Source organism: Balaenoptera ricei, chromosome 19 (assembly GCF_028023285.1).
Source record: "Balaenoptera ricei isolate mBalRic1 chromosome 19, mBalRic1.hap2, whole genome shotgun sequence".
NCBI classification, from domain to species: Eukaryota; Metazoa; Chordata; class Mammalia; order Artiodactyla; family Balaenopteridae; genus Balaenoptera; species Balaenoptera ricei.
The window spans coordinates 16606469-16887329 of NC_082657.1; the positions used below are offsets into that span (position 1 = coordinate 16606469).

A 280861-nucleotide genomic window follows, 5' to 3' on the forward strand; every position below is an offset into this window, starting at 1 on the left:
AGCAGGGGAGAGGGAGACCTGGTGTAGTTGGCAAGGCCTGGCCTTGCCAGGAGTGCTGGCATTCTCCTAAGAACCATGCAGAATCACAGAAGGAAGTGTCTATTTTTTTTTTTTTAACAGAGACTGGTTTGATGAACCTCTATGTACAATACTTATCACCCAGATGCAAGAGCTATCAACATTCTGCCTTTCTTATTTCATCAGTACTCCCTCAGTCGTTTTCTTTTAAATATTTTTCTCCTTGAACACATTCTACTTGACAATGAAAGCAATTGGGACAAAAATCTCTTGAGAAGGGGAAATATACAAACACACTTTATTAGGGAGAAAAGGTACACACATAGTTGGTTTTATCTAGTGATAATGCATGCTTTTTAAATGACACATTTTGTGAAATGCTTTGAAAATGCCTTAAAATTTTTTTAGCACCAATCAGTAGCATTAACAGTACAGGAATACCTCGTTTTATTGTGGTTTGCTTTATTGTGCTTCGCAGATACTGCATGTTTTACAAATCAAAGGTTATGGCAACCCTACGTTGAGCAAGTCTATCAGTGCCATTTTTCCAACAGCATTTGTTCACTTCATATTTCTGTGGCATATTTTGGTAATTCTTGCAATATTTCAAACTTTTTCATTGTTATATTTTATGGTGATTTGTGATCAGTGATATTTGATGTTACTGTTGTAATTGTTTTGGGGCGCCAAAAACTGCGCCCGTATAAGACAGCAAACTTAATCAATAAATGTTGTGGGATTACTGGTGTAATTTCTCCACTAATCAGCCATTCCCCCTTCTCTCTCCCTTTCCTAGGGCCTCCCTATTTCTTGAAACACAACAATATTGAAAGTAGGCCAGTTAATAACCCTACAATGGCCTCTACATGTTCAAGTGAAAAAAATCACATGGGAATTCCCTGGTGGTCCAGTGGTTAGGATTCTGCACTCTCACTGCCGAGGGCCTGGGTTCAATCCCTGATGGGGGAACTAAGATCCCACAGGCCATGCTGCGTGGCCAAAAAAAGAAAGAATTACATGTCTGTCATTTTAAATCAAAAGCTGGAAATCATTAAGCTTAATGAGAAAGGCTAGGCCTCTTGTGCCAAATAGCCATGTTGTCACAGCAAAGGAAAGGTTCTTGAAGGAAATTAAAAAGGCTACTCCAGTGAAAACATGAATGATGAGAAAGTGAAACAGCCTTATTGTTGATATGGAGAAAGTTTTAGTGGTCTGGACAGATCAAACCAGCCACAGCATTCCCTTCAGCCAAAGCCTAATCCAGAGCAAATCCCTAACTCTCTTCAATTCTGTGAAGGCTGAGAGAGGTGAGGAAGCTGCAGCAAAAAAGTTTAAAGCTAGCAGAGATTGGTTTGTGAAGTTTAAGGAAAGAAGCCATCTCCATAATATAAAAGTGCAAGGTGAAGCGGCAAGTGCTGATGTAGAAGCTGCAGCAAGTTATCCAGAAGATCTAGCTAAGATAATTAATGAAGGTGGCTACACTAAACAACAGATTTTCAATGCAGATGAAACAGCCTTCTATTAGAAGAAGATGCCACATAGACTTTCATAGCTAGAGAGAAGAAGTCAATGTCCGGCTTCAAAGCTTCAGAGGACAGGCTGACTCTCTTATTAGGGGCAAATGCAGCTGGTGACTTTAAGTTGAAGTCAGTGCTCATTCACCATTCTGGTCCCTTAACAATTTTGTCAAATCTACTCAGCCTGTGCTCTATAAATGGATGCTGTAAACAGATGTGCTGGATGACAGCACATCTGTTTACATGGTTTACTGAGTATTTTAAGCCCACTGTTGAGACCTACTCTTTCAGAAAAAAACATTCTTTTCAAAATATTACTGCTCATTGATAATGCGCCTGGTCATCCAAGAGCTCTGATGGAGATGTACAGTGAGATTAATGTGGTTTTTATGCCTGTTAACACAACATCCATTCTGCAGCCCATGGACCAAGTAGCATTTCGATTTTCAAGTCTTATTATTTAAGAAATACATTTTGTAAGGCTATGCTTCCATAGATAGTGATTCTTCTGATAGATCCGGGCAAAGTAAATTGAAAACCTTCTGGAAAGGATTTGCTGTTCTAGATGCCATTAAGAACATTGTGATTCATGGGACGAGGTCAAAATATCAACATTAACAGGAGTTTGGAAGAAGTTGATTCCAACCCTCATGGATGACTGTGAGGGTTTCAAGACTTCAGTGGAGGAAGTAACTGCAGATGTGGTGGAAATAGCAAGAGATCTAGAATTAGAAGTGCAGCCTGAAGATGTGACTGAACTGCAGCAACCTCATGATAACCTTTTCACGGTTGAGGAGTTGCTTCTTATGGACGAGCAAATAAAGTGTTTGTTGAGATGGAATCTGCTCCTGGTGAAGATGCTCTGAAGCTTGTTGAAATGACAAAGATTTAGAATATTACCTAAACTTAGTTGATAAAGCAGCAGCAAGGTTTGAGAGGATTGACTCCAATTTTGAAAGAAGTTTTACTGTAGGTAAAATGCTATTAAACAGCATTGCCTGCTACAGAGAAATTCTTCATGAAAGGAAGAGTCAACTGATGCAGCAAATTTCATTGTCTTATTTTAATAAACTGCCACAGTCACTCCAACCTTCAGCAACTACCACTCTGATCAGTCAGCAGCCATCAACATCAAGGCAACACCCTCCCATCAGCAAAAAGATTGCAACTCGCGGGAGGCTCAAGTGATGGTTAGCGTTTTTTAGCAATAATGTATTTTTAAATTAAGGTATATATATTGTATTTTTATACATAATGCTATTGTACGCTTAATAGAGGACAGTATAGTGTAAATATAACTTTTATATATACTGGGAAACCAAAAAATTCTGGTGACATGCTTTATTGCAATATTCACTTTATTGTGGTGGTCTGGAACTGAACCTGCAGTATCTCTGAGACATGCCTGCATTTTAAGAGAATGTTTTTAGAAGATTAAAATTGACTGGGGTTTTATCATATACTCGGCTTGAGGATTAGTATGGTAAACATTCTGAATACAAGTATCTACGATCAAAATAGGGCTTTTACCCATAAAATATCTTGATCGTTAAGTAGAAAGCATATGATGTGGCTCACGGTGTCTGTTAACCTCATTCCTTCCTGATCAGAAAATTTGCCTTTGCTGAATAAAAGGTTTGGCACTTTGGCATGGAAATGTACAATAAACTCATCTATTTTGATTTGATTGATAATCTCTTTCTTGAGAAAGGTCAGGAAAGTCTAATAAGGAACAGCTCTTGTGCTCATGGTTGCAAATCTCCAAAAAATGTCAGTGACTGCACCTGTTATTTCTAGACCAATCCTCTGTAAGTCCTGGGGGTATCTCAGTTGCCATCAGGCAGGGATGTGATCAATAGATGTAATGCTTGCACTAGCAAGTTGATATTTTGTATATTAACTTTGTATCCTGCAACTTTGCTATAATTGCTTATTAGTTCCAGGAGGTTTTTTGGTCAGTTCTTTTAGATTTCTTACATAGACAATTATGTCATCTGCAAACAAAGACGGTTTTATTTCTTCCTTCTCAATCTGTGTACATTTTATTTCCTTTTCTTGTCTTATTACATTAGCTAGGACTTCCAGTATGATGTTGAAAAGGAGTGGTGAGATGAGACATCCTTGGCAATTTGATCTTAGGTACAGCAAGAGGAACTTGACTACTAGGGACCTTCTTCTTTTTTAAAAAAAAAAATATTTATTTATTTGTTTGTTTGTTTATGGCTACGTTGGGTCTTCATTGCTGCGTGTGGGCTTCTCTCTAGTTGCGGCGAGCGGGGGCTACTCTTCATTGCAGTGTGCCAGCTTCTCATTGCGGTGGCTTCTCTTGTTGCTGAGTGCAGGCTCTAGATGTGCAGGCTTCAGTAGTGGTGGCATGTGGGCTCTGTAATTGTGGCTCATGGGCTCTAGAGCACAGGCTCAGTAGTTGTGGCGCACTGGCTTAGTTGTTCCACGGCATGTGGGATCTTCCTGGACCAGGGATCGAACCCGTGTCCCCTCATTGGCAGGTGGATTCTCAACCACTGTGCCACTGGGAAGTCCCTAGGGACCTTCTTTTAATTATGTGTCCAACAGTACCTAAGTGGAACTCCAGAAAGACCACTTTCTTAGCTTTTTACTTTTTTTTGGCCACACTGCATGGCTTGTGGGATCTTAGTCCCCCAACCAGGGGTTGAACCCAGGCCCTTGGCAGTGAGAGTGCGGAGTCCTAACCACTGGACCACCAGGGAATTCACAGATTTTTACCTTTTATATTTTATTTATTTCCATTCCAGTGCCCATGGCATCTGAGGGGGCCATCTGAGAGATATCTAAGGGAAACTTAATGTCTTTAATAGATCTCTTGCTTGGGTTTTGAAACATGAATTAAGTCAAAACATTGTCTCAAACTTCTGTGATATCTGAAATTTGGGAAAAGGCACTTATTCACAGGACAACTCTTTGATTACTGGAGGAACGGCTCAAGGTCCAGGCTACTGTTGGCATTAACTATTTCCTATCTAGCTTCCTTCTGGGAACTCTAAGCTGTTTGAGGAGATCACAACTGTGGAATACTCTCAGATAAAGGCATTTGATACTTCTGCTGGGGACTGCTGGCACCTTTTTATCATCCTGGTTAGATTGTTAAAATAGCCTCCATAATTCTCCTCCCTTCTGCACACCTCCCATACTCAGTCTGGCCTTAACCATTGACTTGCTTCACCCAATGGGACAATAGCACATGTGGCAAAAGCAGAACATTGAAAATTGCTTACGCACCTTGGGACTTGTCTTTTCTTGCTGCTCTTGGGAACCCTGCAAGCACCACCATGTGAATATGCTTGGGCTGGCCTTCTTTAGACACATGGCCCAGTCAGAGCCCTCACTCCAGCTACCTACACCAACTTCCAGCCAGCCACACATGTGAGGGAGGCCACCCTAGACCAACAAGCCCCCAGCCACCCCATAGCTGACTGCAGCTGCATGGGTACGCCCAGGTGAGAAAAACCGAAGAGCTGCCTGGCTGACTGAGCTCAGCCCAAATGGTCCCACAGGATCAGGAGCTAAAAAATAATCATTATTTTAAGTAGCTGTGTTTTGGTGTGTTAACAAAATTAACCAGTATACCCTGGGCTAGAGTGGTTTCTAGGCAACAAATATACTTGCTTTGGCCCTGGGTATACATCTTGAAAGCTGAAAAATCCCTTCAGTTTCTAGACCTGTTCCCTCAATTTTCTGCATACATTTTTATGAGATGAATTTTAATGCCAGGGATCAAATGCCAGGATCTTTTGATCACTTTTTCCAGCAGCACTAGAAGTGGTTCTTCAAAAAGACCATTTTCTCTGTTTTTCATCTTTCTATTTCCATTTTGAAGACCATCTGAAAAGACAGTGAGAAATCATGATTCTATTTCCTGTTTTCGATAGGCTTCTTACTTGGGTTAAGCGGTGCGTCCCTAGCTGGGTTAGTGAAGGTGGCTTAGGAAAGTGTGGAGAAGAACCCCAGCCACCTGCTGGTCACAGCTCCGTTGGAACAACAAGGAAGAACCGGAATCTGGAGAGAACCCCTAACTTCTGCCGTGTCCCTCCAGCGCCCTCTACTCACAAGGCCTAACCTTGTGCTAAATGATACATGGAATTTAGAGGCATAGCCATGATATGTTTTTCAAAACCAAGAAATTCACACTACTACAGGACTATTAACTAAACTCCAGATTTTATTTGGATTGCACTAGTTTTTCCACTAATGTCTTGTCTTTTCAGGATCCAATATAGGATATCACATTGCATTTAGCATACATTCAGTTTTTTCTTTTTTAAATTTTTAAATTTTATTTATTTTTTATACAGCAGGTTCTTATTAGTTATCTATTTTATACATATCAGTGTATATATGTCAATCCCAATCTCCCAATTCATCCCACCATACCCCCCGCCACTTTCCCCCCTTGGTGTCCATACGTTTGTTCTCTACATCTGTGTCTCTATTTCTGCCCTGCAAACCGGTTCAGCTGTACCGTTTTTCTAGGTTCCACGTATATGCGTTAATATATGATATTTGTTTTCCTCTTTCTGACTTACTTCACTCTAGCATACATTCAGTTTTGCACGTTGCATTTTTCTCAGTGAACAATCTATCTTGGAGATGATTTCATATCAGAAAATATAAGTGTAGCTCCTTTGAAACTTAGCTGCAGAGTATTCTATGGTGTGAAAAAATGAATCGGATAACTAGTTCTCTTCTGATGTGATTCAGGCTGTTTCTCAGTGATTGCTTTTCTGTTACCCTTGTACATGGGTCTTATCACACTCTCGGGAGTATATATGCAGGATAGATTCCCAGAGGTGGCATCGGGTGGGTCAAAGGGGTGTGGATTTTACATTTCAGTGAAAAAGTCAACTTGCTCTCATGGAAGGAGTGTAAGCAACAGTGTATGTAGTCTGTGTATGTATGTGTGTGCCTGCTTGATTGCTATAATATACATTAGTTTACTCTTTCCATTCTATGATCTCCAGTGGTGAAAGAGAGGTTGGTTCAATAGGACAGGAGGGGGGAATTCCCTGGTGGTCCAGCAGTTAAGACTACGAACTTCCACTGCAGGGGGCACAGGTTTGATCCCTGGTTGGGGAACTAAGATCCCGCAGGCTGTGCGGCACGGCCAAAATTTTTAAAAATGGAAGGGGGGACAGGAGGGAGAGATAGGCTTGGGGAAGTAGCAAGGAGACAAGCCACGGGGCCCCTCAGTGCCAGGCCGAGCAGCTGGACTTTGTGCTGAGGGCCCTGGGGAGCCACGGAGGGTTAGAGGCCGGATCCAGCTCTGGACAGACATGGTCCTGTAGAGGCGCAGTAGGAACAGCCATCGAATGGCTGCCTCTCTCTTGGGTGGTCCTGGGAACCTCACTCACCTGGCCCTCATCTCTTTGCTCCTCTCTCACCCACAGGAGTGGGCCTCTGAGTGAAAAGGCCAGGGCAGACAAACCCGTCCTGCCAGCTGAGGCCTGCCTTGGCCAGGCCACACTGCTGCCATTCCAGCTGAGCAAATATGTGGCCAGATGAAGCCAGAGAAGGGAGTGGCAGATGTGGGACAGAGGTGGAGGCCCCCTACCTGCTGCCCAGAGGCCAGCTTGACTCCAAGACCCCAGCATCTGACGAGGCCTGACCTGTTTTAACGGCTCAGGTAAAGTCTGAAAATATTTAGCAAGGTAATTCTTTTCTCAGTACACATCTCATGTCCTACAGTGAAGTTTTTATTAATATTTATTTATTTTTCTTCTTTAAAAAGATTATCAGTCATTACCCGTTCATCCATCCATCTATCTATCCTTCATCTATTTTATTTATACAGTTACTACCAGAAGTGAAAAAACAAGAGCAGCTTGTTTGTAGTTGTCTGCAGTGGGCGCTGGAGATGGGGTGGGGCTGGTGTCAGGTTTTCCCAGCTCTGGTCTCTCTGAAATTGCTCAGTGGTGAGCTGCCTTTAAGTTTCCTTTGCCAGTCACTTATTTGGATCTTACTTGAAACAGAAAGGCCTACAGAGGGACACCCACTTCTTCTGCTTCAGGAACTGTCTATTGGAAATTGGATCACATCCCATTCAACCAGGCAAATTTGAGCTCCACTGTTAAATTGCAATAGCCAATGTGAGATTGATGACTAGAGAGGAGTATCTGTCTTCAGGAGGCTGTGGTTGTATGATCAGAACTAGCTCTGAGTAGGAGTGTTAAGAAAAATCAACCGAGTAAATCTGAAGATCTAATTGGTTTTATTCAACACGTCATGAATTAGGCAGCATCCCATCTAGTAAGTAGAAAGGAGCTCTCTTAATATTTATTTTTGTTGGAGGACAAAAGCAAGAGTCATCATAGAATATTTGGAAAATACCAAAATGCCCAAGGAATGAAATAAAAATCCCCCTCAAGTGTCTCCTCTTCCTTGATAACCAAGGTTAACCTTTGGGAGACTGTGTTTTACAACTTTAACACAAACACACACATACTTGAATTTTTATCAGAAAAGCAATCATACTTGGCATGCCTTTTTGTAATCTTCTTTTCTCACTTAACAACTTTTCAGGTATTCTCCCACGACATTAAATATTCTTTCGCAGTGTGACGTTTAAGGAAAAATTTGATTTTAGGCATATCAATCTCCACTAACTCCACAAACGTTCTTGAAGGACCCTCAGGCAAAAAGCGTTATATTAACGCTAACATATGCTGAGCCCATGGGTTGAACATCTCTCAGCGAAAGCACCAAGCATTTTCAAGTATGATTTGACTTTTTAAAGCACAGATATGTGAGTCACTTCGATGAATTAATTGGCTACTGTACATCGAGGGTGGTGGAGCCCCCAAACCTTTGAAACTGGGGCTCACCAGACACAGTAGCAGCCTTACCCGGCAGTTTATTTCTGCATTTGGTTCTCATTGCACAGAATTTAGAAAATTCCTGATTCATAGTAAAGAGGTCTATGGGTTCCGGAGCTCTTAGAATGTATCGGACCCTAAGCTATGCGGTAGGGACTGCTAGAACCCCATTTTACAGAGGGGCACATAGAGGCTCAGAGTGTGGTGGAGGCGTGGTGAGAACCCAGTACTGCCTCTCTGCCTTTCTCAGAGAATCGAAGTCACGGGCCAGGTCACTGTGAACTTGCTCCTGAGGACACACCTAAATTTAAAAGTAGATTGGGACGAAATCCCCCCTTCCCTTGACATGTTTACAACGTGGTCAAATATGTGCTCAGGGATGGGGGAGAAGTTTCATTCCAGGGCCTGCAGAAAAGCCTGTTAGGCCAGTTAACCTGGAGGGACTCTTGTGTGTTAAAATATGGTACGTGTAACAACTACACGGCATTTAAAAAAATTCTGGCTTGAAAAGCAAAGCTGTACATTGTTTAGTATCTTAGAAACCCCTTTACTAGTTTTTGTTTTTGAAAAGTAATAGATTATCTTTACGAACATCTTTTTCAAACGTTATAAAGATATATATGGTGTGAAAATTCCTCCTCCTCTGGGCCCTCCATCCCATACCCCTTCTCAACGGAATCCTTCATGAGAAATATGTATATAGAATTTTTATAAAAATGAAATCACTTATGCTTATCCTGCTCCTTGCCTTATTTACTTACAACAGAGCATGATGATCGATGACACAGCTATACCCTGGAATACACTGCAACAGTCAAAAAAAAAAAAAAAAAAGAGGTGAATTCATATATACTGACATGGAAAGATGACCAAAATGTACAGTTAAGTGAAGGAAACAAGTTGCAAAGCAATATTTAAAGCATTATTCTATTAAATGTGTGTGTATGTGTGTGCTCATACAAGTATATATAGATATGTCGATATAAACTTTTGAAAAGCCAAAAAGGACGTTTATCATGTATTAATAGCAGTTATCTACAGATTTGGGGGGGGAGTTTACTGGGGAGCGGAACATGGGACACTTCCATTTGTAAATTTTTATAATCTTTTAAGTGGAAGAGTTATAAATGATTTTTGATTTTAAAAAGTATTTTCCCTAATTCTTCTAAAAATTATTTTAAAAACCTTGACCCATTTATTTTAAAAGACAAAACCTACCCTACATATGTATCTACAGGGATAAAAGTACTGTATGTGGTTTGCCAAGTGTTTCTACTTGCATTTCTTGGAGATTTTTTTCATGTTAAAACATTATTTTTTACTACTGTGTGTGGTATTCTAGAGAATAGACATAGCATAGCTAATTTAACCAGTCCCCTACTGATGTTCATTTAGGTTACTGTAATGAACATCCTTATACCTGCTTTCTAATTATTTATACCATTATGACATCTTTTTATATCAGTTCACATAGATCTATCTTCTTTTTAACAGCCACAGAGAATTCCAGTCCAAGGATATAACACGAGTTGTACATCCCACCCCCTGCTGAAGGAGGTTAGGTTGTTTCCAATTTTCACCCTAATAGATTTGACCAATACAGATTTTTTTTTAAAGTATATTTTCAAAAGCTGACATCTGAATTCAGCATTTGCAGACCATCTGCAGACCAGTAGAGTAAATGAGGACCCTGAGAAACCTCATTTGATGGGGAAGGAAGACAAACTCTCCTCGCAGGGCCTAATTGCTGTAAAATGGCCAGAGCATGAGCCTGCTTCAGAGAGGACAAAAGAGCAGTGATGAGATTCTTAAACTGTTTGCTCTCATGCACCCCTTAGAGAACCTGCTGGAAGCTTTAGTCCCTAGTAGGAGGATGTCTGTCACCTGTACTGGCCCAGCATCCCTGCACTCTGATTTTCCTTTGGTAAACAACCCCCTTTCCTAACACCACCCCTGGATGCATCCTTAGCAGGAATGTTAATCCATAGTGCCTGCCCTTCCCCAACCAAAGAGTGGGTCTAGAACCTAAACCAAGTCAGTGAGATTTAATCCCTGACCTTGGCAAAAGTTATTGGGAAAGAGGCCCTTTCTCGCTGCTCTGTTGCTTAGCTATGAAGATGTAAGTCTCGTGTCGCCAGAGAAATCCTGCCTGAGAATGAAGCAGGTTTCCTGGAAATCTAGACTGAACCCCTGGATCCAGACATGCCTGAAGCCAGCCTTACTGACTCAGTTACACGAGCCAATACTTTCTATTTTGTGTTTCAGTCAGTGCCAGCTGGGTTTCTGCCACTTCCATTGGAAGAGTTCTGGTTATTCACCTCGGCCTCCGAAGAAAACAAATTAACTCATTCAAGCAGTATTTATTGAATATCCATGCTCAGCCCTGTGCTGGGCAATACTGGGGATATTAAAGTACCCATAACAGAACTTGTCCCTCCCCTCATGGCAGTCCCAGTCTACCAGAGCTTAAATAGACAATCACAAACTATTCAGTGATGATGACGACATCCAGCATGAAGGAGGAACTCAGGGAGCTACAAGAGAGGCATCCGCGAATGGGGTGGTAAGATCAGGGAAGGGCCCACCCCCCCTCCCAGGACAGGACTTTAAGTTGACACTGAAAGATGGGCCAGGAATCAGCCAAGTGAGATGGGGTTAAGGTCTAAGGGTCCGTGCACACATGTCCAGGGGTTTCAGGGCACCCCGACTCCCAGCAGGGCTCAGAAACCTGGTAAGACATCTTTGGAGTGGAGAGAGGGAAGGGTGGAGGAGGTGGGAAAGGGAGAGGTGAGGCGGGCATCTCAGCGGGAGGGAGCAGGAGGAGGAGCCGGGTGTGCACGAGGACTTCCCTTCTTGTTCCTCACAACGTGGTGTAGAAATACATGGCCATCAGCATCACAGGAAGCTGGAGAGCAGGAGTCAGGTGAGGGGCGCCCCAGCCTCACAGCCGCATCCCACCCAGCCCATAGACTCCCGCCTCTCACCGTCCACATCAGGATGGCAAACCCAAACCATGAGATGCCCCACGTGTAGCTGTCGATGGCGTGGCCAATGTGTTCGAAGCAGCCCTGGGCAGAGGGAACACGGGGGTCTGAGAAAATGCCTGGGGAGGCTGGCTGCTGAAAGCAAGAGTCACTGGGCGCCCTTGGGAAAGTCACTTCCTGCCTCGAGCCTTGGTTTTCTTACCTGTGGGACCACGAGGAAGTGGGTGTCTCACCCTGGGGATCCCAGCAGTGTCTCCCTCCCAGGGTGGTTTCAGGGAGCCAGGGAGGTGATGTTAACCCAGGCCCTGCACGAGCAGGTGCTGCCCCGATGGTGCCTATGACAGTCTGAGGGTGATTTTGTTTTGGGCTGGCTTCCCATGCTGCCCCCAAGTTCCAAGGGTTTGAAATACGCCTTTAGGATCAGTCCAGTTCTGACACCTCCTCATTTGGAGGTAAGGCTGAGTGGGCCCAGAGCCCCACACCTGTCGCCTTCATGTAGACCCCTGCTTGGCGCAACTTGGAAGCAGCCAAGAGCAAAGATTCAGGGTGTGTGCCCTGGACTCAGGCAGGACGGAGCTGGGGGCCAGCTCTGCCGCTTGCTGGCTATGGGGCCTAGCTATGATTCTGAGCCTCTGAGCCTCAGTTTTGCTATCTGTGAAATGGCGATCTTTGACAGCACTGCCCTCCGAAAGCAGTCGTGGTGATCCTGTGAGATGACGCATGGAAGCACTCTGCAGAGAGCCAGGGCTCAAGGAAGGGCTGTCCGACTCTGGTGGCCGTGATGGTTTGCATGCAGGCTCCCCTCTGTGTGACACCTGATCTAAGGCATGACGGTGAAGGGCCCCCAGGCAGCCAAGGGGACCCGGTTCTCCTCCTCTGGTTTCTCTCTCTGCCTCTGCACTCCCTTTGCAGGAATTAAAGCACCTGGTTGGGGCCTGACTGCCTGAAATCACATCCCAACTCCATCCGTCACTAGTGAGGTTCATCATCTGTAAAATGAGATAATTATAACCTTTACCTCATAAGGCTGTGGTGAGAATTAAATAAGGCAAAAACTTAAAGCACCTACAAGGAGGCCTGGTACAAAGTAAAAGCTCAATAAATGTTGGTTGTTATTGGTGTTGTGCTGCTGGTACTATTACTGTTGCTCTTATCCCCAGACAAGCTGAGAAGTTTCAGGCGCTGCCAGGTCTGGATCAGATCAAACCGGAACCGGGGTTCATCCCGCTGACTTGCAGAGGGAGGGAGGGACAGATGGAGAGTTGAGAGAGTCAGAGGGAGGGGAGAGAAGGAGAAAGCCAGATGGGAGGGAGGAGCAGACAGACAGACAGTGGGAGGGAGAAAAAGATAGAAGAACCAGAGAGGGCCAGATAGACCAACAGACGCAGCAGCGGGGAGGAGACACACCTTGGTGAACAGGTAGTCCAAGTGGCCCAGGCGGCAGCCTTCTTCACTGAGGGGGATGAAGTTGCCAGTCCGTCGACAGCACAGCGGGGGCCAGGGGAACACCACCTCTGGGGTGGTGGCCCGGAAGGCTGATGTGAAGTTCACCCAGTCCGTGGGACCTGACGTGCCACAGCACTCTTGCTGGAGAGAGAGGCAGGGGTCAGGAGGACTCTGGCTCAGAGAGGACAGCCGCTCCCCTGAGGTCACACAGCGAGGAAGGATAAGGTTGGCCTGCACTTCCCACATCCTGGGCCTCCTCGAAGAGGGGCAGCAGTGTCTGTGCGTGAGCAAAGGAGCAGAAGATACTTGTCCCAGCACCCCGAGGCTGATGGGGGATTTGGCTCAAACCCACACTCATGATTTATTTTAAAATTGTTTTGAAAAACAAATTCATTGGAAAAAAAAATTTTGTTTTAATTAGCTGTCAACAAAACCTGAGGTAAGTGACACCAAAAGGCAGATTTCTGGCTTCACCTGACCCCCGTGGGTGTTTAATTTGTGACTCTCAAATGATGAAAACATAGGCTCCTTCAAACCTGGGTCCCAGTCCTGGCTAGCTGCATGACGAACCGAATGGGGACCTCAATTTCCCTTGGGTCCTCAATATTCTCCTCTTGTGCTGCCGTATCATGTTGAGTTTAATTAAGAATGTGGCTTCTGGAACCTAACAGCCTGGGTTTGAGTCCTTTTGGTTCTGTGACCTACCAGCTGTGTGACCTCGTGCAAACCCTCAGCTTCCTGCCTTGGTTTCCTCACCGCTAAAGAGCTGATCTTCTTTATGGACTGGTTGTGAGGATTAAATAAGCTTGAAAGTGCTTTGAACGGGGCTAAACAAAACATAGTGCTCTTAAGTGTTTGTTGTTGTTATTTTTTTAATTGAACAATTCTTTTTTTTTTTTGGCCTCTGCCTCGCCGCTATGCAGATCTTAGTTTCCCAGCTAGGGATCAAACCCGAGTCCCCTGTGGTGGAAGCACGGAGTCCTAACCACTGGACCACCATCTGTTATTATTATTACTATTGTTACTATTAAGACAGCAGGTGTGGACTTCCCTGGTGGCGCAGTGGTTAAGAATCCGCCTGCCAGTGCAGGGGACACGGGTTTGAGCCCTGGTCCGGGAAGATCCCACATGCCGCGGAGCAACTAAGCCCGTGCGCCACAACTACTGAGCCTGCGCTCTAGAGCCCGTGAGCCACAACTACTGAGCCTGCGTGCCATAACTACTGAAGTCCGTGTGCCTAGAGCCCATGCTCCTCAACAAGAGAAGCCATGGCAATGAGATGGCTGCACACCGCAACGAAGAGTAGCCCCTGCTCGCTGCAACTAGAGAAAGCCTGAGTGCAGCAGCGAAGACCCAATGCTGCCAAAAAAAAAAAAAAAAAAAAAGACAGCATGTGCAATGGTTAAGAGCAGGGGCTCTGGATCTAGGTTTGGATCCCAGCTCTGCCCCTTACCAAGCATATGACCCTGGGCAAGTGACTTTCCCTCTTTTGGGCCTGTTTTCATCCCGAAAATCGCAAGGACCAGAGCCCCTCCCTCATAAGAACCACATGAGTGGATATCATCTACCAATGGGCATAATGGGAGCCCTAATGGGGGCCATAATGGGAGACCTGGTCAGAGCCTCAGCTCTTCCAGCCCTCCCCACCCATCCTGCCTACCCTCGCCCACCTCAATCATGATGCGATCCCAGAGGCGGGTGAGTTCCCGGCCCTGGTCCGAGTCTGCACTGTAGAAGGTCAGCATCTGCTTGGTGATCAGGGATGGGTTGGACACCATCTGCAGTGGGCCGGGAAGAACAGGGTCCAGCGGGGCTGGGTGGGGAGAGAGATCGACCTCCACTGCCGGCCCAAGACCCTCACCAAACTGTCCCTGGAAGTCATGCCCCTCCCCTGTCCTCCCCCCGACTCACGTAGTCTCGGTGGGTGTAGGACGTGATGCAGGAGGCGCACTCAAAGATGTAGACGGTGAGCATGAGCGCCAGGTACTGAGGAGAGACGGAGGGAGGGTCGCAGGGACAGCCCTGTCAGGGCCAAGCCTGTGAAGTCTCACCCCTCAAGGGATGGATCCATGAGAGAAATGCAATTTTTTTTTTTTTTTTGGCCGTGCCCCGACCAGGGATGGAACCCAGTTCTGGTGGCGAAAGCACTGAGTCCTAACCACTGGACCGCCAGGGAATTCCCAGAAACACAATCTTTTAAAAAGTATAGGACATGGATAAAGAAGATGTGGCACATATATACAATGGAATATTACTCAGCCATAAAAAGGAACGAAATTGAGTTATTTGGAGTGAGGTAGATGGACCTAGAGACTGTCATACAGAGTGAAGTAAGTCAGAAAGAGAAAAACAAATACCATATGCTAACACATATATATGGAATCTAAAAAAAAAAAAAAGGTCATGAAGAACCTAGGGGCAAGATGGGAATAAAGATGCAGACCTACTAGAGAATGGACTTGAGGATACGGGAAGGGGGAAGGGTAAGCTGGGACAAAGTGAGAGAGTGGCATGGACATATACACACTACCAAACGTAAAATAGCTAGCTAGTGGGAAGCAGCCGCATAGCACAGGGAGACCAGCTCAGTGCTTTGTGACCACCTAGAGGGGTGGGATAGGGAGGGTGGGAGGGAGACGAAAGAGGGAGGGGATATGGGGATATATGTATATGTATAGCTGATTCACTTTGTTATAAAGCAGAAACTAACACACCATTGTAAAGCAATTATACGCCAATAAAGATGTTAAAAAAAAAAAAGTATAGGACAATGTGGATGGAAACATCTACGTGGGGGATATACAGGTGTTCACCTTGCAAGTCTTTACCTTTTCTGTATGTTTGAAATTTTTTAAAATAAAACGTTACAGGACAATGCAATCAACAAAAATATGTAAGGTATTCCCTTAACTGTTAACTGTTGGCTTGGATGCAGTAAAATGAATGCCTACTGTAGAAAAGAAAAAAATAAAGACATTCCCGAGACAACCAAGGACATCTGAACACAGATTGGGTATTGGAAGACAGATAGGAAGGGACTGGGGTGAATTTTGCACGATGTGCCCGCGGTATGGTGATTGGGGAAAACAAAAAAAACCAAAAAAACCCAAACCTGAAAAACCTCTTTAATTGGTGTTTGATGAAAATTATTTTTCTGATCCTCAGCTGTCCCCTCCCCTCACCCTTAAAGCAACAGGGCGTGGGGTGTGGATGTGCCAGCTCCACTGCCCAGACGAGATGATGTGGCCACACACGCCTGGCTGCTTTAAAACCACATCCTTATCACTCAGAGAATTGTGCACGCAAGTATTTACAGGGAAGTGACTTGGTGTCTGGAATGTGCTTCAAAATACCCCAGGAAAGAAAAATGTGGGCAGGCAGAGGGTAGGGGTAGAGGGGACGATGTGTGGGTGATATTGTGGAAACCAGGCGATAGGTACACAGGGTGCATCGTGCCGTTCACTCTAGTCTGTTTGAGATTTCCCATAATAATTTAAAAAAAAAAATCCGTGTCTTAGTTAATGACAAACTAATAGGAGAGACAGACACAGACCTTTTTTCTTTTACTAGTTGGGTGAACTTTTAGGACTTTGGTTAAATTGTTCTGCCAGAGAACTAAATGCAGGAAAGAAAGAAAAAAAAAAGAAGAAAAGGAAAGGAAAAGAGCCTTTGCATGGCTCCACGTTACTCATAGAGAAGCCAAAGTCTTTACCAAGGCCTGCAGGTCCACCTGATAGGCCCACCTCCGCTCTCGCCCCTCTTTCCCCTCAAGGCCAGCAAACCTCCCCCCGCTGCTGTTCTCCTCCCCTGTCCGCCCTCAGTTCCTCTCACTCACTCACTCACCCCCACTTGGCTCCAGCCACACTGGACTCCTGTCCCCTCTGGCTTCAGAGCCTTTGCTCTTGCTGTTCCCTCCACCTGGAATGCTCTTTCTGCAGATACTCAAGCGGCTCACTCCCTTACCAACCCCCAGGCCCCCCCGCCCCAGCCTCCGCCCCGGGGCTTCACTTTCGCTGCCTGCAAGATCTTCCCTTTCCCATCCCCAGCTCCAGCTCTCCCTTGCCTGGTCCCTGTCTCCCCCATGAGAGTATCCTCCCCCACGGCAAGGGCTTTTATGGTTTGCTCACAAAATAGCCTAGTGCCTAGCGCAGGGTTTGGCACATGGTTCTTGCTGTATAAACATTTGTGGATTGGATAAGTAGCTGCTCCTGGGAATCCAAAAAGCCCTCAGCTGGGGAAAACCCAGTGTTGGCTCTGTGTCAGTGGGGCCAGGATTGGAATCCCTGGCCTCCCTATCATCTGGGCTGTGGGCCTCTTTGAATCTCAGTTTCCTCATCTGGTAAATGGGTAGAGAAGCACTAACTTCAGACGGATTCTGGGAGGATTGAAGGAGCTCATTTTCTAAACTGCTTAGCCTAGTGTCAGAACATGAGAGGTACTTGGGGAGTGTGGGTTATTGCTGTGGGCAGAGATTAGGAGCCTAGGCTCAAGCACTGAAGTGCTCAGGTTTAAATCCTGGCTCTGTCACTCACTTGCTGTGCCACCCTGGTTAAGTGGATTCACTTCTCTGAGCCTCAGTTTCAACTCTGTCAAATGGGCCATGAAGATGATGATGATGATGAAGATGATGATGGTACCTCACGGTGGGTTGTGAGGAACAAATGAACTAATCTATGTAAAGCATGTAGAATGTAGTGAGCGCTCATTAAATGGTTGCTGTGCTATTATTATTGTCATTGTTATCAACAGAGCTCCCGAGCACAGACCCTGGAGACCAACCAGCTGAGGTTCAAATGCCAGTCCTGCTACTTAAGAGCCATCCTCCCACGTGGAGCTTTCTTCCCTGCCTCCCCTGTGCCCCAGTTTTCTTTGCAAAATGGGAGTAACAGGTGAGCCTAGGTTATTAGGTTATGGGCAGATTAAATGACCTGATTGCCACGAGGCCCAAGTGTGGTGCCACGCGGAACACACACTAGTGGCTGCGGTGTGGTTGTTATTACGACTCTGTGAGGGTGACCTTTGTGCCCAGCCGTCCCCATCCCTTCCTCCTGGGGCCTCACCGTGAGCATCATGGACCGGCGGCGGCAGAGCGCTGCGCCCACACCAAAGCTGGCCACCACGAAGAAGGAGAAGCCGCAGAAGATGGCGATCCAGGCACCGGCGAAGACGTCATCCTTGCCCGAGACGCCCATCAGTGGGTACACGCGGTACTGGTCGGCGGTCACCCACACCGTTTCAGCAAACAGGGCCAGGCCTGACAGCTGGACAGGGCAGCCGGTTAGCAAGGCCTGCACAGGGGCAGCAGTCCCGGCTGCATGAGTCTCCATGAGAAGGGCCTTCCCCATTCTGAGCCTCTACTGCCCTCTTGGTGAAGTGGGCACGTAGTAAGAGTGGCAAAGATGTCACCTTCCATGAGCAGGGATGAAGGTGGGCAGGAGGCCATGAGGGAAGGGAGGACCCAGCCAGATCCCTGCCCCCACCCACACCCCAGCTGCCAGTGGCTTCAAGGATACAAAGAGATGCTACATGCAAAGCCTGGAGCTCATGACTGGCACTGAGGAGATGCTGGGTTAGCCCGCCGCCCCTGAAGAGTGTTGCTATTCCCTGAGGAGGGGAGTCTGGCCGTGGCCAGAACTATTACAAAAGCATCAAGCCTTTGATCCAGCAATTCCACTTGCAGGAATCAATACTCCAGATACACCTGCCCAGGCAGGAAAATCACACACCCACAAGGTTATTCCCCACAGCACCGTGGGTAAAGGAGCCAGGATGCCACACAACGGAGGGCTGGGCAGTTGTGGAAAAGGGCAGGGAGGCTGTCTGAGGACTCATGTGCACGGAGAATGTGCGCAGGAGGAAATGGGAGGCACGGAGCAGGGTGTGGAATGAGCTACGTTTGGGGCAAGAAAGGGGAGAAAATAGATATATAGGTTCCTATTTGCTTAAAGAAATATTGGAGAAAATAAAAATCTGGTTATCTGTTGGGATGGGGAACAAGGAGAGAGGAAGACTGTTCAGTGGATACCTTTGCCAACAATCAAACTAACTCTCATAGAGTATTTACTGTGTGCGTTGGTCCTTGAAACTGCTTTCTGGGTGATAATCATCGTTGTTACCAGCTCTCCTGCACTACTGCTGTTATGGCCAACACAGATAGCAACCACGTGTGCCAAATTCTGGCCTAAGCACAAATCCAATAATTCATTTTATCCTCTCAGCATTCCTATTTTATCTCCATCTTACAGATGAGAACACTGAGGCCCAGAGAGGTTACATCACTGGCCCCAAGTCCCACAGTAGAAAGTGACAGAGCTGGGATTTGAACCCAGGCTGTCTGGCTCCAGAGCCATGTACAGGTATCACGTAATTAAAAGACATTGTTATTATACATTACTATTGGTCTCCTGTGCACCAATCATGCACCTTATGTCCATAATCATGTTAATGATGATAGCTGGCACTGGTCAAGCACTTTTTTTGAGCTGAGGGCCATACATGGATTAATCCACACAACAATGCCCACGGTGAGGACGTAATTTATAGATGGGGAAACAGGCACAGGGAAGTAAAGTCACTTACTCACGGTCACACAGCTGGGGAGAGGCAGAGCTGGGATTCGAATCGGGGCTGTTCTGACTTGAGAGCCAGGCGACACTGGCCATTAGGTGAGTCCTGGGTCCTCAGCTGTCCCACTCCCAGGCTCAGGACCGCCCCCCTCCTCTTCACCCGCCCACTGGGCTCCCAGCACCAGGGAATGTCTCACCAGAATGATGATGTTTCCCACGACCAGCAGACCCACCACAACTGGAGACCCCTTCTCTGTTGTTGCTGCTGCCGCAGAAGCCATAGTCTTGCCTGGGACACACGAGCCGGGATGAGGCCAGGCAGGGGCCGGGAGAGGACCCACTGCCCCCATTCCACACCCCAGCTGCCAGGGGCTGCTGCCAGCTCTCTGATGGGCCCAAGCCAGTACCAAGTGTGCCCAGCCTCCCACAACCCCGGCAGTGGGCCATTTTACAGAGGAGGAGGGAGTTCCCTGGTGGTCCAGTGGTTAGGACTCCGTGCTCCCACTGCAGGGGACATGCGTTCAATCCCTGGTTGGGGAACCAAGATCCCGCAAGCTGAGTGGCTTGGCCAAATAAAAAAGAGGAAACGTAGCCTTGGGTGGGGCAGTCACTGGCCAGAGCTCAGGGCTGCCCCCCACCCCTAGCCTCAGACCTCCCCAGCTCCCCCGGCCCATCCAGACCCCCAGAGCCCCGTCCTTACCTTCTCTGCCTGAAGCCTCTCTGGCCAGGCCCTCCCACAGTGGCTCCCTATATATGCCCAGGCCCCTCCTTGGGCCAGTTTCCTGGAAGGGGGGAGGGTGTCTGGAGGAGGGGACAAGAGGTCAAGCCAGCAGATCAGAATGGGAGAACAGTTTTATGAGCCCCCTCCCCCAAGTGATTTACAGACCTGAAATTCCAGATTGTGCTAATATCTGGCCACATGAGCAGGGTGACCTGCAGTGGCCTCTGGTTCCCCATCTGTCATGGTGGTGGAAGTGGGCGGGGTGGAGAGGGCGAGTGCACAACCTGATGTCTCTCCTCAGGACTAGGGCCTTCCTGGGAGGAGGGAGAGATCCAGGTCAAACCCACAAGTAAGGGGACTTCCCTGGTGGCGCAGTGGTTAAGAATCCACCTGCCAAGGCAGGGGACACGGGTTCGAGTCCTGGTCCGGGAAGATCCCACATGCCGCGGAGCAACTAAGCCCGTAAGCCACAACTACTGAGCCTGTGCTGTAGAGCCCGCAGCCACAACTACTGAGCCCACATGCTGCAACTACTGAAGCCCACACACCTAGAGCTGTGCTCTGCAACAAGAGAAACCACTGCAATGAGAAGCCCGTGCACCGCAAGGAAGAGTAGCCCCCCCGCCCCCGCCGCCCCGCTCGCCAGAACTAGAAGAAAGCCCGGGAGCAGGAACGAAGACCCAAAGCAGCCAAAAATAAATAAATAAATGAATGAACAATTAAAAAAAAACACACCATACAAAAAACCCACACGTGTGTCCGCAAGCCCAGAACTGCATCCTCTACTGGTGGCTCCACCTCTCCAAGGCTGGGAGCCCAAGGGGAGGTCTAGGCAGGGACCCCAGCAGGCAAGGGCGGCTGGATGAGGCAGGGAGGTGGGAGGAGATGAGGCAAGGGGGAGGGATGCTCGGGATGCTGGTGCTTGGTTTCTGCGCTGAGGGGGAGGATGGAAGGAGATGGGTGTGTGACGGGATTTTGAGATGAGTGTTCAGCGAGCAAGCAGGGAGAGGAGTGTGCAAGCAAAAGGGAGGGGCACCCTGAATGGGCTTGGTGGGAGGCCCCCCCCATCACCACAAACGCGCGGACAAAGCAGGGTCACAGCGAGGTGGAGCCGTGGGTGGAAATGTCTTCAGTTTGCAGAATCGGAGAGACCTCGGTTCAAATCCCCGTTCCGCCTACTCCGTGCCACGCGACCTGGCGTGTGCATCTGCCCATCTGCAGAATGGGTACCATCAGACCACTTTCCTGGGCGGCGATGGGAACTGAGGCCGGGGATATCTGCAAAGGGTGTCTTCGGGCCTGGTGTGCAGTGGGCTGCCGCGCCTCACCAGCAGCGCTCCGGAGCGGCCCACGGTCTCTCCGGTGGCGCCCCCTAGTGGCAAAAGGCTGATTCTGCAGGCGAAAAGGGTGACTTGGGCCCGTCCTTCCCCAGAACTTTTCAACCCGGAGAGCTAGGGCATTTGCTTGGTTTTCTCTCTGTGCTTTGGCTTTCCCCAGTGAGAAATGGGCAAACAAATGGAACTTAAAATTCAGTCGTCAAGATACTGGCTTGGTAATAAGACTCATGAAACGTCTTCCGATTAAAATGGATAATTTGATTTTTAGTCAATCCACTATACATTTAAAATAGTTTTTCTCTGTTGATTTACATATATTAAGGACTAATGAGAACATTGAAATAATAATTTATATAACCTGTCAAATACACTTTATAAGTTTTAGCTAAAGTAACTTGCAAAATAATAGGACCATGCTAATAAATGAAATATTTTTATTTTCAAATAGTTGATAACTATAAGCAATTGAAAGTTATATAAAATGTCTAGTAAAAGCAAAAAGTTTTCATCAATGGAGGCATATGTCACCTGTCATAAAAGGGATTCATTTTGTTCTGAAACAAGAACCCAGTGTGTTTTGATGTCAAACTTGAATTTTCACTATTCTTTCTTACTGTTATATAAGCTAGTCTTCAAAACAATAAAATTTGAAGTGCTAATTACTCAGATGCTCAGAAGGCTGATGATAAAAATCACAACGCCGAGATCTCCTAAAGATAACATACGCCTATGCTGTGATCCGGCCATTTGTCCCTGGAAATTCCCCCACTTCCGTCTACCAAAGGCTGTGAGTGTATTCATAGCAGCCCCACATTGGAAACCACCCAAGTGTCCCTTAACAGGAGGATGGATAAGTCCATGATGGTACATGCATATAATGGATACTATTCAGCAACAAAAGGGAACGAACTATGGATACACGCAACCACAGGGATGAATCTCAAAAGCATTACGCTAAATGAAAAAAGCCACTCAAAAGACTACCACTGTATGATGCTAGATAGGAAGTTCTAGAACAGGCAATACCAATCTAGAATGATAAAAGTCAGGGAGTGGTTACCCTTGGGAGCATGTGACTGGGAGGGGGGACAGCAAGGGGGCTTCTCTTTCTTGATTTGGACGCTAGTTACACAGGGGTATTCAGATTGTGAAAATTCATCAAGCGGTACCCTCACGATAAGTGCACTTTTCTGTATTTTTTTTTATTCCAATGCCTTATTCTAAAGAGGGTAGATCCTTTCAAAAGAAACATATTCGATGTGTTAAAAGTGGTGTTTTCGAAAGAGGGCACATGAGGTAATTTTAGGCATTCCATGGACATGAAATGAAATGGCATGAAATGATACAAAATTCGTATGATGAGAAGGTGAGCCATTTCTAACCAGTCCTTCAGACGGTGCCATGGAGAGAGGCTCAGTAATTTGATGCTACTGTGTCCTAAATACCTCTCCTTTCTTGCTTAGAGCAGGTTTCAACAGGCCTCAGTGTCTCACTAGAATTTAATAGTAACATATTTTCATTGTATTTATTTTTAAGATGTTTTGTTTTCCATGGGCAGTGGTGAAAGGAAAGTTTTCTCAAACTTTTTTATTATAAAATATTTCAACTATACAAGAAAACGTAGGGATAATGTAACCTACACCTACATCCTTACATCCCAGCTTTGTCAAATCTAAGTATTTTCTGTATTCACTGCAGATTGTTTTTTTCAGGTGCATACATTGCAGATGGCATATGAAGCCACGTGATCCCGCCCCAGAGACAACTTCACTACTAAATTTGGGACTCAGACTTCCCTGGCGGTGCAGTGGTTAAGAATCCTCCTGCCAATGCAGGGGACATGGGTTTGATCCCTGGTCTGGGAAGATCCCACATGCCACGGAGCAACTAAGCCCGTGCACCACAACTACTGAGCCTGCGCTCTAGAGCCCGTGAGCCACAACTACTGAAGCCCGCGCGCCCTAGAGCCTGTGCTCTGCAACAAGAGAAGCCACCACAACGAGAAGGCCGTGCATCGCAACAAAGAGTAGCCCCTGCTCGCTGCAACTAGAGAAAGCACGCGCACAGCAACGAAGACCCAACGCAGACAAAAATAAATAAATAAATAATAAATAAATAAATAAATAAATAAATAAATCTGGGACTCCTCCTCCTCCACACCCTTCCCTTGTCTTCCTTTTCAGATCACAGGTGTCCTGGATTGCGTTAATCCCACACCCTCAGTTTATAGTTCATTATCCCCCACAAGATACTTCTTGATTTAAAAAATTTTTTTAAGTGAATGGTGTTTTTTTAAAAAATTAATTTATTTTATTTTTGGCTGCATTGGGTGTTTGTTGCTGTGCGTGGGCTTTTCTCTAGTTGCGGCGAGGGGGGCTACTCTTCATTGCGGTGCGCGGGCTTCTCATTGCAGCAGCTTCTCTTGCTGCGGAGCACGGGCTCTAGGCGCGCGGGCTTCAGTAGTTGTGGCGCGCGGGATTAGTTGCTCCGCGGCACGTGGAGTCTACCCGGAGCAGGTCTCGAACCCGTGTCCCCTGCATTGGCAGGCGGATTCTTAACCACTGCGCCACCAGGGAAGCCCTCTTGATTTAAATTTAATGTATTTCCTCATATCTCCATATCCTAGTCTCTTTCGGTGCCCCCTCCCCCCACTGGCAAACATTCTAATATTCTCATATATATCTTTTTTTGTTGAGTGGGTTCTTGTAAAATGGATACCAGTGTTTCCTGCTCATGTCTTTTCTAATTGACATACCCGTGATTGTGTTAAATAGCTCATCCTATTCTTACTTTTCTTGCTGAGCACTACACGTTTATTAAGGTCCATCCATGTGACTCCGGGCACATTGAGCCCATGGCTTCTGACAGTTGCTTGGGGCCCCTCTGGTGTGCATCCTCCAGTTTACTGTCTCCTCCCCAGAGAGGGCAGTCAGGCTACTTCCAACTCCCTCACCACACCACTCCCACTGGTAATAATGCTGCAATGAACCCCCTCATGCTTGGCCCGGTAGAGACTTGTGTCTCTTTCTTAGGGAGCAGAATTGCTGGGTCCTGGGTATGTATGTGGCAGTTTGCTTTCCACAAAGGCCGTCCCCTTCCACACTCCAACCAACAGTTCATGAGGGTTCTTGTATCATTTCCTCAGCACCCACCCTTGATATTACTCAGCTTTCTAGTTTTTGACAAAGAGTAATTCAGTGTAAAGTGGTACCTGCCATTATTTCAATTCTCGCTTGTTTTATTACTGATGATTTTGAGCATCTTTTCATATGTTTGTTAGCATTTTGGGTTTCTACTCCTATGCACGCTTTCATATTTTTAATATATATGCATATATTCATTGACAATGTATAGAATAGTTTTAGATTTTTTGGTAAACTTTACATAAATTGTATCTTATGGTACATGCAGTTGAGTTTTTCCACCTCAACATTATGCTTTTGAGATTTATCCATCACATATGTGGCTCTACTTCATCCAGTTTTTTGCAGGAATACGTCATAGGTTGTTTCCTTTCCAAATGAATTCATTTGATCAAAGAGATATAGAAAAATGCCATCAATGGCAGCTCAGAGGTATGCAGACTTAGCAACGCTCTGAAACCTGAAGTTTGGGTGCCAAGGTAATAAAGAAAGGCTGAAATCTCAGGTGCTCCTTTGGGTCAGCTGAGCAAGGGAGGGCCTGAAATTCATGGGTAGGGGTGTGAGAGGTGGACATCACGCCCAAGAAAGGGAAGCCTCAGAGCTGGGTGGGGCCGGTGTGAAGTGTGGCTGGAGGAGAAGAGAGGAAGGGAGGGAGAGGGAGAGAGAGAAGTCAGGGGAGACTAGGACGTGGTGTGAGGTGGTGAAGCAAGGAGGAAAGCACTAGGGTGGGACAGTCAAAAAGCCTTCTTATTTCTGTCTCAGATTTATTGAGCACCAAGTATGTGATCAGGCCTGAACTAAGCATTAAGGGTCTGATGCACATACTGAATTTTTCTCATGCCCAGCCCTGTGGGGCACGATGCTGGGAACACAGTGGCGATCAGGCTGGCTCTGTCCCTGTCCTCACAAGCTCACGGAAGAATGGGGGGGACAGACACTCACCAGAGAGTGACAGCTCAGCATGGTCAGGGGGATGCTGAAGTGACCAAGGCATTGAGGGAGGAAGCGCAGGCCGAAGGGTCAGGGCCACCATGGGGAAAACAAAGGGGAATGTGCGAGCCCAGAGGAAGTGCCTGAGCCAGCCCAGGGCGTAGAGGAAGGCTTCCTGGAGGAAGGGACGTTGGAGGAGGAGACTGAGGCTGGCAGGTAAATAAAAGGCAGGAAAGAACGTTCCTGACAGAGGGAGCATGACATATACATACAAGGGAATATTGTTCACCCTTAGAGAAGTAGACGACAACATGGATGAACCTGGAGGACATGGTGCTACGTGAAATAAGCCAGCCACAGAAGAACAAACAGTGCATAATTCCACTTATAAGAGGTAACAAAAATAGTCAAACTCATTAAAGCAGAGAGTAGAATGGTGGTTGCCAGGGGCTGGGAGGGGAGGAAAATGGGGGAATTACTAATCAATGGGTATAAAGTTTCACTTATGTAAGATCAATAAATTCTAAAGGTCTGCTGTACAACATTGTGCTTACAGTTAACCATACTATACTGTACACTTAAAAATCTGTTAAGGGGGGGCTTCCCTGGTGGTGCAGTAGTTAAGAATCTGCCTGCCAATGCAGGGGACACGGGTTCAAGTCCTGGTCCAGGAAGATCCCACATGCTGCAGAGCAACTAAGCCCGTGAGCCACAATGACTGAGCCTGCGCTCTAGAGCCTGCGAGCCACAACTACTGAGCCCGCGTGCCACAACTACTGAAGCTCGTGTGCCTAGAGCCCATGCTCCACAACAAGAGAAGCCACCGCAATGAGAAGCCCGCACACTGCAACGAAGAGTAGCCCCCTCTCGCCGCAACTAGAGAAAGCCCGTGCGCAGCAACAAAGACCTAATGCAGCCTAAATAAATAAATAAATAAATAAAATTTATTTAAAAAATAAATAAATAAAAAATCTGTTAAGGGAATTCTCTGGTGGTCCAGTGGTTAGGACTCTGCGCTTTCACTGCGGAGGGCCTGGGTTCAATCCCTGGTTGGGTCACTAAGATTCCGTAAGCCGTGTGGCGCAGCTAAAAAAAAAAAAAACTGTTAAGAGAGTAGATCTCATGTTAAGTGTCCTTAACACACACACACACACACACACACACACCACACACACACACACACACAAAGACAATGAGAAGGAAAAGTTCCTTGATGTGTCCACAGCCCAGAAAGGAGACCAATGTACCAGGAGCAAATCATATCTAGAGAGCATTTTCAACACACAGGGCACTGTTCTAAACACTTCACATGTAGTATCAGGCACTGTTCTAGGCACTTTACACGTAGCATCCCATTTAATCTGCACAACAGCCCAATGAGGAAAGTGTCATTAACTTCATTTTACAGATGGGGGAACCGTGACACAGAGGTCAAGTAATTTGCCCAAGGCCTCAGACCTAGTAAGTGGTAGAGCCTGAATTTGAACTGAGACAGTCTGGCTCTAGTGCCTACCCCCTTAACCACTACACTACACCATAAGGCCTCTCTGGGTGACATTGACTCTGCTGGAGTATTTTCCTTTTTTTTAAGCCAAGAAAACATATTCAGGGAATACCCCGGCAGTCCAGTGGTTAGGACTCCTTGCTTTCACTGCCAAAGGCCTGGGTTCGATCCCTGGTCGGGAAACTAAGATCCCACAAGCCACATGGTGTGGTCAAAAAAAAAAAAAAAAAAAAAAAAGAAAAGAAAAGAAAAAGAAAAAAGAAGAAAACATATTCATGCATTACTTGTACAATTTGAAAAAGTTCAAGAATATCAGATTGAGGGCTTCCCTGGTGGCGCAGTGGTTGAGAATCTGCCTGCCAATGCAGGGGACACGGGTTCGAGCCCTGGTCTGGGAAGATCCCACATGCCGCGGAGCAACTAGGCCTGTGAGCCACAATTACTGAGCCTGCACGTCTGGAGCCTGGGCCCCGCAACAAGAGAGGCTGCGACAGTGAAAGGCCCGCGCACCGCGATGAAGAGTGGCCCCCGCTTGCCGCAACTAGAGAAAGCCCTCACACAGAAACGAAGACCCAACACAGCCAAAGATAAATAAATAAATTAAAAAAAAGAATATCAGATTGACAAGGAATGATTTCCAAATACTATTATTAATGGAGAAAAGCAAGGTTCAGAACAACAGGAACAGCAGGCTACTATGGTGGGTAGGCAGATAGGAGGGAGGATCTGCTTGCAAATGTATAAACTATCTTTGGAAGGACACATAAGAAACCAGTGATGGCAGTCACCTCGTTGTGGCTAGAGAAGGTGGGGAAATGACTGATTTTTCCTGGATATTTTTGTACCTTTGTAAAAGTTGAGAGAGTGATGTTATCAGAATGGTGAAATAGGAGTTTTTCTACCATCGTCCCCCAAAAGTGATTTTGAAAATCACTCACAGATGAGAAGTCTGGGTATCCAGCAGAGAAGTTCCAGCACACTGCTGGGGGGAAAAAAAAATCCAAGATTCGATGCACTGAAGAGGAATACTGAGTTTTGCATAACTGGGGGGGGTGGGGGTGGAGCAGGGAGTGGCAGGGAGAATAGCATCCAGGGCTCTCAGAAATCATCAAAGGGACTCGGATCCTAGTAACCACATCACAGACAGTAGGAAGACTGCACATGAGCCACTGGGGATGCCTCGCCTGTGGTTCCCCCACAGCTGGCCCACAGCGCCTCCAGTGCTCTGCGTGCCTCATCCACACACATTCCCACCTCATGACCAGCTCCCTGTGCACACCCTTGAGGGCTGTGAGAGTGAGCCTCTGCAGATGGCTACTGAGCGCATGCAGAAAGTCAGCCAACTCTGGGGGATTAGGAGAAAGCACATAAACTTGGGCATTCAGCACAGCCCTAGGGAAAGCAAACAGGAGGTTGTCAGCATTCAGTCTGGCTTTGCAGGATTGATAGAAGGCATACAGTCTTAAGAATTCCCCCTCAAGAGGGAACAAGAAATGATGGAGCAGGTGTATCCATAGAAAAGTCCTGAGAAAGCCTCAGAATCCCTACCAGGGCTGATGGAAGGTATTTGTCCTCTGAAGCCAGTCAGTAAGACTGAAGGAGGTGATCAATTCTTCAAAAGCAAAGGAAGCAATGCAAGACTTCAAGGAATGTGAAAAATCAAGGAAACATGACATCACCAAAGGAACACAATAATTTTCCAGTAACCAACCCCAGTGAAATGGAGATCTGTGGTTTTCCTGATATGGAATTTTAAATAATTGTTTTAGGGAAGCTTTTCTTGAGCTACAAGAAAAGACAATGCACTGAAATCAAGAAAACAATACAGAAAATGAGAAGTTTAACAGAGACATAGAAATTATAAAGGAGAACCAAACAGAAGTTCTGGAGCTGAAGAATACAATGAATAAACTGAAAAATGGAGTAGAAAGCATCAACATAGCTTTGATCAAGTAGAAGAAAGAATCTGTGAAGTAGAAGAAAGTTCAATTGAAATTTCCAGACAGAAGAGAACGAAGAAAAAAGAATGAAAACGAGTGAAGAAAGCCTGTGTGAACTATCGGATACCATTGAGAAATAAATTATGCATTATTGGAGTCCCAGAAGGAGAAGGGACGGAGAAAGGGGGAGAAAGCTTATTAAAAGAAAAAATGGCTGAGAACTTCGCAAATCTGGAGAGCAATTTGGACATTCAAATTCATTAATCTCATAAGCTTCCCCCCAATTTTTAAAAAATATTTTATTCCAGTATAGTTTATTTTTTTAATCTTTTTGGCTGCGTTGGGTCTTCGTTGCTGTGCTCGGCTTTCTCTAGTTGCGGCGAGCGGGGGCTACTCTTCATTGCGGTGTGCGGGCTTTGCATTGCGGTGTCTTCTCTTGTTGCAGAGCACAGGCTCTAGGCGCGCGGGCTTCAGTAGTTGTGGTGCACAGGCTTAGTTGCTCCGCGGCATGTGGGATTTTCCAGGACCAGGGATCGAACCCGTGTCCCCTGCATTGGCAGGTGGATTCTTAATCACTGCGCCACCAGGGACGTCCCTCCCCCAAAATTTCAACTAAAAAAAACACACACACGCACAAAAAAAGTCTCCAAGACACATTACAATAAAACTGTCTAAAATGGAAAACAAAGGCAGGATGTTAAAAGCAGTAAGAAAAAATTATCCTTACCTACAAAGAAACTCTCATAAGGCTATCAGTGGATTTCTCAGCAGAAACCTTACAGGCCAGGGGAGAGTAAGATAATATATTCAAAGTGCTGAAAGATAAAACTGCCAACCAAGAATACTTACCTGGAAAAGTTGTCCTTTAGAAATGAAGGAGAGATAAAGACTTTTCAAACAAACAAAAGGTGAGGGAATTTATCATCACTAGAACTGCCTTACAAGAAATGCTGAAAGGAGTTCTACAAGCTGAAATGAAAGGATGCTAACTAGTAACATAAAAAGATGAAAATATAAAACACACTGGTAAAAGTAAGTATATAGTCAAATTCAAATACTCTAATATTATAATATAGTGGTGTGCTAATCACTTAACTCTAGTATAAAGATTAAAGGACAAAAGTATCAAAATTAACAATAGCTAAAATAATTTGTTAATGGACACACAATATAAAGAGATGTTAATTGTGACATCAAAAATATAAAATGGGGGTGTACAAGGATAGTATTTGTGATTTGAAGTTAGCAACTTTACTGAATTTGTTTATCAGTTCTAACACTTCTTTGGTGGAGTCTTTAGGATTTTCTACATATAAGATCATATCACGTTCAAACAGAGACCATTTTACTTCTTCCTTTCTGATTTGAATGACTTTTTCTTTTTCTTGCATAATTGCTTTGGCTGGGACTTTCAGTACTATGTTAATAGGAGTGGTGAGAGTGAGCACCCTTGTCTTGTTTCTGATCTTAGAGGAAAAGCTTTCAACCTTTCATCATTCAGTATGACGGTAACTATGGGCTTGCCATATATGGCCTTTATTATGTTGAGGTATGTTCTTTCTATGTGGGGTTATGCTGAGTTGAACACGATGAGGGTATACTATATCCAAATTCATATCATCACATGGATTTATTGTACTAGATTTCTCCTATTAAATCCCTTTCTACTTAATATGCCTTGAAAGGTTTCTGTTTTCTGCACTGAACCCTCTCCTATACAGATACACTAAAGGGAAACACAGCCACATGGCCTGGCAGGGGAATAGAAGCCCCAGTTTCCTCACTTGTAAAATAGGGGTCATAATCATACATGGCTTATTGAGTTGCTGGAAGATCTGCGATAAGGCAGGTAAGGTGTCCAGTGGGGTAGCTTCAGAGTAGTTTTACAGCCTGCAGCTATACCCTAAGGAGTGAGGTGGAAAGTCCTGTACTCAACTGAAACACGGGAGCTGGGTGAGAAATGGTGTTGAAGCAGTCTCTGCAAGAGAAGGAGGCGGGTGAGAAAATGCCTCATGGCAGCTCTTTGCAAGACTGCTTATCTCCTTTTGTTTCAGGAGGAATCACCAGGAGTTCTGCTGTGGTTCGGGTCAGACCACAACTAAGTACTGCTTACGTGGCTCATGTGGAGATGTGCAAGGTTGTCGTGGTGGAACCATTCCCCATAGTATCATCTCACAGGTCATCTGCCAGATCTTTCCAGAGGAGACAGCTAGTGGCCCCCACTAATGGGGCAACCTGGCATCAGGTACCTCCTGATGGGAAGCAATAAGGAAGATACACACAGGAAGGATTCTTGCAAAAAATAATCTGCATCTAATCAAGCCTTTAGAGCTAACTTCCAGTTTATAAGAACTACAGATGCTGGAAGAAGCTAAATGACACCATGAGGAAACAATCGGACAGATCCAGAATGGGGAACATTTTACAAGACAGCTGGCCCGGCCTCTTAAAAAATTCCACTCTTACAAGAGTGGGTGGGGCAGGGGTGGGGCTATTCTAGAACTGAAAAACTACTAGACCTAAAGATCAAATGCAGGTGAACCTTGATGGGATCCTGGTATAAAAAATAAACAACAGGACTTCCCTGGTGGCGCAGTGGTTAAGAATCCACCTGCCAATGCAGGGGACATGGGTTTGATCCCTGGTCCAGGAAAATCCCACATGCCACAGAGCAACTAAGCCCGTGCACCACAACTACTGAGCCTGCACTCTAGGGCCCGCGACCCATAACTACTGAAGCCCACGCGCCTAGAGCCCGTGCTCCGCAACAAGAGAAGCCATTGCAATGAGAAGCCCGCGCACCACAATGAAGAGTAGTGCCCGCTCACCGTAACTAGAGAAAGCCTGCGCACAGCAACGAAGACCCAACACAGCCAAAAATAAATAAATAAAAAATAAACTAAATTTTAAAAAAAACAACAGTAAAAAGATTTTGGGGTATGATTTGGGAAATATGAATATGAGATGTTAGGGAATTCATGTTAGTTTTTCTTAGGAGTGACAATCGTATTGAAGAAACATGGCCTTTTTCAAAGATACATGCTTAAGTACTTATGAGTGAAGTTGTCACCATGTTTGGAAAGCACTTTTAAATGATTCAGGAAAAAATTACATGTACACGTATACAAAGTAGATATGACATAATAGTAACAACTGTCAAAACTAGGTGGTGGGTATAAGGGCAATTATTGTACTATTTGTCCACTTTTTCCGTATGCTTGAAAATTTTCATAATAAAATGATGAAAGAGGGAATATATATATATATATATATATATATATATTTTTTTTTTTTTTAAAAATCCCTGTCCTCACAGATATTACATTCTAGTGGTGGGGGGACAATTATCAAGGATGAATAAATAAAATACAGGAATATTAGTGTAAATACTTAAGAAACCAAAGGGATGAGGGCTGCAAAGTGTGTGTGTGGAGTCGAATTGGTAGGTTGAGTGGCCAGGGAAGGGCACACTGAGTTGTATCTGGGGAAGAGCTGAACGCAGGAGGGAGTGAGCTGTGTGGCTAAGCCTCGCAGACAGAGCAAGCAGCAGCTGCACAGGCCTTGAGGCTGGAGCGAGCCTGGTGCGTTGACCTTCTCATTAGCTCACAGGGTTCCTGTCACAAATGAAGAGGTCAGTGTGGGAGGGACTGCATGAGCAAACAGAGCAGTGGGAGAGCAAAGAGGAAATGGGAGAGCCATATCAAATCCTTATCAAATCAAATAGACAAGATAAATGCTTCTAGATGTACAGGCTATCTCTGTAACTGCTAATGGTGGCAGCCTCTGGGCAGGACTGGGTGACTGGGGTCAAAGGAAGTCCTATATCTTGTCTTTTCACTGGACTTCCTCTTTCATTTGAAATTTTCACCATGTTTCTTTCCTATTCCTGACACATGCCAGAAGCTTCTACAGTCCCTCAAAGCCCCTATGCATGCACTAGGCTCCTGTTTACAGCACCCCTCCTCATGGGCAGCCATTTCAGAAGAGCCCTCCCTAGGGCCATTTTCCCTCAATACAAGAATCATCTCTGCTCTTTTGAACATACTTCAGATAAGTTTGTTACACAACCATCTGAGTGGTCTTGTCCGAAACACCAATTTGGCCACAACATGGTACTCTAGCTGGTCACACTGTGTCAGGAGTTCCCTGTTGACAAGTTTGCGGTGGATGATATTTTGTACTGTTATTGTGTGGCAATTCCTTTGGGGACATCAAGAAAGAACATTTCTTAACTTGGCCTACTTAAGTGACTTCCAATTGTCACCATAATCAACATGATTAAGAGGAAGCCTAGAAAATAGGGAGAAATTACACATTGTACAGAAGACTGCTTATTAGATGATATTAAGAATGTATTACCTTTTAGATACAATTTTATGATTATGTTTAAAATAAACCTGTATCTTGAAGAGATACATATACTTACTTATTTCTGGATAAAATATGATCTCCAGTATTTGCTTTAAAATTACCTAGAGGGGTAATTCCTTGGTGGTCTAGTGGTTAGGACTCAGTGCTTTCACTGCCGAGGGCTCAGGTTCAATCCCTGGTTGGGGAACTAAGATCCCACAAGCCACGTGGTGTGGCCAAATAAATAAATAAGTAAAAATAAAATAAAATAACCTAGAGGGAGAGGGGTGTTCACTTGTTGATAACTGTTGAAGCTAGGTGATGGGTACATAGGAGTTTTTATTATACTATTTTCATGTGGTTCAAAACATAAGTTTTTAAAAATTATACAGATAATAAAGGAGAACATACAGATAAATTTTAGCACATACAGGAACTTGAGGTCATTTTGTATAATCACTCACTCTATTGTCTGGTAAAGAAGAGGTGGTCAAAGTTTATTAAAAGAAAAATTAAAAAAAAAAAGAAAAAAAAAAATTTAAAAAGAGAAAAAAGAAAAAAAAAAAAAACACCCTGAATTCAGTCTCTCTTACTGGTCAAAGTACTAATTCCGCCCCAGCTTCTGGCCCCATCATCCAGCTCTTTTACACATACACAGCCTTACACTCTTCCAACGAGTATTTATTATTAGTTAAGTCATGATTCAGGACCCCAGCGTGGGCATCACTATGTACCCAGGTCCCCCTTCACCACCCTGGGGAGAAGGACGGAGGACAGAGGTGGGGTGGAGCCAGTTCAGATCTTCCCAGGAAACGTGCCTTCTGCCCGGCGGTCGTCCCAGGCTGACACCTGTGGAAAGACAGCCAGTGTTACTCCCTTCCTCCGCAGGGAAACCAGATGGGTAAACTTCTCTGTCTTCCCCACTTTGCCTACCTGTTCAGTCAACAAGTAACCCCAGGACCTGCTGCGTGCCAGTACTGGCAACTGTTCCAGGAGCCGGGGAACCAGCAGTGACCCAGAAGGACAAGAATCACTGTCCTGAATGAGCTGACATGAACTGACCCACTGAGGGGACAAGGGGTGGGGCGGGGGGTGGGGTGGCGGTGGAGGAATAATAACAGGCAGACTCACTGCAGAGCTGTCTGTGGGGAGATGTGTGTAAACACCTTCAAAAGTGTGACCAGGCCCTGCTTCAGGAACCCCAGAGTCAACCCTCAACGATGTCTGTCAGAACAGAAGAAAGAAGGAATACTGGGCAGCTGTGAAAAAAAAATGAGGCTGTCTATGCTCCAGCAGGAATGCATCTCTAACGATCAAATGCACAATCAAGTGCAAAAAGGTCCAAACCGGCTACAGAGTGTGATCCTACTATTGCTCACAGATGTATGCATACATATACAAAACGATGGACAGGCCCATATCGAACGGTCAACACTCCCCCGAGGTAACACTCTGCAACTTGTGGACCCTCCTACAGGCAGTCAGAGCACATTTATTTTTATATACACACACACATTCACATTTACATGCTATACATCAGAGGCAATGGATAAATGCATGGATAAGGAAGACAATCTGAATCCCTGCTCCATCGCTTCCTAGCTGTAATTTCCTCAGGCAAATTACTCAACCTTTCAGGGCCTCAGTTTCCAATTTTGTAAAATGAGGATACTGATAATAGTACCTATTTTTTTTTTTTTTTTTTAGCATGTTTGCCCTTATATGATATAAAGCACTTACAAAGTAGCCGGCCCATAGCAAGTGCCTCTTTTATTTACACACATACACCACACATCACAAATACTCTTTACTTAAATTGGGCCATACTATACAGATTTTTTTCCCCCATACTATACAGACTGTCCTGCAACTTGCTTTTTCCATGAGTCTTAGAGCTCTTTCTGTATTCTATCACAGAGATCAAGATGAATATACCATCATATATAACTTGTTTCTGAATGTTCCCCAGTACAAACAACTCTGCAATGGATGTCCTTGTACACAAACATTTTTATAGGATGTGTAGATGTGAAACTGCCACATCTAGAGTATGATTTTTTTCATTTTGAAAGATCCTGTCTCAGGATTGACCTTAACAGTGATTGGACCTGGGCTTCCCTGGTGGCACAGTGGTTAAGAACCCGCCTGCCAATGCAGGGGATACGGGTTCGAGCCCTGGTCCGGGAAGATCCCACATGCCGCGGAGCAGCTAAGCCCGTGTGCCACAACTACTGAGCCTGTGCTCTGGAGTGCGCGAGCCACAACTACCGAAGCCTGCGCACCTAAAGCCCGTGCTCCACAACAAGAGAAGCCACTGCAATGAGAAGCCCGCGCACCGCAACGAAGAGTAGCCCCTGCTTGCCGCAACTAGAGAAAGCCCGCACACAGCAACAAAGACCCGATGCAACCAAAAATAAATAATAAATAAATTAATTAATTAAAAAAAAGTGATTGGACCAATCTATAGAACCACCAACACTTAGTACTATCTTCCACTCCCCATCCCTTTTAAATTAAAGGATCAGGCTGGCCTGATCCTTTGGCAAATTAGTCTTTGTCCAATAATCCCACTTCATGGAAAGGGAACTAAGGAAACCATTCAAATAGAAGGCAAAACATTTCCTGCAATGGAATTGTACACTGCAGTATCATTTAAAATAGTGAAAAAAGACTGAGTCCAGCTAAAGGGGAAGGGACTATTTTTTAACTATTAAAGACAATGGCTACCCAATAATTAAGCAGGTTGTACTGACATAAAAATAGGTAAACAATGCAAGTCAAAAAGCCAAGGATAAACAGTATCTACAGTATGATCCATATCTATATTTAAAAAGTATATAGGGACTTCCCTGGTGGCGCAGTGGTTAAGAATCCGCCTGCCAATGCAGGGGACACGGGTTCGAGCCCTGGTCCGGGAAGATCCCACATGCCGCAGAGCAACTAAGCCCATGCGCCACAACTACTGAGCCTGCGCTCTAGAGCCCGTAAGCCACAACTACTGAGCCTGCGTGCCTACAGCCCATGCTACGCAACAAGGGAAGCCACCGCAATGAGAAGCCCGTGCATCACAACAAAGAGTAGCCCCCGCTCGCTGCAACTAGAGAAAGCCCACGCGCAGCAACGAAGACCCAACGCAGCCAAAGAGAAATAAATAAAATAAAATAAATAAAATTTAAAAAAGTATATAAACATACACCAACACCTACTCACACATTAGCACACAGAAAAGGAAGTGGAAGATTTATACCAACTTTCTAAGGGAAGTTAACTTTGGACTCAGAAGTGGGTGACTTAGGAGTTTTTCACTTTTTACATTATAAAAGTCTCTCACTTTGAAGGTTTACTGTATTTTTTATGAAGAAACTAAAGATTTTTTAAAATGGGAAATAAAAGGGAGTTCCTTGGTGGCCTAGGGGTTAGGACTCAGGGCTTTCACTGCTGTGGCCCGGGTTCAATCCCTGGTCAGGGAACTGAGATCCTGAAAGCCTCGTGATGTGGGGGGGTGGGGGGGGGGGAAGAAAGAAAAAGAAAAGAAAAGATGATTGGAAAAAATGTTTTAAATGCTCATATAGGAAAAGTGCTGGACTCCCAGCCCCACTCCTCCCCAAATACACATACTGGGATTAGAGACTAATTTTTAAAAATACACAGGAAACACCTGGAAGATGTTACAGTATTATCAGCCAGGTCAGGAGGATGAGAAACAATTTTTTGCCCCTTCCTCTATTTCTTAAGTTTCTGTGAAGTGGTTATGTTGCTTATAAAAAAACAAAAACGAACAATAGCAATAATAAAACACTTATTTTTACTTCACCAAGTTTCTGGAATAAAGAAGCCAGGGCTGCTGGGTATAAAGGGTGTGTTCACATCCAGCCCTCAGAAGGCAGAGAGAGCAGGCACCTGAGGGGAGGAACCACAGCATCTAACGCTCCCCAGGTAAGGGCAGGCCCAGGTCCCGGAGGCTGGGGTGTGGGGCAGCACCGGGCCTGGAAGCATGTTTCCTAGCACCCTGTCCAGCACTCACCTAATGCAGGCCCTGAGGCTGGAGGGCGGATATTACGGGATCACGATGTCATGGTACCCAAGATCACGCAGGGACAAGGAGAAATCCTGGGAGGGGAAGAGGGTACTCAGACACTTGAGAGAGTGTGGCCACAGAGCTGGGAGGCAAACCAAGCAAGCTGAGGAAGAGTGCATTAAGGCAATCTGTTCTCAAGAAACAAGCCCCAAAGATGTACATCAAAATTAGAACACAATCTCCATCAAAGGGGACCAGTTAAATGAAAGCATTTGTAAGTTAAGGACTTCCCTGGCGGTCCAGTGGTTGAGACTCCGCACTTCCACTGCAGGGGGCGCAGGTTTGATCCCTAGTAGGGGAACTAAGATCTCACATGCTGTGCAGCACAGCCAAAAAATTTTAAAAAAGAAAAGAAAAAAACAAAAACAAATGAGGTAGATCTATACGCACTGTCATAAAACAGAACAAATGAGGTAGATCTATACGCACACATTGATAAGTCACAGAACAGACGATATAGTATGACCCACGCATACACAGAAAGTTCCACAGGCTTATGTATGATAAATGTATACAGAGAAAAATGAATCAGTTAACAGTAGTTACCTCAGGGGAGGGGGACTGGGGAGCTAAAGTGGACGTCTACTTTTCATTTTACTGTACTGCTCAGTACTGTACTGTACTGTTTTATTTTTTAAAATAAGCACTATTAGTTTTGTAATAATATCATATTTTGATTTTAAGATATATGATTTTTTTCATTTTAACATCTGTGAAAATAGCATGCTTGTTACATCCGTTTCCAGCATTAAAAAAAAAAAAAAAGATTTAAACATCTCTCAGTGTTTCTTGTAGTCGATGGGGTCTTTGACTTGATGAAATAAAGTAATATTTTATTTAAAAAAAGAGGGTATGGCAGAATATTAAATAGTAACAACGGGTCTGGTCAGATCAGGCCTAAAAGGACTGCCTTATCGCATCCCTGTATTTTAGAGATGCATGCTGAAGTAGGTAGGGGTGAAATGACATGTCTGGGATTTGCTTCAGGATACTTCAGCAAAGGAAAGAGGAAAAAAAAAAGGAGGAAATGTGGAGAAATCTTGAAACTATTCAGTTTGGGTGATGGGTATATTTGGGGGGTCACTGAATTATTCTCTCTACTTTTATGTATATTTGGAAATGCTCATATGAAAAAAGGACAGGATTCCAAAAGATGGTGAGCTCCACAGGGACAGGGCATTTACTTGTAGAGTGTCTGGGTGAGATAGATCTGGTTGCCTTGGCTGAGAGCCTGGCTGGTTGAGAGTACTGGCGAAAGGAGGAAAGGGAGGTGATTCTATGAAGAAGAAAAGGCCACATCCACGGCCAGTGTGATGCCTTGTCCTCCCTTTGCCTCTCACAGATGAGCTCCCATGAAGTCACCACACGCCCCTCTGCTAGGACCCCACCCCCACCCCAGCACCCCAAGGGCCCCAGGAGGAGGCACATACCCAGGATATGGGGCAGAGGGACTTGTACACACGCCGGTACCATTCACACACGGAGACGTCACCCTCTTTAGCAGTCATTGCCTTCTCACAGCGGTGGAAATCTGTGAAGAACGGGGATCAGGGTCAGCCCAGACCAAGGGCTGGAACACATTTTTGATCGAAATTCACAGAAATCGTTTTTACTTCACAACCAGTTACACAAATCCCCCCTACCCCCAAGTTCACAAAGAAAGCATACCCTTACAAGTGTAGTACTCAAAAGGGCTAGACACACCTCACTAAGCTGATTTTGCAACCCCTAAAGAATGACTGTTCTACTTGAAAATTCTGGGGTCAGGAACGATAAGGCGACCTGAGAGGTGTGTGTGGGGATTATGGAAGTCCAGAACCAGGGCAGGGGAAGGGGACGAGGGTCTTGATGCTAAGATGCTGGCATCCTGGAGAGGAAGACAGGAGGGGGATAATCTGGTTTTTAATAGTAGGAAATTAATTCAAAAATTACTCCAAGTATTACACTCCTGGGCACACTCCCTAGAGAGAAAAGCATTCACATGGACATCAAATTACACTTATAAGAATGTTTATAGCAGCAGCATTCATAAGAGCCCCAAACTGGAAACCATGCAAGTGTCCATGAATAAAATGTGGAAAACTGTACAGCAATAAAAATGAGCAAAACACATGCCACAGCACGGATGAATCTTCAAAACTGTTGAATGAAGACATCCAAACCTAAGACAACACATACAGTATTTATAAAGATCACAAAGAGGCAAACCTCACAGCGGTGATAAAACCACAGTGTGACTGCCCTAAGTCTGTGGGGTTACATCTCTCCTGGGGAGAGTAGAGTGTTGTTTTCAAGACAGGGTGTGCAGTAGGCATGGGAGCCCAGAGGGCTGGCAGTATCTAGTTTTCTATCCAGATTATAGTTACATGGGGGATGCACTTTAGAATTATTCATTTAGCTGTACATTATGTTTTATGTACTTCCTGTATGTATGTTACATTCCATAAATACACACACACATCTTGGGGGAAAAAAAAATCACTGTGGGAACCAAAGTTTGTGACCCTGGGCCAGATCTTAAGCACAGGTGGTGATGAGGGGCACAGGCCCTGCGAGGTCAGATGATCAGAATAAAAGAGAAGAGGCCTGGGATGCACAGGTCCCCTATGAGGAGCCAAGAGGCAAGCGACTTGAGGTGTGGGACCAGGGGAAAGTCAACACTGCAGCCCGCGCCCCCCACCCCCCCAAGTCCTGCTCACCCAGGTAGTTCTGCCAGCAGTTCCTCGTCTGGTTCTGGTTGGGGAAGCGGCTGTCAAAAGGAGCAGTCTGGTAGTTCTTGATTTTGGTCTTGATGTCCTCTGCCATAGTGCTGACTCCTGGAGGCAGAGAATGGGTGCTGGCAGGGGTTCTGGGGCTGGCAAGGGGCTGTCAGTCCACCCAGGCCCGGTGAGCAACAAGCCAACGCCCCTCCCTCTCAGTACACACAGAGGTGAAGGCAGGGCAAGAACACCTTAAGGGTGGAAGTCATAGCAGGGTGTCTGGGGGAGTCAACTCCTTGGTAAAATCAGGCTTTATTTGTCCCAACATAACACCAGCTGACATTCACTGAGTGCTTACTATAAGCAAGGAAGCTTTATTCCTACAGTCACTCTAAAAGGCAGAAACTATTACTATCACTGCTTCACAGACAAGAGACAGGGTGTTTAAGCGACTTCCCAAGGTCATTCAGCACACATGTGGTGGAGCTGCACTCTATCACTAACTTAACCTACACTGCAGAGGTTCTTAATGTCTACTGGTGCCATGAACTCCTCAGGGGTCTAATGAACCCTTTCTCAGAATATGTTTAAATGCATTTAAAGGGGACTTCCCTGGTGGTCCAGTGGTTAAGAATCCGCCTTCTGGGGCTTCCCTGGTGGCGCAGTGGTTGGGAATCTGCCTGCCAATGCAGGGGACACAGGTTCGAGCCCTGGTCTGGGAGGATCCCACATGCCGCGGAGCGGCTGGGCCGGTGAGCCACAACTACTGAGCCTGCGCGTCTGGAGCCTGTGCTCCGCAACAAGAGAGGCCGCGATAGTGAGAGGCCCGCGCACCGCGATGAAGAGTGGCCCCCGCTTGCCACAACTAGAGAAAGCCCTTGCACAGAAACGAAGACCCAACACAGCCAAAAATAAATAAATAAATTAAAAAAAAAAAAAAAGAATCGGCCTTCCAATGCAGGGGACGGGGGTTCGGTCCCTGGTCGGGGAACTAAGATCCCACCTGCCCCGGGAGCAACTAAGCCAGCACGCCACAACTAGAGAGAAACCTGCGCGCCTCAACAAAGATCCCGCCTGCCGCAACTAAGACCCGACGCAGCCAAAAAGAAAATAAACAAATAAAAATTTAAGAATGCATTTAAAAATTGCATAGGATCACAAAGAAAACCAGTTACTTGTAGCTGAGGTTTTATTAACTACCACAATTTCAAAATAGTCATGCCTGAAAATGGTATGTTGTGAAATCTGCAACCATAATGGTCTGTCAGATGACCTATGATTTTGATTGCTGACAAAGTAACAGATGATGCCAATACTACTAGGGCTATTGCCTCCATTCCTAACTGAAGGAAATGCTACATTTCAATTAGAAACTAGCAAAAGTACAGATGTAAATTTCCCCCCATTCAAGTACTAGCACCCCTTGAACTCTACAGATTCTGTGGACCCAGGGTTAAAAACCTGTGCTATAATCTCTCTTATGAGGTGACACACTGTTTTCATCAGGGAATCCGAGAGAAACTGCCTCTATTCCAGATTATTCGAGGAGTCGTGGGGTTACACAGAAGTAAGCAGACCAGTAATAAATTCAAGCGACCCAGGGTAGCGGTAAGGATCTGGGGCACCGGAGGAGACTCTTTCCGGGAGCGGGGTGATGTGAACACCAGCCTCTGGGACACAGACGCGGTCGGAAGAGTTGTTTTGGAAGCGATCTCCACCCGCTTTCGGGAGTGAGGGTGGACTGCGGATGACGCTGCAGCCCCTCCAACGTCCAAGGGAGAGGAGGGGCCAGACACCAGGAAGCCAGGCTGCGGCCTAGGCAAGCTTTGGGGGTCGGGGGTCGGGGGTCGTGGGGGGAGGGACGTCTGCGCCCTGGTGACTAAGAGCACTGCAGTCCTGGTCGCTAGCTAAACTGCATAATATCTGATCCTCAGTTGCCTGCCAGTCAAAAAGGGATAATCGCAGGCCCTATCTCATAGGGTTGGAGGGAGGATTACATGAAGCAATATAAATCGCTTGTAATGTTCCTGGCATCGAAGAACTAAATAATCGTCAGCTACGATTACTAACTTAACAGGACCCCAGGGCTCCTGGAGGTCGACCGCCGCCGGCCGGAAACTTTACCTCGTTCTCCGGGAAGCAAGGGTCGGGCTCCACAGTTCCCCAGGCTGGGGTTCCAGGGCCCCCGAGCCCCCTACACTCACCTAAAGACGCTCCTGAAGCCCCTGGAAGCTCAATGTGACCCTCAGCAATGACTCGTGTCGGACCGGAAGCGGAACGAAGACCGGCCGGAAGCGGGACGAGGCAGCGCACTGGGGAGTCTTCCGCACGGCTAGAGCGCTGTCCCTGGAGCGGTTCAGGCCACGCCCATGCGAGCGAACTCCAACCTTCCTATTGGGCTGAATGCCTGTTCATCCTCAATCCCAGCCCAATCGTAAGCTTGCGTGCCACTTGGAACCGCACGGAGCTATCGCTGTGCCAAGCTGTGGGTGCAGCACGGTCACCTCTCTGTCATTACCACGAGAAAGGAGTCTGGGTCTTGGGGCTGGCTGGAGAGTGGGCCTGGGAAAAATATCCTAGCGGAAATGCTCTTATTCGTGCAAGAATTATCTATTGAATGCTTACCCAGACAAAGTCCTTGCAAATGACCTACACGGTTTGGCCCCCTTTTATACTCTTACCTCCTTCTCTTAACTGCTGCGGTTCCAGCCACACTGGCCTCCTTAGCAGTTCCTTAAACGTGCAGGCTGGCTTCCCCCTAAGGGCCTTTGCACTTGCTGTCCCCTTGGCCTGGAATGCTCTTCTTGCAGTTCGCTCCCTCCATCGTGTCCTGCAAGTCTTTGTTAAAATGTCACCTTAACAATGAGTTTTTCTCAGTCCAAATATTTAAAATTGCTATCTTGTCAGTTTCTTCCCTACTTTATTTCTCCAAAGCACTTATCGTCTGACATACTGTATCCTTCCTTTTATTGTTTATCATTTTTTGTCTCCCTCAATATATGATAGAAGCATCATAAAGGAGCAAGTTTTGTCTCTTATTCACCATTGTATCTCTAGCACTTAAAACAGTTTCTGGCACATAGTATAGGTACTCTATAAATATTTGTGGAATGAGTGAATTTCTTGTGTGAATAAAGGGGGCTTCCAGGGACTGGAAGAGGAAGCTATGAAAGAGAACTGCTTTTGCCCCTCCCCTCAGCCTGGCCTCCAAAGCTTCTCACATACTGTGCTGGGTGCAGTGTCCAGGCCTAACTGGGTTGGGGGCCTCTTATGCATTGTGTTCATCAGCGTTGTAATTATTTGTGGAACTGCCTGTTTACATGCCTGCATTCACCCCCTTCAATGAGATCTTCCCAGAGCCCAAACCCCTTCCCTGCTTAATCCCCTCCCTGGCTCCCCTGTGCCCTCAGGACAAAGTCCAGGCCCCTTACCATGGCCCACATGGGCAGTTCCAACTGGAGCTTTGTGAACTGAGCCATGGTCCCCTCTCCAGCCACGTTGAGATTTTAGTTCATCGAACAGTGCTGTGAGATCTACCTCCAGGCCTTCGATTACTCTATTTCTTCTGACTGGGACATTCTTTGCCTACCTGACTTTTCAAATCAGCTATTCTCTTCTCCAGGAAATTTTCCCTGACCACCCCCCTGCCCGCACCTCAGACTAGGGCAGATCCTTCTTTTTGGTTCCCCTCTACCCCCTAGAGTTTCCCCAGCCCAGCCCTGACCACTCTGGGCTGTCCCTGGCTGGTGATGGGTCTGTCTTCCCACTGACTGTGAGCTTCCTATGGGCAAGGTCCAGGGTTGTCTTGATCACTGCTGAGTTCCCAGCATGGCCCATAACGGGACCACTCAGTAGACTCTCTTTAGAGGCTCAGTAGTTCCTAGAACAGGGTAGACTCTCCTTGGGGTCTGAGTTCTATGGCCCCCAGCTTGGAGTGGAGAAACAGAGTAGGTGGTTTTGGGGTGTAAGCACTAGGTCTAATTCCTTCATGGTTCCTAGCACTGGGAAGTCACACAGTAAGCCCTTTTTGGAGTGAGTCCTCTCTTCAAGGTGGGGACAGTAAATAAACTCGAAAGTTAGTGATTGGGTCTGATTCTTGTGCAAGTCCCAGTACAGGGCAGGCACACAGTAGGCAGGCCCAGTGGGGACTGTCTGATTCCTCTGCGTGTCCCATGACACAGTGAGCACACGGTAGGTCCCCCTGTGTGTTTTGGGATCACACGGGTCTGTGGAGGCGATGTGGGTGTGCTAGTGCACACAGGCCCCCTAGCAGACATAGTGTCAGTGGGAAGGATGCAAACAGCACGCACAACGATGCTTGACCGTGTATTTTTATTGAGTCGTTGCTCCCTGTCCGCTCTCCACGCAGTCGGGATAGACTAGGGCAGGCACGCGGCCCCCGAAGCGGTACGTGTACTTGCGCCCCCCGCTCTTGCGCACGATGTCGCGGCGGTAGTAGTAGCGCAGACCTCGGCTCAGCTTCTCGTAATTCATGCCGGGCTTCCTCTTGCGCTCGCCCCACAACCGCGCCACCTAGGGCGGAGGCCGGGCTTAGTCTGAGGGGGCGGGAGAGGTGGGGAGTGGGAGGGGCTTGACAATGGATGGGTGGGGCGGGGTCGGGGTTCTGGTCTGTCAGCATGGGGGTTAGGCCCGGCGGAGCGGGGCGGAGTTGAGGGCGAGGCTGAGGGCGGGGCCTAGCACTAGGCGAAGTGCTGGCGGGGCTAAACTGAACACAGGGAGACCCGGGCGGGACTAAGCGGGTCTGGGAGGCTGCCCCACCTCTTTGGGGTCGCAGAGTTGGAACTCGCGGCTATTGCCCGTCCAGCGGATGCAGCTGCTACGCGCCCCGTCGTGGAGTAGCTCCAGGAGGAACTGCCACAGCTGAATGGGACCTGCGGGGTGGAGGCAAGTGAACACTCAGGTTTCCTGGCCCCAGATCATGTCACTTCGATGACCCAGGAATCCGGATCCCCTCCTCCTCGGGGACCGAGTCCGGATTCCTCCATCTAAGGGACCTAAGAGTTGGCCTTGGGGACCCAGGCATCGGGGCCCCCATCTTGGAGATTTAGGAGTTTGGCTGCCCCATCTTGGAGACCCAGGTATCCATATCCTCATCTCTTTCCTCTTGCCTAACGCAGGAGCCTAGGTCCTGGTTCCTTGCTCCCGGGAAGACTACCCGTGTCTTAGTCTTCTCCTCCCTGGGGACCCAAGAGGAGGGCCACCTCCCCCTGCTCTCTCGAGCCCCGCCAGTTTCCCGGTCCCGCCCCCTTTGGCGCCTAGGCCCCGCCTCACTAGACTCCGGCTTCGCTCCCTTGGGACAAAGTGTCTCGGACCTCACCTCGGTGGTTAGCTTTGGGGTAACAAGCCAAGGTTACGCGGTCCGACTGCTGGCTCGGTTCGGAGGAAGTAGTGAGATCTGAAGTCTGGTACTCCTTCGAAGAGGTGGTGCAGTCCGTATGCAGCCCCGAGTCCCAGGAGATGGTATAGTCCGATCCCGCAGGCCCGCCCCACGAACTGGTAGAGTCGGCGGGCGGCTCCCCGCCGAGGCGCTTGCCCCAGTAGGTGGCGCCGTCCGGGCCAACAGAATAGTCCCAGCTGGTGGAGCTGGCGGCGACCCGGGCGCCCGACCACGAGTTGGCACTTCCCGCGGAGGTGGCGCAGTTCTGGGCGGCTGCCCCTTTAGAGCCAGCCCAGAGGGCGGGACCCAGGGCCTGGGAGACGCGGCTCCAAGGGACCGAGCCGGTGCACGGCAGGTCTGTCCAGTCTCCCGACCACGGAAGAGCCTGAGGGGCGGGTTCTGTGAGGACGAACGGACCCCAAGTTTGAGGAGCCCAGGTGTCCCGATCCCTGGCCCCCTCAGGGGTTCTAGGGGTCGAAGCTCTCAGCCCTCGCGCCTGGGGCCCCACGCTCCAGGATCTCGGTCATGCCACCTTAAGGACACAGGCGTCCCCCGTCCTATCCCCGTTCCCCCTCAAAGATCGGGGAGTCTAAACCTCTAGTCACAGTGGAGGACCCCAGTCCCCTCCTCCCCCCGACTCTCCGCACACACTCACCCGCCCCCCATGGAGCTTCTGGGTACGGTAATGCGGAGCCCCAGTCCGGCTGTGGGAGCCCTGCGAGGGATAGGACGTAGCAGAGCTTAGGGAATGGTGTGCACAATGGCTAGAGACTCCCCTCAGCCACTCAACCCAGTGGTCCTTATTTGTCAGGGACCGAGAGTTATTACCCCCGGCCCCTACTCACTCAGACCTGGGACTCAGGAGGCTCTCTGGGCCCCTCCTCCTCCTTCTCCTTCAGCCTCTGGAGTTCAAGCCCACACCCCTCTCCCGGCTCAACCCCAGGAGTCCAGGCACGCCCCCTTCCTCCCTTAGACTTAGAAGCCCAGCCTCTCACCTTCTTCCCCAGCGCTCAGGGGTCCCAGCCCACAGACACTTTTCCAACATGTCTCCGCTGTCAGCGTGTCCCCTTGGAGTGCCAGTTCGGGGAAATAGAAGTCGAGTTCAGCTCCTTCTGCAGGCAGGAAGGTTAGAGCCCCGTCAGGGTCAGTGGAAGCGCCCACCTGAGCACCCTCCCCACACACATTGTCTCAGCCCCAGCAGCCTACCCGGCCCTGACAGCCTGCTCCCCAGGGGCACTTCCTGTGGTGATGCTTCATCCCAGTTCCACAAATCCATGGCTGCTCGCGGTGAATGTTCTGGGTCAGAAAAAAAAAAAAGGGCACAGGGTGAGCTGGTGACACTTAGGGACCCTGGAGTCTGAGCCCCATCCCTTGCTTCACTCAGAGGAGTCCAGGCCTCTGCTCCCTCCTTCCCCAGGACCCTGGATTGTTGGCCTCCAGTGTCCTTTTCTCTCAGACCAGGAGTTAAGGGCCCCCAGACACCCAGACCCAGGAATCCAGGCCCCCAGACACCCAGACTTCCAGTCCCCAGTTCACAGCTCACCTCTGGCAGGTCCCTCTGCCCTCAGCCGGGGGTCTCAGCCCCATTTCATACCATGCACCCCCTCCCCCCGGGGGCCTGGGCAGGGGGGAATTTTCCAAGACGTCAGAGCTGGGGGTCGCAGCGGGGGTCGAGTTGCAGGGGCTGAGGCGGGGCCGAGCTGTGTCACCCCCGCCCCACTCCCCTCTGCCCCCAGAGATGGCCGTCTGCCTCCACGGTAGCTTTGGCTGTCCTCCCGCAGGGGTGGCTTGGACTTGAACAGGAGCTTGGGAAACAGCGGGCTGGGCGAGACCGGGGTGAGGAGGGGTGTTTCCGGGGTGACTGGGGCGGGGTGGGGGGCTTGGGGACTTGATCCTGTGACATGGGAGGTGGTGGGGGAGGAGAGCCTGGGGTCAGCTGGGCTGCACCAGGCTTATCTGCAACAGGAAGGGGGATTTCCGGCCAGACCCCCAGCGGGCAGACGTCACAATCCACAGGGGGCCTGTGGGGGTAGATTGACCTGGGATCCTCCACCAGGCCCACTTCTCCCCTTCTGAGGGCTTTGAGGGGAAGTCCTGGGGCTGCTTCCGAGGACAGTAAGAACACAGTATAAACAATAGCAACAGTGATAATAATAGCTAACATTTATTGGGGGCTCATTACATGCCACCGGCTGTGCCCTGGGCCTTTGTTTAATCCTCTTACCAGGTAGGTACTAGTCTTATCCCGATTTTATGAAAGGGGAAATTGAGGAGGAATTCCTCCCACTTTTCTTCATCTCCGGAACCCATGCCCTTCACTGCTGTAACACTTCAGGACAAATGGGAAAATTTGAATATGAACTGAATATGAGATATAGAATTAGTCATTTTCTTAGATGTGATAATGGTATTATGATATGAAAGCTATCTCTATAAGGAACACTGAGATATTTAGGGGTGAAGTATTGTGTCTGTAACTTGTTTCCAATGCTTCAGCAAAAAAACAAACCGTGTATACTTGCAACATGTACATACACATGTGCAATATTTGGGACACAGTTATGCCAAAAAATTATTTGTTGTCTTAAGTTCAAATTTAACTAGGTGCCCTGTATTTTTATTTCCTAAATCTGGCAACCCTAAACCCTGGTAGCTTGGCTTCAGAGCCTGCGCTTGTACCCATCCTGCAATATTGATAAGTAAATATTTAACCATTAAAAATAACCTCTTTAATATGGGCCATTTCCAATATTCACCCAGTTCAATCACTAACCACTTGCCATTCTGGGGGTGGGAGGAGTGGGGGGTGTGGGCACTGCCCTTCTTTGTTACACGAGGGAAGGTGGGCCTCGACAGGAAGAGCAACTTACTAGGTCACACAGTGGGTGGTTGTGGGGCTCCTGGGATTGGACCCAGCGCTGGTTGAACCACAGAGCCCTCAGGCATCACCGGTCCTTCCATCCATCTAACCCAGGGGTCTGAAAGGAGTCTCCACCAGCTGTGCCCCACCAGGCCTGGAGCCTCCTCTCACTGAAGCTGGCCTCTTTCCTGTCTGTATGTATCTGTCTCCCCATGTCTCTCTGCCCTGGGTTGATGTCCCTGGCCCTGGGTCTCTGTTGTACCAGGCCTGACTGCAGTAACTTTTTTTTTTTTTTTTTTTTGGCCACACCTCACAGCTTGTGGGATCATAGTTCTCTGACCAGGGATTGAACCTGCGCCCTCAGCGGTGAAAGCGAGGAGTCCTAACCACTGGACCCCAGGGAATTCCCCCAAGTCTCTTCTGATGTCTCAGTCCCTCCCCATCTGTCTTTAAGTGTTCTTATCTCTCTCCCTATCTCCTTATCTGTTTCCATCTCTTTCCCTCCCTGGGTTTTTTCCCCATCTGCCTTCCCATTGTACTGCCTCAGACCCACAGTTCTCGTCTCTTCCTGTCTCCCTCCCCACCTCTCTGTCTCTGCTCACTACATCCCCTCCATTTTGGTCCCTCTGTCTCTCAACCCCATTGATCTTTTTCTCTCTCCCCTCAGGACTTAAATGCACACATTTAAAACCCGCCTTTCTGGAATCATTCCTCTTTCCATCTCCTCCTTTGCCTGCAGTGAATAGAAGAGGCTCAGGAGAAGGGAGGGCTAGTGATGTGGGGATGGGGTTTGAGGGTTCTGGAGCTGGGTGGTCCAGCCCAGGTGGCAGGGGGCTGAAGGGTACTTCCTGTCATTGATGGGAGGCCCTCACCCCTCTAACCAGACTGGAAAATGTGACGTCAGAGGGGGCAGTAAGGGAGGAAGACAGGAACTGAGGAAATTTGACACCTTTCCTTGGGTAACTGGCTTCCCTGAGAAGCCTTGGCATTGTTTCTCCCCTCCCTCCCAAGCCCTTTCCCAATCAGGGGTTCTGATGGCTGTGTCCCAGGGAGGCCCTCATCCCCTCCCCATGCCATCTCCCTCCTTTGCCTGGTCACTGCTCCAGCCTCCTTCCAGAACCCCAGATTCTTCTGAAGTGCAAATCTGTGATGCTAGTCCCCTGCTTGAACTTTGTCTCAACTTCTCAAGGCTGGCTGCTTTCAGGGTAAAGTCTAAGCTCCCAGTCAGGCATTCAAGTTCCTGCATGGACACTTCTTCAGACAGGCAGAGACAAGCGTGGAGCTGGGAAACAGGAGTTGGGGAGAGACTTACAGATGCAGAGAGAGAAGAGAGACTCAGAGAGATACACTTAGAGACAAGAAACAGAGGGGCACTCACAGAGAAACAGAGGAGACACAGAGAAACACTCAAAGAGATAGAGCAGAAGTTGGCTGGATTTTGGCAGAGTGAAGAAACTAGAAAACAGTCTCAGAGACCTAGAGGGTGACAACTGCAGAGACTAGGAGAGAGAACGACAGGAAGAGAATGAGACAGTCTCAGAAGTGGCCAGTGCCTTGAGGAAGCCCCTCCCTGACTCCCAGGATGGCTTCCATCCCAACCCTGATCACTCTGGGCTGTGACTGTCCGGCTACGGCCCTATCTTCTGCCACTGGACCATGAACTTGGAGGGAACAGGGCCTGTGGCTGTTTAAGTCACCATTGTGTCCCCAGCACTGTCCAGGCCCTTGATGAGAGTCTGCTGAATGGATGAAGGCCTGGAAGGCTGTGAGCTCCAGAAGGGCAGGGCCCAGAAGACCCCCTTATCTTGGTGCTGAGAACACAGGGTGGAGTCAGAAGACCACAGGTTTGAGCCTCTGCTTGGCTTCGGCCTTGCCCTAAGCCTCTACTTCCTCCTCTGTGGAACAGGCTGCACTGGACGTGCACTTAAGAGGTTTCAAGAAGATGTAAGGGGCATGCAGCAGGGACCGAAAAATGCCCATCTGCATGTTCGTCTGAGTAAACTTTCAAGGCTCCCCACTATTCCCAGAGTGGGGGATGCTAAGCCCTGTCCCCCAAAGAGTGCTTCCAAGCCTAGCCAAGGATGGAAATGAATGTAAATTTATTGAAACTGGTTTTGGGGAGGATGGGTGGGTGGATAGTTGAGGATTTTCCAAAGAATTGTGGGGAGGAGCCAGCGCCCGGCCGGGTGGGAGCGGGTGCCCGGCCACAGACCCTATCTCAGGCCCAATTTCTTCTTCTCCTTTTGCTTCTTGCGCACCACGTCCAGGTTCCGGTCCTTCCACATGCTCTTGCGCAGCTTGATGGGGCGTGAGCCCACATACTTCCCTGTGGGAGGGAGGGTTCATGATCAGGCTTGGGGTCAGGCTCAGGCCAGATGCCTGCCATGCCCACTGACCCCAGGGAAGGCTGCACCCACCATTCATCTCACGCATGGCGCGCACATAGTCGCTGGGGTCCTTAAAGCTGACGAAGCCATAGCCCTTGGTTTTGCCCGTGCGCTTGTCGCGGATCACTTTAGCCTTAAGGAAGGATGGGAAGCGGCTGAAGGCTCGTGCCAAGATGTCATCATTCACCTCATTGCCCAGATCCCCACAGAAGATTCGGAAGTCATCTGGGGTTGGGAGAGAGGAGGTCAGAGGATACAGATGTCTGGCCCAGTCTTATTTAAATGACCCCACCTTCTCTGGAAACATCACCAAGCCCTCTTCCTCTGTATGCCCAGCAGTCTCTGCCTGGGGCCCTCTTGGTCATAACAGCCAATGCCTGTATAGCATTTACCCTGTGCTAGGCTCTCTGCCGAGCACCCATGAGGTTTTAACACAACTGGCACTCTCAACAACCCTTTACACCAAGGCACAGAGAGGTCAAGTCACCCGCCCCAAGTTAATCAGGAAGCGGCAGAGCTGGGACAAGAACTCAGGCATCTGGCTCCAGAGTCCTCACTTTTAACTAACTGCCCTGCCCTGCCCCAGCCCAGGGCCAGCTCACCCATTCCCACGATGAAGCCCCTACCTTCGTCATCCCAGCCCTGGCCTGTCCTCTAAGCCCACAGCATCCTTTGGTCTCCTGAACACCTCCCCATGGACATTCCCTGGGCGCCTGACACCCACTGGCTCCCATAATGGCACCCCGGTACCACAGACTTCATCGTTCCTCAGCTCTGCTTCCTCTGCAAAGCCCACTCTAATCCCTCTTGAGTCCCTGAAACCTGAACATACTGCCTGATTCTTCTCCAAGGCCAACTTCAGCTGCCATTCCTGGACATATCCCCTGGGCTGGGCCTGAGCCTCGACCAAATGTGCTCAAGCCCAAAGAATCCCTTCCCCCATGAGCATATACTATTACCATCCCCTTGTTGGAGATGAGGAAAATGAAACTTGAAGGGCTAAGTGACTTGCCCAAGGTCACAGAACTAGGGCCTACAGCCTGCACTGGCCACATCTGGGCCGGCGCTGCCATGGCTCTGGCCTGGGGTGGGTAGACGGTCCCAGGGAAAGAGGCAGAAGTCAAGGACTAGGATGGGAGGTAGGCCCCTCTCCTTGGCTACCACTGTGGTTGCCCCATAGCTCTGGTGGTGACTGAGGACACTCTTTGAGAACAAGTTAGTTTACCCCAGGCAGAAATAATCTGACAAACTTAGAGGGTGGGACCTTCTACAAAGCAACCAGTCTGAACACTTCAAAAAACTATTATACATAAGACAAAGCAGTGGGAAGGAGACAATTCTCATTAAAAAATAATCTAGTGACACAAAACTGCATGTATCCTCGTTCAGGGGAAAAACAGCTATAATATACTTTGGAGACAACTGGGAAAATATGAATATAAACAGAATATGAGATGCCACAGAATTATTGTTAATTTTCTTAGATGTGTTAATCGTGTAATGATATGAAAGAAAATATCACTTTTCTTAGGAGATGAATACTGAAGTATTTAGGAGTGAAGTGATAACTTCATTTATAATTTACTTCAAATGACTGAGCAAAAACCAAAAAGATACAAACACATGGAGAGTTAAAGTGAATACAGCAAAGTGTTAATCGCTGAATCTAGGTGGTAGATATATAGTTGTTAACTGTGCAGTTCAGTATTTAAAATTTTTCATAAAAAGTTAGGAGACAAAAGAATGCTCTTTCACTTTTAGCAAGCCAGGCCCCTCATGAATGACACAGAGGCCGGAAGGTCCTAGGCGCCAATCGCCTCCACCAAGTTCTGTTCAGTGGCCGGGCGAGGGCCTGCGCCCGCTGTCCTGGTCTGGCTCGCCCCGAGGTGGGCTAACAACAGTGCTGCCCTGCAGAGGGGTGTGCCGTTACCTGGGTCGCCTCCGCTGGGTGGAGCAGCACAGACCCCGCACTCGAGCCCGCTTACCTGCATCCCACTCCAGCAGGCTGGGGTCCTCCCAGCTGCTCCCAGCTGCTGTGCGAATGCAGCGTTTCAATTTCTCTGGCTTTCCTTTCTTCTTGTCCTCACCTAGAGGCTCTGGGACCTGCAGAGGAAAGGGATGGGGTGCAAAGGGCTTGATGCTGGAGTCTGCTGGACCCGTCTGCCCCCTTCATGTTCTCCCACTTTCCTCTGCCCGCCCGGTCCTCCCGCCTCCATAGCTGGGGCACTGGATGTACCCCTGGGTGTCAGGTGTGTGTGTCTGCCTCCCTCTTCCCCACGTCCTCCCAACCCCTCCAATTTCCTGGGTCCCTCCTACCTCCACAGATAGAAGATGACATGTGTTTCTGCGTGAAGAAGCCCCTGGGCTCCTGTCTGCCCAACCAGCCCTTTCTGTGCCCCCACTGCTCTGCTCCCTGCCTACCTCAAGAGCCATGAGGCCAGGGGGTGGCTCAGGCCGAGGGGGCCGGGGTCTCGGACGCAGGGACAGGAGCTCAGGAATGCGCAGCGGGGGCAGTAGGCCTCGCACAACTTCCAGCGGCAGGGGCAGGGGCTCAGGCTCGGGCAGAGGCATGGCCAGGGCCAGTGGCAGGCTGGGCCCAATGACTGCAGGGCCAGCTGGGGTGCCCCCTGCCCCCACGGCCACCGCTGCGCCAGCCTCCTCCAGCCCGGCCGCTGCTGCCACCACAGCCTCCTCCTTCTCTTTCAGGCCCAACCCCAGGCCGAGGCCCAGCTCTCGGGGTGCTGCTGGCTCTTCCTGTAGGCAAAAGGAAGGCGTGAGGGGGGCCAGATCACAGGCTCAGACCTCACTCCCACCTACATCCTATACAACAGAGCAAGGGCCTGGGCGCCAGAGAGCAGGCAAGAGACACCTAGACAGGGAAAGGAGTCTCTAGTTAGAGACAAACACAGGGATAGAGAAACACAGGCAGAGAGACAGACAGACACAGGGACAAAAAAAGACACGAAGACAGAAAAACAGAGACAATCAAAGGAAAAATAGAGATACAGAGAGAGAAGTACACCTGTAACTTGTGTTTTCTCTCTATACTTTCCTTACAAAAAGAAGAAAAACAGAAAGATACGGCCACAGAAGGAAAGAAGGAAAGACAGAGACAAAGTCAGAGAGTGAGAAGGCAGAGACATGAAAAGCCACGGGAAAGGCAGACTTGGTAGACACAGCCCACCGGCCAGGATGAGGATCTCTCTGCCCACTGCACCTCTGACCCTCAGTTCCCTGTCCACACTCACCAGAGGAGGCCTCAGAGCAGCCATGGAGCCCAGAGGGGGCCCTGGGGCCCGAGCCATCGGTGGCAGCATCATAGGTGGTCCAGGGGGGCCAGGCAGAGGGGGGCCCACGAGGGCCTGGTGAGGGGGACGCAGAGCCATAGGACGAGGACCACCTGCTGTAGAAGAAAGAGCAGAATCTGTCAGGGTGTTAGTGGGGAAATCGGAGGGCTTGGGGAGGAGTTACGTGGCAGGATGGTGACCCTGGCCCCCTCACCTGCTCTCTGCAGCACGTGAGGGATGAAGGCTGGATGCAGAATAGGGGCCCTCTGGGGGGCCGCAGCTGTGGGAGAGATGGGGGTGTGTGTCAAGGGGGACTGGGGCACTTGGGGCAAGGTGTGTGCTTGTGGGTACTCTCAGAACCAAGAAATCTGGAGAAGAGCCTGGGGAGCCTTCTGGGAGATGTAGGGTTCTTTTCATTTGTTCATTCACCAAAAACTTACCACTGATGATTTCCTCTGGGCCTGGCCCTGTCCTGTGCAATGCTAGGGACACACCAAAGACCAAGGGCTCTAAGGGAGCTCCTGGTCCAGAGTAGGAGAGAGCAGACCTATCACCAGAGTGACAGCCAGAGCGATCAGGGCTGGGATGGGGGAAAGCCCAGGCAGGGTGATGGAGGCTGGGAGTGGGGAGCCCAGGAAGCAGTGGGAGCTCAGAAGACCTACGCCAGGGGGACTAGAGAAGGCTTCCTGGAGAAAGGGACCTGTGAGCTGAGACCCAAAGGATAATGAAGAGTTGGTCAGGCAAAGGGTGAGTTTGGAAATATTACTAGCAAGGAGAACATTTATAAACAAAAATTTTTCCCTTTTCAGTTCAGTGTAATCGTAATAGAGGAAGTTAGAGTTGGAGAGCGTCATAGGAGAATGGTCAAGAGGTCAGCAGGCATCCAAGCAGTCTTGTTGGCTGAACCGTGTACGTCCTCTGGAGGGCACTGGGGAGCCACAGCAGGGCTGGAAGCTGGGCAGGGGACTAGGTCAGATATGCACTTTGATCAAAACCATACTAAAGCGTAGGAGGTGTTAAACCTTCTCAGGTATCAGATAAAAAAGTGTAACGGGATTTAAGTAGCACAATTAACAAGTACGATCTAACAGAGATCATACCAGAACTTTACAGAACACATATCCTTTTCATACACGTAAGGAAATACTAACGTCACAAAAATTGTGTGTATAAAGGTCATCTCAACAACACAAAGTAAGGGTGAGTGACCTGTGGAGAGGACAGATTTTAGTTGACTTTCGTTAGCTTGACTTGGGTTTAGTTGATAGGTTTTGGAAGATTAAAGTTGGGTGACAATGAGCAGGGGAGAGAAGGGACCTCAACAAGAGCCTTGCTGGTATATCCCAGCAATGTTTGGGGCTCCTGAGGAGGAAATGGGGATCTCTCTCTGCAAGGGGCTGGGTGATGTAGGGTCTTGACTGCCAGGTGAGGAGCACAGGTGCTTGTTTGATGGTTTGTCCATCCCATCAACAGAGCATGTAATACTTACTAGCTGGCATGGACCTTATATTTTAGAGAAAGCAAAAGATGATAACCATAATAAATAAATTGTACAACTGTTCTAAAGCATGAAGTGCTATGAAGAAACACAGCAAAGGGTAAGGATTAGGAGTGACAGTAAGGGGGTTGGTTTGCAGTGATCAAGTGAAGCCTTACTAATGCCAAACTGACAAAGTACACGATCAGGTTTATGCTTTAGAAAGACGATGACATCAGGGGGATGAAATGGAGAGGGTGAAGTAGTTGAAACAAGAGTGCTTGGTGAAATGTGGGATTTCCTGGCCCCAGACCTACCTGCTCGCCGCAGGAACATGGCTTCTCGAGCCTCTGGACTGTCCAGGTGACTCCGATCACCAGGACCAAAGCCAACTGTTGGGAGGGGAGAGATGAGGATGGTTGGAGGAGAGTCCCAGGCATCCCTTTTTCACCACACTGCCGCCCTCACTCCACCACTCCTTACTTACCTGGGCCCACAAAAGGTGGGCCACCCACCATGGGAGGAACCACTGTGGCTGCAGCAGCTGCTCGGGCTTCCAGAGTTTGTTGGACCTGTTGGAGAGGAGGCTGAGGTGAGGGGCCTGATTCAGTGCCCCCAAGCTGCCCTGGCAGGCTCACCTGGGAGGCCAAGGGTTTCATTCTTTGCACTCTGTGGCTATCTATCAAACTTTAGGTCTCAGCTAAAACATCACTTTTCAGAGAGGCTTTTGGGATCACACTAGCCGAAGGTGTCCTTAGCCCCTCCCAGTTGCAACTTCTCTCATCATCCTGCTTCATCTTCGCCAAAGCACTTAGCACTACCTGAAATTATGTCTAGCGTGTCCTCCTTCTCTCCCGTGCCACCACCCTGGTCCAAGCCACCATTATCTCTTGCCTAGAGTATTATGGTAGCCTCTTCCTCAGACTCCTTGATTCTGCCCTGGCCCCCTACAGTCTGTCCTCCAAACACAGCCAGAGTGACCCTGGTGACACCTAAGTTGGATCACATCACCCCACTGCTCAAAACCCTTCAACTGCTTCCCATCTCAGAGTAAAAACCAAGGTCCTTATGATGACCAACAAGGTCCTACTAGATCTGTCTCTATCACCTCTCTGTGCTGATCTCCTCCCACCCTCTCCCTTGCTCACTGCATTCCAGCCACACTATTCTCCCTGCTGGTCCTTGAACATGTCAGGTATGCACCTACCTCATGGCCTTTGCATTGGCAGTTCTCTCTGCTGGGAATACTCTTCCCCTGGATATCTGCCTGGTTCCCTCCATCATGCCCTTTACATCTTTCCGTAAATGTCACCTCCTCAGAAAGGCCTTCCCAGATCGCGCTGATAAACCTCTGCCCTTTTTACTCTACTTGGACCTGTCTCTCAGTAGTAAAATGTAAACTCCAAAAAGGTAGTGATTGTTTTTCTGTTTTGTTCTCTGCTATATGCCTAGTGTCTAGAATAGTGCCTAGCGCAGAAAAGGCACTGGAAAATTATCTGTTGAGAGAATGAACAAGTTTCATTTACTTGTTCTCTTTTTAGTAGTCTCTCTCTTCACTACTCATATATACTTAGCTATGGAGCACTTGAATGTGACTAATGAGACTGAGGAACTATTTAACTTTAATATGAATTTTAAATAAATACAAAACATTTCCATTATTGCAGAAAGTTCTACTGGCCAACATGATCTAGAATAAAAGCTCCCAAAGGGCAGAAATATTGTTTGTCTTAGTCACTACTGTGTCCTCAGTGCCCGGCACCTGAAATATTTGTCACACTAATTAATCAACAAGCCAACATGTTAATAGCTCTCTATATACAAACACTGTGTTCAGAGGCAACGTGCTCTATTATATGCGTTAGTTCAGCCGTACCTGCTGGTATGTGTTGGTGGCGATAATTGGGCGGATCACAGGAGCTGCTGGGACTTGCATTGCTTCTACCGTGGGGACGGTGGGCACCGCAGGCACAGCAGTTGGGATTCCTGTAACCGGAGCCCCCAGAACTTCCTGCTCAAACCTGGGGGGGGGGGGCAGGACAGACACCACAGCTCAGGACATTGCACCAATTCTGGAACGCTGGGTATATCGCGACAGCGCCTTCACCCCTGCCAAGCTCTCCTTCTTACTCCCGCCCCCACAATCCCGAAAGTCCCATTTCCCCAAGATAGAGCCATATGTCGGGCCTATCGTGGCCTGGAGGGTCCAGGGCTCTGGCTATGGGACGGCTCTTATCGCGCCCTGTCGCGGGCCTTACAGGGCCATCTCCGCCTCCATCTCCTTCAAGCGTTCCTCGCCGCTCTTGCCCGGGATGCCAGCACCAGGGCCCGGGACCACAGGTCCTCCTGCACCCGGGAGTCCCGGGGCTGGCCCCGCCCCGGCCATCGCTGCTGCCGTCGCTGTCGCCGCTACTACCGCCTTAGCTCAGTCGCCTCCGCCGGTTCCGCTGTGTACTCTCTGGCTTCGTCAGGGTGGGCGCCAGCGGATGACGTCTCAGCGAAATTGACGAGCGCCGGTACATGACATAATGCGCCAACGGGGCTCGCCAACGGGGATCGAGGGCCAATGAGAACCCGCCACACCCGAAGGGCCCGCCCCAAGGAGGAATATAGGCCAATCAGAGTGCCGGAAAAACGAGTTTTACGGAAGAATCTGAGTCTATGAGAGTGCAGCCGAGCGAGACAGCCACGCCTTCATGGAGGAACACGGGCTAATGAGAGTGCTGTGAAGTCAGTTGTCCCCGTTCCTGAAGTGGAAACTTGATCTTTAAGAACTCAGGAAAGTTCGGAGGTCCCGCCCTTGCCACCGCGAGGCCCGTTCCGGAAGATTTAAAACACACTGAAATCCGAATCATCCCAGGGCTGGACGAGGCTGGATATAGCTGGGGGCCGTGGTCGCCCACTCTGGGGTAGACGGACACGCTACCAGACAGTGAGTCCCAGAAAAACCAGGGACATGATGTGGGAAGCTCAGATGAGGTGCCTGACTCAGGCTTCCTGGAGGAGGTGACGTCTGAAAACTTATGCTAGATGAAAATGAGAGAGATTCTGGGTAGGAGGAATACAGTTCATGCAAAGGCCGAGAGACAGTAGTCAAATGCGTCACCTCAGAAGGTCACGTGTATAGTTTCGGTGTCTGTGCTTTCTAGGGACACAGCTGACCCCTCCTTTTTTTTTAGTCCTCAAAATGTTTTATGAATATTTTCAAAAATACACAACAGTAGGGAGAATAATATAATGAACATCCACGTACCTCTCAACAATTACTAATATTCTACCCTTCTTGTTTCGTCTATACTTATTTTATTTTTTTGCTTTACATTATAGCAAATTCCAGACGTCTATCAGTTCACCCATAATTGCTTCATGATGTCTTTCTAACATAAGGAGTATTTAAAAGGAAACAAAACAAAAACAGCAGTTTCACACCCAAGAAAATGGGTATCTTAGTATCATCTAACACCCAGACTGAGTTCAATTTTCCCTGCCTCAAAATGTCTTTATACAGGGGACTTTCCTGGTGGCGCAGTGGTTAAGAATCCGCCTGCCAATGCAGGGGACACAGGTTTGAGCCCTGGTCTGGGAAGATCCCACATGCCATGGAGCAACAAAGCCCGTGAGCCACAACTACTGAGCTTGCGCTCTAGAGCCCGCGAGCCACAACTACTGAAGACTGTGCACCACAACTAGTGAAGCCCGCTCGCCTAGAGCCTGTGCTCTGCAACAAGAGAAGCCACTGCAATGAGAAGTCCGCGCACCGCAACAAGGAGTAGCCCCCGCTTTCCGCAACTAGAGAAAGCCCTAGAGAAAGCCCGCATGTAGCGACGAAGACCCAACGCAGCCAAAAATAAATAAATAAATAAAAACAAAACCAAAACTTAATGTTACCGCTTGCCTTGGTTTCTTGAAGCTCCAGTTTGAATCAGCATAAATGAATGCTTTGTTAAAATACTTTGTTTGCTTCTGTGCTAGAGATGTTATAAGAAAAGAATAGGATGCCTTAAAAAAATGATTATTAACTAGAGTCCATACTTCATTCAGTTTTCCTAGTGTTTACCTAATCTCTTTTCTGTTTAAGCATCCCATCCAGGATAACACATAACATTTAGTTGTCATGTTTCGTTAGGCTCTTCTTGCCAGTGACAATTTCCTACTCTTACTTTTTCGTGACTTTCATAGTTTTGAGGAGTACTGGTCACGTAATTTGTAGAATGTTCCTCATTTGGGATCTGTCTGATGTTTTTCTCATTATTAGGCTGGGGTTATGCTTTTTTGGGGGGGGGGGAGACCACAGAGGTAAAGTGCAATTTTCATCATATCATACCAAGGGTACATACTATCAACATGAATTATTATTGTTAACTTTGATCTCCTGAAGTAGCACTTGTCAGATTTCTTTACTATAAAATTACTTTTTAAAAACTCCCTGGGCTTCCCTGGTGGCGCAGTTGTTAAGAATCTGCCTGCCAGCTCATGCAGCTCAATATAAAAAAAACAACCCAATCCAAAAATGGCCAGAAGACCTAAATAGACATTTATCCGAAGAAGAAATACAGACTGCCAACAAACACATGAAAAGAGGCTCAACATCACTAATCATTAGAGAAATGCAAATCAAAACTACAATGAGGTATCACCTCACACCAGTCAGAATGGCCGTCATCAAAAAATCTACAAACAGTAAATGCTGGAGAGGGTGTGGAGAAAAGGGAACCCTCTTGCACTATTGGTGGGCATGTAAATTGATACAGCCACTATGGAGAACAGTATGGAGGTTCCTGAAAAAACTAAAAATAGGGCTTCCCTGGTGGCGCAGTGGTTGAGAGTCTGCCTGCCAATGCAGGGGACACGGGTTCGAGCCCTGGCCTGGGAAGATCCCACATGCCGCGGAGCAACTAGGCCTGTGAGCCACAATTACTGAGCCTGCGCGTCTGGAGCCTGTGCTCCACAACAAGAGAGCCCGCGCACCGCGATGAAGAGTGGCCCCCACTTGCCGCAACTAGAGAAAGCCCTCGCACAGAAACGAAGACCCAACACAGCCATAAATAAATAAACAAATAAATAAAAATTTAAAAAAAAAACTAAAAATAGAACTACCATATGACCCAGCAATCGGCTACTGGGCATATACCCTGAGAAAACCATAATTCAAGAGTCATGTACCACAATGTTCATTGCAGCACTATTTACAATAGCCAGGACGTGGAAACAACCTAAGTGTCCATCGACAGATGAATGGATAAAGAAGATGTGGCACACACATACAATGGAATATTATTCAGCCATAAAAAGAAACAAAATTGAGTTATTTGTAGTGAGGTGGATGGACCTAGAGTCTGTCATACAGAGTGAAGTAAGTCAGAAAGAGAAAAAAAAATACCGTATGCTAACACATATATATGGAATCTAAAAAAAAAAAAAGGTTCTGATGAACCTAGGGGCAGGACAGGAATAAAGACACAAATGTAGAGAATGGACTTGAGGGACACAGGGAAGGGGAAGGTTAAGCTGGGATGAAGTGAGAGAGTGACATGGACATATATGCACTACCAAATGTAAAATAGATAGCTAGTGGGAAGCAGCTGCATAGCACAGGGAGATCAGCTCGGTGCTTTGTGACCATCTAGAGGGGTGGGATAGGGAGGGTGGGAGGGAGATGTAAGAGGGAGGGAATATAGGGATATATATATGCATATAGCTGATTCACTTTGTTATACAGCAGAAACTAACACAACATTGTAAAGCAATTATACTTCAATAAAGATGTTAAAATAAAATAAAAAAAAGAATCCGCCTGCCAGTGCAGGGGACACGGGTTTGAGCCCTGGTCGAGGAAGATCCCACATGCTGCGGAGCAACTAAGCCCGTGCGCCACAACTACTGAGCCTGCGCTCTAGAACCCGCAAGCCACAACTACTGATCCCGCGTGCCTAGAGCCCGTGCTCCTCAACAAGAGAAGCCACTGCAATGAGAAGCCCGCGCTCCGCAACGAAGAGTAGCCCCGCTCGCCGCAACTAGAGGAAAGCCCGCGCACAGCAACGAAGACCCAACCCAGCCAAAAATAAACAAACAAATAAATAAATTTATATAAAAAAATTAAAAACTCTCTTTTCATGCTCTTTGGAAGGAAGTTACTATGCACAGCCCATACTTAAGGGGTGGAGTAGTTAAGCTCCACCTCCGTGAGAGTGAGATATCTACATAAATTATTTGGAATTCTTTTGCACAGGGGATGTCTATTCTACCCCCTTTATTTCGTTATTAAATCACTTGTATCAGTATGGACTCATGGATATTCTGTACTTTCGGTTATTATACAATACCACTTTAGTTATTTTGTTGCTCAAATTGTTCCAGCTTTTAAAATCCTATTAAAGTCTTTTTTTAACCTGAAAATTTCCCTTCTCCTGCCTTTTTCTTCCTCCCTCCCTCTTTTCTTTCTCTTTCTCCCCCCGCCCTCTTTTTTTGTCTTCTATTTGTTGCAGAAACTGATCAATTGTCCTATAGGACGTCTCACATTTTGGATTTAACTAATTATGTTGTTTCACTTGTTCCTCACTGCCTCCTCTCCCTTTCTTATTTATTGCAGTGACAGAAGCTTGATTAGATTTAGGTTTAATTTGGTAGAAGAATACTTAAGAGGTAATCCTACTGTATCCCATCAGGAGCACATGGTATCTGGTTGTCCTCCTTTGGTGATGCCAAGATTGATCAGCAGTGTGATCCTGTTCCATCCATTTTAAAAAGCTCAACCAACCTTTCCATTAATAGTTTTAGCAGCACTTGATCATCATTACCCGTATCTATTACTTATTAACATATGGAAGATAGTGGTTTTCGAATTTTATCATTCTCTCTGAAATTATTAGTGACTTTTATAAACATCCTCATCAGGAATTGGGTTACTTGTTCACATACAGGAAAGAAGACAGAAAATGCTTGATTCTTACCCTATTTTATGTTGGCGGGGGGGAAAGAAATGAGTTGGTTACTAACACCCTTCAAAGGTGACCAGTGAGGAATGTGTGTGTGAATATCAATATGAACTGACATTTTCAAACATATTTATGTGCTTCAAGTCATTGCAGTCATTCTTTTTTTTTAAGATTTATTTATTTATTATTTATTTATTTATATTTAATTTATTTTTTTGGCTGCATCGTGTCTTAGTTGCGGCATGTGGGATCTTCACTGAGGCATGTGGGATCTTTTGTTGTGGCGCGCTGGCTCTTCCTTGTGGTGTGTGGGCTTCCCTCTAGTTGTGGCATGCGGGTTTTCTCTCTCTAGTTGGGGCACACAGGCTCCAGGGCATGTGGGCTCTGTAGTTGTGGCGCATGGGTTCCAGAGCGCGTGGGCTCTGTAGTTTGTGGCACGCGGGCTCTAGTTGAGGCGCGTGGGCTCTATAGTTGTGGCACGCGGGCTTAGTTGCCCTGCGGCATGTGGGATCTTTGTTCAAACCCGCGTCCCCTGCATTGCAAGGCGGATTCTTTACCACTGGACCACCAGGGAAGTCCCCATTGCAGTTATTCTAATTGCTGCTCAAAATGTCACATCTTTAGCCAGTGGCAACGCCTTCATACTGACTCCTGAGTCCTTTTGACTCAATCCCAGTAGTTTTGGAGGACGTCCTTGCTCTCTGGTACAAAATGCTTCATACTCATTTTGCACATTTCCTGCCCCAGACCTAGAATCAGCTACTTCCCCAAGGATCCCTGGTTCCTTTGAGTCAGAAATGGTATTTAGAGGCCACAACCTGGGCACTAGGGTTGCTCATTGTTACTGCGTTGTCATATGTAGAGCTTTTCCGTGGACTTAGCTAGGGAAATATATATATATATATATATATATATATAAAATACATATTTATATATATTTATTATACATATTATATATATAGTTTAGAAAGAGAAAACCCCATGAGTTCATTCTAATATTTCCAATTTTAATGAAAGATTACAGGGTATTACTTCTTTGATTTTATATTTGTATCTCTTTTCTTCTTCTTTTTAAAAATATTTATTTATTTATTTGGCTGTGCCGGGTCTTAGTTGTGGCAGGTGGGGTCCTCACCGCCACGTGCGGGATCCTCAGTTGTGGCATGCGGGATCTTTTAGCTGCAGCATGCGGGATTTTTAGTTGCGGCATGCGAACTCTCAGCTGCCGCATGTGGGATCTAGTTCCCCGACCAGGGAGCGAACCTGGGCTCCCTGTACTAGGAGCCCAGAGTTCTAGCCACTGGACCACCAGGGAAGTCTTGTGTATCTCTTTTCATTTGCATTAAAAACTTAGTCCCCAGTAACATTAGCATAGCTACATATTTGTTTTAGTCTAATATATAATTTCAAAATATATGATGTTGGGTCTCAAAATTTTAAACTATGTATTTTACCAAAATAAAAAAAATCAGTATTATTATGAACAATAAGACTATTTGAAAGTAGGTTGCAGACATCATCCTTAATACTTCAACACATATTCTCTAAGAACATTCTCCCACTTAACCACGATACCATTATCACATCAAAAAAATTTTATACAGATACAGTATTATCCCATATACCAATCTCTCATTTCTCATATTCAAATTTCCCCAGTTGACTCAAAAATGTACTTTCGCGGGACTTCCCTGGTGGTGCAGTCGTTAAGAATGCGCCTGCCAATGCAGGGGACACGGGTTTGAGCCCTGGTTTGGGAAGATCCCACATGCTGTGGAGCAACTAAGCCCGTGCGCCACAGCTACTGAGCCTGCACTCTGGAGCCCCCAAGCCACAACTACTGAAGCCCACACGCCTAGAGCCCGTGCTCCGCAACAAGAGAAGCCACTGCAGTGAAGAGTAGCCCCTGCTCGCTGCAACCAGAGAAAGCCCGCCTGCAGCAATGAAGACCCAACGCACCCAAAAATAAATTAAAAAAAAAATTTTTTTAATGTACTTTCGGGACTTCCCAGGTGGTCCAGTGGCTGACTCTCACTCCCAATGCGGGGGGACCCAGGTTTCATCCCTGGTCAGGGAACTAGATCCCACATGCCACAACTAAGACCTGGTGCAGCCAAATAAATATTTAAAAAAAACCCCAAACCCCACAAAAAACAATCCTCCAAACCAAAAAAATCCCCCAAAATGTACTTTCAAACTCAAATGCTTAAAAAAAAAAAAAACTTAAAACACCCCACCCTGATTCAATCAAGATTTTGCATTGCATTTGGTTGTCATGTCTCTTTTAATCTAAAACAATACCCACTGTACCCCCACTGACTTTCGGAAGAATGTGATCTAGTTGTTTTGTACAAGGTCTCACAACTTTTATTTCACCCAGTATGTCTTTGGGAGAGATTCCTATAAGTAGCATTGTCTGGGCAAAGAGTAAATGCTTATATCGTTTTTTTTTTAATTAAAAAAACCTTTTATTATTATTTTTTGGGTTTTATTAATTTTAGCTGTGTTGGGTCTTCGTTGCTGCGCGCGGGCTTTCTCTAGTTGCGGCGAGCGGGGACTACTCTTTGTTGCGGTGCGCGGGCTTCTCATTGCGGTGGCTTCTCTTGTTGCGGAGAATGGGCTCTAAGCGCGCGGGCTTCAGTAGTTGCAGCACACGGGCTCAGTAGTTGTGGCTCACGGGCTCTAGAGAGCAGGCTCAGTACTTGTGGCGCACGGGCTTAGTTGCTCCGTGGCATGTGGGATCTTCCTGGACAAGGACTCGAACCCATGTCCCCTGCATTGGCAGGCGGATTCTTAACCACTGCGCCGCCAGGGAAGTCCAATAAATGGTTATAGAGTTTTGCTGGAGATTATCCCACAGATATTCCATATTGCACATCCACTGATGTATCAGAGTGCTGTTTCCCATAGCCTTACCAACAGAGGGAGCTGCCAAAATTATAGGTTTCCTTTTTCCAAGTCTGGTAGGTGAGAAATGTATCAAAGTGGGGTTTTAATTTGCTTTTCTCTTACAGAGTTTGAGCATATTTTCTGAGAACTGTCCATTCATATATTTTGCCCATTTTTCCATGGACTTGGAATTTTTCTTTTCCACTTTGACACTACACACACACACACACACACACACACAAACCTTTTACATTATAAACTGCGAACATTTCCCCCCAATTTGTCATTTCTTCTTACTTAGCTTTTTTTTTTTAACCATGTAAAAGTTTCTTTTATTTTTTTTGTCAGTACTTCCCCTTATTGCATCTGGATTTCAAATCATATTTAGGAAAGTTTGTCCAACTTCTAGTTTATAGAGGAGTTCACCTTCATGGAGCTCACATTTTGTTTGAGGACAATAAAAGATAAACAGTGTATGTTAGAAGATGTGCTATGGAGAAATACTGAGCAAGGACGGGGGTAAGGACCCTCATGTTCAGTAGGGGGGTGGCTCGGAGCTGAGATGAAGAGGAGGGGGGACACTAAGGTGGCACGTAGGAAGGCAAACGTGTAAAGACTGGGAAAGAGTAGCCAGGGATAGGAGGAGAACTGGGAGAGTGAGGGTGCTCTGGAGGCCAAGAGAGGAATATGGGAAGGGAGGTGGAAAATCAGGTTTAAAATCTCAAAGATGTCAAATATCCCTAATTTGTAAACTAACTGCAACCCCAATAAAACCCCCATCTATGTTTGTATTTCTTCTGGAACCAGGCAAATTGGGTATAAAGTTCACTTCATTTCAGAGAAAAACATAGCAAGAGACAGGGACACATTGAAAAATAAGAGCGAGATGGCAATCAGCCATTTCAGGTACTAAGACGTATTACACAGCCTTTATAATTAAAACACTGTGGGGATGGCACACAAGAGTCAGACAGACAATGGACTTGGAGAGAACACAGGTGCAGCCCAATTAACCATGGAAATCTAGTGTATGAAAAGGTGGCATCTCAAATCACCTAAAACTACCTTATGAAGTTTAGGTAGGTAAAGTTTTACTTTATAAGTTGAAGATAATGCACAGTGAAATGCATAGATCTAATCAGTATGGCTAGAATAGTTCTGAAAAATCTATACACCTGTGTAAGCCCACCACCGTCAACATACAACATATTCCCAACTCGAGAAAGTTTGTCTCCTCCTTGGTTGACCCCTGCCACCCAGCCCTCCTTCAGAGGCAATCACTGCTCTGAATGAAAATTATAATAAGTGTTAGTGAGACATATTTAAAATAAGACAAAATTGAATCCATTTGGATAAATTCCAAATGGCTCAGAGATTTAAATTTTACATTTACAAAAGAAACTGTATAATAAACTAGAAGGCAATGTCATCTCTTAAACCTTCCCCTCTTCCAGCAGCTGCACTGCCTCCTCAGCCCTCACACCAACACATCTGAACTCAGGGCCTTTGCATGTGCTGTAGTCTTCCCCTCTGCAAGCCTTCCTCAGATGCCCGTGTGCTTCCTTCTCTCTCTACCTTTACAGAGTGTCACCTTTGCTGTGTAGCCCTCTATTTAAAAATCACACCACTACAACCGCTTTTTCTCCACAGCAGTTCTTCCACATACTAAATATTTTGCTTACTTATTTTGTCAGTGGTCTGTTCTCCTGTCCTAGAATGACAACTCCCTGAAGGCTGGGACTTCTGTCCATTTTTTTCAGTGCTGGATCCTCAGTACTTAGAGCAGGTGCTTGATTACTTTTTGCTGAGGGTAAAAGTGACGAGGAGAGTCTCAGGTAGGGTGGGGCCCACAGTACCCCATTCTCTTGGCTTTAGTGGGATGATAGGACAGTGGCAAGGCAACTGAGAGGAAGAACAGAACAGCCTGTGAAGGGGGATGGCAGGTGTGGGTAGAGACAATGGGCTGATGCATCCAGGCAATGCTTTCTTCCAAAAGTCTTATTAAGGGAAGTGAAGTGTTGGGGTGAACAAATGCGAAGCTCTGGACTTCTTTTTGAGCCACCTCTTCATCTGCACAGCTGCTGCAGGGCGCCTTGGGCCTGGATCCAGCGCAGCTGCCACTGGGGCAGGGACAGGCCTTGGCAGAGCTCCCCGGAGAGGGCGGCTTGCCCCGGCTGCTCCCACCTGGAGAAGGGGATGGCATAAGAGGGGAGGCCTGGACCTCCAGACCTTCACTGCCCTCCGCTCAGCACCATGCTCTGCTTGTCATCAGCACCCCCCCGCCCAGTCTAAGTTCTGCCTGTTCCGCCAGTCAGCCCCCACCTCATCGTGTCCCCCTCTCACCAGTCCCCCACAACTCCCTGCAGCTCGGGGATTCGCTTCAGTGCTCGTTTCAGCAGGCTCTCCAGGCGCTTCAGAGCCCGCCCCAGGTTCTCTTTCTGCTCCTTTTCCTGGGATGCCCGGATCTGCAGCAGCTCTGCAGGTTAGAAACCCGGCGGGCAGCAATGAATCCTCTGGCTCCCTGGTGCCTTGCAGCCAATGGGTCACCAAGTCTCCAATCATCTAGTCTTCACCTGAGCATCTCTCCTAATCCTCTCTCTCCTCCCAGGTCCTCTTACCACGTGCAAGCCCACCATACCTCAGGCGTTATTCTGAATGCCTTCCTCCCTCCCCCTGGTGGCCCCTCCATCTCCATGGCCCAACCCTCAGCGTCCTCCCTGCTTCCCTACTTGTCCCCCAGCCTCCCTCCTAGGGCCCAAACCTCAGCCTCTCACTGGTCCATCCTTCACATGGCAGCCAGAGTGATCTCACAGCCTAAACCTGATCCTTTCCCTCTCCTGCTTGGAACGCTGCAAGGCTCCCCAGAGCCCCAAGACAGAGCCCAGGCTCTCAGCCTAGTACTTGAGGGGTGCATCCTGTGGCCTCTGCTTACTACTCCAGAGTAAAACCTCACCTGTCCCCCGGGGCCCACTGGAGACACCATCTTTCCTCCTGGACAGCTCTCACCTCTTTCCCCATTGAGCTCTCAGGGCCAGCACATGGCACATACGCAGCGAGTGCTTGCTGAGTGAATCCAGGAATAAATGACTTTTCTGAGTTTCAGCTTCCTCTCTGTAAACTGGGGTCTTATACTCCCTTCCCTCATGGTAAGGACTGTTAGACACTGTGCATGTGCAGATAACGGTGACTGGAATCACACCAGAGACGCAGAGTGCTTACTGCAGCCAGGCATGGCTCAATACCCTGTTTGGGTCACCTGACTGAATCTTTCCAGCAACTCTGTAAGGTATTATGATTATGCTTATTCCACTGAGGAGGAAACTGAGGCACAGGGAGATCACGCAGCAAGGAAGAGGTGGGGCTGAGAAGAGAATCCAGGTAGTTGAACTACACAGCCCAGTTTTTAACTACTCAAGTATACTATTGTTTGGTGATGGATGAGTATTTGGCAATTCAATGAGCAGTGCTGCCTAATGGTTAGGAGCAAAGACCCACGTTAGACGGCCTGGATTCAAATCCCAGCTTGGCTGTCTGGGCAGCTACCAAGCCTTCTGCTTCTCAGTTCCCTCCTCTGTAAAACGGAGAGAACCCCTGGGCTGCTGTGCAGATGAAACTAGTGAGCATGCTCAAAGCACTCAGCACACTGTGTAAGCAGTGGGTGTTTGTGATTTCTTCTGGACGCTGATGGTCCTGGGAAGGGGCTGGGATGCTGGATAAGGAAGCAGGGCAGGCCTACCCTGGGTGGATGGTCCTGGCGGCAGGCTGGTCTTCATGTGGAGCAGATACCAGCATCGGAGACTTCGCTGGTCCTGGAGGAACAGAAGGTCCTGGCGAAGAGAGGCAGCCTTCGGGAGGAGCAGCTCCGGAGCCTGGAGGAAGGGGGAAGGACAGTCACCTGGAGTGGGGGTAGGGGTGGGAAGAGGGGTCCTAAGGGACAGGCACTCACCTTCCCTGCGGGCAGCCCCAGTGTGTGGCTCAACACTATGAGGCTGGAGCCTCTTGGGGATGCAGGATGCAGCTGGTGGATGGATGGCAGGACCGTAGGGAGGGGCTGCAACCTGTGGGGGAAAATCCAGGTTGGGTGGGGCACTGAGAGGGAGGCTTGGGTTCCAGAGGCTCTGGGGGCTGGGAGCTGGGCTCAGGAGGCCCAGGAACTTGGAGGTGGGTCTGAGGACTAGGATTCCAGAATGGGGCTGAGGACCTGAAGGTGAGGTCTGGCAGCCCGGGAACACTGGGAGGACTGGAATTGTTTTTTTCGAGTGGGACCAGGGAGTGACAGTCATCCACGGCAGGGGACATGGTGACGGCCCAGTCTCACCCTTCAGGGCTGTGCCGCAGCAGGGTGCCCAGCAGAAGATGGGGCAGATGCTGGGCTTCCTCCTCTAGACACCGAAGCAGCTCCTGGCTCTGTGGTGCTACCATCTCAGATGTGGGGACCACTTTTTGCTGAACCAAAGCTAGCACCTGTGGGGAAGGAAAGGGATGGGAAGGGCAGTGTGAGGCTGCTTAGCCCCCTCCCTGGGAGACCCAGCCCTACCCAGAATTTGCCCCAGCTCCCATCTCACCTCCCCAGGGCTCCGGCACAGGCTCGTCTTGCTGGCTGAGTTGCCCTTGATGAGCAGGCGGACCTGTTCCTGCGTCTCCTCCTAGGTAACAGAGAGGCCACGGAGATGCGCTGCTTTTCCTTGTCACCTTCCAGCCTCTGCCCCTGCTCACCCCTTTGCACAGGTCCTGATTCCTCTTGGGAATCTCACCCTGACCCCCTCCCCTCACCAGGAGGCCCAGTTCTGGATCTTAAGGGTCCCAGCCTCACTCTGGCCCTCCACCAGGCCCTGCCACTTCTCCTGGAGTCCCGCCTCTCACCACCAGTTGGCGCCAGTGCAGGATCCGCTGCTGTTTGGCCTGTAGCTCCTGGAGCAGAAGCTGCCGCTGCCCAGAAGCCTCCTCTAGCTCCTGGCTCATGGCACGCAGGGCCTTGAGTTCTGCCCACAGGGCAGAGCTCCGGATCCCCAGCACCAATGCCTGCCTGGGGCACGAGTAGAAAAAAGCAAAGGAGAAGGAAGGTGACTAAGACTCACGGTGGAGGAGGGAGATCAGATCTGCAAGGATGCACAAGGAGCCATAGCACAGGGAGACAAACCAGGAGAGCAAGCAGGGATGCAGAAACAGGAGCCACAGGTGCGGAAAAAGTCCAATAACCCGAAACCTCTGGGAGAGAGATGGCCTAGAGGCCTCTGCCCATGGAGACCCCTCACCTCTCGCTGGATCCCACGGTACATCTCTCCATGTCCTCCATCAGGCCCTGGAGATGCCGGGTCAGGATTTGATGGTCCTTCAGGAGGGGGCCCCGCTGGGTGACCAGTGCAGCCACAGACTGCCAGCCCTCCTGGAGCGAGGCACAGAGTCAGGGTGGGCATGGTCCCTGGGGTTGGGGGCTGGGGGAGAGGATCGAGTGGGTGGGGAAGGGGATGGAGTCCTGGGAAGGATCCTGGGGGTCACCTGGATGAGATGCACCATGGACGGCAGGGCCTGGCTGGAGTTGGGCTGGTCTGGGGCCTGGGAGCTGAGAATAGGGGCCGAGCTGCAGAGAGAGGAGACCTGTCCCCTTGCCTGGGCCCTTGGGGGTAACCAATGTCAGCCCACCTGCCGGATTGGTTACTAGGTTTCAGTTCCACCCCCATCAGCAGGTCACCCTGCCTGGTCCTGACCTGTCCCAATTTACCCAGCCCCCAGCCCTGCTCCGACTGTGGGAGCGTCCACGCCACACCTGGCTATCTCCGTATCTTGGAGCTCATCCACACTGCACAGGGACTGGATCTCTGCCTCCCGCTCTGCAGCCAGGTGCTCCAAGGCAGCCAGGACATGGCCCGGAGGGTGGTTTGTCAGCAGTGTCTGGTGAGGAGAGGAGTGAAGTCAGGGCAGGATGGAGGAGGGCTGCGAGCTGGGACTCCATGGAGAAGGGGAAGGGATCAAGAGTTAGGTCCTGGCACTCTGAGGTTTAATCATGGGGCAGAGGGTGTGGCCTTTTTGAGAGCCCCCTCACCTCCACTGAGCTAAGCCACTGCTGGTAGGAAGTTCCAAAGAGATCATCTCGAGGGGTTCTGTGGAGTTGGGGAAGGGGACAGAGAAGGTTACAGAACACATCAATTCACCCTCTAATGATCACCACCACCCTATAAGGTAGGGGGTGTCATTGTCCCCATTTTAAGGACTGGAAACCAGGTTCTTTCTCTACGCCTGTCAGACTTGAGTTCCCCACTTAATATCAACTCGCTGGTCTTGGGCCCCTTCATGTGTGCTGTTTACCTGGAACACCCTCTCAACCTTTTACCCTCCTCACCAGAGAACCCATCCTGTCTCCTTAGCTGGGTAAGGCATTTCATTTGGGTTCCCTGCACCTCTCAGGCCTCCCCACCCTCTGACAGCCCTAACTACCTGGGTTGTCACTGTCTATGATGGTCTGTTTCCCTCTTTTCCCAGCCTGGGAGCCCTGTCAGGGCAGGGCCTGGGCCAACAGAGCCCGGAGGCCCAATGTCTGTTAACAAGTGACTACCCCCAAAGCCCAGGTTCTTTGCAGGGTCTTGGGGGTTGAGGGATACTCACGGAATGCTGCCTCCCTTGGCCCGAGGCATCAGGAGCTTCTGCAGGAACTGGGTCCGGAGGCTGCAGGCCGTTCGGACATCGCCCTGCGAAGAAGAGAGTGTAGCATGAGGAGGGCCCAGAGGTCCACTGAACCCCAGGCTCCCCACCTTTTCCCCCATGGCCCAGGACTCTTACCAGGACCACAGGCTCCAGGCTCAGGGCTGCTGATGTCAAGGGTCCAAAGTTTATATCCACTTTGGCCTTCCTGGGGAGAGGAGTGCAGTTGGGGCTGAGGTTCCTGGGAGGAGGGAGCTGGCAGCACAGACGTCTGTGTCCCCTCTTGCTGCCAGCAAAGCTAGCCTGGATCTCAGAGGCCAACCCCCAAATTAGACCACTGTCATCTCCTGGCTAGATGACTGCATCAACCTCCTCATTGGTCTCCCTGCTCTTGCCCCCTGCAGTCTGCTCTCTACCCAGTAGTCAACGATCCTATTAAAACCTCAGACAGATCATGTCACTGTTTTGCTCAAAACCCTTGAAAACAATGTGATGTGTCCCCATTACACTCAGAAAAACAACAATGGGTATTAGAACTCTTCTAAGCACTCCGCATGATTTAACTCACTTAATTATCATACCTACCCTATAGAGTAGGTATTAATATTATCCCCATTCTATAGAACTTAGAAACTGAGGCACAAAGAAGTTAAATACTTTGCCCAAAGTCACACAGCTGTAAGTGGCTGAGCCAGGGCATGAACCCAGCCTGAGCATAAAATTCCAATGCCTCCATAGCGCTCTGTCCTCCTCTCCAACCTACCTCCTCACGCTCTCCCTCTTGCCTACGAAACTTAAGCTGAACTGGCCTCTTGGCTGTTCTTCCCACATGCCAAGCTCAGGGCTCTGCTCTTGCTGTTCCTCTCCATGGAAATTCCTCCCCCAACTCAAATGTTACCTCCTCAGAGAGGCCTTCTCCGACCATCGTACCTAGGGTAGGATCTCCCTCTCCCTTTCTATCACATCACCTTTTCTTCATAGCGCTCATCTCTACCTATGATTACAGGGTTTGTCTGTTTCCTAGTTTACCACCTGTCTCCTCTGCATCACAGTGTGAGGTCCATGAGGGCAGGACTGTCCCGTTTACTGTTTTTTCCCCGGCACTGGTGTTCTAGATATATAGCTGGCACTATTCTAGGCACTGGAAATACAGGTGGCTGAGATGACAAAACTTCCTGGCCTCATGGACATTAAATCTTAAGGAGTGGAGCTCAGAATTCTGGAACTCAAGAAGCGCTCAGGGCAGAGCACTGGGTCTTTAAGAATGTGTCTACCCAGCCTGGTGGGGGCTGCTCCCTGGACACCTGAGGCTTACCTCTCTATGTCCTGCAAATGCCTGAGCTGATTCTGCAGCTGCTGCATGGGACCTTGGAGCCCACGCTGCTGTCTTCGCATGGCCCCAGCTTGGGCCCGGAGGAGGAGAGCACGACGCTGGGTGTCTTGCATGCTCTGTAGGGCCTGCTCCATGGCCATGTCTGTGAGAGGAACAGGGGCGGCCATCAGTACTTTCCTTAACCTCGATCTGCTGCCCATCTATCCAGCCCCATGGGTCACCCTGAGCCTCAGTCTCTCGCTCCAGCAGCTCCAGGCTCTGGTCTAACTCCAGGATCTCTGCCCGCAGGTGGGCAACAGCGGCTTCCAGCTTCAGCTTCCGACGGGCCTGGTGGAATCAGGTACAGGGTCAGATGCGTGGCCTGGCTGGGGCTCGGCCTGGCCTGACTGCCCTGTGTGGAGCAGCAGTCTTTTACCTGCCCACTTAGGTGGCAGAGGGTTTTCCCTAGGCAGTTTCGGTGCCTGAACCTCTAGGACCAGAAGAGCACTATGGTACTATCCTGTCCCCCTCCTTCCTCCTGGGATTGCCTCATCTATCCTCCCACCCTGTTTCCTGTCTCTGTCCCAGTCCTCATCTCCCCACTGAGCCCCACACCTGGGAGTCCTGAGGTCTCCTGGAAGCCTCCTCCGCCCCAGATGTCACCTGGGCACCATGCACACATTGGGTCCCATATTGGCCTCAGTATCTCTCCCAAACCAGTCTCTTCTCCCACCAACCTCACCAGCTTTGATGCCCCATATCCATGTCCCCCCAACCACAGCGCATGCCTTCTCCCCCTGGACTGTAAGCCCTGTGAGTGCAGGGATCAGGGCTGTTTTGTGACACAGTGACCCTAGCATCACCCAGCACAAGGCTGGGGCTAGAGCAGAAGGTCTACAAGTCCTCTTTTTGGATGAAAGAAAATCTTGCAGCACATGCTTCTCACCTCCGGACTGTCCTGGTGGCCATACCTGAGGAAGTGAGGCCAGAGTTAGAGGATGACAGGGACTTCCAGGGGGAGATGGGAGGTTGAGGCTGTGGGCGGGGACATGGCTGGAGGGGGCTGGGGAAGACAGGAGGGGACAGCTTTGAGGACTAGTTACCAGAGCAGGTTTCCCCGGATCGTCTTGACATTCCTATAGTGGAGAGGTAGGAGGAAGGGGAGTTACTGTGGGACTCGCCTAGGTCCTCTCCCCTGCCACAGCTTCCCTCATGCGGCCAGGCTCACCTCTGGCTGTGCACATGCCGCAAGACGTAGGCCCAGATATCGGCCCCCTGGCCCAGACACAGCCTGTGGGAACAGCATGTAAGGGGATGCCTGGGACGTCACACAGGGTGGAGGATCTTCATTCGCAGGGTGGTGGGGGGTAAGGTCTTTACTAGGGAGTTCTCACCTCTTGGGGGAGGGAGGGTCCATACTTTTGGGGGTAAGGTATTCCCTCCTGGGGAGTTCTCAGTCACTGAGAGGGTGGGCTTCTCACGGGGTGTAGGGGTATTCTCATTCCATGGTGGAGTGCTCCCTTTCTCCTGGGAGAGGGTTATCTCCAGTCACTTCCAGAGGTGGGGGTGAGGGCTATACTGCCTGGAAGGGCTCTCTCGTTATCAGCTGTGGGTCATCACTCCTATATATTCAGTCTTCAATGGGGTGGTCTTTGCTGACTCCAGAGGGTCCTCACTGGCTGGGCTAGGGTGTGTGGTGGGTGGTGAAGTGCTGCAGCGACAGCCTTACTCTGGAGATCCAGTTTCCCCACCGGGAGGGGGCCTTCATTACTAACTCATGGAGGATCCCCACTGGTGCAAGGGACCTCACTCTGGGCGGCCTCACAGGATGGGCGCGGGAGTGTTGGATTCACCGCCAGGACGTCCTCACACAGTTCAGGATCCTCTGCCTGGATTTACTACTCGGGGGGCGGGGCGCCCTCAAGGGTTATTCTCACTGGGGCAGAGGGGGATGGGGAGGGCGGCGCGTCTTAGATGAAGATGTGGTCCTCACTCCCCGGGACTCTATCTCCAGGGTGGGGAGTCCTCACTCCTAGAGCGGCCCTCACCTGCGCAGCGTCGACTCCGGGGCCCGGGCGGCCACGGGCGCCTCCATCTCTTCCGCCGCCCAGCAGCCCAGTTCCCGCGCTTGCTGCGATAACTCCATGACAGCGCCTCAGCCGTCGCCTCCCGCCCCTCCTTCAAGTGTGGCTTCCGCCTCTGACGTCACGAGTGCGCCGGAAGTGACGCCATCGATCGCCAGGAAGGGAGGGGCTTTCCGGCTCTGCAAGGTCTCAGAGCCGGTCTACGTCTCTCATGCCTGAGGGTCCGGTCCCTTTGAGTGGAGATGAAAGCGGCGTGGAGAAACGGTGGGACCCGGTAGCCTTCTGCGTCCTCCTTCCTACTACCATCTGTTCCCTAAGAGACAAAAGGTCCCCAATGCCTCCCTTCATTTTCTTGACAAAATGGGACTTTCATCCTAGGAGGATGAGAATCAGGCGAGGAGATGCCAAATTTACTGCTCTTTGATTTCAGAAACAGGGTGTCAGGTCTGAATGAGGGATAGAGGGCAGATGGCATGACCCTAATATCTCTCTGGCATGCTTTCTTCTAGGTATTCGTTCGTCCTTACTATTCTTTAACATTCGTGAGCTGACCCTGTGCTGGGAACACGCCGGTGGCTGAGACAGCCCCAGTCTCTGTGCTACTGGAGCTCACAGTTCAGTGAGGGACACAGACGCATCACCAGGTAGGGATGGTAGAACATAAGCAGCAGGGGTGGGTCAATTTGGGACACAAGGAATGTGAGAGGTCTATGGAGTGCCCCAGAAAGCACTGGATACTAGGGCTGGAGTCCTGCAGAGCCCACTCAGTCTCAGACATGGCCCTGAGAAATGGCAACATTTAGGAACTTTCCATTCAATGTGATTGCCTCGTTCATCACTGTCCTCAGTGTCCAGTACAGAGCCTGACTCTCTAAATAGTTGTTGAATAAACAAATGGCAGGAAAGTTGGTGGGGGTGAGACTAAAGCTGGGAGCCCTGGGAGGATGATGGAGCAGGATGAGGGAGGAGGGGGTTGAGGACAGTGCTGGACCACTGTAGGGCTGTGGAGAAGAGAGGAAACTGAGTGGGTGGGTCATGTGAGGTTTATTGGCTGTTGAGGGTTGAGATCCAGGGCTCTAGGCTGGGGATTAGGTGGAACAGACCTTGAAATGGGGAGGTGAGAGAAGGGGCAGCTTTGGGGGAGGTGCTGATAACAATGTGAGACTCTGTGGGTGTGAGGAGTCAAGGGGACATCCAAGGGCCAGCCGAGTCTCTAGTCCACGGACAAGGGGACCATGAGGTCACCACTAAGTAGCAGATTTCGGGGAGAAGCTGAGTTCAGCTTCACATGCTTCATAAGGGCTGAGATGCAGAAGAGGGTGCCAGGGGCTGATGTAATCCAGGTGGGCTTCCTGGAAGAAAGACTAGCAGCTGCTACTCCACCATCCTGATTTCTCAAGTTTCCATTTCTCTCAAACATCTCCACCCTTCCAACCTTTGTGGGTTGTTTTGCTGTTTAAAAAAAAAAAATCAGACAGCATGTTTGCCAAGGGCCTCTGAGCCTTTCAAGGGGCGTTAGAAAGTATTGGCTGTTAAAGGAATGAAAAGACAAGTCACAGACTGCGAGAAAATATTTGCAAAACACATATCTGATTATTGACGAGTATCCAAAATATGCAAAGAACTCTTAAAACTCAACCATAGGAAAATAAATAATCCAATTTAAAAATGGACAAAAATTATGAGCCGATGTCTCACCAAAGATGATATACAGATAAATGCAAATAAGCATATGAAAAGTTATTCAACATCATAGGTCATCAGTGAGCTGCACATTAAAACAATAATGGGATACCTCTACATACCTATTAGAATGTCTAAAATCCAAGACAGTGACAACACCAAATGCTGCTGAGGATGTGGAGCAATAGGAGCTCTCATTCATTGCTGGTGGGAATGCAAAATGATAAAGCCGCTTTGGAAGACAATCTGAAAAGGCCATATGCTGTATGATTGCAACTATGTGGCATTGTGGAAAAGGCAAAACTATAGAGATCAGTAAAAAGATGGTAGTGGCCAGGGGGTGGGGGGTAAGGATGAAAAGGTGAAACACAAAGAGTCATTTTTTTAGGAGGGTGAAACTATTTTGTATGATACTGTAATGATGGATATGTCATATTATGCATTTGTAAAAAGCCATAGAACTGTACAACACAGAGTGAGCCCTAACGTAAGGTATGGATTCTGGTTAGGAATAGTGTTTCACTCTTGATCATCAATAGTAACAAAGGTACCATCCTCCTGCAAGATGGTAATAATAGGGGAAAATGTGTGTGGAGGGAGGGGACGTAGATGGGAACTTTATTTTTTGTGTGGTTTTTCTCTAAGCATAAGACTGCTCACAAAAAAATAAAGTCTGTTAAACAAAAGGATTGGCCGAAAGCTGGAATATTGTTTAATGAATATCTATAACCATAAACTAATGGCAGTTAATCAGATGCACCTTGACTCAAGCTATATAATTATATATAAATATAAAAGGATTCTGTATCTGTTTTGGATAAAAAAAATTAAAGCCAAATAAGAAATAATTGCCAGCAGTTTCCCCTCCAACGCTAAAAAAAGCCAGTAGGGATTATTAGGCACATCCTCTCAAGATACCTAAGAGAGAGCAGAGATGGTCATGTGACCATCTCCCCAGCAACCACTAACTATCTTCTCCCCACTCTCCTCCAGTCTCTGTATGGTGGCTTTGTAATGTGTCCACTTGACTAGGTTGAATGAACTACTTCCTAGAATCACCTTCTGTGTCCAATTATGATGGGCCGGAAGAGATCTTGGGCAAGATTTGGAGGGGAGAAGCGAAGCAGCTGCCGTTTTGTAGATCACACAGGTTGTCACTGGCTGGCTGCTGGCTCATCATGTTTGCATAGGGCAGCAGCCAGGCCAGCAATTGTTTCACCTTCTCCTGGCTCTTCCTTCAACTCCTCCAACTCCTGGGCCATATGTGTGTTGAGCTACAGCTTCTCCTGTGGCTGCTCATACCAACAAGGTCAGAGGCAAGCTTGTTCCAGCTTGTCCTAGCTTCCCCCCATTTTACATCTGTCTTCCCTTCCTAACAACAGCCTGCCCTGTGCACTTCGAGTGCCAGCATCAGACACTAAGACAACAATATTAAGGACTGCTTAATGACTCCACCAATTGTATAAAATCAAATCCCTGTTTATCTATCTATTGATCTATCTATCTGATATATCTCCCCTAGTGGTTCAGCCTCTCTGATTGAACCCTGATACAAGGAGGATACCGAGGCCAGGGCATGGAAGCAGGGCAGGGGATGATAGGACTGAAGCACTGCAGGGGGCTGGTGGAGGTAATGATCGGGCTGAATGGAGGGAACTTATCCCTAGGTTAAGATCTTACCAGAGAGGAAAGCAGTGTTCTCATTGGGACAGTACCTGTCAAGACTCCCTCCCTCTCACATCTGAGCTTTTATTCCTGTTGTGCCCCCCTAACTCAATTACCCTTCTTTCTTATCTTCAAAGGCTACCTCCTCCTCATCCTTTAGATCTTCCCCCCTTTATTTATTTATTTATTTAAAATTTGAATTATAGGGAATTCCCTGGTGGTCCCATGGTTAGGACTGCATACTCTCACTGCCAAGGACCCGGGTTCAATCCCTGGTTGGGGAACTAAAATCCCACAAGCTGCACAGCGCGGCAAGAAAAAAAACAAATTGAATTATAATTAACATACACTATTATGTTAGTTTCAGGTATACAATATAATGATTTGATATTTTTATACATTATGAAATGATCATCACAATAAGTCCAGTTACTATCTTTCACCATACAAAGTTGTTACGATATTATTGGCTAGATTGCATATGCTGTGCATTACACCCCCATGACTTATTTATTTTATAGCAGGAAGTTTATATCTCTTAATCTCTTCCACTTATTTCATCTGTTCCCCCACCAGGTCCCACTGGGGACCACCATTTTGTTCTCTGTATCTAAGAATCTGTTTTTGTTTTGTTTTGTTTGTTCATTTGTTTTGTTTTTAAAAATTCCACATAAAAGTGAAATCATAGTGTTTGTTTTTCTCTGTCTGATTTATTTCACTTAGCATAATACCCTGCAGGTTAATGCATGTTGCTACAAATGGCAGGAATTCATTTTTTTTAAAATTTATTTTTGGCTGCGTTGGGTCTTCGTTGCTGCGCGTGGGCTATCTCTAGTTGCGGTGAGCGGGGGCTACTCTTCGTTGCGGTGCCCGTGCTTCTCATTGTGGTGGCTTCTCTTGTTGTGGAGCACGGGCTCTAGGTGCGCGGGCTTCAGTAGTTGTGGCTCGCGGGCTCAGTAGTTGTGGCTCGCGGGCTCTAGAGCAGAGGCTCAGTAGTTGTGGCACGTGGGCTTCGTTGCCTCGCGGCATGTGGGATCTTCCCAGACCAGGGCTTGAACCCATGTCCCCTGCATTGGCAGGCAGATTCTTAACCACTGTGCCACCAGGAGAGTCCCTGACCCACTTTTTAAATTGGGTTGTTTGTTTTTTTGATATTGAATTTTATGAGTTTTTTGTATATTTTGTATATCAACCCCATGTTGGATATATTGTTTTGCAAATATCTTCTTTCATTCAGTAGTTTGCCTTTTTGTGCTTTTGGTGGATTCCTTTGTTGTGCAAAGCTTTTTAGTTTTATGTAGTCCCACTTGTTTATTTTTGCTTTTGTTTCCCTTGCCTGAGGAGACACCAAAAAAAATATTGCTGACTGATGTCAAGAGTATACTGTCTATGTTTTCTTCTAGGTGTTTTATGATTTCAGGTCTTACATTTAAGTCTTTAATCCATTTTGAGTTTATTTTTATATATGGTATAAGAAAGTGGTCACTTTCATTCCTTTGCATGTAGCTGTACAATTTTTCCAACACCATTTATCGAAGAGACTGTGTTTTCCACATTGTATTTTCTTGCCTCCTTTGTTGTAGATTAATTGACCATATGAGGGTGGGTTTATTTCTGTGCTATTTTGTTCCATTGATATGTGTCTGTTTTTCTACCAGCACCATACTGTTTTGATTAATAGCTTTGTAGTATAGTTTCAAGTCTAGGAGCATGATACCTTCAGCTTTGTTCTTCTTTCTCAAGACTGGCTATTTGGGGTCTTTGGTGGTTTTATTCAAATTTTAGGATTATTTTTTCTAGTTATGTGAAAAATGCCATTGGCATTTGATAGAGATTGCATTGAACATGTAGATTGCTTTGGGTAGTAAGGACATTTTAATGATGTTGATTCTTCCAATCCATGAGCATGGTATATCTTTCCTTTTATTTGTGTCATCTTCAATTTCTTTCCTCAGTGTCTTACAGTTTTTAGAGTACAGTTTTTTTTTTACCTCCTTGGTTAAATTTATTCCTAGGTATTTTATACTTTTTGATGCCTTTGTAAATAGGAATTTTTTCTTCATTTCTCTTTTTGATAGTTCATTATTAGTATATAGAAATGCAACAGATTTCTGGATCATATGGTATTTCTATTTTTAGTTTTTTAAGGAACCTCCATGCTGTTCTCCATAGTGGCTGCACTAATTTACATTTCCACCAACAGTGTATGAGGGTTCCCTTTTCTCCATATCCTCTCCAGCATTTGTTATTTGTAGACTTTCTGATGATAGCCTTTCATACAGATGTGAGGTGATCCCTCACTATGGTTTTGATTTGCATTTCTCTAATAATTAGTGATGCTGAGCATCTTTTCATGTGCCTGTTAGCCATCCGTATGTCTCCTTTGGAAAAATGTCTATTTAGGTCTTCTGCCTACTCTTTGGTTGGATTGTTTGGGTTTTGTGCCTTTTTGTTTGTTTGTTTGTTTTTTGATATTGAGTTGTATGAGCTGTTTGTATATTTTGGATATTAACACCTTGTCAGTTCATCATTTCCAAATATTTCCTCCCATTCCATAGCTTGTATTTTTGTTTTCTTGATGGTTTCCTTTGCTGTGCAAAAGTTTTTAGGTTTAATTAGGTCCATTTGTTTATTTTTGCTTTTATTTCTTTTGCATTAGGAGACTGATCCAAGAAAATATTGTTATGATTTATGTCAAAGAGTGTTCCACCTATGTTCTCTTCTAGGAGTTTTATGGTCTCAGGTCTTACATTTAGTTCTTTAAACCATTTTGAATTTATTTTTGTATATGTTGTGAGGGAATGTTCTAATCTCATTGTTTTACATGTGGCTATCCAGCTTTCCCAGGACTGCTTGTTGAAGAGACTGTCTTTTTTCCATTGTATATTGTATTAATTGACCATAGGTGTGTGGGTTTATTTCTGGGCTCTCTATTCTGTTCCATTGATCTATGTGTCTATTTTTTTTAATGCCAATACTTTGCTGTTTTGATTACTGTAGCTTTGTAATATAGTCTGAAGTCTGGGAGGGTTACACTGCCAGCTCTGTTCTTTTTTCTTGGGATTGCTTTGGCAACTTGGGATCTTTCGTGGTTGCATGTAAAGTTTAAGATTATTTGTTTTATTTCTGTGAAAAAAATCATAGGTTTTTTGATACAGATTGCATTAAATCTGTAGATTGCTTTGGGTAGTATGGCTATTTTAATATTAATTCTTCCAATCCAAGAGCATGGAATATCTTTCTATTTCTTTGAATCATCTTCAGTTTCATCAGTGTTTTATAGTTTTCAGAGTATGGGTCTTTCACCTCCTTGGTTAAGTTTATTCTTAGGTATTTTATTCTATTTTTTGAGGTGATTTTAACTGGGATTTTTTTTTTTTTTACTTTGAGTCTCTCTTTGTCTTTAACTTTTGCCATTTTAATTATAATATGTCTTGGTGTGGATCTCTTTGGGTTCATCTTGTTTGGGACTATGATTCCTGGACTTGGATGTCTGTTTCCTTCCGCAGGTTAAGATCAATTTTGGCTCTTATTTCTTCATATTAGTTTTCCATCCCTTTCTCTCTCTCTCATCCTTCTGGGACCCCCATAATGTGAATGTTAATAAGTTTGATATTGTCCCAGAGGTCCCGTAAAACCTCCTCATTAAAAAAATTTTTTTTTCTTTTTGCTGATATGATTGGGTGATTTCCACTATTCTGTCTTCCAGATCACTTATCTGTTCTGTATCATCTGATCTGCTACTGATTCACTCTAGTGTATTTTTTATTTCAGTTATTGTATCTTTCAGCTCTGATTGGTTCTTTCTTACATTTTCTAACTCTTTGTTGAAGTTCACACTGAGTTCATCCATTCTTCTCCTGAGTTCAGTAAGCATTGTTATGACCATTGCTTTTAAGTCTTTATTGGATAAATTAGTTATCTCCATTTAATTAGGGTTTTTTCCCCTGGGATTTTATCTTGTTCTTTTTTGGAGAACATATCCCTCTGTCTCCTCATTTTGTTTGACTTTCTATGTTTGTTTCTATGAATTAGATGAACCAGCTACCTCTCTCAGTCTGGAAGGAACAGCCCTGTGAAGGAGCATCCCCCATGTTGCCTGCCTGTGCCGGGCGGCTTTGGCAGGCTTGCTGGAGGAGAAGTGGGCATGGGCTGGGGTTAGTCTCAGGGCACTCTGTGCTGGCGTCCTTGGCAGTTAGCTGGAGGCTAGCGTGGGCCAGAGGAAACACTGGAGCATGTTGTGCCAGGGCCTCCTTGGTGGACAGCTGGAGCTGGAGCACATGTGGGCTGGGCAGTCTTGGGGTGCGCCATGCTGTAGGAGCCTTGGCAGGACAGCTGGAGCTGGAGCAGGCACAGGCTGGGGGATCAAACAGTGGCACTTGCTGGCACCTTCAATCCTGCTGGAGAGAGTTCCAGCAGTTCCCCACCCATTTGGCAGGTACTCTAAGGTTAGTAGTTGGATTTCTTCCTGCATAGTCTAAGTGCCCTTTAAACTGCTGTTTGTTTGTTGTTGTTTTTCCCCTGTGTCCCAGGATGGGTGAGTCTGCACTCAGGCCCTTCAGTCATATCCCTCTCTACTGCAGGTTACCATGTCAGGGGTGGGGTTCCTATGGGTTCCCAGAGAACCCATGGGGTTCTCTGTCTTTCCTATACATTTCTATGTGGTCCCTCTATGTGCAGAAGCTATTCAATCAGCCCTCAGGTCTTCTTTAGGAGGAATTTCTCTGTATGTAGGTGTAGATTTGGTGTGTCCAAGGGAGGAGGTGGGTTCAGAGTCTTTCTATGCTGCCATCTTGGACCCCTCCCCTTCGTCCTTAGATTTTAACTTAGATGTGCCCTCCCAGGCTAGACTTCTCTAAGCCCGGCCCCCTGGCTGGTTGGATAACCTCCTCCGGACTGTCACATGTAAGCCTCTTTTTGATGACAAATGTCTGAAAACTCAAAGTAGTAGTGCCCCCAAACAAGAAATATCTTGGTTCACATGATTTTAAAGTGTGTATTGGTTCATACTGATTTAGGTGAGGTGTGATCCAGTAGCTCAAACACTGGAAGGCAGTTATTATAAGCAAAGGCTCTGCAGTGTGACTGACTGGGTTTGAATCCTGACTCCGCCACCTACAGACTGGGAGATCTTGGGCAAGTCTCTCAGTCTTCCTGGCCTCAGTTTCCTCATTTATGAATTGGGTACAATAATAATACCTACTTTTCAGTGTTGTCATGGGGTTTAAATAAGATAATATGCATAACCTCCTTGAACCGTGATTGACACAGTTGACTGCTCAGTGGATATGATGATGATGATGGTCCTGATGAGGAGGACCCAGTTTCCTGCTCCACTTCCTAGTACTTGCTTCTTCCTTGGCTCCTCCTTCATCCTGGCAGCCCCAGGCTCTTTCATGTGGTTGTAGAATGGTTTCCCCTGCCCTTGTGAGGTGAGAGAGAAAGATGTGGTTTTAGAGACTAACATGGAAGAGATAGGCTGCTTCCATAAGCTCTGTAAACCATTTATTTAAGTCTTATTGGCTCACATGCCCACTGCTGAACCAATCTCTGAGCCAGAATATGATTCCTCAAACTTATAATGGCTGCTACACTATACCTCCCAGGCTTGTTTCTCACCTCCTTCTCCAGCTCAGACAAGGGCAGCTCTGTCCTTCCAGCTCCTGAGGCCAAAAATCCCTCTTTTCCTCTTATGCTCATATTATGCTTCAGTAATTCCTGTTACTGTACCTTTAAAATTCATCAAGACTTTTCCTTTTCCACTTCCCCTACTCTGGCCTGATATTCCATCACCTTCCATCTGGACTTCCACAGTAGTCTCCCTGCTGTAACTTTTCTCCTACAGTCTGCTCCCCTCCGGAGTCATAGAGAGCCAGTAACACCTGAGTCAGCTCATGTCACTCATCTGTTCAAAGTCTGTTCTTGTCACTCGGAGTAAAGTAAGCTCTCTTCTGTCTTACTTTCCATTATCTCCCTGATTTCATCTCCAACCATTCCCTGCCTTGCTCACTGCACTTCGGCTACAGTGTCCTCCTTACTATATCTCAGAAATATCAGACGTGCTCCTCCCTCCAGGCCTTTGAACTAGCAGTTCCGTCTGCCTGGGACACTCTTCACCTAGATATCTGTGCCTAGTTTCCTCACTTAAGTCCTACAAGACTTAGATCAAAAGTCAGCATTACCTGCCTCCCTATTTAAAACTACAGCCTCTCACTCATCTTCAGTACTTCCAGTCATCCTTACTCTGCTTTACTTCTTCCCACAGGACTCTCAATGTTTTACTACTTACTATGTCTATTACCTTTCACACCCCACCAGCATGTGAGATCCATGAGGTTGGATTTTTTGTTTTGTTTTGTTCAGTAATATGTCCCCTGTGCCTGGCACAACAATAGATGCACAATAAAAACTTGCTGAATGAAAGAATAAATGAAAGAACAACTCACAGGCCTGTCTGGTGGTGAGTTGGCCTTTCCCACTGGACTGTGGATTTCCTGAGGGCAGGGACGGGGTCTGTCTTGGTCACTGGTGTGTGTCCAGCATCACCCAACACAGAGCCAGGCATGGAGGGGGTTGGGAGGTCCTACAGGTGGGCAGCTGTATGTCTGTAAAATATTCCTGTGAGCAGATCTGTGAGAACCGGTGTTGAGTTTCCTCTTCAGGAGAGGTAGAAATGGGGGACATCTCTGAGACTTTCATAAGCACCTACGAGGATTCTTACCAGGAGAAAGAGAGAACCCCACCTATTTTGGAGAGTGGGAGATGTGTGACATTACTTACTGTCACATTGGCCTCCTTTTTGTTCCTTGAATTGCCAAGCTCATTCCAGCTTATGGACCTTTCCACTTGCTATTCCCACTCTGTGGGAACTCTGTTCTCACAGTTCTTGGAACAGCTCTCACACTTTGGCTTCAGCTCAAGGAAGATCTTAGAAAGATGTCCATTGGCTGCCCAGTCCAGGACTACATTTCCCAGAGGCCCCTGTGTTCAGTTGAGGCCATGAGATTAGTTCTGTCCAGTGGACTGAGAGCAAACGTGATAGTTGGTAGTTTAGGGCCAAAACTTGATTTAAAAAAAAATTTTTTTTTACCCTGCTTTATTGAGGTACAATTGACAAAAAATTGTAATGTATTTTAAAGTGTACAACATGGTGATTTGATATATGTATCATTGTGAAGTTATTACCACAATCAAGTTAAATAACATCACTTCACCTTTGTTTTTGTCTTTGTTTTTGGTGAGAATGCTTCAGATCTACTCTCTTAGCAAATTTTAAGTGTACAATACAGTATCGTTAATCATAGTCACCATGTTATACACTAGATCCTCAGATCTTATTCATCTTATAACTGAAAGTTTTTACCCTTTTACCAGCCTGTCCCTATTTCCCCCACCCCCAGTCCCTGGCAACCACCATTCTACTTTCTGTTCTTATGAGTTTGGCTGTTTTAGATTCCACATATAAGTGATATCATACAGTATTTGTTTTTCTCAGCCTTATTTCACTTAGCATAATGCCATCAAGTTTCATTCATATTGTTGCAAATGGCAGGATTTCATATTTCTCATAGCTTAATATTCCTTTGTACATAGATACCAAATCCTCTGTATCCTTTAGTCTGTTGATGGACACTTAGGACGTTTCCATATCTTGGCTGTTATGAATAATGCTGCATTGAATGTGGGAGTCCAGATATCTCTTTTAGACAGTAATTTTATTTCCTTTGGATATACACCCAGAAGTGAGATTGCTGAATCCTATGGTAGTTCTATTTTTAAATTTTTGAGGAGCTTGCATCCTGTTTTCCATAGTGGCTCTACAAATTTACATTCCACCAACAGTGCACAAGCGTTCACTTTCTTTTTTTATTTTTTGGGCTGCATTGGGTCTTAGTTGTGGCTCAGGTCATAGTTGCGGCACGCGGGGCCTTGGTTGAGGTGCGCAGGCTTCTCTCTAGTTGTGGTGCACGGGCTCCAGGGCGCATGGGCTCTGTAGTTGTGGCACGCAGGGTCCAGGGCACATAGGCTCTGTAGTTTGTGGCACGCGGGCTCCCTCACTGAGGCACGCAAGCTCAGTAGTTGTGGCCTGAGGGCTTAGTTGCCCTGAGGCATGTGGGATATTAGTTCCCCAGCCGGGGATCGAACCTGCGTCCCTTGCACTGGAAGGCGGATTCTTCACCACTGGACCACCAGGGAAGTCCCAAGGGTTCACTTTCAAGTCAGGGCTTTTAAGAAACATGTGAGGGTTTTCCATTCTCATCTTCTGCCTGGACTCAAAGAATTCTGAGTCCTTAAGAGATGGAATCACCACGTGGGAGGAGCCTGGATCCCTTGCCCACATTGGCAGGTTCTGTGAGTGAGAAATAAACTTCTATTTTGTGAACTACTAAATGGTAGGGTTTATTTGTTACAGCTGCTAGCATGACCCTAAACAATATACCTTCTAGACTTTTGCTCTCTAGCCCAGTGCATCTCAAACTATTTGTGGTTGTGTAGTAGGACCTGTTTTTTGATATCTCCCAATCTGTCATGGACTGATCCTTTTGGTCTATACCCTGTTCAACAAGATAAGTCTATTTCAAATACTTGAATGTCATAACAATGTCAAATTGCTATAAGTTTTAAAGCACGTACTGGCAATTTCTGCCCTTATCTTGTTGCAGACTATTATTAGTGGTAGACCAGTACTGGCACTGCTGTAGCTTATTACCCTGTTTTATTTTTCTTCATAACATTCACCATTCCCTGTAATTATTTATTTAGAGGTCTATTTGTTTATGGTTTTCTTCCCCACTAGAGTGTGGGGAAGCTTACTAGATGTAAGCTCTATGAGAAAGGGATCTTATTTATGTTGCTCTGTTGCGATTCTAGTTCCTAGTACACTGCCTGGCACATCATAAGTGCTCAGAAAGTATTTGTTGAATGATGAATAAATCTCGAACTTGGTGGGTAGAGGGGAGAGGAGGCAAGCCATACCTATTACAGAAGCTCTCTACAATCAAAATTCCAAATTCTAACTAGTTCACTGACGGTTGCTGACTCCCTAGTTTTCTGGTAGACCGTAATACCCCAGATTGCGTCTGGCCTCTTACAACCTACCTCCCTAGGTTTCCCCCATTAGAGATCGGACCACTCTATTCTGTCATCGCCTGGTGATATGTCTGTCTTTCACCCTGGTTTATAAGTTCTCAGGGGGTAGGAGTGGTACTTAAGTGGTGACTGCTATGTCCCCTGAGTCAGGCAGCACATTCAAGGCCCTGGTCAACATAAATAGATTTATGGCATGAATACGTGAATGTAGGCAGAGGGGAGACTGCCCTGGGGAATCATTGCCCTACCCTGTCTCCCATGGTCCACATCTTGACAGGGTCCCAGGGTTGGTCTTGAGCTCTGGTCCATGGCTTTCCTGAGCTACCACTTCCTTCCCCCATCAACCACCTCAAGGTGCTGGCTCGGGCTGGTAACACTTGGCACACCAGACATTGAGGGACAGGTGTCTTATTTGGCCCAAATGGATACTTAGAACCAAGGTAAGTAACAGTTTTGGATATATTTGCTGTTTTTCATGAGCTGGAGAGGAGGTTACCGAGAAAGTAAGTCCGTCATGCAGAAAAGCAACAAGATGAGTATGATGATACTTCCCATAACAATCCCCAGGACTGCAATGTAGAAGACTTGGTGGGAGGTCTCGGCTGCCATGGCTCGATCATTCCATTTGTTGCTGTGCCTTGTCTGATTTGAGGGGAGAGGCAGAACAGGAATAGATGGGCTTAAAAAGGTTATTGTACAGAGTGGGGTGGTGGTGAGCCATAGGACTGTACGAACACAGGGTGGAGACCTAAACCCATAGGCGGGAAACAAGGAAGAATTTGAGTCAGCATTAGGGGCAGGATGGAGAGTGAGGGTGGGTAAGGATTGGCATGACTCAGACTCCTACCTGGATAGAGAAGATCAGTGCTACAATGCCTATGGGAAAACACAGGATGAAGGCCAAAATGGACAGGCACATATGGTCTTTGGGGGGCTTGGCACGTGAAATTTCAAACTCCTGGGAGTAGGAAGTGGGTTATGGCTCAGTATGGCTTCTGGATTCTAACATCCCCTCTGACCTCTTCCCTTTCACCTTCCTTGGCTCCTGTAAAATCTTCACTGACACCTTTAAAACGCTCACAGACTCCCACCACATTCCCTCTAACCTCTCCCTATTCCCTTTAATACCTCTCTGTCCTCTAGAACTCCTGGCCCCCACTCTGCCCCTATGCCCTATAATCCCTCTCAGTTCTTTGCAACCCTTTCCCCGTCTCCTGTAAACTCCTCCCCGTCTTCTATAACTGCCTTTCAGATCCCTAAGCACGTCTCACTTGGCCCCTTCCACTGTTCCCACAGAATCGTTTACTGACTCTGATGACTCTCACTTGGCCTCCCTGAAAACTCAGCTGATTCACTATAGCACTTTGTTCCTATAAAACCCTCATCATCCCCCGAGCAACCTTCTCTTTGTCCCTATTAACCACCCTACTAAGAAGTCCCTCACTCAACACTTTAACACTCTAACTTTTCATGTGTAAAACCTTCATTGTGCCTGTGTAAAATTCTCAACTTATAAAAATTTCTAATGACCTTAGTGGCTCTCTTCTTGTCCCATTTATAATATTCCTCACTTTGTCCCTATGAATCTTTCATGGTTCTGCTATGACCCTTATTGTTCACCCATAAACTCCTCCCCACCCCCATAATCTCTCACTTGTCTCCTCTAAGACCTTCTTTGAACAACTATGAACTCCAAGTCCTCTCCTTGTCCACTGATAGCCTCTTCTCTGTCCCCTAATAAAGACCCGCCCTGTTCCTCCTAACACCTTCTCTCTACCCCTGAAATCAGCTTCATGACCCTGCGAACTCCCTGTACACTTATGACAGCAGCCTTCCTGTTCTCCTAGACCCGTGCTCCCTTTAAATACTTAACACCCTGTCATCCCCTTATGAAACACTCTTTGTCCCCTCATTCCCCTCAACCCATGCTAGCTCTCTTCCTCCCACCCTGTCCCCCCGTAAATTCCCTCGCTGCCCCCTCAAACACCCCCATTAGGGCATCTGGATCTGGCTACATGGAGCCTCTCCCTCGCTCCAACCCGCCAGGGATTGCCATGGTGACCACGCAGGCCCCGCCTCTTATCCTGTATCTTCTCCTATTGGCTGATTGGAAGTTGCATGTTGGGGTGGGGAAGCCAATACGAACTGATTGGTCTAATGCAGTGAGGGTCTTTCCTAATATCTCAGGTGATTGATCAATTCTGGGAGTTATTTTTACTGCAGTTTAGTTTTGAGGGTTATTTATGTGTACCTGATACAAGCCCTTAGTCAGATATGTGATCTGCAATTACTATGTTTGGGTCTTTATCTTTTTATTTTCTGTCATTGGCAGAGCAAAAGTTTTTAATATTGTTAGAGTATAATTTTTTTTTTCTTTTAGGGACGTGCTCTTGGTATTATGTTTAAGAACTCTTTGCCTAACCCGGTGTCAGAAATATTTTCTCCTGTTTTCTTCTGAATGTTTAATAGATTTACATTATATATTTGATTGTTAATCTGAGACATGTCTTATTTTCTAATATAAGCATCTGAGGTGGTATGTTTCCTTCTAAGCAGTGCTTTAGCTGCATCCATATATTTTGATATGTTCTATACTTCATTTTTGATCAGTTAAAAACATTTTCTAATTTCCCTTGTTTCATGAATTATCTTGACTTGCATGATTTATTTCCCAAATGTTTGGAGATTTTCCTGTTATCTTTTTGTTATTTATTTCTAAATTACTTTTATTATGGTCAGCACATTAGTTTTCTATTCCTGTGTGACAAATAAACATACACTTAGTGGCTTAAAACAACAGCCATATATTGGTTCACAGTTCCGAGGGTGAGAAATCCAGGAACGGTGTGCCCGAGTTCCCTGCTCAGGTTCTCACAAGGCTGAAATCAGTGTGTTTGCTGAAATGTGTTCTCATCTGGAGCTCTGGATACTCTTACAAGCTCATGTGGCAGAATTCAATTCCATGTGGTTTGGGGACTGAGGCCATTCTCTTTTCCTTGCTGGCTAGCTGCCAGGATCTATTCTCAGTTTCTAGAGTACACCTGCATTCCTTGCCCTGTGGTCCTGTGCATCTTCAAAGCCGTGGACAGAGAATCTCCCTCAAAATCACTCTCATACTTTGTGTCTGACTTCTTCTGTCTCTGACCTCTAGACCTATGTTTACTTTTTAAAAATATTTATTTATTTATTTTTGGCTGCACCGGGTCTTAGTTGCAGTACACAGGATCTTTGTTGCAGCATGTGGGATCTTTTAGTTACGGCATGTGAAGTCTTAGTTGTGGCATGCATGTGGGATCTAGTTCCCCAACCAGGGATCAAACCCGGGCCCCTGCATTGGGAGCGCAGAGCCTTACCCACTGGACCACCAGGGAAGTCCCTAGACCCACGTTTAAATGCCTCATCATGTGTTTAGGTTAAGCCCACCCAGATAATCTTCCTTTCTTAAGGTCAACTGTACCATATAATCCCAGGAGTGATATCCCATCATATTCATAATCTCAGAGATTATATAGGATTGTACACCAGGGGCAGGATTTTTTTGTGGTTGGGTGGTGGGCACATTAGAGTTCTGCCTACCAGAGTCAGATAATATGATTTTGTATGATTTGCTTTATATGATTTAAATTCTTTGAATTTGTTAAAGTTAGTTTTATGATCAAGGATATGGTCTGTCTTTCTAAAAATTTAAAATAGATTTTAAAACAATTTTAAAGGTTACTTTCCATTTACAGTTATTACAAAATATTGGGTATATTCCCTGTGTTGTACAATACATCCTTGAGCCCATCTTACACCCAATAGTTTGTACCTGCCCTCATGACCTAAGCACTTCCCAGAGGCTCTACATCTAAGTACCATTACATCGGGGATTATGCTTCAAACATGTGAATTTTGGAAAGACACAAACATTCAATCCATAGCAAACCGTCTCAAATTAATGATGTCAGCTTCCACCTTGAGTATCTGGAAAAAGAAGAGCAAAGTACAATAAAACTGAGAAGAGTCTTTTCAACAAATGGTGCTGGGAAAACTGGATATCCACATGCAGAAGAATAAAGTTGGATTCTTACCTTACACCATACACCAAAATTAACTCAAACTGGATCAAAGGCCTAAAAATGAGATCTAAAACCATAAAATTCATAGAGGGAAGCATTGGGAAAAGCTTCATGGCATTGGATTTGGCAATGATTTTTTGGATGTGACAACAAAAGCATAGGCAACAAAAGTAAAAATACATAAAATGGACTACATCAAAATTAAAAACTTCTATGCATTTAATTTTGACTACATCAAAATTAAAAACTTCTGTGAAAAGGCAACCTATGATGGAATGGGAGAAAATGGTTGCCAATCATATATCTGATAAGGGGCTAATATCCAGAATATATAAAAACTCTACTACTCATAAAAACAAAATAATCTGATTAAAAAATGGGCAAAGGACTAGATATTTCTTTCAAGAAGATATGCAAAAGGCCAATAAACATATGAAAATGTGCTCAACATCATCATATCATTCCCTAATGCAAAATCAAAACCACAATGAAATATCACCTCACACCCATCAGGATGACTACTATCTAAAGCCCCCAGAAAATAACAAGTGAAGACAAGGTAGTGCAGAAATTGGAACCCCTGCGCACTGTTGGTAGGGAATGCAAAATGGCGCAGTTGCTCTGGAAAACAGTATGGCAGTTCCTCAAAAATAAAAAATTGAAAATTGAATTACCATATGATCCAACAATTTCACTTCTGGTTATATATCCAAAAGAATTGAAAACACCCATGGTTTTTTTTTTTTTTGACTCTCTTCTCATTTTTTATTTTTTAAAAAAGACAGATTTAGGATTTTGTAAGAAATTACTAAGTTAGATTTTTAAAAAAAATCTGCCAAGTACTACAGTAATGGAATAAATAAATAAGATTTTAAAAATTAATTAATTTTATTTTATTTATTTTTGGCTGCATTGGGTCTTTGTTGTTGCACGCAGGCTTTTCTCTAGTTGCGGTGAGTGGGGGTTACTCTTAGTTGTGGTGCGCGGGCTTATTGCTGTGGCTTCTCTTGTTGCGTAGCACGGGCTCTAGGCACATGGGCGTCAGTAGTTGTGGCACGCAGGCTCAGTAGTTGTGGCTTGCGGGCTCTAGAGTGCAGGCTTAGTAGTTGTGGCGCAGGGGCTTAGTTTCTCCGCGGCATGTGGGATCTTCCCGGACCAGGGCTCGAACCCGTGTCTCCTGCATTGGTAGGCGGATTCTTAACCACTGCGCCACCAGGGCAGCCCTAGATAAGATTTTTTTTTTTTTTTTTCTAAATAAGATTTTTTAAAGTTCAATGTTTATAGACATATTTATAAAAAGATGACTGAATTAGAAGACATTAAATAATGTTGATACACACCAGGAAGTGGCTAGGCAAGGAAAGGCACATCATTTCACTACAAGACTTAAAGACCATAGTTGGAAGTTAATGACCAGCCAAAGCTTTAGGTCTTGTGGTAGTTTTCCTAACTCCAGAGGGTCATTATGGTGGATACTTCTCTATGGTACTTAGCTGAAATAAACAGATGGCAGTTGGAGAATTTTACTCTGTGACCCCAATGTAGTGTTAAAAAGAAAGCACTCTTTTAATAAACCTGGTGTATGAGGAGGGAAGGAACAAAAATCCCAAATGGTTTGGTGATACTGAAAATCCTACTGACACATTAAGGAGAGTTAAAAAAAAATAAGTAAAATAAGGTTCATCCTCTTGTCTGGCTGAACTGGAATTCTTGCAGCTACAAAGTTAAAATTCCACATAAACACTTCCTTTCTTGTAAACAGACACAGTATAGATAAACAACTGTGATATGTCACCTCAGATGAAGCTATATGCCAATATTTAGGGGAAAAGAGCTTAGATGATTTCCTTTTTTAAAAAAATTTATTTATTTAGGTTGTGCTGAGTCTTACTTGTGGTATGTGGGATCTTTAATTGTGGCATGTGGACTTCTTAGTTGTGGTATGCAGACTCTTACTAGTTGTGGCATGCATTCAGGATCTAGTTCCCCAACCAGGGATTGAACCTGGTCCCCCTGCATTGGGAGCACAGAGTCTTACCCACTGGACCACCAGGGAAGCCCTGATAATTTCCTTATTTTATTATAAATAGCCTAAGTCCTTGAAAATAGCACTAATACCTCTGGCTGACTGGCTATCTGCAACAGCAAGTGAATATAAGTTTTGACAATGATAAGAGGTTTCCCAAAGAAACTAGAGTTTCCCATTAAACTGATACAGTTACTTTACTGAAAAGTCTAACAGACATCAGCAGAACTTGCTTTGGGTCAACCTCCTACTACCAATTTTCTTTCACAAATTTGTGCCAAGAGTCTACCCGTTTTTTTTCTGTCTGGACTCTGAACCTAGATTAGTTTGTCTGAAAGATAGACTCACTCAGGTTCCATATAAATTTTAGTGGTATTAAGAAAAAACCATCTGCGTGAATAAATAAAATGGATTTTCAGGATAAAATGGTAAATTCACCCAAAAAAGGTTAAAAACAATTGGGGGGGGAGATAAGGGAAAATATTAATATGAAAAAAATCATAAAAATGGCAATTGTAAAGCAGGCAGCTTCCACTCATGCCACATGATATGCCTTCATGAAGGTGTACTCTTTCCGGTCGGTATGAGCGGCCCAGATGAAGAGAGCAGAAGCCATGAACTGTAAGGGAGCTGAGACGCAAGCCAGGCAGAAGGACCATCTGAATTCGCCAGACACATCTCAGGCAGCTCTGATTTCTGGTGGAGTAGTTCAATTCCAGCAACGTAACAACTCACTGAGCCCAGTGTACACAAACCTGCAAGGAGATGGAGCATGCCTGTGGCAATGGTGGGATACAGGCTTTGGCAGATACAAGCACAAAGTCCAATCAAAGCCCCAAAGCACATCAAACCTAGACTAACAAAAGGTAAAAGGAACTGGCAACGCCAAAGACAGGTCCGAAGCAGATCAATCCCACTATTGTGCTTTCCAGGATCAACAAATTTCTACAGGAACTGCTCATTTAGCGTGAAACTCATGCATTTTGTGACCATATCAAATGACTCTGTCCTTTCTGGTGGGCTATACCAGTATGTGTTTTGGGGTATAGTGATGCACCATCTCCACAATCCCACTGTGCCATTATATCAGAAAATTGCATCATTATGTCTTTTCATCTGCCTCATCACTAGCAAAGTCGTTCCAGATGCTTTTGTTCAAATCGCTGGAATTTTCTTGAACTAAACTTTGATACTCATACCAGAAGTCTGTGCCAATTGAGACTGCCATGTAGACGGTAGAAATGAGCACACAAGCAATTACAAATGCTGTAGCAAAATGGTTATCCATACTGGCATTCAGACTGCTCGCCCATCCTCCTGCTCTGCCAGCTTCACCCTCAAGCTCAAACCACAGCACCCTACTCTCCCTGCAACCCCTCTGATGCAGTTCCCAGCAGAGCCCACCTCCTCCATCGAAAACACCTATGTTTTCAAAAGAATTTGCATACCCATGTTCATAACAGCATTATTCACAATACCAAAAGATGATAGTAACCCAAGTGTCTATTAATGGATGAATGGCTAAAAAAAGTGATATATATATATATATATATTATTCAGCTTTAAAAGGGTAGGGAATTCTGATAAATGCTACAGCATGGATAGACCCTAAGGACATTATGCTAAGTGAAGTAAGCTAGTTACGAAAAGACAAACACTGTATGATTTACACTTATTTACACTTAAGGAATCTAGAGTAGTCAAATTCATAGAGACCCAAAGTAAAATGGTGGTTGCCAGGGGCTGGTGGCAAGGAGAGAATGGGAGTTGTGTTTAATAGGTATAGAGTTTCACTTTCACAAGATGAAAACTGTTCTGGAGATTGGTTGAACATCAATGTGAAATGTACTTAACACCACTGAACTGTACATTTAAAATTTGTAAGGTGGTAAATTTTGTGTTATGTGTATTTTACCACAATTTTTCAAATGCCATTTACAATAGTGTCAAAAATATTAAATAATTTGAGCTAAATATGACAAAGTTATGCAATATCTGTACATTGAAAACTACAAAACATTGCTGAGAGATTTAAAAGAAGACCTATGTAAATGGGGAGATATACCCTGCTCACTGATAAGAAGACATAAAATATTGCTAAGATGTCAGTTCTCTTCAAATTTATCTATAGAATCAATGCAATTCCAATGAAAATATCCACAGGCCTTTAAAAAATTTTTTTAAAAGAAATTTACAAGATTATTCACAAATTCAGATGTAAATAAAAAAGAACTAGAATAGCCAAAACGACTTTGAAAAAGAGGAACAGAGTGGGAGAACTCCACTTTTTGACTTCAATTCCTGTTATAAGGCACAGAAATCAAGGAAGTGTGGTATTAATCTCAAGATAGAGAAATACATTAATGGAAGGGTGCAACCTATTTTTAGTCCAGAAATAGATCTTAACATATATGAGCATTTGAATTTTTAAAAATGTGCAGAGGCAATTCAGTGGAGAAGGCCTGTGTTTTCAATAAATGTCCCAGGAATAAGTGGATATCTGTATGCAGAAGAATAAACTTAGATGCATACTTTGCATTCAATAAAAATGAACTCAACATGGATCCTCGACCTAAATGTAAACTACAACTATAAAAGAGAGGTTGTAAGAGAAACCATGGGTTAGGCAAGGATTTCTTAGATTCGACAATAAAAACATGATCTGTTAAAAAAAAAAAAAAGAAAAGAAAATGGCCATCATCAAAGTTAAAACTTCTGGTCTTCAAAAGACACTGTTAAGAGAATTAAAAGACAAGAGACAGGCTGGAAAATCTGGTAAAGGACTTGATTCCAGAATATATCATGAACTCTCAAAACTCAATAATAGAAAAGAAACAATCTAATAAAAATGGGCAAAAGATTTGAACAACCACTTCACCAAATAGATGTATTGATGGTAAATAAGTACTCGGAAAGATACTCAATATTTGTCAGTAGGAAAATGCATATTAAAATCACAGGGAGACACCATTACACACCTAGTAGAATGGCTAAAATAAAAAAGACTAACCATATCATGGGAAAGATATGGGGCAGTTGGAACTCTCTTACATGGCTTATAGGAATGTAAAATAGTATAATCACTTTGGAAAAACACTTTGTCAGTTTCTTAAAAGCTAAACATGCATCTACCATATGATCTAGCCATCCCACTGTGAGGTATTTATCTATAAGGAATGAAAGCATATACCCATACAAAGACTTGTATTTGAATGCTCATAGCAGCTTTATTTGTAATAGGCAAAAATTGGAAAGCATCCAATTGTCCATGAACAGGTTAACGGATAAACAGACTGTGGCATATTCATATAATGGAGTAGTCAGCAATAAAAGGTGAACTGTTGATAATGGAACAGCATTGATGAATCTCAAAATAATTATGCTGACTGAAAGAAACCAGAGAAAAGGAGGGCACATACTCTATGATTCCAGTTACATAAAATTCTAAAAAATGCAGACTAATCTATAGTGACAAAAAACAGATCAGTGGTTACCTGGGGAGAGGTGGGAGGGAGGAATGACAAAGTGGCAGGAGAAATAATTTGGAGGTGACAGATATGTTCATTGTCTTGATTGTGGTAATGGTTTCATGGGTGTATACATATGTCAAAACTCATCACATTGTATTTTAAATATCATGTTGTCAATTATACCTTGTAAAGCTCTGAAAGATTAAGTTAGTAAAAGAGCAACAGTAAACTCTGGAAGTAAAAAGATATTAAAGGTAAGACTAAACTTTTTTCTTTAGGGTTTAAAAAATCTAAATGGCATATGCACACTACTATATGTAAAATAGATCATCAGCAGGGATCTACTGTATAGCACAGGGAACCATACTCAACACTCTGTAATAACCTATGTGGGAAAAGAATCTGAAAAAGAATAGATATATGAACATGTATAACTAAATCACTTTGCTGTATCCCTGAAACTAACACAACATTGTGAATCAACTATACTCCAATACAAAATAAAAAATTTTAAAAATTAAAAAATAAATGCCTGGAAATTACACTTTGTGTTTACAGATCTGAATTTCCATGACCCCAGATTGTAAGTGATCCATCCTGTATTTAAAAAACAGAGACTGACTCAATATTCCAGATACAGTTTAAAATATTTTTAAAATTTTTATTACATTTTGGCTGTGCCACGTGGCATGTGGGATCTTAGTTTCCTGACCAGGGATTAAACCTGCGCGCCCTGTAGTGGAAGTGTGAAGCCTTAACCACTGGACCGCCAGGTAAGTCCCAATTCCAGATACATTGTAAGAACAGTGCAGCTGACTTTAAACCTGAGTAACTCTCAAGCGACACAGATAAGAGCAATTCCAGTTGTAATTAGACACATTGAGAAGCGCATGGACATTGTAAATGTGCCAGAGGGGAGAGAACAATTTTGTCCATCTCAGCTTTTTTGTTTGTTTAGTATATAGAGAGAAATCTTCTCTAACATAACATCAAGTCATGGAACGCAGTTCTACACACAGCACCTGAGGCCAGAAAAAATTGGGCCAGTGCAAGGTTTTGTACTCAACATGGTAATCACGTGCACTTCTGTCTTGGCTTTTAATTGATGGATTGAAAGTTGGTCAGATTCATAGCAAAGCACATTCTTCAACTGCCATTTTAATTATTTTTCTTTTACTTTTCATTCCTGATGTTCAGTCTTCCTAACAAAAACTATCACAGGTATATTTGTTCCTCCAGACTAGAATTAAGGTGGCACACATAGTTGGTCCCCAATCCTGAAATTCTCATTTTATCCAGGTACTTGGCCACCTGGAGTAAAGACTGCATTTTCCAGGTTCCCTGGGAGCCAGCCAGAGGAGTCCATGTGATTAAACTCTGGACAATGTGATGGGAGCAGAATAGGTGTGTGAGTGTGTGTGTGTGTGTAGAACTTCCTGGAAGTGTCCTAAAAGGGAGCAAGCATTTCATTTTTTCCCCCTCTTCCTCTATCCCACTCACGGCCTGAGATGAAGATGAGTCTGCTCGTCATGGTCCTGGCCCATGACCACAAACACAATGGAAAACTATCAAGAACAAGGTGATGAAAGTGCAGAGGGTAGAACAGGTATTGAAGCAGAGGGTGGTGGGAGGGCTGACCTGGGCTCAGATCACGTCTCCCTGGCGGTTGGCTCTCTGGGTCTGTGCGTTGGGGGGTGGGTTGGGGAGGAAGAAGCACACAGACAGTGACAGTGGTTGGGCAGGGCTGCCACCTATAGCTGTTCAGGTTTTGCACTCATTGCCCAGGACCTGACCTGGCAGGGGAGTGGGTGGGAGCTGCTTCATTTGCCCAGGGGAATGGGTACCTCTTCTGACTCACACAAGGCCTCCTCAGAAGCTAGTGTTGGCCCTGAGGCTGGGCCACAGTGGGTGGGGTGTGCTGGGCATTTGGAGAGAGGTGAGGCAAGCCAGGATGCCAGGGGGGAAAGATGACTGAGGTGGCAGAGGGGGCTGGGTAATCCTCAGCCAGAGGCTGCCCCTGTATTTTCAACCTCGGTGGGGCCTGTGGCTCCTTGTCTGCCGCTGGCTTCTCTGCCACCATCTCGGCATCCTGCAGTTGGGCTCCGTCTCAGGGTCTGGGGAGGTTCTATGGATCTATGGTAGCTTCATCTGTGGGCTAGGCAAGAGAGGCTAAGGCTCAGGAGGCTGCTTTCCCACTCGGCTGAGGCTGTAGTTTTAGTCCCTTTGGTTCCTCTCTCCATGAATTTCTTTGCCTCATACTATATCTAAATCTTCAATATCCTATCCTCTAGCCTCTCCACTCACAAACTGCCCCTTAGTATCCTGCAGCCGCAGATACATTCCTTCTCTAAACAGACACATACAGATCCATGCAGAAACCACGTCTGCCTCCACTTTCTAAATCCAGAAGCGTGTCCCCAGGCTTAAGAGAGGTGTTATGGGCAGAATCGTTTCCCCTTCAGAATCATATGTTGGAGCTCTAACCCCCAGTACCTCTGATTGTGACTGTATTTGGATATATGTATGGCCTTTAAAGAGATACTTAAGTTAAAATGGAGTTATTAGGGTGGGCCCTAATGCAATATGACTGGTGTCCTTAAAAGAAGAGATTAGGGTACAAACAACACAGACAGAGGGACAACCATGTGAGGACACAGCTAGAAGGTGGCCATCTGCAAGCCATAGAGCCAGGCTTCAGAAGAAACCAAGCCTGCTGGCACCTTGATCTTGGACTTTTAGCTTCCAAAATTGTGAGAAAATGAATATCCATTGTTTGAACCTCTTGGTCTGTGGCATTTTGTCCTGGCAGCCCTAGCAAACTAATACAAGAGGTGTACCTATCCCTGGACAATTTCTGGACACCTTCTAGCTGCTACAAGAACTTCAGGGTAAAATTAGGCAGAAATATCCAGGCACCTAACAGGAAAACAAGACAACTCCGAAGACAGTGACAAAAACCCCTCCAAACGTCTTAGCCAGAGAAGCCTACAAGATGCATCTTACATATTAAAGTTGGGGAATTCCTTAATGATTTCATATATGAAGCTCTTCTTCAGCTCCTAGAAAGTCCCAGCTGACTCACTAACAGCCTCACAGAGAGCCATCGTACTCCCCATTGACCTTCGATGACACCTGGAGCTGTTTCCCTGTCACCCACAACAACCTCCTGTAAGGCTCTCCCTTTGCTGTAGTACGCCCACCAAGACCACACAGCCTGCCTTGATCCCTTCTCACACTCTTCACACTAACATCCCTGACTTGCTAAACAAAATGTGATAGCCTCCTAACCCTCATGTACAGCGAGAAACAACTTCACCAACCCCATGTGAGAGCCTTCACTGTTGTCCTGTGAGGACAAGTGGGCTGCTGTAACACATCCCCAGACCCTCCCTAACATTGTCAGTAACCTCTTCATTTCGCACACCAACCATTTATAACATCTCTTTGGCACCTACAAGTCTTCGCTACCTGCAGTTACCTCTGGACTGATACCCTCTATGAATGCTCTCCACAGATCATCCAGAGCACCCCCAGTGACCAAGCCAAAAACCCCAGGCTGACTCCCATCTAGTTTGCACTTTCTCTTACAAAAGCCCACTTACCTCTCATGACAGCCCTCAGTGAGCCAGTTTAACAGCCCACTTGCCCTGATATAGCCAGTCTTTCCTGACGTGGTCCCTCTGTCCCGATATGACCCCTTTGTACTATTATGATAACTTCACTGTCCTCCATAACCCCAAATGTTCTGATTTCCCCCCAGTGTCCTTCCAAACCTTCCTCACTGTCATGAAACAGACTCCTTTGCATGCTGCTAGATCCCCTGTCTGCTCTGATAACATGTTTTTTCCTGTCCCCTTCCATCCACGGTTGTCCCAATACTCCCTTCTCAACAGAGCCCGTTATCTGTACCACCTGCATCATGCCCTGTCTCTCCGAAGGGTCCCCCCATCACTGCACCTGTCTTTCTGTCCCCAAATAACAGCCTCACTGCCTAGCGATTGTGCACAAGTTTAAAATCACCTCAGAGGGAAGCTTCTGCCCACCCCACCTCTGGGCCAGTCTGCCCAGCATCCTGATTGGCTCCACACCTCTTGAGGGTGTGGCTTTTTAGTTCCAGGCCTCACCTTGTTCTTGGACTTGCCCCAGAATATCCAGCAACCAGGTCTATCTCTGCATTCCTGGGGCTCCAGGTTCTGAATTTCAGAGTGCAGGGCTGAGTCAAGGATGTTGGTGGATGTCTGAAGCAGAGTGAACTTAGGGGTGGCCTTATGATTTGAGGGTGTCCAGGTCTGGAGGTACCCAAGTTCCCAAGCTGACTCCTGTTTTATGAAGGTGGCCAGGTCCAGAGGTCCCTGAGCTCTGGGTTCGTCAGTTATCAGGGTTCAGAGTTGCCTGAATTAGTCCATTTTTGTGGGTGTCTGTTGGGTCGCAACCTCAGGAGTTTCCCATGTGAAATCTGAACCTGGCCCCCCATACATGGAGGATAGACCGATAAAAGAGGCAGGCCACTCCAGATTGGTAGGTGTAAGTTTTGATAAGCAAGGAAACTTACATACCAGGCTGGTCTTGGGCAGCTGTAGGATGAGCAGATCTCTGCGCCTGCCTGCCAGCATCTTAAAAGTTTAAATAGAGACCTTAACTGGGTTCAGTCTTGTATTCAGCCCAGATGGTCTCAACGACACCTTACTCTCTAAAGGCTACGTTCCTTGGAAAGGTTCCCACTGTGGCAGCGGTGGGCAGAGTGTACATTCCCAGGACAGGGGAGGGGTAAGGAGCTTCTGATTGCCCGAGTCTAGCTTGTGGGTAAACCGGTGGTCACATCCTCTTGATGACTTCCTCCAGCAGTGGCCTGGTCTGGAGGTGTCTGAGTTCTGTGGCCCTCTTGTTATGAGGTGTCTGGGTCCAGTGGTATTTACGTTCTGGGTTGTCCTCTGCTCCTGAAGGTGACCAGGTACAGAGGATGAGGGCAAACCTGCAAAAGAGACTGTGAAAGAGCTGCCAGCAGTTAGGAGGAGAATGGAGAACTTTTCCTCAGAAGCCACGTGAAGAATATATTTGCAGATGGAGGGAGAGATCAAGTGGACCAACTGAGGGACCCAGAAGATGAGTCCCGGAAGGTGAAGAGCTGGAAACATTTGTCAGAGGAAACTAAGGACTACTACGCACCCAGACAACAACTCTGCACCATCAAGTGTACCTGCACATATGGAGTGAAGTGCAAAATACACATAGGATTGATTTACAGCAACATGAGTTCAGTGGTTTCTTCCAGAGATGGAGGGAGGGAAGAACGGAATAGAGAAGAAGGGGACAGGGGCTTCATTTGTACTGACAACATTTTATTTCTAAAAAGAAAAGATCTGATGCAAATATAGGAAAATGCTTGCATCTGTTAAATCTGGATGGTACATGGGGGTCTGTTAGACTCTTTTTCTATACAGTTTTTAGATTTGAAACCTTTATCTAAATAAATTAAGAAATTAAAAATTTTTAAAAAGTGAAGAAGAACATTCTGGTTGTTCTGTGGAGGTTGGGTCAGAGGAGGAGGCTGAGACCAGGGCATGGACCAGGGCAGATGATGGCAGGGCTGAAGCATAGCAGGGGGCTAGTGGGAGAGATAGTTTTGTTCAGTAATATGTCCCCTGTGCCTGGCACAACAACAGATGCACAATAAAAGTTTGCTAAATGAAAGAACAACTCACAGCCCTGTCTTGTGGTGAGTCTGCCTTCCCCTCTGGACTGTGGATTTCCTGAGGGCAGAGGTGGGGTCTGTCTTGGTCACTGATGTGTTCCCAGCATCATCCAGCACAGAGACAGGGATGGAGGGGGTTGGGAGGTTCTACAGGACGGTGGCTGTATGAGCAAAATATTCCTGTGAGCAGATCTTTGTCAGATGGAAGGTGAAGAACGAGTGTTGGGTTTCCTCATCAGGAGAGGTGGAAATAGGGAACATCTTTGAGATTTTTTCATAAGCACCTACAAGGATTCTTACCGGGAGGAGGAGAGAACCCTACCTATTTTGGAGAGTGGGAGATATGTGACATTACTTACTGCCACATTGGCCTCCTTTTTTTCCCTTGAATTGCCAAGCTCATTCCAGCTTATGGACCTTTCCACTTGTTATTCCCACTCTGTGGGAACTCTGTTCTCACAGTTCTTGGAACAGCTCTCACACTTTGGCTTCAGTGTCTCAGCTCAGGGAAGATCTTAGAAAGATGTCCATTGGCTGCCTAGTCTGGGACTACATTTCCCGGAGGTTCCTGCATTCAGATGAGGCCATGAGACTAGTTCTGTCCCATGGACTGAAAGCAAAATGATAGTTGGTACTTTAGGTTTAAGGCTTTATTAAAAAAATTTTACCCTGCTTTTTGAGTTATAATTGACAAAATTGTAATATATTTAAACTGTACAGCATGGTGATTTAATATGCATATACACTGTGGAGTTATTACTACAAAAAGTTAATTAATACATCTATTACCTCTATAGTTACCTTTGGTGAGACTGCTTAAGATCTACTCTCAGCAAATTTTAATATATAATATGGTATTGTTAACCATAGTCACCTTGTTATATAGTACACCCTCAGACCTTTTTCATCTTAGAACTGAAAATTTGTATGCTTTTACCAACCTGTCTCCATTTTCTCCACCACCCAGCTCCTGGAAAACACTATTCTACTTTCTGTTTCTATGAGTTTGGCTTTTTAAGATTCCACATAAGTGATATCACACATTGTCTTTCTCTGTCTGACTTATTTCACTTAGCATAATGCCTTCAAGTTGCATTCATGTTGTTACAAATGGCAGTATTCATATTTTTCATTAATTTCTCAAATTGATAATTTTTATTTGTATATTGCCCACTAGCTCAATTGTGGAGTAGGATCTGTTTTTGATATCTTCAATCTGTCATGGACTGATCCTTTTGGTCTATACCCTGTTCAACAAGACAAGGCTCTTGATCATAAACTTGGATGTCATAACAATGTCAGATTGCTGTGTTTCTAAGCACTTACTAGCAATTTCTGTACTTATCTTGTTGCAGACCATTAACAGTTGGTGGACCAGTACTGTCAATGCTTTAGCTTATTACCCTGTTTTATTTTCTCCATAGCATTTTCCATTCCCTGTAATTATCTTGTTTATTTAATGGTCTATTTGTTTATGGTTTTCTTCCCACTAGAATGTAAGCTCCATCAGAAAGTAGTCTTATTTACCTTGCTCTTGCAAGTTCCCTAGTAGTACAGTGTCTGGTACATCATAGGTGCTCAAAAAGTATTGCTGAATAATGATTAAATCACAAGCATGGGTGTTGGTGGGGAGAGGAGGCAACCATAGCTGTTATAGAAGTTCTTTACAATTTGACCCGAATTTTAACCAGTTCACTGATAGATATTTGACTACCTGGTTTTCTGGTAGACCCCAAGTACCCCAGGTTAGGTGTGGCCTTTTACAACCCATTTCCCTATGTTTCCCCCATTAGAGATGAAACCACTCTGGACTGTCACTGTCTGGTTTAAAGGTTCTGAGGGGGTGTGGTTGAATCTGTAGTGATGACTGCTATGTCCCCCGAGTCATGAAGCACAGTCAAGTCCCTTGTTGGGCATAAACAGATTTATGTCATGAATGCATGCCTGTGGGCAGGAGGGGAGGCTGCCCTGGGGAAAGAGTGCCCTCCCTTGTCTCCCATGGCCCAATCTTGGCAGGGTCCAGAGTTGGTCTTGTGCTCTAGTCCAGTGGGCTGCCTGAACTACCACTTCCTTTCCCCGTCAACCACCTCAAGGTGCTGGGTCAGGCTGGCAACACTTTTTACTCCCAACCATGAGGAGATGGTGTCCCATTTGGTCAAATGAATACTTAGAGCCACGGTAAGTCACACATATATATTTGGTGTTGTTTTCATGAGCTGGAGAGGAGGTTACTGAGAAATTACAAATGCTAGGATTGCAACCGAGATGAAGACAAAGAAGATGCAGAGTATGCCAATACATCCCATAACAATTGCTGAGACTGCAAATGTGAAGGCTTTCTGGGAGGTCTCGGCGGCCAACGCAGTTTCATTGTTACTGATGTGGTTCCTCGTCTGAGTTGGACGGGAGAGGTGGAGGAGGAGTAGTTGGACTTAAAAGGGTTATTGAATAGGGGTGAGCCATGGGTCTGTAGGGGCACAGGGTAGGATCTGAACACACAGGAGGGAGAACATGGATACTGTTCAGGGTCAGGGCCAGGATGGAGAGGGAGGGGAGGGAGAGGATTGGCATGATTCAGATTCCCACCTGTAAAGAGTAGTACATGGCTGCAGTGCCTAAGGGACAACACATCATGTAGGCCAAGATCGCCAGCAGGTGGTGGTCTTTGGGGGGCTCCTCAGACATAATTTCAGATGACTGGGGGCAGGGAGTGGGTTATAGCTTAATATGGCTTCTGGACTCTAATGTCCCCTCTGACCTCCTCTCAACATACTTCTCCTTGGCTCGTATAAGATCTTCACTGACCCCCTTGAAAACTCTCACCAGCTCACTCTAACTCCCACCATCTCTCCTCTTAGCATCTCCCTATCCTCTTTAATACCTCCCTGTCCCCAGAACTCCCAGCCCATGGCCCCCCCTTCATGCCCTATAACTCCTCTCTGTTCTCTGTAACATTTTCCCTGTCTCCTCTAAGCTCCTCCCTGTCTTCTATAACCGCCTTGCTGATCTCTACAGTACGTCTCTCTTGGCTCCTTCCATTGTCCCTACAAAATCCCTTACTGACTCTGATGACTCTCACTTGGCCTCCTTGTACCTCAACTGACCCACTGGCACACTTTGTTCCTATTAACACCCTCATGTTCCCCAAGCAACCTTCTCTTTGTTCCTATAAACCACCCTACTAAGAAGACCCTCACTCAACACTTTATCTTTTCATGTGTAAAACCTTCATTGTCCCTGTAAACACTTTCACCCTATAAAACTTCTAATGTCTTTAATAGCTCTCTGTTTGACCCTATGAATCTGTCATGGTCCTGTTATGACCCTTATTGTTCACCCATAAACTCCTCCCTTCTCCCCTCCCCCATAACCTCTCATTTGCCTCCTCTAAGACCTTCTTTGAGCCACTCTCCTTGTCCACTCATAGCCTCCTCTCTGTCCCCTTATAAAGACCCACCCTGTTCCTCCTAACACCTTCTCTCTACCTCTGAAATGAGCTTGGTGATCCTTTGAATTCCTTCTCCCTCCACTAATTACAACCTCCCAGTTCTCCAAAATCCATTCTCCCTAAATATTTCTCCTTGCCTCTTGATTCCCCTACCCCCTCTAACTCTCTTTCTCCCTCCCGTCACCTCATAAATTCTCTCCCTGCTCCTTCAGATATCCCTCCCTCACCTCCATTAGGGCATCTGGATCTGGCATTACCAAGGTTACATACAGCCTGTCCCTCACTCCAACCTGCCAGGGTTTACCATGGAGATAAGACAGGCCCCGCCTCCTATTCTATCATTCTACTCCTATTGACTGATTGGAGGTTGTGTGCTAGGGTGGGGGAAGCCAATACTCACTTGGCTGCTGATTGGTCTGAAGAAGTTCAGGCTCCTCCTATTCTCTCTGATGATTGATCAATCCCAGCAAGGGAAAGACACCAGTTGGTGCAAGAGTGATGTGAGCCTAGGAGTCTTAGGTTGCTTCAGGCACCTTGAGAGGGGTCATTTAACAAGTTGGAGTCAGGTTCTTCAGCAGTGCAGGGTGATCTTTGTGAGAATTTATATGCTTATTTGCCACCTGTATATCCCCTTTGATGAAGTATCAGTTTGTCTTTCTTCCATAAAGAAAAAATTGGTTTGTTTTTATTACAGTTAAGTTTGAGGGTCATCTATATATTTTGGATACAAGGCCTTTGTCAGACATGTGATTTGCAAATATTTTCTCTGGGTCTGTAGCTTATCTTTTCATTTTCTAACAATGTTCATTGCAGAGCAAAAGGATTTAATTTTGATAGAGTTTAAATTACGTTTTTCTTTTCTGGAGGTGTTCTGGCATCATGTCTAAGAACTCTGCTTAACCCAGGGTCAGGAGGATTTTCTCCTATGTTTTCTTCTAAAAGTTTGATAGATTTACATTTAGATCTATGATACATATTGAGTTTATACTTGTATAAGATGTGAGGTTTTAGTTGAGATTATGTTTTGCATAATGGTGGTCCAATTAAACACCATAAAAAAACCTATTCTTTCTTTGATAAATTGCCTTTGGACTCCTTTCTAAACAAATAAATTGGACAAATATGGCCAATAAATATACTGTGGGTCTCTTTCTACACTCCTTTTTCTGTTCTGTTGACCTGTGTTCACCCATTTGCCAATACCACACTGCCTTATTAATGTAGATTTATAGCGATTCTTAAAATTGGGTAATGTGAATACTCTAACTTTATTCTTCTTTTTCAGAATTGTTTTGACAATGCTTGGCTACATCTACAAATCTTGCTAGTTTTTTTTTTAGCAGGAGTTGCATTAGAGTTTCCTAACAATTGGGGAGAGATGTTGAGCCTTCCAATTCACGACTGTGGAAAGGCTCTCCATTTATTTAGGACTTCTTCTTTGATTTCTTTTTTTTTTTCTTTTTTTGGCCGTGTCACACGGCTTGTGGGATCTTAGTTCTCTGACCAGGGGTCGAACCAGCATCCTCAGCAATGAAAGCGCAGAGTCCTAACCACTGGACTGCCAGGGAATTCCCAAGACCTCTTTGATTTCTTTCAGCAGCACTTGTAGTAACACACACAGCTTGTATAAATAACATTTTAGATTTACACCCAACTAATTGCTTATTTGGGGGCTATAGAAAATGTATTGCAAACCGAACCTTGCTAAACTCATTTTACCAATTCTAGGTTTTTTGTTTGTTTGTTTTTTTTTTTTTATGTTTTTTATTTGTGTGTGTCTGTGTGTGTATTCCTTGGGACTTTCTGCTTAGAAATTATGTCATCTGCAAATAAGGGTAGTTGTTATTTCTTCCTTTATTATTTGTATGCCCTTTCTTTTTTCTTTTTCTGACGTATTGTGCTGATTAGGACTTCCAGTCTGATGTGGAATAGTGGTGGTGAGAGTAGACATCCTTGCCTTGTTGCATATATTAGGGGAGAAATTCTTCCCTCTTTCACCACCACATATGATGTTAGCTATAGGTTTTCTGTAGATGTCCTTTATCAGGATGAGGAAGTTCCCTGTTAGTTCTGGTTTGCTGTTTTTATTGTAAATGGATATTAACTTATCTCAGATGCCTTTTCTGTATCAATTGATCATGTGGTTTTCCTTTTTTAGACAGTTAATATAGTGGATTACATTGATTTTCTAATATTGAACCACGTTTGCATTGTTGGGAGAAACCCCAATTGGTGATATGGTATATTCTATTTATATACTTCTGTTTTTGGTTTTCTATTATTTCTTTGAGAAATTTTCTATCTATATTCATAAGAGATATTGGTCTGTAGTGTTTTATACACAGTCTGTGTCTGGTTTTAGTATCAAGACAATGCTGGCCTCAAAAAATGAGTTGGGAAATACTCTCTCCTCTTCTATTTTCTGGAAAAGATTGTGTGGAAATGATGTTATTTGTTTGGTAATAATTTACCAGTGAAACCATCTGGGTCTGGAGATTTTTATTTCAGAAGTTTTTTATTTACAAAATCAATTTCTTTAATAGATACAAAGTTACTCAAATAATCTCTTTGTCCTTGATCTGTTCTGAGTTTTTGTTTTTGAAGAATGGGTCAGTTTACTCCAAAGGTGTAGAATTTATGTGTGAAGAGTTGTTTCTATCAGCAGTAGTCCCTTATTTTCCCTTTAATGTCTCAGGGGTCTGTAGTGATATTTTCTCCTTCATTTCTTTTTTTTTTAATAAAAAAAATTTTTTTAATATAACAAAGTGAATCAGCTATACATATACATATATTCCCATATCTCCTCCCTCTTGCGTCTCCCTCCCAACCTCACTATCCCACCACTCTAGGTGGTCACAAAGCACCGAGCTGATCTCCCTGTGCTATGCAGCTGCTTCCCACTAGCTATCTATTTTACATTTGTTAGTATTTATAAGTCCACGCCACTCTCTCATTTCGTCCCAGCTTACCCTTCCCCCTCCCCGTGTCCTCAAGTCCATTCTCCACGTCTGCATCTTTATTCCTGTCCCGCCCCTAGGTTCTTCAGAACCATATTTATATATATATATATATATATATTTTTTTTTTTTTTTAGATTCCATATATATGTGTTAGCATATAGTATTTGTTTTTCTCTTTCTGACTTACTTCACTCTGTATGACAACTCTAGGTCCATCCACCTCACTACAAATAACACAATTTCATTTCTTTTTATGGCTGAGTAATATTCCATTGTATATATGTGCCACATCTTCTTTATCCATTCATCTGTCAGTGGACACTTAGGTTGCTTCCATGTCCTGGCTATTGTAAATAGAGCTGCAATGACCATTGTGGTACATGACTCTTTTTGAATTATGGTTTTCTCAGGGTATATGCCCAGTACTGGGATTGCTGGGTCTTATGGTAGTTCTATTTTTAGGTTTTTAAGGAACCTCCATACTGTTCTCCATAGTGGCTGTATCAATTTACATTCCCACTGACAGTGCAAGAGGCTTCCCTTTTCTCCACACTTGACTACTGAAAGGACTAGAAACAATGACCAACTGTAGCTTTCAGATTTTAATTTTGGCATTCTCACAGGCAAGGGAATAAAACACAAAGTTCAGGAAGTGCCAAAGCTGGGGACTCTGACAAAACATCCCCCATTGTTCGCTGATACTCCAAAGAGCCACAACCTCAGCTTAAAGGTCAACATAAAGAAACCAACTAAAACATGGACTTGTAGCTTGGCTTCATCCATCATCTGATGGATGGCTTCGCCCATCAGCCTCAGGTGTTCACTTAGATATAGACCCCAGACTGATAGACGACCCATGCTTGGAAGAAACAAATGGAAATCCACTATGGAGGAAAATAAGATCATTCTAGGCCTCAAATTATTCTTAGAAATATCTTCAAACACAGTGCCAAACTCATAAAGATAACCAGGCCCATATGAAAATAAGGACCCATGAGAAAGAAAGAACAGAAACAAAAGAAAATAGACACAGAAGCATAAACACTTCAAATAGTGGCATTATTAGCTACAAGCATGCAAACCATGTGCAGAGAAATAAACATAAGTTTGAAAATTTTAGGGAAGAAATTGGAAACTGTTTGAAGTGACAGAGATTTGAGAGAAAACCAAACAAATTCTCGAGCTGAGAAATATCAGGAATTGATAGGAAGAATCCCATGGATGAGATTAACAGGAGATTAGACACAGATGAAGAGAGAAATTGTAACCAGAAGACAGGTCAGAAAAAAACTAAAGAGACCGCAGTATGGAGGGAAAAAAGGAAGAGGTTCTGTCGTACATGTGACTAGAATCCCAGAAAGAAGAGAAGAGAATGGCACAGAGGAAGCATTTGAAGAAATAATGACAAGGAATTTTCCAGAACTAATGACTGACATCAGACCGTGGACTAGTTCAAGAAGTCCAGTGAACCCCAAACAGGATAATTACAATTCACATCTAATTATAGTAATACTTTAGCAACACTGCAGAAAACCATAGGCAGAGAGGAAATATTAAAATCAGTTCCTTCAGTGGAATGACAGACCGATGGCTGACTTCTAAACAGCAAGAAAATGAAGCTCAGAAGATGGTAGAATGATTATCTTCAACATCTGAAATAAACTAACTGCCAACCAAAACTTACATGCACAGCAAAAATATTCTTCAAGAATGAAGAAACTGTGTGCCTGTGGTGAGGGCCTACAGCCACAGGAATGCACATGGATAGCCAGGGCTCCCACAGCTGCTTGTCAGCCCAGTTCCCTGGGCCCTGTCTCCTCTCACTGGCCTGCACTGCTGGGACCACCTGCAGCTAGCCCCTCCAGCTGTGCCCCTGCATGCTGCTGGCCGAACTCCCGGCACCGGCCTCCGCTGCCATGCACCTGGGGCAAGACCTTGCAGCCACAGGTGTGCCTGGCAAGAGCCAGGAGCCCGGCAGCTGAGAGCGTGCCCCTAACTGGGCCTGGCCCTTCCTGATGGCTGGCCCCTGCCACCACGTGTGTGTCTGAAACTGATGCCTGCCCCTACACAGGCACCCGCAGCCAGCCTGCCACAGCCAAGTGTGTGCACCCCACTGGCTCCGGCCACCACAGATGCCTGCCCTGGTCCCTAACCGCTGGACATACAGGTGTTGCTGAGAACTCCAGCAGGACTTGCAGACACAGAAGACCCCTCTCCCACCACGGCACTCACCAAGGACCATGCAGTCGTTGATGTTGTGGGCACAGTGGCCCGGCCCCCATACCACCCCATTGCCCCAGTATGTCACCTCACTGTCTTCTATAATTCAATTAGAGTTGCCCGATTTCTCTCCCTTCTTGACTGCCCCTTCTTATCCCCCACAGCCCTCCCTGACACCCAGTGACCCTTTCCCTGTCCTCCGTAACACCGTTTCTGCCCCCTCATGCATTTTCTCTGTCCTACTTTAATCTATCCCTGTCCTCCCAGAATTGTTTCTTGTTCCTTGATCACCTCTAGACTTTTGCAGCTATAATGGCACCTGTCTCCTTGTAACACCCCATCCCTCACTACTCTCTCTCTATCCCCGTACATTACCTCCCCCTTTAAGTTGCAGTGTGTTCCCCTATCAACTCTCCTAGTCCTCCTCTAATCCTCTCCCATTCCCCCTCTAATCCTCTCCCATTCCCCCGTCCCGGTCCTCCCTTACCTTGAGCCTGGTCCCCTGCCAGTCTCTTTTCTATATCCCCTAACCAGCTCTCTTTCCTCCTAACCCCTTCTCTGTCCAGACATGATCCTACTACCTCGATCCCTTAACTTAACCAACTCTTTCTAGATGGCACTCCACTTACCTCATTAAGGCCCCAGGGCCATGCCTTCAATTCCTCAGGCCCGGAGAGGGCGGTGGGGTGTGACGTCATCGGGCGCGATCTGTTTACCAACATGGACTTCGCCTTTAATTTCCGCAATGGGATTGGTTATTGAAATATAAACGGCAGAGTCCCAAATGTTTCGTTCAGATTTCTGCTCCATTTGAGGACTCTAGGCCTCTGTCACCTAGGAAACGTCTTCTGAATGAGTGAATTGGGTGGGGTTTCAGTAATTTGCATCTATCCTCCAGTTTGAACTCCTGATTGGTTCAACATGTAGAATATGTGGGTCTAAGGCACAAGTATACTATATTCCTGACTGAACCTCTGATTGGTTCCAGGCATGCAGAAGGCAGGATTTATTAATTCACTGAACATATTTGAATTTAGCAACTTACTGTGTGCCAGGCCCTGTGTTCAGCCCCCAGGGAACAAGTGGTGACTAAGGCAGACAAGGCTGTGGCTCTCCTGGAGCTCACAATTCACAGGGGACATGGAGGGTCAACAGCCAAATAAACTAGGTGACTTCAGAGTGGACCAATGACTAAGAAGGGAATAACTAGAAGGAAGGGGGGGGCACCTAGGAGAAGTGGAAAAAGAGAAAGCTCTCTGCAGAGGGGCCACTGGAACTGAGATGTGCAGGATGAGTTAGCCAAGAGGAGATCTGCGGGAAACGAAGGAGTTCCAGGCAGGGGAGCAGCAAGTGCAGAGGTCCTGAGTTGGGAGAGAGGTGTGTGTGTTCCAGGAGCGGGAGCGAGAGCACTGTGGCTGGAGTCGGGGAGGCATGAGGGAGGGTGTGAGGGGGGCAGAAGCAGACGAGGCAGGGCTTGGACATCTGAGTGAGAGATCTGGATTTCATCCTAAGAGCCACGGGAACCTGTTGGAAGATGTCGATCTGAAAGAGATGTGATGTGATTTAGATTGTGGAGCAGCTCTGGCTGCCCAGAGCAGGATGGAGAGTGGGAGGCAGCAGGCCCTTGATTTGCCAGGAACCTCAAACCCCGCAAAGCAGAAGCTGGGCACGAGGGTGAGCAGAGCAGGTGTCAGCAAGGGGCCCCACTTCCGACCTTCGCAGGAGTATTCTCTGAGACGAGGCCTGACTGGCTCTGGTCTGTCCGCTTTCTGGCTGTGTCAGGGCTAAGCTGGGGACCTCTCCTGCTCCCTGCCAGCCAGCTGGGGTATAGGTTCCGAGCCCTCCCCAGGAAAAGCCAACAGTCCCTTGGCCAGGTGATCAAGGTTAACATTACTAGTGACAAATCATGTTGACCTGATGTACTCCCTGATGAGAAGTGATGAAACGTGCACTTCACCTCTGGACGTTCTTCCCCCAAACCTGTAATCTCCATCTAAGATTGAGAAAAACGTTACACCCACCCTAAATTGAAGGACATTATCCAAATACCTGACTCCAAATAGGTTTTTAAATTTTAGCCATTCTAGTGAGTGTGTGATGACATCGTCATTTTTATTGCATTTTCAATCTAACATGCAGTAAAATTGACCTTTATTAGTGTACAGTTCAATGACGTTGATACACAGAGAGATAGATTTGTGTAACCACCATCAAAATCAGGATATGGAAGGGCTTCATTACCCCAGAATATCTCCCTTGGGCTATCCCTTCACAGTCACACCCCCCACTCCTCTATCCCTGGCCACCACTGATCTGTCAGCATAGTTTTGTCTTTGTGAGAGTGCCACCCGAAAAGGAATCACACAGTGTTTAACTTTTGAGACTGGCTTTTTTTCACTTGGCATAATGCCTTGGAGATTCATCCAAGTTGATGCATGTATGAAGTTCATTCCTTTGATTGCTAAGTAGTGTTTCACTGCATGAATGTACAACAATTTGTTTATCCATTCACTGTATAGAGCTGCCATAACTATTCACGTACAGGTTTTTGTGTGAACTTAAATTTTTATTTCTCTAGGGTAAATACCCAGGAATGGAACTGGAGGGTCTTAGGGCAATTGTACATTGAACTTCATAAAGTGTCAAACTATTTTCCAGAGTGGCTGTGCCTTTTTGTATTCCATCCAGCAATGTGTGAGAGTTCAGGTTACTCTGCATTCCAACTAACACTTGAGATTGTCAGGGTTTTTTGATTTTTGTTTTTTTTCAGCCATTTTATTTAGCCACACTTACTAATGTAAGTAATGTAGTGGGACCTCACAGTGGTTTTAACTTGCATTTCCCTAATGTCCAATGAGGTTGAATATCGTTTCCCGCGTTCATATGCCTTCCTCATATCCTCTTTGGTGAAGTGTGCTTTCAAGTTTTTTTGCCCATTTCCCCCCAGCTTTATTGAGATATAATTGACATATAACACTGTGTAAGTGTAAAGTGTACAACCTGTTGATTTGATCACTTATATATTGCAAAATGATTACCACTGGAGCATCAGCAAACACCTCCATCATGCTGCATGATTACCATTTCTTTTTTGTGCTGAGAACATTTAGATCTAATTTCAGAGCAATTGTCAGGTATATATATATATATATATATATATATATAATATATTATAATAAAATAATAGCATGTAATATAAATACAATATATAATCTCCAGAGCTCATTCACCTTATACCTGGAAGTTTGTACCCTCTGAAGGCTCAGCTCGTCAGTAAATCTGCTGACGGAGGAGGGAGGAGGTGTGAAGCCTGGTGGTGCTAGCTGCCTCATTAAGTTTCACTGCTGTGGTTGGGGGTGGCAGCACAACTTGCTGCTGGACCCAGTTGACCCTCCTCTGGTTGGAGCGCCTCCTGCTTCCACCGGACAGGGATGAATGCTCAGCTCCCTGCTCAGCCCTGCCAACACGGCCCTGGTGGGAGGAGAATCAGAGCATTGCCTGGTTCTCCTGGCTTGGGGGTACAATAGCATCTCCCTGCTTGGTCCCACTGATGCGACCCTCCTGGGGAAAAAGATGTGTGTCCTAGTCAGCTCGGGCCACCGTAAATAAATACTGTAGACTGGGTGGCTTAAATGACAGAACTTTATTTTCTCACAGATCTGGAGACGGGAAGTCTGCCATCATACTGCCAGCATAGTTGGGTTCTGGTGGGAGCTTTCTTCTTGGCTTGCAGACAGCCGCCTTCTCACTCTGTCCTCATGTGGTAGAGAGAAAGGGAGCAAGCTCTCACTGTCTCTTCTTATAAGAGCACTAATTCCACCAGGATTACCCCACCCTCATGACCTCATCTAATCCTAATTACCTCCTAAAAGTCCTGTCTCCAAATATAATCATACTAAGGGTTAGGGTTTCAACATATCAATTGTGTGGGGACACAATTGAGTCCATAGCAATGCTCAAACTCCCTACTCGTCAGACAAATGCAAATTAAAGCAATAAGGAGCTACTGTATAATTTCTCACCCGTCAAATTGGCAAAAATTCATAGGATTGATGATATTGCATGCTGACAAGAAGACAAAGAATGATCCTTTCAAACCCTGGGACTGGAAGTGTGACTTGGTGAGGCCTTTGCGGAAGCATCACGGTATGACGACCACAAAGTCCTAATACTTCAACCCTGCAATCTTACTTCTTGGACTCTATTCTAGAGTAGTACTTGCTTACTTGCACAGAGAAGCACGTTCATGGATGTTCTTGGCAGGATTGTTTGCGGCAGCCAAAAGATAGAAATCATCTTAATATCCAACTGGAGGGTCCTAGTAGTAAATTTTGTAATCCCTGACATGACCCACGAGGCAGTTATTAAAAAGAGGGAGTGAAAATCAGGGTATAGGTCATCTTTTGTGGAGAAGTAACTGGAAGAGGACACGGGGGTCTTCTGGTCTGGGCCTTGTTTCAGGTGCAGGTTACAGGAATATGCTGTTTGTGAAAGTCCATTGGTCTACGCATATGATTGGGGCACTCTTATGCATTTCCATAAAAATATTTTTAAAATAGGAGACTCAGTGTTCTCTTGGTTTAAATGAGATTCAGATTCTCAAACTCTTCATTTAAATAAGAAATCTAGGTCTATCATGGGTCCTTAGTGGGTATTTCTTGGGTGGGAGGAGTATTGGTTTTCTCTTTTTAATTCACACATCTGTGAGAAAAGAGGAGCCATGCTTACAGTTTCCTTCTGACTCAAAGAAAATTCAAAAGCAGATCTCTTGTCCAGGAAATAAGGATGTCAGTTCAAGTATTGCTAAGTCACCTGAAATAAGTATTATTAAGATACTTGAAATAAGTTCGATGTCTTATCAAAACTGTAGACTGTATGAAGTTAAAAATTACAATCACAGGACATGGTGATAATGTTGCAGTCTGAGTGTCTTAAAGCTTGTTAAGTTTTCTGGGGTTAGATGTAAAACTTGCAAGACCAATTCATGGTGTGGAACAGAATCTGCTTTTCTGCAGCTGCTTATTCTTTTGAGATTGTCCCTCTTATCCTTCTACGAGTTCTTTTCACCCGAGGGAAGAAGGGCCCACAAGTTCATGCCAGTCTGGAATCACACCCTCTTTTCCTCTAAAACCACAAGCCAAGGGTAGTATCAGCTAAAACCCAGTGGTATTAGCATTCATTGATGGTAATTACCTGAGCCAGTAATTACTATGGTTTTGAATGGTTGTTAGTTTTCTAATGATGCATAACAAATTCCCACAAATTTAGTTATTAACTCAGAGTTCTGTAGGTCAGAATGGCGGGCTCTCTGCTCACGATCTCATAAGGTTAAAATCAAGGTGTTGGCCTGCATTCTCATTTGGAGCTAGGACCCTCTTCCAAATGAATATGGTTATGGCAGGATTCAGATCCTTACTGTTGTAGAAGTAAAGTCCCCATTTCCCTGCTGGCTGTCAGTTGGGAGCCTCTCTCAGCTAGAGGCTGCTTGCATTCCTTGCTCTGTGGCCCTCTCCTACTTAGAGCCAGCCATGGAGAATCTACCTTGCCTCTAATCTGCCTCATGCCTGGAATCCTTTTTTGCCAGTAAAATCCAGTTCCTTTTAGGAACTCACCTGATCAGGTTAGACCCTCTGAAGATATTCTCCCTATTTTAACATTAACTGACTGTGGACCTCAACTACATCCGCAAAATCCCTTCACAGCAGCCCACAGATTAGTACTTGAATGAGTAACTGGGAGCAGGTGTATGTATACCAGTGAGCAGGAATCTTGGGGCCATCTTAGATTCTGCCTACCACAATGGGGATTTCTCATTTCCATCATTCCATCGATATTTATTAGATGGCATTCTACTCTAAGAAAGACCTTCCCCCTTTTCACCTTGTTTCTCTCTTATTTTTCTTTTTTTCTGTCAGTATGGACTAGAATTCTTTTTTAATTTAATATTTTATAATCTGTTACTATTTTTCATTTCCTTTCCCTTTTGTTTGTAAGCCCCCTAGTTTTCTTACTAGGCTTGTCTACCTCCTTGTTCCCATATTTCTTGGGAGGGGTCCCCGGTACTCGCTCCTGCCCTGTCTGCAGATAGGGGTCTGCAGGAAGGAGGAGGAGCCAGAATCCAACCTCATGGCTTGCAACCAATTCCTATCAGGGTGGGCAGAGTCAATGTCCTGATAGAGGGTGGAGCACCCTCTGAGTCCTGGAGGAGCAGAGTACAGTGGGACCACGCCCCCTCACACCGGCAACCAATCAGGACTTGCGCTGGTGTCTCCACTGTGAAGTACTGGACTTCGACGGTTTGGGTCTTGGGATTCTGGATAGAACAAGGGGAGGTGTAGTGGGTTTGGCTCTCTGTTTTCAAGATACTTGGAGTCTTTTGGAGTGGAAAAGTTATGCCCCCGAAACCCGCCACAGGCGCCCCACCCGCTCCAGGCGCCCCACCCGCTCCAGGGGCCCCACCCGCTCCAGGCGCCCCACCCGCTCCAGGGGCCCCACCCGCTCCAGGCGCCCCACCTGACGAAGCTAAGCCACAAGGGCCTGTACAGACACCAGAAGAACTGGCATTTTATGCCCCGGATTACTTGTGTATGACCGTCATAGGCATACTTCTTTTCCCTCCCCTGGGACTACCAGCAGCCTTCTTCTGTCACAAGGTAAACTAGTGCCTAAACCTTGGCCCATCCTGTCCTCTACCTGCCCCCTTGCATCTGCTCCTGTCCTGGGATGTGGGTAGAGATTTTCCCTCAGTAACCTAAGGTCTCCAGCCATTACCCAAGGGTGTCACAAGGCTGGACTCAGAAACCCAAATCTAAAGCTCCCATTCCTACAGACCAAGGAGGCCAACAAGAACAGCGATTGGGAAGAGGCTTATATCAACTCAGGCCGAACTGGTTGGCTGGATGTATTCGCTATACTCATCGGTTTAGGCATCATTTATTACTATGCCCTATTTGTGTGAAGACCAGGCCCAGTAGCCAGTGGGTTCACCCATCCCAACAGAACCCACCCACCAAGACACTAACCAGCCAAATCAGCCACCATGGAAGAAACCAACAGCTGAGACATCCCCTAGCCAGGAAACCTACCAGCCAAGGAACTCAACATCCAAGCAACCCACTAGCCCAGGAACACCATGTTACTTCATCCTCTTGGCCTCCAAATCTGTCATCATCCACCTTGAGGATTCTCACTTTCATGCTCTAGATGCCCTAAGCTCCTTGATACTGGGCTGCTCTTTCAGAAAAGTATTTATTTAAACCAATAAAATTGAAGGGAATGTTCCAGCTTCTCCTGTGTGTGCGTGTGTGTGTTTCTGAGTCAGTGTCTGTGTTTCTCTAGGGCTATGTGTTTCCCAGATCATGTGAAAATCCGAATGACCTAATGGTAAAGCACAGAGACATAGAAATCAGACAGATGTGGGTTTACATCCCACCTCTGACACTTAAAAAATGTATATCCTTGAACAAGATAATTTTCTTGAACCTGCTTCCTTTGTAAAATGGACATAATAATTGCCAATGTGGAATGATATTTAGAAATTTGAATTAATGTTCTCTAGGTTCATTCAAGCTGGAATTCCAGGCTTCTAGTGTCTCGGAGCAGGGATAGGAAAACAGAAACCTCCTCCAGCTTTTGAGATTAAAAGTCAAACTCTTAAAGAAAGAAGGAAAAACCTCAAGAAATGAATAGTAGATTTGGCAGAAGAGCTGATCAAGACCACCTCTCCCCCAGTCCTGAAAGGGAAATGGCCCCCTATTCATGGAATAGGGGAAGTAGAGGAAGACTAGATGCCAGTATATCCATCAGAAGGCCCCTAATAGCCTGCATCTCAGGAAGGGGCAGGGTGTCAAAGACCCCAGATAACACCTGTATTCCTACTTCACATATAAACCCTAGCGAGGCTTTAAGATCTCAAAGAAAATATGCTGTATGGTGTGGAGGTTTAGGGAGAAATGGCCTGACAGCCAAGTAGGATATCTCATGTCCCAGCTTGGTGAGAAGGAGGCGAAGGCTATAGGAATGCCAAGTGCCAGAGTGGCAATGACTATCAGAGGGGAACCAGAGATAACACAGGAGCCATCCAGAATGAATGAAAACAGAGACATAGGCTGATCCCATAGACAACACTCAGGGGTTCCTTCTGGGGCCCTAGCTTCACGGACAACCCCAAATTCAGCCCCAGAAACCTTAGACGTAGCAGGATTAAGTTTCCACAATCAAGAGGAATGGAAATTATCAGTAGAAATTAAGTTGAATAGCTGTGGGAAAGACTGCTGACTCTTTCCCAATGTTCGTCTCCTTTTCTTCCTGGGAGCACTACTCAGCCACATTTCCTAGGTTCCCCTGCATGGCCATGAGACTGTCTTTGGCTTCACGGAATGTGATCACAAGCGATGTGCGCCACGAACAACCCTGGCCTTAACCCACCTCCCACAGGCGCTCCCCCATTTTCCTCCTACCCTAGCTGATTGGGCAAGTGATACCCATGGTGATTTGAAAGTCACATGTTGTAGAATGGAAGAGCTCCCATCAGCCTCGGCCCCTGAATCATTCTTAGGAACAGTCACCCTTTCCCCCACTGCCTCCCATGATTGAGTGGAAAATAAACTATTATGTTGTGCCACGTCATGTATGGCCTGCCTATTTCTACAACTTAATCCACCCTAGCCAGTGCAGATGCAGGAAAATAGAGTTACATTTCTTAGACATCTGGGGTTACAGCTTTAAATTCATACCCAACAAGAGACCCATCTTGGAAGGTTTACAGAAAATAATGAGTGAAAGGAAAGAACGAAAGTGCTAGTCTATGGTTAACCTTAACCTTAGCTGTTACAATGCTGTTTCTATTACCTCCATGGCCCTGGGTATCTGCAGAGATTACACTTGTTCATGGGATAATGCTCCATGTTATGGGTGTGCCTGGAAAGGGGATTATATCTGCTTGTCTGCTGTGTTAGTGGGTCTGGCGGGTCAGCCATCCCTGTTCCTCCCCAGACCAGCCCAAGCTGGGCCTGTCACATTCAGCTGCAAAGCCACGTCAAGTCAGGATGGCACACATCAGCATGAACAGCCAAATCCAAAAAAGTCACATTGTGCTATAAGATTTAGAAAGCCAACCAGTCTTCTCTGCTTTAGCTCCCTGACTTCCCCCAACCTGTATTCCACTCTCAGGCATTCATCTGGTATTCACCACCATGTAAATATAAAACAAACCCAAAACTTATATTCTTATATCTTGAGAGGTCATCAGTTGAATTACTATAATGAAACATGCAGATTTAACACCTACCCTTTCTTCTCTCTCTCCCCTACTTCCCACAGAATAAGACTACAATTTTAAATTCAGTTTATAGGGCTTGCATTTCATTATGCCCATGTAAGTATGCTCCATTACTGGGCCTGGTGGTTTATGCTGATTACATACTCTGAACTAATTTTTGAGCTCAACAGCCGAGCAACACATCTCCCTGTAGTCCTTCAGATTTTTTTCTTCCTTTTTTTCTTCCTCCTCCTTCTCCTCCAGTTTTTGCCCCTCCTCTCCCTCCTCCTCCTGCTTCTCCTCATCTTCCTCCTCCTCCGTCCTCTGTTCTATTTGCTCAGTTATCTATGTGCCCCTTCACGAATTGTTCCCAAACTTTCTCCAGAAGAACTCTGTAACTGCTCTCAACAGAATTCACCATGATCAAATAGGCCAGGTAATGTTTTATTCTCTTTTTACCTTGGATTATTAAACCTGTTTATTTCCTTGTGGTTTTTTTGTTTTTGTTTTTGTTTTTGTTTTTTGGCTGTGTCACGCGGCAGTGCCTTGACATGCGGGATCTTAGTTCCCTGACCAGGGATGTAACCCGCACCCTCCGCCCCTGCATTGGGAGCGCGGAGTGTTAACCTCTGGCCTGCCAGGGAAGTACCATGGGATTTTTTTTAATTTGCACAACTTTCACACAAATATATTCTCACAAAAAATCAAGTAATAAAAAGAGTCTGAAGGAGAAGAGAAGTTCACTTTTATGGCTGGTCCTGGTATCAATTTCCCCCTCTCAAAGGTAATTGCTGACAATATTTTATTGTAACTCTTTCCAGTTACCTTTATAAGCATTTCCATGTGCATACATATACAAACACATTGGTACCGCACATCTTTTCTGCTTACCTCTAGGTCTTGAAAATACTTTCGTGTCAAAACTGAAGATTTTCAACACCAAATGCCCTGTATTCTACTTGTCAGTAATCCTCTTCTGTCCTCTTCTGGTCCATAGAATAAAATGCCAGGTTCTCAGAGCTGCCTTTTCTCCCTCAAGGATAGCTCATGGGATTCCAGCACTGGCATGAACCTGTGGGCCCTTCTTCCTTCTGGTGAAAGAACTCTTAGCAGGATAAGAGGGACAATCTCAAAAGAATAAGCAGCTGCAGAAAAGCAGATTCTGTTCCACACCATGAATTGGTCTTGCAAGTTTTACATCTAACCCCAGAAAACTTAACAAGCTTTAAGACACTCAGACTGCAACATTATCACCATGTCCTGTGATTGTGATTTTTAACTTCTTACAGTCTACAGTTTTGATGAGACATCGAACTTATTTCAAGTATCTTAATAATACTTATTTCAGGTGACTTAGCAATACTTGAACTGACATCCTTATTTCCTGGACAAGAGATCTGCTTTTGAATTTTCTTTGAGTCAGAAGGAAACTGTAGGCATGGCTCCTCTTTTCTCACAGATGTGTGAATTAAAAAGAGAAAACCAATACTCCTCCCACCCAAGAAATACCCACTAAGGACCCATGATAGACCTAGATTTCTTATTTAAACGAAGAGTTTGAGAATCTGAATCTCATTTAAACCAAGAGAACACTGAGTCTCCTATTTTAAAAATATTTTTATGGAAGTGCATAAGAGTGCCCCAATCATATGTGTAGACCAATGGACTTTCACAAACAGCATACTCCTGTAACCTGCACCTGAAACAAGGCTCAGACCAGAAGACCCCCGTGCCCTCTTCCAGTTACTTCTCCACAAAAGATAACCTATACCCTGATTTTCACTCCCTCTTTTTAATAACTGCCTCGTGGGTCATGTCAGGGATTACAAAATTTACTACTAGGACCCTCCAGTTGGATATTAAGATGATTTCTATCTTTTGGCTGCCGCAAACAATCCTGCCAAGAACATCCATGAACGTGCTTCTCTGTGCAAGTAAGCAAGTACTACTCTAGAATAGAGTCCAAGAAGTAAGATTGCAGGGTTGAAGTATTAGGACTTTGTGGTCGTCATACCGTGATGCTTCCGCAAAGGCCTCACCAAGTCACACTTCCAGTCCCAGGGTTTGAAAGGATCATTCTTTGTCTTCTTGTCAGCATGCAATATCATCAATCCTATGAATTTTTGCCAATTTGACGGGTGAGAAATTATACAGTAGCTCCTTATTGCTTTAATTTGCATTTGTCTGACGAGTAGGGAGTTTGAGCATTGCTATGGACTCAATTGTGTCCCCACACAATTGATATGTTGAAACCCTAACCCCTAGTATGATTATATTTGGAGACAGGACTTTTAGGAGGTAATTAGGATTAGATGAGGTCATGAGGGTGGGGTAATCCTGGTGGAATTAGTGCTCTTATAAGAAGAGACAGTGAGAGCTTGCTCCCTTTCTCTCTACCACATGAGGACAGAGTGAGAAGGCGGCTGTCTGCAAGCCAAGAAGAAAGCTCCCACCAGAACCCAACTATGCTGGCAGTATGATGGCAGACTTCCCGTCTCCAGATCTGTGAGAAAATAAAGTTCTGTCATTTAAGCCACCCAGTCTACAGTATTTATTTACGGTGGCCCGAGCTGACTAGGACACACATCTTTTTCCCCAGGAGGGTCGCATCAGTGGGACCAAGCAGGGAGATGCTATTGTACCCCCAAGCCAGGAGAACCAGGCAATGCTCTGATTCTCCTCCCACCAGGGCCGTGTTGGCAGGGCTGAGCAGGGAGCTGAGCATTCATCCCTGTCCGGTGGAAGCAGGAGGCGCTCCAACCAGAGGAGGGTCAACTGGGTCCAGCAGCAAGTTGTGCTGCCACCCCCAACCACAGCAGTGAAACTTAATGAGGCAGCTAGCACCACCAGGCTTCACACCTCCTCCCTCCTCCGTCAGCAGATTTACTGACGAGCTGAGCCTTCAGAGGGTACAAACTTCCAGGTATAAGGTGAATGAGCTCTGGAGATTATATATTGTATTTATATTACATGCTATTATTTTATTATAATATATTATATATATATATATATATATATATACCTGACAATTGCTCTGAAATTAGATCTAAATGTTCTCAGCACAAAAAAGAAATGGTAATCATGCAGCATGATGGAGGTGTTTGCTGATGCTCCAGTGGTAATCATTTTGCAATATATAAGTGATCAAATCAGCAGGTTGTACACTTTACACTTACACAGTGTTATATGTCAATTATATCTCAATAAAGCTGGGGGAAAATGGGCAGAAAAACTTGAAAGCACACTTCACCAAAGAGGATATGAGGAAGGCATATGAACGCGGGAAACGATATTCAACCTCATTGGACATTAGGGAAATGCAAGTTAAAACCACTGTGAGGTCCCACTACATTACTTACATTAGTAAGTGTGGCTAAATAAAATGGCTGAAAAAAAACAAAAATCAAAAAACCCTGACAATCTCAAGTGTTAGTTGGAATGCAGAGTAACCTGAACTCTCACACATTGCTGGATGGAATACAAAAAGGCACAGCCACTCTGGAAAATAGTTTGACACTTTATGAAGTTCAATGTACAATTGCCCTAAGACCCTCCAGTTCCATTCCTGGGTATTTACCCTAGAGAAATAAAAATTTAAGTTCACACAAAAACCTGTACGTGAATAGTTATGGCAGCTCTATACAGTGAATGGATAAACAAATTGTTGTACATTCATGCAGTGAAACACTACTTAGCAATCAAAGGAATGAACTTCATACATGCATCAACTTGGATGAATCTCCAAGGCATTATGCCAAGTGAAAAAAAGCCAGTCTCAAAAGTTAAACACTGTGTGATTCCTTTTCGGGTGGCACTCTCACAAAGACAAAACTATGCTGACAGATCAGTGGTGGCCAGGGATAGAGGAGTGGGGGGTGTGACTGTGAAGGGATAGCCCAAGGGAGATATTCTGGGGTAATGAAGCCCTTCCATATCCTGATTTTGATGGTGGTTACACAAATCTATCTCTCTGTGTATCAACGTCATTGAACTGTACACTAATAAAGGTCAATTTTACTGCATGTTAGATTGAAAATGCAATAAAAATGACGATGTCATCACACACTCACTAGAATGGCTAAAATTTAAAAACCTATTTGGAGTCAGGTATTTGGATAATGTCCTTCAATTTAGGGTGGGTGTAATGTTTTTCTCAAACTTAGACGGAGAGTACAGGTTTGGGGGAAGAACATCCAGAGGTGAAGTGCACGTTTCATCACATCTTATCAGGGAGTACATCAGGTCAACATGATTTGTCACTAGTAATGTTAACCTTGATCACCTGGCCAAGGGACTGTTGGCTTTTCCTGGGGAGGGCTCGGAACTTATACCCCAGTTGGCTGGCAGGGAGCAGGAGAGGTCCCCAGCTTAGCCCTGACACAACCAGAAAGCGGACAGACCAGAGCCAGTCAGGCCTCGTCTCAGAGAATACTCCTGCGAAGGTCGGAAGTGGGGCCCCTTGCTGACACCTGCTCTGCACACCCCCGCGCCCAGCTTCTGCTTTGCGGGGTTTGAGGTTCCTGGCAAATCAAGGGGCTGCTGCCTCCCACTCTCCATCCTGCTCTGGGCAGCCAGAGCTGCTCCACAATCTAAATCACATCACATCTCTTTCAGATCGACATCTTCCAACAGGTTCCCGTGGCTCTTAGGATGGAATCCAGATCTCTCACTCAGATGTCCAAGCCCTGCCTCGTCTGCTTCTGCCCCCCTCACACCCTCCCTCATGCCTCCCCGACTCCAGCCACAGTGCTCTCGCTCCCGCTCCTGGAACACACACACCTCTCTCCCAACTCAGGACCTCTGCACTTGCTGCTCCCCTGCCTGGAACTCCTTCGTTTCCCCCAGATCTCCTCTTGGCTAACTCATCCTGCACATCTCAGCTCCAGTGGCCCCTCTGCAGAGAGCTTTCTCTTTTTCCACTTCTCCTAGGTGCCCCCCCTTCCTTCTAGTTATTCCCTTCTTAGTCATTGGTCCACTCTGAAGTCACCTAGTTTATTTGGCTGTTGACCCTCCATGTCCCCTGTGAATTGTGAGCTCCAGGAGAGCCACAGCCTTGTCTGCCTTGGTCACCACTTGTTCCCTGGGGGCTGAACACAGGGCCTGGCACACAGTAAGTTGCTAAATTCAAATATGTTCAGTGAATTAATAAATCCTGCCTTCTGCATGCCTGGAACCAATCAGAGGTTCAGTCAGGAATATAGTATACTTGTGCCTTAGACCCACATATTCTACATGTTGAACCAATCAGGAGTTCAAACTGGAGGATAGATGCAAATTACTGAAACCCCACCCAATTCACTCATTCAGAAGACGTTTCCTAGGTGACAGAGGCCTAGAGTCCTCAAATGGAGCAGAAATCTGAACGAAACATTTGGGACTCTGCCGTTTATATTTCAATAACCAATCCCATTGCGGAAATTAAAGGCGAAGTCCATGTTGGTAAACAGATCGCGCCCCGATGACGTCACACCCCGCCGCCCTCTCCAGGCCTGAGGAATTGAAGGCATGGCCCTGGGGCCTTAATGAGGTAAGTGGAGTGCCATCTAGAAAGAGTTGGTTAAGTTAAGGGATCGAGGTAGTAGGATCATGTCTGGACAGAGAAGGGGCTAGGAAGAAAGAGAGCTGGTTAGGGGATATAGAAAAGAGACTGGCAGGGGACCAGGCTCAAGGTAAGGGAGGACTGGGACGGGGGAATGGGAGAGGATTAGAGGGGGAATGGGAGAGGATTAGAGGAGGACTAGGAGAGTTGATAGGGGAACACACTGCAACTTAAAGGGGGAGGTAATGTACGGGGATAGAGAGAGAGTAGTGAGGGATGGGGTGTTACAAGGAGACAGGTGCCATTATAGCTGCAAAAGTCTAGAGGTGATCAAGGAACAAGAAACAATTCTGGGAGGACAGGGATAGATTAAAGTAGGACAGAGAAAATGCATGAGGGGGCAGAAACGGTGTTACGGAGGACAGGGAAAGGGTCACTGGGTGTCAGGGAGGGCTGTGGGGGATAAGAAGGGGCAGTCAAGAAGGGAGAGAAATCGGGCAACTCTAATTGAATTATAGAAGACAGTGAGGTGACATACTGGGGCAATGGGGTGGTATGGGGGCCGGGCCACTGTGCCCACAACATCAACGACTGCATGGTCCTTGGTGAGTGCCGTGGTGGGAGAGGGGTCTTCTGTGTCTGCAAGTCCTGCTGGAGTTCTCAGCAACACCTGTATGTCCAGCGGTTAGGGACCAGGGCAGGCATCTGTGGTGGCCGGAGCCAGTGGGGTGCACACACTTGGCTGTGGCAGGCTGGCTGCGGGTGCCTGTGTAGGGGCAGGCATCAGTTTCAGACACACACGTGGTGGCAGGGGCCAGCCATCAGGAAGGGCCAGGCCCAGTTAGGGGCACGCTCTCAGCTGCCGGGCTCCTGGCTCTTGCCAGGCACACCTGTGGCTGCAAGGTCTTGCCCCAGGTGCATGGCAGCGGAGGCCGGTGCCGGGAGTTCGGCCAGCAGCATGCAGGGGCACGGCTGGAGGGGCTAGCTGCAGGCGGTCCCAGCAGTGCAGGCCAGTGAGAGGAGACAGGGCCCAGGGAACTGGGCTGACAAGCAGCTGTGGGAGCCCTGGCTATCCATGTGCATTCCTGTGTCTGTAGGCCCTCACCACAGGCACACAGTTTCTTTATTCTTGAAGATTATTTTTGCTGTGCATGTAATTTTTGGTTGGTAGTTTATTTCAGATGTTGAAGATAATCATTCTACCATCTTCTGAGCTTCATTTTCTTGCTGTTTAGAAGTCAGCCATCGGTCTGTCATTCCACTGAAGGAACTGATTTTAATATTTCCTCTCTGCCTATGGTTTTCTGCAGTGTTGCTAAAGTATTACTATAATTAGATGTGAATTGTAATTATCCTGTTTGGGGTTCACTGGACTTCTTGAACTAGTCCACGGTCTGATGTCAGTCATTAGTTCTGGAAAATTCCTTGTCATTATTTCTTCAAATGTTTCCTCTGCACCATTCTCTTCTCTTCTTTCTGGGATTCTAGTCACATGTACGACAGAACTTCTTCCTTTTTTCCCTCCATACTGCAGTCTCTTTAGTTTTTTTCTGACCTGTCTTCTGGTTACAATTTCTCTCTTCATCTGTGTCTAATCTCCTGTTAATCTCATCCATGGGATTCTTCCTATCAATTCCTGATATTTCTCAGCTCGAGAATTTGTTTGGTTTTCTCTCAAATCTCTGTCACTTCAAACAGTTTCCAATTTCTTCCCTAAAATTTTCAAACTTATGTTTATTTCTCCACACATGGTTTGCATGCTTGTAGCTAATAATGCCACTATTTGAAGTGTTTATGCTTCTGTGTCTATTTTCTTTTGTTTCTGTTCTTTCTTTCTCATGGGTCCTTATTTTCATATGGGCCTGGTTATCTTTATGAGTTTGGCACTGTGTTTGAAGATATTTCTAAGAACAATTTGAGGCCTAGAATGATCTTATTTTCCTCCATATTGGATTTCCATTTGTTTCCTCCAAGCGTGGGAGGTCTATCAGTCTGGGGTCTATATCTAAGTGGAACACCTGAGGCTGATGGGCGAAGCCGTCCATTAGATGATGGATGAAGCCAAGCTACAATCCATGTTTTAGTTGGTTTCTTTATGTTGACCTTTAAGCTGAGGTTGTGGCTCTTTGGAGTATCAGCGAACAATGGGGGATATTTTGTCAGAGTCCCCAGCTTTGGCACTTCCTGAACTTTGTGTTTTATTCCCTTGCCTGTGAGAATGCCAAAATTAAAATCTGAAAGCTACCGTTGGTCATTGTTCCTAAGTCTTTACAGTAGTCAGAACCAGAAAACATTAAAAAAAAAACTTTTTTAATTTGAAGGATAGTTGATATACAATATTTTATTAGTTACAGGTGTACAACATCGTGATTCAGTATTTTTATAGATTATACTCTATTTAAAGTTGTTATAAAATAATGGCTATATTTCCCTTTGCTGTCCAGTATATCCTTGTAGCTTAACTCTTTTACACATAGTAGTTTGTATCTCTTAATCCCCTACCCTTATCTTGCCTCTCCCCTCTTCCCTCTCCTCACTGGTAACTACTAGTTTCTTCTCTATAGCTGTGAGTCTGTTTCTGTTTAAACAGAAAACATTTTAAAGATAAACTGTAACAGGAATCCATACCAATATTTCCAATTCAAAATCAAGACGACAGAGTGTTTACCTAACCTTTCTCATCTTACATGTATCTCTTTTCTCATGCCAAAAATCCAAGTTCACGGTGACACCAGGAATGATAAAAGTAAGAATATCATCTAATAGTTTGTTTATATTGTCCAATTTATCTCAGCAATCTCAGATAAACAATACCAATACTACCACCAAAATTATGATCACTGAAAACAGTTAAGGATTCTTTTCTTGGTTCATTTTTTTCTTAGAGCATATCCACTAGGGATGTAAAGTCAAATCACTGTGTTTAAAGTTACTTGGAATAATTCCTGTCTGATTATGCTGTTAGCTAGATACTCATTTACACTCATTTGTTGAATTTTCTTTTCATTTTAGGGATTAGTTTTTAATTGTTGGTTTAAAAAAAACTGTACAAAATATTTATATGGTTCCAAAGTCAAACCAACAAAATTAAATAAAATCAACAAAACTTGACAATACATCCTAGCTCCAGGTTTTAATTTTTCTACTCTATTGGCACATTTTGGAGAATTCTCCTTATGTTTTGTTAAAGGACTTGTCTTCCTTTTCCATTAGTCCTACCATAACGGCAGCTATTTATTCTGAAACTATGGAGCACTGGCAAGTCATCAGGCATTGGAAGGCACAATAATTTTTCTCCTCTGGGTTTGTGGTATGCACAGTGGTTCAAACGTTTCCTCCTCTTCTGGATGCAGTGCTCAGTCTGGGAACTGTCCAAGGCCTAGGAAATATTTTAGCTCTGCAAACAATTTATCATCTACAAAGCACTACAAAATCAGAACCAATAAAAATTTAGTTCCTCCAAACATAAAATGTCAACTTTTAAAATGATTAAATTTGGTCCTGGTAAACGTTTTAAAACACTTGGTAGAGAGTTCTTCGTGTTACATGAATTCTTTCAAGTGCTGCTCAGTAGATTTAATGTTAATCAAAGAGAACTCTTCAGAGTTATAAAAAATTACTTGAAATTCTTGGCAGCAAAACCAAAACAGAATGAACAAACAAATGTATTGAAGGTGGAATGTGGGTGTATTTCATACAGTTGCTGTGCTGGTAGGGGTATAGACACCCTCCCAGTTCCTGGTTCTCTTTGGGTCCATGGTCCATCTTCTCTAGGGGATGGCTTAAGGCCCTGCTCTTTTATCCCTTCCTTAGCCAACTTGTTGAAGGAGGCATCTATTCTCTATCTCCCTTCACTCATCTTCACTGTCCCCTAGGCCCCCAGAGTCTGGTGTTGTCGAAGCACTCTCCTGTGTCTGTTCAGAACAGGGCCACAGAGAGGCTCCTAACAGCTCCATGAAAGGGCACTTTCCATTCCAGCAGGTACTGTTGATCAGTCCCTTTTCCCTGCAAATATCCTCTGACTCTCCAGGTTTCTGGGTCCCACTGCTGGCCACTCACTTTTTCAGTGCTGTTTACTTCATTCTGAACTGCCCCCTTTTCACACCCCTGTGGCATCACCTGACCTGGAGTCCACCCTGCACAGCTGGGGTGCTTCAGGAAGGGCACTGTGAAAGGCCCACCCCCTAGGGAAACACAGCCAATCACCCGTCGATAATGTGGACAGACAGCCCAAGGAGACTATAATATGCCAATTAGAAGTTAAAATTCAAGGGAAGGGGCAGGAGCCCTCGAAACTGGAGGGCTGTTGACCAGGAATCCAGGGCCAAGCAGGAATCCATGAGGGCAGGGCTCTGATATTCCAAGATCATGCTGCCTCACTCCTTTCTGGGTTGACCTTCCCTGAGACCGTCTCTATGCCAGACACCCCTGCCCCTGCTCCTGCCCCATGCCTGGACTCTGTCATTTCTTCTTTGAAGCCACAGGAAAAGTAGGAACCTACTACCTCTCCATCGCCTGCCCACTGTCCATTCACCATGCCTCAGCTCAGAGCATCTCTAAAGCCTAAATCAAAAATCACAGCACACACCAGGCTTGACCTTTCAAAACACTCCCACAACTCTTAGAATAAAACCCAAAGTCCTTGCCTAGGTGTGCAGGTTTCTGCCCTCCTCTTCTTCCTCCCTTCCTGCCCCTTGCCCCTCCCTTACCACACTCCAGCCATACTGCCACTGTTTCTGTCTCTCAGTCACATCAACCTCCTTCCCATGTCAGGGCCTTTGCACTTGTGTGCCCCCATCTAGAACTCTTTCCACCAAATCTTTTCAGGGCTGGCTCCTTCCTAGCCTTCAGGTCTCCACTCAGATACCTCCAACTCAGAGAATCCTGCCTTGACCTCCCTCTCCCCTTCCTCCTGGTCAGGCTGCCTTCCTAGATCCCTCTCTAACACATCCTTCTATCTCTTTCCTTTGAGAATACTTGGTACCACCTGAAAAAATTATCTCGTTTATTTATTCATATGAATAGTTATCTTCTGTCTTGGACTGTGAATTCCATGAGAGCCCTGGATTTATCTGTCTTGGTCACCTATTGGTTCCCAGGGCCCAGCACAAGCCCAGGCACAAGTAGGTAGCAAATAAGTTCATATGGAATGAATTGGTAAATTCCACTCTTCACACTCAAGGAACCCACCTGCAGGTCAGACTGGGAAATAGCAGCCAGTTACAAAGGCCCACCCATTTTATATTTTGTGAACAATCTGTGGTCCAATTTGCTAAAAGAAAAGCAAGTATCTGAATTCTTCAAGCCAATCAGGAGATGGGGAAACACCCAGGAAATAGCCTCTATATTCATTGAGCTAGTCAGAAACCCAGGCTAAAAGAAAAACCTTGAAACTCCTCCCCCCCCATATGCTGAAGGGAATCACAATCACAATGCTGAAAGGAAAGCAGACTCAGAGGCAGACTGGATGATGGGAGAGGCCATGCCTTGGTGACATCATTCCCCCCTGGGTGGTTGGACCTGAAATGAGTTGGTTGGCTGACCAGGGACTGTGGGGATGTTAAAGGGGATGAAAGAGGATTCCAGCAGGATAGGATGAGGCTTATGAGGGCACAAAAACAGGCACTTAGGACCAGGGAGAATTACGGGGCATGAGGAGACAGGTGGGGGGATGGCCAGGGGGTTGTGGGGTGACTGGGGTCTTGTTATGTAGCCTAGATGGGGTTAAGGGGATGGGAGAAAGTTACCAGGAAAGGGAGGGGGTATGGGAACAGGGAGTTAAGGGCCACAGGGAATGCTAGGATGAGATGGGGAGGAGGTTATGGTGGACGGGGAGGGGATTTGTGGGTCAGAGAGAGGGTGATGTGTGGACAGGGAGAGGGTTATGAGGTGGGGATTTGGGGGCCACACGGAGAGGATTATGGGATATGGAAGGGGGTATGTAGTACACAAAGATTATTGGCAGCTGCAAGGGGCCTAGAGGAAGGCAGGAGGACATTATAGATGATTAGGGAGAGAGTTAAACGGTACAGGAGGGAGGTGATGGGACAGCAAGTGTTTTATGGATCCTGTGGTGCATCATCGCTGGGGCCCATGTGCCCCTTGCTGGTGAGCCAGGGTCAGCTTCCAGCTCCCTCCTGACTGGTGGGGTCAGGTCAGCCCTCCCCATTCCTCAGGGTCTCGGCTGTCCCCCCTTGCTGTCTGCAGACCTTATGTGTGCTGGTCTCTCCCCTACTGGCCTGAAGTGTAAGCTGCAGCTCCTTGAGCTCTGTAGGCCTCATTAGGCCGTCTGGTGATGTCTGTGGACCATCCTGTGGAGACCTCCTGCCTGCGTCCATCGTGTCCCTCCTCTGCTGTGTCCCTTTCGGGATTCCAGCCCTCATTTTCTCTGTCAGAGTGAGGCAAAACCCCTTATCTCCCAACCCAGGAGTACCCCTCTCTCTCCTAACCCATTTCTCCCCCTTCCCCCTGTTCTCCCCAGAGCCCTACCTTCTCCCCATCCCTCTCCAGCCTCTCAGAGGGACAGCTCCCCATTTGCTCCCCCTTTTCTCCAGGAGCCTACCCTGCCCCTCTCACATTCCACCACTCTGCTTCTTCCCAGAACGCTGTTTTTATTTCACTGTGTCCTTTGTCTCCTTTCCCTCTTCCTGTTCCCCCTTCTCCTTGGGTCCTGTCCTGACTCTCCTCCCTACCCTGGCTCTGGTTTCTTCCTAAGGAAGCCCCCTCTGGCCTCCCTTCAGCCCCACCCCAACCAAGAACCCCTCTCTTCCCTGGATCAACTCCTCCTACTGCACCCAACTTCTGAGGCCACTCATCAACCAGCCTCCCCCTTCCCCACAGAGCCAGGATGTCAACAGCTAGGGAGACAGAGTTAGGGCAGAGAGGAATTCTATCATGGCCTTGGCCACGGGCATCATGATTGTCATCCTGGGATGACTGTTCATGTTCTTCACTTTCTCTACTCACTTTGTCTGGTGACAGATGTCTCCACAATCCAGGAGACCCTGAGGATGCCCTGGTCCCCTCTCCCTCAGTGTGCCAGGGACAGAGGGCCCTCCTTGCTCCTTGCAGACCCTTTGGACTCAGATGTCCATGTCCTAACTTTGTCCCCTGGACAAAGTCTCCCCCCGACACTGGCACTTTCGAGGATAATAAATCATATGAGTTGTCCTTCTTTTTCTGTGTGTGTGAGTTCCCTCAGGGTTCATTCAATCATTCAGTAAACATCTACCAAGTACCTACTGTGTGACAGGTACTCTTTTGGGCCCAGGAATACTGCATTGAACAAGATAGGAAAGATTCCTGCCTCACAGAATTGACATTATCCTGCAGAATACAAGGAAATAAACAAGACATAAGTAAATGAGATCATTTCCGGTATTGGTAAGCACTACAAAGGAAACAGAGTGATGTAACAGTAATCAGTGGTACTACTTAAGATTGGGATATGTTAAGATTTGTAGGATGGAAAGAAGCCTCCACATTGAAGATCTAGAGAAAGGAGTCCCAGCCAATGGAACAGCAAGTACAAAGGCTCTGAGGAGTTTAGCAGTAAGAGAGTGTCAGGAGGTGAGTTTGCAGAGAGGGCAGTAGCCAGATGTTGCAGCATCTTGTAGACCATAGGAAGGTGTTTGAATTTTAAGTGTGAAGGAAAGGCATTGGAGGATTTAAACAAGGGAGTGACATCATGTGGTCTGTATTTTTTAAAAGTCCACTCTAGCTGCTGAGTGGAGGGTGGATTGGGGCAGGGGTGGGGAGAGCGCAGAGTTGAAGCAAAGAGACAGCTGGGTAGCTGTCACAATTGTTCAGGGCTGGCTCAAGCCTGGAGTGGCTGTTAGCAGCAGGGAAAGGTTTGGAATATGTCTTAAGGTTGGAAGTTTAGTAACGACCTCTAGTTCAACATTGCAGATTAAAAGCGTGCTAACTTTTCCTACCTCCACTATATCCCCCGGAAATGGAAGCAAATTTAGGTCGATCCTCCATATGACTTGGTTATTGGGGTTTTTTTTTACTGCCTTTTAATCTCCCCCTTTTTTCTCTTTTAATCTGCTGGGAGGGTTCCTCTATCTGACTTTCCGACTCAGCTGTATCCATTCTGCTTTTTATCCCATCTACTTTGTTCTATATTCCAATTCTATTTTCATAGTTGTGTATTAACACTTGGTTTTCTAAGGATTTCTTATTTTTGATTCATGTTGCTAAGATATTCTTTTATCCTCTTAAGTGAACTGACCAAGATTATTTCAAATTCCTGGTCCACCTTGTTCCAATCATTTGTCTTCGGGGATATATGTGTTAAGTTCTAAACTTTGGGAGTATTAGCTGGGTTTTCTAGTTGTGCCAGTAGAGGTGAATTTTAGGAGCCAGGAGATGGCTGAGCCCCAAGTGAGAGCCCTAGGCATGTTGACTCTTAGTTGCTGTCCCTCCACACAGCAGGCAGTCTCTCTAAATTGTAATTACAGCAATTGTAATTACAGTAATTACAGCAATTGTAATTACAGTAATTACAGCAATTGTAATTACAGTAATTACAGCAATTGTAATTACAGTAATTACAGCAATTGTAATTACAGTCCCCTACATACGAACCTTCAAGTTGCGAAATTTGAAAGATGTGAACGTGCCCAGAGAAAGGACGAAGAGAGACAAGAGGAAGAAGAAGTAACTGAAGAACCGAAGAGATTCACGACACAGGAAATGGCAAGGGGATTTTCTTTATTTGAGGAGGCACTGTTTGTTAGTTTTTGAGGCACAGGACCCAAACGTAGAACAGTACACGAAGGTTGCAGCAGCCGTTCAGAATGCAATCCAGTGCTACCGTGTGTCATTTATGATGAGAAAAAAAGAGCTACTATCCAGACATCACTGGACCATCTTTTCAAGAGGGTAGATAGAATTGAATCCAGCAGAGAACCAGAACCTTTGCCATCAAAGTCAGGCATGAGTGAAATTGCAGCTTGCCCTCCGTCTCCGACTGCTGATGATCCTTCAGCTCTACCATCTCCCACCTCCTCTCCCTCCTCCAGTCAGTAACTCTTCTTGCCTGTTCACTCAATGCCAGCCCCTGTATGCCAGCTGTTGTACTGTACTACTGTACTTTTCAAGGTGCTGTACTGTAAGATTAAAAATGTTTTCCTTATTTTTTATGTATTATTTGTGTGAAAAGTATTATAAACCTATTACAGTACAGTACTATATAGCTGATTGTGTTAGTTGGGTACCTAGGCTAACTTTGTTGGACTTACGAACAAATTGGACTTATGAATGCGCTCTCAGAACAGAACTCGTTTGTATGTGGGGGACTTACTGTACTCAGTTCTGGAAGTTTGAAGGCAGTAGAATGGAGGATTGGGTGAATGTCCAAAGGCAACTGCTTACTCCCTAACTCTTTCTTGGACACCAGCATCCTGGGATTGTTCCTGCTGATTTCTGTGGTGAAGGGACAGCCAATGATTTTCTCAAGGCAACTATAGAAAAGTCAAGAGCAGGATGTGAAAAGCATTCCTCCAATAACCCAGCCGTTCCATCCATAGATCCCTACCCACAGAAATGCATACATACATTCACCAAAAGATGTGCTAGAATATTCACAGCAGCTTTATTCTTAAGAGCCCCAAACCGGCATCTACCTAAATGCCCATCAATGGTAGAATGCCAAAATAAATCGGGTGTACTCTCCAGCAATGACGATGATTGCTCCACAACTACACACAACAATGTGGATGAATTTCACAGACTTAAAGTTGAGCAAAAGAAGCATCCTACAGACTCATGCTGTAGAAAGTACAAAAGCAGGCTAAATTTGTGTCTAATGGTTACCCCTGGGGAGCAGTGAATGGAAGTAGGCCCCAGGGGTAGGAGGTTGAATGCTGGTTACACATATGTGTTCAAGTTTGAGAAGATTTGAGCTGTACCTTTCTGACATGTATACTTATCAGTATGCATATTATACTTCAATAAATTCTTTTTAAAAGTCAAATATTACCTTCAGGAAACAAGAATCACACACACACACACACACACACACACACACACACCCCACCAGGCACATGTGCTCACCTTTCCTTCAATTTATCAAGTCTTGGCCACTCCAGTCACCTTCTGCCCCGCACCACCTGTAGCCACCTGTGCACCTTATACAGACCCCACGCCAGCTCAAGGCAGCCTTCAGTCTCCCCAGGGCGTCACACTCTTTCTCGTCATTGTTAATTCCTAGAATCCATGTTTTTTCTCTCCCTTTTTGTCTTGAGGGAGAAGCAACAGAGAATACACCTCTCTGATTAAAAAAATATTAGTACATCTCACAAATCTCTAGTCCCACTATCAACATGAACCCATTTGGCTTTGAATATCTATACACACAAACACACCTTGCTTGCCACTGTTCTCTCTCCCTTCTGTCTTCTATTTTCAGATGTCTCAATTTTTTGTTGGGTTAGAATAATTCCAGTACTTTCTATGGATACAATACATGAGTGGTAAACTTCTTAAGTCATGGATGAAATGAAAAGATTTTGTAATCAGAACACATGAACGATCTTACCAGGGATAATATTTTTGTGTCACTCTTTCTCTCAATGGTATGTAGCCATTTTCCCATGTCCAGGTTCAGTGATGGCAATGAGAAGTCTGGTGGCAGCCTAATTGTCTCTCCTTTTTAAAAATTTTATTGTATTATTTAAAAAAAAATTTTGGCCACACCACATGGCATGCAGGATCTTAGTTCCCTGACCAGGGATTGAACCCATGCCCCCTGCAGTAGAAGCATGGAGTCCTAACCACTGGACTGCCAGGGAACTTCCTGTCTCTTTTTTTAAAGTAACTTGTTCTGTCTAGAACTTTCTGGGATTTTTGTCTTACTCTTAGAATTCAGGAACTTCACCAGAACAAGCCTAGGAGTGTGTGTCTGTGCGTGCGCACAGTGCTGCCAGAAACTTTGCAAATTCTTTCCATGGGCAGTATTTTGTCCAGCTTGGGAAAATTATCTCTTATTATTACCTTATTACTTCCTCTCTTTTTCTGAAAATTCCTACATATTATATATTAGATCTCCTGGACCCTTTAAATAATTTTGTTCTTGTGTGGTTGTCTTCTTATTGTTTTTCTCTGAAGTTTGAGATACTCCTTGCATTTAATTATACAGACCAACAAATTGGTTGTTTATTTCAATTACTTTATTTCAAATTTACATTTGTTGAATATTTTAAAATTATTGATACACATAAATTAAATAATTTTTAAAAATCATTTAATTTAACTAATAAAATTTGTAGCATAGTGGTATCAGAGATCTCTCTCTTTAATAAAGAACTCCTTTCTCTTCCACAAACTCAGTGGAAGCCCCTAATCTAATTAGATGGGCAATTAGAGAACTTCTGAGTTCTCTTGGGAGAGTCATAATGTTTCTTTCTTTCTTTCTTTCTTTCTTTCTTTCTTTCTTTCTTTCTTTCTTTCTTTCTTTCTTTTCTTTCTTTCTTTCTTTTCTTTCTTTCTCTGTCTCTCTGTCTCTCTGTCTCTCTCTCTCTTTCTTTCTTTTTGGCTGCGTTGGGTCTTTGTTGCTGCGCGCAGGCTTTCTCTGGTTGCGGCGAGTAGGGGCTACTCTTTGTTGTGGTGCACGGGCTTCTCATTGCGGTGGCTTCTCTTGTTGCGGAGCACGGGCTCTAGGTGTGCGGGCTTCAGTAGTTGTAGCACGTGAGCTCAGTAGTCGTGGCTTGCGGGCTCTAGAGCGCAGGCTCAGTAGTTGTGGTGCACGGGCTTATTTGCTCGGCGGCATGTGGGATCTTCCCAGACCAGGGCTTGAACCTGTGTCCCCTGCATTGGCAGGCAGATTCTTAACCACTGCACCACCAGGGAAGTCCCGAGTCACAATGTTCTTTTGCAGGCTGCTGGTGGCAGGTTCCCTGCACAGGCTAGACAGGAGGGTCTTGGGAACAGCAGGCAGTGAAAAGCCCACAAATTTTTGCTCCTGAGGACCTATGATGAAGAGAAAGGCAAATGTTTCCTTCTGTTTTGGACACAGTGCCAGGAGTCTATGGGTTTCCTAAGAGCATAGAAATAGGTCTGAGCCACAAACACACACACACACACACACACACACACACACACACACACAAATTGGCTTCACAATTATTGACTGAATATTTGGAATTAATAAAATTCAAATAAATCTAATAATAACCTAACCAATTCCATCACTAGGTCAATTGTTAAATTTAGTATCTGTGAAAATGCAGTCTCCATTGAAAAACAACTTGGAGGTCAGACTTCCCCCATTCCGTGAATTCTCTAGCATGCAAAATTGTTGCCAACAAATCTTAATCAATAGTAAATTAAAGTTATTCATAGTCAAACAGTTTTAATTCTTTTTTTCCATTCAAAAAGCAGCTTGAAGATGGGATCTTGGTGGATTTAATCCGTTGCTCTGCTGGTGAGGGGTGTAGAAAAACTTCCCTGTCCATGGTTCTCCCTAGGCTCAATCTCAGGGATTGGGAGCCCTGCTTCTTTTGCTTCTTCCCCAGGCAACCTGTTGAAAGGGGTGGCTACCCTAGGGTATCTCAAACTGTGGTCCCAGGGCCAGCAGCATGACACCTAGGAGTTCGTTAGAGATGCAAATTCATTGGCCCCACCTCAGACCCACTAAATCAATCTCTGGGGATGTAGCTCAGAAAATTGTTTTAAGAAGCCCTCCAGGAGATTCTGATGAAGCTTCTTCAGTTCTACTGCCCGATCAGCTGGCTGTCTGACCTTTTCCTGGCCTCCCTCACCTCCCCTGCCTCTTAGAGCAAAACCTGGGAGGTTCTTCTAATGGCTAATGGCCACGTCCTCTTTCCTGAAGCACCACCCCCTTCCTCAAGGACATTGGCTACTCGTCTCTAAGTAAAGTACCCCTTATACCTCTTCTCCTGCCACTCCCTCTATGATTCCTGCTCCCTCCATCGCTTTCACTTGACCACCCCTCACCCCCTGCTGTGTGATCTAGGCAGGGTGGAGGGGGTGTATTCAAGACCCACCCCATAGAGTCTACAGCCAATCACCAATAGGAAATATGCTGAGAGAGAGCCCTGCCAAGAAGTATCAACGAGCTGATTAGGAATTAAAATTCAAGAAAAGGGCTGGATGTTGTTCCATATTTAAAGGAAGAGAATTTGAGAGTTCTTGTGAAGTTTAGTCAATCAAGACTTTTTGAGAGAATTGTGGAGAGTCCACACTCTGCATCTCTCTCAAGATTGGTCGTTGCCTGAGACCTTGCCCCCACCAGTACACCCCAAATCCACACCACAAATCCCTTTCCTGAAGTCCCCACTCACTGCATTGTCTTCTGTCCTAATCTTAGGGATTTGGGGGTGGGGTTGTTGTCCCTACTGTGGGCTTCAAGGATCCCAACCGCTTCCTACCACCCCTCATTTGACCTCATAAAATCACATCACCCTCTCATCACCACTGACCAAAAATTAACAGGAAGAATAACTGGGCTAGAACTGAACGTTTTTCTATCTGAGCCAGTTGGCTGAGAATATATGGAATCTGGAGAGTGTGCCTCATCATCATATATATTTGTTTCATCGTTTTCTGCTGATCTGGCAAAGCCGAGGGGAACATCAGACAGAGACCCTCCAAACAAGAAACTTTATAGACAAGGAACACCTCAGGCAATGGACCCACCAGGCATAGGACTCTTCAATGAAGAGACCATCCAGGCAAGATTCCCACCAGCCAATAGATTGTTGAGCCAATAGTATTCACTGCTCACCCAAAGGGGGTCACCACAAAATAGTGGATTTAACTGCTTTTATTCCCTCTAAGCTCCTTTCAATGGGGATTTTATTGTGGAGGAAATCTTGAAACCTTTAGAACCAAGAAATTCTAAGAAGGACCTGTTGGTTTGTGGAGTATGTGTGTGTAATAGAGAAATACATGTGCTTTTCACGTAGGTGAGTTCATGACTGTATTTGGCTTTGACTGTACGTTTGCAAGACTGCATGTGGGCTCAGTTTGTTTTTTTTTTTTTTTTTTTTTTTTTGTGGGCTCAGTTTTGATGGCACATGACATTGTTTGGAAATGTGAAGGCAAGGAGGCATGAGGTCACTCTGATTCCTGACACTGCCCTACTCAGCCCCCACCTCCAGTGCCCACCCTACCAGGCAACAAGGGTCAATGACTTCCCAGGAGGCACAGGGAACCCATCAACCTATCACACACACACACACACACAATTTCGTAGTCAAACATGGCTTGTTCTCACCTGACATTCCTGGGGCCTTCTTCCTCTGTTTCAGAACTGTCTCTGACATGCCCAGAGCCCACACAGTCTGGGCTTTGCTTCTTTCTCTTTCCAGGCACAAGGTCTCCAGACTCTGTCCCCATAAGAAGAGCAGGAACCTGCTGCATCTCACTCTCCATTCTGCTCAGGGCAGCCAAAGAACCTCAGAAATGTATATCACATCATATCCTTCCCCAGCTTATAACCTCTGACAGGTTCCCATAGTACTTGGAATAAAATCTTGTTTGTTCAGTCTACAAGCTTGTAAAATTCTATTCTTGTCCTTGGAATTGAGGATTTGGATGACAATATATCTAGATTTATGTGTGCATGTCTATAAGTGATTCCTCATAAGTACTTTCAGTTTGATTTGAAAACTCAATGTCTTTCTTTGGGTTAGGTGAAACTATTATATTATCCTTTCCCACTGTTCATGGACGTAAAACCCCATGCAGAACCCAGCTGAGGAGGCTCTGTACTTCCAGAACCCAAGGAACCTCTTAAAGACAAAGTCCAGAGGTCAAAGTGAAGCTCTTATAGGGTCCTTGGCACTTGCACCCTTTCTCATTCATTCCTCTAGTTTGGTGCTTCTCAAACTTTAGTTTGCATCAGAATTACCTGGAGGGCTTATTAAAACACAGATTTCAGGCACCACCAGAGTTTCATACTCAGGAAGTCTGGGGGTGGGTAAGAATTTGCTTTTTAAAGAGATTTCCAGGTGATGTTGACACTGCTGGTCAGAGGACCACACTTTGAAAACCACTGTTCAGGTCTGATTCTTCCCCTGGAGGTCCTATCTCCTGGTTTTCTCCATCAAGGCTGGTCATTCTTGGAGCCCCTGCCAATCTCCTGTGTCATGCTGTACCAAAAGCCCCCACCCTCTGCATCTCTTCCATCCTATGATGTTTGGGCTGTCGCTGGAAGGTTGTATCTCTCAGCCATGGCTTTGGTCCCATCTCCAATGGTCTCCCAGAGCAAACATCATGAAGGCACATCTCCCTTCCATCTCCACAGACCAGGAGAGCTAACAAGAACAAGTGGGTCACTGATGAGAACTTTTCCATATGGGTCACTCTGCTGAATATGTCTGGAATCATGAGTGTTCTCCTCATCATCTTACATGTTTTCCACCTTTTTCTGATGGCCTGGAAAAGCCAAGGGAAACACTCACCACAGAATCTTCAAGCCAAGGAACCAGCAGCAGAGACATCCTTCGGCCATTCAGTCTAACTCTCCAAGGGAATGAGCGCAGACACCTCACTCACTTGCTTTGGGTCCTCTCCAGCGCCACACACAGGGCTATTAATTCAAAGGAAAAGTTTTGAGAGGTATTTGTAATGAGGTGGATGGAGTTAGAGTCTGTCATACAGAGTGAAGTAAGTCAGAAAGAGAAAAACAAATACAGTATGCTAACACACATATATGGAATCTAAGGAAAAAAAAAAAGGCACGAAGAACCTAGTGGCAAGACGGGAATAAAGACACAGACCTACTAGAGAATGGACTTGAGGATATGGGGAGGGGGAAGGGTAAGCTGTGACAAAGTGAGAGAGTGTCATGGACATATATACACTACCAAACGTAAAATAGATAGCTAGTGGGAAGCAACCGCATAGCACAGGGAGATCAGCTCGGTGCTTTGTGACCACCTAGAGGGGTGGGATAGGGAGGGTGGGAGGGAGGGAGATGCAAGAGGGAAGAGATATGGGAACATATGTATATGTATAACTGATTCACTTTGTTATAAAGCAGAAACTAACACACCATTGTAAAGCAATTATACTCCAATAAAGATGTTAAAAAAAAAAAGCAATTCAAAATCAAAAAAAAAAAGAAGAAAAAAGTGCTCTTGCAAAAGGGGCAGGTTAGATGCGGGAGGTGATAGGAATACTCTTTAGAAAAAAACTCAAATCCCTCTGCTTGTCAATACCCAAAAGGCTGAGGCCACGCAGGGCACAATCTGCAGTTTGGTCCACGGGAGCACTGAGTGGGCAAGGCAGCGAGTATGAGGAGGCGCCCTCACTGCCTGACTCATGGGAGCAATTAACCATCCTTTTTGGCTGGGGGAGCATCAAAGAGCTGGGATGCCTTCTTGCACAGCAGAGAGAACTCGTAGATCTGGGGAGCGATGAGGAAGGCGTTGGCCACACTGCAGTAGAAAGGAATGTGGAAGGGCACTTGGAGCAGGCTCAGTCCCTGCTGCTGGCCGTAGGACCAGTACATGAAGGGAAAAAGGCGGATCCGACATAAGAAGAAGGTGGTCAGCGTGAGGATTCCATTCACCTTGTACAGCAGGGTGTGCTGCTGCTTTGGCTGAATCGGAACTCTGCCCAGCGACACAAATGGAGTACTCAGTTCTGCCGTGAAGATGCAGCCAGCAAAGAAGTCCCCAAGCTCTCCCCTAAGCCTCTGTGCGACCGGCACAAGGACAAACAGAATAACTGCATGGTGCGTGATCATGAGGCGGTTTCTACTGAGGAAGTTTCGAAAAATGGCGAGGGAATGTCTGCTGCTCTGGTCCCCGGTTCGGTACCATTCACAGAGGTACATGGCGTAGGAGTCATAGATCATGTATGGAATAAAAAACCAGACATATTCTCAGGCAAGCCAGTGTCTGTCGGTGATCACGTGGCTCCAGGAACGGATGATGATGATCCCAGACCCGGTGGCCAACCCAGCCTGCACTGAAGAAACCAGCCTGGTGCCGATCATCACGCAGTCGTTGTGGGTCCAGGCGGGCCGCGCGCGCCGCAGCCCCCAGGTGCAGAGCCCGAAGAGCCCCGGGAAGAAGAGCGAGCCCCAGGCCAGCGGCAGCAGAATGGGTGCTCGGGTTCGGCCGCCTCGCTCGGCGTCCTCGGCGTGGCTCGCTCGGCTCCGCGCGCGCGCGGCTCAGGCCCTGGCGCGGCCCGCCCGCCGCTATTTCTACCCTCCGCCCCCGTCCCCGGCCCCGGCCCCGGCCCCGGCCCCGGCCCCGGCCCCGGCCCCGGCCAGCCGCGACTCTGGCCGCCGGCGGGCGCTGCTGTATGTATGTATGTATGTATGTATGTATGTATTTATTTATTTTAATTTTTGGCTGTGTTGGGTCTTCGTTTCTGTGCGAGGGCTTTCTCTAGTTGCGGCAAGCGGGGGCCACTCTTCATCGCGGTGCGCGGGCCTCTCACTTATCGCGGCCTCTCTTGTTGTGGAGCACAGGCTCCAGACGCGCAGGCTCAGCAATTGTGGCTCACGGGCCCAGTTGCTCCATGGCATGTGGGATCTTCCCAGACCAGGGCTCGAACCCGTGTCCCCTGCATTGGCAGGCAGATTCTCAACCACTGCGCCACCAGGGAAGCCCATGTATTTATTTTTATAAATTGCAATATCACAGTCCCCCTCCATAACAGCTAGGGGAAAAAAGGGAGAAACTAAGAAATTTATATATTTTTAAAGGTGGCAAAGGGCTTTGGATGCAAATAAGTCTAAAAGAATTAAATTCCAGAGAATAAGGAGCCCTTCCTGCTTAAGTGGACATTGGTGGTCACTCCCTGGGGCACTTGTTGAGTCTGGACAAGGGGACGTGGAAGACTGGGCTTACCACGAGCTGAGGGACTCCGTTTGGTAAAGAAAAACCAGTGGAGCTTTAATGGCTATTTAGGGAGACATGAGAGATTAGAAACTAAAGGAGCTGAATGTGTGCAATTGGGTTTTCCTGCCTGCCAGTTTTCCCCATAAGATTTTTCTGAATTCTCGCCAAAATGAGTAGCTGGGGTTGGATTAGAAAGTTTGCCTCACTGGAAGGAGAAGCAATAAACATGATAAGCATGTTTATAGAACATGACAATTTGATTCTAAAGCATTTGGGGGGGGTAGGGATAAATTGGGAGATTGGGATTGACATACACACACTACTATATATAAAACAGATAACTAATAAGGACCTACTGTATAGCACAGGGAACTCTACTCAATATTCTGTAATGGCCTATATGGGAAAAGAGTCTAAAAAAGAGTGGATCTATGTATATGTATAACTAACTCACTTTACTGTACACCTGAAACTAACACAACATTGTAAATCAACTATACTCCAATAAAAATAAAAAATAAGATAAAATAGCGCTTCCCTGGTGGCGCAGTGGTTAAGAATCCGCCTGCCAATGCAGGGGACACGGGTTCGAGCCCTGGCCCGGGAAGATTCCACATGCCGTGGAGTAACTAAGCCCATGCGCCACAACTACTGAGCCCGCGTGCCACAACTACTGAAGCCCACGTGCCTAGAGCCCGTGCTCCACAATAAGAGAAGCCACCGCGATGAGAAGCCCACACACCGCACTGAAGAGTAACCCCTGCTCACCGCAAATAGAGAAAGCCACTCACAGCAACAAAGAACCAAAGCAGCCAAAAATAAATAAATAAAATAAATACATTTATAAAAAATAAAAAATAAAATAAAATAAAACGTATGGGGAAAATCAAAGCCTCTAGAAGAGCTACAACAATCTTGAAGAAGAACATGGTTGGGGGTTTACACTATATAACTTTCAATGCTTACTGTAAGACCTACAGTATGACGGTGTGATATTGGTATAAGTATAGACAAAGAGACCAGTGAAGCAAAACAAAGAGTGCAGACATAGACTAACATATACACAGTCACTTGGTTTAAGACAAAGTTGCCAGTTTAATACAATGGGGTCAGGAAAGTCTTGTCAATTAATGCTAATGAAACTGTGTATCAATATAGTGAAAAAATGAATCTTGAATCCTTCCTTACTTCATACCACATCATTTTTTGCATAATGTCAACCTACAACTGTGCTGTCCAGGATGCTAGCTATGAAATTAATTCAGGATGGATCACAGACCTAGATATGAAAGCTAAAACTATAAAACTCCTATGAGAAAACACAGGAGAGTATTTTTTATAACCTTTGGATAGGTAGACAAGGATTTACTAAACAAGACTCAAAAAAACCTAAGCATAATATTTAAAATAATTGGATTTTATTAAAATTTAACACTTCTTCTTGTGAAGACACCACTAAGAATGTGAAAAGTCATCACAAATTGAAAGAAAATATTTGCAAAAAGAAAAAAGCAAGCAGTTCAACATTTTTAATGAACAAAAACATGAACATGCATTTCACAAAATATAATTTCGACGCGGCCATAGCATGTGCAGGGTGATTAACATCCTTCGTCATTAGGGAAATTCAAATTAAAACCAAAATTAAAAAGACTGTTGTCAACAAATTTTAGTAAGAATATAGGAATCCATCTGTATTCATTGGTTGCAAGAAGAAAACCAATTCTTTTACAGAACAAGAAGCACAGAGTAGCACTGACCTGAAACAAATAGATTGCCAGATAATTCTCCAGCAAAGATGGGTTTATTTGGGATCAGCAGAGAATTGCAGTTGGGGTCTGTGACCATGGCGAGCCATGTGCAAGTCCCCGAAATGCAAGGGAAGCGGGACACTTTTAAGTGGGGAAAAGGAAGTTGGGAAAGCTATAGTAAACAAAGAGCTGAGGGCTTTTCATTGACTGAATCCTTGTCAGGAAAGAAGAGGCATCTTTCTTCTTCCTGTTGGGCTCTGCTATTGATGCAGGGCACAAGAGCGCCCCCTTCTGGTCTTCTAGCTCTACTTGATTAAGATTTCTTTTTACTAATCTTTTACAGTAGGCAGGATCCAGGCACAAGTACCTAGCTCTGTTTTCAGCTTTTCTCCTAGTCCTGCCCTTATATCTGGTTTTGTGGACAAAGCAGACTCTAGATTGTGTAATCTAAGGGAACTTCAGAAGTTGGGTGAGCCCCTGGGGGGAGCATGAGGCGGCACAGCCCTTGAAGTTCACTCTTGCTTGCTGACACTCCACCAAGCAATGGCTCTGGGCAGTGTTGCACAGTAAACCCTTAGTGGTTAGAGGGAGTGATGGTCTCCCTGGGATGTAGCCCACTGGCCAAGAGACACATGACCACCAGCCGTGGGATCCACCAGACGAGAAATACACCAGCCAAGGAACTCTCAGCCATGGAAGGGGGTTCTCATTCTTATTGGCCTGTGTTGGCGATTTCTCTGGTATGAGATGAGGGGCACCGTAGGGCAGTATGATTTCTGCCTACGCGACCCCTACACCTTCCAGCTTCCATGCTTGCAGGGACTGACGAGGGTGACTGCCTAAGATGTGAAGGGCATCGCTAAGTCCATCATCTTAGGAGATCGACACACACATGCACAGACAGATACAGACACACTCAGGTCCCAAGTGGCTTATTCCTGGCTGAGGTTTCCTGTCGCCTTCTCTCTGCCAGATGCTCTCCCTTTCCATATCCAAATCCCACCATGTCCAAGGGACCCAGGGGTCAGGGCACTGCCCCATTCTCTCTAAGAATGAAACTGCCAGGCTCTGTCCTCAGGCAAAACAGAAACCTTCTGGCTTCCACTCTCCATTCTGCTCAGGGCAGCCGGAGAAACCCCACAACCTAAATCAGATTCTCTCCTTCCTTGGCTTAAACCCTCCATGTTCCCATGGCTCTTGGGATCAAACCCAAATCCCTCACCCAGGTGTTCAGGCTCTGCCTTGGTCTGCTCCTCTCCTCTTGCCTCCACACTCTAGCCGCACTGCCTTTGTTTCTGTTTCTGGATCACACAACTCTCTTTCCCACCTCAGGACCTTTGCACTTGCCATCCCCTCTGCCTGGAACTCTTTCACCTTGATCTTCTCATGGCTAGCCCCTCATCCAGGCTTGGATGTCCTCTTCCCAGACAGGTCTTCCTTGACCTCCTCACTCCCCATATCACCTTGTGTCACCCTCCTGGGTCCCTATCCCTTATGTCCTAGTTATTCCCCATAGCCTTTTGTCCTCTCTGAAATCATTTAGTTTATTTATTCAGGTTTTCCCTGTACATCTCCCCATCTCCCCCATGGACTGCAAACTCCGGGAGGACTGCGGCTTTGTCTCTCTTGGTTGCCACTTGGCCTTCAAGAGCAGAGCACTGCCTGGTGCACTGTAGGCTTCCAATACTTCCATGTTAAAAAAAATTACATCCTGCCCTTTGCCTATCAAAGAATCAGCCCAGAATGTACTAGCCAGTACTTGAGGCCCACCCACTTCATTCACTGAGTCAATCAGGAGTTCAAACTGGCAACAAAAACAAAAGCAAATAGTTGAGGACTTTCCTGGTGGCGCAGTGGTTAAGAATCTATCTGCGGGCTTCCTTGGTGGCGCAGTGGTTGAGAACCTGCCTGCCAATGCAGGGGACACGGGTTCGAGCCCTGGTCTGGGAGGATCCCACATGCCGCGGAGCAACTGGGCCCGTGAGCCACGACTGCTGAGCCTGCGCGTTTGGAGCCTGTGCTCCGTAACAAGAGAGGCTGCGATGGTGAGAGACCCGCGCACCGCGATGAGGAGTGGCCCCCGCTCGCCGCAACTAGAGAAAGCCCTCGCACAGAGGCGAAGACCCAACACAGCAAAAAAAAAAAAAAAAAAAAAAAAAAAAAATCTATCTGCCAATGCAGGGGACATGGGTTCGAGCCCTGGTCCGGGAAGATCCCACATGCCACGGAGTAAGTAAACCCACGTGCTTCAACTACTGAGCCTGCGCTCTAGAGCCCGGGAACCGCAACTACTGAAGCCCGCGCGCCTAGAGCCCGAGCTCCGCAACAAGAGAAGCCACCGCGATGAGAAGCCCGCCACTGCAACGAAGAGTAGCCCCCGCTCGCTGCAACTAGAGAAAGCCCGCGCGCAGCCACAAAGACCCAACACAGCTAAAAATAAGTAACTAAATTAAGTTTTTAAAAAAGGCAAATAGTTGAAACCCCACATCTTTGTTCATTGAATCAATCAAGAGGACAGGCAGAGAACAGGGGTGGGGGGGCGTGCCTAAGTAATGCTTCCTTAGTACATTGAACCAACCAGAATCTGGGTCTAAATGCTTGAGACACCGCCCTCCCAGCATCCTCCGTATCAGGGAAGCCAATCACAATAAAGTGGTAACCAACAGAGGCCGCGCCGCTGTGACTCAACTCGCCAGGGCAGCCCCAGGACTAGGATGAGCGGACAGCTGTGGCATTGACTGTGGGTGATGATCGGGAAATAGTGGGGAGCTTAAGGGAGCAGGGAGGGAGTCAGGAGAGGACAGCCAGAGCTAATATGGGATAGACAGGGGGATGATGGGTGTCTGAGTGTCCAGGAGGGAATTGTAGGGTCGCAGGAAAGTTTTTGGGGAAAAGGAAGGGATTTTTCCCCAAAAACTTTGGGGAAAGTTGGAAGAAGGAGGGGAAAGATGTGGGAAGGAGGCTGGAGGTTAGAAAAGAATGGGAAAAGGTTATGGGAGACAAAGAGAAGATTTTAGGGGTCCAGGAGAGGGTTACATGGGATAAGGAGGTTCTTGTGGGACAGGGAGAGGGTTAGGAAAGGACCAGGGGGAGGTTATGGAGTCTCAAGAAGGGGTTCTGGGGGAGACAGGAAGGGATTTATATGAAAAAATTGAAAGTGTATAGAGGCAGGGGAGTGTAGGACAGAGAAGTTATAGGAGGGGGCTATGGGGAGCAGGAAGGGGGTTATGGGGAACAGGGAGGTTATGGGAGGATGGATGGGTTATGGGAGGTGTTATGACGGACAGGAAGAGTGTTACAGGATCAGGGAGAGGAGTGAAGCAGGACCAGGACAGAGTTACAGGATGGGGAATATGAGGTATGTTGCCAAATCTTGGCTCCCTATGCACTGATGCCGAATAAAAATACGGAGACAGAGATTTGGAAGATAAGAGGTAGAGAGGCTTTTTATTTTCTTTGCCAGGCAAAGGGAAGACACAGTAGGCTAGCACCTCAAGAACTGCCCCGCCCCATCCTGGGGAATTACGGAGGGTCTTATAGGTGGAACTCGCAGTCCAGGGTAAGTGATAAGGATCAAAGTGGTGAAGGTCTTGCATTCTTCTTCTTCTTGCAATATTTTTTTTTTTTTTTTAAAGAATGAGTTCATCCTGATACAACTCAAGCCTGATAGTAAGGATTTTTTTTTTTTAAGGGAATGTTATTTATTTATTTATTTATTTTATTATTTATGGCTGTGTTGGGTCTTTGTTTCTGTGCTAGGGCTTTCTCTAGTTGCGGCAAGCAGGGGCCACTCCTCATCGCGGTGCGCGGGCCTCTCACTATCGCGGCCTCTCTTGTTGTGGAGCACAGGCTCCAGACGCGCAGGCTCAGTAGTTGTGGCTCACGGGCCCAGTTGCTCCATGGCATGTGGGATCTTCCCAGACCAGGGCTCGAACCCGTGTCCTCTGCATTGGCAGGCAGACTCTCAACCACTGCGCCACCAGGGAAGCCCTTCTTGCAATATTTTAAAACAGTCACTGCTGGCATCAGGCAGCCTGGTAATTGGGTCCGTTCAACCCTGGGTTACCGGCCTGTGACCTCCTTTCTGAAATGTAAACAGCTACGAGGGGTGATTTGCTACAAGAGAAATCAGCGAGAGTAAATGCTGGGTGCAGGGTACAATTCGTATGGAATCAGAGAGTAATTAGCTTTGTTTAGCTTTGTGAAGGACAAGTCTAGCTACAAGTGTGTGTTAGTAGTAACAGCTAAAGAATAACCAAGCAAGATTGCTTAACTCTTTCAGGCCTGTTTATGCTGTTTCCCCAGCCTGTTCATTGTTGCTTATTTTCCTTGTTTATCAGAAAAGTCTCATTTCTACTTTTGCTGCAACAGGCACAGACAAAGGATTACAGAAGTGACGAGAGGGTTAGAGGGGTGCAGAGAGTAAGTAATCATCTAAAGCAGTGGTTCTCAAAGCCTGGTCCCTAGCCTGCAGTAGCAGCCTCACCTGGGAACTTGTTAGAAATGCACATTCTTGAACCCCCGCCCCAGAGCTAAGGAATCAGCAACCCTGGGGATGGGGCTCAGCTTTCTGTTTCAATAAGTCCTCCAGGTGACTCAGTTGTATGCTCAAGGTTTAGCATCACTGGGCTAAAGTGACCATTTAATTTAACCTCCAAACTGAGCACTTTTTAGACTAAAAGGGGAGCGCTCAATAATTTGGTAGGACCAGGCTTAACTAACTGGACAGCACCGGCAAACCAGGATGCAGCACGTTACTGGAGAGCAGGAATTGGTTTAGGGGGACAGAAGAAACATGCAGGGTTTCTAAGTTACTTGGAGGGTGTTATAGGGCCAGTGGGAGTATTATAGGGAGCCATTGTGGTGTCACAGGGCCCATTTTCCCATAGTGGTGGCCAGGGTCATTGTGGGGCAAGTATTTCCAGCACCCTCCTGTTGGTGGGGTTGGTTCTGTGAGTCCCCGTTACTCAGCATCTGCTGACCTTTCTTGGTCCCTCTGTACACCCCACCCCCTCTGCTGGAGTCCATGGCTGCTGTGGCTGACGTCCAGGCCACAGAGTTCAAGGTCACTGTGATGCAGCCCATCTACAAGACAGCCTTCAACATTCCTGTGAAGGACTACACACTGCTGTCCATTTTTTCAGTTTTCTACTTCTTCCCACTGGGGAAAAAACCTGCCAGGGTTCTCCTACTTGGTGGGTGGGAATGAGCCATAGTTCTGCCTCTGCAGAGCACCCCAAGCCTGCCCCCTGGCCCCTGCCCAGCTCCCCCTCCTCTCTAGTACTAGCCCCAGCCCCTTCTCCATCCCACCCTCCCTGCTACCCTGGCCTTTGTCCCGACCCTGTTCACCATCCTGCTGACCCTGCTTCTTCCCTCAGATCCCCGTGTGCGCCTTCCTACCTGGTCCTGCCCAGGCCCCCTGCACCATCTCACTCCATTGCTTCCTCCTCCCCTCCACCTCATCCTTCCTCCCCTGACCCTGATCGTGGGCTCCAGGTTCTCTCCAGGGGACCCTTCCTTTATTTTGCCCCTTTTTAGAAAAACATCAGCCTGTCTTCACCTCCACAGACATGGAGAGCAAACAGTTTGGAAAACAAAGTCAGAGCAAAGAAAAATTCTAAGTTGGCCTTGGGCTTCAGCAACGTGGCCATCATTCTAGGCCAGTTAGTGCTGCTGTTCATCTTTATGCCACAAGACAACTCAGAACACCCAGCAGAACCATGAGCCGGGAGACCTTTTTGGCATGCCCTGTGCCCCTCACAGTACCAGGCCTTCTTGCCCCCCTGGGAACTTTTGGACTTGGATTTGGACAGTAGTACCCTGTCCCTGCCCCATGGAGGAAGCCTTCCCTCTGCCACCTCGTCCGGGAGCAGTCCGTGGGATGCCTTCTGCGTGATTGTGTATATGTATTAGTGTGGTTGGTATATGCCTTTACACGACCCCATGTACTAACAGCTCCTATTAGTATCCTGGAGGCTTCATCCATTCATTCATTCAACAGGTTATTGCACACTTCCTGTGTGCTAGGCATTGGGCTAGGGCCACAGGACTCAGTGCTGAACAGGACAGATTAGGCCATGACTTCAGAAAATATATGTTATTTTGAGGGAAGTTAGAACATAAATAAGAAGACGCAACTTAACAAGGTTACTTCGGACCATCATAAATAATATAAAGGAGGCTGGAGGATGGGAGGGAGACACGTATGATAATGCGTTCAGGAAAACCTCTCTTTTGGGGGGGGGTTGTGAAAGTTTATTGAAGTATAGTTGATTCACAATGTTGTGTTCATTTCTGGTGTACAGCAAAGTGATTCAGTTATACAGATATATACATATATATACGTATATGTATATATACTTTTTCATATTCTTTTCCATTATAGTTTATCACAGGATATTGAATATATTTCCCTGTGCTATACAGTAGGACCTTGTCATTTATCCATATAATAGTTCGCATCTGCTATTCCTAAACTCCCACTCCATAACTCCCCAACCCCTTGCCAATTACAAGTCTATTCTCTATGTCTGTGAGTCTGTTTCTGTTTCATAGATAAGTTCATTTGTGCCATATTTTCGATTCTACATATAAGTGATATCATATGGTATTTGTCTTTCTCTTTCTGATTTACTTCACTTAGTATGATAATCTCTAGGTCCATCCATGTAGCTGCAATGGCATTATTTCATTATTTTTTATGGCTGAGTAGTATTCCATTGTATATATATATACCGCATCTTTTTTATCCATTCATCTGTCGATGGACATTTAGGTTGTTTCTATGTCTTGGCTATTGTAAATAGTGCTGCTATGAACGTAGGGGTGCATGTATCTAGGAAAAGCCTCTCTTAAGGGGTGACATTTGAGCTGCAGCCTGCCTGAAGCATGAGAAGGAGAAGGCTATAGAATTACCAGGAGAAGAGAGAATCAAGCAGACAGAATACCAAGTGTAATCGTCCCGAGGTAAGAAAGAGTAGGAAAAGGGGAAAAGCCAGCAAGCCTGGAGGATAGCCATGGGAATATGTTAAGAAGTCAGTGTGGAGGGCTTCCCTGGTGGCGCAGTGGTTGAGAATCTGCCTGCCAATGCAGGGGACACGGGTTCGAGCCCTGGTCTGGGAAGATCCCACATGCCGCGGAGCAACTGGGCCCGTGAGCCACAACTACTGAGCCTGCGCATCTGGAGCCTGTGCTCCCCAACAAGAGAGGCCGCGACAGTAAGAGGCCCGCGCACCGCGATGAAGAGTGGCCCCCGCTCGCTGCAACTAGAGAAAGCCCTCGCACAGAAATGAAGACCCAACACAGCCAAATAAGTAAATAAAATAAATTTAAAAAAAAAAAAAAAAAAAAGAAGTCAGTGTGGAATGGTGAGCAGGGAACATATCACCCAGAGCCATGAGGTCATGGTAGCCATGTTCATGGTGTGGAGTTTGGATCTGAAGTGTGAAGGGACGCCATTGGAGATATTAAGCAGGAAAGCACAAGATCTGACTACTCTCTTAAAAGGTCCAAATTCCATGCCTGGAGGATGTAGAAGGTCATGGCAGAACGTTTTCCTCCATAACAATTATGAATAAAGGAATAAACTAAAAATTCATATTTTAAAGTCATCAAAGAACTATGGAATGTAAAGGGTAAAATCTCAAGAAGCTAACTTCCAGTGAACGAAGGATCCATCTTAAGTAAACAGAAATCAGACAGTTTTTCTCCTTTCTGGGGATTTTTGCCAAATGTTGGCACAGGTGGATAAAGGGTTGTGCCTGTGACAGAGGGATTGTTCTGGGGAAAGAGAAATGAGAAAAGCTTTTTAAAGTCAAATGGGCTGGTGTGGCAGGTTGAAGGCTGGAGTGCACAGCCAAATGCATAGCTGAAAAATACAGTATCGGAAATTAAGAATTCTTTTGCTGGCTTAACAACATCCTGGATGCAGTAGAAAATATCAATATATTCAAACCAATTTAATAGAAATTATCCAAACTGAAGCACAGAGAGGAAAAGGAAGGAAAAGGATCACACTGTCTGAGTGCTACCAGACACTATCTAGTTGCCTATCACAGTTGTAATTGGAGTCCTATATGTAGCGGAGCTCTGGTACAGAACAGATTCAATATGTGAAAAGATAATGGCTGAAAATTTTCTCTAAATCATGGAAAAATGTTAATCCAGAGATTCCAGAAGCTCAGAAAGGTCCGGAGAGAAAATCTTTAAAGCAGCTGTATCCATCAGGATTCTCCAGAGAACAGAATAGAGATGAGATAGAAAGATAGAGAGATAGAGAGAGAGGGAGGGTGAGGGAGAGAATGAGATTTATTTTAAGAAATTGGCTTATGTGATTGTGCGGGCTGGCAAATCTGAAATTTGTAGAGCAGACTGGCAGCCTGGAAATTCAAATAAGAGTTGACGTTGTCATCTTTACTCCGAAATGCGTGGGCAGGTCAGCAGCGTGGAAACTCAGGCAGGACTTCTACGTTACAGTCTTTTTTTTTTTTTTTTTTAAATTTCTATTTATTTATTTATTTATGGCTGTGTTGGGTCTTCGTTTCTGTGCGAGGGCCTTCTCTAGTTGCGGCAAGTGGGGGCCACTCTTCATCGCGGTGCGCGGGCCTCTCACTATCGCGGCCTCTCGTTGCGGAGCACAGGCTCCAGACGCGCAGGCTCAGCAATTGTGGCTCACGGGCTCAGTTGCTCCGCGGCATGTGGGATCCTCCCAGACCAGGGCTCGAACCCGTGTCCCCCGCATTGGCAGGCAGATTCCCAACCACTGAGCCACCAGGGAAGCCCTACGTTACAGTCTTGAGGCAGAATTCCAGGAAACCTCAGTTGTCCCTCTTAAGGCTTTAACAGATTGGAAGAGCCCCACCCACATTATGAATGGTAATCTGTTTTACTTAACGTCAACTGATTGTAAATGTTAACCACAGATATGAACTACTGTCACAGTAACATCAAACAACTGGGCACCATAGCCTAGCCAAGCTGATACATAAAATTAACTAACCATCACAGCGGCCACAGAGAAAAGACACCCTGAAGTTCAAGGGAACAAAAAAACCCCCTAAAACTATCTCCTTTATTTTTCTGGTTTTATTGAGGTATAATTGACAAATAAAAGTGTAAGGTATTTATAAAGTGTACAACGTGATGATTTGATATACATATACATTGTGAAAGGATTCCCCCATCCATCACCTCACATATTTATTTACCTTCGTGTGTGTGTGTGAGAGGACATTTATATTTGACCCTCTTACCAAATTTCAGTTATACAATATAGCGTTATCAACTAAGGATTATCTTCTAATCAGAAATAATTGAAACCAGGAGACATTAGAATGACATTTTCAAAGTCCTGAAAGAAAAAAAAAAAACAAAGCTGTGCCTCCGCTCCCATTCCTGATTGGCTGGAAAGACAAGAAGGCATGCATAGCCTAGGAATTCCTATCAGCCAGCTGCTCGTCCAGCCCTATCATCATTTTGTCCTCCTTTCATGATTGGCTGACATGCACAGGGGGTGTGTCCTGGACAGATCCGCTGTCCTGATTATGCTGGCCCTGCCCACCCCTCTGTTCTTTTTTTACCGATTGCCTGACAGTTGGTATGGACTGGCTTACTTTCCTGATTAGGCTGGTCCAGTCCCTCCTTTTTTTTTTTTTTTTTTAAAGATTTATTTATTATTTATTTATTTATGGCTGCGTAGGGTCTTAGTTGCGGCACGTGGGATCTTCGTGCACTAGTTGTGGCATCTGAGTTTTCTCTCTGTAGTTGTGGTGAGGTTCCAGGGCACGCGGGCTCTGTAGTTTGAGACAAGCAGGCTCTCCAGTTGAGGCGCTGGAGCTCAGTAGTTGTGGCGCGCGGGTTTCGTTGCCCCGAGGCATCTGGGATCTTAGTTCCCTGACCAGGGATTGAACCCGCATCCCCTGCATTGGAAGGTGGATTCTTTACCACTGGACCGCCAGGGAAGTCCCCAGTCCCACTTGTTGATTCTCCTCTTCTGATTGACTAGAAGTTGGAGGAAGTCTTATCAAAGATGTTGCATCTCCTCACCACCCACTTCCGGAATTTTGGCTCCCAGATTAGACAGTTAGATCAAGAGACCTGTATCCCTCATTTTGGCTTCTGAACCCCATTCTGAACTTTGCATACTTCTCTATCCAAGAATACTTTTTCTAACTCTATTTTCTCAACTTCCCTGTCAGGCATGGGGAGTGGGGAGTTGGCCTGCCCTAATCATAAAATGCAGCCTTGAGTTCTCACGGTTTCTATCAAACATCTGTGAGTTTTGCCTTTGACTCCTCCAGCCATGCCTTCATTCAGCAAATAGTGAACCACCTGCTGTGTGCCAGGTTCTGTTTTGGGTCCTGGGGGCTCTCAAAAACGCAAGACGCTGCTGAACCCACCCTCCTTCATGAGGCTCCCTTATCCTTTGTCTCCTGAGCACCTACCCCCGCCCCTTTCCTGGTTCTCACAGCTCTCAGACTGTGCTTTCATCTTCTTTAATAGTGTGCTTCCCAGAGCTGTGTCCTGGCCCTGCCCTCCCCTCCTTGCCCCCCAATGTCCCCCCACCCCAGAATACAAGGACCACGGCGGGCAGGACCATGACTGTTTTGTTCACTGCAAATCTCAGTGCTCAACAAAAAGCTTGGCATGTAGTAGGTGCTCAGTAAACATTCCATAAATCATTGAATGGAGGTTGGTTTTCATGTGAGGCCTTTTTGTCAAATGGTGTCTGGTGTGATTCTGTGTATCCGCAAGTCTGTGAGGACTCTCCAGCCAGGCTACTTGTGTTCAAATCCTGGCTCTGCCACTTATTAGCTGTGTGACCCTGGCCAAGTCATTTAACTTCTCTGCCCCTCAGTTTCTTCATAGTAAAATAGCAATAAAAACAGTACTTTCCTGATGAGGTTATTGTGAGGATGAAACGAGCTCACACGTATAGTCACTGAAGACAGGGCTGAGTGCGATAAGTTCTCAGTGAGTGTCAGCTGTTATCCTGGGTTTCCGGACGTTGTGTCTGTGTGTGTCTGTCCCTCTGTTTTATGTTGGGGACATGTGTCTTTGGTGGACAAAGAACATCATCCCAAGGCAGGACCACGTGTCCATGTCAGTATTTGTGACTATGATGGCTGCTGCATACTGTTGAGTGTCCCAGGGACCCGAGATTTATTCATTCAACGAAAGTTTGTTGTGTGCCCACTATTTGCTATTCTAGGCACTAGGGATACATTAGTCAAAAAAAAACCAACCAAACAAACAAACAAAAATAGGCATGAGGTGAGCCTGCCCTCATGGAGCTCACATTCTATCAGGAGGATTCAGAAAATACAGAAGAACCCAACAAATAAGAAAAATTACATAGGTTAGAAGGTGATCAATGCTATTGGTGGGAGGCAGTGGAGAAGGTGATGGAGATGGAGAGGGCAGGAGGGAGACCGCGGGTTACAATTTTAATTAGGTTAGTCAAGGGGTCTCACTGGGAAGACAACAGTTGTGTAAAGACCCGATGGTGGGAGAGAGGGGGCCGTGCAGAATCTGGGGGAAGAGCATTCCAGGAAGAGGAAATAGCAAATACAAAGGCCAGGAGGCAGGATGCTGTTCACTGTGTCTGAGGCACAGCAGGGAGGCCAGTGTGGCTGGTGTGGACCTGGGGGGGGGGGCGGGGGGGGTAGGGGGAGGAGGTGAGGTCAGGGAGGCAACAGGGCAGCTCACCAGGACCTCGGGTCCCAATGTGAGGACTTGTCTTTTAGCTGGAGTGAGGTGGAGCCCCAGGAAGGCTCTGAGCCAGGAGGGCCCTGGTCTGACTCAGGGGTTCACAGGCTCCCTCTGGCCTCATGTGGGGAGCAGATTGTGAGGGCGGAGATGGGAGTAGGGAGATGGGGGAGGAGGCTGCTGAGAGCCCAGACAGGAAGGGATGGAAGTTGAACCAGAGTGGGAGCAGAGAAGGGAGAGATGGTTGGATTCGGGATATGATTTTAAGATCCCAGATAAGGAAGCCTGGCAATTTCCTGAGGACAGTTGACCTTTGCACTTCTGGACAAAGGTGGGAAAGGAGCAGAACACAGGAGACCTGGCTGCCAGCTTAGCCAGGCTGGGGCGACCTTGCCCCTCACTCCTTGACCCACTGCCTGCTCCTCTGCCAGCTGGAAGAAGAAGGGGAAGCAAGGTCCCTGCCTGTTGGGCCCCTAGCATCAATCTTCCCAGGGTCTGGAGTGGGGGATGCAGGTGGGGGAAGGGTGACCTGCCCAGGAGGCGAAGGGCATTGCTGAGTCCACTATCTTATCAGAGACCAAACACAGACAGAAAGTCAAGGTCACAATGAGTCCTTTCACTCAGCAAACACTTCCTGAGGCCAGCCTGGGTGGTGCAGGCACAGAGTGGTGACTGAGGCATCCTGGATCCCATCCTCTGAGTCCAGCGGGGAGATGAAATGTCACCAAATAGCGACAGCCCAGACTGGTCAGGCTTGTGAAGGAGGAATTAAGGGTCTGAGTGGTCAGGGCTGGGAAAGGGAAGCCTAGGGGTCTGTGGGAGCCCAGGGTGGGTACCTGACCCAGCCTGGCGGGTTGTCCCAGAAGATTTTCTGGAAGAAGGGACATCTGTGCTGGAGCAGGAAAGACAAGAGGTAGTTGAACGTGGGGAGGACGCAGGGCGAGTGTTTCAGGCAGAGGAAATTGCACGTGCCGAAGTCTTGAAACGATTGTTTTTTTTTTTTTTTTTTTTTGGCCTCGCTGTGCGGCTTATGGGATCTTAGTTCCCTGAGAAGGGATCGAACCCACGCCCTCGGCAATGAGAGCGAGGAGTCCTAACCACTGGACCGCCAGGGAATTCCCTTGAAATGATCGTTTTGACAAGCGGACATCCTAAAACATGAAGGGGAAGTGGCACAGGGGAAGAAGGAGGGACAGCCAGGGGTTTGATTCCAGCAGGCCTTGTAGGACACTGAGCCCCTAAGAGTGTTTGTGGTCACGATTCTAGGAGACTCTTGTTCAAATTCCCCTGAAAACCCACTCAAATGTTCGCCATCCATTTAATAGTCTGTCCTGTAACAGTCAGGAAAAATTTTTTCAATTCTGACCATTAATTGTTCTAAAAAATTCTCCATGATCCGTGTGCCCCAGGCTCAGAGAAATCTTGCCCACCGTGCTGAATGGATCGTGTCACGCTTGCGAGATTCTTGTGAGAAGTCTTTGCCCCCGAATGGTGCCGGGAGTTGCCCGTCCCCTCCCCACATGGCACAGTCCGCCCCGGCGCCGCTTCAAGTGCCAACGTTGGCGCACCTCCCGCTTTATCCAGATCCTGCCTGTGGGCAACCGCCTGTGTCCACTCCTGAGACAGGGTTAGGGTTGCTTGGACACGCAATGAAGGAATAAATGCGCAAGCAAAGATCCTCCAAAGACACAGAACTTGAAAGCTGTGTACCATCTGAAGGCTGTGTAATCAGGGGGGCTGAAAAAAAAATATTTAACTGGGCACTGACCAGTCAGAATGGATGAGGCCCTGAGGCTAGAGCAGGGTCGGGCTGGGCCGGGTGTGGAAGGTCTGGGGGCTCAGGCAGAGGCTGTGTTTCCACTGTTTGAATCACCAGTCCAGCTGAGTGCCAACTGTGACTGTGTCAGTGTTTTGAATAGAAAATAAAGAGATCGTAGAACAGCCCTGTAGTCATTACCTAAGCCTCTTGATATCCCCCAAATGTCCACCCCGTTCCAAACTGCTTGAAGACTCAAAACTAAAGCCCGCCCTGACATGATGCAGGACACACATCTCGGCTGTGCTTCGGCCAATCACGAGGAACCATCGGCAAACCCAAACCGGGGGATATTATACAAAATAACGGAGATAGCTTCCAAAATGTCAAGGTCATGAAAGGCAAGGAAAGACTGGGGAAATGTCACAGATTGGAGGAGACTAAGGAGCCAGGACGACTAAATGCAAAGTGTGGTCCTGGATTGGATCCTGGACCAAGAAAATGACAGGAGAGGAAAAAATGGGGAAATTCAAATAAATTCTCTAAGTTAGTTAATAATGTCATATCCATGTTAATTTCTTGAATTTGATCATTGGACTGTGGTTATGTAGAAGAGTGTCCTTATTCATAGAAGACACATGCCTAAGTATTTATGGATAAACAAGCATCCTGTCTCTAACTTACTCTCAAATGATTCAGCCAAAATCTATCTATCTATCTTTCTATCTATCTAGCACAGATCTGGTCAAGTTGTTAAATTTAGGTGAAGGGTAGGCAGGAGTTCATTTTACCATCCCTGTAACTTGTAGGTCTAAAATATTTAATATAAAGCATTGAAAATTAACATAACAAAACTAAGAAATGAGAAAAACAAATGAGACAGGGACCAGAGAAGGAGAGTCCCTGAGTTTTGACAGAGGTCTGCACAGTATCACAGGTCAGCCCTCTGCCTCCAGTGATGGTGCCTCGGTCTCTCCATCTGTGACTTAGGTTGTGGGCTTCCCTAGTCTGTGAAGGCATGACTGCATATCTGCCCCAGGCCCTGGACACAGCGAGGGGCACCAGATGAGTTCCCAATGACTGAGACTTCCTGAGGGCCTGGCCGGTGCTGCAAGTTTGCTAGTGAATGTTCCCAACCACTCGAAGAGATAAATCCTGTTTCAATCCAACAGTGACTATTGAGCATCTATTGTGTGTCTGAGAGCACTGTTCTGAGTGCTGTGTATACAGCAGCAAACACAACCAAGTCCCGGTCTTCCTTCTCATGGGACAAGACTGACACCAAACCAATGAGATACAATGTCAGGTTGGGATAAAGGGTGTGTGTAAACAGAGTGAGGGGATGGAGCCTGATGGGGATGCAGTAGTATAACCGAGGACTCTCTGAAGAGGTGACATATGAGCTGAGACTTGGAGGTGAGAAAAAGCCATGCTGACATCTAAGGAAGAGGGTACCAGGCAGAAGGAACTGCAGGTGCAAAGGTCCTGGGGCAGGAATGACCTTGGCCTGTACAAAGCACAGCAAGGCCAGTGCCAATGGCTTGGCAGTAGAGACAGCTGGGGCAGGTGAGCTGGGGCCAGAGCTTGCAGGAACGATTTTGGAGTTTATTCTGATTGAGAAGGGAAGCCCTTGAAGGGTTGTAAGCAGAGCAGTAACACAAGCTGTTTTACACGTGTGACTAAGAGAGAGAAGCCCCCAGTGAACGAGTGGACTCATTGTAAGGGCAGTGAGTGTGACTTCAGCCCTGCCTCCTCTCTTGGGGTTTCCTGTAGCTGGGTGGTGGTGGGGAGAGGCTCCAGCTGCTCCCAGGTGACCTGCCCCAGAAGAGAAGGACATCGCCAAAGCAATTATCTTATCAGATCTACCCACACTTGCCCCTGGAGACACGTCCACCCTGTGAGGCCCAAGCATGAGAATATCAAGGACCTGCCATTCCACCAGGCCAGCCCCTCACAGTTGCCCATGGAGATCCCTGCCTGGAGTGGTTTCGAGGGGGTTCCCAGACCTCAAACCTGGCACTAAGCACCAAGTTCAAAAGTCCTTTCCCTACTTTGCACTGTGGTTTCCCCACCTGGGCAGGTTGGGGTGGGGACAGGGGAATGATTGAGGGCTGTGATGGCTGTAGCCGGAGTGTGGCATGCCTCTGGGGTCCTCTGAGCCTCAGTTTCCCCCTCTGCACAATGGGAATAATAGTGCTGCCTTCACAGGGGTTTCTTGCAAGGACCCATGAGGTCACATATGTGTAGTACCTGGCACATGTTTGGCACTGCTGCTGTGAAGTGTGAGTGTTTTCATTGGCGGTACCATATGAGAGCCAGGCTCCGGGGTCAAACCTGGGCTGGAATCCTGTCCCTGATACTTAGTCATCGCAACCTTAGGCAAAGTCCTTGACCTCTCTGTGCCTCAGTTTCCCCATCTGTACAATGGGGGCTAACAAGAGAACATAACTTTGCAGGGCTGTAGTGAGGAGCTAAGGATGCATTCAAGCAAAGCACACAGGGCAGACCCAGCACTGAGCAAGTGTCCCCTGAACGACAGCTATTACAGCGCTGCCGTGAGCACCCTCTCCCCACCCCTCCCCCAGGGGTCTGGCGCCTGCTGTTTGGCTTAAAAGAGGACACTCTGCAGCCAGTCTGCCTGGTTCTGAGTCCTGCCTCTCACGTCCTAGCTTGGGGACATGGGCAAGTGACTTCACCCCTCTGTGCCTCAGTCTCCCCATCTGTAAGGGGCGTGGGTAAGAATGGCACTCACCTCAAAGGGTAGTTGTGAGGTTAAATAAATTAATATGTGAAAGCCCTTAGCACAGTGCCAGGCACATAATGAGCACCATATGTTTGCTATTCCTCTTGTTAGTACGGCTATTCCCAGTGGTTCGCTGATCTCAGTGACAGGTTGCGATGGGGTCCGGGCAGGTAGAGCAGCCCAGTAGGGAATGCCCAAGCTGCCCAGGCCTGGAGGTCACCCCAAGGAGCCCCGTGATCAGCTGTAATCAGGTCCGCCCTGCTCCACCTCCTCCCTCCCTGGGTATATCAGGGCTGGTCCAGATCCCAGGTTCCGTCTCCGGCAAAGGAGGGTGGCTGCACCGGGCACCATGGGGAAGGCAGTGAGTAGGGTCAGGGGTCGGGGGGTGGAGGTTGGAGGCAGGGGTTCCAGAGGGACCTGATGCCTTCCCCGTCTCCCAACCCCCAGGAGAATTACGAGCTGTACCAGGTAGAGCTGGGTCCTGGTCCCAGCGGGGACATGGCAGCCAAGATGAGCAAGAAGAAGGCGGGCAGTGGAGGGGGCAAGAGGAAGGAGAAGCTGGAGAACATGAAGAAGGAGATGGAGATTGTGAGCAGGGGCCCCAGGGGTCCTGGTGGGGTGGGGGGCTGGGTGGGGCTGGGCAAGGGCAGGGGTGGGGGCCCTCGAGACGGACAGTGAGTGTTGTGCCTCCTCCATGCAGAACGACCACCAGCTGTCAGTGCCCGAGCTGGAACAGAAATACCAGACCAGTGCGACCAAGGTGAGCTGGGGCAGAGGGAGGGGTGGGGGGCGCGGGGTGGTGGAGAGAGAGAGAGAGAGAGAGAGAGAGAGAGGGAGGGAGGGAGAGAGAGGGAGAGAGAGAGGGGGAGAGAGAGAGAGAGAGAGAGAGAGAGAGAGAGAGAGAGAGAGAGAGAACGCATTAGAAAGGGCCAAATAGACCAAACAGAGAGAGAAGGTAAGAGAAGCAGATAAAAAGAGACAGAAGAGAGACAGAGACAGAAGGAAGAAAGACACCGAGAGAAAGGTGGGAGAGAAGAGAGAGACACAAAGAAGGGATGGGGAGAGGGGCGGGAACAAAGACGGAGAAAGAAAGGAAGAGGAGCAAGGCAAGCGGGGGTGGGGGGGTGGGCAGGGAAGGAGAGCTCTCACTGATGAGAGGAGAATCCTTAGTGACCACCAAGACCCCACTCCTCCCGCCCCCAGGGCCTGTCTGCCAGCCTGGCCGCCGAGCTGCTGCTGCGGGACGGGCCCAATGCCTTGAGGCCGCCGCGGGGCACCCCCGAGTACGTCAAGTTCGCGCGGCAGCTGGCGGGCGGTCTGCAGTGCCTCATGTGGGTGGCCGCTGCCATCTGCCTCATTGCCTTTGCCATCCAGGCCAGCGAGGGCGACCTCACCACGGACGACAATGTGAGTGGCGGGTGCTGGGGCCAGACATGGGACACAGGGACCTGGGGGACAGAGGACATTGAGCACGGGACTCAGGACACGAATGACATATGTTGGGGATATAGAGAGATGGAAAACATCTCTAAGACATGGGTCATGGGGGCCGAAGGACATTGGGATATGAGACAGACCCAAGGACATAGGTCACAGGGGATGCAGGGGAGACTGTGTCACAGAGATGGAGGACATAGGTAGGGACACAAAGACATAGACATGCAACACTTAAGATATGGGACTTGGGAAACAGAGGGCATGGGACAGACCAAGGACAGAGGGCACAGGGGACACTGGGACTCACACATGGGGACACAAGGGCATGGGGACACAAGAGACACAAGACTCAGGACGCAGTGCATGGAGAGACATAAGATATTAGACATGGGAGCACAGAGACATAGAGAATACTGAGATGTAGGACAAGAGGACATTGGATATATGACCGGGGTCAGGACAAGGGACATGGGGATGTAGGGACATGTGACATTGGACAGAGGCTTGAAAAGTCTTAGGACATGTGACACAGGATGGGGACTCAAGAGTACACAGACATGGGGAGACATCAGACATAGGCACCTGGAATTTGAGATATGGGACACTGGTCATGGAGGACACAGAAAACGAAGCATGAGATCTGCAGCACACGTGGAAATGGGGACATGAGGGAACAGGAACTGTTGGACATAGGGGACACAGAGGATGGCACACAGATGATGAAAACACAGAATATGAACCTTGGAACACAGGGAATTTAGGACACGGGAACATGGGACAGAGGACTATGGGGAACGCAAGACTTGGGGGGCACAGGAAAATGGAACACATACCACCAAGGTGCATGGTGACACGGGGCACGAGTCATAGGGCACGGGGCCACAGAGCCAGAGGAAATGGGATGTATGGACACAGGGACATAAGACACAGAGAATACAGGGCAGTTGCATGTGGGATATGAAGAGCATGGGGACAGGGACACAGGTCACAGGAAATAGGGCCTGAGGCTTCCTAGTAGAGTGGGGGAAAACCACGGAGGTGACCTTGGAGGAAAACTACCAGGGCACCAGAGAGCAGGCAGGTGGCCTCAGGCAGGGAGCTTCCAGCCCCGAGTCATAACCCAGCCCCTCTCCACCTCCGCCAGCTGTACCTGGCACTGGCCCTCATTGCCGTGGTTGTGGTCACTGGCTGCTTCGGCTACTATCAGGAGTTTAAGAGCACCAACATCATTGCCAGCTTCAAGAACCTTGTGCCCCAGGTGGGTCCCCAGCCCCTGGCCACTTGAGGTTCCAAGTCTCCACATGGGTGCTGGCAGTCTCCTGGCATCTCTCTGTGGCCCCTCCCATCAGACCCAGCCCACCCTTCATCCCTGGCCTCCATCTCTCCCCACAGGTCCTCACCTCTCCCCACTTTTCACCTCCCCGCCTCCCCACCGCATGCAGCAACTTCTACCCCCATTCCCTACCCCGCTCAACTCTGGTGCTCTTGACCCACAGCAAGCAACGGTGATCCGAGATGGGGACAAGTTCCAGATCAACGCAGATCAGCTGGTGGTGGGCGACCTGGTGGAGATGAAAGGCGGGGATCGAGTGCCAGCCGACATCCGCATCCTGCAGGCCCAGGGCTGCAAGGTGGACAACTCCTCGCTGACTGGAGAGTCTGAGCCGCAGACCCGCTCGCCCGAGTGCACGCACGAGAGCCCCCTGGAGACCCGCAACATCGCCTTCTTCTCCACCATGTGCCTTGAGGGTCCGTGAGGTCCCCCCCCACCCGCCCAGCTGACCACGCTGCCTCCACTGCCCCCTTCTGCTTCCTTCTGAGATACACTGCCTCTCTACGTTGCATGACTGCCAACTCTTCGGGTCACACTGCCTCTCTAGCTCCCACTATTGCCACCCCCTTCCCAGGTCACGCTGCCCCCGCTGCCTTCCACGACTGCCCCTCCTTTGGTTCACGCCGCTGTGCGCGCCCCCAGTGCTGCCCACCCGGCGCTGAGTCACCCTCTTGGCCCCACTGCAGGCACCGCGCAGGGCCTGGTGGTGAGCACCGGCGACCGCACCATCATCGGGCGCATCGCATCACTGGCCTCGGGAGTAGAAAATGAGAAGACACCCATCGCTATCGAAATTGAACATTTTGTGGACATCATCGCAGGCCTGGCCATCCTCTTTGGTGCCACATTTTTCATAGTGGCCATGTGCATTGGCTACACCTTCCTGCGGGCCATGGTCTTCTTCATGGCCATTGTGGTAGCCTATGTGCCTGAGGGGCTGCTGGCCACTGTCACGGTGAGTTGGGGAAGCAGAAGAGTGGTGCAGTGAGCTGAGAGGCCTGTCTATCTGTCTGTTCCTTCATCTGGGCTTCCCTCCATCCTCTCCCTATCTGTCCATCTATCCATTTTGCTCCCATCCACCCACCCACCTTCCCGTCATCCATCCTCCCCCCATCCACCCTCCCCCCCATCCCCATCTCTCCACTTTTCCCACCCATTCAGGAAACACCCACCGGGGCTACTCTGGGCCATGTCCTGTGCCACACACTGAGGACTCAGAGATGAACAGCCAGGGGCTTTGACAGGAGGAGGCTGAGGTCCAGTGTTGAAGGCTGTGGGCAGCCTTCAAGAGTCAGCACTCAGTCCAGGGCCAGCCCAAGAGGAGGCTCAGGGAATGTTAGTTTTCTCATTCTGATTGTGCTGATAAGAGAAATTACAGAATCTCAGCTAGGGCAGCTTAGAGCAGGGCCTGGCTATGTATATCTGGTGGACAGATTGGGGAGGCATCCCAAGTGGAAAGCACAGGCTGGACAAAAGCTTGGAGGCAAGAAAAAGCCTACTCTTTGCAGGGGGATGCTGCACACGCAGTACTGTGGCTAGGGTAAAGGATCCCCAGTGCCGAGAGAGGAGGGAAGTGGGACTGGGAGCCAGGCTTGGTCCCCACGCCTGCATTTCTCACCCTTCCCCCAGGTCTGCCTGTCCCTGACAGCCAAGCGGCTGGCCAGCAAGAACTGTGTAGTCAAGAACTTGGAAGCAGTGGAGACACTGGGCTCCACGTCAGTGATCTGCTCTGACAAGACGGGGACCCTCACTCAGAACCGCATGACTGTGTCCCATCTGTGGTTCGACAACCACATCCACTCGGCTGACACTACAGAAGACCAGTCAGGTGTGGGGGTGGGAGGAGACAGCAGCTGGGCAGGATCTGGTAGATGGTGGAGACCTAGGCGGGAGCTCTGAGGTTACTGAAGGGAGCCTGGGGAGGGATTTGCGTTAATGGAGAGGGGGCTCCATCTGATCAGGCGAAGGGCTGCGTCCTGGGTCTAGGGAGGGGGCTAAGCTGCAAGTCTGTGAAGGGGCTTGGTACTTATTGGGTCTCATGGGAGACTGGATACTGAGTCTGGAGAGAAAGCTCCTTCCCGGGGTATGAGGAGGTGTTTGGGTCCCACCCAGGTCTGGGGCGGGGATCCAGTCCTGATTCCGGGGGGCGGGGCTCGGTTCTGGTATGGGAGAGCTCCTTCGCGGCCCCAGCCTGGATGCCTGACCTCCAGGGCAGACGTTTGACCAGTCCTCGGAGACGTGGCGGGCGTTGTGCCGCGTGCTCACCCTGTGTAACCGTGCTGCCTTCAAGTCGGGCCAGGACGCAGTGCCCGTGCCCAAGGTGAGAGCCGGGGCGCTCGGGGGAGGGGATCCCGGGAGCCTCCTGGTGCAGCCGGGAGCGCTCCTGACACCGGCCTGCGTTCCCAGCGCATCGTGATCGGGGACGCGTCGGAGACTGCGCTGCTCAAGTTCTCGGAGCTGACGCTGGGCAATGCCATGGGCTACCGCGAGCGCTTCCCCAAAGTCTGCGAGATCCCCTTCAACTCCACCAACAAGTTCCAGGTGTGCACCAGCCGCGGCCGGCCCCGCCCACGGTCCAGTCCCGCCCACAACAAGCCCTGCCCACTGCAGGCCCCACCCACATTCAGGACTGGCCTGCGGCTGGGCTTCACTCTCAGTCCCCTCCCTCTCCACAGCCAAACCCCACCCACATCTCCCGTCCCGCCCACAGCCAAACCCCACCGAGGGCCCGAGCGCTCCGCCCGCTCTCAGCTGTCAGGCCCTCGGTGGGGAGAAGCTGCTAATCCAAATCCCGCCCCAGTCCAACTCCGACCCGAATTCTGCCCGTTCCCCACGCCCAGTCCCCTAACTAGGCCCCTAGGTCCGCCCCAACCCTCAGCCTCTACCAAGGACCTGCCCACCAAGCAAGCCCCTCACCCTCGGTCCCAGCCTGACCTTCCCAGGGCTATTGCGGCAGCGCTTGGGCGCTGTCAGCCCCGCCGTTCCCCAAGCCCCGCCCCTCCCTCTTGACCTCGCCCACAACACCGCCTCCTCCTCCGCCCACAGTTGTCCATCCACACCCTGGAGGACCCGCGCGACCCGAGGCACGTGCTTGTAATGAAGGGGGCCCCCGAGCGCGTGCTGGAGCGCTGTAGCTCCATCCTCATCAAGGGCCAGGAGCTGCCGCTGGATGAGCAATGGCGCGAGGCCTTCCAGACTGCCTACCTCAGCCTGGGAGGCCTGGGTGAACGCGTCCTGGGTGAGACCCCCAAGCCGGGGTAGAGGTTAAACCCACGTGCGAGGAGGCGCTAGCACGGAGCCTGCCTGACCTTCCCGGCCCAGCCCTGACCCTGACCTTTCCCATCATTGCTTGACAGTTGACCTGCCCCAGTCTACACACTCAACTTTGACTTTCCCTATCTCAGTCCTGAACCCTGTCCTCAATGCCTACCTTGACCCAACCTCTCCCAACCTGTTCTCACCTGGGTCTTACCTATCCTGACCCAACCTGTGATCCCTTGATTTTCCCCAGCTCTTGCCCCAGCTGATGACCTGCCCTTGCTTTCTTTCACCTCTGCCTCTCAGCGTCCTCCTCTTGACCCTTTGACCTCCCCCCCACCCCCGCCAATTTTTGTCTCGACTCCTTAAACTTCCCTAACCCCTGCCTCAACTCGGGAAGGCACAAACCTGTGGTCCAATTTCTGGATCTTCCACTTTACTTGGTGGGTGACCTCTGGCAAGAAACGTCCCTTCTCTAAACCTGTTTCCTCATTTGCAAGATGAGGATGGTAGTAGCCTCACAGAGTGGTTGTGGGGATGGATTCAGATACAGTTGTCCCCCAGTATCTGTGGGGATTGGTTCCAGGACACCCACCACACTCCCCCACACCCTTACCGGACAGTTACCAAAATCTGCAGATGTTCAAATCCCTTACGTAAAATGGTGGAGTATTTGCATATAACCTATGCACTTCCTTCCATATACTTAAAATCGTCTCTAGATTACTTATAATGGCTAATACAATGTAAATGCTATGTAAGTAGCTGTCAGTGTGTGGCAAATTCAAGTTTTACTTTTTGGAATATTCTGGAATTTTTTCCGGAATGTTTTTGATCCACAGTTGATTAAGTCTACGGATGTGGAACCTGTGGATACAGAGGGTTAACTGTAACGTGAATGAAGGATTCAGCACAGGGTCAGGCATCCATAGGTGCTTGGTGCAAGGCACCTGGTTATTTTACTCATCACCTGGCCTTGCTATGAAAGGGTTCACCCAGGACTCCTCTCTGGCTTCCCTGTTTTCTGGTCAGGCTTCTGCCAGCTCTACCTGAGTGAGAAGGACTACCCGCATGGCTATGCCTTCGACGTGGAGGACATGAACTTTCCAACCAGTGGCCTGTGCTTTGCGGGACTCGTATCCATGATAGACCCACCCCGGGCCACCGTTCCTGATGCTGTGCTCAAGTGCCGCACAGCAGGCATCCGGGTATGCCCCTGGGGAGAGGACCAGGCAGGGGTGAGAACAGAGGATGGCAGTATTTGGGGATGAGGGACCCTGTGACAGAAACCCACCCGAAAATGGCTTGAACCACAAAGGAATATATTGGTTCAAGAACTGAAAAGTTCTGGGGAATGAAGCTTCAGATATAGCTGGATCCAGGAGTTCAATGTCTTTAGGAACTTGCCTTTCTCTACGTCTCAGCTCTGCTTTTCTCTCTGCTGGCTTTATTCTCAAGCAGTTCTCCATGTGGTGGACAAAGATGACCACCCTCCAGCAGCTCCAACTAACGTCCCACCTGTTTAGCCACCCCACCAAAAAAAGAATGCCTCTCTGACAGTTGTACCAGATTGGGTCACATGTTCATCCCTGAACCAATCACTGTGGCTGGGGCTGGGGGATGTCCACTGGGGGAGGACAGGGAGAGTGGGTTAATCTGAAGGGGTCAAGGGTCTGCTGGTTCCCCTTACAGGTGATCATGGTGACAGGTGATCACCCCATCACAGCCAAGGCCATTGCAGCCAGTGTGGGCATCATCTCGGAAGGCAGTGAGACAGTGGAGGACATTGCTTCCCGCCTCCGTGTGCCCGTGGACCAGGTTAACCGGAAGTAAGCCCCCTTCAGCCTTCCTTGTGGTTCTTCCCACACCCCACACAGACTGAGGCCCCAGCGATGCCCTCCCACCTCCCTCTCTAGGGATGCCCGCGCCTGTGTGATCAACGGCATGCAGCTGAAGGACATGGACCCATCAGAGCTGGTCGAGGCACTGCGTACCCACCCTGAGATGGTGTTTGCTCGTACCAGCCCCCAGCAGAAGCTGGTGATTGTGGAGAGCTGCCAGCGACTGGTGCGACCCTGCTGATGAAGGCAGGCAGGTGGGCTTGGCTGGCCCTGGGCTGCCCTCTCACTGACCAACCTCCCACCTGTACCCACTGCCTGCAGGGTGCAATCGTGGCTGTGACGGGGGATGGTGTGAATGACTCCCCAGCCCTGAAGAAGGCAGACATTGGCGTGGCCATGGGCATTGCCGGCTCGGATGCTGCTAAAAATGCAGCCGACATGATCCTGCTGGATGACAACTTTGCCTCCATTGTGACAGGCGTGGAGCAGGGTCTGAGCTGGGTCAGAGATGGGGGCAGGCAGTGTGGGCACAGGAGGAAATGGGCTCTGAGGAGACTGAGGTGCCTGCTGTACTCCCACAGGCCGACTGATCTTTGACAACCTGAAAAAGTCCATCGCCTACACACTGACCAAGAACATCCCTGAACTGACGCCGTACCTTATTTACATCACCGTCAGCGTGCCCCTGCCCCTCGGGTGCATCACCATCCTCTTCATAGAACTCTGTACCGACATCGTGAGTCTATGGCCCCAGTGCCCCCACCCACACAGTGCCCAGAGACATATGCCCACAGACAGGTGTGATGGACAGAGACCACCACGGAAAGTCTTGCACTCAGTGATACAGATGTGTGTATACCAGACAGCCAGATGTGGACACACAGGCAGGCAGGAAGGTAGCCACGGACAGAATTACAGATGGGGACACATAGGTGGACACTCAGATAGGCATGGACAGATTCATGGACACACATGGACTCAGATATGGACACTCAGACAAACAGAGATTTTACAGACACGGATATCTGGCCAAACTTGGATCACAGACATCCCTCAACAGACATGGACAGATAAACAGCATCAGATAGACTCCAAGGCAGACAGACAGAAAAGAGCCTCAGATCCAGCCACGAATGCAGCCAGATGCATGGCCATGTCACATCTGTATTCAACAGCACTTACATAATGTCTGCTCTGGGCCAGGCACACATTAATTACTTAATTTTGTCCTCATAACTACTCTATGAGATGAGCTTTATTTCTTTATCATACCCATTTTACTGATGAGCTAATTGAGGCTTAGACAGCTTGAGCGGCTTGCCCCAGGTCACACAGCTAATAAGTGGCACAGCAGGGATTCAAGCCCAGGTATTCGGGTACCCCAGCACCTCTGCCCTCAGTCAGTACAATCTGCTGCCACTCTGTGTCCACAAACAGATGGGGTGGGTACAGGGAGGAGGACACATGTACGCAGACAGACAGAAGAGATGCAGAGATAGAGAGTGACAAAGAGAGATATAGGGACAGGAACACAGACAAAAAAGCAGAGATACAGTCACAGAGAAAGAGACTGGAGATGGGGACAAAGAAATGAAGAAAGTAAGGGACAGAAAGAGAGAAAGAGCGCGCAACAGGAAAACAGGCCAAGACCAGAGGACCCCAGAGAAGAAACAGACAGAGAGGAGGAGGACGGGGAGGAGGGGGGCAGAGAAAGGCAGAGACAGAGAACACCCAATAGCAGAGATAATGCAGATGCTCTGATGGAGACGGACACTGAGACAGATGGGCACACACATGTGGGCTGGATATGCCGACATTCCTGACAAAGGCCAGCTGGACCCAGGCTGTCCAGGCAGGTGTGGCTGTGTGGTCACCCTGGGTCCTGCCTCCTAACCTCACTTCTGTCCCTGCCCACTGCAGCGGGGAGGGGGGCTCCAGAGAGTCAGGGACAGGGGCCCAGGTGAGCCATCAACCCCAGTTCCTTCCACTCCTGGCCAGTTCCCCTCTGTGTCCCTGGCGTACGAGAAGGCCGAGAGTGACATCATGCACCTGCGTCCACGGAACCCGAAGCGTGACCGATTGGTCAACGAGCCCCTGGCTGCCTACTCCTACTTCCAGATCGGTGCGCGCCCCGGGGCGGGGGGTGGGGGGCGGGGCGCGGGCTCCCCTGCAGGGCTGCTTGCCTGCCGTGGAGTCTCTCACGGGGGCTCTGCCTTGTTCTGGATCTTGGTGTCTGCATTTGATCCTGGGTCTCTGTCATTCTCTGAGTCCTTGTCTGCACACAGTGGTCTCTATGGTCCCCAGTGTCCCTTCTCTGTCCCAGGCCTCATTCTCCATGACCCTGTCTCTGGGTCACTGCCTCCTGTCTTTTTTGGGTTCTCTGGGTGTGTCTCTGTTCCTGCCTCTCTCTGTGTCCTGTCTCTTGTGTCCCTGTCGATCTCTCTTGGAGTCCTTGTCTCTGTGTCCATCTCTCTCTGTCTGTCACTGTGTTCTTGTCTGTCTCCATGCCACTGTTTCTGTGTTCCTGTCTCTGTGTGTGTGTCCCTGACCCTGTCTCTCTGTGTCTCCATCTCTGTCTCCCTGTGCTTCCTTGCCTCTCTCCCAGGTGCCATCCAGTCATTTGCTGGCTTCACTGACTACTTCACGGCCATGGCCCAGGAGGGCTGGTTCCCTTTGCTGTGTGTGGGGCTCCGGCCATACTGGGAGGACCACCACCTACAAGATCTGCAGGACAGCTATGGCCAGGAGTGGGTGAGCCCCTGCCCCATCCCATGAGTCCCGTGACTCATGGGATGCCACCTACCTTGCGTGTGGCCCACACTCATTCCTCCACGTGTGACTGAGCTCAGCCAGACACTCCCAGACACCCAGGCTCTCTGCCAGTTCTGGGGTGAGGGGCCTTTCCCACCACTGTCCTGAGCTCCGAACTCCTGCTTCTGATGACCCCAGCTGCAGATGGGTCCTCTCTCTGCCCTGACAGCAACACATCGTCTCAGGTGTGGAGCCAGTACCACGCCGCCCCCCACCCCCATTCTGTTATTTTCCCTGCAGCATCACTTACCCAGAGTATTTGCATGTGCGGCTGACTTGAGTGAAAGTCTGGAGCACAGAGAGGCTAGATCTGGCTAGCAGGTGTGTTTAGTTTGCCCTATAGAGCGACAGATCAGGATATTCCCCTTAAACATTTACTGTCATGGTTAAGAATATAGATCTTAGAGCCAAACTGCTTGGATTCATTGTCTGCCACTGCTCCTCACAGCTGTGTGACCCTGGGCAAGGTATTCTGCCTCTCTGTGCCTCAGTTTGCCCACCTCTAAAGTGGAGAGCATACTAATATGCTGATATTATCTCAGTGATTTTCACCGCAGTGATGTTCACAGTGTGGGCCCCACAGCAGCAACAGCATCACCTGGAAACTTGTCTGAAATGTAGATTCTCAGTTTCCCCCTCAGACCTCTGGGATCAGAAACTCTGGGGGTGGGGCTTGTGTTTTAACCGGTTCTTCTGGGGATTCTGATGTATGTTGAAGTTTGAATACCACCAATCCACCTCTTAGGATTATTAGGAGGATTAAATGAGATAATACATGTGAAACATTTGGGACCTGGAGCATAGTAAGTGTTCCTTACACAATTAACTGATATGTATAAACATAGTTATATTGAAGAAGTGGACTGAATAGTGGCTACCCTCTTTGAAAGGGCATGTGTCGTGTTCCTCAAAGGCCCACCTGGCCCACTTTGGTCATTTTTGCCATCTGCCCGGGTCTTGGAGTCACTGGACTTTGAAAATCCTGCCTCAGGATTCAAATTCCCTTTTCCCAGGTGCCTCCTTTCGGGTGCCCAGGACATTCTACATCACTCTTTTCATTATGAAAGCAACTGGGCTGGCCTACCGCTTGCCCAGGCACTGACGGACAAGCTGCACTAGACCAGGTTTCTAGGCCCCGCACTCTGGGGCCCTGCAAACATGGCAGATCCTGCATCTCTCCTCTACCCCCACCCCAGCCTCTGACTCAAGGGAAGGAGCATTTAGGGGTTCGTGGCCCTAGGCCGCACATGCCCGGCTGCCTGCAGAGGCTCTCCGCCTGGGTTCAGGCTGCTTGTGTTCTCTCCTGGCCCACAGACGTTCGGGCAGCGCCTGTACCAGCAGTACACCTGTTACACCGTGTTCTTCATCAGCATCGAGATGTGCCAGATTGCTGACGTCCTCATCCGCAAGACACGCCGCCTCTCTGCCTTCCAGCAGGGCTTCTTCAGGTGTCCCCAGCCCCGCCCACACCCTGCCCTCCGAGCCCTGGTTGCACTCCCAGCAGGTCCTGACCAGGGCTTACTGCAGCCAGCAAACCCCAGCACTGGATGTGCCGATCTGCTGGCGCAGGTGCTAATGTTCCTTATCAATAGCTGGCCAGTAGCTCCCACCTCATGCCTCTCAACTGGCCCGTCTATGTTTCATCAGCTAACGGGGTGATGCTGACAGGGCTAGTGTCCACTGCTGGAGAGGTGCGGGCCATGCCAGTGTTCGATGATCTCCCTGCTGCTGCTATCTGACCTCCTCTGACCCAGTACCCTGATTTCGAGCCGGTCCCCAACTCCTCACAGCCTCTCTTTGTCCTGTGTCCGCCAGTCTGAGCCTCTCCCATCCTGCCCCACCTGCAGGAACAGGATCCTGGTGATCGCCATCGTGTTCCAGGTCTGCATCGGCTGCTTCCTGTGCTACTGCCCCGGAATGCCCAACATCTTCAACTTCATGCCCATTCGGTGAGGGGTTGTGAGCTGCATCGGGGTGGGCCTGCAGGACACAGACCTGGGGATAGCCTTTAACTTGCCATCTCGCCTGTGCCTTCAGGTTCCAGTGGTGGCTGGTCCCCATGCCCTTTGGCCTCCTCATCTTCGTCTATGATGAGATCCGGAAACTTGGAGTTCGCTGTTGCCCAGGGAGTGAGTGTGGAGACTGGGGACCTGGGGATGGAGGGCTGAAACTTTCTCAGAGCAGCGGCCCTGACCTTTGATTTCCAATACTTGACCTCCAAGCCCTTGACCCTCCATATCAAACCACCACTGAGCTATAACCTCTGAGCCCCTGGCTCCCCTCCACCCCAGCCCCGCCCCGAATCCCCCCAGCACTGAGTCTCCTTTCTCTCTCTCTCCCAGGCTGGTGGGACCAGGAACTCTACTATTAGAAGGACCGCTGCATTCAAGCCATCCTCGAATCCACCACAGTAGGGGTGGGGGTGGGGGACACATGGGACCCTCCGGACAGCCACCAAAGCATCTGAGCAGTCAAGACTCCCAGCCCCACCTGCGTCTGCTCTTGTAGCCCACGGCAACTCAACCTTGGGGAGACCCTCCCCACTCCCCTTCCCCATCCACCCTCCCGGAGGAGCAGTCCCTAGGCCCAGTCCTCTGAGCTGGCCTCAGGGAAGCCCCCTCCTGAATGGTGGGGGGACTTTGAAGGGGAGTGGGAACTAGCAGCTCCTGTGAGGTGGCTCTGTCCTTAGGACTCCAGGCCAGCAAGAGGGCTGCTTGGGGGGTCTTCTTTAAAAACACACTCATGTCTGCATGATAGTAATAAACCAGCTCACGTCCACTGTTTTTATTCAGTGCTGGGCATCGTCTTATTAAGTGTTTTTTCATGAGCCCCTTTGATCTCCCACAGTCCTACAACTTAGGAGCTATTTGTTCCCGGCTGTATCTCCAGTTTCTAGAACACAGCCTGGCACATAGTAGGTACTCAGTAAACGCTGCTTGGGGGAATGAATTCCCATCTCTTTGCCTAGGGTTACAGCATTTCTAGGCGAGCTGGATGTGACCACGGGCACTCTCCAGAGCGGTGCCTTTAACTGCTCCACTAGCTGAACACCACCTCTGGGCTGTCCTTTCTCAGCACCCACTCTCCCTCTCTGGTCAGAATCCTTTCCACCTCAAGCATCGCCTCCCCTCTTCACAGGAGTTTCCTCTCTGATTCCACTTTTGCCTTTGCAGCTGCAATGGGCACCCTATCACTGGTTAGTCCCAACCAACTCCTGGAGGCTACGTCACAGGTCCCCTCCTCACACCCCTCACCTGAATTTAGCCCTCCAACTCCCCTGCTGGAGACTCCCCTGTCCACAGCCGCCCCCCCCACCCACCTTTGCCACTGCTTTTCCCAGTCCCCTTTCTTGCCTCTCTTCCCCTTTCTTTGACGAGTCTCTCTGGCTGGACCCCAGGCTTCTCCTTCCTCATCGGCACAGTGCCCCCTCCCCCACTGGCCTCAGTTCTGTCTGCAGTGGTGCCCACATTTGTCTCCAGCCTCCCCCGGCATGTTCAAGGGGACCCACACCGGCCTCTGCATCGTCCTCCAGACCTGATCCCACCCACTGTCCCGTCACTGCAGCTCCTTCTCCCTGGGAAATGTAATGAGCCCTTGGGGAGCTTACAAATCCCAAACTTGTGTTACCCTGGACTCCTTCACTCTTTCCTTTCTCACTGGTCATCTCCCTACTCCCCCCACCCCCACCTGGCCAAATAAACTGGTCACCACTTCTCTACTCTGCTTCTGGCCACTCTCCTCCTACCCCTGCCGGCCCTGCCCTGGTCCAGGCCGGCCTTCTGGCTTGAGTCTCCCCATCCACCCAGCAGCCATGAGCTCTTCCTAAAGCCGAAACTGACTGTCCTTCCCCTGCCTAGAACTCTCCGTGGCTCCCCACTGCCCAGGCTCAGAGCCTTCTGTGATCTGGCCCCTGCTGACTTCTGCAGTCTCACAAGCCCCCGCCCCCCGAACTCATTCCAACCAACTCTAGTTTCACTGGAAAGGCCAGGCCCTCTCTCTGACTTCAAGGCCTTTCCACGGGCCTGGTACCTGCTTTCTTCTTTTTCCTCCACTAACATCCTCTTGGTCTCAGCTCACACATCCTCTCCTCCAGGACAGACATAGCCCTCTTTTCCCATCACAGCCCTGATCACTGTAGTCTAGCTAATCAGGCCCACCACTCCCACCAGGCTTCACCCATCACAGCCCTGATCCCTCTGGCCTGTGCTCCCTGATTGTCCCTGAGCCCCATGAAAGCTGGGACTATTTCACAGACAGGTGGCCACCAGTAGGGGGCCTGGATCAGAGTCCCTGCTCAGCAAATAGTTGTTTAACAGTCATTTCTGCAACCTTCACTGTCCCAATATGTGCAAAAGGCTAGGTGGGGCATAGGATGGCGGTATGGGAGAAAGCAATGCCATTACATATCCACCCACGTGGGCTGGGGGAGCGCCCCATCTACTCCCTTTTCATATCAAACTCAGGGTGACCTATCACTCACCTCCCCACCCAAGACCCCTGTGGACCCTGTCTTGACTAGGAGCGATGAGGAGGAGGTGGGGCTAGATGGTGGTTGCCCCACCTTAGGGTAAATGCTCCCTCTGAAAACACCGAGACTCATAGCAGAGCTGAACAGAACTGTGCTTGGTGCTTTCCTAGGCCCAGGGTCAATAACATTATTGCAGGAGCTGGACAGCCTAGTGGAGGGAGGGGGAGAGAAAGGGGCAGGAAGCTGGCCCTACTAGACCAGGGAAGGGCTGGGATGAGAAGGGTGGCATTCAGGACAACATCCAAATTGGTGGGCTCAACAGCTCTACTACTGGGCTGCAGCTGTCTCTGTACTCCACCCTAAGAAGACTCAGGCCAGGATTTAATCTGAGGACTTAAGAATCACAAAATAGGTCCTCAAGGGCAAAACCAAGAGTCAAGTCACTGGACTGTTCCTGTGCAAGGAGGAGCCCCAGATGGTTGTAAGCAGGGAAGGGTGAGCTAGTAAGACTGAGGTTTCACAGAGATCCCCTTGGCTGCCATATAAAAGGTGGATGGGGGGAATTTCCTGGCAGCGGTCCAGTGGTTAGGACTCCACACTCCCATTGCCGAGGGCCCGGCTTCGATCCCTGGTCAGGGAACTAAAATCCCACAAGCTGCGTGGTGTGGCAAAAAAAAAAAAAAAAAAAAAAAAAAGTGGATGGGGGTGTGGTTTGGGGGCTGGGAACCTAGGAGGTGACCAGCCAGGGAAGGGCCATGTGGGAGAAGGCCAGGTTAAGGCTGTGAGGAGAAGCCCCCAAGAACCATCTCTTGGATTCTAGTTCCCCTCTATCACCTGTTCCCTGAGGGCCTTGGTCTCTGCCACTGCTTAAAGTTAACTGTCTGCTTCAAGCCCTCAATCAACCTGCGGAAAATAGGAAGCAAAGGAACTGGTCCAGGAACACAGGACAGATGAGTGCTGGCTAGTCTCCCAGCTTGTCTACCTGGCTCCAAAACAAGGGCCTCTGGGACCCAGGAGAGCACACTGTTGGTAGATAGTTCCAGACAGAGAGATAGAGGCAGAGACAACTTTCCAAATACTGTTTACTTCACTGAAACCTGGAGACAGGGAAAAGGTACGTGAAAGTCTGGGCCACCAAGCCTAGGAGTGCACGTTGACAACAGCGACATACAGGGCCAGGGTGCTGAGGGCCAGCAGCCCCGTCACCACCGCTCGGGCCAAAAGTGCCGTCCAGCTGCCCAGGGAACACAGGTGGACGAAGGTCCTGTGGGGAAACATCGCAATGAAGAAGGGAGAAGAGATAATCCAACCCATTTGGGCCCATCCTCGAGCCCCACCCAGCTCACTCCATGACGAAGGCCTTGTAGACGCTAAGGAACATCAGTAGGAGGACTGCTGGCCGGAAGGTGTGGTACAGGTCGTAGCGTGTTATCATCCACACCTGGGCAGATGCGACGATGTAATGGACCTGGAGGGAAGCGGGAGGTCAGGGCCAGGCCTCAGGAGGAGTAGAGTCACCAGCAAAAAAGCCGCGTGTGTGGGAAAGCAGGACTGCGTACCAGACTGATGTTGGAGTCAATGCTCATCTGGATGTATTTCCAGTCAAACTCAATGCCCCGAGCTCCAACCCAGAGAGGGATGCAGCTGAAGAAGGCAAAGGGAGGGATTCTCCAGTACCCAGACACCCTCAGCACCCAGAATCTGAGCCCCCACCCTCCGGCACCCCCCTGGAACCCAGGTGTCCTTTCTCAGGAATCTGGGCTCCAGGCTGCTGCACACACCGGGACATAATGAGCTCGGCGGTGGCCCAGCCCAGGGCAGCAACCATGATCTTGTATTCCCCCTTGCCGGCATTCCGGGACATGACAAGGTTTAGGCCTATCAGGTCTGCCACATCCACGCTGGCCTTCATGAACTCCTGTGGGTCAGGTTGAGGCTTGAGTAAGCACAGGTGCCAGGGGGCCCCACTCCTGCACTCCCTCCCCCTCCCTTGCCCCACTCACCCCAATGAAGTCATAGATGCCGCCTTCCCAGGTGGGAAAGAAAGTGGCCAGGAACAGCATCTGAGACCAGAAAACAGAGAGGTCACCTCAAGGTGAGGGAGAGCAACCACATGGGTTTGGTGGGAAGTTAGTGTGTTATGTGGAGGGCAGTACACTGGGGTTCTGGGGGCCCATGAGGAGAGGGACCACCAGATGTCGGCAAGAAGGCAGGAGCAGGGGAGATTGAGGGCAAGGGCTTGGAAGTCTGGGTTCTGTGGTGATCACAAGGGATCGGGGTCAGGCCTGAAGGTGCCGGGGCTGGTTACCCACCAGGGCAGTGGTAGTAGTGCCGGTGGGACCTTGGGGATTAGTTAGAGGCTCTTAGCAGTACCCAAACCCCTCTTAGTCATACAATTGAATGTTCTCAATGTTACTAAAAGTGCTATACAAAAGTTGCTTGCGGACCTCTCCTCGGGTTCCAGCCCATCCAAGCCCGGCTCCTGCAGGTATTCCGGGGGCGGCCCCACCCCGGGGGGTCTGGGTGGGGGGTGGGGGGTGGGGGCGTGGGGCGAAGCCCTCGCGCGGCACAGCTGGCGCCTTCACCTTGCACAGCTGCACGAAGAGGTAGGTGACCCCGGCCTGGACGCACTTCCAGAAGGCGTTGTACTCGGACCTGCGGGAGCGGGCGGTGAGGGGTCGGCCCGGCCCGCGCCCCCCCGCCCCGCGGCCGCCCCGCAGCCGCCCCGCACTCACAGGCCGCTGCACTTGTAGGTGATGAAGTAGGGGAAGTAAGCCAGGGCGAAGCAGTTACCGAAGTGGAACAGCGTCATGGCGCCGGCCGCCCGGCTCGCCGGAGCGCGCCTCTCTGCTTCGGCGGCCTGGCGCCCGAGCCCGGGCCTGGCGCGCCCACCTGCCTCTGCCGCGGCGCGCGCGGCCTTCTGGGAGCCGGAGTCCGCGGCGCGGTGCGCTAACGTCATCAGGCTCCGCCGCGGTGCCCGGGCGACCCGCGGGAGGCCGAGCCGGGGCCTGCGCGGTCCCGGGCCCGCGGGAGCCGCTTTCGGGGTCAGGGCGGGGGCTTAGCGAACGCGTGCGGGGTGGGCCTGGATCCCGGACCCGACCTCGCTGTGACCGGCGCAGAGACACGGGGCGCAGCTGTGAGCACTCTAGGTTTTTATTTCACCGTTGGCCCAGCGGCGCGGGCCCCTCTTTCCCCCGGGGGGGCCGAGGGCGGGGACGGGAGAGACGGGTACCGGCCCGGGAGCACTGGGAAACAGAGGCGGGCCAGTCTAATTCACTTGTCTCGGCTGAACATGTAGCGGAGAAGGTCCACCACTCGGTGGCTGTAGCCATATTCGTTGTCGTACCTGGGGAGGGAGGGAGGGATGGAGGGGATTCAGGGGATCCCTCCCGACCACCCCCAGCCTCCCTTCACGTTCTCTGATCCCTTTCTTCCCCCTTACCAGGAAATGAGCTTCACGAAGTTGTCGTTGAGCGCGATGCCGGCCTTAGCATCAAAGATAGACGAATGGGTATCGCCAACAAAGTCCGTGGACACGACCTGGCGATCAGAATTTCAAAGATAAGCGTGGGTCGCAGAGCAGGGACCTCCAGGAGCTCAGGCTCGTGGAGCACACTGTCCATCCATTCATCTACAGTATTTGATGGAGCCCCACTCTGTCCAGCTTCTGGGGACAGGGTATGAGGAAGACAGATGGGGGCTTTTCAGGTAGGGGACTGGCCAAAGGATACAGACTGCAAACAGCCTCTGATGCTGCACCAACAGACATCTCTTCCTGGGAAAAATGCGCGTGGAATGTGTCAGCGAGAGGCCCTCCCTGAGGGGAGGCAGTGAGCCTGGCTCTGGATGATTAGGAGGATCTGGTCAACTCCAGCCCTCAGCAGGGTCTCAGGTGGAAGGAAGTGCAGCACAAAGGCCCTGGGGGTTTGGCCCTAGCATGGTGGAAGGCCACAGGAAGGTTTTCAGCTCTGGGGGTGATGTGATCTGATTTCTTTAAGAGATCCTGGCAGCTGTGTGAGGGTGGACCTTCAGGAGCTAAAGCGGGGAGACAGCACCAAGGTGGACGGACAGAGCTGGCACTTCTGGGAGCAAAGAGACGCGATATCCATTCCTCACAGGGAAGGCATCTGGCTGTGGCCTGCCCCGAGCGAGTGTTGAGAAATGGGAGCCCTTGTCTTGTTCACTAAGCATGTACTGAGCACCTGCTATGTGCCAGGCCCTGGGAAGATGGCTGGAGCTATGGAAGTGAAAAACGAGGCCCAAAGTCTCTGTTGTCTTGGAGTGTACATGCTAGCAGGGCCAACAGTGACTATGAAATGACATTTCAGGTAAGGAAAAGGGTCACAAAAAGAACATTTCTCTGAGATGAGAGGTTGAAGTAGCGACTTGGAGAAGGTGAGGACAGACTATGTGGCCACCTGAGGGAAAAGCTTTCCAGACCAAAGGGGCAGCAAGTGCAAAGACTCTGAGGTAAGGGAGAGGTGACCTTCCCAGCCCTGCAGTTCCTATCTTGATACGCTGCAAACAACTCCTTGGCAAATGGAAAATCACGCTCCCTTCCCAGAGGGCTCTTCCCAGGGTCCCTTCTGCTCAGCCCCTACCTCATCCTCAGTGTAGGCAAGGATGCCAGCCATGGGCCCCTTGGCTGCTGCTTTTATGGCCTCCTTGATGTCTGAGTACGGGGTAGGCTGGGCCAGGCGGCAGGTCAGGTCCACAACAGACACGACTGGGGTTGGCACTCGGAACGCCATTCCCGTCAGCTTCCTGGAGAATCCCACATCAGGGGCGGGAGTCAGAACCCAGGGACTTCTCCATCATTTCCCCCTTGTCTCTGCTTTCCGCTCAGTAGACACCTCAAGGATTGGGGGCTAGTCCAGTCCTCCTGGGTTGCACCCCCCACCGTTGTTGCAGCTTCATGCCCTCATACCCTTGGAGGTCTGGGATGACTTTGCCCACGGCCTTGGCAGCCCCCGTGGAGGCCGGGATGATGTTCTGGTGGGCACCCCGTCCGTCTCGCCAGGCCTTCTTTGATGGCCCATCCACTGTCTTCTGGGTGGCAGTGTAGGAATGGACTGTGGTCTTGGGGAAGAAGAGGGCCGAGATGAGGCCTTCTTGCTCCCAAGCTCCCATGCCTCTTTTTCCCAGGCGCAGGGTGGTGACCCAGGTGTGGAGGCTGGCGGGGCCTCCACCACCGTCACAGGAGGGGCACATGCAGGCAGGGTCCAGAGTTTAAAAGACTTCACCACTGGTGGGCTTCTCCTCCCCAAACCAGTCTCTCCCTGTTAACTCCACACACTAAGCGAGTATGGGAGGAAGAGGTACAGTTTCCCAGCCATGCCTCCTGCCCCAGCCCCCCTCCCCAACTCACCATCAGCCCTTCCACAATCCCAAATCGCTCGTGGATGACCTTGGCGAGGGGGGCCAGGCAGTTGGTGGTGCAGGATGCGTTGCTGAAACGGCCCGGGTGTGCAAGGCACTGTGAGGTGAGTCGCAGAGCCACCCCTCCACCCTTACCTCCTTTCAGGGTTTGCGCACAGGCTTGGTTTTGTGAAAAGTCAGGCTGGGGATGAGGGAGCATCGGGGATGCCGTCAGACCGAAGGAGGCACCAGAGGTGCAGCTGGGGGAAGCTCCCCAAGCATGTTCTCCGGGAGTCGCGCAGTTCTAACGGATGCTTTTAGGGTAACATGAACAAGATGGCTGTTAAGACTTTGGGGAGGAGAAGTGGACTGATGTGAAAAGAGCACCAGGGGCCAAGTGGGAGTGGGAGTGGGGAGGGTGAGTCGGATTCCTCCCCACCGCAGGCTGGCTTGTCCTTCAGGCACACGCTTCAGAACGTTGCTGCCCATTACCTGACAATTTTCATGGAGCCGGGGTTGTAGTCCTTTTCGTTCACCCCCATGACAAACATGGGTGCATCTGGAGAGGGCGCACAGATGACCACACGCAGGGCACCTGCCTCAAGGTGGGCCTAGGGAAGGTGCACAGGTGTCATGAGGTGCTTCAAGTGCCACACCCCCCGGGCAGCCCTGGGCACCTGTCCCCGACTTACTGTAGTTTCCTCTAAGGACAGGTACACGCCTGTGGCCTCCACCACAAAGGGGTTCCCGACGGACTTCCAGGGGATTTCTTTGGGCTGCTTGCTGTGGAGGGGCGGTAGCACCGTGAGTCAGTCTCTCGCCTTCATAGTCCATGGCCTTCACCATTTGAAAGGCTGACCAGACACCTTCCTGCCTGGCCGTCTGTTCCCCTCACCCCACACATCCCTAGCTGCCCCAGATGGGTCCGACCCTGCTGGTCTTGCCTCTCATCGCTAACCCCCCTAGTGGGCCACTTTTCTTGACTGTACCTGCTATGCCTGGGTACAAGCCGCCACCTCCCCAACTCAGGCCTCAAGCCCCGCCTGGGGGACCGTCTAGACTACTCCCAGCCAGGTCAGGCCCTTTCTACATATGCGGCCCAGGATGTAGACCCCAGGAGGGTGAGGCCTGCCCTACTGCTTCTGGCTTCAGTCCTGGCAACCTCATCACAGCACTCCTAGCCCTTCTTCTCTTGACTACTCAGCTCCTGCAACAGGGATCCTGCTACCAGAGGCCAGGCAAGTGTCTGAAAACACACAGCACATCCAGAGAGCAGCTCCCAGGGGGCTGAAGCCTTGAGGCGGCCCTGGGGCTAGCAGTGGCTAGTGGTTTATATTGGAAAGGTAAAGGAGATTTTCTGTTTCTTGTTTTATCGATATACATTTTCCACTCGATATCAAACATTTGTGTCTGAAACATATTAAACATCTACTATTGCTGTTTTCTACTTGGCTTTAGCAAACAAACAATATATGGGTAAACTCTATACTAATCTTTTCCCTCAGCTTTTATCACAACTGCGGTATTTGCTTTTGTGATTGTTAGTGTCTGTCTCATCTAGAGCACTCCATGGCAGCAAGGCTGGGTCTGCTCCCTCCAGAGGGGTTCAGTCAATGTGTGTGGTTTTTTTTTATTAGCCATTCTACACATGTTTACTGAACACCTGCCATGTGCCTGTGTGCTGAGTGCTTTACCTGTATTGAACTCCTTTAACCCTGATGACCTGAGGTAAGTACTGTTATTACTGGCATGTTTCAGAAGAGCCAGGACAGAGGTGAAAAGAGTAGAGGCAGAGCTGCCTGGGAGCACAGGCAGGCCGGCCCTAGGGATGAATGAATGAGCGGCTTCCTCTCTTCTCCCTGGGCCACCACACATGGTTCTTCTTGCTCCCTGGTCATCTGTCAGGTCACACTTCATCATCTGACCCAAGTAGCTCTTCTCTGATGCCCCCCTCATTTCCTGCCTTCCAAGTTGGGGGAAGGGCACTTCAACAAATTCCTTTGTAGCAGTTGTTGAGCTGGCATGGGGGGCAGAGAGTTGGTGCCCCTGGAGACCCCAGCCCCTTCCCCTAGGCTGTCATGGGCCCTGCCTTCCTGCCCAGGGGCTTGTTTTGAGGATTCTGTTCATTCTTCAAGGAAGTACTGAGTCCACCCCGGGCCAGGGCCTGTGCCCACGGGTGCCAGAGCAACAGTGGTGCCGCAGGCTGACAGGGCCCTCCTTGCAAGGAGGCTGCGTGAGCCCTTCCCGGCGCTCCCCACACGCCTCTGGCCGTGCTCCCTGCTATGGCTGTGGTGGGCATGCTCAGCATCCCTATCAGACACGTGAGGAAACAGGCTTTTGGGGAAGTTCATTGCCTTGCCCAGGGCCACCCGACTGGAAAGGGCGGAGCCGGGCAAAGTACACACCCAAGCAGTGCAGCTCGTGCTGATGATGGAGAGCAGTGGGGAAGGGGGAAGAGGTGCTGCAGTCACCAGGGAAGGTGGCACCTGAGCGGGGCACACACTGAGGGGGCGGCTGTGTGGGGACGGGGCAGCGCTGGGAAAATACCCCGGCTGGCGGCAACGATGGCGCCCAGGCTGAGGAAGGAAAGGACACAGTATGTCTGAGTAATGACTGCTCTGCTGGAATTTGGAATTGTTTTTGCTGTCATGATTTCAAATTTGGGTCAAGCAGCTTCTCCCATTCTCACTGACTCTCCAGTCCCCGCCTCCACCCATCCCTGACCACCTGACCACAAATAAACAGCGGGGCTGAGAGTGGACCTGCTGGGAGGAGTGCTGGGAAGGCTGCAGATCTTGCCTGGGGCTGGAGAGAGCTCACGAGTGTGCGTGTGTGTAAAATTGGAAATTGGAGGCAGCCCCAGGGCCGGCAGTGGCTGATAATTTACATTAGAAAGATAAAGTAGGTTTACTGTTTCCCATTTTATAAATTTTTAATTTTTTTGGTATTTTGAAAATGTATTTGAATCTTATTAAACATCCAGTGTTACTGCTTTTGACTTGCAGATTCTAAACGTATCTTCCAATGAAGGAGGAGTATTTGTATCAGTGAGAGCTAGGTGAAGTGGGTTTTAAGAAAAGGTGCTGGCGCAGAGTCCCGGGAGGTTGGTGGCCAGTGTCGCTGAGGTGACAAGGGAAGGCTGGGGAACAGGGCATATAGTTGGTGGGAGGCCCTGTCAGCAGCTGGGATTGTATTTGTTGGGTGATGGGAAGCCACTGGAGGGTTTAAGTGGGGGAGTAACCAGGTCCAGTTGATGTTTTGAAAAGGTCTCTGTGGCTCCTATGTAGGAACTGAGTGGAAGCAGTTGGCTAGATGGTGATGCCATTTCCCGGGCAGGGAGATGAATAGATTTGAGGGTTGAAGGATAATCAAGAGTTGAGTTTTAGACAGGTTGAGCTGATATGCCTGAGAGAAAACACGCACATGTGTGTTAAATAAAAAAGTACTTTGAGTACAGTGGGCCCCCTCTCCAAACCAGTACCCAGAGGCATGTGCACACACAATTTGGGGGGTTATGAACCCCATGTGAGAGGCTGGGATCCCCTTCTAGTCACCTCTACATCCCCTGCATTAGTATGTTGCAGGCTTGCATAAGACAGCCGCCCTTACCACTGGAAGATGCTGATCTCATTGTTATCGACGACCAGCCTTCCATTCCTGTATTCCACGCTCCCCTTGTATCGGCCGTGGGTGGAGTCATACTTAAACATGTACACCTGCAGGAGACAGAATGGCTCCTAGACTTGGGGTGGACGGGGAGCGAGCATTGCCAGGGAGTCCCCACTTCAGTGAAGGTTCCACATGGCAGCTGGGAGCCTTCCACAGAGCTCCCCTGAACCCCTTCCCCACCCTGGTCCCACTCTCCCCGATCCTGCCCTTTGTCTGCTGCTCACCATGTATTCTGGGTCGATGAATGGATCGTTCACTGCTACCACCTTAACACCCTTCTCCAAGCAGGTACGCAGCACCAGGCGACCAATGCGTCCAAATCTGTCCAGGAACGAAAGCTGAGGGGGTTGTCCTCAGAATGCTCAGCCAGCACGCAGAGGAGGGGATGAGGGGGAAGGGGGTAACAGAGAAGAGTCCCACTCAAGGGGTCTGGGTGGGGAAGACGGCAGCCGTCCCTGTGCGGGCCAGCGTTGTCTTGCCCAGATGACCTCACCAGCCTGTTCACTGCTTTCTGCGCTTCCTCTGACCATCTGTCCTATACCCCTATTCCCAACCTTGTAGCTGGGTGGATCTTGTAGAACTTCAGGTCAGATTATATCTCTTGACCTGAAAACCTCCACCACTCTCTAACAGTAAAGCCAGGTCCAAACTCCTTACCACGGTCCGCCAGGCCCCTGCCAGCTTTCCGCTGCCCTCCCTCTTCTCCCTTGCTTGTGCCACACCAGCCATGCTGAATTCCTGCCCGTCCTTATTACACTGAGCTGCCACCTACGCCCCACAGCCATTGCTTGCTGCACAGTTGTCACTCAGGCCTTACTCCAGTGTCACCTCCCAGAGGCCTTCCCTGAGTTCCCCGGCTTAACACTGCCCTCTTCAGTCTTATGTACTTCCCGCCGGAATGTGAGCTCTCTGAAGGTGGAGCCCTGTTTACCTTATCCCTGTTGTTTTTCCAGGATGGGCAGAATGAAAGCATTGCTGAGACATGATGAAATGCTCCAGTTAGTGACTGAGGAGAGGCCGGGCCCTAAAGCTTCAGGAATGGGTCAGGGGCCGGGGCGACTCACCCATTGATGCCAACAGTCAGCTCCCGAACCACAGAAACCTTAGGTGCAGGAGGCGGAGGTGGTGGGACTTGCTCTTTGATTGGCTGGGGCTCCGGTGGGGGTGGTGCTCTGGTCACTGTTGGGAGTGGGGGAGGGGCAGTGGGCCGCACCATGACTGCGACAGAATGAGCCATCTTTGCCACCCAGAACCTGCTGCTGGCTCCTGGCCCTGAGTGGCCAACCATGTAGCCCCGTGTTTCCTAAACCGACCTGATCAACAGAATGAGCAGGGGGTGGGCTTGCTTTAAAATATCCATGCCAGGGCCTCTTCCCCGGAGATTCTAACTCAGTGGGTACATATTTTTAACAATTGCTTAGGGGTGATAGTCTCTGTGCCTCAGTTTCCTCCTCTGTAAAATGGAGATGATAATAGTACTTCTCTCAGAGGGTCACCGTGAGGATTAAATGAGTGATACATGTAGTGCTTATGATAGAGTCTAGGAAACGTTCCACGTACATTAATATTTCAAAGATCATTTCCCAAACTTGCCTGATAATCGATCTAGTCCAGTGGTCCCCAAACTGTTCTGGTAAGAATCACCGGGAGGCTGATTCCTAGGGAAATCTGACTCTGGGTTTGCACTGAGGCCCAGGAATCCTGTTTCCAACGAGGTGATTCTTACCCTCAGAGAAGTTTAGGAAACACAGGTCTATCGTAATATATGAAACAAATGGAAACCCATATCAGCTTCTGCCTCTCCAGACACACAGATCCGCACCTATGCTGCATCAAGAACACCTGTGCTTGAAGCTGTGCTACCTGAGCTACAGGTGAGGGCTTCAGGTAGGGAGGAGAAACGTGGTGGAGACAGCAGTCAGGGGCCTAGCTGGTAGAGGGTTTCAAGCTGGGGGTCAGGCCTGGATGTCAGCTCTGGCTCAGCCACCTGCCAGCTGAGTTGTCTTGAGCAAGTTATTGAAACTCTGGCCTGTTTCTTGATGTCACATCTGACCCGCCACCTGGGGGCTACTGTAAGGTCTCAGTGAGATCTCAAGGCCCAGTAGGTGCTGATTTTAATAGAGGGGAGAAGGTCTGACATGAAGTGTATTCGTGAGGAAAGGGAGAGGGAAGGGATTGGAGAGAGCCTGGAGGATGAAGGTAGGAGTTGCGCTTGGCACCAGAATCAAAGGCACCTTGGCGCGGGTGGGGATAGGAGCTGGGGGTCAGCCGACCTGTCTCTCTCCCTGGTCTCTCCAGGCTGCCACAGACCTTGTGGCGTGAGGCTGGGCTGTGCGTGTTTCCAGTACCACTACAAGTTCATAAAGGTATTAGTCAGTGTTTATCGGTGACCTTAAGAACGCTTGTTTTCCTGGGGGTTCTGTTTCTGCTCTCATGAAAAGGGGAGATCTGTCCATATGGGTGAAGAGTGGGGATCTGAGCCCACTCAGTGACCTTTCAAAAGAAAACCCAGGTGGTCCTTCTCTCACAACTTCCCCCAGCCTTCCCTTCTCCCTTCGCTCCAGGGTGGGGTACATGGGCTGGAGGAGAGCTGCTGTGCTGGGAAGGAAGAGCCCGGAGGAGCTTCAGTGATGAAGCCTCACCCGGTAGGTGAAACACTGGATCGGGCGCGCTCTCTACCAGTTACAATGACGCTCCCATTTCCTGGGTGCCACCAAGGGCTAGGTGCGGTGCCGAGCTCTTCACGTGCATCAGCTCATTGAATCCTGTGAGGTACGTGCTATATACCCACTTCACAAAGGGGAAACCGAGGCCTGAGATCACTGAGCGAGTGATAAGCAGGGAGGGTTTTCAAGGCCCACAGCTGTTAACCTGCCTGCTGCTGCGTCTAGCAGAGTCTCCAGGACCCTGGAGCCCCGCCCAAGCCCCGCCCCACGCCGGCCACGCCCACCCCTGCGGTAATGAGGCCGCCGACTGCCTCGCCCGAGGCCAGGGAGGAGGCCGGGAGCGAATGGGGTGGCCCTCCGGAAGGCCTGGATTCGTCTGGCTGGAGCGTATGCGCGCACCTCTGGCCGGGGGAGGTAGGGCGAGCAGGGACCCCCGAGTCCCAACTCCACTATTCCCGTGCTGAGACCCAGAAACGCGCTTTGTGTCCTCTTACATCTGGTGGCCGCCCTGTAAAATGGGGACACTAAACACTGGCCTCAGAGGTGGCTGTGAGGCTTCACTGAGCGCACACCTGTAAAGTGCTCGGCACCCGGCGCGCTCAAGTGTCCTCGCTTTGTGCGATCCAGGGAGGACAAAGTCCACCAATCCCCAAGCGGCTCTTTCGCAGCAGCGTCAATTTTATGTGAAACCTCGCTCGCCCAGGCGCTTCAACAACCAGCGGCCGTCCTCAGAGGCGTCCCCTCGTAAACCCGGCTCCGGCCTCCCTCCTGGCCTGTTTCTACCCTTCCACCGCGCTATTGGTGCAAAACCCAACCTGGGGGCAGGGGTCTTCGTCCCCTCCACCATTGCCATAGAAACCACTTTGCCGGCAAAGCCGGTGGTGAGGAGGGTGGGGCTGGAGGGAGCAAGGGCAGCTGCTCCGGATGGAAGAGCCCCGGCAGGCAAGGCCACCCCGCACCTCCTGCCCGGCTCCCGGTGGACACTACTGGTGCGCCGCTCGCCGGCAGGTACTCAGACCCGGCTACAGGAGCTCCCCGACCGCCCTTCCCTCCCCTCCCTGGGGGCACTCCGCCGCCTCCCTCACCTGGGCACGGCTGTCGCAGGAGCTGGACAACGGTGACATTGGTGAGGATGACGTCGCGTTTCGACATGGCCTCCTAAGGTTTCATGGCCCAGCCAGCTGCCTCGGCACCCGCCGCGATGTTACTGCGAGACGGGGGCTCGGGGGCTGGAGGAGCTGGAGCTTCTTGCCGTGACGTCACAGTCCAGTGACGTCACAAGAGGAGGCAGCGCGAAGGCCCCCTCCCAGTCGAGGCGTGTGGCCGTGTACCACCGTTCCAAGCCCACCCCTGGCGTCTAGAATGGAATCCAACATTTTACACTGGTCTTCAAAGCCCTTTCTCTGCTGTCTTCTTTCTTCTTTCTTCTCTTTGGGCACACTGGCTCCATGCCGTTCTGGACCCTCTTCTGGATAGTTACCCTAGCTATTTCTTTGTACCTGGAAGTCCTACCCAGGTCTTCCCTTGGCTGCCTCTTGGTTTCCCTCAGGTGCCACCCTTTAAGAGAGGCCCTCCTAACTCCACGTCTAAAGTTCTCTCCTTTCTCAGTCACTATCTGCCATCACCCCCACTCCCTCCGTCTACCCATCGTCCGGGAAGCCTTGTCTGACTTCCCATCCTGGGTTAAATATTCCAGTGTGCAAAACTGCTCTAGGGTTACAGTCTATATTTTCCACGCAGCATATGTCTCTCTAAAAATCATCCTGTTTATTCATTTGTTAGCTTGCCAATTGTCTCTGCCCGCTAGAGAGTGCTTGTCTGCCTTTCTCACTTTTTTTTTTTTAAATCAGTTTTTGTTTTTAATTAATTATTTAATTATTTTAATTTATTTATTTTAGGCTGCATTGGGTCTTCGTCGCTGCGCATGGGCTTTCTCTAGTTGCATCGAGCGGGGGCTACTCATTCTGGTGGCTTCTCTTGTTGCAGAGCACAGGCTCTAGGTGCGCGGGCTTCAGTAGTTGTGGCGCACGGGCTTAGTTGCTCCACGGCATGTGGGATCTTCCTGGACCAGGGCTCGAACCCATGTCTCCTGCATTGGCAGGTGGATTCTTAACCACTGCGCCACCAGGGAAGCCCATGCCTTCCTCACTTTTATACCTGTTGACTAGAAGAATGTTTGGCACTTGAAAGGTACTCCCTCAATAAATAATACCAGAATGAATGAATCAATGTCACCTCCTGAGGTTTCTTCAGATCCCCAGTCTTAGAGCAACCCCCAAGTCCTATCCTCTCACAGCACTCTGTTCTTTTCCTTATGGTTTTTCGTGTAGTTTTCCATGATCTAGTTACTGACTTACTTACTTGTTCATTGTCTCCCCGTTGGGCCCATTCTTTTCTGTTTTGTTCACCACTGGTCCTCCAGCTCCTAGAACTGTGCCTGACACAAAGCAGGCTTTCAGTAAACATTAGGGGAAGAACAAATAGACAGATGGCTCCCGTCCCCCAAAGCATGGGAGGTGGGGGCTTGCTTGCACACCTGTGACTCACAGGCAGGCACCTTCACCTGCAGGGCCGGTTGACACACAGCTGTGACCAAGATTTAGGGGCTGTGAGGTTTAGGCCAGGAAGGAGTCATCATCCCAGAGAGAGGTGTGGAAGCGAGAAGGGGCAGAATGACATAACCTCTTCTTTCCCCAGACCTCCATGAGAACTGAGTTTGCTAAGCACCTGCCATGGCACAGAGTAAGGGTGAAGCCCTCCTGCTTGGATGGCCCGGGAAAGGTGGAACTGAAAATGAATTGAGTGTACAGCTGGGGAGATTTCAATGAACCAAGACCAAAAAAACAGAACAAAGGGGGACAAATTTAACATGTATAATCAAGATGGTGGAAAAGCGTACACAAATAAAACCAGGACTGAAAAGAGATCAATTTGGTACGGCTTTACAAGAATAGATATGAAAAGCTAGATGCAATTAAAATTTTCTTAGAAAATATGAGGGATCAAAACTGGTACAAAAAGAAATGGCAAATCTGAGTAGGCCAATAACAAGAGGAGAACCAAGGAGTTAAGATGTATCTTCCCAAAGGCTGATTCAGATCCCGATGATTTTATGGGCAAGATTTGCTGAAGCATAGGGAACAAATATTTGCCATTCTACAGGACCTGCTGCAGAGCCTAAGCAGAGCCGGGAAGCCAAGTAGCAGCTCCTGTGCTGAGAGGCTGTGGGTAGGGCACGTGCTCTGAGGCCCTGTGGAGCGGCAAGCACACTGTGTATTGCGCACATCGCATATTGCATGCTTGGTGGGAGTGCTTTGGGGGCGCTGTGGTAGCTCAGCTACTGAAACCTCCTCTATTCACTCTAGGAAACAGCACAGCCACGTTACTAAAACCAGCAGAGAAAGGACAACTCCAGGCTAATCTCACGTACGGAGATAGATGCCAAAGTCCTGAATCAAATAGTGGCAAATGGGAATGAAGCACTGAGGAGAGGGACCGAGGCTGATGGAAGATGGTAGGGTGGGGCAGAGAGAGAGGTGGAAAAGAGAAATGGAGTACATTTCGAAGGAGAAATCCCACCTCTCAATCTCGGGGCGGATTAGGATTCTGAAGCTCACCCTTCCCTACCCAGCAATCTCCCGGCATGGGAAACTCCCTCATTCAGGTGCTGGACAAGGGCAGGAAAGCTACACCTGAGGTTGCCCAGAGATTTGACTTTGTCCCTGGACCGTGAAACTGGGAAACAGATTTGGTGAGCTCAAGCTTGGAGAGGTGGCACAATTAGTCACCCTCTGTAGGCAGAACCTAGAGATGGCAGAAGCTTCTGGGTCTCTGGGTCTGGGAGGCCTGATTCTGGGTGGAGCCAAGTGTCCAGGATCTGGGATGGAACCCTGGGTCCTCCAAGGGGAGTGGGCCTTGTCACCCTTGTTTGAGCAAAACCTGAAAACATGTGCAGCTTCTTGTCACACCTGGGCACCCACACATATAACTCTGCCATCCCCACTTGCTCACACCCTACACATTCCTTTGTGCCTGGCCTTCCCACCAGCAATCCCACCTTCACCCCCTCTCCCAGGCTCTCCTCTTGGCACTCAAACCCAAATATCTTTTACCCCTGCACCCAACTGTACCCACCCACTGGCCCCCATCCTTCTGGTCTCAGGCTCCCTCTGAACTAGCTCTACAGACCTACCAACGACAGACCTACCAACCACCCCCTGCCCTTCCCTCTGATGTCCCTCTCCACACATAGGCCAAACTCTTAGCTCTTTCCCTCTCCAACCCTTGCCAATATGTCAACACTTGAGGCTTCAGGTTGGGACTTAGGAGGCCTCAGGGGGAGGAGGGCAGGAGGGATGAGCTCCTGGCCCTCAGCCCAGGTTCTGGCTGACAGTCTTCTGCTGCCCTGGGTCTTCAGCCCCTCCCCATGACTGCCTCAACTGGCTTTTCAGGAGACACTGCGTCCTGCCCCTGCTCATGGCAGTCAGCCCCCTGCCCTTGCCCAAGGGCTGGGAGGTAGGACAAGAATGTGATCCTGGCTCCAAAATCTGCAACCCTCAACAAGGGACCTTATGCTGCTCTGGGGATACAGGCAACCTTCCCTCCAGCACCCTCTGAGACTCAGGTTCAGGCCTGGACTCTCTTCCCCTGGCGTCTTCTAATCCATCCATCTGTTCAAATATTTACTGAACCCCAGGCAATGTTCTTGAAGCTGGGGATGTGACAATGATCAATACAGACAAAGGCCCTCTGGAAGTTTACTATCTGATAGGTGAGACAGACAATAAAATAAGATAATTTCAGATTGTGGTAAGAGCTATAAAAACTAAAGGATGATATTACAGAGTATAGCTGTGGGACGGCCAGGGAAGGGTTTTTTTGGGAAGGTGACATTTGAGCCAAGAAGAGAGTGAGGAGGAAACCACCTTGTGAAGATCTGACTTCTGCATTCCAGGCAGAGAGAACAGCAGGTGCAAAGGCCATGAGGCAGGAATGAGCTTGGTGTGTTTGAGGACCAGGGAGAAGACCCGTGTGGCCGGAGCATAAGAAGTGTGGGCGTTGGGGGTCAACAAGAACAACAGGAACAAGGTCTGATGATTCCCTCAACTCCTCGGGGTTGCTCCCCACCCCCTGACTGTGCCTCCCATCTTTCCAGACTCTTGCTGCTGGAGAAACTGGATCCTTAGGTCCCCCGAGAGGCGTGAAGATGCTGAAGAACCAGGCCTGGGTCCCAGGGATGGTGGGTGCCTGAAGGTGTGGTTGGGAGAAAGGAGGCCTGGATAGTCGGTGAGGAATAAAAAGAGGAAGTGATTGGAAGGGCAGACATCTGGGCTCTAGGGTGGAGGGCCTGAGCTGGGCAAGGAGCAAAGATGCCATGTGAGTCTTCTCCATTCATGACTCACCCACTCTTCCTCCTACTCGTCATTGCTCAACCCCAAATCTCCCTGGGAAATACCTCCCTGACTGGGGATCAAGTCAGTGCCTCACAGGGTAATTGAGTCATGAGGGGTGGAGAAGAGGAAAGGAAGCAGAGGATAAATAGTAGCTTTGCCTCCCTGGCTCCTCTCTTCATCGTCCCCACTTTCCCAACAACATGCATCTTGCCAGTTTGCTCAGCTCCTGCTCCCTCTTGCTGCTGTTGGGGCCCTTGCCTGGATGGGCGGCCAATGCTGAGCCCGTTAAGAAGGTCACTGAAGGGATCAGCCAAGGGCTGAGCAATGCAGAGGGAGAGGTGGGCAAGGCCTTGGAAGGCATCAATAATGGAACCCCTCAAGCTGGAAGGGAGAAAGTTTTTAATGGACTCAACAGTGTGGGGAGCCAGGCCGGTAAGGAGCTGGACAAGGGCGTCCAGGGGCTCAACCGCAGCCTGGACAAGGTAGCCCATGGAATCAACAATGTCGCCGGACAAGCAGGAAAGGGAGCAGAGAAGTTTGTCCAAGGAGTCAACAATGCTACTAGACAGGTTGGGAAGGAGGCAAACAAAGTGATTCAGGGGGTCCACCATGCCGGGAAAGAGGGAGAAAAAATAGTCCAAGGGGTCCGTCATGGAGTTAATCAGACTGGAAAGGAGGTGGAAAAGTTTGGCCAGGGGGTCCACCATGCTGCAGGGCAGGCTGGGAAAGAGGGAGAAAAAATAGTCCAGGGGGTCCATCATGGAGTTAATCAGACTGGAAAGGAGACGGGAAGGTTTGGCCAGGGCACCCACCATGCTGCTGAACAGGCTGGAAAGGAGGCTGGCAAAGTGGTCCAAGGGGTCCACGATGGGGTCAACCAGGCCGGAAAGGAGGCAGAGAAATTTGGCCACGAGGTCAGCCACGCTGCTGGTCAGGCTGGAAAGGAAGTGGAGAAACTTGGCCAAGGTGTCCACCACGCTGCTGGCCAGGCCGGGAAGGAGGAGGACGGGTTGCATCAGGCTGTTCATATTGGGACCAACGAAGCCGGCAAGGAAGTCAACAAGCTGCTGAATGTAGGTGAACAGGGGTGGGGAAGTGGGGAGAAGGGTGTTGGGGGAGGGAGAGGTTAAACCCTTGGGACATTTGGGGCGCCCAGGTCCCTATCATTTGGTGAAAGAAGCTTGGGCAGCTATGTAACTGTGTCCTCCTTCTCCCTTGCCATCTCCCTTACAAAGGAGCTGGTGGTCAGCTGGTCAGAAAGATTAAGCCATCTTATCTGCAAAGCCCTGTATCAGAGAATGTGAATGGGACCCAGCCCCACCTTCAGGGAGCTGCCCCCTAGTTAAGGAGATCTAAAGGGAGGAACACGAAGCCTCTCCTGGGGAACAGGAAGCAGTTACTGAGGCCAAGATCTATTACAGCGCGAAGAGAATGAGTGTTGAGAAAACCCAGAGCATCAGCTTGAGCTTGAGGAATAGCTTTGGGAGAAAAGCCCTGTTCTGTTTAATTTTCATAACAAGCCTCTGAGGTAGTCAGGGTGAAGATGCTGACTCCCTGATTCTCAGGTAAGGAAACGGAAGCTCAGCGAGGTTTAAGGGATTTGCCAAGGTCATGAGGCTAGCACACAGCTCTGGCGGATCACAAGTCGGGGTTCCTTCTCTTCCTCCACACCGCCCCATCAGAGGAGGCCTTCTGGAGGATATCTGATCCCCACTTACATAGGGGGAATAGATACCGGAGCCCAGGAGAGGCAAGCAGCACCACGCACAGCATAACAGGCTCCAAGGAGGAACAGGAGAAGGCTGACTCCTGCCTGCCCCAGGTCCCCACTCCCCACTCTCCACGAGGACTCTTTGGGACACCATCTTGAGGACTGGCCCAGGCCTCAAAGCCCATAGCTACATGGGCTACCAGCCACGGAACCAGAGATGCGTGGGTGGGGAGGAAGGAATGATGTAGAAAGTGTGCAGGGTAAAGGAGAGGGCTCTGAGTCAGACGCCAGGATTCACCAAGCAGAGACCAAGAGAGGGCTGTTTGCTTGGGGATTTGAGGTGGGCAGCAGCAGTGCAGCGGGGGAGACACTGCTGAGTGGGGAGAGGATTAAGGACAGGCATTCACCCGAGTTAGGGATCAGGTTAGCGTGTGTGTAGAAGGGGCAGCTTTGAAGTCAGGGCTGAGGTTAAACTATGGTCCTGGTATTTGCGTGGCTTCTCTGGGTTCCCTTTCCAGTAGGGCCCCTTCTCAGTGACTGAGAACATCTCATTAACTGAAAGAAAAGGGAATTGAGGGAAGACTAATCAGTAGGGGCAGACATTCTTCCTGGCTTCTCCTCCCATCTCTCACAGAATTCCCACAGCAACATAGGTTACCTTTCTGGATAGTGAGGGGCAGGGGGTTAGCCTATGCCTTCTGCCCCAGCCCCGGTCACCCTAGGGGAAGCTGGCCACTGGGGAAAAGGAACTTGGGAGACCCTTAGGGTCTGGGGGTTTGTAATGACAGCCTGGGCTTCATCCACAGGACAATCATCAAAACAGACTCACTGACCAGCCAAGAGTGGCTGCAACCACAACCATAACATCTGGAGTAAGTCTCGCGAGCACAGGGTGGGTGGGGGTGGGGGCGGTGGCGTGGAGGCTCTCCTAGGAGGGTTGGTGGGACAGATGCTGGGGGCTAACCCTCTTGTCCTTGAATTTCAGGCTTTGGTCAACAAGCCCTTCATTGACCTTTCAGTTCTGTGGAAGGTGAGTGCCCACGTGGTTTCTACTTCCTACTTGGGAGATGCTCTTACATCCTCTTCCCGTTGCCTGTTCACTGACAACTGCACTGTGGACAGACACTCAGCCTCTGCAGACACCATCCAACCCATTTTCCAACTCTGGTTTTCCTTTCCTCACTGCTCTTTGCCCTTCACATCCTGCTTTCAGCTTTTGGGCGCTTTCCATTCCCACTGAGGCAGAAAAGTCCTCCAGGGACCTGTGTACATCTAGGAGCCAGGAAGGGAGGGGCTGCTGAAACCCTCCCCTCTGTGTGCCTGTCCCCTCTCCTCGGCATCTCCCGTCAGACTCCCTCCCTATTCTGTGCATCCCTCCGCTGCCCTGTCCCTGCTGCCTTGTGGCAACATGCTGGGTGGCGGGAACCTGTAGCTCTGTCCTCTCCCTGCTTGACAGCAACCTACCTGCCCGGCCAGCCCAGGATAAAGGTTCCTGTGGGATGCTGGTCCTCCCTCTGGGCTCAAAGGAAAGTCCTAGCTCTTCTCTTTGCATTTAGTACATTCAGACGCCTGAGCCTGGGGCAAAAGGGTGAGGGTGTGTAACAGCCCTAAGACTGTGCCTGGAACCCAAAGGCACACCCTTGTTTATTCCCGGGCTGTGGAGGCGGCAGGGGATCCTCTCAGGCAAAACACACGAGGCTTCTCTGTCCCTACAGAGGCCCCTGGCACCTCTGCCTGGGAGGACTGTCTCCCTATTCTTCCTGAATCTAGGTGCCGCCTTCCTTATATTATTCCCCAGACGCAAGCAATTCCGGAGCTAGAGTAGTCAGTCTCCCTCCCATCTCTCTAGGGTGCAAGAGGGTAGAGGTCTTGCGACTGTGCGCCCTACATCCACTCCCTCTCTCCTTCTCTCTTCCAGACCGTCATCAGCATCATTCCCTAAACTGATGAACTGGCCTTGTTGAACAGACTGACATTCCTGTTGTCATATCAGCTGAAATGACCTGAAGGAGCCGGGGAGAAGTAGGAGGATAGATTTCTGGAGTCCCTTAAGGGGGCTGTACTGAGATTTGTGGATAAATACAACACATTGTACTCTCATCATGGTCCACTGTGCTCCCTCAGGAGGGATCCGTGGAGGGGAGGCTTGTCTTTTCTCCTCTTGCTTCTTCACCGGAGAAGCTGGGGGGTCCGATGCACAGGATGGGTTGAGCTGGAGATTTCAGGCTGATCCGATGGAAGAGGGCCATTACAGGGACAAGCCATGCTTCACTAGTGCAAAATTCATGCTCAGCACTGGGAGGAAATTCGTGCAGGGAAAGCCCCTCCAGGCCAGTAGTGGGGGCAGAAGCACCAGGGAAAAAGTGGCAGGAACCTTGGTGAAGCCCAAGGGGGTAGCATCCTCATTCAGGAGTGTGGCACCAAAGGAATATCAACAGTAACTTGTGTGTATTGCGCAATCAAGGCGTGCGAGGCTCCCTGCGCTTTACCTGCATGACCTCACTGAATCCTCCCAACCATCCAGTTAGGTAAGAGGTACTGCTATTGCCCCATGTTATACAAAATCACATGGAGGCTTACGCAAGTTAAGAAACATGACTAAGAACACACAATAAGTGGAGGGAGAAACAGCCTAAGGGCTACCAAGGATATTCTAAAAACGAAGAGGTCTCTCTCCTGTTTAGTATCAGGAGACTCAGTGAATAGGAGAGAGGAAAGAGGTACATGTGGGAGATCCTCTCTTGGGGACGAGGGCCAAAGGCTCAGGGGGGAAGCCACTCTGATGACAGGAGGCCTCTTTACAAGGACAGGAATAGTGACACAGAAGGCCCAGCTCAAAGCCCGGACCATTGATGATAGCAACTACGACATACTGAGCACTTCGTAGTTTCCAGGTACTGTGTGAAGGGCTGTTCACACTCTGTAACCATTTAAGCCTCCCACAACCCAAAGGCAGAAGTTCCCTTATCATCCCCATTGTATGGATGAGGAAACTAAGGCTCAGAGGGGCCAGGGCACTTGCTGGGGGCGGGGTGGGGGGGCAACCCAGGAGAAAGCAGCAGGCCTGTCTCTTGCCAGAACCTGACCTTGCACAGTCGCCTATGACGTCTCTAGAACACTTGCCAAGCACGGGCCTGAGCGCTGGGAGACCTACATTCCAGTCAGAACCGTGCGCCTGTAGGCCGCATCCTTCCCCTCCAGGGGCCACCATTTCCTCCCATATAAAGGGGGGTGGGTGTCTGCAGGAGAGGACTGCAAACATGGCTTCCAGCTCCAAAATTCCATCAACCGTGGGACCGGACATAAGAGACAGTGTTCTTGCCCTTGGGGAGTTTACAGGCTTTGTGGGGAGATGAGGTATATAGACAGAACATGAAAACAAATACAAAGCGATGCATCAATAAGGACTAAATGACACACCAGGGAGGGGAGGGGCCTAATGTGCACAGTAAAGGTGATGTTCCTGGCACTTTATGTTCTCCTTGTTTTAACTTATCTGTAGAATACCACCATTTTTTAAAAGTTTTATTTTTGTTTTTAAATTTATTTTTTACTTTATTTTTTTTCCCCCTTTTTGGCTGCGCTGTGTGGCTTGTGGGGTCTTAGTTCCCTGACCAGGGATTGAACCCGTGCCTCCTGCAGTGGAAGCGCTGAGTCCTAACCACTGGACTGCCAGGGAAGTCCCCAGAATACCACCATTTTAATCACATATGTTGCTTCTCTCCCCTGGCAATATTTTACTGCAAAGATGAAAGAATTTCACAGTGGATACCTGCATACCCGCCACTAAGATTCCACCACTAGCACATGACTACGCTTGCTTTATCGCCCTTCCACTCATCACACACCTAGCCATCTAGCCACGTACCGATACATTTTTGACGTATTTCCTAGTAAATCGCAGACCTTTGTTTCATGCATTTCAAGAAACAGAAGCGTTCATTCGTACCACACATTTCCTGAGGGTCTACTCTGTGCTGGACATCGTTTCGCCTGGACTGGAGGAGTCCCTTCCGAGAAGGGAATTGTTCTTTCAGAAAGTAAAAGCTGGGCTTCCCTGGTGGCGCAGTGGTTGAGAATCTGCCTGCCAATGCAGGGGACACGGGTTCGAGCCCTGGTCTGGGAAGATCCCACATGCCACCTGCGCGTCTGGAGCCTGTGCTCCACAAGAGGAGAGGCCGCGATAGTGAGAGGCCAGCGCACTGCGATGAAGAGTGGCCCCCGCTTGCCACAACTAGAGAAAGCCCTCGCACAGAAATGAAGACCCAACACAGCCAAAAATAAATAAATTAATTTAAAATAATAATAATAATAATAAAAAAGAGGAGAGGCCGTGATAGTGAGAGGCCCGTGCACCGCGATGAAGAGTGGCCCCCGCTTGCCACAACTGGAGAAAGCCCTCGCACAGAAACGAAGACCCTACACAGCCATAAATAAATAAAAATTAAAAAAAAAAATTAAAAAAAAAAAAAGAAAGTAAAAGCTCTCATTGATTTTACTTGTATGCCCAATTTCTTGCTTGGTTGGGGGTCCTGAAAGTGCCAAAGAGATATAGGATAATCAGTATGTGCTGGGGGTCAATCCTGGGAGGCTTCTGGAAGAGAAGAGCCGAGCCAGAACTTAAAGGTGAAAGCGGCACGGCTCAGTCCTGCCTTGAGACCTGGGGGGCTGCTTCGTCTGCTAAGAGTGTCCTCCCTGCCTCTATGCCTCTATGTGCCCCCCCTCCCCGAACCTCACCCAACCTGAACCTAGGGACGCCTCTGTTACTCTCTCATGGCACGCTGATACCGGTCTTCACAGTGCTGCGACAAGCTGTAATTATATACTTACCTGTTTCATGTCCATTCTCCCCCTAGACTAAGAGGTTCCAGAGGAGGGGTCGAGGCCGGGTACAAATGTCTGGCAACTAGTAGAGGGGCGCCTACTTGCTCGAGCGGACTTGGGAAAGGCCTTGGAATAAGTGTGAGCAAGAACCTGGCACCTGGGCCAGACAGGGAGAGCCAGGCGAGGGAGTGAGAGAGAGAGGAGGGCAGTTTCTGCAGTTGTGCAAGAACAGGGAGAGGAGTCTGGGCGGGACCCTCACAGCCATCTTTTATTGGGTGTTCACTCTGGGCTAAGCACTTACAGACATGACTCATTCACCCTCACAACCTCCCCCGAGGTAGGTCCCACGATTACCCCCTTCGACATGATGAAGCTGAGGCTCAGAGAAGGGAGAGAGTTGAGGGAGGCCACCCAGCTAGTAAGCAGTGATGGCCAGCTCCTTGTCCAGAGCACCTCCCTGCTGGGGGCCTCTGCTGGTGGGGCGGCCGGCTTCCTCGTGACCCTGGGGTGGGGGAGGGGCTACTTCAAAATAAGTCCCCTTTACCAAGTTCAGTCTGACCCCTTTACCTGGGTCAGATTCTGACAGCTCCATTTTTCCCCCCCCATTTTTATTTATTTATTTATTTTTGGCTGCGTTGGGTCTTCGTTGCTGCGCGCGGGCTTTCTCTAGTTGCGGCGAGCGCGGGCTACTCTTCGCTGTGGTGTGCGGGCTTCTCATTGCGGTGGCTTCTCTTGTTGCGGAGCACGGGCTCCAGGCACGTGGGCTTCAGTAGTTGTGGCATGTGGGCTCAGTAGTTGTGGCGCACGGGCTCTAGAGCGCAGGCTCAGTAGTTGTGGCGCCCGGGCTTAGTTGCTCCGCGGCATGTGGGACCTTCCCGGACCAGGGCTCAAACCCATGTCCCCTGCACTGGCAGGCGGGTTCTTAACCACTGCCCTCGCCCCCGTGATGAGCCACCAGGGAAGTCCTGACAGCTCCATTTTACCATGATCTTGTATATGATTTTGTATGTTTGTTTAACAGCTCTAGGCCTCAGTTACCTTATCAGTTACCTTATCTGTAACATGGGAATAATATTTATCTCTCAAGGTTATAGTGAGGACTAAATGAGATCATGCATGTGAAAGCACCTAGTCTTCTGTTTGGTTCACAACAGGTATTTAATAAATATGCCTTAAGACTGATTTGAGGTGACCCCTCAGGTCCAGGGATGTCTGAGGGTAGTTTTTCCCAGAAGGTAGAACATGGGACTGCTGGTGGCATGGGAGAATTTAGGTGGTTCGTGAACATGGCTTTGAATAAGTCTGAATCACACAGTGAGAAACTTACTCTTTTCTTAATTCTCTTTGAAGCTTTCTGATTAGGTAAAGAGAAAGACTCCATCTCTGTGCTGTTGTGCCTGGAACACCTCTCTCATACTTGCTAATCTCCCTTTTTAACAAAGAGGGTACAGGAGCTGCCACCAGCTATAACGTAATACAATTGTTGGCTTCTCACTTTGTTTTTCTGGTTCTTTCTATCTATGGGCCAGTGAGCCTGGCTTTCCACTTAGAGTGGTGATATAAAGTATTCTCTTAAAATATACTTAAGAAAGTAAGCTGGCTTAAAGAAAAATATCAGTAACAGAGAAGGGAGAGGGCAGCTCTACACCATGGTAAGGGTGTCCCACGAAGGAAGTGTGGGAAGGAGTCTTGGAGTCAGTGAGCGTGCACCTCCTGCCCTGGGGTCCTGCCCCGTGGGAATGGGAAGCAGCAGGCTCAGGGGGCTGGGATGTCCGTCACCAACCCCGGAGGCCTCAGATTTCCTCCTGCTCTCTGCCCCTTACATGGCCCCGGAGCAAAATCCAAACTAATTCTATCCAGAGAAGAATGAGGGTTTCGAAAAGCAGGGGAAGCTCTGAGACACGGAGATGACAGGATACGCTGGAAGCCAGGCTCAGGAATGAGACAGGCTGGGCTTATCTTTGCCTCTACCGCATACTCACCATGTCCTCTCTGAGCCCCAAGTTCTCTGTCCCTAAATGTGGTGCCTGCTTCTCCACTCCCAGGAACCCCAGGTCCTCCCACTCGGCACTGCCTTGGGTCACTGGGACTCATCGCTGAGTCAACCCATGGGGAGGCAAGAGGCTCTGGATTCAGGGAGGCCACGGGCCCCGGGGTGGGGGACGATCTCGCCCATGGGCTTGAGGAAGCGGCCCATGCTCTTGGAAACACTGGGAATGAGGCTGGCAGACAGGCCGAGAGTAAGACCGATTCTCCCAGGGCTGTCTGAGCCTAAAAGTGCTTAGTCCGGTGCTGGGCGCATAGAAAGCCCTGGATAAACTGCAGCTACAACGATGATGATGAGTTTTGTTGTTATTACCGCCACCACTATTAGCATCATTAAAGAGTCAGCGACGGAATAACAAGGAGCTGGGAAGGAGCAGCGGAGGACAGACAGGGACTGTGTTTCCATCGTGAGAAGTGACGGATGTTACAAGCTGGGGGGAAGGTGTTGGCGTGTAGCGAGAGGCTGACGGAGAGACGCTGGGAAAGGCAGATAGAAACCGGCCCCTCCTAACTCGGCAATGAGTCCCAGCGACACAAGGCAGTGCCAAGTGGGAGGACCTGGGGTTCCTGGGAGTGGAGAAGCAGCCTCGCTCGCTGAGCAACGATGAGACCTCGGGAGGCTGCCCGAGTTCTGCATCCTGAGCTGGGCCCAGGGGAGAGGGCCACTGGCTGACCCGGGGCTCCTGCCCCTGTGCTGACCCCTCCTCCCTTGCCAGTGCCACTCTGGCCCCTCTGGGAGGGGCTGGGGGCAGCAGTGGGGTGCGCTGGTTTAGTCCCAGCGCTCACGGCAGGCCGTGAGCTCACACACATGCCCCCACCAGGCCTGATAAACAGGCTGGGTGCCTGGGTCAGCAGCTCCCTCCCTAGGTCTTCCCTTGCCCTCTCATTCCCTAGGGGTGGCCCGCCTGCCCAGCTCCCCTGCTCCACACCCAGCTTTCTCAGCCCAGAGCAGCCGGGATGCTGAGACGCCCCGATGACCCCTCTCAGGGTCGCGGCCACTTCCTTCCCCGACAGACGCCTGGCGTCCCCACTGAGGGCGGTCTCCCGGGTCCCGGGCTCTCTGTGGCTGGAAGGTGTGGAAGTGTGAGGCAGTCACCTTTAGGTGGCAGTATGGGAGGGGACAGAGATGGGAGAGACAAAGGCCGATGGAAAAGGAGAGGAAGGCTGAGGAAGGGCACCTGCCGCCCATTCTGGCGTCCCCGACCCAGGCTGGCTTACACCTAGGGTGGGTCCTATCCCGCTGGGTTCCCTACCCTCGCCTCCCTGATGAGGTCCATCCTGATTCCTCTCTCCGAAGTCTCCCCCCACCCCGCCACCTCTAGGAGACACTACCAGCCTATCTCCTCAGATGCCCACCCCCCTACCCTGTGCCCCAAACTCCTGGGGCTGGGAAATGGGAACACTTTGGCACCGGTCTCATCCCGTTTCCCCCTCCCTCCCTGATGCACGGGCTCCCTCTCTGTTTCGACACAGGCTCTCAGACTCACAATTACAGCTCATTACCCTATGGGTGGCTGGGCCTGAGTCACTGGGAGGAGGGACTCTGGGCTGCCCAGCCCTGCCGCTTTCTTCCAAGCTACAGTATAAGGAGTAGCGGCGGGGAGGAGGGCTCTGGGAAGACAGGGACACCTGGGAAAGGAGAGAGAAGGCTGCAGACCTAGAGGAAGGGAGAACGAGAAGTCAGAAGGAAGGAGAGAAGGGAGGAGGGCACGCAGACGCAGGGAAAGGGAAAGGGCAAGCGAGTAAACTTGGGTGGGAAGAAGACACTCAGGAGAGAAGGAACGAGGCAGAGATGAAGCTACAGGGGTCTCTGGCCTGCCTCCTGCTGGTCCTGTGCCTGGGCAGTGGGGAGGCTGGCCCACTGCTGAGTGGAGGGGAGAGCGCTGGAGCAGGGGTCATGGAGGCCACTGGACACGGGGTGGGAGAGGCCATTGGACAAGAAGTGGGAGAGGCCATCAAGCACGGAGTCGGGGAGGCCACTGGCGGAGGGGATGGAGGGGCAGCGGGTTCTGGAGTCAAGGAGGCCATGGGCCCCGGGGTGGGGGACGATCTCGCCCATGGGGTTGAAGATGCGGCCCATGCTCTTGGAAACACTGGGAGTGAGGCTGACAGACAGGCTGAGAACGTCATTCAGCGTGGAGTGGATGCTGCCCACAGCTCCCGGCAGGGGATGCCTGGTGGCAACGGCGCTTTGGTGAGTGGCTGGAAGCTGGGTGTGGAAATGGGAGGCTGTGGGCAGCTGGACTGAGAGTCCTGGGAAGCAGTTAATAGGAGAAATGGCTCCCTTATTGGTGGCTGTCTGGGCCGGTTTCCTTCCATGTTATGCATCCCTCCCCCACCACCCTGGGGTCTCTCTCCACCTGCTTCTCCCTGTGGCTCCTCTATCTGAGTTGCTCTGCCTGTCCTACCCCATCCCAGAGCGAGGCGGCCACACATACTCAGTGCAGCCGTGTTGTTCTTGCAGGGAGCACATGGCCAGCCTCCATCTGGAGGCCATGGCCCCTCTGGCTCTCCAGGCAATCCTGGAGGTCCAGGGATTCCCTGGGACCACGTGTATTCTGGAGGCTCAGGTGGCAGCTTTGGGACCAACTCTCAGGGAGGCTCCCGGGGCCACGGAGGCCATGGAGGGGCATTCAACGTGGGGACCAACACTCAGGTAAAGTAATCACCCTGGCCCTGATGCCTGCCACCTCCCTCCCTTCAAGCCCACACTTTTGGCGCCTCCCCCGTGTCCTTCCCCATCCCATGCTCAGTCTCACCCTCCCTGCAGGCAGCTGTGGCCCAAACTCCTTATGGCTCAGGGAGAGGCAGCGACAAGCCAAATGCAGAGGTAAGAGGAAGAGTCTGGAGAAGAAGAGGTGTCTGGATGCGTGTGATAGAAAGTGGGAGAGACGAAGAGGAGAGAAAGACGGGCAGGGGAGGGGTTGAGGGAAGAGGCAGATCAGACAGGGGAGAGATGGGCGTGGGTAGGAGGCTTGGAAGAGTGAGATGGGCATGGAGGAGAGACGCGTTGGGAAAGAAAGCCAAGCCAAGGAAGCAGGAGAGCCTGGCCTGTGGGGATGGCTTTGACTGAAGTCTCAAACCTCACCCGTCCCCTTCCCTCTGCAATGCACCAACCGCCTGCCATCTGGCTCAGGTGGAAGCTCGAGCAACTCTGGGGTAAGAAGACAGGACAACCTGAGGCATTCTGCAGAAATTCTGCTCCCCTCAGACTGGGCGGGAAATATTCCTGAGCAAGGGAGGCCGGGGAGGGAGGAAAGCAATCTTGGTGTCCTCATCTTTAGACCTCACTCTGGTCTCTTCCTGACCCCCAGGGAAGGAGCAGCGGTGGTGGCAGCAGCAACAGCAGCAGTGGTGGCAGCAGCGGTGGCAGTTCTGGGCTCCACTGGGTAAGTTCGCCTTTGTTGAAGGCAGAGGTGGGGCCCCTGGTGGTCCCTGCTGAGGAAACCCACTCCGAGGTCTTCCTGAAAGCTGCCAGCCCCAGGGTAGGTGGCGTCACTGGGGTTGTCATCCTGGGCTCCCTCGGCTTCTCTTCCCCACCTTCCCAGCCTCACCAGGAAGTGTTGCTTACATGTGCCCTCTAACTTCCAGAAGAGGTGCCCTGTCTTCTGTGCTCACTCTAGCCCCTCGTCATCCACTCCGTGATGCCGGGGGTGCTCTGTCTCCTGTCTAACCTCTAGTTCTGCAGGCATGTCTACTTGGCAAATCGGACTAGAGCTGGGGTAGTGGATGGAGCAAGAGAGGTGGGCACAGGGAAACATGACACTTGTTTGGGAAGCTCCCAGGAGGATGGGGGCAGGACCGCACGTGGAAACTTAAGGACATTTACAGAGCTGAGGTGGAGACGCTAACAAATGCAGTGTCCCTACGTGGGGGGTGAGAGGGCCAGGAGGGGACCACTACCTGGCAGCCGGATTGGGATGGAACTCCCATCAGGGGGCCTGCAGAGAGGGGGCACAGCTGGCTTCCTTGGGGGTCTGGGAGAGGTCTCAGGCAAGAGGAGGGTCTCAGGCAAGAACAAGCCAAGTGTTAATTTACTGCTCCCTGTACTACCTGCTTTTCCCCCTGCACCTACAACCGACCCTTAGAAAACTCTAGAAATTTTGATCAAGGCGGCTACTCCCAGGTAAGGATTCTAGGGGTCCCTTCCCCTTTCTAGCTTCCAGGAGAGGGTGAGGGGTGAGGAGAGGCAGGAGGAGGGCCGAAGGAGCCCCAGGGTGCCAGGGTCACGGCTCTTATGAAGTTGGGCTCCAGTGGCTTTTCCACCCCTGGCATGAAGTGGAGGATGGAAGGCAACAGCTCAGAATCCCCCAGTTACCCCACATTTCCAAATACACGTGGCCACACCTACCCTTCTCTGTGCCCCGAATTACTTCCCTCCGTGACTGACCGGCTGAAGATGGCACAGTGTGGAGCTTGGGGAGGGCGTTAAAATATCATAATGCCTATTATGGGATGACTTCCTGTTTGGGGAACGATTTGGGCCCTTGCAAGCCCTTTGGAGACCCCACGTGGACTCTCGCTTTCCCTTGCTGGGATACAATACCAGCTTCTCCTCGGGTAGCAGGGCTGGAAGTGGTGGGAACAAACCCGAGGTGAGCGTCCGGCGAGCGCGTGCCTGTGCAGATCTGCCCCAACCGTGGGAAGGAAAAGAAGAGGCGCTGAGGGATGGGCGGGGAATGGGCTGACTGCCGCCGGGTCGGCGGACCCGCGGCCAGCCTCGGGGTTAAAATGCTGCAATCTGGGGGCTGGACTAGGTGTCTTCTTGGGAACTGAGAGTCTTCTCTTTCTCTCTCCCACCGTGCGACAATCCACGCAGTGAAGTCCACGTGTCCGGGGAATCTGGGGGTCAGGTGAGAGCCGAACTTACAGTGACTGCAGTTCATTACGGCAGCTGTGCGCCCTCCTCAGTGCAACTCCGCTCCGCCCCGCTTCTAAGGCTAGCAATGGTCCCAACCCCCTCTCTGGGGAATTTACAATCTAGAGGGAAGAAACCAAACACATGCTCCTAAAAAGACTAACCAGCTCCGAAGTAATAATTAATTGCAGATCCTTACATGATATACCTCACAGTTGGGGCTGTGAAAAATCGTATGAAAACCGATCCTTTTAGAAACATGATTGTTTCAAATGCCCTATATCCGGCCGGCAAGCAGTATTCGGTGACTTCTTTGAAGGAGTTTGGAAACAGTGTTTTGAGAGCGTACATTTCCCTCCTAGTTATTCTGGAAATCTGCCTCTCGGTCAGCAACTGCTGCGCTGACAGAGGAAGTGTTGGCTAAGGCTCGCAGGAATCACCTAGAGGTCTTGCGAAAATGCAGATTCTGATTCAGCAGGGCTGGGGTGGGGCTGAGATTCTGGTTTCTAACAGGCCTCCTGGTGAGGTTGCCAGCCCGTGCCCCAGGGGTGAGTGGGGCCCACAGGGCGAGGAGCACGCCCAACGGGGAGGAGGAGGCAGGCGCGGGGGGGGGGGCGGTGGTGGAAGAGCTCCCTGGAAGAGCTCCTTGCATATCAGGGATACCAACCTTTCATGGGTAGACAGGTTTCAAGAAACCCTCTCCCAGTTTGTAATTCTATTTCTAGTTTTATACATACCGAAGTCTTCAATATATAGTGAGGTAGAAAAACAGACAAAAATGACAGAATAGTCAAGGGGATATTTTTTTAAACCATATTTAAGAAGGCGGGGTTGACAAGTGGAAAGGCAGTGAACTTTGGTTCAGAAGGTGGGGGTTCAAACGCCAGCTGTGTTACCTGTCATCTGTGTGTCTCCAGGCAAGTCGATTGACCTCTCTGAGCCCAGGCTCCCTCTTGGGTAAAATGGGGAGAGCAAAGCCTAACTTGTTCACCCCCCTCAGTTGCTGCAGAGCTTTCTGCATCGTAATCACATCAAGGTGGTTCAGAGTCCCAACACTGGAGTCTGACACGGAGACAGATGCTGAGAAAAGCTGTTGGACAGCTCTACGTTTCAGTTTCTCCGTCTGTAAAGTGGAGGCATCTCCACGTGGGAGAGTGGCGGGTGGAGGCGCAGTGCCCCGCGCACAGTGGGACTGCATATTGGCTACTAGCAGTGTTTGGGGGAGCAGGGCATGGGGGGGAGCAAGAATATGGATATGATTCAAGGGACTGGGTGGGGTTATTCTGCTGAGCAAGTAGCGAGTCAGTCCAGGAAGGCTTTCTGGAGGTGGGGCTCTTAGGTACTGTCTTGAGAAGAGGAGAAGGTGGCTTGACCAGAAGCGGAGAAGAGTGGGGCCAGGAGCGGGATGATAGGTGGCATGCACGACAGGATGTAAAGCCTTGACCATCAGTTCCCTTTTCCCCACCCAGGGGCAAGGGTCTAGCGGTGGAGGGGAAGCTGTCAATAGAACCAACACCTTGGTGAGTGAGGACATCACTCCTCCTCGGGCCGGGACCATGGTGTCAAGCAACGCCTGCCTCCCCCCGACACCCACATGTCCTACCCCTGCCTCGTGCTCACAGCGTGGGTTCTTACTGTCATCCCATTTCTCATCGGTCCCTTAGAACTCTCAGACGTCTCCTGGGCTCTTCAACTTTGACGCTTTCTGGATGGTGAGTTTGACAAGAGTGCTCTGTTCACTCTCCTTTGGAAAATCAAACCTTTGTCCCTTGGTCCCACAGGCTGAAGTCTTCTTTCTATAATGACTGTCAGCAGTGGCCCTTGACCTCTCGTGTCCTGGGGCCCTGAGCCAATTACATTATGACCCAATTTGGTCATTCTCCTTTTTTTTCTCTGCAGAATTTAAAATTCATGCTGGGTTTCAATAACTGGGACGCCATCAACAAGGTAAGAGCTGGAAGGCCGTTCATTCTCATCTTTGTGGGAGAAGGATATAGAGAAGAAAGCTAAACCCTTGCTTGGTGAGCCAGGGAGCAATGATGATGGTCACGAAGAGAGCATTCCAGCCAGTGCTTTAAAAAGAAAAGAGGAAAACAAGGAGGAAGGACAGCAGAGACCTGAAAAGAGAGGGAAAATTTGGAAACAGCTGGGAGTGGGGGACGAGGAGGGAATGGGCCTCTTTCCTGTCTCAACATGCAGACCTGAAGTGGTCTGAACCTCAGTTTCCCCTTCGACACCAGAAGGTTAAGGGGAGAGTCAGTAGGCCTAATCCTCAGGAACCAGAGAGGAAGCAGAGGCAGAGGTAGGGGATGGACCGAATCATCAGGTGAAGCTAAAAGACCACCTGAGGACTGATGCCAAGAGAGATGGGAAAAGGAGGCGAACACGCCGAGAGCCTGATGGTGCCATCAGTCTGGGCCCTGCGCATATGTAATCTTAGGAGATGCTTGGGGCCCAGAACCTGCTTCTCCTTCCTCCCCGCCCACCCCTTCCTCTTGCAGGGGAAGCCCTGGCCAGGCTGATTGGACACCAGAATAGCAGATGTACCTCCAGAGCAGAGGGCGTAGACTGGGAGGAGGGGTGAAGGACAAATGAACAATCCAAATACCAAAGGCAGAAGCTGCAATCTGCGGTCCACTGATTGTTTGATTCATTTTTAAAACACAATATGGCAGCACCGGGCCCCTCTTTCTACGGCCTACGAGAGCCTAGAGCCGAGAGGCAGCTTCTTCCTGCCGTGGAGACTTGCTCTCCGGTGGTCAGACTCCCACTGCCCTGCACAGTTCTTCTAGCCCCCCGCCTGGCTCCTGTGAGCAGTGTAGCTTCTGACCCTTCACGTAAAAGAAGGCAGACTAGGACCCCTGCCCTCCAGAACTTGTGAGGGAGGGGGTTGGTGGCAGGTGGGGAGGCAAAGGGACAGCCCTCAGGAACGTCACTTTCTGGCAATAAGGTGGGGAGTGAAAGACAGGAGACGCAGAAGCTCCCAGCTACAGCGGAGTCCTGTTTTGGATGAACGACATGAACCAATTAGACTGTTTTGTTCTGTTTCGTAGAGAACTGTCTCTGGTAGGGGTGAGACTCCTTACCACGGACCACGGGGCGAGCAGGCCCCTGAGCATGCGGCACTTAGGGTCTGATGGGAGCCCCAGGGCACACACAGATACTTCCCAGAGGGCCAGAGGACTGACAGCCAAACGTTTCTGCACATCCAGGGGGGCAGTAAGGGGCGTGCTTGCAGTCAGGCAGGATTCATTTGGGGTGGCTCGCCCGAGGATCGGGTCTCCTAGGAAAGGGGCAGGACAGAGGCGGGCAGAAAGGAGGATGGAGAGCCCCCAGCTCCTTCACGGCGGAGGGAGGGGTGACGAGGCAGCCGAGGACTTCAGCCAGGGTGAGGAGTAAGGCCGGGGGACCGCACGTTCCTGGCAAGTATGGGGGTGGGGTGGGTTTCAAGCCCAAGCTGGACTCTCTGGATTTGCCCCGATGACAGCCGTGGGCCAAAAGGTCCCTGCAGATTTCCGGAGCAGGGTTCCAATCTACCCTTGCCTTGGGCCACTAGTCCCTGAATTCCTAGTCCTTGAGCTCCCCCTTAGAACTTATTTCTTTGCCCAGGACCAGAGGAGTTTTTGCACCCCATGACCTCCAGATGGATGGGGGCCTCCACCCATTCTCTTTTTTTAAAAATTTTAATTTACTTTTTATTTTTATTTTTGGCTGCTTTGAGTCTTCGTTGCTGCACGCAGGCTTTCTCTAGTTGCGGAGAGCGGGGGCTACTCTTCGTTGCGGTGCACAGGCTTCTCATTGCGGTAGCTTCTGTTGTTGCAGAGCACGGGCTTTAGGTGCACGGGCTTCAGTAGTTGTGGCATGCGGGCTCAGTAGTTGTGGCTCGTGGGCTCTAGAGCACAGGCTCAGTAGTTGTGGCGCACGGGTTTAGTTGCTCCACGGCGTGTGAGATCTTCCCGGACCAGGGCTCGAACCCATGTCCCCTGCATTGGCAGGCGGATTCTTAACCACTGTGCCACCAGGGAAGTCCCCCTGACCAGGGAAGCCCACCCCCCATTCTTAAAACACCACTATCTCCCCACTAATCTCAACCCTTGTCCTTGAAATAAATATTAGCTGTCCCACACTCCTGGTCTCTGCTCCTTTCTTACATCTCCACTGTTGTTCCAGGAGGGGTTAGGAAAGGGAGACTTCAGCCCTACAGCTTTGGGAGATGGGCTGGAGGTGGCGTGGCAGGTGAAAAGGTGGAAATGTCAGGGGCAGGTTCTGGTCCTGAGGTTTTGCTACAGCTGTGTTCTGCCTGAGGCTGGGGGGAAACGGGGCTGGAGAAGAATGGTGTCGTGTGCTGTGTATGTGACGGAGGGGTGGTTAGTGGCTCCAGAGACCTAGCTTCTCTCTCCTTGTTTCCAGAAACAGTTTTCTGGTGTCCCTAAAGACACCCAGCTCCCCCTGGACCTTAGTCACCGTGAATCCTGTAGGCTGAGGGATGGTGGTCACAGGAGCAGGGGCTGAGGTGAGCAAGGGTCAGACCCCCTGCTCAGCTGTTCCCCACTTTCATCCACAGGGCCAAGTCTCAAAGCCCAGCACTCGCATCCTCCTCTACTTCAGGAGACTCTGGGAGGTAGGAGAACTCTCCTTCTTGGAAGAACTGAGGCTCCTGGTCATCCTTCCCTTTCCCCTCCCTCCCTCCAGGTAGCTACCCCTCCCTCCAGGCAGCTACCCCTCCCTCCAGCCTCCCTGTCACAGAATTCCCCCTCTTCTCACCTTTGAGATAGGTAACCTCACCCAAGTCTTATCACCAATGTCATCAGAAATGCTAACACCCTCAGTCTCCTGTAGGCTTATCTTTATCTAACTCCAAACTACACCCAGCCGCCAAAGCCTGTTCTTGAACATGATCTTGATACTTTCCCAGCCAGCCGCCCCCCTCCACCCTTGGAATTCTCTTTCCTGGTGGCCCCGCTCATGTCTACTTCTCCCTCCAGAACTTCAAACGCAACACTCCGTTCTTGAACTGGAAAGCAATTATTGAGGTAAGGGCAGCGGACCCCCTCATTTCAGGGTCGGGAAGCTCGGCTCTGAGGACACGGGGTTCTGGGCCCTGGGCAGTGGCTTGCAGATTCTGTTCCGGTTCCTCCCCCTCCCTGCTGAGGGGGGGGGTGCCTCCCTCCCTTCCCACTTTCCTCCCTTTGTGCAACGCCTCACGAGTGGAGGTGGGATGGGAGAGGGAAGCTGTGAGTCACTGAAGAAGGAGCAGGGTGGGCGGTTCTCCCTGGGATAAAAGCCGAGGTCGAGGGTTAGGGCCTCCACAGGCACAAGATCACGAAGCCAGCCACTGTCTCCGCCTGCTGGGCGTGGCCTGGCTTGGGGGAAGCCACAGCTGCGTGGGTACTGCAGGGTGAGCAGGTGGAGGGGACCATGTGGTGGGGAAGAGGGAGGGACCTGGGACTGGGGTCAACTCTCAGGGCTGGAAAGGGGTCACTAGGGAGGAAAGTTGAAGGGCAGCGGGAGGGAGGGCAGTATGCATGGGGGGAGGGGGGAGGGTCATGGTCGAGTGCAGGCAGGTGCAGGGGGTCTGATTATCTGGGTTCTGGGAAAGATGGGCAGGGCCTTTGGGTCCTGTCAAAGGCCACACGTCCATTCCGCATGGCCAGTGGCCTTCGGGAATCGGGACCCTTGGGCACTGAGGCAACGGCTGCCCACTCACTTGTCCATGTGGGCACGTGAGGCTGGACAGATGGGGCCACATCGTCTGATTTTTCAAGAAAAGCTAGAAATCTGGTTTTCAACTGTTTGCAACTAATTTAATTTAAACATGTGGACCAAGCAAAAAATGTCTGGAGGCCTGTGGTCTATCAGTTTGTGCCCACGGTGTAAGGCCTAATAGTGGGGTTAGAATTCAGGTATGGATAAGGCAGAGAGTTAAGCCAGACTTGGGAAGACCATTCTGACCCTGAGAGAGAGAGAGAGAGAGAGAGAGAGAGAGAGAGAGAGTGTATGTGTGTGTGTGTGTGTGTGTGTGTGTGTGTGTGTGTGTGTTTCTAGTAGAGAAGTGACAATGGCAGGAACTAAACTTCCCTCCTACTGAGGAGATTTTCCCCTTTGCCTCGATCGGCAGGGGAGGTGGCCTGCGTGTCTGCAGTGCTTCGTAAGGGGGCTCCATCTGCTTTCTTGTATTTCTCCCCTTCCTTTCTCTCCTTTGACTCAGAGCTAACCTAACGTACTTCACTTCGCCTCTATGGATAACAGACCATCCTTCCAAGGACCCTGTAGAGAACAGCATTTGGGAACAGGGATTAAAAGGTCTATGAGGGGAGCAGGGTTTGCTGCAGGCAGAAGGCAGGCTGGGGCTGAGGTGCCCAGCTCTGCCCCGGGAGCTTGTGCGGGTACCGCTCATTTGTTATTCTAGCTCCGGCTCCAGGTGCCTGGGTGGCGGAGGTGTTGCCAACCTGTTCTCTACCCTGGCTGCCCAATGCTGAGTGTAGAAATCTGTCCTGTGTCTATCTGGGCCATCAGTTTCCTCCAGGCCTTCTCTGTAGGCGGCACTTATCACAGACCACTGAGAGGGGTGGGGTGGGCCGGGTGGGATGCTGGGGCTCTAAAGGGAGGGCAGAGCCTGGGCGGTGGGATGCTGGAGCCCCGAGAGTCCGGCAAGGCCTGAAGCACCACGGAGCCACCCTCACCCCGGCGCCCTCTCCCTTCGCATCTGTGCGTCATCGGACCAGAGGAGGGTAGGCGGTGCTGGTCAGGTGAGCCTCTCCCTCAGGATGCCCTGGAAGGTCCTTGGTTCCTCTCAGCCTTGCTCCCGGGTCTGGCCAATCGGCAATTCTCTCTCCTCATGCCCCGTTCTGTAATTTTCTCAGCCTGGCACAGGATGCCAAGACGTGGAAGCTGTAACTTCTAAGGTAAGGTAACTGCCACCCGACCACCTGATTCAGACTTCATTTCTTTCGTTGGTCTCCTCGACTCACCTCCCCAGGAACACTTGAGGAGCTGGGAGAGGTGGGGAGGGACGAGGGAGGCAGGGCCATCTGGGCTGGGACCATGAAGCGAGGTGAGGGCGTGGGCTCTCGCTGAAGGAGATTCTGTAGAAGAAAACACATGACACAAGGAGGGGAGGAGGCAGGGGCTTTGAGAAAGGTCCAGCCAGGGCCGGGATGTGGGAGCAAAATGCCTTCATCCCTTCTCTCCCGCCCCCTGCTTCCTTCCGCAGAACGACGATTATAACCAGTAGACACACCCTACTGCCACTGGGGGGCAGCACTCAGCCAAGATCCCCACTAAGGGAAGGCTTGCAACCGCCCTGACTCCCACTGCATGGGGTCTGCCTGGGGGCGAGGTGGGTGAGGCTTTCACTGCCAAGGTCCTCTGGGTAGGCTAGCTGAGGCCGAATCCTGTTCACTTTGATAGTCATGTCTCCTCACCCCTGTGCAGGGGGACTTCAGCTCCCTGAGAGCAGTTTGGAAGAGAAGGGTAGAAGGTTCACACCCACTCACTCAGAAAAGGTTCTAGGGGAGCCGTGGGTGCATTACCTGCCATGGAGAAAACTGGGACCCAAGATCCTCTCAATGAGGAATATAAGGCTCCAAAAAAAAAAAAAAAAAAAAAAAAAAAAAAAAAAATCACATGACACACGGCAAAACAGACAGACAGGTTTCCTTTGTCTGCTTTCCACCTCTTTAACTGCTGACCTCTTGGGAAGAAGAGGCTAGCCCAGAAACTCTTGGTTGGTGGGAAAATAAATGCTTCCTTTCACAAAGGAAATAACAGGAAAAAAATTTGAGGATTTTGTTTTATTCGGGTGCAAAGAAAACAATCTGATAAATTCAGTAAATGAATGTGCTAAATACTAATTAGGCTGGTTAAAAACAAACAAACAAACAGGCAGTATTTCCCTCCATCTCTCAGAATAATAAAGCCCCTGCCCTTGGGGAGAGGACTTCTACTGAGAGATCAGAAACTAGCTGCTGACTGAAAGGAGGTGAAGATGTAGTTAACACTACCTGTGGGTATCCACTTCTGCCCATCGCTCATCGCTCATGGCCAATTTCTATCCCCCTAGCAGGCAGAGGGAGACCTACCTTTCCTCTTTTCACCCCCTTGGTCAGTGTGTGCTCAGGGACCATATTCAATATGATCTTAGGTAAAATGCACTCAGGGTGAGAAATCTGCTGTGGCTGAAGGACCACAGTCAGACCAAAGGACCTTTGGGGTGATCCTGGTCTGAGCCTGTACCCGCCAGGGGCCCTTCCTGAGCCCTAAGGACATGGTCGAGTACAGACAGGACACTGAGGTCCTCACCTCACCTCCTCTGGTCTTCTCTTTACAGTGGGGAGTCACGATTTCTTCCTCGGTAAGTACTGGGGCACAGAAAATCCGGCTGGCGAGAGAAGGGGTGTGAGGCCAGAGGGTGTGCCGGGGACGGTGCTCTGTCCACTCAGACACTCTCTTTGTCCTGCAGGCTTCCCGGGCGCGACCTGACCTGCTGCAGTGGGTGAAGTTTTGGTAGGTGAGTGTCAGAGTGTGCAGTGCCAGGCTGCATCAGCCGGGAGCTGAGGCACAGTCGCCCGGGGGTGGGCGCAGGGAGGGAGGGCTGGGGGCTTGGCACTCCCTTTGCTCTGGGTGGACGCACTAAAGGTATTAAGGAGGAGGAGACCCCAGTGTGGGGTGTGGGGAAAGACTCAGGAGAAAATGACCTAGAGCACTCGGAACACCCTCTGAATGCTGGGTGGTGGCCTGACCGAGGCAGGGCCAGGTGGGGCCAGAGAACAGCAAGGCAGGCTGGGTTCAGGACCGGGAACAGCATAGGCATTGTCCGGGGGATGGGGTCGGGGGGACTAGAGTGAGGTGAGCCTTTCGGGTTTAAAGGTTCAGAGGCAGGAAGACGTGAGTCGCCGGTGGGGAAGAGGTAATATTTGCTTTAGGGAGTGAAAGTGAGGGGACCTCAGGTGACATAGGCGGGACACGAGGGAACTGTGGGCGCAGAAGCTGGGTGAGAGGATGCTTGGTTTCAGCAGCTCTAGGAGTGGCCGCGTTCTACCATTTTCTCCTTTCTTGTCTTCTAGAAAATCACTTCCAACCGCGACCGAAGCCCTGAAAACCATCAGTCATCAAGGGACCTGACTGTGCCCCTCCCCCAGCTCTTGGTCTGGGTGCTAACACCTGCTTTTTCTAGGTTGGGGACCTGTCTGTCTGTCCCTTGTTTCCTCCCACCCACGGTGGTGTCTCCTTGACCATCGGCCTCAGTGGATACGCCAGCCATTGCTTCACCTGCTCCATTTTGTGACCTGAAATCACCGTGACAGAAATTCAGGGGAGGCGCGTCCTACTTTAGAGTTTCTCTGTGGAAATAAAACATGAGTCTTGTTTCCCTAAGACTTGGGCAAATTTTATTCTTTGATACTACACTGGTGGCCTGGATCAGGGTGGAGGGAAGAGGGAGGTCCAGGGTCAGGTAACTCGCCTTCTTCCTGAGAAGGGTATACAGGATGCGCCGAGAGAGGGAAGACTGGGAGGTCCTGACGAGAAGCAGCTATCGGATCTCCCTGGGCCTGGGTTTCTCCATCTGTGAAAAATCATCTTTGCCCAATTTACACGTGACTAGCAAGCTTACTGCACTTGGAGCAGTCACGGACGTTCCACTGGCCTGAGAAAGCCACAGGGAAGCTACTGAAATCAGGAGGTGGGAGATAACGGGCTGTTCCAAGAGAGGAGACCCATCCTGGAGGGTCAGGGAGGGGCAGGAGGAAGAGCGCGGGGCCAGCAGAGAATACGCCTGAGCCTCGTGCACACACCACGGTATGGACGAGGGTGAGTCTGGGTTGACGTGTTTAGGAAGCTGGGGGGAGTGGCGAGTACCCAGTCCCTTGTCACGTGCCCTAGAGGCTCTCCAGGAGACAGAGGGGTGGTGAAAAACTTCTACTCCATTCATGCACCAAGGAAACAGCCAGAAGCTGGGGTGCAGGCTGAGCCCGGGCTGATCACCAGCCGAGGAGCCCTGGGCATGGGGGGAGAGGGGTCTGTGCTTAGCGTCTCTGAGCAAAGTCCCGCCAAGCCCATACAGTGAGCCTAAACTAAGGGGCCCCACCACTCTCTGACACCTCTGAGGTCCTTGACCTCCCCTCAGGGACCGGGAAATGAAAGGAGGCCAGGAAGCACCCTGCCAGCTAAGTGACGCCCTCAGAGATTGCAAGTTCCCCGAGGGCACGACCGTGCCTGCCTTGATCATTGTTCCATTCCCAGGGCTTAGCACAGGGTCTGGCACAGGGTGGGCCTCAAACAGTTGATGAATACATGAAAGAAGTCGGGCCCAAAAAGGACTTGGGGGAACGAACTTGATGTGCATCCTCTTCTCGCTTCTGTCCTTAAACTGCGGCTCCTGCCTTCTCTTCATCTTGGGTTTCACGTGGGAAGGGAGGGCCTTGCGGTACCTCCCCGCAGCCACAGGGAAGGGAGCGCGGCCCGTCCCGGGGCTGAGGCTCAGTCCTTCCAGCTGACTGACAGCGGGCTTCCTGGGGTGTGGGGTGAGCGCTACAGACTGCTGGACCTCGGGTCGCCTCGTGCCAGTCCCTGAGGGACTGAGGGAGAAGCTGAAGTGGTCAACATGTTTCTGGACTTGGGGCGTTCCTGGTCCAAAGGGCTGAAAGCCACCCTCTGAAGTTTAAAGCACTAGCTGAAGCAGGCTAAGGCCCTCAGGTGTAAAGGACTCTCATAAACCGGCAGGCCAACCCCTTTTCCTGCCAGAGCCTCTAAAGCAGCTTCACGGCAGAGCCTCTGACTTTCGATTCTTCCCTAATGTCCATTGTCCCACAGCAGCCAGGGAAGATCCCCTGCTCAGAATCCCCCACAAGCTCCATTAGTTGTAGAATAACATCCCCTCGGCATGGCTTAGCACCATTTGGCTCTGGCTTCCCTGTCCAATGTCAACCTGGACCTGCTGGGAAAAGCTCCCAAGGAACACTGCTGCTACCTTTCCCTGGAGCCCGAGATCTTCAGAAGGATGGAACTTTAACGGCTTTTGGTCTAAATTCAAAACCCCAAGCCAGCTTAACCAAGGACACCTACCCAATCGCTATCACATCACCTTGTTGTATTTTCTGCACAGAACTTGTCATGTTCTTGAAATGATCTTGTTTCCTAATTTTTTGTTAGGTTATAATCTCTGTCTCTCTTTAACTGGCACATAAGTTTCACAGGACAGGTACCCTGTCCATCTCGAATCCTCAGCACCAGGAGCCAAAATGGCTGTTTAATAAATATTTGGGTTAGAGGATGGAAGGAGAGATCAGAATTAAGTGGGCTCAATCCAAGAGGTCTTCCTGGGAGAAGTTTAAGCAAAGCGTGCACAGGGCAGAGGGTGGGAGGTAAAGGAAGAAACCAGACCTGCTGGGCAACGTGATTGCTTTCTTGGGTGTGACCCTAACACTGGCAGAGGGAGGACAGGATGGGACAGGGGTCCCCTGGGCTCTGCCCCCAAGTAGCCCACACCCCAGCCCCCTTTCTCTCCAATGATTCTAGGCTTTTCACCTAGATGTTCACCAAGACCCTGAGGCCCCAGTGTGCATCCCTTCAAATCCCCCATTCCTTCCCTGAACCCAGGAGGCTGGCTCCCAGCCCCTAGGTGTGTCTGTAATGTAGCAATCAAGGCTGGGCCTGGCCTCCTACCCACACTCAAGTTCTGGCAGATTTGGGGTGGGGTGGGTGAAGACCTGTGGGAAAACAGGGGTTTACTGGTATTCTCGGAGTGGGAACTAGATCAAGCAGACTTGGAGCTGGGGTGACGCAGAGCCAGGCTCTGTGCCTCTGTCCGACTCCACTAACCCTCTGTGATGCAGCCAACGCTGAATTCCAGGTAGCTTCTCCTGCCACCTGTTACCCCAACCGCTGGGACCCTCTGCCGGTGGGGATCCCCCTCCCCTCTCTTCCCCAGCCTGCCCAACCATTGGACACTGGACCCTCGGGGAACACAAACTCACTGAGGCAGTTTAGGTGGGGGAAGGGGAGGGAACTGGGAGAGAGACACTAGACTCTAGATTAGCATTTACAGCATAAATCATGTAAAGCCAAAATTACCCTTGAAAATCCATCAGGATGGTGCCAAATGGAGATCGATCATAAGTCTAGCACAGCCAGTTTTTTCCCTCCAGAAAAAGAACAGAATTCCTTCGGTTGTGCACATGAAGTAGCAGGTTTGTATTTAGAGGCATTAGATAAAAGAACCCATCTTTAAACACTAGAACTTCAAACACTAGAGCCTGAAGACTGTCTTTTAAACACACACTTGCTGTGACAAGATGCTCATACTATAATAGGCATCTGGAATCTGAGGCAATCACAGGTTCACTCTGAGGCATATGCTCACTGAGTACCATTAATCCCTTAGTTCTCTGTTTTCATTTGGCAAGAGCATAGTTTAACCCACTGAAATTAATGCACGTCTGCTCAGAGCTGCCACCTGTGGCTGTGCAAGCTGCACACCACAAAAGGACACCTGGTCGAGAGGACAAATGGGGGTCAACTGCAGCCTTGCCCCCCGACTCTCAGGGCACGGGTCTAATTCATACAGGGCGCTAGGGCTGGCCGAGGCCCTTGGTAGGACACAGTACAGCAAAGGGGCAATACAGGTGCAGCCTCTGGAACTCTGGGGTTCCAACACTAGCCTTGCCACACCCTGGCTGTGTGACCTAGGGTGAGTTATTTAACCTCTATGTGCTGTGGTTCCCCTGCCTACAGAATGTGGATGATTGTTAATACCTATCTCACAGAAGCACTGTGATATTTCAGCGAGATAGTGCGTTTAGAATACCTAGCACAAGGCCTGCCACAGAGTACGACATCAATAAATTGGCTAACATTATTATTAGCAGCATTAGCATGAGGCGGAAAGGGAAACAGGGAAATCAATTTGTTGGAAAAGAAAGCTGGAGCCCAGCAGATGACGGTGTTGGGCTGATCTGTTGCTCTGGAATTACCCAGGCTGAAGTGCTGCTCCACTAGCAGGTCTCATTGGACTTCATTACTGAATAGCAGCTCTACTTTGTTGATCCTTCATTCTGCTCATTCTTCATTCAACTTCATTCACAGTTGACGCTATGGTGACAGAACGGTGGTTAATGAGCTCTTTCAGTCCCTGTTAATTAATTGGTGAGAATTCATTACACGTAAAAACTTGTGTCCTCCAGAAAAACCTTTTGGGGAGGTGCTCCACCCATCTGTCATTTTCTCACTCGTCCCCTCTGGGAACCAGCCTCGCGTGACATCTACGTGACATGGTCATCTGTGCTTAGCAAGTTTTCCTCAAGCACTGCCTCTTCAGGTAGCTCTGCGAAAGGGGAGCTGCCATTAGAAAAACGGAGGAGGCTTCCTGAGGCTAAAGAGGGGCAGGATGTCGGGGACTGGGGAGTGGGGGCAGGAGGAGAATTGAACTGAAGCTTCTGGGGTTCATGAAGACCGTTGGTGAATGAGATCCAGCCCGCTTTGCCTCCAGGCCTGCTATCTCTGTGTATTGCATCAGGATGGGGTAAAGAGGCCACGCTGAAATGAGGTCTTGCTTTGTCCTGGCAGCACCTGTCTATGTTCCAGCACCTCCCTATTACACCAGGAACTGGTTGGGCCACCTGAGCCTCAGTTGTGGAGAACGCTACTTGATTAGGATGTTTTGTCACTTTGAGGTGATACAACTGCCAAGCTGGGGGAGTTGGGTGGGGAGCAGAATAAGCCCAATGAAATGGTGTAGGCGTTCAAAGTTCAGGACCTAGAGCCCAACTGGGTAGCTCTAAGACCTATTTTTGCTTTTTTGTGTTTCTCTATTCTTTTTTTTTTTATTTAAATTTTTGGCTGCGTTGGGTCTTCATTGCTGCACAGGCTTTCTCTAGTTGCGGCACACGGGCTCAGCAGTTGTGGTTCGGGGTCTCTAGAGTGCAGGCTCAGTAGTTGTGGTGCACGGGCTTAGTTGCTCTGTGGCATGTGGGATCTTCCCTGACCAGGGATCAAACTCGTGTCCCTTGCATTGGCAGGCGGATTCTTAACCACTGCACCAGCAGGGAAGTCCCCGTGTTTCTCTATTCTTTGTCTTCTTAGCTCAAGACAGTTACCTCTCTGACGACCCAAGAGTATAAGATGGGCAGCTGGATAATGGGTCCAGCCCCAAAGGAAGAAAGCGCACAACTTGGTGGAAGGATGCTTGAATTCTAAGATATCCAATCTAGCATATGTTGAATCCGCCTCCACTGTGTAAGGGCATGGTGCTAGGGCATGGTGATATAAAGGTGATTAAGACATAGTTCCTGACCTCAAGAACTTGATATTCTAAGAGGGAAGAACACAAGTTACTCTAGGTACAATGCCAGAGAGATACAAATGAATTGCTATGGCAATTACGAGAAGGGAAAAGTTTGGGGAGGGGGATGGCAGATGATGGGAGACATCCGGGAAGCTTAATTTGGGATGGATGTTGGGTTCTGAAAACAAGAGATGAGAGAAGGGCATTTTAGGCATAAGGGGTAACATGGGCAGCTGCTTGGAGGAGGAAAAAGAAGGGTATCTTTGGTAAGGAGTCCAGTTTGGCCAGAAAGTGAAGTATGTGCAATGGGAATGAAAGAAGGAAAAGTTAGAAGGGTGGGTTGAGGTCAGAGCATGGAAGGCCTTCAATGCCAGTATAGGGAGTTTAGACAGAATTGGATAGGGTGGGAAAAAGCCTGAATTATAAGAGAGGAACGAAGAAATATAAGGAAAAGTGACAAAGACAAAAGGAGAGGTTGCTTGGGTCCCATGGCCAGTCCCTTGGAGGGACAGGTCCAACCTGTCTCCATCTCAGCTCCATTTGCATGAAGAGCCCCATTGCCAGCCTACCTTCCAAGTGCCCAGGGCAGGATGTGAATTGAGAAATCCAAGGTAAGTGGGAAACAGTCCACACCTCCCCTTCCCAGAGCCCCAGGGGTGGGCGACAGAATCTGGGGGTGAGTCAGAAGGGTGGGGACCCCAGTTCTGTTCAGATCTGCCTCCCTGGGAATATAAAGGGCAAGCCTTGCCTTGCCTCAGAACACCCCAAACTTGACACCATGAAGATCCCAGTTCTTGCTGCTGTGGTTCTTCTGTCTCTCCTGGCGTTCCATTCTGCTCAGGGGGCTGCCCTGGGCAGTTCTGAGGTGAGCACCTCACCTGGGTTCTCTTTCTCTTATACTATTAGCTGACTCAATCAGTCACTGGATAAGCGGCTCTTATCTTTGGCTATTACCAGGGGCTGAATGAGAAGCTGGGGCTCTGAGGAAGGGAAGAAAGGAGGAAGGAGACAAAGCATTCCTGGGAAGGGGCAGAGAGGCTTATATTTCTGGAAAGGATGGTAAAGTGTGGGGTAGAGGCTGGACATCCTGAGAGGAGACAGGGGCTGAAGTTGGTCGTCTGGGTTCAGCCCCACATCTGTTTTGTTTGTATCCCTGGGAATGGCTCTCAGGTGGCTTGAAGCGCCCTGTTACCTCTGGAGCTTAAGCCATATCAAGAATCCTTAGGAGTCAGTCTCCAGCCAGGAAAAATCCTGAGGTCCCTCTCTCCCCACCTTATCGCACTGTGCGGGGGATGGGGGAATGTCCATGCTGGATTCGCAAGTCTACGATGGGGGTCACAGACTCCACTGCTTAGGATCCCAGCAAGTGATGTCGGTGAGCAAGAGTGCTGGTGGGGCCTCAGGGGAGGTGGAGTGAATTTGCCCAATCTGGAAGGGGACAGTCTCTATGCCATATGACTGCTGCTAAGTGGGAAAATGTACCCAGTGTGGCCGGAGTTTAAAAATTTTCAAGAGAACCTGGAAATCGGATTTATGAATCCTTACTAATTAAAAACCTTTAATTCAAATTAAAAAACAAACAAACCAAATTGCGATGAGATCTAAACATTTGGGTCTAGCCTGTAGGCTACCTGTTTGTGACCTCTGTGGTGGGAAGGAAGAAATGAGGGGCAATGAAGCTGGGCAGCTGAGGTTGGGAGGGCGACAGATCGGAGGCACTGAAGTCCGGGGGTGGGAGGTGGGCTTACCAGCTGGAGCAGGGAGACGGAGACTCAAACTTTGGTGGCAATTCAAGTCACAAAGCAAACCAACCTCCAGCAAGTAAAGGCAGACAGGGCACCTCAGAAACTTGGCTCCCACCTGCCTTCCAATCTCCCGCGCCAGCTCCATGGGCTGAGCGTGGGTGTCTCAGGAACACCCCGAGTCCACGGCAGAACCACACTAGCTCGTTTTTCTTGGGAGGAATCCTCTTTCTCCACCCTCTCCTCCTGCTGCCGGCAGTGGATGCGGGCCTGGGCTCCGACTTCTCTGTCTCCCACGTGCCACTCTCCCATCCCTTCTCCACATCTGCACATCTGTCAATCATCCGCCACTCTGGGACAGAGTGGGTTAACGGAGGCCCCGTGGTGGAGAATGGGACTGGCCTGTGCAGGGAAGCAGAGCTGGCAGAGAGGGTTTGGGGAAGGGGATTTGCCATCGTGTGATCATTCGTCCCCTTTCTCCCCTTCGCTTTCCAGGAAGGAATCACCGTTGGTAAAAATGTGCCAGGACCCGACGAGGTAAATCCCCTGTTTTCCCACCATCTGACTACGAGTTCGTCCCCTATCTGTTCATGTTCCTAAATAACTTTCTGAACACCCTGCTTCTTTGCCTAGGCCACTTATGCCCAGCTCCTGAACGTTGACAAGTTGCGATCTGTAAGTTTAATTCTTTAATTCGGCCCCCATAAATATCCACATCCTAAAGGAGATCAAAGCCTGGGTAGAGAGCTTGCAGAGCTGTCATGGTCCTTCACCTTTCCCAGAGGGCTAGGGGCTAAGCTCTGTCCTTCCCTGGAACTGATCCTCTTCTGGTCTCTTTCTCTCTCTGTAAAGGTTTTGGAGGGGAATGATTTCCTGAACTGGCACGCCCTCATAGAGGTAAGTGCTTGGGCACCTTTTTTCTCCTGACTGTTTGTCCGGGTAGTGGCAACGCATTCTAGTCTAGCCCTTTTGGTTCTTTCCTGGGTTCTAGGAGGGAGTAACTGTCCCACTTGGATGCTGCCCAAGTGAAGAAAACTTCCTGGGGAGGCTGTCATGGCCAGACCTTATTCTCCTAACGTGGCCCACAAAGACAATCTCTGAAAAGGAAGAACTTAATCAGTCAAGAGTTTATTCGAATTCCCTCATCCTCCAGGAAGAAACTGAGGTTCTAAGTTGGGTGACTTACCCAAGCTTAGAAGGCTAAGTCAGTGGTAGCGCTGGAATTAGAGCCTGTAGTGCATGACCCCGCACATACTCGCTACATGCTCTCTTGCAAATGTCTTCGCTTCTCTGAGTCTCTATCGCCTCATCTGTGATGTGGGGACGAAGACAGTACCGACATCAAAAGACTGCTATGAAGACCAAATGAAATCATGCCTGTAAAGCAGTCAGTATAAGGCAGGCACAGAGAAAGTGCTCAGGAAATATTAATGCTTACTGTAATTATAAAACAATGATACCGTCACCACTACAGAGAGCTCTTCAGCAAGCGCTTACTGATCCATGCTCACCTGACCTGTAACACATCACTCTCATTCTCTTTTTCTGTTTTAGTCTGTCAAAAGGAAACTTCCTTTCCTCAACTGGGATGCTTTTCCTAAGGTAAGAGGCAGTGGGCATTAGGAGAGAAAGGAGGCTGGGGGTGAGGGAAAAAGCAGAGGATCTGAGTGGGAGAGTGGGGAAAGTGAAGGCAGGATACACCTTCTTCTGATCAAAGCTAAGTAAGTCACACAGAGAAAGACAAATATCATATGATATCACTTATATGTGGGATCTAAAAAAAGGCTACAAGTGAACTTACCTACAAAACAGAAATAGAGTTACAGATGTAGAAAATAAACTTATGGTTACCTGGGGCGGGGGTAAAGGCGGGGAGGGATAAATTGGAAGATTGGGATTGACATACACATACACACTACTATATATAAAATAGATAACTAATAAGGACCTACTGTATAGCACAGGGAACTCTACTCAATACTCTGTAATGGCCTATATGGGAAAAGAATCTAAAAAAGAGTGGGTATATGTATATGTATAACGGATTCACTTTGCTGTACACCTGAAACTAACACAACATTGTAAATCAACTATACTCCAATAAAAATTAAAAAAAACAAAGCTAAGGGAAATCGCAACTACTATAACTCAGAGGAGAACAGGAACTTAGACTGGGGCAGAGATTCCTTTCTACCAGGGCCCCACCCTATCCTGGGCTTTCTTAGGACTCCGGCTCCCCGCACCCAAGGGTCTCCAAACTGACCGTACCCTCTCTCCCCACAGCTGAGAGGAATGAGCCGTGCAGCTGCCGATGCCCAATGACCAGCCCCTTCGAGACCCAGCACTGCTGATACCACTGAAAGAGGGGGCCAGTGTGGGATCTGATCACCTTCCTATCTATGATCACTCTTTGCTGCCTCAGTAACTCCAATAAAATGTTTTCCAAAAAAACGGCTCCTGTATCTGCATCTCTGTCCTTATCCTACTGGGCTCTAGAAAGGAATTAAGATGGAGTGGGCTCCAAGGCTGATAGGCAGAAATCTTGACTTCTGAGAGGGTAGTAAGTGGCGAGACAGGAGAAAGTGGGAAGGGCAGGTATATCAAGCTGGCAAGAGATCCCTTGTGTCTTAGCACCTTAGTACTAGTTGACATTCTTGAGAAGCATGAAGCTGTGAGTGGTTTGGTAATATCCCCAAGGAAGCAATCCTGCCCCCTGAACTCCTGGCACCCTCCCTGACCTGCCTTCTGGGAACCTGATTCCTTTGATGGTGGCAATTTGGTATAACAGAGCTATCTGGAATCGAAGGCTCAGGACCCAGCTTAAATCATAAGAGCTCATCTGAAATCCTTTTTTTAAAATTAGGTAGGTTATAAATAAAGAAAAATGGTGGTGTGACCCTGGGCCTTTCTAAGCCTCCTTTCTTTATCTGTGAAATGAGTGTGGAAATAAACAAGAATGATAATAACTACCTTGAGGTTTTGTTATGAAAGTCAAATGAGATAAGGTGTGTAAATCCCTTTGCACAGGGCCAGGCATAGAGCAGGTACTCAACAATTGCTTGTTTTCTCCACTAACCGCCCCCCCACCCAGAGCTACCACTCATTATTGACTCACTCACTCACCAATCCATCCATCCATCCATCCATCCATCCATCCATCCATCCACCCATCCATCCATCCATCCATTTACTGCAAAGGTCTAGAAACGTGGAATGGATTCAGTTCAGTTCCTGCAGATGTACTCTGTATGGAATTTGTGCACTCTGTGTGCCTGCTCTGTGTACTTAAAATGTTGAATTAGTTGGGATTATTTCTGGTTTCTCTTGAAAACTGGGAAAATGAGAAAACAAGGAACTCGCGATTGGCTTAAATCCAAGTTAACAGCTGCCCTCTTTACACAGGACGTGGTCTCCAGATCAGCAAAGTTCCACTTGGCAAGTTTCATTTATTTAATTGTCTTTTGGCTCTTACGAGCAACTGAATTTGCAAATTATGGCCTGTAGCTTACTTGAAGAGGTAGACTATAGAGAAATTAAACTTGTGTAGGGGGAGGAAAAACTTCCTTCTACCCTCTTAAATTCTGTGGCTGGCCTAATAATTAAACTGACATGAGACAGATTAACAGGAGAAAAGCATACAAATTTAATTTTTTTTTTTTTTTTTTTTTTTTACACATACACAGGTGTCTTCACAGAAGGAAAATGAAGACCCAAAGAAGTTGTTAGGTCCAAAAGCCTGTAAGGTACATACCTTTTTACAAAAAGAATGATAAACTGTGGGGATGTGACAAAGCAAAGGCCCTTGGACTAGGGGCAATAAATCGTGGCTCAGTCACTAGGCAGTATGTGAGGGAAACTAATGGAAGATAAGGGTTATTTTAGTAAGTTTGTTTATGCAGACCGGAGTCAACTCTCAGTCTCTGATGATAAGAATGTTCTTCTCTTCCTGGTACAGGGAGGGCACCTTTCTCAAGGCAAAATTTACATCCTGCTCTTAGATAGAAAGAGGGAGAGCCCTTCCTGTATCTGCTGTTTCACAAGTGTCTTCAGCTCAAAATGATCAGTAATCAATAATTGAAGAAGAATATTTTGGGGTGGCATGTTCTGAATCCCTTCACTTGGTTCCAGCTTTCAAGGAGCTTAAAGTCTAGATGAATAAGACATGTAAATGTTGTTTATACCCATCCTTCTAGTTAACTTACAATAAGAGACACACACACACACACTAATGAGAAGCAACTTATAAATGGGCTCATTAACGGAAAAGAAAAAAATGGAAAGTGGTCAAATGTCACAATCAATTAAAATATTTAGCAAAGATTGAGTGCTCATAAACTGGGTGATAGGAAATGGAGTAGAGAAAGAAGGAGGGGAAGTCCTTAAGCTACATTTATTGAGTGGCTAGGTTTTAGGGGAGGATACAAGTCATCACAGAGAAAGCAAGAGTACCTTTGAGATAAGGCAGTTCTCAAAGTGTAGTCCTGGGATCTGCAGCAACAGAACCACAGGAGAGTTTCCGAGAAGCACAAATTCTTGGGCTCCACCCCAGATCTACTAAATCAGAAACTGGGCGCGGGGCCCAGCAATCCATGTCTTAACAAGCTCTCTAGGTAATGCTAATGGCTGAGAACCACCGAGAAAGGAAAGCAAGAGAATGATTAATGCAAAATTCAGGATAGTGGTTACCTCGTAGGTGGAGAGACCATCATGTGACAGGGAAGGGGCACAGGGAGGCGGACGGAAGTGACAGAAGGCTTCTATTATTAATGTTTTAATTTTTTCCTTAAACCTATCAGAGGGGAGGAAAAAACATCTTTTCCTTCTACCCTTCGAGGTTCTTGGCTGGGTCTCTGTGACGAAAGACAGGTTAACAGGAGAAAAGCATACAAATTTATCTAGTATAAGTTTTACGTGACATGGGAGCAATCATAAGTAAATGAAGACCCGAAGAAGCGGTCAAACCTGTACGTTTTTGTGCTAGGTTTGATGGAGAGTAGGAAGTCATGGGAAAACGTGATAGGACAAAAGGGATATGAGCTCAGTGTAGTAAACTGGGGAAACTTAGCAAGGTGTGTTCACTAAGATTCCTCTTGGGGGGGTCCCTCTATCTTCGAGACAAGGATGATCCTTTCCCCTGGGTAGAGGGAGGGCACTTCTCACATGAGGGTCTTATGACTTGCTTCTAGGGAACGTCAATGAGTCCTTCCTGCACCTATTTTCTCGAATTCCTTCAGCTTGAAATATTCAATATGCTAAGGCACCATATTTTGGGGTAGTGTGTCCTGAACCCTGCCAATACACATTTTCTACATACTTATGTATGCAGCATTCCACAACAATATATTACCAAAACAAGAAAATGTCTTTTAGTAATTTGTGAGTGCTGAGGGGATGCAGAATAAAGAAACAATTTGAGTCTAGGAAGACTGGAATCTGGAGGAAAAGAACGTGCAGACATGCTTGTGTAAGTGGGTGATGGATGTCCTCTAGATCAAATGAAACTGACAAAAATGTACCAATATGGGTGAGATAATTCAGAGGATTCAAAGAACAGAAGACAAGATACCTGTTCTCTCTTGGGAATGTGTAGGATGAGGAAGAAGCCAAGAAGTAGCCATACTTCACTCTACACTTTATAAAAACAACCAATGCATTCTGTGTGGACATTATGCCACTCATTAAATAGGATGCAGAGATATATGTTGAAATATGGAACAATCTTGAAGATATAGTAGAATGAAAAACAAAAGGGTCAGAGCAGTGTGAATAGTATGTTAGAAAAAAAGATGGTACAAATATATGCTCTTATATGCATACAGTATCTCTAGAATAAAACTCAAGAAGTAACAGTGATCACTTCTGGGGACTGATGTACTCACACTCTGTGCCCTTTTGGATTTTATGAAAAAAATTCTTTTTACCATGTGTACATATTCAAAAGGATAAAGTAAAAAACCAAAACCCTAATAAAACAAACACACCAAAAAACCTTCTACATTTTAAGGTGTCAGGGCCTAGCCCGTGAACTGGTCCTGAGTAGGCACTTCTTACTGAGTGAATGATGTGGATTTCCCATACATTTACCACACCCTTCTGCTACTCAAACTGTGGTCCTTAGACCAGAAGTATCAGCACCACTTGGGCTTGTGAGAAAGCAGAATCTCAGCCCACTCCAGAGCCAATGAATCAGAATATGCATTTTAACAAGAACCCCGCCCCCCCGCCCCCCCCCATAGGATCCAAATGCACAGTGAAGTTTCATTAATACTGACTGCCTGAGGCATTATGTTAAGTGCTGTGCAGAATGCCTTCAAGGAGCTTCTGATCCAGCTGCAGGTAAAGGAAGTGCATAGGTAGAAAGCGCTGGATACAACTAGAAAAGATGCATTTAAATTCAGCAGAGGGGAGAAATTCTTTTGGAGTCAGGGTGAAAAAACTAGGGGAGGGACTTTTCTGGTGGTCCAGTGGTTAAGACTCCGCGCTTCCGCTGCAGGGGGCGTGGGTTCATCCCTGGTCAGCGAACTAAGATCCCACATGCTGCGTTGCGCGGCCAAAAACAAACGAACAAACAAAACCCCTCCAAAAACTGGGGGAAGTAACTTTTGAGCTGGACATTGAAGAATTCACAATAGGACTAAAAAAGAACAACAAACCCATTGGTTACCTTTAGAGGCTGCTGGGAACCAATTCATTATTTTGAAAACTGCTAAATAAAGGGAACGAACAAAGAAATTTTTTTATTGTTTAAGATGTTTTGAAAATGGTATTATAGTTCTGTTTTTTAAAAAAGAGTCTTTAGGGGCTTCCCTGGTGGCGCAGTGGTTGAGAATCTGCCTGCCAATGCAGGGGACACGGGTTCGAGCCCTGGTCTGGGAAGATCCCACATGCCGCGGAGCAACTGGGCCCGTGAGCCACAACTACTGAGCCTGCGCGTCTGGAGCCTGTGCTCCGCAACAAGAGAGGCCGCGATAGTGAGAGGCCCGCGCACCGCGATGAAGAGTGGCCCCCGCTTGCCGCAACTAGAGGAAGCCCTCGCACAGAAACGAAGACCCAACACAGCCCCAAAATCAAATAAATAAATAAATAATAATTAAAGGTGCTAATAATTAAAAAAAAAAAAGTCTTTATCTTAGAGATACATAATGACAAATTTAGGGATGAAATAATTAAACTGTTTGGGATTTCCTTCAAAATAATCTAGTGGGGTGAATAAATTGGAGTATGTACAGGAAGTAAGGCTGGTAATTACTAAAACTTAGCCGATAAATACATGGGGGTTCATTATATACTAGATTTTTACTTTTGTGTATTTTGAAATTTTCCACAATAAAAGTTTAAAAAATAATTTTTAAAAAAGTGTACTTTTGTTCTTTTGGAGCAAGGGGGAGGACGGCGGAGGATTCCCCCCAGCAGGCAGAGTGTAAATGCAGAACTAGTAGTGCAGTATACTGGATTGGAGACATTGTCATTCAGCCTGGCTACGGGGTAGGGGCTGAAGGCTGGAAATGCAGGTTGGGTCTGATGATGGAGGGCCGTGGATACAAGGCTCAGAAATTTCCACCCCATCCCGTGGTCAGTGCAGAGATTCCTGCAGGTGGTAACAATCACAGCAACAATAGCCACTCTTATTTGGTTCTTATCACAAACCAGGCTTCATGCCAAGTGCTTTGCATGTATTATCTCAGTTGATCCACATAACAACGCTATTAGGTTGGCATCAACATCCCCATCTCACAAGTGAAGAAACTGAATCTCAGAGAGATGAAGTACTTTGTTTAGGCTCACACAGCCTAAACAGAGCCAGAACTAAGCCCGCATGGACCTAGGACATTACCCCCACTTTAACTGGAGTTGTACAACATTCATTTGCTTTATAAACTGGGGTTCTATATAAGATTTTGCTGGACAAAATGCTTCCATTTCATAAAAAAGTTTGGAAATCACTGCTGAGAATGATGGGCAGCTGCTGAAGGCATTTAAGGCACTATAGCCTGGTGGTTAGAACACAAGTTTTAAAATCAGTCAGATCCGGTTTCAAATTCTGTTCCTACCACTTTACTAGCTATGTGACCTCTGGGTGGCCACTCTGTTGGGGCCTCAGTTTTATCATCTGTAAAGTGGGAATAATATCAATACTTCATAGGAGTTAAGAAACACTCAATAAATGTTAACCAAACATTCATATTAACAAAGGGTAGCTGTTATTAGTACTCTGTAACTCTAGTCAGATCATGACCCAGATAGATTCACACTGAGAGAGCTAATATTCACAACTGCATGCATTTGCTCTCTCCTAACAGATGAGGAAACTGAAGCTCAGACAAGTGAAGTGACTTTCCCAAGGGCATCCAGAGAGGAAGCAGCAGAGCCAGGGTTTGAACCCAGGTTCTGTTAGACTCCAAAGCCTTAGAGCTTTTAATAATTCTAATTTCCTGTCCATAAGGCACAAAAAGAACACCTACCATGTGTAAGATATTGTGTTAGTACTTTACATTTGTGGTCTTATTTAATTCTTACAACTTTATGAAGTCAGTACTATAATCAAGTCTGTTTTATACAAAGGAAAATAAAACTCAAAGGGGCAAATCATGGCTTGGTTTAACTTGCTGTCAATGAAGTTTCTCATCAAACTTCTGAATGATAAAACCAGGACTGAAGTACAGAGTTGTGCATACGTGCACCCCAGCAACTGCCATCCAAGGGATACACTAGAAACTTGCACGTATATGCAAAGAGGCAGGTATCCGGATTCTCACAGCAGCAATGCTTGCAATAGCTCAATGGTGGAAACCACCTATATGTCCATCAACAAGAGAATGGATACATAAAATGTGGTATGTCCACGGGGTGGAATGGTAGGTATCCAGCAGTGAAAATGAGATAGAGTTACATGTATCAACCAGGCTGAGGTTAAAAAATGTTAATTGAAAAATGCAAGTTGCAAAATAATACCTGCAGTGTGAAACCATTAATACAAAGCCTAAAAACATGCAAAGCAATACTATGTGTTTATGGGTACCTTTACCTGCCGTAAAAGTGTAAATACCAGTGGGAAGGATTTTCACTAACTTGAGGATTGTGTTCCCTCTGGGAATGGAAGAAAATAGGTTCAAGAAAGGTACAATCAGGCTTCAGCTCTATCTATAACGTTTTAGTTCTTAAAACAAGTCTCAAGCAAATAGGTAAAAATGTTAAGATGGATAAAGCTGAGGGATATGTACGCCAGGCTTTGTGAGTGTGGTTTCTCCTATTTTTATGTATGTTTGAAATATCTCATGTCAAAATATTTTAAAGCAACAACAATAAAGACACCTTAATTTCAACCTGCCAAAAGCCCTTCAGCCATGAAGGGATTCTGTGTCTGACACCACACTCCTCACGCCACCTCCTAAGTACAGTGGGTCCTGAGAGCCTGGTTTGCTTCGTTACAAACGCCCATGACACTGGCACTGTGGAGGCAGCCCAAGAACTTCGACAGATGAAATGTCCTCAGATGCTTCTGAGAAGCGAACACAACGTGCCACCCTTGACAACTATCATCCTATTAAGACCTCCCACTGCATTTCCCGACACCCAACAGATAAACCTACAGCAGAATTCCTGGGCGCTCCTCCCCAAAGCCAACGACAACCCAAACAAACAAAAAGCCCCCAGTCCTCTCCCACTAACAGACCTCTCCCATTCCTCATAGGAACCTGAGTCTCCCAGACCGGGGACTGGAGTACTGGTCCTCAGTGCCTCCTACTACAGCTGACCTCTTTCACATCTCCCTCCCACCAGACCCTCCATCACCCGTGGATACACAGTCACCTCCCAGGAGCCCTGAAACCTCCTTCTTTTATGTTAAATCAGATCATGCCATCTTTCCACTCTTGTCTCTCTGATGCTTTCCCGTTACTTTCAGAATAAACCATACCGGCTTTACGATGGGCCTCTTCTCCTACCTCCCCGACTTCCCTGCTCACTCTGGTCCAGCCCCCCAGCCTCTCTGGGGCTCCTCCCACAGGCCCAGCTTGCCCCCTCCCTGCATGACTCATTCCCTGCTGCCCTTGCCGCCCCACTTCATTCAGTTCTCTTGAGATGACAGCTCCCCTGTGAGATCTTTGCAGTCTGACCACACTACCTAAGGAATCACCTGCCCTTGTGATCTTCTAATTCTGCTTGATTTCTTGTTCTAGCATTTATCACTACCAGAAACATCTCTACTAACCTGTTATCTTCAGAGTTCTCAAGAGCTGCACTCTTCAGTGCAGCTATCTACTGTCCGCATGTGGCCGTGGAGCACTTGAAATGTGACGAGTCCTAACTGAGATGTGGGGCAACTGTAAAACATGGACACCGGATTTTAAAGACATTACACAAAAAGAAAAAAGAGTATAAATATCTCACTAGTATTTTTATATTATATGTTGGAATAACATTTTGGATATATTGGGTTACACAAAATATATTAAAATTTACTTCACTGGTCTTTTCTTACTTTTTCGAAATCTGGCTACTGGAAACTTTTAAATTACATATACGGCTCACGTTCTATATTTTAGATAGAGCTAATCTAGAAGAAGATCAGTGCTATGAAGATAGGAACTCTTTTGCTGCCCACTGTATACCTAGCACACAGTAGGCACTCAATAAACACTTGTGAATTGAATGAAGGACCAATCCCCTCGTCCATGCCTAAGCTTACATGCACAATCAAATACTGTTCTTTCACTCCCTCTCCTACAGGCGAGGAACCCTACCTTAAAATCCCCCAGCGCCTCTCACGTGATTCCCGGCATTCCTGATACAATGTGTCCTCACAGGGTCGCTGTGATCATCTCAACCAGAAACCCTCCCCCACCACGACAAACCTCGCTCCCTACATACAGCGCCCTCATCACTCATTCTCAGCGTAGCATCAGGAATCAACGTCCATCTAGCACTGGTGACCTGATGAAAAGATCCCTCAAGACGTCTGATGAGCACAGATCCCCCTTACGGCTTATGGTCACGATAGCCCTCCTCACTGATTCCCAACAGATCCTCTGGGGCTCCTCCCCTAAGGAAGCAGGAGCCAGGAAAACTAACTTTTGACTCCTTAAATTATCTCCAAATCACATTATTCAGAGTTACAGAGGCAGGCTGACTGGACTGAGAAACCAAGGTCTCATTCACCATACAACTTAAAAATCATGTCCTGACAATTCCCTGGCAGTCCAGTGGTTTGGACTCCGCGTTCTCATTGCCGAGGGCCCGGTCGGGGAACTAATATAATCCCACAAGCCACGTGGCGTGGCCAAAAATAAAAAAAAATTGTATCCCATTACCCGGCCACCTTGTTATTTCTTATCAATCAAATCGTCTGCACCATGATATTGCCCTGGATATATTTTTGTATAATTCGTTCAGTGTAAACCTTTACGACATGGCACGATTTCTGTAACACATTTTACTTTGGCTTTGATTCATTTCTTAATATACCGCAGAGAGACCTCCCAAGGTCTCTCCTGACCTGAGAGAAGCCCTGTCCAGCTCCCTCCCTACAAAGACCCCGCCCAGGAATAAATCCTCCTCCCCTTGAGGTCCAAATTTACAGTTCTGATTATTCTCAGCGGAGAAGTCAGTTTCCAGCTCCGACTTGGCTCCAAACGCCGGCGCTAACTCCTCTTCTGGCTGCCCCAGCCCCATGGCCTGTGCAGGATGCCAAGCGTTGAAGGAGGGACACCCCAGCTCCCACGGGCTGCACTCGGGTGCTTCCCTCCCTCCTCAGGCACTTCCGGTGGGCGCCAACCTGCACATGCTCCCTGGCTCTGGGGCCCCTTCCTCGGCTCTTTTCTGCCCACTTCCGGTTAGGACCACCGCTGGCCCCAGAGCGCACCGCTGGCCACTCATCACACCTGTTTTGGTTGAGCATCTGCACAGAAAGGCATTTTCAGGTCTCGCTCGAGGACTGTCACCCCACTTCTCACCATGCAGGGCTTGAAGGGCACAGGCACACTGAGAGAGGTACAGAAAAGGCGGGAAAGCTGAGACCTAGTCTGAGGGACATTGAGGCCCAGTCCTGAAGTGGGAGCCTCCGAATCCCCAAATTTTGAGGCAGCGCCGAGCTCTTCAGAACCCAGAAGGCAGAGTGGAGGGATGGAAGAGGAGTATCCAAAAAAAGTAAAATTTCTATCTTTTAAAATTGATTACATGTTGAGATAATATACTTTGAACCTGTTGGGTTAAATAAAATATATTATTAACGTTAATTATATCTGTTTCTTTTTACTTCTTATAATGTAGCTATTAAAAACTTAAAAATGGCTTACATTGTATTTCCATTGGATAGTGCCGGGGTTGATAGAAGGATACAATGCAAAGCTCTTAGCCCAGTGACTGACACACAGTAAATGTCTGATAAATTCTCTAAACGCATTTTTTTACAGATTGCTTCCACGTGAAAAGTTTTTTTGCTGGTTATTGAGGATGCAGCCATGAAAAAAACTGAACTGCCCTGTGGCGCTCAGCTCTAACTGGGGAGACACACAATAGGTAAGTGAACACAGAACAAGGCACTTTCAGATCATGATAAATACACTCTGGAAACGAAACAAAACGGGCAGGGAACAGCAGGAATTGGCAGGGTCTCTTTAATTAAGGTATCAGGGAGCGTCTCTATGAGCTGGTAGCATTTGAGCTGAGACATGAATGACTAACAAAGTAGCTGGCCCTAAAAGGCCTGGGGGCAGGAGTTCCAGGCAGAGGGAGGAGACTCTGTAAAAGCCTTGAAGTAAGAATGAAGTTTCTATAATTGAGGAACGGAAAAGAGCTCTTGTGCTCAGGAAAAAGTTAGTAGGAAATGAGCCTGCAGAGGTGGAGGTGTGGTGGCAGGCTGCTTACAAGGGCCCAGTAGGCTGTGGTCACTGATATTTGAAGTGTGACAGGAAACTTTTGTAGCCATCTCCACCCAGTTCTTGCAGAGAATGAAGCCCTAACACTCGAAGGCATCCATTGCATGTCATGAATTAGGTCATCTCCTATTGTGTTAGCAAAAGAATGGTATTAGCCAGTATCATCCTTTGGAAAATTGAGTAAACACTCACGCATACCATTCTCTGCAGGGCTTAGTTCTCTCCCAAGACCCTGAGAAAGGCTGCATGAGAGGATATTTAGCAAGAGATTTGAAAAAAGATCACTTTGACTACAGCATAGTGAGTGGAGGGCATAGGGGCCAAGAGGCGGGAATGGAAGCATGGCGATCAGTGAGGAGTCCTCCACAGTGGCTCAGATGAGAGATGGCAGTGCCTTCCACTGACGCTGCAGCTGGTTAGTGAGAAATGAGTATGTATTTTGGAAGCTGGAACCAACTGGACCCAATGGATTAGACATGGAGAGGAAAAGGAGAGAGAGAGAGGAAGGAGTCAAGGATAGCTACTGAGTTTTTGGTTTAAGCAACTGGGTGGATGCCAGTGCCATGAATAGTGATTTGGATTCTAGTCTCAGTTCTGCTGGGGGACCCTGGGCAGATAAGTGACTTACTCTCTGCTGAGCCTCAGTTTTCTCATCTGTAAAATGGGGGTTGCCATGGAGGTTTGATGAGATCATGCACGGAAAGCACAGGTCTGGCACACGGTAAGCACTTAAACTGCTGTTATTATCATCGTGATCATTCCTGCACAATTAGCACACTGAAGCAGGTAAAAGCAAGGGCTCTGAAACCAGTCGGACCTCAGTTGAGTCCCTGCATTGTTATGTGACCTTGGCAAGGTCAATTCATATCTCTGAGCCTCAGGTTCTTCTTCTGTAAAGGGGATTAACGACAATATCCTCCCTTCAGATCCAGTTGTGAGGATTCAGTGAGTCTTGAATATGAAATGCTTAGCACTGGGCATAGTACATAGTAATTGCTCAGTAAACAGGGCCTAAGTGCTAGAGTAATTTGACTTTTCTTCTGTGTGTGTTTGGGGGCAGAATTATTACTTAAAATAAGCCTTTTTTAAAAAACATCTTTATTGGTAAAATAAGTATATATATATATTTTAAGGGAACTTTTTATTTATTTATTTATTTATTTATTTATTTTTGGCTGCATTGGGTCTTTGTTGTTGCGTGCAGGCTTTCTCTAGTTGCGGCGAGTGGGGGCTACTCTTCGTTGTGGTGCGCGGGCTTCTCACTGCGGTGGCTTCTCTTGTTGCGGAGCATGGGCTCTAGCCGTGCAGGCTTCAGTAGTTGTGGCATGCGGGCTCAGTAGTTGTGGCTCACGGCCTCTAGAGCACAGGCTCAGTAGTTGTGGCGCGTGGGCTTAGTTGCTCCACGGCATGTGGGATCTTCCCAGACCAGGGCTCGAACCTGTGTCCCCTGCACTGACAGGCGGATCCTTAACCACTGCGCCACCAGGGAAGCCCTAAGCCTTTATATTTTTATTATGAAAAATACGTGCTCACTGGGAAAATGCAAACAGTACAGAATTATGTAAAGTAGCAGGTGAGAGCTGACCTACCTCTCCTTCCCCTAACTCCGTAAGTAACCACTGTTGGCTGCTGCATAGCCTTTCCTGATTTCTCTCTCTCTCTCTCTCACACACACACACACACACACACACACACACTTGTGTGCATGCACTTTCCCCTCTTCTTCTGGAGGCAGAATAAAACGATGGCTGAGAGCTCAGGCTCCAGAGTCACACAGACCCAGGTTCTAGTCTTACCCCTGCCACTTTATTTGCCATGAGATATTGGGCAAGTGATTAACAGTCAATCTAAGATTCAGTTTCCCTTTTTGTAAAAAGAAAAGCCGTGGCAGTACTGACGTTGTGGTTTGGTAAGGAATAGTGTGTGCAGAGGGATTAGCACTGTGACTGCACGTATGAAGGTCTCGGACACTTAGCTGCTACTATTATATACATAACGGATCATACTGTTTTCTTTATGCTTTTATGCAACTCTTTTTTCTTTCTTTTTTTTTTTACACTTTAGAAAGTTTTAATTCCTATCTTTTTAATGCTCTTTTGCAATCCTTCCTTCCTTGCTTCCTTTCTTTCTCTTTCTTTCTTTCTTTCTTTCTTTCTTTCTTTCTTTCTTTCTTTCTTCCTTCCTTCCTTCCTTCCTTCCTTCCTTCCTTCCTTCCTTCCTTTCCTCACTTTAGAAAGTTTTAATTTCCCTGTTTTTAATTGAAGCAAAATTGGTATACAAATTTCAGGTGTATACTATTATAATTTGACATCTGTATGCACTACAAAGTGATCACCACCAAAGGTCTAGTTACCATCTATCACCATGCGATTGATCTTGCATCTGTTTTTGTAGCTAAGATGTCTTGAGCCTCTTTCCACACCACGACTCATCAAGATTCGATGCAGGGTTAAGGAGTTGGACCCCTTGTCAACTCCTTATCCCTAAGTTTCTGCTTCTGAGAGATTCCTGGCTGCATGTGAGTAACAGAGGCCACAGCCTCTGCAGTGTCCAGGCCTCCCAGGATTTGGAGGCAGGTAATAACCTTGTCTACCCAGGAGGTGGCAGGCAGAGTCCAAGAGAGGACAGCAAGTAGCACAAGGAAAGTGTGGGGCCCTCACAGCCTTTCACCCCTGTGGCCTGTGCCCTTGCAACTTGCTGTGACTTCTGAAGTGGCACCTTGTCTTCTGCAAGGGGGTCACGGCCCCTACTTTCACTTTTCCTTGGGGCGCCTCAGGCAGACTTCAGACTGTCCAGAGACCAAGCTAGTCTTAGATCCCAATATACTGATGTCATCGTTTTATAGAACCTGCTGTCTTGAGTATTTTGTAACTGGCTTTATGATTGTAATATGTTTTTTTCTTTTCATCCCCCCCCGGCCCCCCCCCCCCCACCCGCCACTGCCATCCTTTCTTGGAGAGAGTCCACTGGTTTTGGTAGATGGTTATTTTCGTCCCACCTCTCTCCCACCGTACACGTACTGCTCTTTCGTTCTGGGACTTATTCCCTCTCCTTCAAGGATCTAAGCCCCCTCCTAGTACCAACCTCTTCTCTATGCTCTATCAGTTCAAACAGTCCTACTTTTCTTCTTTTTCTGCTCCATCCATGTCACAAAACTCAGACATCCTCTTTCATCCTCTTTGCTCAAAGGTCCTTGGATTACCCATGTCTGTACCAGTTTTCCTCTTTGTGAGAGAGCTTGTCTTGGATTCCTGAGGACCATTTCCTTGAGAGGTGATAAACCTTTAAAGTCTTATTTACAGAGGAAGTCATGGGAGGGGTCAGACAAATGACAGTGGCATGGGATGAAAGGTCAGGAACAAGGTTGGTGATTTCTTTGGTGCAGGACAGTTCCTGGCAAGGGTCATAACTGTATTAGGGCTGATAATAATTTGTTTCCTATCTGGCCCAGGGGCTGTTGTCAGGATCAAAAGAGATAAGAGTCCAAAACCACTTTGTAACATGTAAAGCACCTTATAACCTGTTAGGTATCATTAGTCCACAAAATCACCCATATCCCACCCATGCTGTGGCAGGAAGAGCACAAGATGGAAAGTCAAGAGACCTGGGTCTGCTATCAGCTTATTGAGAGTGAGGAGCAAGCTTCCTTCTCCAGCTGATTGATTCAGTCATTTGTTGAACACCTACCTGTGTCAAGAATGGTTCTGGGTGCTGGGGATGCACAGGTGAACAAAACTGACAGGTTATCCTGGAACCCACATTCAAGAGGGGAAGATAGGCAATAAACAAGTAAACAAACAAATAACAATAGTAAAGAAGAAATACTTGAGGCTAATGATGGTAGATTGAATACCCGTGTCTCTTTTGGGTCCCTTCTGAAATCACACCATAATGACAGTAAAGAGATCTTTCTGAAAGGCACTAGGCCCATAAGGACAGGGAGAAGAAAAGAGGATACAATGCCACCAAAATTTTGGAAGCACATGAATGAGTGGTAACTGGTAACTGACTTGGCAGACCTATGAAAGTTGAATCCCAAGCCAGTAGTAGGAAAAGCCAAGACTCAACCAAACTTCTACTACAGAGCCCACAGAAAGCTCATTAACTGGTGTCAAGAGGTACCTCTGGAAATGGGGGTGAAGTGCAAGCTAACATAAGGAAGAGTGGTTGAAAGTTTATTTGAAAAGAACCCCCAGATCTCTTCCCCAGTTTCCTGATGCAAGGCAACTGCCCCTCACCCAAGAGAAGACTGGAGTTTTGTTCTCTGGAGAGGAGAACACAGAGCGTTTTTGGAATGTGGGACACCAGACACAGTAGGAAGAGGGAGCAATGTAATGTACATCAGAGATTAAAGGAATGCTACATGTTGAGACCTTCCAGCTGTCTTTTCCATGTGACTCCTAAATTTCTGGCAGTCCAACTTTCACCCTCTAGGCAGGAGATTAGAAGAATCTTTTCTGGGAAATTTGATCAGCCCAAGAGGAAAACTCCTAAGCATTGACATGGGAGGTTCCCCAAATAAATGACCCAGCTGAATCACCCTCCAGTGAAGCCTAACTCATGTGCTCACAGCTTCCATTCATTATTTAATACCTATGGAAGGCAGCCTCCAAGACAGCCCCAGTGATCCCACCTCCTTGTATTCACCCTCTTGTATAATTCACTCCCCCTTTCAAAATGGGCTGAGTGGGAATTCCCTGGTGGTCCAGTGGTTAAGACTTGGCGCTTTCACTGCCATGGACCTGAGTTTGACCCCTGGTCAGGGAACTAAGATCCTACAAGTGGCAAGGCTTGGCCAAAAAAAAAAAAAGAAAAATTAAAAAAAAAAAAGGGCTGAGAAAAAATGATGGAAGATCACTTTGAAGATTAGGTTTTTAAAAAGACTGCCTTCCTTCTTGTCGTCTCTTGCTTTCTTTCTTGCTTGCTTGCTCTGGTGGAAGCCAGCTGCCCTGCGGAGAGGCCCACATGGTAAGGAACTGAGGGAGGCCTCCAGCCCATAGCCAGCAAGGAACTGAGGCCCTCAGTTCAGAAGCCCTCAAGAAACTTAATTCTGCCAACAACCACATTTCTATGTGAACGTTTTCAAATATGATAAAAAGTAGATGGAATAGTACAATAGAATCTTATCCATCACCCAGATTCAACATTTATGGAGATTTTGCCATATTTTCATTCCTCTTTTTCCCTTTTCTGACTTTAAAGCAAACCCTAGACACCATGTCATATTATTTTTATATACTTTGCATATATCTCAAAAAAGTATTAGTCTCCTTCCTTCTCTTCAAAATGAGCAGACAATCAAGGATTCCCAGATGTCTGATGACAACTTCTGACCTAAAGGACAGAGGCCAGGGGACTTCCCTGGTGGTCCAGTGGTTAGAAATCCACCTTCCAATGCAGGGGACGAAGGTTTGATCCCTGGTGGGGGAAGTAAGATCCCACATGCTGCAGGGCAACTAAGCCCACGCACCGCAACTAGAGAAAAGCCCACGCGCCGCGGCGAGGAACCTGCGCGCCATGGCGGAGACCCACTGCAGCCAAAGGAAAAAAAAAAAGGATAGAGGCCAGTACCTAAAAAGGTAACTTGGAACAGGGAGATGAAAATTCCTTAAAGAGATCAGAGCGGATATTATAACCATGAAACAAAGTCAAGAATAAAAGAGAGTACGTGGATATGAAAAGTGATAGCAGAAAGGAAAAATTAAACAGAAGGGCTGGAAGATAAACTTGAGGAAATCTCACAGAAAGTAGAGCAAAAAGATGAAGTGATGGAATATGGGAGAGAAGGAAAAATTAGTGGGTCAGGCTAGGAGGTCCAATATCCCCCAAATAATAGGAGTTCTAGAAAGAGAAAAGAGAGAAGATGAAGGCGAGGAAATAATCACAAAATGTTTTAAGAGAATGTCCCCAAACTGATGGATACTATTTTGCAGATTGAAAGAGTCCCAGTGCCTAGTGCAATGGATGAAATTTTAGAATACTTGTGAGAAAGGTAAAGGACCCTACAAGTTTCCACTAAGAAGAAGATAGGCCATAAACAAGGAATCAGGAATCAGAATGTCTTGGGAATTTTCAACAAGACTGGGAGCAAGTTGGCAATATGACAAAGTCTTGAAAATTCTGAAGGAAAATGATTTCCCATCTAGAATTCCACATGTAACCCATATCAATTAAGCATGAAGGTAGAATGAAGACATTTTCTGACGTGCAGAGTCTCAAAACATTTATTACTTTCTAGAGATGCTGTTAGAGGACATAAACGAAAGAAGAGAAACAAGAGCAGAGAAGCAAAAGACCTCTCAATTTAAAAACGTCCAGGGGTCAGCTGTACACCTGGCATAACCCACCACCAGTCAAGCCTGGAACAGGTCAGAAAGTTCTCAGAGAGATCTCTTCAAGAAGATGAATCTGTCTCCTACTAGTAACTCTGAAGGTCTTGAGAGGAGATAAGACAATTGGCAAAGAGTTTGGGTGAAATCAATGATAAATATGTAAAAAACTAAGGAAATGAAAAATAAGGCAACTATTCATTCTAGGGTGGGGGAAAAGTTGTGCAGGGTATAAAAGTAATCATAGTTTACTATAGAGCTCCATTATTTACATAGTCACAATAATGTAAACATTGAGTATTATTCTAACACAATTATGATGTAAGTATATTATGATTATACAGAGTGGGAAGGGTGCGTGTGTATTGGGGAGAGCCAAATCCACATCTGACATTGGGGTAAGTTCACAGGTAAAACCTTATATTGAAAAATGAGAGAGTATAGTAAAATAAGTAAGTTCCTTACAGACATGAGGGATAAATATTCAGTTGAAAAAAGGTGAAAGCAGTTGCCTCCAGGAAGGGGTAAATGTTTGTGGTGGGGCAAGAGGGTGAGGGATGCTGTTTTTCACAGCAAACTATTTGACTCATTAAACAGTGTGCATGTATTCCTTATATAAAAATAACCAGTAAGACCAAAAAGTAGATGATGTCAGACAGTGATAAATGCAGTAAAGTCAGTAACTCAGGATAATGTGAGTGAGTATATCAGAGGCAGGCAGTTTTGGACTGGGCTGAGGAGAAAGTCCCATGAGCAAATGAAATTTAAGTCACAGGCAGCCTGAAAGATGAGGACTCAGCCATGTGAGAATCTAGAGGAAAAGGGTCCAAGAAAAGTGGGCAGTAAGTACAAAGGATCAGAGGGCAAGATCTTAGCAAGTTGTTGAAAGCACAAAGGAGGAATAAAGTGAGAAGGATGGGGTGCCGGGCAGGAGTTGGGGGCAGATGAGCTTTGGCAGATGGACAAGTGTCAGATGAGGCAGGGCCTTGCTGGCCATGGGGACACCTTGAGTTTTATTCTGAGAGCCATGCATGAGCAGCAATTGGAGGCCTCTATGCAGGAAAATAGAATTACATTTTTAAAATACTGTCATGTATAGAATATCTATAGGGTGTGAGATACTGTTCTAAGTGTTTTGTATGTATAATATTAAACTCACTTAATCCTCATGATAGCATGAAGATGCGTTAGCCCTTTTTTTTTTTTTTTAAGTTAGAAAACTAAAGCACAGAGAACTTGAGTTGCACAGTGTAAGCCAGGATTCAGTCCCAGTTACGGTGACTGCTGCCTCCTGGAAACCCTTCTGGTTAGTCCAGTGGAGGAGAAGGTCTAGATATGGTGATTCTCAGCCCTCTAAGCTTCCCAACACCTGGGAGCTGTAACAAAATAAAGTGCCCAAATGCACTGGCATTTTTAGAAGCTCCTCAGTGCAGCCAGATCTCAGTGCAGTTGAGAATCTTCAGACTAGAGACTTTTGAAGGTTCCCCGGGGTTCCACCACTCTGTCCTCACACCGCCATTTCTGTTGCAGGCGGCATGGGATGGCTCCTGGTTACCGCCTCGGCCTCCCGCCCAGGCTGTCTCAGATCCCAGGCATCCTGCCTCTCGCCAGCCACCACTCCTTCCCAAGAACCTGGCTTTCCATGCTGGTCTCTGCTCTGGGTACTCAGGTGTCTTGTTCCACCTCTGCTTCCTTTCTTTCCTCGGAGTCTCAGCTGCCAGTCTCCACCTCCCTCCCCAGCGTTCTGTACCAAACTAGTGCACACCACATGAATCATGTTTCCTTCCCTCCTTTCTCTTCTGCAGTGAGGTAACCGATCGAGAGAGCGAGCGTGCCCGTCTATCTAGTTTTGAGAGGGAGTCTGGGGTCCGCACCAGGGGTCAGAAGACCGTATTGATGAGGGTTGGCGCATGTCACTTGACAGCTCTGAGCCTCAGTTTTCCGTGTTGTTAAGCAGGGAGAAGATAATGTGCTGCGCTTCCTATCGGAAACCTCGAGATCCGCCTATTATCTGATGCTTGCCTATCTTCCAGCCATCACTCAGGCCCAGTCACCCTGGCCTTTCCGTTCCTTGTGCAAATTCATCTTGTTCAAGCCTTGCACTTGCCTTGAACCCTTTGCTTGGAACATTTTCCCCCCAGTTCTTGGTTTGCATGATTCCTTCTTCTCATTCTGGTCGCAGCTCAAAGGGCACCTTCCAGTGGCCTTCCCAAGCCACTCATTCATTCCTCAAAGTCATCCCCTACCCCGACTCTGTCTTACTGTCTTCACAGCCCTTAGCATCTTCTCAGTGTCTGTTTATTGCCTCCCTGTCTTCCTCTCCCACTGGAATGTGAGCTGCATGAGAACAGGAGTCTTGTCCTTGTTCACTGCTGTGTCTTTAGCACCTAGAACAGGGCCTGACGTGTAGTAGGCCTCCATATACCTTTGTGGATGAATGAATGCCTGTGTATGATGACGTGATGTCTGATGTGGCCCTTTAGAAACTTGAGACTGCTGTATGTGAGTGTGGGCTTTTTATTTAAAGCATCTGGATTTGGGAGCCGTATATTTACTTTCCTAACACTGTTTCCTTGAGGCCGATTGCAGCTTGGGCTGACAGACAGCAGGGGACAACGTCTGGGGAGAGGAAGCCTGAGGTTAGAATAGAGCCGAGGCTAGCCCCTCCTTGGGTAAGCAGTTGGTAGACAGCTGACCGCAGCCTGCCTTGGCTCCCCGCCCCTTCACATCCTCTCCCTTATCAGACATTGGAAACTTTGCCAAGTAGGTTACTGGACTACTGCATCTGAGAGCTTAGAGATCTTTGTCCCAATTTCCTGGTTGAATGTGCAACTTGTAGATGAGAAATGTCCTCATTTCCGGTGACTAGGGAAAAATAACGAAACGGAAAAAAACGGGGCGAAAGTACTTAACCACAGGAGGTAGAGAAAGCTGAAAAGAGAGAGAGAACTAACTAACAGAAACCTGAAGGTAAGGGGCAGGGAAGTTAAAGGGAGTGGAGTTGGAATCTTGGCCGTGTATTTGCCTTCAGACCGTCTCCGGGCCCACCCATGCCTGCCTTCTCTAACCGCAGTGATCCCCACAAAACCACACTACATGTGAGCTCTGGCTGTGGTCAGTTGAGAATTTCTGAGGAAGGGACACACAGCATCTTTTCCAGAAAGGGGAAGTGAAATAGTCAATGCCAGTTTCCCCTTTCCTGCTGGTCGGGCCCCCAGGTCAGGCTCAGCCAGCTCCCTCCACCCCTGTTTCCTGGTAGCGGCTCTAGGCTGCTGTCTGTGTTATTCATTAGCCAGGCACTAATATTTCTGTTTACCCATCTGTCATCCTGCAGGAGGTTCAGAGGAGTCCCACAATCTAAGCAGCCACCCGGAACCTCTTGGATCTGGCTCAGTCAGCCACATTTAGCTAGTGTTTATCGTGTTGAAAGTCCTGCGCCAGAGCCTTGTACGATATGCAGCCAGGAGTGAGAAAGTTTTCTCAAGTAGGATGTGACCAGTGTGCCACTTGAGCATATGTGCTGAGCGGTGCATCCAGTGATGTGCTTGAGCTGGCTTGCAAGAGCCGATTATTAGCATCGCTTGCCAAACCCACGTTCGGTGTCTTCACATTGGTAGAAACTGGCCCTGGAAGGAGTGTGTGTGCCACAGTTATTGGCAAGTACTGCACATCAGGGCCTTTGCTACCCTCCAACCCCCCGCCCCCTGCACCCTCATCCGAAGAACCAGCATACACTGGGGACATCTATTTATCAAAGACCTCTTCCTCCTTGGTTCTTGGATGGCCAATTCTAAAGAAAGAGGAAACAGCCCCACTTTCAGGGAGCTCCCAGCCTGATGAAAACCCTCTGTGTTTGCTAGAATACTTTACGGTTCTTCACTCTGTTGTATATATTATCTACTTGATCCTAACAACCATCTCCCTTCAATGGTAAGCACAGATACCAGAGTGGTCATCTTAAAATGGAAATCAGATTATTTCACTGTCTTGCTTAAAACCCTTGAATAGCTTCAAAAGCTCTGGCAATAAACTCATACTTCTATCTGGGGCCTAAAACACTTAGTGTCATCTGGTCCCCCCTGACTTCCTCGACTTCCTCTTTCACTCTCTCCCCATTTCACAATATCCCAGCATCAGCTTCACCTGAGATTGTTAGAAATACAGACTCTTGGGCCCTGTCCCAGACTTACTGATTCTGAAACTGTGGGGAGGGAAAACCGTAATCTATGCTTCAGCAAACCCTCCCTGTGGTTCTAGTAGATGCCTGAGTTTGCAGACCACTGCTCTGTCCCCACACTGAGATGGGGGCAGCATCTCTCTGCCCCTGAGATGCTAAGGTTTTCTGCCTCCTTAGGGCTTTTGCACCTGTGGTTCCTGTTTCTAGAATGCTCTTCGCATGGGCCTTTGTATGGCAACTCCTTCTCATTGTTCAGGTCTCAGCTGACCATCACTGACTCTGGAGAATCTTCTAAACCCTCTCAATCCCTCATTATACTTTCTCCCATATCCCTATTTTGGTCCATTTGTAAAAACCATTTGCCACATTCTGAAATTTCCTTGTTGCTTGTTTACTTGCTTATTAACTATTTTTTCCCACTGGAATGGAAGCCCCAAGAGGGCAGGTACCTTGTCTCTTATATGCTCTGCATCCCCAGCCCCTAGAAAACTATCTGGCTTATAGTAAATATATAAGTAGATAAAAATCAGTACATATTTGGTGAACAAATGAATTACTAATTTCCCAGTAAAGAGATGGGCTATGTATCAAATGACTTGATGGAGATCAAATACTTGTTAGTGAGTAGCTAAAACTTCACCCTGAAAGTCTCAGACCAGGTCCAGAAATTTTCTTGTACTTTTTAGCAAGAGTGGCCATGTCCCTAAAACCCTGGGAATCTCTGAGTTGGAAGGAGTCTGGCAGTTAACTGGTTCAGCCCTTATCAGATGTGTGAGTTTCCTCCATGTTCTAAGATGAGTGTCTTCTACTTCAAAATTCCCAGAGACTGGGGAGTGATTACCTTGTTTAAGTGATTACCCTGACTGTTTAAGACGTAACTCCCTGCATCTTTTGCCCATGATCTTTGTTCTTTGTGGGGCTACAGAGAATATATCTTCTATAAAATGAACCTAATCTTGTTCCAGCCACATATTCAGCATTCTCTTACTTGTTTCTCATATGTTGGTGAAAAAAGCAGGCACTTTGGAGTCTGGAGGGCCTGGATTCAAATTTCTTCTCACTATTGACCTTGGAAAGTTCCCTTAATTGTCTCAGGCTCCTTCTTTAGAACAGTGCCTGGCATTTAATGCGTATTATTATTATTATTATGTTTTGAATCTCCAAAGCATTTTGGTTCATTTTTCTGGCCTTGATTCCTTGGGTTAATTTCCTTTTTAAAAATGTGCTGCTTAGTACTCAATATGCTACTGATTAGATATCAGTGGAGTGGTTGTCATCAACTTGTTTAGACTCAGTTTCTTTTAATGCCACCCAAAATCAAATCCGCTCTTTTTTTTTTTTTTTTGGAAGGTGTAATATATCACATATGCATAGTAAGCCTACAGTCAGCTGAAAATCCCAGATTTTTTTCTTACACGTTACTGTCAAACCATCCTATATAGTTGACTATATATTATTTCCATCATTTTAAATGTTCTACTTGCTATGTCTCTTTTAAGTGGGAGAACATCTTTGTTTCACACAGGTTGGTATCTTAGAGCTAAATAACACTGTATAGTTTCTCAGCAGTTTTATCTATGCAGTCTCATTTGACTCCTCAGAATAACCCTGAGAGGCATATGGTACCCTCATTATTATGCTTTGGAAATGGTGGCTTGGAGGTTGTGACTTGCTCAAGGTCATCCCACTGGTAAGCAGAATTAACATCGAAATCAGAGCTCTTATGACACCAGTCAGGTGTTGTTTTGAGGAAGAAAAACAGAAAATGAGCTCCCAGTTCAGTGGGAGTAATAAGGAAAGTCTTTCTGAAGAAAGTGACTGTTGAGTAGGGTTTCATAAGAGGGGAAAAAGCAAACAATCTGAAGATGAGGCAGAACGGGGTTGAGGTGAGGGGGACTTATAAGCAGGAAAAGGTCTCTGAAGGATAATTTCTTGGGCCCCTGAGCTAGGCCAGTGGTTCCTGACCTGAGCTGCCCTTCATAATCACCTGGGAAGCTTTTTAAATCTCACCTGCTGTAGCCCCACCCCCAGAGATTCCAAGTCAGTAGATCTGAGGTGGCTATTTGTATTATTTTTATACCTCTACATGTTATTCTGATGTATAGCCTCTGTTGCAAACAATTAGGTGCTGGAGAGCACAGTCTAGGGGTTCTTCTTGCAGAGCAATGTTAGGCAGGTGGAATTGGGAAGGGAGAGAGGATGCAGAGCAGGCAATGGGATGATGAGATATGAGTTCCTGAGAGGAAAACTTCTGATGAAAGGAAAACTCTGCAGGTTTCTAAGCTGGAGGATAACATGTTTTAAGCCTCTGTGATACACTGATAACTTTGAGCTGGGACTCGCCTCAGTCCTCTTTCTGAGTCCAATCTCTATTCATCAATCTAAACAGGAATCCATCCCTCCACTCTTATTGCACCTTTAACATATTTCTGTGGTTTCAGATGTACCATCCTCCCCCTTCGCTGCTGAGTCTAGTTCTCCATCCCATTTTTGCTCTCCTTGTGCTTGCAGAAATGTTACAAAAATTGTGGACACTCTCTTCAGAGTTTTATAACCTTTATTTTCATTCTTTTTTTTTTTTTTCTTGGTCATGCCACACAGCATGCAAGATCTTAGTTCCCCAACCAGGGATGGAACCCATGCCCCCTGCAGTGGAAGCACGGAGTCTTAACCACTGGACCGCCAGGGAAGTCCCTAATCTTTATTTTCAATCGGCCAGACCAGGTTTTTTCCTGTGCTCATCAGTGTTGAGCTCTAACTGATGGTTGCCAAGCTGGGTTCTGACCTGTGGGGGGCACCATGGAGGGAGAAGACAAGACCCAGACCTCAGGTGGCTCCCAGTTTATTGGGGGAGACAGGTACACACATGAAGACGACTGGATCATACTTAAAGGGCAGCAAGTCACATGGATATTGCCCACACCTAGGTCATTATAGCTCTAAGCCCCAGTCTTCCCTCCTAATCCCCTTGGTTCAGAACCTTCCTGCATCTTCTTTGACCTCATTTAGAATTTCTCTCCCATCTCTTTCCCAGTGGCTTCATTCTAGCACCAACAGCTAGACCAGTGTGTAGGTGTTGTTTCAAAGCTGGTAGCAAGGTTGTTTTAGGGCTCTCTGCTTCAGCTACCAACCACCTCACACGGATGATTGGAATTTGTATTCTCTACATTGCTTCAGAAACTCTGGTCTGATAGTTCTCCTATGCCCAACCGTTTCTTCTTTCGTCCTGGAGCTCTGCTCCTTTGGGAAGGAAAATTCAGTCAGGAAAGGATACAGAGCTGGTGAGAGAGATTTTTTAGAGTCCCAGTCGTAGTTTGGGTCTGAGGATTCCTGAGTCCGGGCCAGGAACCCGTGTTCTCCCTCTCCCAGCCTGCTCAACTCATACAAAACCCAGAGTGCCTCCAAAGGTCCAGGGACATCCTTAGTCCGTGGTGAAGTCAGAACTCGGTGCTCCCTCTGCTTGACTCACACCCCTGTCCACATTCGCCACTTCTGCTGTCTCTTTGCCTCTGCGTCCCAGCAGGGAGGAGCCCTGATGCCGCAGTGCCTGCAACCCTTTTCCAAAGGCCCTGCGCACGACTGAAGAAGAGAAATAGAAAAGCAAGGGGTCCAGACTGGCATTGAGGGAACTCAATACCACAGCTTCTGCCCGCCACCTGGGGCTTGCCTTCATGTGGAACCCCACCAGGTGGGATATGTTATATGGCCCAAAGCACACCAGGAAATTAAGGAGGGTCACCACAGCCAGCCCCACAGCTCGGCGCCGCCTCTGGGCCTGCACATGGGGCTGCGTGAGCATGATCCACACAAAGCGCCAGTAGCAGAAGATGGTGACCACCATGGGGATGAAGAAGAGGACGAGGAACAGCTCCAGCCGCATGGGAAGCACCACTTTCAGCTGCTCTGCGGTGAAGTTCTCATAGCAGGTTATGCTACTCTCATTTGTGGCCCTCTGGGTTGAGTTCGAGTACTGAATGATGATCACCAGGGTGCAATGACCAAAGGACACGATCCAGGAGATCAGGGCAGCAATCACTCCATACACAGGCCGGCGGGACAGCTTGTACTTCACGGGGAAAGCCACTCCCAGGTAGCGCTCAATGCTGATGCCCGCCAGGAGCCACGTGCTGCAGTAGATGCTACTGTAGAAGCCAAAACCCGTGAGGGCACAGACTAGCTCAGGCAGGTACCAGAGGAAGTCAGACGCGGCCTCCGTCATCTTGAAGGGCAGCAGCAGCAGCAGCAGGAGGTCCGCCAGCGTCAGGCTGAGCAGGAGGATGTGGATGGGTGCCGGGTTGGGCTTGCGGACGCGCCCCACGAAGGCCCGCAGCGCCAGGAGGTTGGCAGGGAGACCAGTGAGGAAGATGACGATGTAGGCTGAGAGGATCAAGGAGTTTTCCAAGTTGGGCATGACTGTTCTGGAAGAGGATGAAAAAGGACAGGGTCAGGAGGACCAACTCACAGCCTGCAGACCCTGGTCGGGTTCAGTCTGTGGACATCCTCCCAGGCACTCTCTCCCTTTCCCAGGCCAGGGCTTTCTGCTCCTACCACGGCTTTGCTCACACACCACCTGCCAGAACTGCTCAGAGCAATTGTTGACTTTGCCTGGGGCGGGATATTAAGCAGTAGTTATTACGTTTGCCATCGTGTGTCTCTTGGGGAGGCCAACCCTTGGCTTCCCAAGGGAATTCCCCCTCCGGTTTTCCCAGCCTTTCTCCTTCTCTTGTCACAGATACAGGAAGTTACTGTTAATCAGTTTCCAACTCTCCTTAAGTCCTTTCCTCAGTCAGAGACCTGCAGAGAGAAAAGGCAACCCTCACTACAGCAAGGAGGGAGCTGGGCGATGTCTCTCGGGAGAACTCGGGCTGTGAAAACCCAGGTCCCGAGACCCAGTGCTGGTTCCTCCTCAGGACCCTGCCACACGCCCAGGAAGCAGGTGCCCAGCCCCCAATCCATCTCCCTACCTGTTTTCCTTCTCCTTTTTGCAGAACACAAATTCTCCTCCATCTTTCCCTCCCCTGTCCAATTCTGGGGCTATACTGAAAAGGGGAAGCTGGAGAAGCGTAGGGAGGGGCGGCGGGGAGGAAGAGTGAGCCAGCACTGTCCTCTGGGGCTTGCCCCCCCAAAGACTTTAGAGAATATTCAGAAAAGCGCATGGGCAGTAACTGGCTCAGGAGCTGGGTGTTTTGACAATAAACAGAGGAACTCCTCTTAATGGGGTAAGAGTTTTCTGTTTGGTTTGTAGCGCTCACTACCCGCACGCAGTCTGGGCCCTCCATCCTCTCTCCGGTCTTAGGGCCTGGTCCGCGATTCCTTGCCCCCCACCGGCTCCCGTTTCTGGATGTGATCCTTGCCTTCAGTTTCCGACAGACTTCATCCAGCGCCAGCCACACCCCTGTCCCCCAGCCCCAGCCCGTTTCCCTCCAGTTCGGATCCCGGCATCGCTTCCCAGAGCGCAAGTACTAAGCCAGCTGCCTTGCCTTGTCTTTGTTCCGGAGAGAGGGCTTCTTGGGATTAGTCCTGAAGGAAAGTCTGAAAGCTTCTGGAAAAGAGGAACAGAGCTTTAGCCACTGCTACCGCCCATTTCACACAGGAAAAAATTGTAAGGAACCTGGCTGGTAGAAAGCTTTTATACCAGCACTAGCCATGTGACCAGAGAGGAGAAGGTCAGTAATTCAGCGCTGTCTCCTCTCGAACCCAAAGGAAAGGGTGCCAGCATCTTTGTTCTCCCCGCCCCACCCCCCCAGAGATCCCCACTCTGATTTCCAAACTCAGATTTTCTGTCCTTAGTTTCTGAATTTTTTTTTCAAACCCAAGCATTTTTTTTTTTCCATTTCCCAAGTCAGATTATCTCGTCTTCTTCTCTTTTCTAGGTGATTTCTTCTGTAATTCTACTCAATCTCAGAAAAGAGGTTTTATGCTTCCTTTTATTCTTCAATTTTCCTCTTTCTGTATAGTTTCCTGCCCTCTGCCCCCAACAGATGTCTTTTGCCCTCCCAGTTGAAACAGATTGCTTCCTCCTAGCCTACGTCTTGTTGGGGTGGAAATAGCGTGGGATTCAGAGTCATGCAGATGTGGGCTCAAATACAAATCCCTCCCTTGTGACCTTGAGGCAGATCAATTTTCTGAACTTTAGTTTCTTTCTCAGTCAAGTGAGGATGGGAATACTTACATCCCAACACTTCTGTGAGGATTCCCTGAGATAGTGTATGTAAAGCGTACAAGCCAGTGCTTCACACGTAATGCATGCACATAAGTAGAAGTGGTCCCTCCACCCGAGCCTGCTGGACAGCTTCGTAGAGGGCGAGCCACCTGGTAGAAGAGGCTGAGGGCACAGGAATGCCATCTAACTTGGGAAAGCGGCAGGGATTCAGGAGAGCTGGGCCCAACCTCCTAGCCACCCTTGCTCTTTTCTCACTATTTCTCCCTCTCTGACTTATATAGCTCCAGCTTAGAAGCTCCTCAAAGTCCTTTTGAAACACACACCTGAGGAAACAAAGATAATCAGAATATGTTTTCTCTTGACCTAGGGAATAGGTCTCTGGTTTGCCATCTGTGGCCTGATCCCTGCTCAGAGACTCTCCATTCTTTCCCTAGGACTTACACTTACTCCTTATTGTTTGCTCATTCATTCATTCATTCATTCAGCCATTAGTTTTGTGGCCTAGAGCCCCAGGGTCCAGGTATCTTAATATTTAGCTTTTCTTTCCCTTCAGCTCTCCACTCCTCTACAACAGAGGAGTTCTGTCTTTTCATTTATTTCCTTCCCCTAGCATACACATGCACTTCTCAGATTAACCAGGGAACTAAGGAACAGACCATTCTCTGTTGCTTGCTACCAGATTTATTTGTGTTGTTTTGCTTTTATGATTTTCTATAAATATTCACAAGGATCTGGGTTTAATTGCAAAGTGGAAACTTACTGGAAAGCAGGTGTTGAGGAGTTAGGAGGGCTTCTTTATCTCTGCCTCTCCTTCCCCCAACATCATGCCTTTCTCATATCACTGTTGTGTGTCACCTATGTTGATGGTCCCCCCTAAACTCCCTTCTCTCTGTTCATGGTAGTTATGAAGGTAGCATAATAATAGAAACTTCTTGATTCATGATGCCCACCTATGTCACAGGAAAAAGAAATGCAACCTCTCAACTGAATTCAAGGGGTGGGTGAGCTTTCACAAAAGCCACATCTTTCGCAATCTCTCCCAAGTTCAGTTTTCTGTCATCACCAAGCTTATTATAATAGGAAGTTGGACCCATTATCTAAAGTTACGTAGAATCACTTTCTCCACTCTATTTTTCCATAGGATCTGCTCTTCCTAAGGTAAGTAGTGACTCTCTGTTACTAAATTCAGTGGACATTGTCTTCCTATTTGATTAGCGTCCAACACATTTTCCACACCCTTCCTGAAACATTCTCTTTCCATGAATTCCTATATGCTGTGCTCTTCTGGTTTCCCTGCCTTTTCTTTGGTTGCTTCTTAATTTCCTTTGCTAGCTCACCTTTTCCTACACATCCTCTAAAGATTAGAGTTCCTTAAGACGTGGTTCTAGGTTCTTTCCTATCCTCGTCTGATGCTCTCTTTCTAGTCTATTGCATCCATTTCTACAGCATCATTTACCGTCTTCATAACACCCAATTTTGACTCTCTATCCTGGACTTCTGTGAGCTTTCACATCCACATGTGTAACTACCTAGTAGGCATTGTTACTTGGATGTCTCCCTGACACCTCGAATTCATTGGGTCTGGAACTAACTTTAGCCATTCTCCACCAAACTAAACATTTTTCTGTCATCTCTATGTTGGGAATGGGATCTCTTCCCATTTCATCCCTGAGCCATAATCTTAGATTACTATTATTATTTTTTAAGTCCTCAGTTCTTTTTTAAAAAAATTATTTATTTAATTTATTTATTTTTGGCTGTGTTGGGTCTTCGTTGCTGCGCAGGCTTTCTCTAGTTGCGGTGAGTGGGGGCTACTCTTCGTTGCGGTGCGTGGGCTTCTCATTGTGGTGGCTTCTCTTGTTGTGGAGCACAGGTTCTAGGTGCACGGGCTTCAGTAGTTGTGGCGCATGGACTCAGTAGTTGTGGCTTGCAGGCTCTAGAGCGCAGGCTCAGTAGTTGTGGCGCACGGGCTTAGTTGCTCCGAGGCGTGTGAGATCTTCCCGGACCAGGGCTCGCGCCCGTGTCCTCAGCATTGGCAGGCGGATTCATAACCACTGTGCCACCAGGGAAGTCCCTAGAGTCAATCTTAACACCGTCTTCTTCCTTGTGCTCCAGATGCAGCTCAACATACTTCTCAGATGCCTAACAAATCTGTTCGTCTCTCTCCATCTCTGTCATCCCATCTCAGTGTAAGCCACCACCACCTGTTACCAGGATTTCAGCAGAGGCCATGACTAGCAGCTCCCTCACAGCAACTCATTCTCCAGAAAGTCAGTTTCAGTCATAATGCACTTAGTGGGATCTCTCTTAAAATGTCAAGCCAATTATACCATCCTCCTGTTTAAAATCCTTTCAGAGGCTTCTTATTGCTTTTAGGATAAATATCAAAATCCTTAACAAGGCCTATAACGCCCACCTGGCATGGCCCTTGCCAACTTCCAGCCTTAACTCACATCACTCATCTCTCTCCTTGCTCTCTAAGCAAGACCATCTTTCACGTCTGTGAATGTGCCACCTTTCCTTCTGCCAGGGGCCCTGGAAGCCTCTGCCTGAAATGCTCTTTACTTCTCATTACCCACTCCAGCCTCCCCAGTTAATCCCTAGTCTTTCTGGTATCCACTTCTTCTTTCAGAAAGCCCTCCCTGACCTCCTAGATTGAGTTAGATTCCCTTATTACATGTTCTTGTAGCATCTTTTCTATTGCTGAATAGTAGTCTGTTTAAGATATTTTATATTTTATTTATCCATTCACCTGTTGATAGACATTTGGGATTTTTCAGTTTCTGACTCGTGTAAATGAAGCTGCTGTGTACTTTGTTGTTCAGGTCTTTGTATGAATATGTTTTCAGTTCTTTTGGGCAAATACCTGGGAGTGTATTGGCAAGGTGGTATGGTAAACTTTTTGTCTGACTTTTGAAGAACCTGCCAGTTTTCCAAGCTGGCTGTACCATTTTTATTCCTATCAGCAATGTATGAGCATTCCAGTTGATCCACATCCTCACCAACACTTGGTGTTGGTTAGTCTTAAGTTTTAGGCATTCTGATTAGTGTGTCGTGGTATCTCATTGTGGTTTTAACTTGCATTTCTCTGCCAGCCATTGATGTGGAACATCTTTTCAAGTACTTCTCAGACATTTGTGTATCTTCTTTTGTGAAGTGTCTGTTCAAATCTTTTGCTCATTTTTTTTAAAAAATGGATTATTTTAATAATGAGTCCTGAGAGTTCTTTATTATCTGGGTACTAGTCATCCGTTAGATATATACATTATAAATATTTTCTCTCACTCTATGCCTTGTCCTTTTGTTTTCTTAATTGTCTCTTGAAGAACAAATTTTTGCATTTTGATAAAGTCTAATTTATCTAGTTTTTCTTTTATGGTTTGTGCTTTTATGTCCTAAGAAATCTTTACCTACCTACCAAATTCCAGACTTCCTTTCCCTGTTGAACTGCCTGAGCACCTTTACTGAAAATGAATTGATTGTATGTATAAGAGTGGATCTATTTTCTTGAATCTTTTTTCTGCTCTGGTGATCTTTATGTCTTTCCTTCCACCATTTCCACACAGTCTTAATTACCGTAGTTTTATAATAAGTCCTGAAATTGGGTGGTAAAAGTCTTCCAACTTTGTTCTTCTTTTCTGAAATTGCTTTGGCTTTTCTAGGTAATTTCCATTTCCATATAAATCAATTTCTACAAAAAAGTCTGCTGGGATTTTGATTGGGATTGTGTCAAATCCATAGATCAATTTGGGACCATTGACAGTGGAACAATATTGAGCCTTCCAATCTATGAAGATGACGTATCTCTCCATTTGTTTAGGTGTTTCATTTCTCTCAGCAGTGCTTTCCAGAGTTCACCATAGAGGTTTTGCATATCTTTTCTTAAATTGATTCCTAAGTATTTTTGGTGCTGTTGCAGATTTCATTTTTTAAAAAAATGTTGTTTTCTCATTATTTTCTGCTCTCACAGCACCATTTACTATTTCTTTTTTTAAAAAAATTATTTATTTATTTATTTATTTATTTATGGCTGTGTTGGGTCTTCGTTTCTGTGCGAGGGCTTTCTCTAGTTGCGGCAAGTGGGGGCCACTCTTCATCGCAGTGCTCGGGCCTCTCATTATCGCGGCCTCTCTTGTTGCGGAGCACAGACTCCAGACGCGCAGGCTCAGTTGTTGTGGCTCACGGGCCTAGTTGCTCTGTGGCATGTGGGATCTTCCCAGACCAGGGCTCGAACCCGTGTCCCCTGCATTGGCAGGCAGATTCTCAACCACTGCGCCACCAGGGAAGCCCACCATTTACTATTTCTTCATAGCACATATCTCAGCTGATTATGATACGTTTATTTGTGTGAGGATTTACTTAATGTCCGCCTCCCTTACAAGACTATCCATGATGGCAGGGAACATGGCTGTTATGCTCACCATTGTGTCCCCAGGGCCTGGCGTAGAGCCTGGCACATATTAGACACTTGATAATTATTTGCTGGTTGAGGTGTGGATGAGTGGGTAAGTGGAAGAACTGGAATAGAGAGAAGTCATTTTCAAAAGCTCAGAGATATTTATCCTCAGATGCCTCAATTTATCTTCTTCTGGGACCACGGTAAGAAATCCCAGCCAGTAATCACTTGGGCACTCTCTTGTAGATTAAGGCACTCCCAGTACTTTTGCTGGAAGCCACAGGGATCCTTCCTCATGGTCAATATTGATAATTCAGGTTAGTGTACTTTATTATATAGATCTTGCTTAGGAAAGATGAGGAAGATGTAGATATAAAATATTCAAAAGTTAAAGGGAATGCAGGATTTCACCAGTAGCAGCACTAACAATAAGTAAAGGGCTGTCGTTTCACGCATTCATTCAACAAACATGTATCTACTCCCTAGGATGTGGTGGGATCTGTGACAAGCACCAGGGATATTGGGATCAAAAAAATAGGCGTGGCCTCACCCTCATAGAGGGCGGTTACATTCTAGTGGAGGGAGATAAACAATCACAAGCAAATAGGAACAGAGGAGTGATTACGCAGTGACAGACATTATGAAGGAAATGAAGCAGAGTGATGACAGGGAGAGCGGCCATGGCGTGGCGGGGGTCAGAGAGGTACTGTTGAGCTGAACTGACATCTGAGAGGTTGAGCTGAATTTGGTGAAGGGACTGTGTCAGGTTCCGGAAGAAGAGTGGTCTGGGTGGAAGAAGCAGCAAGTGCCAGGCAGCAAGTACCTTTGCACGTGGGGGGAACAGAAATGCCAGTGTGATTGGAGCATGGTGAGCCAGGGCGAGACCACGCAGGGCCTTACTGATCACAGAAAGGAGCTGAGATTCCATTCATAAGCTGTGGGAAGTCACTTATGGGCCATAAGAGGAGAGGGACGGGTTGAGAGTTGCGAAGCTCACACCAGCTCTGTGTGAAGAATGGCCTTCAGGGGAATGAAGTTGGAAGCGGAGCGATCAAATAGACGTACGCTGCAGTCATCTAGGGATGGTTGATGATGGCATGGATTCAGGAGAATGTAGCAGTGGAGGTAGAGAGGATCTGTTGGGATTTGGGGCACATAACTTTAAATAAATAACAGTAAATGAAGAACTTCAGAATGTCAGAGAGAGTGGAACTCTCCTGGGGAATTAGAAGGAAGATGATTCTAGACCGGTACATCCAAATGGACTTTAGATTTTGTTGCTCCCTTATGCCAGTGCAGTTCAGCCTACTTGCATGTGCGTATTACGCTTTTTGAGCCCCTGAAGTGGCCTTATGATAGTATGAAGGTGACGGTTTATGCCCTTCCCCACTTGCATTCTCTTGTTTTAGCCACCACTTGTCCAGGCTTTCTCGGTCATCCCAATAGTGGTGTCTTCTAACTCTGCAGCCATCTCCAGTGCTGGTGCAGTACTGAAGAAGAGAAATAAGAAGGAGCAGGTCAGGACTAGCATCTTAGGAGTACCCTTCAGACCCTGTCTCTGTTGGCCTCTGTAGTGGGCATCATGGGTTTTTGTCATGCACTGCTGGTAACCATACCCCAACCTTCCTCTGTAGAGACCTCTCCCTCCTTCACTTTCTGTCCACCTGCTTACTGTTATCAGACTGGCCTCTTGGCTAATAATTATACCAGCTGTGGTGGTGGAATAATGGTCCCTTCAAGAGATAACCACATCCTAATCCCTGGAACCTGTGAATGTTACATTACATGGCAAAAAAAAAAAAAAAAAGGATTTTACAGGTGTGATTAAGAGTATTATGACAGAGAGATTATCCTAGATTACCTGGGTGGGCCTTAAACATCACCAATGTTCTTATAAGAAGGAGGCACAAGGAGATTTCAGACAGAAGAGGAGAAGGCAGTGTGATCACAGAGGTAGAGATTGGAGCAATGTGGCCATAAGCCAAGGAATGTCAGCAGCCCCCAGGAGCTGGAGGGGGCGGAGAATATGTTTTCCTCAACCCAGTGATACTTGTTTTGGACTTTTAGCCTCCAGAACTGTGAGAGAATAAATTTCTGTTAAGCCACCCAGTTTGTGACAATCTGTTACAGCAGACATAGGAAACCAGTACACGAGCCAACATTTACTGCCCATTCAAATGATACTATGTACCAGGCACTGCGCTAAGAGTTTTGCAAAGATGAACTCATTTAATCTTTCAACGCTTCTGTGAGGTTGGCATACTCATCCCCATTTTACAGATGAGAAAACTGAGATATAAAGAAGTTCAGTAATTTGCCTGAAGTCACACAGCTGGTAAAAAGAAGAGCTGAATTCTAAACTTGGGACCCAGGCAGTCTGGCCCTGGGGTCCACAGTGGTCACCACTGCGCTGTACTCCACACTGTACTGGGAGGGTCCAGGTTAGAACCAATTTCCCTGGCATCCCCCAGGAGTCCTGTAAATCCCACACAGGAGGACACAAGGGCGCAGGCAAGGGTGTAAGGTCGTGTCATCTGCATCCAACAGGGAATGTCTGCATGGTCTCCAGCCTTCCTGCCAGTGGCCCTCGCTCTTTCCCTGAAACCATGAAGGAATGACCTTCATCCCTAGTTTCCTAGGGTCCACAGGCATCTCTCAGCCTTTCACATGTTCTCGTTCCTGCTGTAACCTCAGATCCCAGATGTTGTGATCTTTCATTGGTCCCTCCCTGTCTCTAAATATTTTGGGTACACAGGGAATAGAGGGGAGACACCATTTACTGTTGCTCTCTAAACTAAATTTGCTGTGTCATTTAGCATTTATGAGCAAGGTCCTGGATTTAAATTGTGAAATAGAAATAAGAACTTGGGAAAAGGCTGTTCCTTTATTCCTGGCATCTTGAAGAGGTTGTTTGACCTTTTCTTTCCTGCCTGATCCCTCTTCTCCACTGCTGTCCCTGAAGAGCTGACCTTCAGAGCAAGTCCCCCACTCCTGGTCCCCTTGGCCACCCACAGCTTCCAGCCCAGACCACTGGGTAGCTTTCATGGGCTCATGCTACCCTTGGAAAAGAGCAGAAGGTCTCTGGCCTTGGATTGCCCTTCAGTGTTGACCCTGAGTAAAAAAGGAGAGGCAGGAGAGTCTTTGGAAGTAGAAGTGGGACAGAGTCTCTTAGTAAAGCTAGAAGTGCTTGCAGTCAGTTGCTGGCTGATCCTGCAAAAGCTGAGCCAACTCAGGGCAAAACTGAATGCTCTGTGTTTCTTTTCTCAGCCCAACCTTCCCTCTGCTTTCTTCCCTTAACCTGCTTCTGTCACATATGCAAGTCATCTTCCTCTACTAGTTGTGGCATCACTGGAGTTTACCAGGGTGACTCCAGTTTGCAGAATCTTAGGAAACTTAAGTTAGACTGCTGATTCTCAAGGGGGGTGGGGAGAGTAGCAGGAACCCTTGGGGGCGGGCAGGGGGAATGATAGGACATGTGGCATTTCCCAGGAGAGGGGAAAGCCCTGGTTTTCTTAATGCAGTCTATAGATAGTACAGTTTGTGTTGATCAAAAGTGGGAGTTGGTTAAAAATAGATTGAGAAACAGCGATGTAGTTGATATAGTACTTTACTACTGGCTCTCAGAAAAGTTTATGTGAACCAAGGTCCTCTGCATGTTGAGTCATCCTCTGCCAGCTCCTTTCATCGTTAGAAGAATTCAGGTCCCATAGTGAGCAGTGAATACTTATCAAGAGAAGGTAGGAAGGGACCATGCAAATGAAGTCTTCTTAGTTTAGCAGGCATCTTCAGGGTCCTCCTTTTTTTTTTTTTTTTTTTTTGCCTTGGGCCCTTGTGATACCACGGCACGAAGCCACAGTGAATTAGCACCTGAGAGTCCCCTTCTGTCTCAAGAAGTCTTTGCCACCGTGCATAAAGCTAAAAAGCTTGTATCTTAGTTGGGGACTGTCAAATGTGCCCGGAATGCCAAATAACAGAGACTTAAACACATAGAGCTTTCTTTTTCTCATGTGACACGAAGGAAATAGGGAATCAAGGCTGGCGCAGCTGCTCAGGAGCAGCCCTCAAATACACACGCTCCTTCTAGCTTTTCTGTTCCACCATCCCTAGATTTTGGCTTTCTGCTTCATAATCTTCAGAAGCATCTATATTCCGAGCAGAAAAACAAGGCGGGGGACGGGACAGAGGGCAAAAGACACAGGAGAGCCAGATCTATCCCTCTCAAAACTTATTTTTAAATAGACTTTATTTTGTACAATAGTTTTAGGTTCACAGCAAAATTGAGCAGAGGGTACAGAGATTTCCCACATGCCCCGCACACGCATAGTTTCCCCCGCTGTCGACATTCCCCACCAGAGTGGTACGTTTGTTACAGCTAACGAACCTGCACAGCATGATCACCCAATCTACCCCTTTTTGAATCAGGAAAATTATAGCTTTTCTCTTTTTTTTTTTTTTTTAAACATCTTTATTGAAGTATAATTGCCTTACAATGGTGTGTTAGCTTCTGCTTTATACCAAAGTGAATCAGTTATACATATACAATATGTTCCCATTTCTCTTCCCTCTTGCATCTCCCTCCCTCCCACCCTCCCCATCCCACCCCTCTAGGTGGTCACAAAGCACCGAGCTGATCTCCCTGTGCTATGCGGCTGCTTCCCACTAGTTATCTATTTTACATTTGGTAGTGTATATATGTCCATGACACTCTCTTACCCTGTCACATCTCACCCCACCCCCTCCCCATATCCTCAAGTCCATTCTCTAGTAGGTCTGTGTCTTTATTCCCATCTTGCCACTAGGTTCTTCATGGGCTTTTTTTTTTTTTCCCTTAGATTCCGTATATATGTGTTAGCATACTGTATTTGTTTTTCTCTTTCTGACTTACTTCACTCTGTATTGACAGACTCTAACTCCATCCACCTCATTACAAATACCTCCATTTCATTTCTTTTTATGGCTGAGTAATATTCCATTGTATATATGTGCCACATCTTCTTTATCCATTCATCTGTCGATGGACATTTAGGTTGCTTCCATGTCCTGGCTATTGTAAATAGAGCTGCAATGAACATTTTGGTACATGACTCTTTTTGACCTATGGTTTTCTCAGGGTATATGCCCAGTAGTGGGATTGCTGGGTCGTATGGTTGTTCTATTTGTAGTTTTTTAAGGAACCTCCATACTGTTCTCCATAGTGGCTGTATCAATTTACATTCCCACCAACAGTGCAAGAGTGTTCCCTTTCCTCCACACCCTCTCCAGCATTTATTGTTTCTAGATTTTTTGATGATGGCCATTCTGACCGGTGTGAGATGATATCTCATTGTAGTTTTGATTTGCATTCCTCTAATGATTAATGATGTTGAGCATTCTTTCATGTGTCTGTAGGCCATCTGTATATCTTCTTTGGAGAAATGTCTATTTAGGTCTTCTGCCCATTTTTGGATTGGGTTGTTCGTTTTTTTGTTATTGAGCTGCATGAGCTGTTTGTAAATCTTGGAGATTAATCCTTTGTCAGTTGCTTCATTTGCAAATATTTTCTCCCATTCTGATGGTTGTCTTTTGGTCTTGTTTATGGTTTCCTTTGCTGTGCAAAAGCTTTTAAGTTTCATTAAGTCCCATTTGTTTATTTGTGTTCTTATTTCCATTTCTCTGGGAGCTGGGTCAAAAAGAATCTTGCTGTGATGTATGTCATAGAGTGTTCTGCCTATGTTTTCCTCTAAGAGTTTGATAGTGTCTGCCCTTACACTTAGGTCTTTAATCCATTTTGAGTTTATTTTTGTGCATGGTGTCAGGGAGTGTTCTAATTTCATACTTTTACATGTACCTGTCCAATTTTCCCAGCACCACTTATTGAAGAGGCTGTCTTTTCTCCACTGTATATGCTTGCCTCCTTTATCAAAGATAAGGTGACCATATATGTGTGGGTTTATCTCTGGGCTTTCTATCCTGTTCCATTGATCTATATTTCTGTTTTTGTGCCAGTACCAAACTGTCTTGATTACTGAAGCTTTGTAATATAGTCTGAAGTCAGGGAGCCTGATTCCCCCAGCTCCATTTTTCGTTCTCAAGATTGCTTTGGCTATTCGGGGTCTTTTGTGTTTCCATACAAATTGTGAAATTTTTTGTTCTAGTTCTGTGAAAAATGCCAGTGGTAGTTTGATAGGGATTGCATTGAATCTGTAGATTGCTTTGGGTAGTAGAGTCATTTTCACAATGTTGATTCTTCCAATCCAGGAACATGGTATATCTTTCCATCTATTTGTATCATCTTTAATTTCTTTCATCAGTGTCTTATAATTTTCTGCATACAGGTCTTTTGTCTCCTTAGGTAGGTTTATTCCTAGATATTTTATTCTTTTTGTTGCAATGGTAAACGGGAGTGTTTTCTTAATTTCACTTTCAGATTTTTCGTCATTAGTGTATAGAAATGCAAGAGATTTCTGTGCATTAATTTTGTATCCTGCTACTTTACCAAATTCATTGATTAGCTCTAGGAGTTTTCTGGTAGCATCTTTAGGATTGTCTATGTATAGTATCATGTCATCTGCAAAGAGTGACAGCTTTACTTCTTCTTTTCCGATTTGGATTCCTTTTATTTCTTTGTCTTCTCTGATTGCTGTGGCTAACACTTCCAAAACTATGTTGAATAATAGTGGTGAGAGTGGGCAACCTTGTCTTGTTCCTGATCTTAGTGGAAACGGTTTCAGTTTTTCACCATTGAGGACAATGTTGGCTGTGGGTTTGTCATATATGGCCTTTATTATGTTGAGGAAAGTTCCCTCTATGCCTACTTTCTGCAGGGCTTTTATCATAAATGGGTGTTGAATTTTGTCGAAAGCTTTCTCTGCATCTATTGAGATGATCATATGGTTTTTCTCCTTCAATTTGTTAATATGGTGTATCACATAGATTGATTTGCGTATGTTGAAGAATCCTTGCATTCCTGGGATAAACCCCACTTGATCATGGTGTATGATCCTTTTAATGTGCTGTTGGATTCTGTTTGCTAGTATTTTGTTGAGGATTTTTGCATCTATGTTCATCAGTGATATTGGCCTGTAGTGTTCTTTCTTTGTGACATCTTTGTCTGGTTTTGGTATCAGGGTGATGGTGGCCTCGTAGAATGAGTTTGGGAGTGTTCCTCCCTCTGCAATATTTTGGAAGAGTTTGAGAAGGATAGGTGTTAGCTCTTCTCTAAATGTTTGATAGAATTCGCCTGTGAAGCCATCTGGTCCTGGGCTTTTGTTTGTTGGAAGGTTTTTAATCACAGTTTCAATTTCAGTGCTTGTGATTGGTCTGTTCATATTTTCTATTTCTTCCTGGTTCAGTCTCGGCAGTTTGTGCATTTCTAAGAATCTGTCCATTTCTTCCAGGTTGTCCATTTTATTGGCATAGAGTTGCTTGTAGTAATCTCTCATGATCCTCTGTATTTCTGCAGTGTCAGCTGTTACTTCTCCTTTTTCATTTCTAATTCTATTGATTTGAGTCTTCTCCCTTTTTTTTCTTGATGAGTCTGGCTAATGGTTTATCAATTTTGTTTATCTTCTCAAAGAACCAGCTTTTAGTTTCATTGATTTTTGCTATTGTTTCCTTCATTTCTTTTTCATTTATTTCTGACCTAATCTTTATGATTTCTTTCCTTCTGCTGGCTTTGGGGTTTTTTTGTTCTTCTTTCTCTAATTGCTTTAGGTGCAAGGTTAGGTTGTTTATTCGAGATGTTTCCTGTTTCTTGAGGTAGGCTTGTATTGCTATAAACTTCCCTCTTAGCACTGCTTTTGCTGCGTCCCATAGGTTTTGGGTCGTCGTATCTCCATTGTCATTTGTTTCTAGGTATTTTTTGATTTCCCCTTTGATTTCTTCAGTGATCACTTCGTTATTAAGTAGTGTATTGTGTAGCCTCCATGTGTTTGTATTTTTTACAGATCTTTTCCTGTAATTGCTATCTAGTCTCATAGCGTTGTGGTCGGAAAAGATACTTGATACGATTTCAATTTTCTTAAATTTACCAAGGCTTGATTTGTGACCCAAGATATAATCTATCCTGGAGAATGTTCCATGAGCACTTGAGAAAAATGTGTATTCTGTTGTTTTTGGGTGGAATGCCCTATAAATATCAATTAAGTCCATCTTGTTTAATGTATCATTTAAAGCTTGTGTTTCCTTATTTATTTTCATTTTGGATGATCTGTCCATTGGTGAAAGTGGGGTGTTAAAGTCCCCTACTATGATTGTGTTGCTGTCGATTTCCCCTTTTATGGCTGTTAGTATTTGCCTTATGTATTGAGGTGCTCCTATGTTGGGTGCATAAATATTTACAATTGTTATACCTTCCTCTTGGATCGATCCCTTGATCATTATATAGTGTCCTTCTTTGTCTCTTGTAATAGCCTTTATTTTAAAGTCTATTTTGTCTGATATGAGAATTGCTACTCCAGCTTTCTTTTGATTTCCATTTGCATGGAATATCTTTTTCCATCCCCTCACTTTCAGTCTGTATGTGTCTCTAGGTCTGAAGTGGGTCTCTTGTAGACAGCATATATATGGGTCTTGTTTTTGTATCCATTCAGCCATCCTGTGTCTTTTGGTGGGAGCATTTAATCCATTTACATTCAAGGTAATTATCGATATGTATGTTCCTATTCCCATTTTCTTAAATGTTTTGGGTTTGTTATTGTAGGTGTTTTCCTTCTCTTGTGTTTCTTGCCTAGAGAAGTTCCTTTAGCATTTGTTGTAAAGCTGGTTTGGTGGTGCTGAACTGTCTCAGCTTTTGCTTGTCTGTAAAGGTTTTAATTTCTCCATCACATCTGAATGAGATCCTTGCTGGGTAGAGTAATCTTGGTTGTAGGTTTTTCTCCTTCATCACTTTAAGTATATCCTGCCACTCCCTTCTGGCTTGCAGAGTTTCTGCTGAAAGATCAGATGTTAACCTTATGGGGATTCCCTTGTGTGTTATTTGTTGTTTTTCCCTTGCTGCCTTTAATATGTTTTCCTTATATTTAATTTTTGACAGTTTGATTAATATGTGTCTTGGCGTGTTTCTCCTTGGGTTTATCCTGTATGGGACTCTCTGTGCTTCCAGGACTTGAGTAACTATTTCCTTTCCCATATTAGGGAAGTTTTCAACTATAATCTCTTCAAATATTTTCTCAGTCCCTTTCTTTTTCTCTTCTTCTTCTGGGACCCCTATAATTCGAATGTTGGTGCGTTTAATGTTGTCCCAGAGGTCTCTGAGACTGTCCTCAGTTCTTTTCATTCTTTTTTCTTTATCCTGCTCTGCAGTAGTTATTTCCACCATTTTATCTTCCAGGTCACTTATCCTTTCTTCTGCCTCAGTTATTCTGCTATTGATCCCATCTAGAGTATTTTTAATTTCATTTATTGTGTTTTTCATCATTGCTTGGTTCCTCTTTAGTTTTTCTACGTCCTTGTTAAATGTTTCTTGCATTTTGTCTATTCTGTTTCCAAGATTTTGGATCATCCTTACTATCATTATTCTGAATTCTTTTTCAGGTAGACTACCTATTTCCTCTTCATTTGTTAAGTCTGGTGTGTTTTGACCCTGCTCCTTCATCTGCTGTGTGTTTTTCTGCCGTCCCATTTTGCTTATCTTACTGTGTTTGGGGTCTCCTTTTCACAGGCTGCAGGTTCGTAGTTCCCGTTGTTTTTGGTATCTGTCCCCAGTGGCTAAGGTTGGTTCGGTGGGTTGTGTAGGCTTCCTGGTGGAGGGAACTAGTGCCCGAGTTCTGGTGGATGAGGCTGGAACTTGTCTTTCTGGTGGGCACGTCCACGTCTGGTGGTGTATTTTGGGGTGTCTGTGAACTTATTATGATTTTAGGCAGCCTCTCTGCTAATGGATGGGGCTGTGTTCCTGTCTTGCTAGTTGTTTGGCATAGGGTGTTCAGCACTGTAGCTTGCTGGTCATTGAGTGATGCTGGGTCTTGATGTTGAGATGGAGATCTCTGAGAGATTTTTGCCGTTTGGTATTACGTGGAGCTGGGAGGTCTCTTGTGGACCAGTGTCCTGAAGTTGGCTCTCCCACCTCAGAGGTACGGCCCTGATGCCTGGCTGGAGCACCAAGAGCCTTTCGTCCACACGGCTTTTGGGAGGTCTGACGTTTTCTGCCAGCGTTCCGTGGGTGTTCTGTAGGAGCAGTTCCACGTGTAGATGTATTTCTACTGTATCTGTGGGAAGGAAGGTGATCTCCGCGTCTTACTCTTCCGCCATCTTCTCTCCGACCTCTATAGCTTTCCTAGAAGCCCCACCCGCCCAATTTCTGCCTAGTTCTCATTGGCTAGCACTGTATATCATGACAACTCCTGGCTACAAGGGCATCTGGGAAAATGATTATTAACTGAGCACTTTCCCAATCTGACAAAATTGGGTTAGGAAGAAGGCGAGAGTACCAAAATTATATAAAACTGGAATAGCAAATATGGAGAGGAAGAATACTTCAAAGACTATAATATCTATCATGGCCATAAAAAGGTGTGGAATTTGGGCTTCCCTGGTGGTGCAGTGGTTGAGAATCTGCCTGCCAATGCAGGGGACACGGGTTCGAGCCCTGGTCTGGGAAGATCCCACATGCCGCAGAGCAACTAGGCCCGTGAGCCACAATTACTGAGCCTGCGCGTCTGGAGCCTGTGCTCCACAACAAGAGAGGCCGCGATAGTGAGAGGCCCGCGCACCGCGATGAAGAGTGGCCCCCGCTCGCCGCAACTAGAGAAAGCCCTCGCACAGAAACGAAGACCCAACACAGCCATAAATAAATAAATAAATAAATTAAAAAAAAAAAAAAAGAAGTGTGGAATTTTAGGGAGGGTTTTTAGAAATTGTTTTGATTGAAGGGTAACATATACACAATAAAGAGTACTAATCTTAGGGGTAAGCTGGTGACTTTTAACATATATATACATTTGCGTGATCACTTGACTGGATGAAGATAGAGACCATTTTCAGCACCTTTACAAGTCCCCTCATGCCCACCTCAGTCAGCAACCCTCCCACCCCTGAGATACCCACTATTCCAACTTCTACCACTTAGAGAGGGATATTAACCAACATAAATGTTGGAAGGAAAACAGATGATGGATGGAGAAGAACAAAAGGGAGGAATAAGGCCAAATAAATGGTTGCTTTTGTGATATTGCTGCTCTCCTTTGCCTCCTAAATTATTCTAATTCCATTTTGAAAATGGAATTTTAAATGTCATCAAAAAAAGTCATCAAAAACTGAAGATCAAAATTTTAGTTTGCTGTAAAGTTGATATATGCTGAGACTTCAATCAGTTAGGACTGGATTCTATTGCACATAATGTAACAACCCTAGGTAATTAATAGTGGTGTAAATAAGATAGAATTATATTTCTCTGTCACATAAAAGCAGCCTGAAGGTATGTAATCGAGGATTGTGCTTGGCAGCCCCAGGAATACTTTGGAACACTCTAGCCCTCTGTTCTTCCAGTCCTAGGTGGCCTGAGTCCTCGTGGTCAAATATGAAACCTGGAACTCCAGCCATCACATCTATGTTCCTGGCAACAGAATAGAGGAAGGGAAGAAGAAGCATTCACTCCTTCTCAATTTAACAGACTTCTCAGAAGTCCCACACAACACTTCTGCTAATAACTCACTGACAGGAACTTAGTCACATGACCACACCTACCTGCAAAGAGGGCTGGGAAAGTGGTCTTTTAGCTGGGTGCAATGTGCTGTTAAAAATCAGACTTTTTAATAAGTGGAAAAACTGGTAGTCTCTTCCAAATTGCACTTCTGCAACTTTTGCAGGTGAGCCTCCTCTTCCCGCAATTCTGCCACCTTTGCATTGCATCCCCGGGGGCCTGTTGTGTGCCCAAGGAAGAACCCATCTCAACCTATACCATCAGATCTGGCCTTCTCAGGGAAAAAAACCTCAGCAGATGGGAAAGAATGTCCTACACAGAGCATTGCAACCAGCCACACTATTGTCAGGTTCTACGGCCCCTGGAGTCCCTCCTAGGATTGGATGAATATAATTCAAACCATGTTCTGATAGAGGCAGTCAGTTTTGTCTTAGGGACACAAGGTTAGATGTAAATAGTCTGTTAGCACCCCAGCCAGCTGTCACTGGGCAAAATTTATTTGTATTTTTTTTGACACAGGTGTCATCTGTTTCTCGGTGAAATAATCCAAGCACAGCACTGTAGGATAGGAGCCAGGAGCATGGCCGCTGAAGCAGCAGCCGTCCCACATGGTTGGTGGAGGGAGAGCCCCGGTTGTCCAGGAAAGCCACGCTGCCGTATCCTCAGTGCCAGTCCAGCTGAGAACCGTGGGCCGCAGAGTATGCTGCTGTGGAAGCAGAGGTGAGACTAGGTAAAGGCGAACGCAGACGCATCTGGATGGGGCCGTGAAGCGGTGGAAGTGGCAGGTCCCGGCAGCATTCGGCTAAGGACATGGATGAGGCTGCCAGGCTGGTCATAGATGCAGAGAATTGTGGAATCAAGTGTGGCTCTCTGAGCATGCTCTGCTTGAGTTGAGAAAAATCAGGATAAAGTACCTCCCTGATTTTATGTGCCTTTTCCCCACGCTTGACTGACTGAGCTTCTACCATTTGCTTCTTTGAAACATCTGTCAGTGCTTCCTTTCCCTCTCCCTCATACAAGGGTTAGTGACATCCTCGATGCAGTAAAGAGTCTGCTTGTCAGAAATCCCATCCTGTGTCTCAGGGAAGGGCTGACTACTTACTTGCCCTGATTCCTCTCCTTGTTCTGGGAGAGACAGCAGTGAGTGGTGGCTTGAAGTGAAACCTTAGTTCCCTGCCCAGGAATTGGACCTGGGTAGCCTGGATGAAAACCAGGAATCCTAGCCGCTAGAGCACCCGGGACGAGAGGCTAGAAGCAAAGTTCCCCTGGCTCTTGCCCCGTTTGAAAAATGAATTTCTCAAAGAGGCAATAACTGTAAAATCCGGTACAAAGTTTATTATTGAAGACGCAGAACAACAAGTGGGAGAGCACACAGAGAAACAGTTTATTTAAGACAGAAGCAGAGATACACACCTAGAGAGGAAGAGTGTGGGCGTCCTCCCTAACGAGGAGGAGTGCAGCAAAGAGGCAGTTAAATCATTTATACAGGGCAGTTCTTCCCCGTCATTGTTTACCTTTGACCAATTATCTCGTTTCTTTTCCACACCTGCCCTGCCCTAGGACCCTCCCAATATGCATGTGCATCTTTTTGCCAAGATGGATTCCAACACAGAGGCCTGTGGGAGGTTTGACAACACTTATTACGGGGTGGCGCCCCCTCCCTTTTTGACCCCCGAGGAGCCTTCCTGTGCATGTGCCACTGGGGAGGTTTCCCTGACCTCAGGAGTGATAGACGTGGCCGTCTTATCTCTTTACTCAGCAGGGCTCAGCTCCTGCCACTAACTTTGCCCTTGGAGTGTCCAGGGAAAACAAAGCTCCAATTTACCCTGCTTGACAAGCTCCAGCTGCTCTGCCCAGGGGCCCATCTGCCTCCTACCTCATCCTGACACCTCAGACTTGCTGCTTCTACCTTTCCTGGACCAGAAGTGTTCCTACAACGATTTGGAAGTTTCAGAAGTGCCCTCCTGCCACACGAAGGTAAGGTGATAACAGACATGACTGTCTGCAAGTCGTACCGGTGTCGAATTCTGTCTGACTCTCCCAGATGCCTCTTGGGCTCTCTCTAGAAGGGTGAACTTGGTTTGAGGGAAAAGAGGAGTTTGATGGCCCTTTTCTCAGTAAGATTGTGCCAAGTAGTGTTCTTTGGCAGTTCAGGATTACAGCCTGTGCAGACGGAGTGCCTCTTGTCCTGAGGTCCCAGCCAGGATCTCAAGGCTGGCCCTGCCGGCTGAGAGTGGTTTAGCCGCTGCACGTGCCTGCAGCACGTAGCTGAAGGCTGGGGTCAGCCCTGCTTGAACCACAGAAGTGAGAGTGGGAAAAGGCAAGTTCCCAAAGCACCAAAGGAAGGAGTTCTATGTCAGGACGTGCTACGCTCAGGTCCTGTGCAATCCCCAGTCTGCACTGTGATGGTCCCCCTTCTTGCTCTCTCTAGAATGTGTAACAGAATACCCATAGCTGGCAATGACCTTGTCACAGCTCACTTTGTATCTGCTCATATCTTTGTTTACTTAAACTCACAAACCCTGGTCCTTTCAATTTTACCAGGAACCACTGACTTGTGTTTCTTGCCTCTGGTTGCCACATACCAGTGTGTCTCAACATATCTTTTGAGAAATGCTGAGTTAAAGGACCAGCTGAGGAGGAAGACATACCGGCCTGGCTGGGATGGACCACTCTGCCTGGGGCTCTAGTCTGGCCCGGCACCCGTGTAAGCATCTGCCTGCATTCGTACTCAGACTCCATCTACTTCCTTCACTGCTGCCACCCGTCGGGTTGTCACTCAGAGTGGCACCTTCCACTTAGTCCTCCAGAAGCCTCAGTGCTTATCTGGTGTGCGCTCTGCACCCCACCTCCCCGAACACCAACAGCGATCGGGGTGCTTCCCAAAGTGCTCCCAGGGAAAGTCGCCAGGCTTCTGGGAGGGGGTGTAGGTGTGTAAGCCCCTTGCTGGCTGTTCTCTTCTAGGGCCACAGAGTTTTCCCATCCACCGGAGTCACTGGTCAGAGAGGAAGAGCACTTGGTGGGCTCCTCTGCAGCTGGAACTCGGCCTCCCCTCAAGTCCCTGCCCCTGCGAATCGATCTCTCAGAATCCAAGTTCTGACTGTTCTCCCAGACCTCTCTTTACATCCGTCATTCACATAACCCAGATTTTCTTCCTAGGATTCTTTCAGGTCACTTCTGTTTACTGTGTCTTACCCCTTCCTTCTGTTCTTTCTTCACCTCCCTTCCTCTCCACCCCAACCCAGAGCTACGTCGAATTCACCAAGTTCCTGTTCCTTTCCCAGCGTGATCCAGTCAAAGCAGGTTAATCTCTCCAGTTTTGTATCACACGGCATTCTTTGGCCAGCAGAGTATATATCTGAGAAATTGGGGTGCTGGCTTTCAAGTCCAGGGGCTCCAGCCGGCCCAGAAAGGTGTTCCGAGTCCAGGCAGGCCCACTAAGCCCATTGCTGTCTGGGGCGTGAGACTCCGCACTTGCTCTCAGGCCTCCTCTCTCTCCCAGGTTCTATGCCTGGTTTCTGTGCCACTTCCTCCCTTCTCCCCAGTGTCCTCTTCCTGAGCGTCATGCGCCCCGGACAGCCGTAGCCTCCCCAGATGCTGCCACAAGTCTCTTGGATCAGGAAGCCGAGGGCAAGGTGACAACTAGATCCTGCGTTTCACCTCTCCGTGAACCAAAGGGGCCGGAGCATCAAGCAAGACAGACATCGTTCTTGTCTTCATGGAATTTACATTCCAGCTGGTGGGGATAGGGGGAGAATACAACAGTATCTACGTGAATATAGAGGAGATATATATATATATATATATTTTGCGTGGCACATTCTATGAAGGAAAATCGGATGGTGCAACAGAGTTACGGGGTGCGTGCGGGGAGTGAGAGTGCTTTAACTGAGTGGTGGGGAAGTGTCCCCTGAAGGGGTGGCACTTGAGCAGAGACTTGAAGGAACCCTGCTGGGGCTGTGGAAGAGCTGACAGTTTGTGCAAAAACCCTGAGGCAACACAAAGCTCAGAGTGATGGAGGAACTGAAAGGAGGCCAGCGTGGTTGGGGCAGAATGCACCTGAGGGAGGCTGATGGGAAATGAGGTCGGAGAGGCGACAGCGGGGAGGGAAGGCTCATCACGTAGTGCAAGGGGAGGATTCGGGTTTCATCCCCAAAGTTACAGGAACCCATGGAAGGGCTTTCCTCAGAGAAATGAAATGATCTGATGTGTGGTTTTTGAAGGCCCCTCTGGTTACCTATTGGAGTACAAGAGTGTTTTGCTCTGCTGTCTGTCAGGGCTTTGATTGCCCCCAGGCACTGGGGAGGCCTAACGATGTACGGACCCCCACGGGGACCTGGCGTCTGTCATTCACCCCTCCATCTCTCTCTGTCTCCCCGCTTCACTGGCCTCCTGCACAGGCCCACTTTCCAGACTAGTAGGAACATAGAGAAGACACTGTCCTTTGTGTCTCTTGACTAACTTTACTTGCATCGTTTTACTGTTGTTATTTTCTACAGATGTTCGTGACATTCTGATTTAAAGTGAATGACACAGACTCATGGGCAAGGAAATGTCGGGAAGGAGGAGAGTGGCTTTTCTCCTTGAGTCTTTTCTTGCCACCCTTGCTGACTATGAATATTACTGAGGAATCTCATTCTGGAGCAGAAGTCAAGTCACAGGTGGTTCCCAGGACCCTTAGACCCCTGCTGTTACCTCCTTTCCACCCATGGTTGCCTGGAGACGGTCTGTTCTGCTCCTGTCCAGGTGTTAAGGCTGGATAAGCAGGGAGAGAAGGACCAACCCGGGAGGTCGCTGGCCTCACCTCCTCCCCCTTTTACAACCCTCTAGGCTGATATGGAATGAGAAATGCTACACTGCATGTCACACCCCACCCCTGTCCAGTGCTTTCCTGAGGTCAACAGAGATTCGTACTGAAAGCAGGCCCTACTCTGGCCTGCAGAGTATCAAGAGACTTTTCTACAGGCCAGCGTTTGTTTCCCAGGCCTGGCTGACGCATATCCTTTAGTCTCTGAGGAACAGAGGGTGGTGGGGGGTATTTGGGGAGAGAGGGTATGGCATGCGATGGAGTAACCACTTTGAAAAAGCATATTTGATATAATTTTATATTTCAAAAACAAAAACAGTTGTTTTATGATGTGGACCAGTGAAAGTCAGCTTCTGGTTTATTTTTACTAAAGGTCAAGAGGTACTGAGAAGGCAAGATGGCATCTCAAGCCCAAGTCAATGGAGGGAGCTGTGTCCAGGGCTAATTTAGGCAAAGCTCCAAGCTCCTCTCCAGATTCTATCCTAGCTCAGCACACCCCCTTCATTGCCATCACCACACATAACCCATAGGGAGATGTATGCAGGAGTGAAACACTCAAGTTTTAGAGTCATCAAGTTATATTCAAATCTCGGTTCCCAACCCATTTCTGGCCATGTGTTCTTTGGCAAGTTACCTAACCTATAGTTAACCCACTAAACCTCTAGTTTCCGGAGGTGAGAGCATGGACTCTGGAGCCAGCTGTGTGGCTTGGAGTTCTGGTTCTGCTACTTGTTGGCTGTGTAACCTTGGGCAGGTGACTCATCTCCAGGCCTCCCTCCGTTTCCTCATTTGTGGAATGGGAATAATAATACACCTACCTTGTAGGGTTGCTGTGAGGATTGAAGTGAATGTGTATACGTATGCGTGCACGTATGTGTGTGTGTATACACGTGTACACATATGTATAAATGTGTGTATGTAAGCGGGTGCCTGGGGCATAGCAGGCATGTATAGTACTGGCTGTTACTATTATTATTTTATCTTTGTTTAGGATAAGGCTAAATTGTGTGTGAGAAAAATAAGTCGATTTTTTAAAAACTCCATAAGTAAATCATATTGCAGGTGGTATGGGGACACAGAAGTTGTGATACTGCTGTTTGATAACTGAAGTGAAACGCGAGGCTGGACCACAGCGTTCTATCCTCTCCTTCACATCTCACTGCTTCCCGCTGACTTCTCGATCTTTTCCTGCTACTTCTTTTCTTTACTGGATTTTTCTATCGTAGCTTACGGAAGACCAGCCTCCTTAGATCTCTGTTGAATTCTTCTAGCCCTCTCATCCTTCCTACTCCTCCACCTGAAGAATTATTCTCATGAGGATTCCAGAGTCCCATAACCACTCTCCCCTCTGAGAGGGGAAGACGCCTATCGTATCACAGATCAGCAGTTCTCGAAGCGTGGCCTCTGGGCTGGCAGCGTCGGCATCACCTGGGAACTTGCTGGAAATGGACATTCTTGACCCCTCACCCTAGACCTGCTGAATCAAAAACTCTGGGGGCGGAGCATTGCGATTTGTCTTTCAACCAGCCCTTCAGGAGATTTTGGTGCACACTAAGGTTTGAGAGCCACTGTCACAGAGGAAGAGTAGGTCCAGTGGCTTTGTGATGTTGTTCAAGTTCACAGTCCTGTTCTGGACACCTGGTGCTCATGTGAAACTGTAAGTCTCAGCTGTGAAACACGGGGACCAGAGGCAGAAGGGGAGGTCGAAAGGGAGCCAGCTGGCCCCTCTGAATGCCTTTTAGCCTGGTTCCCTCCTGAACCTTCCAAAGGCAGAGCTCAGGGATGTCAGCCAGCCAGTCGGGGAGACAGGCTAGATTCCCATGTGGGCTCTGTCTTGATCAGCTGTGAGGTCTTGGGGAGTCCCTTAACCTCTCTGGGCTTCCTTGTGGGTTGTAGCCCTGTGTGAATAGGGCAGGATTGTTTGGGGGAATAAGTGAGGTAACATTTGCAAAAACACTCTGCAAGACTGAAAATAGTTCTCTATTGTAAATTGTAACCAGACAAGTAAACTCTTTCCCGGAGTGATCCTCAACTTTTTTCCAGTGGCCACACGTGGGACAGATTATGCTCACATGCTGGACAAACTCCCAGAGCATTCCAACTGCAACTTCTCCCATTCCTCTCTTGCTCAGCAGAGAGAATGTTGACAGCTTGAGTCAGAAGTTCCAAGGGGCAGAAACGATGTCTCTCTGCCCCGTGGCCATGACCTTGTTAGTTCCCTCTGCCCCACGCTAGCCCCATTCAGCACTGTGCAGTATTCCCATTGGCATTTCTCTAACCCTCCTCCCTTCCCCCTCCCTGGTTCTGTCCACCTCTTGGAAGTGAAGCCCTTGCCTTGTCCCCAACAGCGTGGCCCTCTCCTGAGTCCTTCTACTCCGTGCCATCAAAGGCCCTTTCCCAGAGCACAAGCCGCCATCTAAGAACTTCGCTTTACTCTGATTTTTTATTGAGCAAGAGGGTGGCAGCCTCCAAAAGGAAGTCTTCAGGCTCCTAGCGAGGTGGCAGTGTTGGAGCTGCCTCTCCTCACCTGGCTCTGCTCCAGGGTCAGGCTTTTACCAAGACGGCCGTGTCATTGGCAGAAAGTCAATAGTTGATTACTTCTCTATCTTTCCTCAGAAAGCCCTGTCTTGGCAACTCCATCTAAAGGAGTCCTCTCCTCCTTTAATGGAAAACAATACTCCGTTTTGTTTGCTTCATCGTGTTTTACCAAGATCTGAAATCGTTTTGTTTGTCAACACTTCTTGGTGACTGAGAAGTGCTACTCAGGTCACAGGTTTGGTTTTATAATGCTCCGGTAAAAGCTCTTTGTTGTGCCTAATAATTAGAAACACACACATAGGCATACTTTCAGGTTAAGCAAACAAGCATTTTTTATTTGCTGCCTCTCACCACCCCTTGGCCCAGAAACGAGGAGGAGGAAGCCACACTTATATTATCAAAACAACATTGTTAACTATCTGGAGTCCTTATTCTTATTATTTTTTTTAAATTTTTTTGGCCGCACTGTGCAGCATGCAGGATCTTAGTTCCCCAACCAGGGATCGACCCTGAGACCCCTGCAACGGAAACGCCGAGTCTTAACCACTGGACCGCCAGGGAAGTCCCTGGAGTCTTTTATTAGTTTGGTCACATAGTAATCGTCTAAAGTGCATCTCATTCCTGGAGAGTCTAAATGCTAGACCTAAAAGGATGCACCAGTATCCTCCAACTCCAGAGCACTTCCATAACGTAAACCTCGTGCAAGCTGGTAGCTTCTCTGTCTCGTTGACCATAGTATTCCCCGCACCTTGAGCAAGGCCTGACGTGGAGCAGGTACTCTGTAAATATAGCTGAATGAAGGAATGAAAGACAAATAAGGATGCAGGCTGGTGTCTCCATCTCTGGAGAAGGGAGTGGGCCTTTGTCTTCCTGACGCCTTGCAGCGAGAGCCTTTTGGGAGAGCTAGCATCATGGTTTAGAGCATGTGAAACATTTAGAACAGTGCCAAGTCCACAGGAAGTTCTCTATAATGTTCCCTGTTCTCCGCGACCCAGGCAGAGGCCCCAGCAGACTCATTTCCCCTCCCAGGATCCTAACATTTAGCCCTTTAGTGTTCCTTGCAGCACACCCAGTGGATGTTGGACAAAATTCTGTACTGCTGTCTCTGAGTCCCACCCACTGGCTCCTGACTTTTCAGGAAGCTGGTGGAATAAAAGGAGCACTGGACCTGGAGGATCAACATAGATTCTGGTTCAGGTGTGAACATTGCCTGGCTGTATATTTTCGAGGAAGCTACTTAGCTACTCTGGTCCTTGGAGCCCTCGCTGATGAAGAATGCATAAGAAACCAGCTTCAGTGATTATCTTATGACTCAGTTGTGATTATATGTGTGGAAACACTTTTAAAACTGCAGAACAGGAACTTCCCTGGTGGCACAGTGGTTAAGAATCCGCCTGCCAGTGCAGGGGACAAGGGTTCGAGCCCTGGTCTGGGAAGATCCCACATGCCGTGGAGCAGCTAAGCCCGTGCGCCACAACTACTGAGCCTGCACTCTAGAGCCTGCAAGCCACAGCTACTGAGCCCGTGTGCCACAACTACTGAAGCTCAAACACCTAGAGCCTGTGCTCTGCAACAAGAGAAGCCACTGCAACGAGAAGCTCGCGTACCACAACAAAGAGTAGCCCCCGCTCCCTGCAACTAGAGAAAGCCTGCGTGCAGCAACGAAGGCCCAACGCAGCCAAAAATAATAAATAAATAAATAAATAAATTAATTAATTAAAAAACCTGCAGAACACACTTCTTCTGATTTAAGTTATTGTTGTTAACCAAGCATCTGATCTATTAGACAGCGAAGGCAGTCCCCAGCATGTCCAGAACTATGTGCCATTCCTTGTCCATGGGCTTTGCCTCTAACCCTTGCATGTCAAAATGCAAATGAGTTGGTGAAATTATGAGAAAGATAGCTTCAAATCTGCTCTAATTTATTTTTAAAATATCATAAAAGATATATTTCAGAAACACCCATTCTTTATTATTGGTGACAAATTATTTACCAACTGTTTGTATTAATATCTTGGTTCTAAGTGACCAAAACTCATCCAGGCTGATTAAGGAAAAATGGGAAGTTTTGGCTATGTAATTGAAGAGTCTGGGGCAAAGCTGCTTCAGGAATGGCCCGATCCAGGTGCTTAAACGAAGCTGCTGGTCATGTGTCTCCGTGTCTTAGCTCTGTTTTCTTATGCCAGCTTCATTCTCAGGCCCTTTCCAAGTAGTGGCAAAGATGGCTCCCCAGAGTTCCAAGATTACATTTTACCAGCCTGACCACCCTGTGGAAAGAGTGTGCCTCTTTCCAAATTATTCCAGAAGAATCTAGAATTGGTTGACTCTGGATGGACTGGCTTGGGCATGAACCCAAGTCTGGGTGGCATGCCCTCCCCTGCTGCTGGTCTGGAGCCAGCCTTTTCCTCCCAACCCCCCACCCCATGCCACATGGACTGAGAGTAGAGAAGGAGTGATTGACTAAAGGAAAAGTGGGATGCTGTTACCAGAAGAAGGAGGAAAGGACGCTTGGCAGGCAAAACTCCAGGTATCCACTCACAGCAGGTCACCGCACAGGAAACAGGCTCAGGACAGAGGTAAGGACTGTTAGATCATAGGCCAGCTGAATGCCAGGGCGTTTCCCTACTCTGCCGAGGAAGACCAGTTCTGCTTGGTGCCTCCCCACCTCAACTTATGTAATCCCTCCACCGGTTAATCTCAAGTCCTCACTCAGTTTTCTTGACCTTTACTCTTCTGACTTCACCCGTCCACTGGCAGTGAACTCTTCACCTCGTTCCCCAACTGGATGACCCTGTGGTCACTTGGGCCTCTCATCCTTTTCCTTTTCTGGGTCGGATTTTAAGGTGCCTTCTCCCAGGCACTCGCTCTGTGTTTTGGATGACTAGCCTCCTCCCATTCCCGAGCGGATGGCTCTCAGAGTTCAGCCCTGAATGGACATTTACCAACTTGTGGAACAAGGTGCAGAGACACAGGTACTTTCTGCCATCTCAGGGTCTCCCAGGAGCCAAGAACATTTACACTTGAACTTGCAATGTGTCAGGAAGTGGAAGGTCAAGAGTTGAGCTCTTTCTCAGGCCACTCAGCCCTCTCTGTTTCCCCAAAAACTCTGTTTCCACAAATCTAATTTATCTTCTCTAGATCTCAAGCCATGATTACTCTTTCATGTGTGGTTCTGCTTTCATAATTCAGGTATCCTGTTTTACATCTTTTCCTGGGCTAACCAAACGAGCGTGCATATGAGTTTGCTCACGTACTCCTGTCCCTGCCCCTGCCCTCACTCCTTGTTTGGTCCGTCTTCCCTAGTCAGAATCCAATTGAATTGGCTATTCCTCAGCCCTGTCTCACAAAACCACTCTAGAATCCCTAGACACATGAGTACGTAAGAAGAAAGTGGGGCCACGTGTTCAACTGTCCGCAGAGGGCTGGGGTCCTGACACGGCCCGTCACTGTGTGCAGGCAGGGCCTCTGATTCTGTCTCCCAGTGTCCCGTCCCCTGAACTCTGCATCACCTCTGCCTTTTCCCCACCTCAGCTCTGCTTAAACCACATCGATCCAAGATGACTCCAGTTTCCTTGGAAGCCATTTGACAAAAACACATAAATACATGACAGATTATGCTTCGTGGTTCCACAGAAACTGTGTCTTGTCTTGGCCCATGTTATATGGCCCAGAACCAACAGAGGTTATGTTCTCATCCCCACGAACCAGGACACTTGACACCGCCACCCCCTAGATCCCCCCTCAGAATCCCAGCATCTTATTTTCCTTTTACTCCATCGTCAATCTGAGCTGTCCTCCAGGACCCAGACTTTCTTCCAGTCACCATTTCTCCCCAGCACATGTGCACTTCCCATATAAACAACAGAATGGAGGGAGAAACCTCTCTCTGCTACATTTAATTGTATCATTCTACCTTTATGCTCTCCTTGAATGTTCCTAACAATCTGGATTTGGTTAAGAAAGACGAGGAATGGGGAGAGGGACCACTCTCCTTTACCCCAGGGGCCTGGAGAGTTTCTCTGC

At 48.1% G+C, this 280861-nt stretch overlaps 12 protein-coding genes, 2 long non-coding RNA genes and 2 pseudogenes across 23 annotated transcripts; 6 read left to right on the forward strand and 10 right to left on the reverse strand.

The window, feature by feature from the left end:
- Positions 1-10728: 10728 nt before the first annotated feature.
- On the reverse strand, positions 10729-20115 carry UPK1A (uroplakin 1A). Of its 2 annotated transcripts, XM_059904368.1 has the most exons (8): positions 20080-20112; positions 19577-19668; positions 17874-18074; positions 14725-14799; positions 14484-14591; positions 12775-12954; positions 11368-11451; positions 10729-11288 (listed from the first exon to the last, which is right to left on the reverse strand). In XM_059904368.1, the coding sequence occupies exons 2-8, from the start codon at positions 19658-19660 to the stop codon at positions 11244-11246; spliced, it is 777 nt and encodes a 258-aa protein (XP_059760351.1). In that variant the 5' UTR covers positions 19661-19668; positions 20080-20112; the 3' UTR covers positions 10729-11243. The 2 variants fall into 2 exon arrangements, with proteins under 2 accessions (XP_059760351.1, XP_059760352.1); XM_059904369.1 differs by lacking the exon at positions 14484-14591 and having other exon boundaries at positions 20080-20115.
- Positions 20116-33964: 13849 nt separating this feature from the next.
- LOC132353068 (cytochrome c oxidase subunit 6B1) lies at positions 33965-42418 on the reverse strand. 2 transcript variants are annotated; one of them, XM_059903945.1, is made up of 5 exons: positions 42286-42418; positions 40082-40198; positions 38813-38913; positions 37329-37414; positions 33965-34153 (listed from the first exon to the last, which is right to left on the reverse strand). In XM_059903945.1, exons 2-4 carry the CDS (start codon positions 40185-40187, stop codon positions 37361-37363), a joined length of 261 nt encoding a protein of 86 aa, XP_059759928.1. In that variant the 5' UTR covers positions 40188-40198; positions 42286-42418; the 3' UTR covers positions 33965-34153; positions 37329-37360. The 2 variants fall into 2 exon arrangements, with proteins under 2 accessions (XP_059759928.1, XP_059759927.1); XM_059903944.1 differs by lacking the exon at positions 37329-37414 and having other exon boundaries at positions 42286-42404.
- Positions 42419-44394: 1976 nt separating this feature from the next.
- On the reverse strand, positions 44395-46755 carry ETV2 (ETS variant transcription factor 2). Of its 2 annotated transcripts, XM_059904626.1 has the most exons (6): positions 46686-46755; positions 46512-46591; positions 46135-46219; positions 45420-45878; positions 44861-44973; positions 44395-44614 (listed from the first exon to the last, which is right to left on the reverse strand). In XM_059904626.1, the coding sequence occupies exons 1-6, from the start codon at positions 46753-46755 to the stop codon at positions 44414-44416; spliced, it is 1008 nt and encodes a 335-aa protein (XP_059760609.1). In that variant the 3' UTR covers positions 44395-44413. The 2 variants fall into 2 exon arrangements, with proteins under 2 accessions (XP_059760609.1, XP_059760610.1); XM_059904627.1 differs by lacking the exons at positions 45420-45878; positions 46135-46219 and having other exon boundaries at positions 46514-46591.
- A 3666-nt stretch (positions 46756-50421) lies between these two features.
- Positions 50422-57986, reverse strand: RBM42 (RNA binding motif protein 42). 3 transcript variants are annotated; one of them, XM_059904912.1, is made up of 10 exons: positions 57749-57986; positions 57367-57511; positions 55978-56062; positions 55808-55882; positions 54228-54293; positions 53975-54129; positions 53148-53480; positions 52712-52829; positions 50757-50951; positions 50422-50665 (listed from the first exon to the last, which is right to left on the reverse strand). In XM_059904912.1, exons 1-10 carry the CDS (start codon positions 57874-57876, stop codon positions 50553-50555), a joined length of 1413 nt encoding a protein of 470 aa, XP_059760895.1. In that variant the 5' UTR covers positions 57877-57986; the 3' UTR covers positions 50422-50552. The 3 variants fall into 3 exon arrangements, with proteins under 3 accessions (XP_059760895.1, XP_059760894.1, XP_059760896.1); XM_059904911.1 differs by having other exon boundaries at positions 53975-54150; XM_059904913.1 differs by lacking the exon at positions 54228-54293 and having other exon boundaries at positions 57749-57985.
- A 173-nt stretch (positions 57987-58159) lies between these two features.
- Positions 58160-59377, forward strand: LOC132353579 (uncharacterized). Its single transcript, XR_009499049.1, has 2 exons — positions 58160-58422; positions 58999-59377. It is a non-coding gene; the product is annotated as an uncharacterized LOC132353579 (long non-coding RNA).
- A 5389-nt stretch (positions 59378-64766) lies between these two features.
- Positions 64767-75454, reverse strand: HAUS5 (HAUS augmin like complex subunit 5). Of its 2 annotated transcripts, none has more exons than XM_059904732.1 (19): positions 75314-75454; positions 74494-74556; positions 74369-74401; positions 74212-74236; positions 73508-73613; positions 73269-73428; positions 72092-72161; positions 71918-72000; positions 71358-71415; positions 71082-71206; positions 70814-70877; positions 70570-70700; positions 70178-70340; positions 69880-69960; positions 69633-69778; positions 69261-69372; positions 69051-69183; positions 67658-67790; positions 64767-67498 (listed from the first exon to the last, which is right to left on the reverse strand). In XM_059904732.1, exons 1-19 carry the CDS (start codon positions 75409-75411, stop codon positions 67381-67383), a joined length of 1902 nt encoding a protein of 633 aa, XP_059760715.1. In that variant the 5' UTR covers positions 75412-75454; the 3' UTR covers positions 64767-67380. The 2 variants fall into 2 exon arrangements, with proteins under 2 accessions (XP_059760715.1, XP_059760714.1); XM_059904731.1 differs by having other exon boundaries at positions 70814-70895.
- Positions 75455-75524: 70 nt separating this feature from the next.
- On the forward strand, positions 75525-175693 carry ATP4A (ATPase H+/K+ transporting subunit alpha). 3 transcript variants are annotated; one of them, XM_059903959.1, is made up of 23 exons: positions 75525-75613; positions 75859-75993; positions 162688-162828; positions 162941-163000; positions 163444-163647; positions 164822-164935; positions 165174-165426; positions 165697-165965; positions 166640-166838; positions 167221-167330; positions 167417-167551; positions 168056-168248; positions 169301-169476; positions 169961-170097; positions 170185-170335; positions 170431-170599; positions 170691-170845; positions 172108-172231; positions 172715-172860; positions 174235-174368; positions 174768-174869; positions 174958-175049; positions 175263-175693. In XM_059903959.1, exons 3-23 carry the CDS (start codon positions 162739-162741, stop codon positions 175289-175291), a joined length of 3042 nt encoding a protein of 1013 aa, XP_059759942.1. In that variant the 5' UTR covers positions 75525-75613; positions 75859-75993; positions 162688-162738; the 3' UTR covers positions 175292-175693. The 3 variants fall into 3 exon arrangements, with proteins under 3 accessions (XP_059759942.1, XP_059759943.1, XP_059759940.1); XM_059903960.1 differs by having other exon boundaries at positions 75535-75623; XM_059903957.1 differs by lacking the exons at positions 75525-75613; positions 75859-75993 and having other exon boundaries at positions 162661-162828.
- On the reverse strand, positions 94407-95234 carry LOC132353075 (claudin domain-containing protein 1-like; annotated as a pseudogene).
- PMIS2 (PMIS2 transmembrane protein) lies at positions 115714-118619 on the forward strand. The gene is made up of 3 exons (XM_059903742.1): positions 115714-115807; positions 118166-118314; positions 118491-118619. Exons 1-3 carry the CDS (start codon positions 115714-115716, stop codon positions 118617-118619), a joined length of 372 nt encoding a protein of 123 aa, XP_059759725.1.
- LOC132352938 (TLC domain-containing protein 3A-like) lies at positions 142763-150546 on the reverse strand (annotated as a pseudogene).
- A 2760-nt stretch (positions 175694-178453) lies between the features above and the next one.
- Positions 178454-180296, reverse strand: TMEM147 (transmembrane protein 147). The gene is made up of 7 exons (XM_059904352.1): positions 180124-180296; positions 179974-180043; positions 179392-179451; positions 179170-179306; positions 178948-179032; positions 178735-178856; positions 178454-178652 (listed from the first exon to the last, which is right to left on the reverse strand). The coding sequence occupies exons 1-7, from the start codon at positions 180198-180200 to the stop codon at positions 178529-178531; spliced, it is 675 nt and encodes a 224-aa protein (XP_059760335.1). The 5' UTR covers positions 180201-180296; the 3' UTR covers positions 178454-178528.
- A 70-nt stretch (positions 180297-180366) lies between these two features.
- Positions 180367-185744, forward strand: LOC132352863 (uncharacterized). The gene is made up of 2 exons (XR_009498895.1): positions 180367-180524; positions 180834-185744. It is a non-coding gene; the product is annotated as an uncharacterized LOC132352863 (long non-coding RNA).
- GAPDHS (glyceraldehyde-3-phosphate dehydrogenase, spermatogenic) lies at positions 180531-190274 on the reverse strand. Its single transcript, XM_059903566.1, has 11 exons — positions 190167-190274; positions 187480-187594; positions 186640-186736; positions 186356-186462; positions 183439-183529; positions 183239-183357; positions 182757-182838; positions 182316-182467; positions 181990-182152; positions 180831-180928; positions 180531-180734 (listed from the first exon to the last, which is right to left on the reverse strand). The coding sequence occupies exons 1-11, from the start codon at positions 190231-190233 to the stop codon at positions 180662-180664; spliced, it is 1164 nt and encodes a 387-aa protein (XP_059759549.1). The 5' UTR covers positions 190234-190274; the 3' UTR covers positions 180531-180661.
- A 4335-nt stretch (positions 190275-194609) lies between these two features.
- On the forward strand, positions 194610-198202 carry SBSN (suprabasin). 2 transcript variants are annotated; one of them, XM_059904956.1, is made up of 4 exons: positions 194610-195547; positions 196992-197057; positions 197171-197215; positions 198104-198202. In XM_059904956.1, the coding sequence occupies exons 1-4, from the start codon at positions 194675-194677 to the stop codon at positions 198125-198127; spliced, it is 1008 nt and encodes a 335-aa protein (XP_059760939.1). In that variant the 5' UTR covers positions 194610-194674; the 3' UTR covers positions 198128-198202. The 2 variants fall into 2 exon arrangements, with proteins under 2 accessions (XP_059760939.1, XP_059760940.1); XM_059904957.1 differs by lacking the exon at positions 198104-198202 and having other exon boundaries at positions 197009-197057.
- Positions 198203-204847: 6645 nt separating this feature from the next.
- Positions 204848-226258, forward strand: DMKN (dermokine). The gene is made up of 21 exons (XM_059903743.1): positions 204848-205249; positions 205520-205711; positions 205826-205885; positions 206131-206214; positions 206370-206540; positions 207144-207181; positions 207560-207650; positions 207813-207908; positions 209383-209433; positions 209578-209625; positions 209813-209860; positions 212478-212534; positions 212899-212946; positions 216156-216266; positions 216375-216418; positions 218040-218124; positions 224432-224473; positions 224570-224611; positions 224789-224833; positions 225491-225538; positions 226220-226258. The coding sequence occupies exons 1-21, from the start codon at positions 204848-204850 to the stop codon at positions 226256-226258; spliced, it is 1842 nt and encodes a 613-aa protein (XP_059759726.1).
- Positions 226259-250738: 24480 nt separating this feature from the next.
- On the reverse strand, positions 250739-251728 carry LOC132353527 (free fatty acid receptor 2-like). The gene has a single exon (XM_059904775.1). It carries the CDS (start codon positions 251726-251728, stop codon positions 250739-250741), a length of 990 nt encoding a protein of 329 aa, XP_059760758.1.
- Between the last annotated feature and the right edge of the window lie 29133 nt (positions 251729-280861).

Bases quoted from the DNA above. Each gene is read 5' to 3' on its own strand.
- UPK1A (XM_059904368.1), bottom strand. From the start codon at position 19,660: ATGGCTTCTGCGGCAGCAGCAACAACAGAGAAGGGGTCTCCAGTTGTG. The intron at 18,075-19,576 runs GTGAGACATTCC...TGCCCTGTCCAG, and splicing joins TGGGAAACATCATCATTCTG to CTGTCAGGCCTGGCCCTGTT. The intron at 11,452-12,774 runs GTGTGTCTCCTC...CCCTCTGCCCAG, and splicing joins TGGACTACCTGTTCACCAAG to GGCTGCTTCGAACACATTGG.
- LOC132353068 (XM_059903945.1), bottom strand. From the start codon at position 40,187: ATGGCAGAGGACATCAAGACCAAAATCAAGAACTACCAGACTGCTCCT. The intron at 38,914-40,081 runs GTGAGCAGGACT...CGTTCTTCACAG, and splicing joins CTGCTGGCAGAACTACCTGG to ATTTCCACCGCTGTGAGAAG. The intron at 37,415-38,812 runs GTATGTGCCTCC...TTCCCCTCCCAG, and splicing joins CCCTCTGCCCCATATCCTGG to GATTTCTCCTTGTCCCTGCG.
- ETV2 (XM_059904626.1), bottom strand. From the start codon at position 46,755: ATGGATTTGTGGAACTGGGATGAAGCATCACCACAGGAAGTGCCCCTG. The intron at 46,220-46,511 runs GTCTGTGGGCTG...CCATTCCCTAAG, and splicing joins CGGAGACATGTTGGAAAAGT to CTCTGCTACGTCCTATCCCT. The intron at 44,615-44,860 runs GTGGGGCAGCCT...CCTCCGCCCTAG, and splicing joins AACTCTGCGACCCCAAAGAG to GTGGCGCGGTTGTGGGGCGA.
- RBM42 (XM_059904911.1), bottom strand. From the start codon at position 57,876: ATGGCCGGGGCGGGGCCAGCCCCGGGACTCCCGGGTGCAGGAGGACCT. The intron at 55,883-55,977 runs GTAAGTAAGGAG...CCCTCCCAACAG, and splicing joins CCCACCTTTTGTGGGCCCAG to TTGGCTTTGGTCCTGGTGAT. The intron at 52,830-53,147 runs GTAGGCAGGGAG...TTTCCTCTGCAG, and splicing joins CTGGCCTCATGGCTCTTGAG to GTCCCAGAGCCTCTAGGTGA.
- HAUS5 (XM_059904731.1), bottom strand. From the start codon at position 75,411: ATGGAGTTATCGCAGCAAGCGCGGGAACTGGGCTGCTGGGCGGCGGAA. The intron at 72,162-73,268 runs GTAAGCCTCAGG...TCCTCTCCCCAG, and splicing joins CATTTGCAGGACATAGAGAG to GAAGGCCAAAGTGGATATAA. The intron at 70,341-70,569 runs GTGAGGGGTCTC...CTCGTGCCCCAG, and splicing joins ACCGTGGGATCCAGCGAGAG to GCAGGCATTGGTGCTGGGGA.
- PMIS2 (XM_059903742.1), top strand. From the start codon at position 115,714: ATGATATTGCATGCTGACAAGAAGACAAAGAATGATCCTTTCAAACCC. The intron at 115,808-118,165 runs GTATGACGACCA...CACCCGCTCCAG, and splicing joins GCCTTTGCGGAAGCATCACG to GCGCCCCACCTGACGAAGCT. The intron at 118,315-118,490 runs GTAAACTAGTGC...CCATTCCTACAG, and splicing joins CAGCCTTCTTCTGTCACAAG to ACCAAGGAGGCCAACAAGAA.
- ATP4A (XM_059903957.1), top strand. From the start codon at position 162,661: ATGCCTTCCCCGTCTCCCAACCCCCAGGAGAATTACGAGCTGTACCAG. The intron at 163,001-163,443 runs GTGAGCTGGGGC...TCCCGCCCCCAG, and splicing joins ACCAGACCAGTGCGACCAAG to GGCCTGTCTGCCAGCCTGGC. The intron at 169,477-169,960 runs GTATGCCCCTGG...TTCCCCTTACAG, and splicing joins GCCGCACAGCAGGCATCCGG to GTGATCATGGTGACAGGTGA.
- TMEM147 (XM_059904352.1), bottom strand. From the start codon at position 180,200: ATGACGCTGTTCCACTTCGGTAACTGCTTCGCCCTGGCTTACTTCCCC. The intron at 179,452-179,973 runs GTGAAGGCGCCA...TTCTGGTCTCAG, and splicing joins TCTTCGTGCAGCTGTGCAAG to ATGCTGTTCCTGGCCACTTT. The intron at 179,033-179,169 runs GTGTGTGCAGCA...TGCCTTCTTCAG, and splicing joins GCCGAGCTCATTATGTCCCG to CTGCATCCCTCTCTGGGTTG.
- GAPDHS (XM_059903566.1), bottom strand. From the start codon at position 190,233: ATGTCGAAACGCGACGTCATCCTCACCAATGTCACCGTTGTCCAGCTC. The intron at 182,468-182,756 runs GTGAGTTGGGGA...TTCTTCCCCAAG, and splicing joins GGATTGTGGAAGGGCTGATG to ACCACAGTCCATTCCTACAC. The intron at 182,153-182,315 runs GTATGAGGGCAT...GGGATTCTCCAG, and splicing joins GTCATCCCAGACCTCCAAGG to GAAGCTGACGGGAATGGCGT.
- SBSN (XM_059904956.1), top strand. From the start codon at position 194,675: ATGCATCTTGCCAGTTTGCTCAGCTCCTGCTCCCTCTTGCTGCTGTTG. The intron at 197,058-197,170 runs GTAAGTCTCGCG...CTTGAATTTCAG, and splicing joins CCACAACCATAACATCTGGA to GCTTTGGTCAACAAGCCCTT. The intron at 197,216-198,103 runs GTGAGTGCCCAC...TCTCTCTTCCAG, and splicing joins ACCTTTCAGTTCTGTGGAAG to ACCGTCATCAGCATCATTCC.
- DMKN (XM_059903743.1), top strand. From the start codon at position 204,848: ATGAAGCTACAGGGGTCTCTGGCCTGCCTCCTGCTGGTCCTGTGCCTG. The intron at 206,541-207,143 runs GTAGGTGGCGTC...ACCGACCCTTAG, and splicing joins TGAAAGCTGCCAGCCCCAGG to AAAACTCTAGAAATTTTGAT. The intron at 216,419-218,039 runs GTAGGTGAGTGT...ACCTCCCCTCAG, and splicing joins CTGCAGTGGGTGAAGTTTTG to GGACCGGGAAATGAAAGGAG.
- LOC132353527 (XM_059904775.1), bottom strand. From the start codon at position 251,728: ATGCCCAACTTGGAAAACTCCTTGATCCTCTCAGCCTACATCGTCATC.